General features: G+C 45.2%; 1 protein-coding gene across 1 annotated transcript; it reads right to left on the bottom strand.

Annotated features, from left to right (window-relative positions):
• Positions 1-5,136: 5,136 nt before the first annotated feature.
• Positions 5,137-181,435, bottom strand: LOC127571406 (semaphorin-3G-like). Its single transcript, XM_052017733.1, is given in 18 exon segments — positions 5,137-10,200; positions 10,203-10,551; positions 11,797-11,936; positions 16,233-16,300; positions 17,942-18,099; positions 19,100-19,141; positions 21,717-21,808; positions 24,657-24,888; positions 26,813-26,957; positions 30,168-30,237; positions 31,286-31,400; positions 39,774-39,916; positions 44,554-44,670; positions 48,283-48,373; positions 67,316-67,435; positions 76,059-76,121; positions 92,200-92,360; positions 181,091-181,435. Coding segments are annotated over 18 exon segments (2,394 nt in total). The 5' UTR covers positions 181,209-181,435; the 3' UTR covers positions 5,137-10,030.
• Between the last annotated feature and the right edge of the window lie 62,358 nt (positions 181,436-243,793).

The following is a 243,793-nucleotide window of genomic DNA, read 5'->3' as shown; positions in this document are numbered from 1 at the left end:
GGAGTTAAATCTGCTGAATGTTTATTGTAAGATTGTAAGTATAGTTAGCACTGGAGGTTTGTGTTAAGCTTCTTATCTTATTCACCCAGTAGAGTTCCCAATAGGAGAAAAACTGGGGAGAAGGAAATAGAGATCCACTTTATGCAGTTGCAGTAGATATTCTTACAGCAATGTGGCACATACTGGAGGGGAAAATAAGAATCTGCACAGCAAGCAGCACAGTGGCGCAGCCAGTAGAGCTGCTGCTTCACAGCGCCAGAGACCCGGGTTCAATCCTGACTCCAGGTGCTATCTTTGCGGGGTTTTCATGTTCAATCCGTGTGGCCTTCCCCCAGGTGCTCCATTTTCCTCCCACACCCCAAGATGTGTAGTTAATTGGCTGCTGTAAATTGCCTGTGGCGAGTGGGAGAATCAGGGGGAAGTTGATGAACACATGAGGGAGAATATCACAGGGAAATAATTGAGGGAATGACATTGAAGGAATTGTTCTGAAAGACAGTGTGACCTCCTTCTATGCTGCAAGGAAGTATGAAAAATGAAAAAAATAGTTGAAAAACAGGAACAAAAAATTCTGGAAATGTTAGGCAGTTCTGTTGAGTATTGGGTGAAAGGTCACTGATTAAAAACATCGACACTGGTTTCTCTGTTTACAGATCTCCTTGGCTTGCTGAGCCCTTCCCAGCATCTTTTGTTTCTGATTTAAATTATTACAGGACTTTTTTACATATTAGTGTAATAAAATGTTAGATACAAATCTTTTGAGGATCCACACCAATATTTCACAACCCTGAGGATGCATTTCAATGAGAAGAGAAAGTTCAATATTATGCAAGTTGGCACATCCATTGAACATTTTTATGTTTTGACCAACACAGAATTTAGCACATAGAACAGTACGGCACAGGAACAGGCCCTTCGGCCCACCATGTCTGTGCTGACCATGATGCCGATCTAAACTAATCCCATCTATCTGTACATGGTCTATATCCCTCCATTTCCTGCCTGTTTATGTGATCATGTAAATACTTCTTAAACATTGCTGTTTTATCTGCTTCCACCACTACCCCGGCAGCGTATTCCAGGCACCCAGCAAAAACTTGCCCCACACATCTCCTTTAACCTTTCCCCCTCTCACCTTCGACCTATGCCCTCCAGTATTTGACATTTCCACCCCGGGAAATAAACTCTGATCATCTACTCTGCCTCTCATCATTATATATACTTCTATATGGTCGCCCCTCAGCCCCCGATGCTCCAGTGAAAATAATTCAAGTCTGTCCGACCTCTCCTCATAGCTGGTACTCTGCAATCCAGGCAGCATCCTGGTGAACCTCTTCTGCACCCTCTCCAAAGCCCCCACATCCTTCCTGTAATCGGGCGACCAGAATCGCACACAATCCTCCAAATGTGGCCTCTCCAAAGTTTTATGCAGCTGCAACATGACTTGCCAACTTTTATGTTCAGTGTCCTGACTGATGAAGGCAAGTATGCCATCCACCTTGTTCACCACCCCATCAACTTGTGTTGCCACTTTCAGGCAGCTATGGACTTGATCCCTTTGTACATCAAATGTTGAGGGTGTTGGAGGGAGCTGTTGAACTGGGATGGTTTGAACCTAAGACCCAGGAATAAAGGCAGAGCATCCTAAATCAATGGCCTACCTCGTCCTCACTGCTCCGATTTCTATTTGATATTTACAAGTAGGAAACACATGAGCCCCCACTGGGTAAATCATTTTGGTTTTAAAGCACGCCAGGGTCAATGTCGTTTGAAGTGACTCCACCTCGGGGTGCTGTGACTGATTGAACCTGGCAGCTGGTAGGAAGAATAATAAAGAGAGGTTTGTGACGTGTCAGCCCACCTGCTCAGGGACACTTCCTTTCATACAGGGTTAGTTCTCCAGAGTTCAGCAAAGAAGTAAAGAGGACAATAGGTGTTTGTGCTCCACTGGCAGCTCGAGCAACAGCAATTGGGACTGACAGCTCTTCACACAAAGAGCACATTCAGCTCCCATAGTGGTATCTTAACTCAAGCAGGGGAGGAGCAGGAGGTCAGGGTGATGAGTTGTCAGGTTAGTCCAGAGTCCTTCACAAGCTCATAGAGTCACAAGGAGATACAGACGGAAATAGGCCCTTCAGCCCACTAATGCCTGTGCATTGTATAACGTGCTTATAATATTATGGGTCCTTTATTTATTTGCATTCAGATGAAGCTGCTAATATAGGCACCAGATTACAGACTTATTCACAGACCTTCAGCTGTCAGTACAATGCATGTAGAGGTGTCAAAAGTAGGTTACACTTCTGTGCCAAGTACTTCAATTGATAGGAGGGGGTTAGAGGGATATGGGCCAAACATGGCCAGATAAGACTAGCTTGGTCGGAATGGACGAGTTGGGCTGAAGGGCCTGTTTCCATGCTGCTTTACTCTATGACTCACCCATTTATACTAATCCCATTTTATTCTCCCTCTGCTCTCACTATCATTCTCCTTTAAAAATGGAGAATCACATTGTCTGGGCCCCTTTAAATGAATGGAGAAACTGCACCATCATAACATTGAGTCATGGAGTCATACAGCACGGAAACAGGCCCTTCGGCCCAACTAGTCCATGCCAACCAAGATGCCCATTTAAGCTAGTCCCATTTGCCTGCATTTGGCCCATATCCTTCTAAACCTTTGCTATCCATGTACCCGTCCAACTGTTTTTTAAAAGTTGTTATTAACTTTTCTATAAATGATAACCTTTTTATAAAATCTCTTTTTTGTTTGGAAACATTATCAGAATGCTTTAAACTGCGAGATGGAGAAATCTGATCGAAGTTCTATAATCCCTTTAACAAAAACTATTATAGATAAAGATAATTTCTGCTCAAAAGTTGGAGAATTTAGCAGAATCTGTTGGCTTTTACCTACTTACCTGGGCAAAGGTCAGGGCTGTTGAGGACAGGTTCAGGTGTAACCTTCTGCTCAGTCAGATCCTGGCTCCAGGAGAGCTGAGGTGTGTTAGACGGTTCTACCAGCAGGACAGCTCAGACTTGCTTGGCTGGGAATCTGCATTCAGACCATCCATCAGGATGAGTCTGGTGCTCGTAATGAGGGCCAATGGAACTCAAAGCGAGATTAAAGCAGGAAATGATGGACACACTATCAGCAGGTCAGGTAGAATCTGTGGAGGGAAACAAAGCCCATGTCCCAGATTGAAGACCCGATATCAGAACAGGGGGCATTGGCTCTGGTTTCCACAGAGGCTGTCCAACCTACTGAGTGTTTCCAGCACTTCCAAGAGACTCGACGATCAGAAACAGGCTGTGGAACAGACAAACTTCTGGAGGAACTCAGCTGGTCCAGCGGCACCTATGGGGAGATGGGGATGGAATTGTCAACATTTTGGGTCAAGACCTTGCATCAGGAGCAACACACAAAGCGGCGAGGGAACTCAGCGGGTCAGGCAGCATCTGTGGAGGGAAATGGACAGTCGACATTTCAGGTCGGGACCCTTCCTCGGGCCTGGAAAGAAAGAGGGGAGAAGCCGGTATAAAAGGGTTGGGGGGGTGGAAGGGGCGGAGCAAGATCTGGCGGATGATAGGTGGATCCAGGTGATGGAGGGGATGATAGGCAGGTGGGAATGATGTGAGAAGATAGGAGGTGATAGGAGGATTTTGTAATTTATGTTTTGTAATTATTTTGTAATTCATAATAATTTTATTATTTTGTACTGTACTGTTGGCGCAAGGCCACAAATTTCACGACATACAAGTCAGTGATAATAAATCTGATTCTGAAGTGATAAAGGGGTGCAGACACGATGGTGTAGCGGTTAGCCTAACGCTTGACAGCGTCAGCGACCCGGGTTCAATTCCGGCCACTGTCTGTAAGGAGTTTGTACGTCCTCCCCGTGTCTGCGTGGGTTCCCTTCGGGTGCTCCGATTTCCTCCCACATTCCAAAGGCATACGGGTTAGGAAGCGTGATGACACTTGCGGGCTGCCCCCCAGAACACTCTACGCAAAAGGTGTATTTCACTGTACATGTGACTAATAAAGAAATCTTATCTTAAAGGTGGGATCTGATAGGAGAGGACAGTGGTCCATGGGGTAAAGGGAAGGACGTGGAGAACCAGAGGGTGGAATGTGTGGGTGATGGACAGAGCAAAGGCGGGAGGCAGAGGGGAGTGGTTACCGGAAGTTGGAAAAATTGACGTTGATGTTGTCAGGTTGGCGACTATCAAGGCGGAATATGAGGTGCTGTTCCTCTAATCTGCGTCTGGCCTCAACTTGGCAGTGGAGGAGGCCGTGGACAGAGATGTCAGTGTGGGAATGGGAAGTGGAATTAAAATGGGTAGCGGCTAGGAGATCCCAGCTCGTACAGCGGACGGAGCGAAAGTGCTTGACGAAGCAGTCCCTCAATCAGCGCCCGGTCTCCCTGACGTAGAGGAGGCTGCACTGGGAGCACCGGATGCAATGAATGCCGCCGATGGATTCACATCTGAAGGGCTGCTGCTCCACCCTGCATCAAGGTGTGTTCTCGACCCAAAACGTCGACAACCCCTTTCTCCCCACAGACACTGCTCAACCCACTGAGTTCCTCTAGCAGTTTACGTTTTGCTCCAGATTCCAGCATCTGCAGTCTCTTGTGTCTTCAAGTCTGCGAAAAAGTTAGTTCTGTTTTAATTTGATTTAAATGAATTGATTTGAATGTGTCTAAATCCTTCAAATTTGTATGACAATTCTCTTACTATTAAATTTCATTTATTTCAAAAATTTTAATTGCATTTTCTTTTTCTTTTACCATCTCAATATCTGAACTGAACCCACAGCTTTGAGTCTGGCTCTCTCCAAACATCTGGGAGATGGCCTCACAGAACAAGATTGCACCCAGGAACATACAGAGAGATAGAACATGCTCCAAGGTCTGGCCATTGACAACGTCAGACAGCTGGTCATTGGAAGATTCCACTCCCTCCACCATCCAATGAAAAACCTGGTGATTTACTGAAGAAAACAACAGATCTCCAAATAAAAGAGAGGGGTCACTTGTAAAATCCATTTTCTAATACACCTTGGCTTTATTTAAATGCAAGAGTATAAATATATGCAACGCAAATATTACAACTAAGGTCTATGTAAACTGATTAAATACAGTGTTCATTTTAACACACTTCCACTTAAAATAATTAAAGCTGCAGAGTGTCAATGATCATTAAATTTAAGTTAAAGAAGATTTACAGCCTAATGGAGAAATATTTGCTCCTTTAAACATCCACAGCACAGCTTCCTTTCCTTCGTGTCTGGGGTGGGGTGTAAAAGGATCAGAATCTGAGTGTTTTAAAATAAACTTCCCCTTCCAAAAGACCCAGTGGGTTGTGACAATGAAACTGCTCTCAGTTGGGGCTAATTCTTAGTTGCTTAAGACTTTTTGACAGATCCTTCACCCTTCAAGCTTGGGATGATTCAGTTATTAAATCAGTGGATCAAGGAACCTCGGCAGCTTTGCGTCTGTAACCATAAATACTTAGTAATTCTTTCAATTAAAAAAAGAAAATGAAAATCACATTGACCCATTGTCACATTCAAACTCCAAGCTTTGAGGCAGTTTATGACTGGAAACATAAATCAAATCAGGAGAAAACATGAATTGTAATAGCTAATCCTGTACAAAATACTTAAAAGTAAATATATACATTATCTTACAAATCACAACTGGACGCAAATCTCTATGAAGCAATCGTCATTGATGAGGAAAATGATATCAATGTTGTTAAGTGATGGTATCCACAATGAAAAAATAAGGCAGTAATTATATTTTTTTTTTGCTTTGCTCAGCCCACATTATTTTCCTAATTATTTTCTCTTCCTGTGGACAAACCAATGACTTCCAAGGCCTGTCCAATGGGGTTGTCAATGCTGGTTGCTTTCCAGGAGCACGTGTTGGGTCTCCAACTGCCCCGCCTTACATTTCTGTCATTGGTCAGTCAATGTGGCCAATTGGAATATGATTGGACTATTCACCACCCAATTAGATGAACTTTGGCTCTTAATCAAAAAATTCTTTTCCCTACCTCAATAATGAACACTTTAATAACCTGATGAATCTTCTCTAGGGGGCTGTCTCCAGTAGATTGTTCTGCATCTCCTGAAGACCCTAGATGAGTCCCAAGGAGTGGCAACCCTGCCTTCTGTATGCCAATCAAGCAGTCAGTCCCTGGTATATAAATCTCTGCAGGCTACTCACATACACATAGAATCACATCAGAACCAGTCCTGCCCAGGGGCAATGCAGACAACTGCAAACTTCATTGGATTGTAGGAGAGACCAAGAAAGCATTTCTATCTCTCATGTAGATACTGGGAGCAATTTACAGTGGCCAATTAACCTATCAACCCGCATGTCTTTGGGAGGAAACTGGAGCACCTGGAGGAAACACATGTAGTCATAGGGAGAACGTGCAAACTCCACACAGACAAAGGTCAGGATTGAACACGGGTCTGTGGCAGTGTGAGGCAGAAGTTATATGAACTGCACCACTGTTGCACCCAGTTAAGTATCAGTCAGAAAAGAGTAACCAAAATTTAAATGATTTCAGTTACGGCGCATGGTTACCCAAAGAATCCCTTGCAAATTATTTGAAGACTTTCATTTTTTTCACAAGCTTTACAACATCAAAATCCCTTTTTTTCAATATACGTTTAGGTCAGGAGATGGAGATAGAAAGGCCTTGGAATCACTGACAAACATTGAACATAGAACAATACAACTCAAGAAGAGGCCCTTCAGCCCACCATATCTGTGCCGACCATGATGCCAAATTAAACTAAACCTATCCACCTGCATGTGATCTATCTCCCTCCATTCCCTGTGTGTTCTTGTGCCTATTATAGGAATACATCAAAGGTCATTTTCAGTGATACTAACATGTGAATGTTCAATATGTTTGTACAGCATTTTACTGAAAAGTTGTGTTGACCATCATTAAAAAGGTCACAAATTGCTTTTCTAAGTCCTGGTTCTTTCAGGGTCATGTGGTTACAGACACCCAATTACATTCCTCTCCCAGAAACCGTCCAATCATGAAAAGACAGTAACCCAGAAGCAAAATACTACAGATCTTGCAAATCTGAAATAAAAATAGAAAACAAGTTGTGCTTTACATTGTAAAGGACAAGGTTGGCCTGCACTAAAGAAGTAAATAAAAATGTTTGCGTCTCAGATTGGTGGCCTTTGAAAAGTGAAGGGCCCAGGGTTGTAGCTGAGGAATGGTGGTGAAGGCTAGGGTGTAAACAGAGGGAGAGTGGTAAAAAGGAGCAGCCCGAGGAAATCTCCAGTTACCAGAGGAAGAAAAGAAACAAAATGTGAATGCTGGAGATGTGAGACACATGGTTGGAGGGGTGGGTTAGGCTAGGATATTTATTACATCTAGTGGACGTTCTAGGATATGTATTACATCATCTGGTCTTAGTACTTAGAACATAGAACATAGAACACTACAGCACAGTACAGGACCTTCAGCCCACGATGTTGTGCCAACATTTTATCCTGATCTAAGATCTATCTAACCCTTCCCTCCCACATAGCCCCCTATTTTTCTGTCATTCTTGTGTCTATCTAAGAGTCTCTTAAATGCCCCTAATGTATCTGCCCCACAACCTCTGCAGGCACCCACCACTCTCTGTGTAAAAAAACTTACCCCTGACATCCCCCTTATATCTTCCTCCAATCACCTTAAAGTTATGTCCCCTCATGTTAGCTATGTCCACACTGGGAAAAAGTCTCTGACTGTCCACTCGATCTACGCCTCTTACCATCTTGTACACTTTGGATATCTATTACATCTACTGGTCCTAGTGCTAGGATATCTGTTACATCTGCTGGTCTCAGTGCTCAGGTATCTATTACCAGAAGAGATGGTGAGTCCTCGGTTTAACAGAAAGACCACACCTCAGACCATCACTCTCACAGGACTGTACTGGAACATCAGCCGAGACTTTTGTGGTCAAGTCCCTGGAGTAAGATCTGAACCAATGACATTCTGTTCCACAGGAAAGCCACAGACAAGCAACTCCATCGGATTTCTTATCCTTTAATTTTTATTCTGGGTTGTTGGTGACACAGGGTGGGGGGTGGGTGTGCAGAATCAACATGTGTTAGCCAATCAGAGGGCAGTGAGAGTTGATCACATGGTGTTAGAAGTAGTCACCTATTGGGCAGACTGCTTAGGGGGTGATAGGCCTCCTTCCTTGATGAGGGTAAGTTGGATTTTTATAGCAATACTACAGCTTTAGATATTCTGGGCTTGAAAGCACTGCTTGATACACATTTCTTTTAATATAAGGAATCAGGGAATGAAACAGCAGTGCTGGGGCCTATTTGAGCAATGACACCTCCACCTACTCTTTAGTAGTCCACTTAGCTCCCGTCCTCTACTCTTTCCCCATAGACTTGGAATATTTCTCCCTTCAAGTACCTGTCCAATTCCCTTTTGAAAGTTATCAAAGAATCTGCTCCTTTACCCTTTCAACGACGTAGTCCATATCAGAACAACTCATTGCGTGATTTGTTTTCCTGTCCCCGTACAATCCATTGCAAACAGTGGGGCCAGTTTATTCTATTTGGACTCTAGCACATAATGAGGCCTTCATTCAAGAATTGGTAGCATGTTTATCCAATATTGTTAAGGACCAAGCACAAGAGTATAAAAATTTTTTTGTTGCAAAATCCAGAGGTAAATTTATTCTGCCACGGATAAGACCTCCTGCTGAGCATTTTTTTCTACAGTTTATGGAAATAACTGAAGGGATTTCTGATAAATTCCAGGCCTTCTATTTACAACATAAATCACAACTTGTTTTCCTTTAAGTCTGGTTTTAATTAAACAGCACGAAAATGAATCACATTCAGGCAAAAGGAAATGACTGAACTGTGACAGACACAATAGAACCTTGTAAAAGCAACTGGAATATATCCAGTGGAACTATCAGAGTGTATCCATCAGAGTATATACTTTAGAATATACTTGATAGAATATACCCTTTAGAAATACCTATTGTAATGTATCCTTTAAAATATATCCATCAGAATGTACCCATTAGAGTACACCGATTGCATCATACCAGCTAGAATATATCCATTACAATATATCCAGTAGAAAATATTCCTTGAAGTATACCTTTCAGAGTATATCTTTGAATTATACCCTTTGAAGTAAATCTTTTAGAATGTACCCATTGGAGTATATTCTTCAGCGTATTGCCATGATGTATACATGTTGGAGTATACCTATTGGAATACAGCCTATGGAATATACTCTTCTGCTGTAGTTCTAGGACTCCTGCTTTGAGTTTGATCTGCAAAGCAATTTTCTATGAATCAGTGGTATTATCTCAGTCTCCTCACCAAACCTAAAATTTTGACTGCTGAAGATCTAGTGATAAGGGACCTTCTCCTCCAACATCAGGCCATATTTTCCACGTTGGTTATTAAAATGTCGAAGCAATGAAAAAGAATCGAATCTTGCCCAGAAAAGTAGGGTATCCAGTTGCCCCCAAAACAGTATTGTGCACACTTTGATCAATGACAACAAAGTCAGGAATACCCAGCCACTCCCAATCTAACATGTTCCTTCAAATGAAGTTATCAAATGCTTGGCACTGACATGTACCAAGTATTGAACCAGTTGGGCTCTGCTCCACTAAAGGTTTTCAGATCTTGCTCTGTAACTTTGTTCTTCAAATATAGTGGATGGATTCCTCTGTTCCACCATTGAACTTCTAGTAATTCTAATGAATTATTAAATAACATACATAAATAGACAGAGCTTAATGTAACATTTTAACCTAATAAACAAATGAGATCAATATTATACGGTGCAGTGGATTCAAAAATAATATGGCATCATAACTGATCAGATTGTCTGGTGGAGGGGTGGCTGGACTTGGATGCAAAGGACTTTGGTGATCTTTGGTTCCTCTCCTGACATAGAGAGTGATGGGGTTCACAGCCTCAGCTGAGAAATGTTTCTTATGCACAGTTACTTCACTGCTCCGTGAAGGTTTTGTCCGGCCTCTGGAGATCTGTCCTTCGTGTACAACGGGAGCAGGGGTCGGCCGGCTCTATGTGCCAGCCACCTGCCGGGGCATTCTGTTGCGGGGTTTGCTCTTCCCCTTCTTCCCGCCTTCCGCCATGAACTTCCACTTGCTCGACATCATCTTGCGCTTCTTCCGCTGTTTGTCGTTGCACCATACCCGCTCACAGTACTCCTCCACCCGGTGCAGGTTTGAGTAACCGATCAGCTGCATGATGTCCTTGAACCAAGGCTTCTGGCTGTGCAGCCGACGGGGCTGGGCCACGCAGGGGCGGTTGGTCCTCTCCTCATCATCCCGGTTGAAGATTTCCTCCAGCTGCTCACTCTCAAGCACCTCCAGAGAGATTTTGGTCACTGTCTGGGTGAAGCCATGCTCCATTGTCTGACAGTAATAGGTCCCTTCGTCCATTCGATAAATCTTCCTGAACAAGAGGCCGTGCTCCGTCTTGATTATCCTTTCATCCGTTTTCACCTGTGGAAATTATAGAGTCACAGAGAGTCACAGTGGGGAAACAGGCCCTTCAGCCCATCAAGTCCACGCTGACCATCATACGCCCATTTATACCACTCAGAAGTCAAGTTGAGTCAAGTTTATTGTCATATGCACAAGTACATGTATGAACAGGTGCATTGAAAAACTTGCAGCAGCATCACAGGCACGTAGCATTACAGACAAAGCATTCACAAGTAAAACATTAATTAAACATAAATTATACAAGAAAGAACAGAATTAGAATGAATAAAAAACAAAGAGAAAAACAATGAACAAAAAAAACTAATCGTACATTAATCCCATTTTTTATTCTTCCCACAGTCTCATCAATTCCCCCCAAGATTCTTCCACTCATCTACACGCCGGGCAATTTATATAGTGGACAATTAACCTCCCAATCTGCATGTCTGTATGATGTGGGAGGAAACCGGATCATCCCAGGTCACAGGGAGAACATAGAACATAGAACAGTACAGCACAGTACAGGCCCTACGGCCCACAATGTTGTGCCGACATTTTATCCTGCTCTAAGATCTATCTAACCCTTCCCTCCCACATAGCCCTCCATTTTTTTATCATTCATGTGGCTATCTAAGAGCTCTTAAATGTCCCTAATGTATCTGCCCACTTCGCCAAGTTTTTGCCCACACTCTCATTCTATTTGTAACCAATTGCAGGGTCCTAACATTCTTGTCAACACAAGGCGAGAGGGTGGTATAGAAGGTTGTTGTCTACCTGCTTAACTTCTAGCACTTTCTCTCTTTATTTCAGTTTTCCAGCATTTGCAATTTTTGGCTTTTTTGAAGATTTCTTCTGATGACTGTTAATGCTTCAAGTTAGACAGGCTGAAAAATCTCAGCTCTAGCCTGTGTCCATTTTCTACAGAGGGTCCTATGTTCACCCTGTTCTAATGGACCCAAATAATCCGACCTTCAAAGGTTTCCATCTTCCACTTGCCAACTACTACAATTGGGAGACTTGCACCTCCCTCTATCAAGATCGGAGTTTGTCGCAAATCTTTGAAGTATGACAATGTGGCTTGGAGATTTCAATGCACAGACACTTCATCTATTTATTACATGTTCCTCTGACCTTTCCACCGAAGTCAGCCGTCAGAGTGCTTTAAGAATGCAAGTGATAAAGTAGCTCAGTGAAGTCTGCAGAATAATGCAAGTGGCTTTTCCAACAAGGGAGAAAGAGACCACAGCACTAAACATCACTCACCTCATCCCTCTTCTGATCCACAGCTCGTTGTATGAACCATTTGACAGTGGCCTGAAGAGATTTTGGAATACATTCAAGAAAGGTACTGTTGTGTTCGGTCCCATAAACCACCCTCTCCTCCACACTGTTAAACTCGTCCACTGTGAATAATCAAACACAGTGTTATTAAGATAAGATCTCTTTGTTAGTCACATGTACATCGAAACACACAGTGAAATGCATCTTTTGCATAGAGTGTTCTGGGAGGCAGCCCGCAAGTGTCGCCACGCTTCCAGCGCCAACGTAGCATGCCCACAATTTCCTAACCCATATGTCTTTAGAATGTGGGAGGAAACCGGAGCACCCGGAGGAAACCCACGCAGACACGGGGAGAACGTACAAACTCCTTACAGGCTGTGGCCAGAATTGAACCTGGGTCGCTGGTGCTGTAATAGTGTTACGCTAACCGCTACACTACTGTGCAATTAGCAATTATTGCAAGTTCAAATGTTGAGCATGCCATTCAAATCACTAAGGACCAAAGCCTGTAAGATAAAAATATGGTAATTTGTGAAAAAAGATCATCTATTTTCTTGTCATTTTTGTCAATTACTGTAATGAATAATAAAGTGGTTTGATTTTATATAATTTGCTGGGTTTTTATAATTAACTTTTTTGTGATAAGGGCTTTGCCAGCATTTATTGAGGTGGGGATTGTGGGGAGATGGAAGATAATGGCCCAGGGTCATAGAGTCATAGAGCACTACAGCACAGAAACAGGACCTTCAGCCCATCTAGTCCATGCCGACCTGATCTTCTGCCTAGTCCCATCTACCTGTACCCAGACCATATCCCTCCAAACCCCTCCCATCCACGTACCTATCCAAACTTCTCTTAAATGATACAATTGAACCCACATCCACCACTTCCACTGGCAGCTCGTTCCACACTCGCACCACCCTCTGAGTGAAGTAGCTCCCCCTCAGGTTCCCCTTATATATTTCACCTCTCACTCTGAACATCCTCTAGTTCTAGTCTCACCCAACCTGAGGGGAAAAACCCTGCATGCATTCACCCTATCTATACCCCTCATAATTTTGTATACCTCTATAAGATCTCCCCTCATTCTCCTGCGGTCCAGGGAATAAAGTCCAAACCTATTCAACCTTTCCCTATAACTCAGGTCCTCAAGTCCCAGCAACATCCTTCTTGTTGAATAGGGTTGAAAAGGGTCTAATAAGGTTGAATAGGGTCTAATGGGGCCAAAGCTGAAATGATTCGAAGCTTCCAACACTGATTAGGAAACCAGCAGAGACTCATGTTGGCGGTGGTTTGGTTGTTGGTTTGGAGCACCAGGCATACCTACAGCAGGTCGACAGCGAAGAACTGGAAAGGGAGGCTATTTTGAGGGAGGAGCAAAAGCTTTAAAACAGGGAGATACGATCTGCATCTCCCCGTTACCAGTCACTTCAACTCCCCTTCCCACACTATCACTGATATGTCAGTCCTCGGCCTCCTCCACTGCCAGGAGAATTCCAAGCGCAAACTGGAGGAACAACACCTCACTTTCCGTCTTGGAACCTTGCAGCCTAATGGCATGAACATTGAATTCTCCCACTTTAAGTAATCCCCACCCTCGTTCCCTACAACCCTCCTCACCCCACCATGTGTCTTCCCTTCTTCCCTTTCCTAACCTTTCCTAGCCACATTTTTTCTACCCTTTTATTCCTTTCTCTCCTTATCTTTGATCCATCCCATGGTGGATCTGCTCTCCCCTCCTCCCCCACACCTGCCTATCACTATCTCTTACCTGCATCTACCTATCACCTCCCCGTGCCCACCCCGCCTCCCCTCTTTAATCCACCTATCACTGCTCTGCTTTTCCCTCCTATATATTGGGCTTCCCCTTTTCCTATCTTCAGTCCTGAAGAAGGGTCCCGACCCGAAACGTTGACCTCCTGCTTTTCTCCACGGATGCTGCCTGGCCTGCTGAGTTCCTCCAGCATCAGAGTGTTTTTCATCTAGATTCCAGCATCTGCGGTCCTTTGTTTCTCTAAAATGTCAGTTGCTAAGTAAATGCACAATATTGACTTAAACAGGACTGAATTTCAGAACTGCAATGTACAGTCACTATTTTGGCACAAGGGATTGAAAAAGTACTTTTATTCCATAACCTTACTTAATGAAAATTACAATTGAACATCATGGTATCTAAACAGACGTGTGCACCAGTTAGACTGCATTTGGGAGATCGCTTTTGAAACAGAAAATGTCGATACTTTTGGCTTTAGAGAGTGCTAAGTTGAAGCTGAACAAGAGTGGGGGGAAGGAAGGCCTGAGATAGATGCAGGGGTTGTTGTGAGGTTTAATTGGGAGGGCAGAGAAGGTCACATTCAAATCCTTCTATTTTTGGATCAGTTTTCTCTTTCATCCTTTCATCCTGTGCATCGCTCCCTGATAGAAAGGATGGGAAAACGAGCTGGTCCCAGACCTCTGCCGATACCGCTCAGCATCTAACTGCCCCACGGGCAATTCCAGCCCTTCACGGCGGCCCTGCTCCCTGTGTGAGGGAGCACCTGACTAAACAGTACAGAGATCAGGACTGGTCATGGGACCCTCAGACACCGGCTCACCATCTCCCTGATAGAAATCTTCTCGAAAAGTCAGGAGACATAGGACTGTGACTGAGAACAAAAAAATCTCTGTCAATATATTGCAATTTTAAACAACAGACAATTTGCTGCTAGTCATTTTTCTGTGTGCAACAGCATGGTGGTTCTGTTACTTGACTTGCAACTTTGGTGATATGATTTCAAATCTCATTTTAGATAAACATTTTAAGTTGTTGAATCTAAGACAGAAAGTCAGTGATATTGGTGATCAGTAAACTACTGGACTGTTGCAGAAAGCCCGTCTGATTCATTAATGTGACTTCAGCAATAGCTTAGCGATCCATTCAATTCCACAGAAATGGTCAAAGTTTGCATTTACTTCAATGGGGGTTGGCTGATGGATGCTAATCTGTTAGCGATGCCCACATCCCATTGGTGAGGTAACTTAAACCTCACTGATCTTGTACCCCAGGTAATTGGGTTTGAGCCTAGCTCAGACTAATGGATGGGAAAGCTGTACCTCATGCATTTTGAATGTCTGTCCATTAACATCAGGAAGGTGTCTGCAGCTTTTTGCAGTAATCCCCTCCACCCCTTCAGCCTTCTCCACTCTTTGGAAAACAACCTCAGCCCATCTACTCTCCTCGTTACCAAAACACTCCATCCCAGTGAATCCCCTCTGCACCTTCTCCAGAATAACCACGTCCTTCCTATAGTGTGGCGACCAGAACTGCACTCCAGCTGTGGCCTAACTAATGTTTTATATAGTTGTACCATTACCTCCCTGATCTCATATTCCACATTGTGATCAACCATTTTGTAACTTCAGGCATCTTCAATCTTTTTCTATTCCATCTTCCTTGCCAATGTAGTGTATGCACTCTTGTGTGGTCTCCTAGTCAGTGAAGTAACTTAGAGAATGTCCAGAAACATTTAGAGCTCTAGCTTTACTCAAGTTTCTTCTCAGACTGTCCACATGCACACAATAATGCTCACATGATCACTTGTATCATACAGTTACACTGCACATGCACTGTGTAATGAATTGACCTGAACGATCGGTATGCAAGACAAGTTTTTCACTGTACCTCGGTACAAGTGACAATAATAAACCAATACCAATACATACAATATATTGCAGTCACCTTTACTGAGACTAGTTCTTTATTCCAGATGATTTAACTAATTGGATTTAAACATTGGATTTAGTCTCATATTTCTGATATTTAGTCCAGTAATATAACCATTACAGTACCATAAAGCTCCTGCCAAACTCCTTAGTGTTGTAAATCTCCCCAGGTAGGGTTCAGGATAACCGTGTGTGATAAGCAAAGAATTGACTGCAGCGATAGTGACTGGATGGGAGGGCAGTTGTAGGGGGTGAAATAAGAGAGCCGGTGTTTGAGAACTGTACATCAAACTGTGCTACATCTGACCTACGATTCTGATCCTGACACGAGGACCTGAAACAGGAAAAGGTTCCATTTCCCATTGCAAACATCCCATATTTTGCTAAGCACACTTGATTAAAAAGGAGAGATTCTTAAGTTGCTGTATGACAGGATTTAATGGGCAAATCTCACTGAGAAGATAACAGTGTGTTAACAATACACGCAGCTTTTAACGTTCAGACCTTCAAACCAGCCATATTCAGTGGATGAAGAGGCACTGCGTGAGATTCCAACCTCCATAGTTTGATTTATGACTCTCATAAGTTATCTCATACAATGTTTTGCCTTCAAATTGCCAACGGTTAGCTTTAAAAGGTAGCTGCATTTCAACATCCTGTTGAACACTGAAGCTATCAAGCAGCTCGATCTGAGAAGGAGGAGAGATTTTCCTTACCACTTAAATTCTGGTCCAGGCACTGGTGAATGGGGTTACCATTCCAGATATCTTGTCTTCGGAAGCGTCTAAATAAACAGAGGAAGAGATATGGTGTTGATCCAAGTTTGGATTCTCTTTAAATCCATAAGGTTTAAATATTCCTCCAGAATGTATGATGTTGCTTTGGTCAGGTCAATCGAAATGTGATATAAAAGCAGATGGGAGCATCACATTGCATTGGCAGTGACAGCGTATTGGTCATTTAATTGGAGCAACAAACAATCTGCTGGAGGGACTCAGTGGTTGGAGGACTATCCGTGGGAGGAAAGGAACCGTCAACATTTCAGGTTGAAACACTGCATCAGGACCCTGCATCAACCCTGCGATGGTTCAGGAGTCCGGATGCAGGGATTCAACACAAAATGTCGACAATTCCTATCCCCCCCACAGATGCTGCTCGACCCGCTGAGTTCCATCAGCAGATTGTTTGTTCCTCCAAACTCCAGCTTCTGCAGTCTTTTGTGTCTCACTTAATTCATCCTCAGGTTCTCTTTCATCCATGGCTGGTGCCTGTGAAGTGCGTGTGGGCTTAGAGAGTCAACGTGGCAACACAATATGTTTTACAAGGGCTTAACATAAACTCCTGGCTGCACCTCTGTGTATAAAGGCCCAGATCCCCGATGCTCTGTAACCCATCCTTTGCCTTCATAGATGCAAGCACGGGTACCCCAAGTTTTTTAAATCCTTGCACCTTCTTTAAATCTGGAACCATTAAAACCAGAGGGCATAGGTCCAGGCGAGAGGGGAAAAGTTTAAAGGGGACCTGAGGGTAGGTTTTTCACATAGATGGTGGTGGGTATATGGAATGGGTTGCCAGAGGAAGTGGTAGAGGTGGGGACAAATACATCACTTAGCATTCATTTGGACAGGTAAATGGATTGGAAAGGTTTGGAGGGATATGGGCCAAATGCAGGCAAATGGGACCAGCTCAGACAACTTGGTCGGCATGGACGAGTTGGGACATGGGGTCTGTTTCCATGATGTATTGTAAGCACTATGATTCATCTGGCAAATGTTCACACCCACTCTCATATGCTTCACTCTTATGTTAGCTGAAACTCAATTATTAACACTTCTGCCCTTGAATCAGAAAGTTGTGGGTTCAAATCCCACCTAAGTACAAAAATCCAGGCTAATATGGCGACTTGAGGGCTGAAGGGAGTGTTCCACTCTTGCCAGTTCTGCTTTTTGCTGCAGTGTTAAACAAGGGCCCAGTCTGATTCCAGGTAGACAGAGAAGATCCCCTGATGGTATTTTGAAGAAGAACAGAATAATTATCCCTGGTGCCCTGGCCAATAACTAACCTAAAACCACCATCTGCAAAACAGATAAGTAGGTCACATTGTGGGAGTTTGCAATGTGCAAATTGGCTGTTATGTTTCCTATATCACAGCAGCGACAATACTTCAAAAGGACCTTGTTGTCTTTTGAACGTACAACAAGTGGGCATGAAGTATTTCCACACCAATCTCCTTTGGAATGCCCTAAAAGAGATCAGGTACAGAAATACTTTTTTTGTAAACTAGCCCATCCAACGTGTGTGAACAAATGTACACTCTTGTTTCATACATAAAATCTAATGCATTGCAACCCTCCCCAAGTACATGCTGGACATTTCAAAGGACAACAGAAGGACTTCAGTTGTGACCCTGGGGCAGACAGGTTACCTCTTGGCAGCGGGCTGGTATCTGGTACACGAGCTCCCGTCCCACGCACAGTAAGGGTCCCTGGCCAGGCAGCACTCAGCACAGGCACTACCGTACGTCTCGCACTGATGGAGCTTCACCTGGGCCACCCCCATTCTTGAGGCGACATACAGCTGTTGCTGCAAAGGAGAAGGACAACGGTAAACAGAGACCATGTGTAGACAGGAGGCAAAAAGATCCTCGGAGAAGGAAGGAAATTCACCAGGGTGTTAAAAACAATCTTCGGGAGGAACTCAGTGGGTCAGGCAGCATCTGTGGAGGGAAATGGACAGTCAACATTTCAGGTTGAGACCCTTCATCCAGACGAAGGGTCTCAACCTGGAATATCGGCTGTCAGTTCAGATGAGGGTCTCGACCCGAAATGTCGACTGTTCATTCCCCCCACAGATGCTGTCTGACCTGCTGAGTTCCTTTAGCCAATTTTTTTGCTCCAGATTCCAGCATCTGCAGTATCTTGTGTCTTCACTGTGGTGTTGCGTGGGATTCAATGTTTCAGTTCTGGGGAGAGACTGGATAGGCTGAGCTTGTTATCCTTGGAGCAGAGGAGGTTGATGGGGAACCTGAGAGAGGTGTACAAAATTATGAGAGGCATACGATGGAGAGTAAGAAACTATATCCCAAGGCAGAGATGTCTTAAGACCAGAGTGTTCAGGTTCAAAGCGAGGAGTAAGAGGGTCAACATTTAAAAGACACTTGGACGGGTACATGGATAAGAGGCATATGGGCCAAATGCAGGCAAAGAGGACTAGCTTTTAGATGGGCATCTTAGTTGGCCGAAGCACCCATTTCTGTGCTGTGTTATTCCCTGTCTCTGAAGGGAATCTGAGGAAGAATTTTTTCACCCAGAGCGTGATTGCGATCTGAAGCACACTACCTGAGAAAGGGGTGGAGGGAGAGACTCCCACAACATTTAAGAAACACCTGGACGAGTATTTGAATCGGCAAAGCATAGTAGGCTACGGAGCAAGTGTTGGTAGATGGGATTAACACAGATAGGTGTTTGGTGGTCAGCATAGACATGTGGGCCGAAGGGCCTGTTTTTTCTGAGTTGTATGACTATGGCAGGAGAGCAACCAAAGGACACAAAGGAAAGGCAAGACATGGAACTGAGGTACTCACCCGTTTCACAGAGATCTCCATTGATGTGATGGGATTCGAAATCTGTCAATGTTAAAACAGAAGCCATTAATGAACATAATTAATTCTTTTTCCTTTGGAGTCATCTTGAACTTGGCTTCGTCTCAGTAAGAAGGTTGGTGGGTGAGAGTTAGCAGCTTCAAATACCTGGGCAGTAACATATCGGGTGACCTGTCCTGGGTCCAGAACATAGATGCAATCGCAAGACCTTGAGCTGACCTACACAACCCTAGTCCTACCTTAGCAACGGTACACTACTGACCACCTCTTGCACTACCTTGGACTTCTCTCTGATTGTGTTTTGTTTTGCACTGATATCTTGTTTCGCAGTCTTTTTTTTCCTTGATGAAAAACACGATGATGCCGGAGGAACTCAGCAGGCCAGGCAGCATCCGTGGAGAAAAGCAGTTGGTCAATGTTTCGGGTCAGGACCCTTCTTCAGGACTGAAGATGGGAAAAGGGGAAGCCCAATATATAGGAGGGAAAAGCAGAGCAGTGATAGGTGGACAGAAGAGGGGAGGCGGGGTGGGCACAAGGTGGTGATAGGTAGATGCAGGTAAGAGATAGTGATAGGCAGGTGTGGGGGAGGAGGGGAGAGCAGATCCACTGGGGGATGGGTCAAAGGTGAGGAGAGAAAAAAAAGGGGCTTAGAAAAAAGAGAGAGAGGCTATGAAAGGGAGGAAGAGGAGAAGCATGGTGGGGGGGGGTGATGTGGGGAAGGGGGTGTGGGGATTACTTAAAGTGGGAGAATTCAATGTTCAATGCTCGCCCCACCTCCCTCGTACCTGCCTATCACTATCTCTTACCTGCATCTACCTTTCACCACCTTGTGCCCACCCCGCCTCCCCTCTTTTGTCCACCTATCACTGCTCTGCCTTTCCCTCCCATATATGGGCTTCCCCTTTTCCTATCTTCAGTCCTGAGGAAGGGTCCTGAGCTGAAACGTTGACCGTCTGCTTTTCTCCACGGATGCTGCCTGGCTACTGAGGTCCTCCAGCATCACAGTGTTTTTCATCTAGACTCCAGCATCTGAAGTCCTTTCTTTCTCTTTTTTTCCCTTCACTGTCTTGTATAATTTCCGTATAACTTATGTTTCGTGTGTTGTCTGTGCCTGTGATGCTGCTGCAAACACATTTTTCATTGTACCTGTACCTCACCGTACCTGTGTACATGACAATAAGTTCAATTTGACTTGACATCCCATTCCCCGACTTGAGACAAAAACCCAGGTAGTGATGAGGGTGCACTGCCCTGTTGGAGTGGCTGCCTTTCTGATGAGATGTTAAACCAAGGCCTTCATTGCCCTCCCAGATGGATGGACTGATCCCAAGCTATTTCAAAGTGTGGGAGAATTACCTCAAGAGAACTGGTCATTTAAAGGCCACACCTACACTGGGATGGACCCCAAGGGTCACAGACCAAGGCCCCTGGACCAGTATCTGACTCCAGAATATTAGGTGGTACGATGATCCTTTGGACTGACCATGTGGTAGAAGCCTTGTGTTAGGTAAGGGATGTCCAGAATCTATGGAAGTTATGGGGTGGGGTGGAGTGGCCATGTCGAGGTGTCTTGGGTTTCTTTTGTGGATTTTGAAGGAGCATTCCTGCAGTCTCAGTCCTAGAAAAACACATGTGGTCTCTGTTCAGGTGCTTCAGTAGCATAGATCACCCATCTGTCCAGCTGACTCTTTCAGCTGACTCCAACCCTACTTGTACTTTCACCTCCTCCCTCACTTCCAATCACTTCCTCCCTCCATTTTCTCCCTCCTCTTCCCTCCTGCACCTCCTACCCACTCCCTCATCTTCCACTAGATCCTGGGTATCCAACCCACTTCTGATAGGACTGTACTATCAGTGTTAAGCCAGGACGGTGGTGCTTCTAGTTGGACAAAGTGGTCAGGTCAGGTTAGGACTGCGTTTATATTTTCTACCCAAGTAGAACTTCACTTCCCACCTCCAGCCCCTAGGGGTGGTGGTGAGTCACCTCAATGAACCACCACAGTCCACCTACCACTGATCTGCCGGAGAAGGAGTTAGGATTAGTTCCTGGATGATCCATTATCACTAATTCTGGTTTAATAAGGCAATAGAATGATAGAGGGAATGTAGCAAAGACGATTCCTGGTATGTAGGGTTTGCCACATAAGGAGAGATTAAACAGACGGTCCTATCCTCTCGGAGTTTAGAAGAGCAAGAGGTGATGTCAGCGAAACATGCAAAATTCTTACAGGGCATGACAGGGTAGATGTGGGAATGATGATTCCCTGTGGCTGGGATACCTAGAACCAGGGATCACCAAATAAAGGGGTCAGCCATTTAACATCAAGATGAGAAGACATTTCTTCACCCGGAGAGTGGAGAATCTTTGGAATTCTCTACCCAACAGTGCTGTGGGGGCTCATGTGCCGAGTGTACTCCAGACAGATGTTTATGGATATTGAGGGAATCAAGGGGTGTGGAATTAGTGCAGGAAAGTGGGGCCAAGGTCAAATATCACCCACGACCTCACTGGATGGGGAGCAGGCACGTGGGGCTGAATAACTACTCCAGCTTCTATTTCTTGTATGTTATTATGGACTAATAATAATATAAATAGTACCTTAAACACCTGGAGCTCCTCAAGAATCACCTCCTCACTCTGCACAGCATTCCCCTTCCGCAGTGCAATTGTCTTCAATACCATTCCAGTATCTGCAGAGGAAGAGAACACCAGCTCCACTGACTCAGCTCTCCAGCTAATGCATTTCAGTCAAAAACAGAGAAAACACGTTCACCTGTCCGGCTGTCACACCCCGAGATTCTGCTGCGTCTCTACCTTCTGAATCCTACCTTGCCCAGCTTAACAGTCACCTCTGCAGGTCCACTGAAAAGGTCCCAGGTTAGAATTTTGAAGAGGGACACAGGATTTCTCCCTCGGAAACAATTACCCGTCAATTGACATCAGTAAAACCGAGCTAATTGTCCGGCCTTTACCAAATTGCTCTTTTGGGATCTTGTTGTGTACTTATTGGATGCTTTAGTTCTGACCTTACAACAGTGACTACACTTCAACTGGCTGTAAAGCACATTGGGGTGTTCTCGATGGTATGGTAGCACACCTGTAGTGGAGCTGTTCCTTCATACTTCCAGCGAGTCGGGTTCAATCCTGACCGTGTGGAGCCTGCAGGTTCTCTTCGTGTCTGCATGTGTTTCCTCTAGGTGCTCTGGTTTCCACCCACAACCCAAAAAGATTAATTGGCTGCTGTAAATTGTCCCTAGGGTCTAGGTGAGCGATGGAATCCAGAGGAGTTTGATGGGAATGTGGGGAGAATAAAATGGGATCAGTGTAAGTGGGTGGCTGATGGGCAGGAGCTTCTCCTTGGGCTGAGGAGCCTGTTTCTATGATGTATCTCTCAATGAGATTGTGATACAAATGCTCATTATTCCAGACATTAGCAGCAAAACCCTAATCACTGCAGTTTAACAACACCACGACCACTCTGATCACTTTGCACTAAAATGAAAGTTTTTGTCCTAGCTGTTTTTCTCTTCTCAAAATTGTGTATAATTTATATTTTTCTTGTGAATGCTGCTTACCTGATGCTATGTGCCTATGATGCTGCTGCAAGTAAGTGCATATGTGTACTTATGTATATGACAATAACTTTGACTTTGGACTTTGGGTATTAGTGATATCAAGTGATATCAAGAGTCAACCCTGTACCAGATTGATTAGCTGTGCCGTGGGGTGCTGGCACAATGTACAAGAAGACTTCCCAACTAACAGGCCATCTATGGATTGAGAAGGCCTCTTGATCCACTGTCCGTCTGTCCCTCCGGGAACAATGCACTGCATGTCCTCAAATGGAACAATATCAAGTTGCTGGAGGAACTCAGCGGGTCAGGCAGCATCTGTGGAGGCAAAGGGATGGTTGACGTTTCAGGTCAAGACCCTGCATCAGGACTGAGAATGTGGAAGGGAGGAAGCAGGTATAAAGAGGTGAGAGGGAGGGGCTGAGGCAGTGGCTGGTGATAGGTGGAAACAGGTGAGGAGGGAGATGACGAGCAGAAGGAACCAGGCAGGGGTGGGAGAAGGGTGGACTTGGGAGTCAGTGGCTGGTGGGTGAGAGGTAGAGACAGATAGGAGAGAAAAAAAGGAGCAGATGGAGCCAGGTGGGGGCAGAGAGGGTGGGGGTAGAGACAGGAGGATGGAAGCCGACGAGTGGAGACACTGGAGGCTGCAGATGTTGGAATCTGATAAGTAAGGAAGGTGATAAGTGGAACCAGTTAAGGGAAAGATAATGGCCAGATGAAACCTGGTGAGGGAGGGGAATGAAACTGGGTGATGGTGGGGTGGGGGGGGGGGGAGTGGAAAGTGAAGGAGGGAGAGAGAAGCACAAGGAAGGTGGGTTATCTGACACTGGAAGTTCAGCAATCATAGACTACCCAGCTGGAATATGAGGTCCTGTTCTTAAATGGAAGTTGGCCTCAGACAGGATACACCAACCTGCACCATTCCTGCTTTTCTCCTGCTAAATGCCTCAAGGATACCAAGAAAACAAACACACAACACTCTGTCACTGTGCAGTATTTATGAAATGGAGAGGAAGATATATTTATCAAGAAACTCTGGAACAAAATAAACCCTGAATGGATCCTGCCCTTGGTTTACTGAGCGGTGGGGTCATACCGAGCTCTGGTCTTGCACACTCACAGCATGAGTCCTTTAGTTTGTTAATTTTGACATTTTTGGAGCTAAGAAGACATTCCTTCACTGTGCGTGAACAAAGAGCACTCAATGAAGGAACAATCCAGGGGACTACAACAACATCAGCAGGAAGGCTCAGGCTTAGACTAATCGCAACAGAGGTTGCCCTGAAACAATACCCGGCCAAGGTTAAATATCCTACCAAGAGCTTGGGGGGGCGGGTGTGGGTTTGGTTGCAAGAAGGTAGCCAGCCACACACAACATCTGGGATTTGCCAACCCTTCACAGCTGGTGATGAGGGATGCTGGCTGGGTGACATTGGAAAATGATCCCACAAATGTCAAAGTTTAATGAAAAAGCAAACTTGGACAAGAGGCTTATGGAATTGCATTGTCCATTGATGGAATCTGAAAGGCTGTTCTCTGGTAGATAAACAAGCCACGACACAAGGAATTCTGCAGATGCTGGAACTGGGGCAATACACAAAAAGTGCTGGAGGAACTCAGCAGGTCAGGCAGCATCTGCCCGTCGATTCCACCCTTGGCTATCCCAAGCCATGCAGTCTATTCCATGCACTGAGCACTCTCTATATAAAAAAACTTGCTCTGCACATCTCCTTTAAACTTCCTCCCCCACTCACCTTAAATGCATGTCCTCTTGTATTAGACATTTCAACCTTGGGAAAAAGATACCAGCTCTCTAGCCTATCTACGCCTCTCATAACTTTACAAACTTCTATCAGGTCTCCCCTCAGCCTCTGACAACCCAAGTTTGTCCATTCTTCATCCTAATCCCATGCAGTTCCGGATCTCGTGGTCTAACAAGCCATGATGCGAGTGGCATGTAACGTACCAGTCCCAATGAACATGACATCATACTGCCCATCTTCTGCCTCCACCCGATCCACGACGATCTGGGTCATCTTGTACTGGACGTTGGTTTTGATGAGCACAGGGTGCTGGTTAATCGGGTGCACAGAATGGAACATCAGTGGGTGACTGCGGGCGAAATGCAGGACATCATCTGGGTAGTCCTTGGTGCTGGTGTATCGGCGACTGGGCTGGGTGGTGATCTTACTGGGGCACTGTTGGAGGAGAGAGTGGACAAAGGCAATTAAAGGAGAAGTGTTATAAAAATCCTAAACAGCAAGATGCAAAACTATAGGGTTGTGTTTGTTGGTGGCTTAATTTGTTGACAACTGATCGTGAGGCCCAGACTAATACAGATACGAGTTCAAATCCCACCAGGGGATCTGAGGAATGGAATTTCATTAACAGATAAATTCTGAAATTAGAAATCTTGCTTATCGACAGGATTGCTATTTTTAAACAAAAAGTGCATCTAATTACTGATTTCAGCATGTACCCGTTGACCGTCATCAATATTTATGGATGCACCATAGAAAGCATCCTATCAGGATGTATCACAGCTTGGTACAGCAACTGCTCTGCCCAGGACTGCAAGAAACTGCAGAGAGTTGTGGACACAGCTCAGTCCATCATGAAAACCAGCCTCCACTCCATGGACTCTGTCAGTACTTCTCACTGCCTCGGTAAAGCAGCCAGCGTAGACCCCCTCCCACCCTGGACATTCTCTCTTCTCCCCTCTCCCATCGGCCAGAAGATACAAAAGCTTGAGAACATGCACCACAGGCTCAAGGACAGCTTCTAACCCACTGTTATAAGACTATTAAACAGACCTCTTGTACAATAAAGATGAACTCTTTACCTCACATTCCACCTTATCATGGCCCTTGCACCTCATTGTCTACCTGCACTGCACTTTCTCTGTAACTGCATTCTCTTGTAACAAGAAATCTGCTGGAAGAACTCAACAGATCGAGCAGTATCTGCTTTCTGCATTCTCTTATTGCCTTTCCCTTGTACGACCTCAATGCACCGATGTGGTGAAATGATCTGTATGGATGGCACGCAAAACAAAGTTTTTCACTGCACCTCGGTACATGTGACAATAATAAACCAATAACCTTTCTGCTAAAGCAACACACGAAAGACAGATGTTCAGGTTAGTTGGAAAACTTGGTAATATTAAAACATATTCTTGAAAACTGAGGTTCATTGGCTAACTTTGGAAAGAACTGGCTGAATATCTGGGAGTGCAACTCATGGGAACAGGCATCAACCCATTGCCAAATGAAGTTCAGCACTGATAAATGCAAGGTAGGACAATTTGAAGGGAAGAATAGGAAGGTCACGTGTTACTTGCAAGGGGTGGGGTAGAAAATAAAAGGGATCCTGAGATACAAGTACAGTCAGTAAAAGTTTTGCCAAAGGTTGGCAAGGCCACCAAAACAAAAGTAAGTAGAGGGATTTGTTTCTGGAAGGATAGAATTGAAAAGTAGGATCATATGCTGAACCTGTGTTGAATCTTGCTTAGATTGCATGTGGGGTATTGGGAGTGTGCGGGGAAGATTTATAAGGATCACCTCATAAATCTGAGGGGATACATATTAGGGAAGGATGAATGGACTGGGTCCCCTTTCTCTTGAGGAAAGAAGGCTGAGGGGTAATATAATAGAGATCTTTAAATTGACAAAAGGTTTTGGTGGAGTGGATACAGGGAGAAAGTTTCCATTCATGAGGAAGAAGATAATTTGAGGACACCGTTATATGACGGTCACCAAGAAATCCAACAAGGAATTCAGAAGAAAACTCTTTGCTTAAAGAGTGGTGAGAATGTGGAGCCTTCTCCCAATGGGGTGGTTAAGGTGAACAGTGTAGATGTACTTAAGGGGGTTGGACAGGCATGTGAAGGAGAAGGGGATATCGAGTAACAAGATGGGAAGATAAAAGCTGATGTGAACTGGTTGGATTTCCAGCACCAACAGTACTTCCTCATTTTCACCAGCCTAGAAATGTCGTGTACACCGATTAAAAGATAGGCAGTAAACTAAAATGCACTAGTTTCTCTCTGTGGTACAATTAAATATTGGACTGCATGGAGATACGGAGCAGCAGTGAGTGACGTTTCCACGCAAGGATACTCACAGACCCAGGTCTTGGATAAGGCACCTTGCCCTCAAAAGCCGTCCATTGATAGTCAGGTCCTTCTCTATGTGCGTACGGTCCATTGAAGACCTCTCGGATGTCGGCCATACGATACACGCAAACAGCATAGCCTTGGAATACATTGCTGAAGTAACATTGACAGTGAGAATACAGTCAAATATTGGTGGGAGATCCTTGCCATAAAGGTTGTACCATTCTAGAGCACAGTAAATGATGCTGCTGCTCCAGTGCTTTACTGAGGGAGTGCTGCACTGCTGGAGGTGCTATCTCTCAGATGGGATGGTAAAGCAAGATCCCGTTTTAGGAAGATAAGAAATAGGAGTAGGCCATCTCGCCCTGCGATCCTCCTACCCCATTTGTCCAGACCACAGCTGATCTACCTCAGGACTCTTTTCCAGCACTATCCTCATATCTTTCAACATCCAGAAATCCATGGATCATGAATTCAATGACTCAACACCCCCACCCCTCTGGGGCAGAGAATTCCAGTGTCTCTCCACCCTTTGGTGGACACAAGAGACCCCATGGTTCTACTTAGAAGAACAGCAGAGAATTCCTCTATGGTCATAGAGAGATCACAAGAAGTCATAGAGCCATACAACATGGCAAGGTGATCCATTGTTAAGTCAATATGCATGCACCCACTTGGGCATAATACACACCAATTTCTCTCCTTGGGTATATGAAATTATGTCTCAGGACCCATTTATCTTTTGTTATCATTTAGCTGAACTAATGAATGTTTCAGGGCAAATGAGAACCCACATTTCCAGAGCAGACTTGTGAACCTGAGGTCATCCCAAGTACTCTGTTACCAATGCAGTAGGTTTTGAATATAGGCGTGTTGTAATGCAGGAAACATGGCAGCTAATTTAGGCACAGTAAACTCTCACAAACAGTAATGTGATAATGACCTGATAATCAGTTTTTGGTGATGTTGTCTGAAGGGCAAATGGAAGTCCAGACAACAGGGCAGTGGCAGCAATTTTAAAAAAGTGGCATCTTCCAGGCTGACTCTCCTATGTAATGCTGAGAGAGTGCTACACTGTAAGGGGTGCATCTTTCAGATGGGACCTTAAACCAAGGAGCTGACTGGCCTCTGGGAGTGTTTTCATGAAAATCAGAGCAGAAATGGGACATTCAGCCCTTTGAGTCGAATCCACCATTGTTTGCGACCATGTCTGATCACCTGGGACATACCCTCTTCACGTTACCACCGTCAGGGAGGAGGTACAGGAGCCTGAAGACCCACACTCAACAATTCTTCTTCCCCTCTGCCATCAGATTTCTGAATGGTCCATGAACCAATGAACACTACCTCGTTGTTCCTCTTTTTCACGAGTTAATTATTTTTGTAACTTGTAGTAATTTTTATATCTTTATGTCTTGCACTGTACTGCTGCTGCAAAACAACAAATTTCATGACATATGTCAGTGACAATAAACCTGAGAAACAAAGGACTGCAGATGCTGGAATCTAGATGAAAAACACTATGATGATGCTGGAGGAACTCAGCAGGCCTGGCAGCATCCATGAAGAAAAGCAGGCGGTCAATGTTTCCGGTCAGGACCCTTCTTCAGGACTGAAGATAGGAAAAGAGGAAGCCCAATATATGGGAGGGAAAAGCAGAGCAGCCCTCCTATATATTGGGCTTCCCCTCTTCCTATCTTCAGCCCTGAAGAAGGGTCCTGACCTGAAACATTGACCGCCTGCTTTTCTCCACGGATGCTGCCTGGCCTGCTGAGTTCCTCCAGCATCATCGTGTTTTTCATACTAAACCAGATTCTGATTTCAGCATCCTGTTCCTGCCTTCTCCCTAAATCTCTTGATCTCTTTAGCTTAAGGAACATACTTATAGTATCTCTTTCCCGAATATGACCTGGCCTCTATTGCCTTCTGTGGTAGAGAACTCCACACGTTCACCATCCTCTGGATGAAGAAATTTCTCCTGATCTTGGGTCTAGATGCCATCCCCCCCATATCCGAAGACTGTGGTACTTTGTTCTGGACTTTCTAGCCATTGGGAACATCCAGTCTGTCTTGTTCTGTTACAATTTTATAGAGTTCCATGCGAATCTTTACTTATTGTTCTATTCTCCAGTGAACGTAGGCCTGGTCATTGTGGCCGATGTTTATTCCCAAACCCACACTAACATCATTAACAACAAAGACGACACTTTAATAGTGAATTGGCAACATTGTGGGATGCCTGAGACTGTGATGGGCACCATTAAAGTGGAAGATGAATGTGTCTGTTGTTAGGGATTCATGAGCTATGGAATTACGTGAATACAGCAGACATTAATTCAAATAAGAACCAGTCTTCAGTTCTTAATGTAAATTGCATGCAGTAATCAGTTTGAAGTTAAAAGGATAGCTTTGTAAACAAACAGTACTGTCCACAGAGCACAGGCCCACAGTAGGGGCTGGCTACTCAAGAGATATGGTTTGCAAAGTGGAGACACAAGAGATTCTGCAGATGCTGGAATCTGGAGCAACGCACACAAAATGATGGAGGAACTCAGCGGGTCAGGCAGCATCCGTGGAGGGAAATGAGCAACACAGAAATTCAGCAGACACTGGAACCTGTAGCCCTACCATTTTATTCAGGCTTCTGCCCTCTTCCTTTCCAGTCCTGATGAAAGGTGTCGACCCAAAACATCAACTGTTTATTTCCCTCCATGGATGCTGCCTGCCCTGCTGAGTTCCTCCAGCATTTTGTGTGTGTTGGTTTGCAAAGTGAAGTGGCCATGAGACGTTTTTGTACGCATGAGCCAGACGTAAGACAATGGGGAATATTAATTGGTCTACATAAAAACCAGGCAACTATGGCTAAATTATTTTGCAGCATTGTGACTGAGTTCAAGGAAGCTTGCAGACCAGACTGATATTGTCAATTAGATCAAACATGGTAATATTTGATCTATCAAAAGTTGGGATATTTGTGTACTTAGAGAGTCAGCCCTCACAACATTAATTTTGAGTGTTTAGGATCTCTATCCTCAGAAACTTTTAGACCATCCATGTGAATTTGTCTCAGGAAAGGTGTTTGAACATTCAGAGGTGTCTCCCATTGTAACTGAAAGGAAGTATTGTCAGACTTAAAATATTGAAGTTGAGAATGTAATTGTAGCAATTGAAATTGTATTGAATCACCTGCAGTTACCTTTGTTCTAAAGAATATAAAAACGATGTACTTTGGGTTTGGGAGACTCTACCAAGAGGGTGTCCAGGAGAATGTCTGCTTGTTGCGATGAATAAAGACTTTTGAATCACCAGCTTCACAGTCCACCATTGTCTACTAACTGAATAACATCTAAAATGGCTTCCTACCTTATTGTGCTAAAGATAGCATAGATTTCTGGATTCTTCTCATCCTTGGTCCTCAGTAGAAAGACATCCTCTGTGACACAGAAGAGAAGGTGAAATGTTATAGGTAGACCATTGGGTGAATTTGTTCTTTGAAGTTGGCACCCTAAACACACCTTCCTCTCTCAGCTCCATTGAGATGAGGGCAGAGAAAACATTTCAAGGATGTTCTCAAAGACATGCAAGACTGACACCAACTTGTGGGAGATAGTTGCCCAGGGTAATTCTTGATGGACTGAGATCCTTCTGTGAGGATTTTAGCTCTTCAAAACCATACATTGGCAATAGGAAGTGGATAAACGTGCTTGTCATGTACTAGATTATTCACCCATGGCCACCATCCAAGTTATGGTGGAGTCCGCCAATCCCAGATTGGCCAAATTAGTCACCACAGGTAAAGTATTCCAGGGGTGGCAATCATTCTCAACTCTGAGGGACAGTCACTGATGAATGAGTCGAGCGAATTTGAATTCTCAGAGCACATGTCCACCTGATCATTGCCTTAAGATCACCTACTGTCTGTTTCCCTGGACCACACTGATTCTTCCAGGGTACAGCCTTCCACTGGGAACCTGGCTCTAGACCACGACAAAGTCCAGGACAGGGAAAGACCTCTCTTGGGGCTGGTGGCCTGCTGCACTCTCAGCTGGGGAGGCCCCGCCCCCAGGCCGTGGGCTGGGAAATCCCCAGAAGCCAACAGACTTCCGGAGCTCAGAAGGTAGTGCAGGAATCCCACAGCCGGTGGTCCTCTGAGTGGCAAGCAGTGTAACACCCTCAACATGGGAGGACTGGTACATACATCCAGATCCCAGCATTAGAACAATCCATGTCACCTGAAGAGTGGTTTGTTCAGACATAGATTCAAACATTCACACTTTATATCTGGGGATATAACATCACAGTCTGTAGAATTCCCAATGCCAGTGTTGACTGAGCATCCTTATAGAGCAGGGCTGGGCTGGAGCAGAAGACCGGTTGCGTGGAACTGAGGAGCTGCCTTGGGCCCACACAGCACTGTCACGGGAAGTGAGACAACCAGCTCCCTCACCTCCTCACCTTCATGAGGACAGGCTCTTACTTACCAAGCTCGTCAAAGTGAGTGTCTATACCATCGGGACCCGGCACGGAGCAGATCAGCCTTGCTTTGATGAATGTGCTCCATTTGTTTACTAGTGCTCTCTGACCTCCAGCATCATTCTGAAACAGACCATTATAAACACCTTATCAATGGTTCTTCAACTCTGACAGTCACTGAGAAATCAGCATTCCGTCTTAACCCTCACCTCACCACCCATCATGCAAATAATCGAGCCCAACCCCAAATGGATGTCAACAAGTGTGTGAAAACTTGAGTCCTGTAAACATTTCTTTCTTTCAAGGAAATGAACATCTAAATCAAACCTAAATGGACATCTTGTCCAGATGCAGCCTTCCTAGCCTTTTATTCTGTACTTAGAACATAGAACATAGAACAATTACAGCACATTTCAGGCCCTTCGGCCCACAAAGCTGTGCCGAACATGTCCCTACCCTAGAAATTACTAGGTTTACCTATAGCCCTCTATTTTACTCAGCTCCATATACCGATCTAACAGTCTCTTGAAAGACCCTATCGTATCAGCCTCCACCACCATTTCCGGCAGCCCATTCCATGCACTCACCACTCTCTGAGTAAAAAACTTACCCCTGACATCTCCTCTATATCTACTCCCCAGCATCTTAAACCTATGTCCTCTTGTGGCCACCAATTCAGCCCTGGGGAAAAGCCTCTGACTATCTACCCGATCAATACCTCTCATCATCTTATATACCTCTATCAGGTCCCCCCTCATCCTCCGTCTCTCCAAGGAGAAAAGGCCAAGGTCCCTCAACCTGCTTTCATAAGGCATGCTCCGCATCCCAGGCAGCATCCTTGTAAATCTCCTCTGCACCCTCTCTATGGCTTCCACATCTTTCCTGTAGTGAGGCGGCCAGAACTGAGCACAGTACTCCAAGTGGGGTCTGACCAGCGACCTATATAGCTGCAACAATACCTCACGGCTCCTAAATTCAATTCCCTGATTGATGAAGGACAATACACCATATGCCTTCTTAACCACAGAGTCAACCTGCGCAGCTGCTTTGAGCATCCTATGGACTTGGACCTCAAGATCCTTCTGATCCTCCACACTGCCAAGAGTCCTACCATTAAGACTATATTCCGCCAACATATTTGACCTACCAAACTGAACCACTTCACACTTATCTGGGTTGAACTGCATCTGCCATTTCTCAGCCCAACTCTGCATCCTATCTATATCCCTCTGTAACCTCTGACAGCCCTCCAAACTATCCACAACACCCCCAACTGTGTCATTCGCATTGACTGGATTGCCTGGATTAGAGTCATAGAGTTCTACAGCACAGAAACAGGCCCTTTGGCCCAACTCATCCATACCAACCAAGATGCTTATCTAAACTTAGTCCAATTTGCCTGTGTTTGGTCCATATCCCTCTAAATCGTTCCTATCCAAGAACCTGTCCATATATTTTTTAAACATTATAATTGGATCTGCCTCTACCTTTTTCTCTGGCACTTTGTTCCATATACCTGCCTCTTTCTGTGTGATAAATTTACCCCTCAGGTTCCCTTTAAATTTTTCCCCTCTCATCTTAATTGTATTCCCTCTAGTTTTAGAATGTGACTATCTATTCTATATATGCCCCTCGTTATTTTATAAACCTCCATAAGGTCATCCCTCAGCCTCCTTCACTCCAGAGAAAACAGTCTCAGCCCATCCAATCTCCTTATAAGATAAGATCTTTATTAGTCACATGTACATCAAAACATACAGTGAAATGCATCTTTTGCGTAGAGTGTGCTGGGGGCAGCCCGCAAGTGTGGCCATGCTTCCGGCGCCAACATGGCATGCCCACAACTTCCTAACCCGTACGTCTTTGGAATGTGGCAGGAAACCGGAGCACCCGGAGGAAACCCACGCAGACACGGGGAGAACGTACAAACTCCTTACAGACAGTGGCTGGAATTGAACCAGGGTCGCTGGCACTGTAATAGCGTTACGCTGACCGCTACACTACCGTGCCTGCCGTAACTTGGGCCCAATTTAAAGATTAACTTAGAGATTCACATCTTGAATAAAAGTACTCATTTCCCCCATACTTAACCAGCTTTTATGGGCATTCAAGTGCTCGGAATCAGAGACAAAGAAAAGAAAGGCATTTATATAGCACCTTTCACATCCCTTTCATGATTTTCTGAAACACACTGTAGTTAATAAATTAAAGTTGAAGTGTAGTATCAGGGTAATGGTACCAATTTTCACACAGCAAGCTCCCCACAAACAGCAATATAGCGATCATTTAATAATCTGGAGGTGGCAGCATTAATTGTTGAAACAAAGCATGGGTTATGTACAAAAGTGAGGAATTAGTACTGAATAAAACACTGACTCAGCAGCAGCTGGAGTACGGTCACAGAGCTGTACAGCGGAGAAACGAGCCCTTCAGCCCATCACGTCCACACTGACCTTTTTGCCCCTCTACATTAATCCCAATTCTCTGTGTCCTTCTATGCCATGCCTTGCCAGGCACTGAATGCTTTTTAACAAGGCTGACAAGACTTTCCAGTAGTCTCTGAGGCGATTTACTAGAATCATCCCTAGAACAATGGAGTTTGATTATGGCAGAGATGGAGAAGCCAGGGTGGGTTGGAGGATTGTTTCCACTGGCAAAAGGGTTGAGTTTCCCACTGAATCATTGGCTGAGATTCCAACTACCCCATTGACTGAGCTTTTCATCACCTTATTGGCTGAGCTTTCCACTATGCCATTGGCTGAGCTTCCCACTACACAATTGACTGAGCTTGCCATCACCCTATTGGCTGAGCTTGCCACTATGCTATTGGCTGAACTTTCTCCTACATCATTGGCTGAAATTCCAACTGCATTATCGGCTGAGCTTCCTACTGGGAATGGGAATCTCACCTTCTTCCCCCATGTCACATAGTGTACTGGCTTAGAAACTTACTGACATTCCAACATTGTCACTGGGTCTAAATGGTGGATCTCCCTCCCTGAAAGCATTGTGGAAATATCTTCACCAGAAGGACTGCAGAGGTTCCAGGCAGTGAGATACCATCTCCTTCTTAAGGACAATTAGGGATGGGCAATAAATACGGCCCTTGCCACTGATGCCCACATCTCAGGAGTGAATTCAAAAGAGCACCTCCAGTGGCAGTTTCACACCTTGGGTTATTTTACATACTCCTTATACAAGCTTCAGTGAAACCACACACCACTGATACAGACCAGGATGTCTGACTGCTCTGTTGCTGTATGATACTATTCTTTAGTTCACAGGCAAGAAAATGTGTTATTTTAGCCATCATGATGGATGAGAAAGGGGTTATCAGGGCAAGGTTACCAACATTAGCCCTGGAAAGTTGTTCGTTCACCCTCTGACAAGGTTATCAGTTAAGTTAGTTAGTTCATCGGGTAATGATGGGGGTTATCAGTCTGCCATACATAGACACTACTTACTCTCACACTCCATACACACACACACACACACACACACTCTATACACACACTCTCACACACTCTATACACACATGTTATATACATGGTCACATTAATATTTCTTTATTTTTCACATGTACATCGAAACACACAGTGAAATGCATCTTTTGCATCGAGTGTTCTGGGGGCAGCCCGCAAGTGTCGGCACGCTTCTGGCGCCCACAACTTCCTAACCTGTACGTCTTTGGAATGTGGGAGGAAACCCATGCAGACATGGGGAGAAGGTACAAACTCCTTACAGACAGTGGCTGGAATTGAACCCGGGTCACTGGTGCTGTAATAGCGTTACGCTAACCACTACATGGCACACACACACACATATACACACACCAATTCTGTGGGTGGGTCAATTGAAAATTGCAAAGCTATTATTTTCTTTGCCAAGTGCAGTAACAGTTACATGTCAAGGTATAGATGAAGTTAATACACAGATCAGATCAGCAGAATAGTCTGGAGGGGCTGAATGTGTGATCCAGTGTTCCTATTGTGGAGTTGACAGCTCACAAACTCGCTGTGAATTTTGATTTAGTTCTCCTTTATTCCTGAATCTTTCCCTACCTGTTGGGTTGACTGTTGAACACCAGCCCCTCTGAAACCCTGAGGAACGCAGGGAGATCCCAGTTCCATTCCCAGTAAGATGGGAGCTAGCTCACTGGCACACTAGTTTGGAGCCCCATGATAGAGCATCACAACACAGAAGGAAGGCCATTCTTCCCCTTGAGCCACTTCTAGAACCATCTACATCGTCTCACTTCCCTGGCTTTGCCTGTAACATGTCGCTCATTTCATTTATATATTTTTATTTTCCTTTTAATAGTGACTCTGTTGACATTGAACTTGCTGACCTGGTCACTAACATTCCCCAGAATGCCTTGCAACATCCTGACCTTTAACTACATCGCTGTTCCTTAACTGTTGCTGGGTCTAAGCTCTGGAACTCCCTCCCCAACACCACTGAGAACCTTCAGTGCAACAACTGCATTGATTCTAGTAGGCAGCTCATTGTCACCTTCTTAAGGATAATTAGGGATTGGCAATAAATCCTGGGAGCATAAGCACCCACACTCAATGATTCAGGGACAGCTTCTGCCCGTCCGCCATCAGATTTCTGAATGGTCCATGAGCCAATGAACACTACATCATTATTCCTTTTTTTGTGCACTATTTATTTATTTTTGTAATTTATACACTTTTATGTCTTTGCACTGTACTGCTGCCGCAAAACAACAAATTTCACGTCATATATCAGTGATAATAAACCTGATTCTGATTCTGATGCGGATACCCACATCTTAGAAATAAATAAGTAAAAAAATACCCCAGTGACTTTCATAAATTCTGAAGCAAATTCCACATCATAGAGTCCTACAACATGGAAACAGGCCCCTTGGTCCATGTCAACCAAGATGCCTCATCCAAGCTAGTCCCACTTACCAGCATTTGGCCCATAACCTTCTAAATCTTTCCAATCCATGTCCCTGTTCAACTGTCTTTTAAAACTTGTTATTGTACCTGCCTCAACCACTCCCTCTGGCAGCTCGTTCCACATAGATACCACCTTTTGTGTAAAAAAGTTGCCCCTTAAGTTTCCATTAAATCTTTCCCCTCTCACTTTAAAGCTATGCCCTCTGGTTCTTGATTTCCCAACCCTGGGAAAAAGTCTGAGTGCATTCACCCTATCTATGCCTCTCATGAGTTTATACACCTCTATAAGATCATCTCTCAGTCTCCTACACTCCAAGGAATAAAGTCCTAGTCTGTCCAACCTCTCCCTATAACTCAATCCCTCAAGTCCTGGCAACATCCTTGGAAATCTTTTCTGCACTTTTTCTAGTTTAATAACATCTTTCTGAAAGCAGGGTGACCAAAACTGAACACAATACTCCAAGTGTGGCCTCACCAGCTTCCTGTACAACCACACCATGACCTCCCAATTTTTATACTCAATGCCCTGACTTATGCAGGCCAGTGTGCCAGAAGTCTTTTTCACCACCCTATCTACCTGTGACTCCACTTTCAGTGAACCATGTCCTTGTACTCCAAGGTCCCTCTGTTCTACAACACTCCCCAAGGCCCTGCCATTCACTGTGAAAGCCCTACCAGGATTTGACTTTCCAAAATGCAACAGAATATACTTTCCAAAATATACAGGGACCTTTTTGCACTGGTGGTGTCTTTAGCCCCTGGAGTTACATTAGTTGAAGGCAAGCTTAATATGCACAGACTGTTGTCCATTAGTTTAAAGACCTGCCACCTTTTCTCCAGACTGGAAGACATAAATAAAAGGAAAGGCTCTGATGCACCCCTAGGCATTGGGGAAGGTTCCGGAAACAATTCCTTTGCTCATGCTTCCATGTAATGAGACGGCAACAAAGCTCTTAACGTTCATTGAGAGAGTGGTCTAGGGGTTGTAGAAAAGCTTCACATGCTTCCTGGAAAATCCCATGAAAGGAATAATCCCATCAAAACTGTTAAATAAAAATCCATACTTGAACAGAAAAAGACCTATTAAAAGTAAAATAACTCTTGTCAAATTCACAAAAGGCTTCCTGAGATCTATTGAAGTATTTCCTGTATTGAAAATGTAACTTGCACACTCAGTTTCATAGGCCGTGTGTTTGCAGCTATGACAACATTGGCTGCAAGGGAATTCTAATCATCTTCAGACCTAAACCTTAAGAGAATGGAAAAGTGTAATAAGCAAACATCTGGCAGATATCACTTGGGGAAGAGAGCCCAGAGGAGTGGAGAAACTGGGTGGTGAGATGGGTTTGTTAAAGGATTGTGTGATAACTCTTTGCTTGTGAAAATCAAAAGCAAAACTGTTGATGCTTGAGATCTGAAATAGGAACAGAGAATACAGGAAACATTAGGTCAGGCAGCAACAAACTCAGCGGGTCGAGCAGCATCTGTGGGAGGAAAGGAATTGTCGACATTTCGGGTCGAAACCCTGCATCAGGACTGAGAGTGGAGAAGGGAGATGGCTGGTATAAAGAGGAGAGGGGGAGAGGTGAGACAGGGACCCAAGGTGACTGGTGGACTGAGGAGGGGTGTGAGATGACAGGCAGGTTGCACCAGGTAGGGGAGGGGAGTGGGGGTGGAGTTGGGAGAGAGTGGCAAGTGAATGAGAGATGGGGGCAGACAAAAGGAGAGAAAACAAATTATTGAGAGGCAGATGGAGTGAGGTGAGGGGAGGGCAGGGTGAAGTTTCCTTATCCAGCTGTACTCCAGGTCATTCCCCCAGCTCCCCACACACTCCTCCTCACCCCAACTTTCCTCTGCTCCTACGAGCCATGACTCTGATGTTAACAGTCTCAGCCCTGAACTACAAGGCTGTTGGTTCCAGTAACACTCCAGATACTTCAGCACAAAAACCTATGTGATGTTGGTGCAGTGCTGGGAGAGGGCTGAGTTGCCCTCTTTTTGGATGAGGCTTGAAGTTGAGACGCCTGGGTGGATGAGAAAACCCTCCATTTCATAAAGAGCAGGAAAGCTCTGCCAGTCTCCTGACCAACATTTATCCTCCCAAAAGATATCGCTGAAACAATGACCTGGTGGTTGTGTTCATGTTGCTCTATGTGGGAACTTGCCATGCACTAACTTGCAGCCATATTCCCTACATTAAGAGCAGTGACTTCTCCTTGAAAGTAGATCACTGTCAGTAAAGAGCTCGGGACGTCCTGAGGCACTGTGGAACTGCAAGTCTTTCTGCCTTGTCCTAATGCATAGAACATGGAACATTGAACATTGAACACAGAACAGTACAGCACAGTACGGGCCCTTCGGCCCATAATGTTGTGCCGAACTATATGAACACCTCCTCCACGATCAAGCTAACCCTTCCCTCCTGCACAGCCCACGACCCTCTATTTTTCTTACATCCATGTGCCTATCTAAGAGCCTTTTAAATATCCCTATTGTATCAGCCTCTACCACCACTCCCGGCAGTGTGTTCCAGGCACCCACCACTCTCTGTGTAAATAACCTACCTCTGACATCTCCACCAAACATTCCTCCTCTGACCTTAAACAGATGTCCTCTGGTATTGACTATAAGGAGTAGCCGTCCACTCTATCTATGCCCCTCTTACACACCTCTATCAAGTTGCCTCTCATCCTCTATCGTTCCAAAGAGAAAAACCCTAGCTCGCTCAACCTTTCCTCATAAGACATGCTCTTCAATCCAGGCAGTATCCTGGTAAATCTCCTCTGCACCCTCTCTAAAGCTTCCATATCCTTCCTATAGTGAGGTGACCAGAACGGAACACAATAAGTGTGGTCTAACCAGAGTTTTATAGAGCTGCAACATTACCCCGCAGCTCTTGAACTCAATCCCTTGACTATGAAGGCCAACACGCCATACGCCTTCTTAACAACCCTATCAACTTGCACGGGAACTTTGAGCGATCTGTGGACTTGGACCCCAAGATCCCTCTGTTCCTCCACACCGCTAAGAATCCTGCCATTAACCTTGTACCCCGCCTTCATGTTCGTTCTTCCAAAGAGCATCATGTCACTTTGGAAGAATGAACATCGAACCAGCATGGAATCTCACTGCCATTCCTGGTCCATGTTGCAACCTATGAGGTGAGGAGGAAGACTGCCGCACTCTCTGAGTTACCAAGCCACAGCAGGAGCAGGGACTGTGGAGTAAGGGAATGACGGAATCTTATGTCAGTACATTCCTAACCAGGAGTGTCTGCACATGGCTTTGTCCTAGATCCTGAAGACAGGATTGTGTGAGGACACAGTGCATGTTGGTAACTCTCTTGGAATGAGTTATCCCAAGATGTGCTTTATTAATGCAAGTTGTTTGGCATGGCATTCAACTCTTTACCACTGACACCTTTTTGCAGCAAATTCCCAAAGTTACAATGGAGTCAGGACATAAGTTACAGGTGTAGGCCAACATCCAGCCTGCTTCACTGTTCAATGAGATCATTGCTGATCACCTCTCTCTGTTCCACCTTCCTGCCCTTCAGTATCCAACTTACTGCACAGACGCGTCCAATCCGACTGTATATGGCCCGCACTTTGCCCTCCGACTCCATTGCCTTCTCCGTGAAGAAGAAATAAACCTTGTCATTGTCACGGTCGACGTTGTCAGGGATGAGGTGAGCTGCCACGAACTTGGGGTCTGTGATAGAAGGAGGAAGAACAAGAACGTTGAGATGGTGGCAGAGGAGGAGTCACTGCTTCCCAGAGGAGTGGCTGGTTTCTCTGGATCTTTTAGGCACCTCAGAGTCTAGGAGGTGGCCAAGATGGATTCTCAACTTGGAGCACTTAGCACTTGGATGCTGGAGGACTGGCTGTGTGTTGGAGGACTGGCTGTGTGTTGGAGGATTGGCTGTGTGTTGGAGGAGTGGCTGTGTGCTGGAGGACTGGATGTGAGTTGGAGGACTGGCTGTGAGTTGGAGGACTGCTTAAGGACTGAAGGACTGGCTCAGTGTTTGAGGCCCTGCCAATATGTCAAGCACTGAATGCAAATGACCATTGAGAAGGTCAACAGTGGGGAGAGAAAAGATGACGATAAATTCCCAGTCTGCCGACAAAATGGTTGCTGGTACTGACATAGGTTTGGAAACCCTCTACTCAAGCTAAACCTCCTCATCACTGCAATGTGGTTGCACATTGTTGTGCCACCTGTGTTGCACCACACCTTTCCTTTCATCCTCTCCGTAGTACAGTGAGCTCTGGCTGGTCTGCTGCACTGCCCCCCCAGTCCTATGCCTGAGTGCCTATTCTTCACATCAGTGTGAACACACTACTCAACCTTGTGGGACATCCCATTGCAGTCTGGTTCTCAGCTCGCTCTATAGTAGGGTCTTTGAAGAGTGGTCAGGAGCTGAGACCTTTCCCCTGATCAGCTCCTGGAACACTGATGGTATCAGATACCCTCCACCCACCTACTCTGAAGTGCATTATAGAAAGGCCCCATTGGATTTGCATTTGAGGCTTGTATAGGAAAACGGTTACAAAAGTTCACAAGGAGCACATTGCACCATGGATACTTTCACCTTTCAACTTGCAGAGTTAAAGGCACAGAGTAGAAATGTAAATCAGGTGTAACATAGTGTGTAATCTGCTGTTTTAGTTCAGGCTGTGATCCCCATTATACTCATTTTGAGCATTACACCATCATTACCATTGTTGTTTACTGGTCACACGAACATCTTCCTACCCCTCTTCCTCTCACCAACACGCCCACCCTTATCCAGCAAGAATTCTGTGGACTGAGTGAGCTTTCCTCTTGAAGCTGTCCGTGCTGATATAAAAACAACTTTACACTGCTGTTCAATTCATATGCAAGAACCCTGAGCCTATTTGGTTGCCTATCATTTTAATCTGACTCCTACTTTGAGCTCTGCGTCCTTTTGGACTCCAGTATTTTTTCAATGAAGCTCAAAACAAGCTCGAGGAAGAGCACCTTATCTTCTGACTCGGCACATCGCAGCCTTCCAGACTCAGTAATGAATTCAACCATTTCACATAATGCCTTCACTTTTCACTTATACACCTCTTCCTGCCCACTTTTCTTTTCTTTATTTGTCCCATTATCACCCTTTTAGGTATGCACCAACATCCCTGATGACAATTAATTGTCTGGATATTCAACTCTGGGCATTAGTGCTGCAAACATTTGTAGTTGCTGTGGTGCAGTTCTTCCCTCCACTCCCAAAAAATGGTTCCGTCAACTTCACTGCAAGAGAGTTTTGGTGCAGGATGCAACATACAGACACTACTGCCTAATGTGTAACTGAAAAAGGATGAAGTAGTAGGCAAATCAGTCTTGCCTCCCACCCTATCAAAGACCTCCCCTCTCCACTTTCCATTCAACCTACAAAACCCTTTTCTCTAGCTTCCAAGTTCTGATGAAAGATCATCGATCGTAAATGCTAAATCTGCTTCATTTTCCTCAGATGCTGCTTGACCTGTTGAGTATTTCCAGCAACAGACAATCTGCTGGAGGAACTCAGTGGGTCGAGCAGCATCTGTGGGGGGGAAAGGAATTGTTGACATTTTGGGTTGAAACCCTGCACCAGTTCCTCCAGCAGATTGAGTGTTGCTCCACATTCCAGCATCTGCAGTCTCCTGTGTCTCTGAGTATTTCTAGTATTTTTTATTTTTATTTTTGGGTAATTACACATGAACTATTCCAGCATCCTATCCAGATGCATCACGGCTTGGTATGGCAACTGCACTGCCCAAGACCGTAAGAAGTTGCAGAGAGTTGTGAAAACAGCCCAGTCTGTCATGAAAACCAGCCTCCCCTCCATTGACTCCGGCTATACGTCCCAATGCCTTGGGAAAGCAGCCAGCATAATCAAGGACCCCTGCCACCCTGGTCATTCTCTCTTCTCCCCCCCTCCCATTGGGCAGAAGATACAAAAGCTTGAGAACACGCACCACTAGACTCAAGGACAGCTTCTACCCTGCTGTTATAAGACTCTTGAACCGACCTCTTATACAATAAAGATGAACTCTTGACCTCTCAGTCTGGCTCTTGATCTTTATTTGTCTACCTGCACTGCATTTTCTCTGTAATTGTAACACTATATTCTGCATTCTGTTTCCTTTTGTACTACCTCGATGTACTGATGTATGGAATGATCTGTCTGGATGGCATGCAAACAAAGTTTTTCACTGGAGACACTACAGATGCTGGAATCTGGAGCAGCACATAAAACGCTGGAGGAACTCAGCAGGTCAGGCAGCATCTATGCAGGGAAATGGACAGCTGACTTTTCACAGAACATAGAACACTACAGCACAGTACTGGCCCTTCGGCCCACAATGTTGTGCCGGCATTTTATCCTGCTCTAAGATCTATCTAACCCTTCCCTCCCACATGGCCCTCCATTTCTCTGTCATTCATGTAGTTATCTAAGAGTCTCTTAAATGTCCCTAATGTATCTGCCCCCACAACCTCTGCCAGCAGTGCGTTCCACGCACTCACCACTCTCTGTATAAAAAACTTACCCCTGACTTTCCCCTTATACCTTCCTCCAATCACCTTAAAATTATGCCCCCTCGTGTTAGTCATTGTCACCCTGGGAAAAAGTTTCTGACTGACCACTCGATCTATGCCTCTTATCATCTTGTACACCTCTATCAAGTCACCTCTCATCTTCCTTCTCTCCAAAGAGTAAAGTCCTAGCTCACTCAACCTATCCTCATAAAACATGCTCTCCAATCCAGGCAGCATCCTGGTAAATCTCCTCTGCACCCTCTCTAAAGCTTCCACATCCTTCCTAGAATGAGGCGACCAGAACTCAACACAGTACTCCAAGTGTGGTCTAACCAGAGTTCTATAGAGCTAGAACATTACCTCATGGCTCTTGAATGCAATACCCCGACTAATGAAGGCCAACACACCATACGCCTTCTTAACAACCCTATCGAACTGTGTGGCAACCTTGAGGGATCTATGGACATGGACCCCAAGATCCCTCTGTTCCTCCACACTGCCAAGAGTCCTACCATTAACCTTGTATTCTGCCTTCAAATTTGATCTCCTGAAGTGTATCACTTCACACTTTTCCGGGATGAACTCCATCTGCCACTTCTCAGCCCAGGTCTGCATCCTATCAATATCCTGTTGTAATCTACAGCAACCGTCTTCACTGTCCACAACACCACCAACCCTTGTATCATCAGCAAACTTACTAACCCACCCTTCCACATCCTCATCCAAGTCATTTATAAAAATTACAAAGAGCAGGGGTCCCAGAACAGATCCCTGCGGAACACCACTGGTCACCAACCTCCAGGCAGAATGCGCTCCATCTAATACCACCCTCTGTCTTCTATGAGTGAGCCATTCTGAATCCATACAGCCAAGTTTCCCTGGATCCCATGCCTCCTGACTTTCTGAATGAGCCTTCCATGAGGAACCTTATCAAATGCCTTACTAAAATCCATGTACACCACATCCACTGCTCTACCTTCATCAATGTGATTTGTCACATCCTCAAAGAATTTAATTATGCTCGTGAGGCACGACCTGCCCCTCACGAAGCCATGCTGAGTGTCCCTAATCAGCCTATGCTTCCCTAAATGCCCATAAGTCATGTCTCTAAGAATCTTCTCCAGTAATTTGCCCACCACTGACGTAAGACTCACTGGTCTGTAATTCCCAGGGTTATCTCTACTCCCTTTCTTAAACAAAGGAACAACATTTGCCACCCTTCAATCATCTGGTACTACTCCTGTGGCCAGTGAGGACGCAAAGATAATCGCCAAAGGTGCAGTAATCTCTACCCTCACTTCCCGTAATAACCTTGGATATATCCCGTTCGGCCCCGGTGACTTATCTATCCCAATGTTTTTCAGAAGTTCCAGCATCCTCATTTCTCTCATCGACATGCCCTAGCGTATCAGCCTGTCGTACGCCATCCTCACAGACGTCAAGGTCTCCCCCTCTCTAGTGATTACCGAAGCAAAGTATTCATTAAGGACCTCCCCTACCTCTTACAACTCCAGGCACATTTCCTCTTTTATCCCTGATTGGTCCTACCCTCACTCTCGTCATCCTCCTTTTCGGGTCGAGACCCTTCATCTGGACTGTATCTCAGTACATGTTACAAATATAAACCAATTACCAATGTGGCACATTCCGCATCCTAAATACTCTGTAACTAACATCTTGTATATAACACATTTTGTATCACACACTGTGTACAATACCTTCTATTGAATTCTGAACATTGCACTCCATATAAGTCGTGCTGCATTGTTTATGCACATCTACTGTTGACGTAAGGGGCTGGTTACCTTGCAACAATCGCTGGTCAAGCTCAGTCCTCATGGCGGAACGGGACCCCAGACTTCGGAAGATCACCGAGTCCCTCCCTAGGAAGTCAGCAGTCAGGCCTGAGTACAGCTCACCGCCTGAAGATTGGAGGAAAATGAAGTCAAGAGAGTTGATTTCTGCAGACAAACCTTCCCAGTATGTGTCTAATCACTTTCAATTCAAACAATCTAGCAGTAAATATTGGGAAAAGAAAATATATTTTCATATATATTTCCTTTGCAATGTAGAAGAAGGCCACTTGGCCCATCATGTTCATGCCAGTTCTCAGAGCCATCCCATCAACCCCATCCCTCCACATCTCCCTGAACCTGATGCCATCAACTCCCCCTGATTCTTCCATCACCCATCTGGATTAGTTTTTCAGTTTAAGTTCTCTGGGCCCTAAGCTCTGGAACTCTTTCACCAATCCTCCCTCTTACTCCTTAAATCCAATCTTCCTGACCAGGCTTTTGGTCATTTGTTCCGGCATCTCTTTAAGTGGTTTGGTGTCCTTGGGTGTCTCATCCATGACCAAACGGAGGTCTTTGTAAAGCTGGAGGGAGGGGCTGAATTGCTTGCCCCTGCTTCTACTGCTCCTATATAAGGCAAAGGATTAAACTCCATCCCAGTTATGTTAAAACACAATGCGCCAGCGCAGTGATGCAGCTGGCGGAGCACCAGAGACCTGGGTTCCTCCCGACCTCTAGTGCTGTCTGGATAGAGTTTGCACCCTCCCTCTGGGTGCTCCGTTTTCCTCCCACATCCCAAAGATGTGCAGGTTGGGAGATGAAATGGCCGCTCTCAATTTCCCCTAGTGTGTGGGTGAGTGTCAGAATCTGAGGGGAGTTGATGAGAATGCAGGAGAATTAAAATGGGATTAAAGTAGAATTAAGTTTAAATAGGTGGTTGATGATTAGTGTGGACTTGATGGGCCAAATAGTCTGTTCCTCTGCTGTATCTCTCTATGACTCTAAAACCTCTGCCCTCATTGCATTTTCCCATGCAGATTTGCTTCATTGGGAAAGGAATAGAGAGGGAGACACTTTTGCCTGAATCTGATAGAGGAAGTTACCACGGTGATGTGCATCTGGCTGGCACAGGACACGAGAAACGGGTTTGAGTGCTCACTCCCCTGTGACCTGCCAAGGCCACATCCTGTGTGATTCCTGGTGTCGAACTGTTTCCTGCTCTGCACTCCTGCAAAATCCCTCAGTGATGGACAAAAAGTGGCTTCAGTAATGTGGGGCCCAAGAGGATTCGATGGAGGAGGAGCTGAGAACTGTGTGGAAATTAGGTGAGGGAACAGAAGTCATGGATGAAGATAATAATGATATATAGCTCCCTCTACAAAAGACGGCCATACTAATGTTGGGGAGGTTGCCCCTCTGGCTGTTCCTTCATTTAGAGATATATTGTTAATGACTGTACTTTAGCCATCTCCAGGTCACCTGGTTGCTTATGGAGACACATGGTGGAGATTAGCTTGCTCATAATTTGGTGATATTTAGCACTGTTCCAAATTGATTGGACAAATAGAGTAAATGTTGCTGACAAGCTGATTATACTGTTTTATACTTTTTATTGCGACTGTGTTGAGTACAATGATCCGACTTTTAGGAATAACCAATAAACTAGTTGGTGAAAAGCATGTTTTTTTCCAAAAGATGTGTTAAACCCTTTAACACCTCCCCAGTGCAGGGCTTTCGAGGAGTGATTTATAGAGAGGATTAAACACTTTGGATTATGAATCAGGAAGAGACAGAGAGAGACACACAGCAGTACAGCAGAATACTGGCCTCAGACAGGATAATAAGTGGTGTGGGGAATCCAGGGTGCCCTGGGACCTGTTCTCATTCAAAGACAGAGTTTGATGGTTGGGTTCCTTTTTGAAATGGAAATTTTGACAGCAGGGCTGCCCTTAATGTTTAAGGGAGCAGGTCTCGCCATTGAGGCGGCTTCAGTGAGGGATTTGCATCATCGAGAGGAAAGAACGGCATGTGTTTCCATGGCAACTTTCACTAACCTCACATCACCCAAAGTGCCTTGCAGGCAATGGTGTTATGTCTGTGGTGTTGTAATTGAGAAAACATAAGTGCTAATTTATAAGCTTCCACAGAGAGCATTGAGGTAAAGAGAAATTGATTGAAGGATACAGGTTGTCCAGGGCACTGAGATAATTCCCCTGTTTTTCTTCAACATGATGGTATGGGATCTTTTACATCTACCTGAAATGGTAGATGGGACCTTAGCTTAACACCTGGTTCAAAAAGCAACTGTGTTCCCCTCCCCAAGAGCATCAGCTTCGAGGTAAGTGTACGGAAATACTTGTCATGGAGAAAGAGCAACGAAAGTTCACCAGACTAGTTTCTGGGGCGGTGGGTCTGATGTAGAAGAGATTGGGTCTATACTTACTTAAGTCAGAGAGTCATAGAGTTATACAGCACGGAAACAGGACCTTCAGTCCACCAAGTCCACGCCGACCATCAACCACCCATTTTTACACCAATTCTACACTAATACATTAGGCAGATACATTAGGGACATTTACGAGACTCTTAGGCACATGAATGATAGAGAAATGGAGGGCTATGTGGGAGGGAAGGGTTAGATAGATCTTAGAGCAGGATAAAATGTCAGCACAATATTGTGGGCCGAAGGGCCTGTACTGTGCTGTAATGTTCTATGTTGTTAAATGCACATTATACTGCCTACATTGCCGTCAACTCCCCCTAGATTCTCCCACTCACTGACCAACTGGGGGCAATTTACAGCGGCCGATTAACTTACCTTTGGGATGTGGGAGGAAACCGGAGCACCCATTTCATCCAAAGTCCCATTTCTGCAACACCTACTCCATACAACTGTGGGAGCATCTTCACCATTCCCTCCACCACAACATACCATGGTGTGCACAACCTGCAGGTTATTCTGTAGCAACTGACAGCACTTCCTAAATCCATGATTGGAGTCATAGAGCCATACAGTGCAAACACAGGCCCTTTGGCACAGCTGGTCCATGCCGACCAAGATTCCCATCTAAGCTAGTCCCATTTGCCTGCATTTGGCCCATATCCTTCTAAACCTTTCCTATCCTTGCACCTATCCTAGTGCCTTTTAAATGTTAATATACCGGCCTCAACCACACCCTCTGGCTGCTCATTCCAGATATGGATCACTCTCTGGTGAAAACTCAGAAGAATGAGAGGGAATCTCATAGACACGCACGCAATTCTGATAGGGCTGGGCCAACTGGATGCAGGGAGGATGCCATGGGTTCTAGAATGAGGGATCACAGTCTCAAGGTACGGGGTATGATACTTAAGACTGATAAGGAGAAACTCTTTCACTCAGAGCATGGTGAAGCTGTGGCATTCTCTACCACAGAAGACTGTGGAGGCCAAATTGCTGAATATATTTAGGAAGAAGGTAGGTGGATTGTTAAATACGAAAAGGCATCAAGGGGTACAGAGAGAGAGCAAGAATGTGGCATTGACAGAGAGGATTAGCCATGATGGCATGGAATGGTGGACTAGACTTGAAGGGCATCCTCCTGCTCCTGTCTACATTGTTCCTACCTAAGACATGAACCCATGAGTGAAAGGCAAGAAGAGAAGCAATTAAGCCTCTTGAAGTGACAGCTGGAGGTGGAACGAACTCCTGAGGAACTCCCATCACTGGATTGTTTGATTACTGTGGAACTTTCTACTCACCAATGAAGGTGCTTGCAAAAGGTCGGTTGGGGTCGTATGGACATTTCCCCCGCCCATTTTCCACACTGTTCATCTCCATCCTGAAGGTGCGCTTGAAAAATAAAATACAAAGAATTTGAGTGAGATCAGTACCAGTCTGACTGACGGTGGCAAGAAACTGAACTGTACGGTTGATGGCAAATCCTCCTCCATATGTCCAAAGGCAAAGTTTTGTGAATGCTGGAAATCTGAAATAAAATGGAAAAGGCTAGATATAACCAGCAGGTTAAGCAGCATCAGAGGATAGTTGCAGAATATCAAGTCAGTCCACAGGAGTAACCCTGCCAGTTGCCTGTCAGTTTAGTTCTCCATCCCACTCCCGCTGTGACCTCCCTGTTTCTGGCTGATGAAGCCCAATGTCGGATCAAGAAGAACACCTCGTCTTCTGGAGACACAAGAGACTACAGGTGCTGGAATCTGGAGCAACACACAAACGCTGGAGGAACTCAACGGGTCAGGCAGCATCTGTGGAGGGAAATGGACAGTCGACGTTTCAAGTCAAGACCCTTCATCTTCTGACCTGACCTCAGGACACAATCATGAATTAAAAATGATACAGTTTTAGATAACCAGCCTTTCCATTTTCCAGTGTTCAGTATTTATTGCCTCTCCTTAGATCTAATTTGTCTTCTATTTACCCCTCCCTCAGTCATCCCTTTTGTTAATCACCAGCCTTTGAAGCCAGCACCACCAAGAAATGTTATTCACACTCTCCTGATTTTAGACCCTACCACAGACCTTCCTTTTTGTTCTTTCTACCCCTTTCTCTTTCTTTGCGTTAATCCTTGTTATACTTCCAACTTTTCCAGTTCTGATCAAACGTTAACTCTGTTTCAGTCCTGACCCGAAACGTTGACCGCCTGCTTTTCTCCACGGATGCTGCCTGGCCTGCCGAGTTCCTCCAGCATCATCGTGTTTTTCATCGCTAACCCTGTTTCTTTCTCCACACAATCACCTGACTTGCCGTGCAGTCCTGGCATTCTCTGTTCTTTGTCCTGCAAGTGTGATTACTAGGATACAGGTGGAGTCTCATTCTCGTGAGTGATTGATGCTAGGCGTCCATCTGTTCCTGACAGTTTGATGTAAAGCCTCCTCAGCCTGGAAGTGTGAATGTGCGTCCCATTGGGAGTGGTGTAAAATTCCAACATCTAGGCAGACACTTCAATGCAGCCCCAGGGAAGTCAAAGTTGCTACCATTTGGAAGAGGTGTTTAACTAAGTCCCCAAGATGCCCTTGCTCCATTATAAAGAAGAGCAAGAGTGTTATCCCTAATGTTTATCCCTCCTTAAAATTCTGGTTATTATTCCATTATTAGGTTTGGGATCTTGCTATGTGGACACTGCTTACAATAGCTTGCACAATATAACAGGGAGACCACACTTCAATGGTATCCTGTGTTAGTCATTCTCCAGTGTTAGTCCTTGTCCATCACAAGCTTGTAAAGGAAGCCTCACACTCATGCTCCTTATCACCTGATTTTTCTTCACCCATCTCCTTATAGTCTGTTGTCTCATGCATCACTCCCTCCTCCGAGCTCTGCTTTGCAAATTGACAAACCTTTACTCTTCCCCCATTTCTGAGGAAGGGTCCCTGACCTGACACATTGACTGGTTTCTCTTTCCACAGACGCTGTTTGACCAGCTGAGTTCTTCCAGCATTTCTTTTTCATAAAGAAAGCACTCAGTCCTGGGTTTGAATCGGTTTGGAAGAACATTGAATGGATCGTAACAGTAAATCTATTCTTATACAAGGCAGAGCAAGTGGTGAGGAGTTGTGCTTGAACAGAACCCCAAACAACCATAAGGTTTAGATCCATCAGCACTGGACACTTTCCCTGTATGCACTAGGCTCTGTTCACAAAGGCTGCAGCCCATCTTCAGAGTAAAGAGCATTCTATTCCATCAATCTGTCCTTAACTGGTCCCACAGGTAAAATATTATTTAGCCTGACTCGTTCTTCTGTCTGAACTTAATGGTCCCTCCTTCAAGTCTCACAAAGTCAACAGCCATATGTAGAATTCAGTCACTGCTGTTAAACTCTGTCAAGAGGAAGAGATTCCTGTCTACTCATGTAAACTTCAGGCAAATATTCATCAATTATGCTACTTTATATTCCGAGAGATGTCATATGAACTGACAGAACCCACTCGTTCCCAGTTGACTGATAATATTATTGCTTTTCTCCTCCTCACAGGTGTCAGTGTCAACTATTTCCTGTCTAATACCCCTCAGCCAAATATTAAGATTGTAAAACTGTACATCAGAATTGAATATATTCTCCATAAAGTAATCTCAAGATATAAGGTTCTGAGGGGGCTTGACAAGGTAAATGTAACAAGGTTGTTTCCCCTAATGGGGCAATCTGGAACCGATCCCAGAACAAAGGACACCCATTTAGGAAAGATATTTCTTCCCTTTGACGGTCATGACTCTATACAATTCTCTACCCCAGAGAGCTGTTGAAGCTGGGTCAATGAATATATGCAAAGCTGTAACTCACAGATCTTTAGGCTGTAGGAGAATCATGAGTTATGTGGATGAGGCAGGAAAGTCTGAAGGCAAACTATCATGTTACTGAATGCGAGAGGGGCCTTTGGGGGTTACTGCCCCTTTAATTTCTTACATCCTAAATCCACATGTGAACAACGGCATTCCATCTCATGAAACAAGCCACCATCAGGTAATGGGGTGGCACAGATGTGCCACTAGTCAAGCTGCTGCCTCACTGCACTGGTGACTGAGGCTCAATCCTCACCTCTCATGTTGTCCATGTGGAATTTGCATGTTCTCTATGTGACTGTGTGGGTTTCTTCTGGATGTTCCAGATTCCTCCCACATCCCAAAGACATGTTGGTTGTTAATTTGACTCTGTGTAGTTGAGTGGACTCGAAGAGCTAAGGGCTCTGTTTCCATGCTGTATGACTGTATGACTCTAACTTAACAGAATATTGTTTTGATTTTACAGAGTCTATACCATAGAAGGGCAAGAACAGAGTGCTATGGGGTTACTGGTGGTGACTCTGGTGGGTTCACCCCACCAATTCACCATTTACATATAGCTCTCTAGTCTATGCCCTGTGTAAGCAGCTGATGCCACCAGTTCTGACACACAGTAGGCGGAGTCAATTTGCTTAATTTAATCTCTATGATATGCAAAGTGCATGAGGTAAAAAAAACAGTAGCCACCAGCGTCCATGTACAACAAGTGGGCAAAAGGCAATGTAAGGACTAATAGAAGAACTTAAGAACTAATATCGGGAGAAGATCATTTAACTCCTCCACACTGACATTCAAGGCTGAACAATGTTAACCTTCGAACAACACATAATCTGCCTGAGGAACTCAGCAGGTTGAGCAGCATCTGTGGGGGTGGGGGGGTGGAGGAATGGTCTATGATTTGTGTCAAAACCCTGCATCAGGACTGAAAGTGGAGAGTGGAGAAAGCCAATATAAAGAGGAGAGGGTGAGTGGTGAATTGGAACTGGAGTTGGTTTATTATTGTCATTTGTACTGAGGTACAGTGAAAGATTTGTCTTGCATACCAATCATACAGATCAATTCATTACACAGTGCATTGAGGTAGTACAAGGTAACACAATAACAGAATGCAGAATAAAGTGTAACAGCTACAGAGAAAGTGCAGTGCAGGCAGACAATAAGGTGCAAGGTCATAACGAGGTAGATTCTGAGGTCAAGAGTCCATCTTATTATACTTGTGAACCATTCAATAGTCTTATAACAGCAGGATAGAAGCTGTCCTTGAGCCTGGTGGTACGTGCTTTCAGGCTTTTGTATATTCTGCCTGACGGGAGGGGGGAGAAGAGAGAATGTCCGGGGTGGGTGGGGTCTTTGATTATGCTGGCCGCTTTACCGAGGCAGCGAGATGTATAGACAGAGTCCGTGGTGGGGAGGCTGGTTTCTGTGATGTACTGAGATGTGTCCACAACCCTCTGCTGTTTCTTGCAGTCACGGGCAGAGCAGTTGCCGTACCAAGCCGTGATGCATCCAGATCCCAAGGTGATTGGCGGACTGAGGAGGGGTGAAAGATGATGGGCAGTTTGCACCAGGTAGGGGAGTGGAGGGGAGGGGGAGGGGGGCTGGAGTTGGAAGATAGTGACGGGTGAATGATAGATGGAAGCAGACAAAAAAAAAGAGGCAGATGGAGCGAGATGTGAAGATAGGAGACAGCTGGTGGAGGGTGACAAGCAGCTCCGCAAAGGGCTACGAGTCCTGGTGCAGAGCTTTGACCTGAAACGTTGACCTGAAACTTCACCCTCCCCTTCCTCCCTCCTCGCTCTATCTGCCTCTCTTTTTTTCCTTCTTTGTCTGCCCCCATCTATCATCCACCTGCCGCCGTCTCCCAACTCCACCCACTCCACCTCCCCTCACAGATGCTGCTCGACCTGTTGAGTTCCTCCAGCAGGTTGTGTGTTGCTCCAGATTCCAGCGTCTGCAGTCTCTTGTGTCTCCATCAACCATGGTTCTGATCCATCCGAGCATCCTTTGATTCTCAGCACACAACTATCTATCAATCTCATCCTTGAACTTGCTTATTGACCGAGAATTCTAAAGACTTTCTGTCCCTAGAGTGAAGAAACTTGAATCCTAGATGCCGTCACCATGACCATGACAATTACTGCATTCTTGACTTTCCGGCAGGAGGAAGCAGCCAGAGTGCACAACGCGAAGTGCACAGCTGTGTTTTCAGTTGACTAGACAGAGTGATGTGTCTCACTATCTGAGGGAGAAACCCTAACCTTGCTCTGATACAGAGCACTGGCTCTGTGCATTCTCGCTGCCTGCCGGACTCCTGAGTGATACCAAGACCTAAGTCAGCCAAACCAAACATAGAGAGGATTTTATAGATCTCTGAATGAGTTATTATCTCAATGCAACTATTAGTTTTCATTGGACAAGTCAAGTAATTGGTGATTCCAAAGGAATCTAATATCTCCCCATTGCATTTAGCATTTAGACCCACGTTGGCCTGAACATCAGAACCAGTGCCTTGTGAAAAGTTCATGACTCTCCAGTCAATCACTGAAGTGGCTCATTGAGGGAGAAGATTCTATCGGGTTGCTGCAGTAACACGGTAAGTGGTCAGGAATGTTTCCTGCTTCTGTCAAAAGAAAAGGAGCAGGAGAAGGTTTAGTCCTTTGAGCCTGCTTCACCATTCAATATGGTTCAGTCTGATCCTGTATCTCAATACCATATTCTCTCTGTCTCTCTCGCTCTCTCCCTCTCTCTCTCCTTCTCTCTCTCCACATGCCTTGATACATTTTGTGTCTCAAAACGTCAACCTTTTTCCTTGATTTGGCCTCCACTCCCTCCGGTGATAGATAATTCCAGAGGCTCACCCCATCTGATTGAAGAAATTTCTCCTCTTTTCATTCTAATGACACACCCCTACACAGTGACCCCTTGTTATAGACCCTCCCCCAACTAGGGAAAACCTCCTCCCCACATCCAGTCTGTTAATCCCACCAGGATTTTGTATGTTTTAAAGAGATCCCCTCTCATTCTTCTAAACTCTAGTGACTACAGGCCTAGTCGACTCAATCTCGCTCCTGCCATCCCAGGGATCAGTCTGGAGTTTTTGTTGCTCTTCTCCTATGGTAAATACATCCTTACAAATGTTTTAAGGATGTGCTTACAATTTTCCAAGAATAGAAAGTGCAGAAAAATGTTCCCAGTACTCTCGCAAAGTTGTATACACAAGGAACCTTCCCTGACTGTATTTCTTAGCGAGTTCCAGGCCATTACTGCTTGCTGTGAAAAAAGATCATTCCCACTTCCTTCTGTATCACATCCTAAAACCTTAAATCTTTGTCCCCAGTCCTTGTACTATCAGAAAATCTTCCTACCCCATTTCGCATTCTCATAGAGATTAATCACAATGGAATCACAAACGTAAGATCTTTATTCGTCACATGTACATGGAAACACACAGTGAAATGTATCCTTTGTGTAGAGCGTTCTGGGGGCAGCCCGCAAGTGTCGCCACGCTTCTGGCACCAACATTGGTATCGTAATGCAATTATCATACATTTTGAACCAGTAGCATTAACACTGGAATTAAAATGATACTCTAAACAAAATGGGAACACTTAAGAGCTATTTGCCGCACTCTGTTTATTGAATACCTCCCCTTCATTCCTTCAGGCAATTCTCTTTATTGCCTGCTTACAGCCTTTAAATGTTGTATTTTTAAATCATTTCATTGCAAGAACATGGGAATTCCTGAGAGTCACACAGTCACGTCAATTGTGCCCTATAATGGACAAAGTGCATTTGATGGCTCCATCCCCTCGGGCATAATAGATGCCATTCTCACAGGATTCCAGCCTCCCAATCCGTCACTTCGTGATTGCAAATCAGGGTCTGTTTTCCCAAACAGGGTATCGATTGACTTGTGGATGAGGGGAAGTTGCTCTCTGTCCGCGCACTGTGCCTCAGTGAGAGGAGGCTGAAGAGTGGCTGTTGATTACTTTCCGTACAAGGCAAGGCCACCAAAGTGAGCCTTTGAACCTTAATTAAAACTGCACATAAATCAAGCAACAAAGCCATTCTGAGATCATAAACCAAAACCAAAGTTGTTATACCTCCTTTGGTGCTCTCCCGCCCTGCTGTACACACTCGCCTCAGCCGGGTACTGTTGTATTTATATGTTTAATAGAACAGTGCATTTCACTTTTAAGAACAGTGTTGGACGTGAAGTCGTCAGCAAGAGCAGTGAGACGACAGCATGATGCCTTGGCTGTACTGAGCAACAACACGTACCCTTTATTACGAATAAAGATGCTGAACTGTTTGAGTTTGCGGGACTGGCAGAGATGAATGAGCGAGTCGTGGAGTCACAGAACTATGCAGCACGGAAACAGGCCCTTTGACACAACTCATCCATGCCGACCAAGGTAGCTACCTGAGCTAGTCCCGTTTGCCTGTGTTGCTCTATTGCTCTAAACCTTTCTTATCCAAGGCCCTGTCCAAATGTCTTTTAAATGTTGTAATTGTAGCCACCTCTAACACCTCCTCTGGCAGCTCGTTCCACATACCCACCACCCTCTTCTTATTACAACTCTACCTGCTTCAAGGCTCAAGGTTGACAGACTAGATCTTGTTCACTATGGTAGAAATGAAGGAAGACCTCAGGAAGACTGTGGATCAGAAGAAGGCATTGGGCAGGGAGGATTGAGCCTGGAGTCATAGAGTCATAGAGTCATACAGCATGGAAACTGGCCCTTGGGCCCAACTTGTCCATGCTGACCAAGATTCCCATCTAAGCTAATCCCATTTGCTCGTGTTTGGCCCCTATCCCTCTCAAACTTTCCTGTCCATGTACCTGTACAAATACCTTAAAAATGTTGTTAATGTACCTGCCTCAACCACTTCCTCTGGCAGTTCATTCCATATACTGACCGCTCCCTGGGTGAAAAAGTGCCTGTCAGGTTCCTATTAAACCTCTCCCTGCTCACCTTAAACCTATGCCCTCTGGTTCTTGATTCTCCTACCCTCTGAAAAAGACTGTGTACATTCACCCTACCTATGCACCTCATGATTTTATACACCTCTATAAGATCCCCTCTCATTCTCCTGCATTCCAATAAAAAAAAGCCCCAAACTGCTCAACCTCTCTCCGTAACTCCGTCCCTTGAGTCCCGGCAACATCCTTGTAAATCTCTCTGCACTCTTTCCAGCTTACTGGCGTCTTTCCTATAGCAGGGTGACCAAAACTGAGAAAAGGGCACAGGAGCATTACTGGGACACAAGGAAGATTGAAGATACTGGAAATCTGGAGCAGCACACAAAAAGTGCTGGAGGAACTCAGCAGGTCAGGCAGCATCATTGGAGGGAAATGGAAAGTCGACGTTTCGGGCCGAGACCCTTCATCAGGACTGGGAAGAAGGATGGGGAGGAGCACGGGCTGGCGGAATGGAATGCAAGTACCCGCAGTCCCTGCTGGGGCCAAACTGGGAGGCCTGGAAATGGAGCTGGAAGCCATGTAGCACAAGATGGCGGCAGAGGCAAGTGCCCGGGAAGGACACGTGACTATGGAAGCGAGTCTGAATGAGGGCATGGTCAAAGAATCAGAGAGCAGAGGAGATCACAGAAGGGGAGCAGTCAGAGAGGAACTTCAGGATAGGAATACATCGAAGAGACTTCACAGTGGAGACAGAAGAAAGATTGCAGATGCTGGAGATCATTACAAGTGACTGGACATGTCTTCAGGTGGTTGGGAAGTGATGGTTCAAACTCTTAGTCTCTCTTAAAGTGAAAATGATCTTGTAATCTCTGTAAATATATGTGCCTTGATTACTAACGTATTCTATAACATGTGGTGTTATGCATATGTATGCAATTTGAATAAAGTGGATGTATTGCTTGGGTTCCTCCTGTCTCATACTGTATGGTTCAATCCTATAGTGGACTTGTTAGAGTTTAAGAAGTCAGTGAGGACATGCATCTTATAGAACACACATTTCTAAACTGGCTCTTATTCAAAAGCAGATTGCTTACAAGTTTAGGCTGTTGATTACCAAATAAATCTTTGTTAGTGCAGAGCCTAAAAATCCAGGCCAAAGCTTTGATCGTATTTGCCATCACTGAGTCCCAACTCCCAAGAGAAATTAATTCTGATAAAGATCGACCAGATTATGCAACTAAATTCTTGTGAACTACAGTTCTTGGTTTCATTGTACAAAGTTGACAATAACACAGTCATGGACTCCACACACTTCATTCCATCATTTTGTCTGCAGTGTTTATTTCATTGTCATTCGTAAGTGCAGATTTTAAGATTATTTTCTTTGTCCCTTTTTTTGTTGTCTCTGCATCTTTCTCTGTGCTGCTGCCTTTTTGCTCTGTCTCTGTCTCTGTCTCTGTCACTTTCTCTCTCTGAGCCCTTCACAGTGACGGTTCTTTGTCTGAGTCCTTCTCTGAGCCTTTCTATAAACCACTTGCTCTAACCCCTCGTTGTGTCCTTCCCTGTGACTTCCCTTGGTGTGTGTCCTCTCTGTGTCTCTTTCTAAGTCTCTCTCTGTGACCTCTTGATGCGGTCCTTCTGTGATGCCTCTCTGCAGTTCTCCTCGATGTCCCTCTCCATGTCCCTCCCTATGTCCCTCTCTTTGTCTCATTTAATATTCCTTTCTACGGCCCTCTTTGTCTCCCTCTCTCTGTCCCTCTCTATAACCCTCTCTGGGCCTCTTTTTCTCCTCTTGTCTCCGGGGGCTCCTTTGGCTTGCTTTACTTTTCCTCATTCATGTCAAACACGCATTTGATGTAGTGTACAAATTTTCTGCCCCAGGGATGGACAATAATCTTAGTTGCTCATTGCTCTCAGCAACTAACTCTGGTCCCAGATTGAAAGTTGACATCTATCTGTTGATTAAGTACAGGCTGAAAGAACTGATAATGCTCAAATGAGGGCAGGCAAACACGAACATGTTAAAGAGCCTTTGCTTAAGAAAAAATGTTGTTTTAAAGTTGGATTTATACACACAGATTCAGATTTTAAAAATGACTCCTTACACAAATCAACTTTGATTGGATTGATGGTTGAGTCTGTGACAGTTGTGGAGGTTTTGGCTTAGAATTATAACGTGATACATCACATAATGGCCACGTGCCCTTACTTTTTGAAAAACCTTCCATTCTGCTGGTCTTTTCTCATTGCCATGTATTTTGTTTTCCAGGTGTAGTATATGCCCAGTTTGCTTTTGAAAGATCATCATGAATCAGGTTTACCGGCAGTTAGTTCCAGATCACAATGCATAAAGTGTTTCTTTCATATCCTGGGTTCTTTTGCTTTTGATCTTGGATCTGTGTCCTCTGTTTGTTAAGCTTTCTGCCACAGGTTTCTCCTTATTTACTCAATCGATACCATTCTCAGTTTTGATCAACTCATTTAACCTTCTCAGCTCAAAGGAGAACATTCCTAAACTCTTCTCATCATTGCAAACTGACCCCCAATCCAAGAAGGGAGAGTTGAGTGGCTGGGTGTCCACCAAGGTTATCTTGTGACAGACTACAGAGAGTTCTTTAAGGAACAATGAAGCAACTTAGTTAACTTCTCTCAGGTATACACCACCCTTCTGTGTAGAATTGGGCTCATGGCCATGAATACCAATCAGTCAGCACACTCCTGATAAAGATTAATGATGGGACTTCATAACTAATGTTGAACTGCACACTGAAGATTGCAAGTTGGCTGTTGTACAGACACAATACATTCCAGCAAGGTAGTGCAGTCATCTGTGAACAATAGTTAACTTGAATGTGGATGAATTCACACCACAGCCAACTTTTGTACAATTAAATCTGCACGGAGAGAATCTTTGCTTTATTCACAGGGGGCAAAACAAAGTTAAGCACCACATCCAAAAGCAAAATGGGATATCTAAAAAAAAACATAGAGAACACTGGAAATACTCAGTGGGTCAGGCAGCATCTGTGGAGGAGGGACAGAGCTAAAGTTTCAGTTCCACAACTACCCACTGGAGGGATCAATGACATGAAATGTTGAGCTACATCACACTGCTTGCTGGTGGGAGGTTCTGTAGGGTACTGGCTGCAATGTGTGAGTCAGCACATCAACATTCATACACTGCATCTCAGGAGTCAAGGATAAGCCAGGGATCAGATGAGGTTCACCTGAACTCCCACACCACTGCCGGACTCAGCACCAATTCCAGAGATGGAGCACAAATTCCCTGGGCTGATGGCTCTGATGCACTGCATCTCTAACCCCTCAGTTTTATACTAGGGATTGCTGGTGTACAGAGTGTAGCTCCATTCATTCGAACATGATTTATAAATTAAATGTTGATGGGATTTTTTACTTATATTATTTATCTTTTAAGGATTTTAACTAATTTATAGCAAACAAAGCAGTTTTAAGTATTCTAATTTTTTAGTTAGTAATTAAAAAAACATAAAATTGATAAAAGTGAGCTAGGCAGAGGTCGCTGTTTACTTTGCTATTTGCTGTTTCTGAATTTTTATGTTTTTAATGTACTAAACTTTACTTGAAGCAATGAAAACATAATGCAGTGTGTTATTCATGGAAAGAACAGTGTTTTAAAAGCAGAACTGATTCGATTGTCCACTATTTACCTAAAGCTCAGGGGGAATGTTAAATGCGTTTTAAATCCAAGAAAGCTGTCTCCTTAAAATTGGGGGAGCAACTTATACACAGGTTGGGTTTGTACTCTAGATGTTATCATTATTCTTAATGCTATAACTCAGTTGTGGGATGAACTTCAAGAAATTGTGGCTGAGTTGTGGACAAGTCTGACAAAATTGTGGAAAAGAAACATTTACTTTTATTAATCATGCTAACTTACTAATCAATAGGCATATCTATTTCTAGCAGAAGGGGATAAATAGCTTAACCTATATAAATGCTCTTTTTTTTTTACAAACATTCAGAACATGTCATTGAATCATGTCTGTGGAGTGCTTCACCACATTAACTATTGGTTAATTCCTTGGTGCAGTGCAGTCATTACTCCAATCTTAAACCTAGATTTGTAGGTTCTTGGGATCTGCTGTTGAAACAGAGGAGTCTAAGCACTGGGATTGGTTGGGCAGGCAGCAGGTCCTGGGAGCAGTTAAGCTGGACCCCAGAAGCACTGGGGATGGGAACAAGAGCAGCTGGAGGGATCTAGTCCATTGGGCTGATATTATTAAGGACCCATCATATCTGCTCTGGGCAGAGCCAAATTCCTATACCAAACATGAATGCTTATTTGAAGTCTCCAGCTTCTTACAGTAAGTGTATCCCATTCACCTCTCAGCTCACTAACCTACACTGGCTCTCAGTTAAGCAAGGCTTTGATTATAAAATTGTCACTGTTGTCTTTGAGTGCCTCTATAGTCTCACAGCTCCCCCTCCCCATGTACTCCACCAGCACCAGAACCCCCCGAGTTCCCTGCATACTGAGCAAATAAGGCTTCTGTTTAATTTCTAATGAAAGAAAGCACCTGTGACACTGTAGCATGCCCTTAGTACCACATTCAGTGAAGATTCATCATATACAGATGTGTCCTGGAGCCCATTTGACCCATTGTTTCCATGCCATCTTCAAAAGGACTTTCCAAACACATCATTATTCTCTGTCCTTGGTTCATGGCCATTATAGCTTTCAATAATTCCAGTCTCATCCAAGAACTTTTCAACCACAATGAAGGCTTCTGTCTTCACCATTGCTTCAGCTGGTGAGCCCCAGAACCCCAATATCTGATTGAGAAAACTTTTTCCAAAACTCCCCTCCAAATCTTCTCACAGTCATCCTGGCTACTGAGCTCTCTGCAAAGGGAATTACGTCTTTCCTATTCAACATATCTAGGCCTCTCATAATTTTATTCAGTTAAATCTCCCCCTGGCCTCCTGAGTTCCAAAGAAAACAACTCCAGCCTAGCAAAATCGTGCTTCAGAGCCAAATGTCTCCAGCCCTGGCAAGCTCTGCATGGATCTCTTCTGCACCTTCACTACTGCTATTACATCGTCCCTGTAATGTACAGAGTGCTCTGCCGTGGCATAGCTGCTGCTTTATACAGGTCTAGTGTGACCTTTGTATATTTAGATCTTTGACCAATGATAAAGAGTATCCCATGCCTAGACATTAGGTAAAATAACACAGTGCTGGCCAGCGTGTCACGGAAACCAGCCTCCCCTCCTTGGACTCTGTCTTTATCGCTCGCTGCCTTGGCGAAGCAGCCAGTATAATCAAAGACCCCACCCACCCGGGTCATTCTCTCTTCTCTCCTCTCCCATCAGGCAGAAGATACAGGAGCCTGAGGGCAGTACCACCAGGCTCAAGGACAGCTTCTATCCCACTGTGATAAGACTATTGAACAGTTCCCTTATACAATGAGATGGACTCTGACCTCACAATCCACCTTGTGGTGACCTTGCACCTTATTGCACTGCACTTTCTCTGTAGCTGTGACACTTTACTCTGTACTGTTATTGTTTTTACCTGTACATCAATGCACTCTGTACTACCACGATGCACTCTGTGGTAACTCAATGTAACTGCACTGCATAATGAATTGACCTATATGATCAGTATGCAAGACAAGTTTTTCACTGTACCGAAATACAAGTGACAACAGTAAACCAATACCAATACCAATACTAAATACTCATCAGGTTAGGCTGCTTCCGTCGAGATAGAAGTGGAGAAAGCGTTTCAGGCTGATGAACTTTCATCAGAACTTAGAAGGCAAACATGTTTTAATTTGCAGGGAAGGGGGAGGGGTGGAGATAGCAAAGAGATTCACACTAAACGCTGGGGGAACTCAGTGGGTCAGGCATCATCTGTGGAGGGAAATGGACAGTCGACGTTTTGGGACGAGACCCTTCATCTGGACTGAAGAAGGGTCTTAACCCAGAACATCAACTGTTCACTTCCCTCCACAGATGCTGCCTGACCCTCTGAGTTCCTCCAGAAACTTGTGTGTTGCTCCAGATTCCAGCATCTGCAGTCTCCTGTGTCTCCATAACAAAGAGGTTGCCTGAGGTAGGCCCGAGACCAAATTGAGACTGAATGAGCAAGTGGTGGTGGTGCCTTCCTTATCCAGCTGTCCCTCTATCTTCAGGGACCTGTTGATATCCCTGTTCTTCACACTTACCACCAAACTACAATGGGAGCCAACATTTTGTTCACGATTCCCAAGAATGAGATTTGATCCATGATTTTCTCACTTGGAGGCAAGAACGTTCCCACCATCCACCGCTCTCCCTTTATTCCACGCTCCACCTTCCTCTCCTAAGAGATTCCATCATCTTCAGCCCTTTGTCACTTCTACTCTCACTTTCCCAGCTTCCAAAGCTAATCCCCACTCTCCCCTTCCCATTATAACCCACCCCCTCCCCCCACTCCACACGGATCCACCTATCTCCTGCCAGCTCTTGTTCCACCCCTTTGTCTCATCTCTTTATACCAGCTATTTCCCCTCTATCCTTCAGTCCAGGTGAAGGACTCAGTCCGAAACACTGACTGTCCATTTCCCTCCACAGATGCTGCCTGACCCATTGAGTTCCTCCAGCATTTAGTGTGCTGCTCCAGACTGCAGCATCTGCAGTCTCTTGTGTCTCCACTATGGTTGCCTGGACCAAAGGCTTCCTGTGCAGGCTGGCAGTTTGCTCTTCACATCCCTACCATTGGCATGTGTAATAATGCAGGCTGAAGCATTAGGTTGCACTCCCAACAACCATGTGTGGAGGCTGCACATTAGTGGGTCCAAGGCAGTTGTTCCCTTTAACCCAATGTGCACTGTAGATCTCTGGGAGTCAACATACTGGAAGAAGTTCATAGCACCGCGTGTAAACACAGATCAGTTTGCATTTACATGGGAAATGAGAGATGCACAGGAGCCAGAGTGAATTGTTAGCCTAGGGACAGTAAAGTAAAGTGCAAGAGGTTTCAGTTTATACACTTTCCTCCAGTGAGCAGTGTTGTGAGCTCGATATCATAATCAGACTCAGAGAGAGGTCACAGCAGTGCTCTCTCTATGGATGTGTCCCTTCCAATGGAGATGGCCAACATTCACAGTGTCCAATTATAAATTAAAGCAAGTTAAAGCTTTTGCGTAACTATGGTCTCTGAAGACTGATGAATAAAGCTGATAATGGTTGGTTGTCAACGCTGATTGAAATGATCAGAGAGGAGCGGGTGGAGGTTCCAGGAACCATAGCAGTTCAACTGTCAACAACTCATGGGCAGTGTCAACAGAAGTCACCCGGTGGTGAGGGAGTGGGCCGTTCATTGATTAACACTCACATTTACTTCCAACAAATGAGAACACAACCTTTGAACAACAGCCGCACAGCAAGGAAGGAAGCCATCGGCCCATCCTTTAGGATACGGTGGAGTAATGGTTAAGGTACAGGACTAGCAGCTGGAGGTCTTCACCATTGATTGAAAGATAAGAGTTCAAGTCTCACCACAGCATCTGGGCAATTTAAAATTCAAGAAATTAATTGAATAGGTAACATGAAGCATGGAGGTACTGGATTGTCATGAAAGAATGGAACATATTTCTAGATATGATGTGGCTGCAGGGCAGAATGGGGATGATTGGGTAATTCCACGATCGTTCAAACCTGCTGTGAGTGACTGAGACTTAGCTGAAGCACACAGCACATGTGTAACTGCAGGTCCTCCCCAAGTTATGAATGCTTGACTTTATGGCATGTACGGCATTTAGGAGACCGCAGTTGGACGGATTTGCCAGCTGCTGCAGGACCGCAGGCATCTGCCGTGGGTGGGAACGGGGGAATTTCCATAGGCCTTCTCTTCCTCACCTCCCCCGCCAACAATCAGGGGCCAAGCAGAGCCAGGAGCACTGAGCAGACTTGCTCATTCACTCACTGAGTCAGTGAGGCGCTCTTCAAGCCACCTGCTCGCTCTCCTGTCGCAGCTGTTTCTATGATCCTCTCCCATGCACGGTTGTTGTTCATTTCCGAATTACCAACAGTTCAGGTTACGAAGAGTTCTCAAGAACTGAACCCTGTTGTAACCTGGGGATTGCTGCATCCTCCACTCACTGCATTTTCTAATAAAAATAGTCTTCATCTATTGGGATAAGATGCTGCAGCTTCTGTCATAAGCTTTGTTTCTTCTGATTTTTAAATGGTAGTCCAAGAAAATTGATTTAATTTCTTGTATGATAAGATATCTTTAATAGTCACATGTACATCAAAACACACAGTGAAATGCATCTTTTGCGTAGAGTGTTCTAGGGGGCAGCCCACAAGTGTCGCCACGCTTCCGGCGCCAACACAGCATGCCCACAACTTCCCAACCTGTACACCTTTGGAATGTGGGAGGAAACCGGAGCGCCCGGAGGAAAACCAAGCAGACACAGGGAGAACATACAAACTTCTTACAGACAGTGGCCAGAATTGAACCCAGGTCGCTGGCACTGTAAAGCGTTACGCTAACCGCTACACTATCAACTGCTGGGAGCCCAAACTGATGCCCTATCTCAGCCACATCCCAGTGGCTGACAGTGTGGTGAGTCTGTGATAGTTCCAAGCCAGTGTGGTACATGAGTTGGAAGGAAATGGCTGTTGACTATTGAACGGGCTCAAAGCTGAACCGCAAACAAGACTGGTAGAATTCCAGGAAGGCTAGGTTTACTTTTAATAATTGTAATTTGCAGAGATCAGTAGGTATTTAAGGCATTTTCATTTCTTGAGCAGAGGGATGGCAGGAAACAACTTGAAACACCTAAACATTTTTCATCCATTTAAAACACTTAAATCACTGTCTGTAAGGAGTTTGTACGTTCTCCCCATGTCTGCGTGGGTTTCCTCCGGGTGCTCCGGTTTCCTCCCATGTTCCAAAGATGTACAGGTTAGGAAGTTGTGGGCATGCTATATTGGCGCCGGAAGCGTGGCGACACCTGCGGGCTGCCCCCAGAACACTCGACACAAAAAGATGCACTTCACCGTATGTTTCAATGAACATGTGACTAATAAAGATGTCTTCTCTTGTCTTCTTATCTTATCATTTCTGTGTGGAGTGTCTGACTGTGGCTTCTTAATCCAGGTACACATCTCATGGTGAACTGCAGTCCATTGCTCCAGTCCAGGCATGTGATTGGTTTGGTTTCTGGGCTGATGGGGGAGGGGTGCTGAGGTTTGTGTGGATAGGTGGCAAGGCCTGGGAGCAGCTGATAGGGAGGGGAGATCCCAGGAGCGGATGAGATGATCCAACCTATTGCCGTGGAGGATTGATATTCCCAATGATTACAATTTGGGAAGACCTGGCTGGGTCCTATCCACCTTTGTGTTGTGTTGGCATCATCTCCCACCCATCACAATGCGGTGTGGTGGGAGCAGGATTTAACACCAGTGCAACTGATGTGTTCAATGCAGTGCAATGTGTTTGCCAGCTGAGTTACAGTGCACCAATATAAATGACAGGCAAACATCTCAGGTAGTCCTCCACTGCAGGGAACTCCGTGTTAAAAGAGGCTGATCATTATAGGTAGGCCTTTATGAAAGGCAGTTTCATATAACAAGTAAGCATATGCTCCAAAGAAATCCCATTATCAAGCACAGTCTTATGTGAAAACCGGTACTTTGGTTAGGTTAGCACTATGTGTAAGGCAGCTTGATGTTATAAAGATATGACTGTCTCTTCTGCAAGATTACCCATGTTAAAGGCAGCTCTATATTTAATGGAACATAGAATAGCACCAGGAACAGATCCTTCAGCCCATGAAGTTGTGCCAAACTAATTCAGTGAATGATTCCTAATTGAACTAATCCCTTCTGCCTGGATATACCCTGTGTCCTTCTGTTCTCTGCATATTCATGTGCCTATCTAAGAGCCTCTTAAATGCTTCTGTCGTATCTGCCTCCACCACCACCCCTGGCAGTGCGTTCCAGGCACCTACCACTCTCTGTGTAAAAGACGCCCCGCACACCTCCTTTGAACTATCCCCCTCTCACCTTAAATGCATGTCCTCTAGTGTTAGACATTTAGAGCCTGGGAGAAAGATACTGGCTGTCTACTCTATCTATGACTCTCCTAATTTTGTGAACTTCTATCAGGTCTAAACTGTTCCATGTTCAGACCACAACCTTATATTTGCAATCCTATATCCAACCAGTTGCTGCCGAATTTAGTTAGAATGCCTCTCCCCAGCCTGCTGGAGCGATTTTGAAAGTCAAAGGCTGTGACTAACCATCACAGTTATGATGGGACGAATGGCCTCCCATGTTCTAACTATCCCATAATTGTATGACCAGTTTGTAGGGGGGAAGACGCATATACATGTGCTGTAATGTTCTATGTTTAAAACACCCTGTGGGAAGAGACATTGGTACCCAACATTCTTCTGAGTCTTCTCCCTCTTCAACTGCCTCACCGCCTCACCAATGAAGTGGGGCGTCCCTGTCTGAATCAGTGGTACTGAGAGGAAGATGGTTGAGATCTTCAAGTTCCAAGGCGTAAACATCACCAATAATTTGCCCTGGTCCAGCCACATGGATGCTGCCATCAAGAAAACACACCGGCACCTCCACTTCCTCAGAAGGCCAAGGGAACTCAGCATGTCCTTGATGATGTTCACCAATTTTTACAGATGCACTACAGAAAGCATCCTATCCAGATACATCACAGCTTGGTATGGCAACTGCTCTACCCAAGACTGCAAGGAATTCCAGAGAGATGCGAACGCAGCCCAGTCCATCACACAAACCAGCCTCTCCTCCATTGACTCCGTCAACACTTTCCGCTGTTTTGGGAAAACAGCCAATATAATCAAGGACCCCTCCCACCCTGGTCATTCTCTCTTCTTCCTCCCTCCCATTGATAAGATAAGATATTTATTTATTAGTCACATTTACATTGAAACACACAGTGAAATGCATCTTTTTGCATTACTGAGAATGTGCTGGGGGCAGCCCACAAGTGTCGCCACTCTTTCTGGTGCCAACATAGCATGCCCACAATTCCTAATTGTACACTTTTGGAATGTGGGAGGAAACCGGAGCACCCGGAGGAAACCCACGCAGACACACAGGGAGAACGTACAAACTCCTTACAGACAGCGGCGGGAATTGAACCAGGGTCGCTGGCACTGTAATAGCGTTACATTAACCGCTACACTTTGAGAGTACGAAGCATCAGGCTTAAGGACAGCTTCTATCCTGCTGTTATCAGACTCTTGAACGGACCTCTCACACGCTAAATGATGAAGTCTTGATCTCCCAATCTACCCCGTCACGGCCTTTGCACTTTATTTGTCTACCTGCTCCACACTTTCGGTGTAACTGCAACACTGTATTCTGCATTCTGTTTTGCTCTTTACTAGCATGACGTAATTATGCATGGTATGATCTGTCTGGATGGCACGCAAACAAAAGCTTTTCACTGTGTCTTCGTACATGTGATGATAACAAACCGATTCCAATAGCCCTTCGCGTTTGCATCCACCATCGAGGAAGTGGATGAGGGAGCAGGACAGCTGCTTACCTCCCCTCTGTGGCCCACGTATACCAAGACGCACAGTGGCTCGAATGCACCTGTCCCGCAGGCCAGCAGGTGGGACCGATTGAATGGGTGCAGGACCCGCACATAGTTGGCACAGTCACTCTGTAAGAGAAAGGAGAGCAGAGCAGGGCATTAACATACTGGGGATGTGAGCCCAGTGTTCAGGCCCGCGGCGTTAGTGCTGGCACCTGCTATACCTCCCCCACCCATGGATTTTGCAAACATAATAAGGGGACGACCATTTGTAACTGAGTCTGTGTAGGAAGTTCTTCTGGCAGAGGGTGGTGAATCTGTGGAATTCTCTTCCTTAGAAGGTTGTGGAGACTGAATTATTGGGCTTACTTAAAGACGAGGTGGATACATTTTTGAAAGAGTTGGAATCGAGAACCATGGGGAACTGGCTCCAGTTGAGGCCTGAGCCAGATCAGCCATGATCATCGTGAATAGCAGGGCATACTTGAGGGGCCGAGTGGCCTACTCCTGCTCCGGTCTTCTTGTGTTCTTTTGTTCCAGCCTGTCTCACCTCTGACATCATTAAACTGGAAAGAATGCAAAGAAGATTTACGAGTATGTTGCCGTGACTCGAGGGCCTGAGTTATAGGGAGAGGATGGGCAGGCTAGGACTCTATACCCTGGAATGAAGGGAATAGAAGGTTGATCTTATAGAGGTGTATTGTATCGTGAGAGGCATGGATAGGGTGAACGCACACAGTCTTTTTCCCAGGGTCGAGGAATTAAAACCTAGAGGGCATAGGTTTAAGGTGAGAGGGGAGAGATTTAAAAGGGAACTGAGGAGCAACTTTTACGGATTTTATGTATTTATGGAACGAGCTGCTAGAGAAACTGGTTGAATCAGGTACAATAATGACATTTAAAAGACACTAGGACAGCTACATGGATAGGAAAGGTTTAGAGGGCTATGGGCCAAACGCGGGCAAATGGGACTAGCTTAGATGGGGGTCTAGAACAGCATGGACCAGTTGGGTCGAAGACCTTGTTTCCTGCTGTATCACTCTATGACTCTGTGATATTCAGTGTCAACATCGAAGACTTAACTGTGAATTGCATTAAGTCTGCAGATAAAGGTCAGTCAAGGCAACAGCTTACTTCAAAATAATCCTCAAGGGCATTTTAATTATTATATTCAACACAATGCAGCAATGTTTATTCACACAGCTTCTTCACAAAAGGGGTCTCATCAAACAAAATTGAATGCAGTATAAGGGGCGATATTTGGACCTCAACCAATATGTTGATAAGGTAGCGTTCAAGGGGCATTTTCAAGGAAGAGAGAAAGGTTGAGAGGAGCAGATAGGGAGCAAAGTCGGGAGCTCTGGGTCTTGACAGCTGGAGGCAAGGATGCCACTGGAATTGTGTTTGGATTCACTGCCATAGAGTTATCCCATGCAGGTATGATGGATATTCACTTTCCAGGCCCAAAAGAGGCTTATTGCTAACCTCAGTTTTTTAGCACAGCAGTGTGACCTGTCTAAAGTGGTTGCTCATTAAGCTAAAATCACTTTTGCAAAACCAGCAGAAGACTTAAGGTGTTTGTTGTTTGCTAAGTGAAATTTCTAACCAATATTCCCTGCTCAGCCTCTTAACATAAACAGGAGAACAATGGGATCCACGTTTACCGAATTAAACACTCGTCACCTAGCCTGGAAATGTGGTTGAAAAAGCATCACATGCCAATGATATCAACTAAGTGAAAAAACAGTACAAATGTTAGAAAGCAGTCAGGGTTGGGGGGAATGACAGAGAGATGAGGTTACAGAAAGAAGACCTAGAATTCATTCCTCAGACTTTGGTTTTGGCGACTGACAACTTGTTCATCTGCAACTTGTTGGTGTGACTTTTTAGTTTGTAAGAAGTGTACTTGTGTTTGGAAATCCTCAGTAAGTTACAGGTCATTGTTAAGGATTACTTATTAGAATTAAACGTGTATCACTTAAAATAAAATAAGCTGCTTCGTTAGCTGGAAGTATCTTCTCCTCGGTTTGGGGGAGGGACCCACCGCTCGAAATAGTGATTATTGACAGCTAGACCTTTCTGTAGAGACTAAAGTAGTGAAATGAACTAGTCCTTGAAGTTAGGTTGATACAGTATAATCTCCCTATAGTGAGGATACTCGTAGATACTTATGCTGGATAGAACTTAAAGTCTTGACTTAAGTTTAGAGCTCTCGGATGGTGCGTTCAATATCATCACACAGTGGGCCGAAGGGCCTGTTTCTGTGTCTGCACCATCCATCAAACATCCATTTATACTGATCCTACACAAATTTCATAGGGTCATAGAGTCATAGTCATACAGCACAGAAGCAGGCCCTTCAGCCCAACTCATCCGTGCCGACCAAGATTCCCATCTAAGCTAGTCCCACTTGCCCGTGATTGGTCCATATCCCTCCAAACCATGTACCTGTCCAAGTACATTTTAAATGTTGTTATTGTACCTGCTTCAACCACCTCCTCTGGCAGCTCATTCCATATACTGACCACCCTGTGGGTGAAAAAGTTGCCCCTCATGTTCTTGTTAAATCTCTCCCCTCTCACCTTAAACCTATGCCTTCTAGTTCTTGATTCCCCAACCCTGGGAATAAGACGATGCGCATTCACCCTATCTACGCCCCTCGTGATTTTATACACCTCTATATCACCTCTCATTCTTCTATGCACCAATGAACAAAATCCCAGCCTGCTCAACCTCTCCCTATAACTCAGTCCCTCAAATCCTGGCAACATCCTTGTAAATCTATCCAGTTTAATGGCATCTTTCCTATAGCAGGGTGACCAAAACTGACCAAATCCAGTTTCACCAACATCTTGTACAACTGCAACATAACCTCCCAACTTCTATACTCAGTGCCCTGACTGATGAAGGCCAGCGTGCCAAATGCTACCTTCACCACCCTGTCTGCCTGCGACGCAACTTTCAGAGAACCATGTACTTGTACTCCGAGGTCCCTCATCTCATTTTACTATTTACACTTCTCATCCAGCCCCCAGATTCTACCTCTCACCTACACACTGGGGGAATGTACAGTGGCTAACTAACCTACCAACTGGCATATGTTTGGGTCGTGGGGGAAAACCGGAACATCCGTAGGAAACCTGCGGTCACAGGGAGAACATGCAGCAGTGGAGGTTGGGATTGAACCCATGTCTCTGGCGCTGTGAGGAAGCAGCTCTACCAGGTATGCCACTGTGCCACCCAATGTTTGGCATAATATTTCAGGATTGTATACCTTGTAGATGGCAGAAAGCCTTTTGGGGAGTCAGGAGGTGAGTCACTTGCCTCCATGGACTCTTGTCTACACTTCTCGCTGCCTCAGGAAAGCAGCCAGCATAATCAAAGACCTCACCGCAACCCCCCCCCCCCCCCCCCCCCCCACCGACATTCTCTCTTCTCCCCCCTCTCATTGAGAGCACATACCACCAGGATCAAGGACAGCTTCTATCCCACTGTTATAAGACTATTGAACCCTCCCCTAGTACAATAAGATGGAATCTTGACCTCACAATCTACCTCGTTATGGCCTTGCACCTTATTGCCTGCCTGCACTGCACTTTCTCTGTAACTGCAACACTTTATTCTGCATTCATAGTGTCATAGAGGCACAGAGCAATACAGCACGGATACAGGCCCTTTGGCCCAACCAGTCCATGCCGCCCACGGTGCCCACCCAGATGGTCCCATTTACTTGCGTTCGACCCATATCCCTCTAAACCCTACCCCTCCATGTACCTTTCCAAGTGCTTCTTAAATTATACTATTGTACCTGCCTCAACCACTTCTTCTGGCAGCTTGTTCCATATAGTCATCGCTCTCTGTGTGAAAAAGTTGCCCCTCAACTCCCTTTTAAATCTTTCCCTTCTTACCCTAAATCTATGCCCCCTAGTTTTGGACTCCCCTACACTGGGGAAAAGACTGTTACCATCCAAATTGTCTATGCCTCTCATAATCTTAAACACCTCTATAAGGTCGCCCCTCATTCTTCTATGTTACAATGAATAAAAATCTAGTCTGGTCAGCCTCTCCCTCTAACTCAGGACTTCCATTCCTGGCAACTTCCTCATAAACTTCTTTGCTGCATCGATAAAGCAGCCAGCATAATCAAAGACCCCAGCCACCCCGGACATTCTCTCTTCTCCCCCCTCCCATCAGGCAGAAGATACAAAAGCCTGAAAGCACAAACCATCCATCAAGGACAGCTTCTATCCCGCTGTTATAAGACTAATGAACGGTCCCCTTGTATGATAAGATGGACTCTTGACCTCACAATCTACCTCATCGTGGCCTTACACCTTATTGTCTGCCTGCACTGCATTTTCTCTGTAACTGTAACAATTTAATCTGCATTCTCTTATTGTTTTTCCCTGGTACTACCTCAATGTACTGATGTGATGAAATGATCTGTATGGATAGCTTTCAAAACAAAGACTCTTACTGTACTTCAGTACATGTGACAAGAATAAACCAATTTACCAATTTAAATCTTCTCTGCAATCTCTCCAGTTTAACCACATCTTTTCTATAATAAGGTGACCAAAACTGCACAGAGTACTCCAAGTGTGGCCTCTCCAATGACTTGTACAACTGCAACATAATGTCCCAACTCCTGTACTCGATGCCCTGACTGATAAAGGCCAGTGTGCTATATCATTGGCCACTGTAAATTGTTTTTCCTTGTATTACCTCAATGTACTGATGTGATGAAATGATCTGTACGGATGGCATGCAAAACAAAGTTTTCCACTGTACATGTGACAATAATAATCTAATTTACCAATTTACCGATTTAGAATAGCCAGCCTTTGACCTGCTCTTGTTGCCGAGTGCTTGAGTACACCCAGTGTACTCCTCGTCAGCTGCTGTGGTCGCTCAGGCCCGGCAGACAATGAAGGGAAGCAATAGAGCCTTTGAGAAAAGTCAACACTGCACCACTGTCAGCTCACTGTGCCAGCTGCTTCACTGAGGCCCCTCGACCAATATCCCTTTACTATTTAAGGCTTGACGTGATGCTCTCAAGTCAGCAGGTCTCGTTCCCATTGCCCTGTCTCCAGGGAGGAAACGACAGACTATTGTTGCAGCAATGTGTGTTCCTGTGTAACAACAATCGCCATCGAGACACACAGCCTGCTCCTTGGAGATACACACTCCCATCGGCATATCTGCACTTCTGGACAAACCCCTCCCGCGCTGATAAAAGGTCCTTGCTGAGCTTGGGAAGCGGGCATCAAAATCTCCAATAGAAACGAAAATAAATTATCACTGCAAAGAAAGCACACGTAGGAACAGAGGAGCAGGGATCAGTTCCCTAGTACAGGTCAAAGGAACAAGGTCAGTAGTAGAATTTCACATCACTCCCATCACAAAGTTCAGTGTGGAGTAGAATGGAAATAGAAAGGTCAGCTCACATTCACTGTAACTCACTCTCTTACACGTCCCAGGGATCATTACAAGGCTTCCAGTACTATCATTAATGCAGACCCTCTCTCAAACAGAGGCCCTCAGAATGCCATCTTCTACACAGCCATTTGCTGCTCTCGAGTCTGTACCCATGATCTCTCTCGAAGCTTCCACACAACTGTTTCCTCACCCTATTTTCTCCGAACATTTCATGTACCAGTCTGCACATTGAAAACCCACACTCTTGCTTGCAAGAGCCTGCCCTGCCCTGCCTCGGGATTCTCCTTGAACAACCAACAACCTGCTCCGTTAATGCAAAAGGTGCATTGGTTGGTAGGGGAAGGAATGACGCAGTGATGCGGCAGTCAGTACCGCTGTCTCACAGCTCCAGTGAGCTGAGTTCAATCCTTATCTCGGGTTCTGTGAGTGTGGAGTTTGCATGTTCTCCCTGTGACCATGTGGGTTTCTCTGGCTGCTCTGGTTTCCTCCCACATTGTGAAGATGTGCCAGTTAGCAGGTTAATTGACCACTATAAATTGCCCTAAGTGTAAGTGGTGGTGGACGAACGAGGAGCAAGTCGACAGGCATGTGAGAGAGAAACATCAACATGCCCCATTTATATGAGTTGGCATTTTAATTTGGAGTCCAGCACAGGGTCTCTTCATCTCTTTGTGATTTTTATAAGTAACTTGGATGAGGATGTGGAAGGGTGGGTTAGTAAGCTTGGAGATGACATGAAGGTTGGTGGTGGTGTGGATAGTGTAGAAGGTTGCTGTAGATTACAACAGGACATTGATAGGATGCAGAGCTGGGCTGAGAAGTGGCAGATGGGGTTCAACCTGGAAAAGTGTGAAGTGATACACTTTGGAAGATCAAATTTGAAGGCAGAATACAAGGTTAATGGCAGGACTCTTAGCAGTGTGGAGGAACAGAGAGATCTTGGGGTTCACATCCATAGATCCCTCAAGGTTACCGCACAGGTCGATAGGGTTGTTAAGAAGGCGTATGGTGTACTGGCCTTCATTAGTTGGGGTACTGAGTTCAATAGCTGCCAGGTAAAGTTGCAGCTTGAAAGAACTATGGTTAGGCCACACTTGGAGTATTGTGTTCAGTTCTGGTCGCCTCATTATAGGAAGGATGTGGAAGTTTTAGAGAGGATGCAGAGGAGATTTACCAGGATGCTGCCTGGATTGGAGAGCATGTCTTATGAGGACAGGTTGAGAGAGCAAGGGATTTTCTCTTTGGAGCGAAGGAGGATGAGGTGATCTGATAGAGGTGTACAAGATGATAAGAGGCATAGATCGAGTGGACAGTCAGAGACCTTTTCCCAGGGTGAAAATGGCTCACACGAGGGGGCATAATTTTAAGTTGATTAAGGGGGATGTCAGAAGCAAGTTATTTTACACAGAGAGTGGTGGGTGCGTGGAGCGCACTGCTGGCAGAGGTGGTGGAGGCAGTCACATTAGGAACTCTTAAGAGACTCTTAGATAGGCACATGAATGATAGAGAAATGGAGGGCTATGTGGGAGGGAAGGGTTAGATAGATCTTAGAGCAGGATAAAATGTTGGCATAACACTGTGGGTCAAAAGGCCTGTACTCTGCTGTAATGTTCTATGTTCTATGTTCTATCAGCCTTTCCAGTTTGTATCAGGACCAACCAATTCTGAAGAAAGGTCCTCGAGCTGAATCATTAACTCTGCTTCCCTCTCCACAGGTGCTGCCTGACCTGCTGAGTATTTCCAGCAATTTCAGTTTCAATTCCTGTTCATCTCCCGCTATCAGAATGTAACGGCAGCATGGCTGGGAGATGGCTGAAAAGGGCTGGGATTACCTTTCCAAATGGAATCAACCTCTCAGACCATCAGTGAAACCTGACTTTGTGGTACCAAGGTTACAATTGTTGGGAGACACAAGAGACTGCAGATGCTGGAACCTGGAGCGAGAAACAAACAGCTGGAGGAACTCAGACAGCAGTTGAAGGGTGTCAACCCAAAACGTCAACTGTCCATCCCCCTCCACAGATGCTGCTTAACCTGTTGAGTTCCTCCAGCAGTTTGCTTTTTGCTTTCAGTTGTTGGGTCTGGGTGAAACATTTCAGGGTGGAATCCAGCAGGTCCGACCCAAGCATCCTGGTGTTTTACCCTTTGGTACAATAGTCCAAATCCTGCGTACTCAGACTCTTCCCAGGACCTTTCACCCACTAAACTATGCAGAAACCACATTGGCCTGCTCTCTGTTTCCTGGCGCCAACTTCGAACTTGGTTGGCAGCATCCTCAACTCTGTCGGGGCTTGTGGGCTCAAGGTCCTCTCTTAAGCACAAAGATCCAGCCTAATTCTTCACTGCAGAACCAAGGGTGAGCTACACCGTCAGATTGGTCCCTAAACCAGGGACCTGTTTGGCCTCTCAAGTGAAATAAAAACTCCACGATGGCTATGCAGAAGAAAAGCGGGAGGAGTTCTCCTAAATGTCAGAGTCATAGAGAGGTACAGCATGGAAACAGGCCCTTCGGCCCACTGAGTCCATGCCAACCATTAACTGCCCATTTTATCCTAACTCTAACCCGATTTATTCTCCCCACATTACCACCAACTCACCACCACACCTCCGCCCCCCCCCCCCCCCCCATCCGATCCTACACTCGGGGCAAATCACAGTGGCCAATTCACCTACCAACCCACACATTTTGGGATGAGCACCCAGAGGAAAGCCACACAGGGTCACGGGGAGAAGGTGCAAACTCCATGCAGACAGGACTGGAGGGGATGATCAAACCCGGGTCACTGGAGCTGTGAGCCAGCAGTTCTACTAACTGTGCTACTGTGCCATCCTGGCCAGTGTTTGCCCTTATCTGATCATTTTCGCATTTCTGTTTGTGGGAACTTGTATGGCTATACGTTAACTTGGCTGCAGTGTAACATTACAGCAATGGCTATGCATTAAAAATACTGGCTGTGAAGCTCATTATGATTTCTTTTGTTCATTTTTGGTAGTGAAGTCTCGAGCCCCAAGACCCTCTTTGTGTAAAATAAAGGCTTTCCGTTAGCCTTGAGCTCCCTGCATCTTTTGGGATTGGAGGAAGCCATTAATTGTATGTAAAAGAGAGTGAATGGTCATAACAGATGAAGACCAGGATGTATGTGGCTCGAATTTCCCAGAGAAAATCAGAAGCAATCCTGATTACATGAATGGGAAGAATTCTAATCCATGGTACGTGACAACTGCACTAAAAAATGTTACAAATCTATTGAAATGGCTGGAATATACTTTCCCTTTTAGACTTTCTTGTAGACAATAAATCCCTTACACTTACAAATGGATCTTTTCCCTTGAGGGCACATTCCTCCTCTTGACCGGGTAGGGCAGGCCAGTAAATCTGAAAGAGAACAAGGAAAGAATCGTTAAAGTGGAATTAAATAACAATAAATCCAATTAAGTGATTCATGTACAGAAGTCCAGCTTGCCAGATGTTGTCCTAAAGTGTGTTAATCACCAATTAACCCTCCCTTTTAATGCTGCTGTAACGTGATATATGCAAAGTATTTTTATTTCTCATTAATATTTAATAACTTGCATTTTTGTAGATCCTTACAATATTTGAGCATGCTAAAGCATTCCAGACAATGAACTATAACTTGTAGTCAGTTTTGTAAGTAAAACCATGGCAACCAATCAGGGTCACTACTGCTCCATGCACCTTACTCACCTAAGTTGGTCACATTTGCCCGCGTTCTAACCCCTACCTATCCGCATACTTATCCAAATGTCTTTTAAATGGCACTATTGTTCCTGCTTCAGCTACTTTCTCTGGCAGCCCTTTCTGTATCCCCGCCACCCACTGGATGAAGAAGTTTCCACTCAGGTCCATTTTAAATCTTTCCCCTCTCACCCTAAACCTATGCCCTCTAGTTTTTTATTCCCTTTCCCTGGGGAGAAGACTGTGTGCATTCACCCTATCTATGCCCCTTACAATTTTATACATATCGATACAGTCATCCCTCAGTCTCCCATGTTACAAGGAATAAAGTCCTAACCTGCCTAACCTCTCCTTATATTGGTAATGGTATTGGTATTGGTTTATTATTGTCGCTTGTACTGATGTACAGTGAAGAACTTGTCTTGCATACTGATCGTACAGGTCAATTCATTACACAGCGCGGTTACATTGGGTTAGTACAGAGTGTATTGATGTAGTACAGGTAAAAACAATAACAGCACAGAGTAAAGTGTCACAGCTACAGAGAAAGTGCAGTGCAATAAGGTGCAAGGTCACAACAAGGTAGATCGTGAGGTCAAGAGTCCATCTCATCGTATAAGGGAACCGTTCAATAGTCTTGTCACAGTGGGATAGAAGCTGTCCTTAAGTCTAGTGGTACATGCCCTCAAGCTCCTGTATCCTCTACCCGATGGAAGAGGAGAGAAGAGAGAATGACCCGGGTGGGGGGGGGGGGGGGTCTTTGATTATTCTGGCTGCTTCACCAAGACAACAGGTAAAGACAGAGTCCAAGGAGGGGAGGTTATAACTCAGACTGTTGAGCACTGGCATCATTCTTTGCATTCTTTCCAGCTTAATGACGTCTTTCCTATCAACCCAAACTGTACACAATGGTTGAGTTTAGACACGTTTGCTGAGGTTTTCCCTTTGCCCCCTGAAGCCTACCGAAGAACGACCACATTCATCTCCCCATCCTTGAAGCTCCACCAACACCCTTCTTGTTGCCTGAGGGTCAGCCTTGACAACCGCTGCTTGTGCTGGGATGGTGCAGTGCTCCTCTGGAACCCTGATCTGCTGGGAGATCATTCTCCAAGGCCATCTGCAGCCTCCTCCACTGCAAGCCAGCAGCACTGCACCAGCCAGTGGTGGAACACTGCACAGAAGCACAGGAGCAAGTAAAGGCACATAGAAGGCAGACACTAAGACAAGGCACAAGGGTGATTAGCTGAGTTATCATGTAATCTGGCATGATTTCACTTATAAATTTAGTTTGAAATAAGACAAGGCACAAGGGTGATTAGCTGAGTTATCATGTAATCTGGCATGATTTCACTTATAAATTTAGTTTGAAATAAGACAAGGCACAAGGGTGATTAGCTGAGTTATCATGCAATCTGGCATGATTTCACTTATAAATTTAGTTTGAAATATTTGTTTAATGGTAAGTTTCATGCTTGCATTGTAGTCAAACAGATACTGGCCCAGAGACATGAGACTGCTTACAGTACTGTGTACAGTTCTGGTTGTCACACTACAGGCAGGATGTGGTAGCAATAGAGAGAGTGCAGAACAGGTCCATGATCCCATGAACACTACCTCATTATTCCTCTTTTGCACTATTTATTTATTTTTTGTAACTTTAGCAATTTTTATGTCTTTTGCCACAAAACAACAAATTTCACGACATACGTCGGTGATAATAAACCTGATTTTGATTCTGATTCTCCAGGGTGTTGCCAGGAATGGAGGGCTGTAGTTATAGGGAGAGATTGGATCAGGTTGGAAGATAGGAAGCTGAGGAACAACTTTATAGACGTTTATAAAATTATAAGGGGCCACATAGGATAGATAGAATCTTTTTCCCAGGGTGGGGTAAGTCTAGAACTAGAGGGCATTTAAAGAGAGAGGGGAAATAATTTAAAGGAGATCTGAAGGGTAGGTTTTTCACTCAGAGGGTGGTGGGTATCTGGAACTAGCTGCCAGAGGAGATGGTGGAGGCAGATATAGTTGCAATATTTAAAAGGCGTTTGGACAGGTACTTGGATAGGAAAGTCAGAGAGGGATATGGGCCTAATGCCGGCAAATAGCATTAGCATAGATAGGCATCGTGGTTGGCATGGATGAACCGAAAGGGCCTGATTCTGTGCTGTACATTTCTATGGGTGTGAGTGGGGAACAGGGGTTGTGGTTACTGGTATCACATTCTGATGATCCTCTTACACCCTTACTCCCCAGGAGCCTGGAGAGTAGGGGAATGCCAATCCTCCCTCCTCCTCTTCCTGCTCAGTGGCAGCCAGTGGCCAGGAGTGATTACGAGCTTGTGCAGACTATCGCGAATTTTGCCACCAACTCTGCCGAAGGTTGCCGGGCTTCTCCTGTGCAGTCTGGGCAGTCTGGGTGCGTTGCTTCAGCACGCCAGTGCTTTGCTCCATTACATCCTGTCTGACTGCATGGCCCTCTTCAGACTCCATCCGTGTGCACATAAGATGAGCACCCACGGCATCAAGGGGCCTGTTGTCCGCGGGTAGCCCTGGTCACCTGGTAATCAACCTTTGGTTTCTGGAGGTGGTTCAAGAGCACAGTCTGGCACAGACTGCTGCCAGGACTCTAGATAGTGTCCCATGTGATTTGTTCCAATCCAAAACTAGTTCCATTGTTTCACCGTCATTCCCATTGAGTCCTTGATCGTTTCAGGACCTCCTAGCATCTCTATGTCTGAACCCGACAATCCCTTCAGCTGAGAATAGAGAATCGTCAATAGCAACTCATAGGACATAGAACAGTACAGCACAGAACAGGCCCTTCGGCCCACAATGTTGTGCTGACATAGCTAATCCCTCCTCCCTACAGAACGCCCATATCCCTCTATTTTCCTCTCATTCATGTGCCCATCCAAGCCCCTCTTAAATGCCCCCAATGAATTTGCCTCCACCACCCTATCAGGCAACACATTCCAGGCATCCACCACTCTCTCAGTAAAAAACGTACCCCTCACGTCTGTTCTGAACCTACTCCCTCTCACCTTAAATGCATGCCCTCTGGTACTGGATCTCTCAATGATGGGAAAAAGATATTGCTTGTCCACCCTATCTATGCCCCTCATAATTTTATACACCTCCAACAGATCACCCCTCAGTCTCCGCCGCTCCAGAGAAAAGAGCCCAAGTTTGTCCAGCCTCTCCTGATAGCACATGCCCTCTAATCCAGGCAGCATCCTAGTAAACCTCCTCTGCACCCTCTCTAAAGCCTCGACATCCTTCCTATAGTGAGGTGACCAGAACTGTACGCGATACTCTAAATGCAGCCTAACCAGAATTCTATAGAGATGCATCATAACTTCTTGACTCCTGTACTCAATACCTCGATTAATGAAAGCAAGCATTCCGTAAGCCTTCTTAACCACCCTATCTACTTGGGTAGCCGCCTTCAATGAGTCATGGACTTGCACCCCAAGGTCTCTCTGCTCTTCAACACTGTTAAGGGTCTTCAACACTGTTAAGTGTCTTGCCTTCATGGAAGGGTATTCTGTTCCAACCTAGTCATTGGCTCTTCACAAGGCAGAGTACAAGGACATGGATAAGATGAACACACACAGTATTTTTCCCAGAGTTGGGAAAATCAAGAATTAGAGGGCATAGGTTTAAGGTGAGAGGGGAGAGATATAATAGGAACGTGAGGGGCAACTTCTTCACACAGAGGGTGGTGTGTATATGGAACGAGCTGCCAGAGGCAGTTGTTGAGGCAGGTACAATAACAACATTTAAAAGACATTGGACAGGTACATGGATAGGAAAGGTTCAGAGGCATATGGGTCAAACACGGGCAAGTGGGACTAGCTTAGTTGGGCATCTTGGTCAGCATGGACGAGTTGGGCCGAAGGGCCTATTTCCGTGATGTATTACCCTATGACCCTATTTCCTGTCAACCTCGATACAGGGATGGAAATCTCCTCCAGTTCCAGGGCAGTAGAACTTGACAAGGCAGCCTGCAAAGTGATGTGCATAATCAATGGCACCCTATAGCACAGCGTACCTTGAAATCCTCGCAAAGCCACTAGCTCACTCCATCTGCCAGTCTCTGAGCAGGAAGAATGGAATGCAGTCAGCTAGAGAGTTCCACTGACGTTTTTTGTGAAACTGCAGATCGAAAACTGTGAGATGTTTTGAATATCCTGGGCTTTGCACTCTTGTGAATCCTATAAAGCTGCAGTGACCCATCTTTCACTGGAGGTCTGTGTGACATCCATGTCTTCCAGAGCTGGGCAATCAAAGCCAAGGCAAACATTGACTCAACTAATTAGTAAAAGAAGAGAGGTTGGGGTAATGGCAGTGTTTCTGGTAGATCAGTTTCCCTTCATTTTTAAGGTTATTTGTGTTTGGGTTTGGCTCATTTTTCCACATACTTAATTAAATTTCACTTCACTGATTGCCTTAGGCTACAATGACTTCAGATTAATAACAGCCCCTGTAAGTCTCTCAGACTCGAGTTTGGTTTCCTCAACATCCCAGGGAAACATCGTGTCACTTGGTCGACACATGTGGTGACATGTCGGGGATGTAGCTCAGTGGGAGACCGCACGCTTTGCGTGTATGAGGCCCTGGGTTCAATCCCCGGTATCTCCACGCTGGTGACCGTGAATTGGAATTGGTTTATTACTGCAGAGAGTTGTGGACACACCTCAGCACATCACAGAAACCAGCCTCCCCTCCATGGACTCTGTCTCTACTTCTCGCTGCCTCGGTAAAGCAGCCAGCATAATCAAAGACCCCGCCCACCTGGGACATTCTCTCTTCTCCCCTCTTCCATGGGAAGAAGATACAAAAGCCTGAAAGCACGTACCACCAGGCTCAAGGACAGCTTCTATCCCACGGTGATAAGACTATTGAACAGTTCCTTTATACGATAAGGTGGACTCTTGACCTCACAATCTACCTCGTTATGGCCTTGCACCTTATCGTCTACCCGCACTGCACTTCCTCTGTAGCTGTGACACTTTATTCTGCATTCTGTATTGTTTTACCTTGTACTACCTCAATGCACTGTGTAATGAATTGATCTGTTTGAACGGTATACAAGACAAGTTTTTCACTGTACCTCGGTACATGTGACAATAATAATCCAGTTCCAATTCCAGTTTTGAAGGAGTGAGTGTGGGTGGGGTGGGATAGGCGGTTGAATGTGGAGGAGCAAATGTACAGGAGTTGTGTTACATGCAACTGTTCGAGTTAACAAGAGGAAACAGGAATAGAAAAAGACAAGAAATAGGCCCTCGGGAGATTGTTTCCATGTATTTGCTCCTGCAGCTCCCCACATCACACATCCATGTGGAGGTTTCCGTTATCTGCAAGATGATAATCTGTTTTGGGTTTATACAGCTACAGCCACATTCCTTTCAACAGCTCCGAGCTAAGTGCTTCCAATTGAAGGGATCTTAAATTAGAAGATCTTTACTACAGTTTGGTACGCAGAGCTGATTAGTGTGAAGGATGACATGCTTTCCTAAAGTTTTCTCACCCCCACCCACCACCCACCTTCCCTCGGGGGAGGGTCCCCTTGGCACAAATTCAATGGTTCATGCCAACACAGCAGAGTCCCCTGGGTGCCTTTATGATATATGTACGTCATTGTTGATTGGAATTCCTGAGAGATCACGGGCAGATACTTTAACAGTGGAACTGAATCACAGAATCGTATTCTCGGCGAGTGTAAGTTATTGATGGTGCTGCCCCTGGTCCACGAATGGAAGTCTATCCCATATTGGAGAAGGAGATGCAGGCACAGTATTTTCTGTTCAAGGCCTCAGTTAAAAATAGCAGGTGCTACGTTTTAAGAGTGAAGTGAGGGTTTCGGAGAGGGTGTAGAAGGGATTTCCTAGAAAGGTTCCTGAGATGAGAAGCTTTAGGTTACATGGTTAGAATGGAGAAAGCTGTCCTCCTTTGAACAGAGGAGGTTGCGATAGGATCTGATAATTTAAAGTTGTGAAGGCTCCAGATCAAATAGAGAGAGAGAAACTGCTCCCAGCGGTGGACAGATCAAGAACCAGTGGATGTAGAAAGAAGATGATCAGCAAAAGAACCAAACATACCATGAGGGAAACCCACTTACGAGAGGTACAGTGGCATAGCTGGTAGAGCCACTGCCTCACAGCTCCAGAGACCTGGGTTCAATCCTGATCTAGGATACTATCAGAATCTGGTTTATTATCACTGACATATAAGACGTGAAATTTGTTGTTTTGTAACAGCAGTTTGTGGGGTTTGTTCTCCCTGTGACAGTGTGGGTTTCCTCCGGGTGCTCCGGTTTCCTCCTGCATCCCAAAGACATGTGGTTTAGTCGGTTAATTGGCTGCTATAAGATGCCTCTGGTGTAAGTAAGTGAAGGATCAAGGGAGAGTTGATGAGAATGTAGGATTAATGTAGGATATTGTTTACTCTGTGAGCTTCATGCAAGCAAGGAACTTCATTGAATGCTGTTGTAATATGACAATTAATCTGAACGACTGGTTGATGATCAGAATGGTCTTGGTGGGCCGAAGGGCCTGCTTCTGTGCTGTATTTCTCAGTGGGTGTCTGATTCTATTTGGAAGGGAATGTACTAGCAGGTGGTAGTGAGGGCGATTTGATCCGCGCTGAGTGGGCCCCTCAGGGGATCGTGTGTGTCGTGGACGGTGAGAATGTGATTCTTCTCTGAAGTGTGTGTGCGTTTAGTGGGTGTTTAGTTAGCGTTATTTTGCTGTAGTTCTGTAGCTGCTTAGTTTGTATTCTTCTCTTTCTGTATTAGTTGTAGTATTTTGACACTGGTTGTCCTTTTGTAGTGCATTTAGCTAATAAATGTTTATTAACAAAAAAAAGGGGGTGATTTGATTGTTGCATTCCAAAGAGAACCGGGTAAGTACTTCAAAGAGAATAATCTTCAAGGCTGTGTGGAGAAGAAAAGCAAATGCGACTAGCTGCATTGGTCTTTGCCTGAGCTGGCATGATCTCGATGGGTTGAAGGCTTGTTTCTGTGATGTACTGTATCTTTTGATTTTGTGGATCTGGTCAGTTCATTAGCAGGAGGAAAGATGCTGTGACCTCAGCCCATCCCTGAGTGTTTTTACAAGCCATGCAGTGTTTTCATAGCTTGGTTTGTACAGCAGAGGAAGAGGTTCTAATTCTCTGTCTCTCCGGTCACTACCCATGTGGGGTTAAAATGGCAACACTGCCTGTAAGGTGAGTAAGCAAGACAGTTCTGTGATCAGTATGGGAGCTTCCTCCCTGGATGGACCAGACAAACACACATGGGGCCATGTAAACATACTGAAGTGTTTAAGCTTTTATGTCCAGTCCATACAAGTTAAGCTGAGCAGCAGGTGAAAGTCCCAAAACTGGCCTCAGTATTCTGGGCCAGGGACGAGGATGGAAGGAAAATTCAGCCATGATTACCTGTACTTTGGACAATCCAGCCAAGGACTCCCGCATCTGCCCATGTGGGGGCAGATACATTAAGGACATTTAAGAGACTCTTAGGTAGATACATGAATGATAGAAAAATAGGGGCTATGTGGGAGGGAAGGGTTAGATAGATCTTAGAGCAGGATAAAATGTTGGCACAGTGTTGTGGGCCAAAGGGCCTGTACTGTGCTGTAGTGTTCTATGTTCTATGTTCTATCACCCCATTAGAATTTTACACATCTCAATGGAACCACAGACCCTCCTAATCAACTTCTCCTCACACGAGCTCCCTCTCACATCCTGATGAAGTGTCTCGACCTGAAACGTCGACTGCCCATTTCCCTCCATAGATGCTGCCTGACCCGCTGAGTTCCCCCAGCATTTTGTGTGTTGCTCCAGATTCCACCCCCCCCCCTCTCTCTCTCTCTCACATCCTTGCTTGGTGAGTTAGTAGGAGAGGCTTGTTTGAACTATACACCCATGTGCATCAGTTATGTCAGTGAGCCTGCCTCTGTGCTGTGTGAGCCAGTTTCCAGACAGTAAGCACCCACTCCCCACCACCCACCCTCTGCCTTGTGTGTCACCCATATTGAAGTGATTCCCATGCACGAGCAGCTCCACCTCTCTGAGTTACGCACGCTCACATCCTAAAGGAAATAATCCGTGGCTATGCACAATGGATGTGATAACATTCCTCAGCTGGGAAGGAACTTGGCCAAGTTACCACTGCACCTGTGACCAAGATCAAAACATTCCGATGACTGCTCTGCCAAGCATTACAAATTTCACTGCTGAATAGCCTGATTCAGAAACTACCTCAATCACACAGTCCGCTGAAGCCTCTCCCAGTTGGGTTAAAGTCAGCAAGGGTTTGTGCAGGAGCTGAAAGGTGGAAACTAATTCCACGAGTTGGAAAGTAGATAATGGCATTTAAGATCATTGCCATAAAAAAGCCATTTGTTGTGTGATAAATAAAAGGGTAAAATTAGAGGAGTGTAGAATTTTATTTGGATTTTATTTTGAGATGATTGTTTTTAAATCTGCATAATCTGTCTATGGTTGTTTCCCCTCTTGTTTCAAGAAGGCAACATCCATCATCAAAGATCTCCACCATCCGGGCCATGCCATCTTCTCGCAGCTACCATCGGGCAGGAGGTACAGAAGCCTGAATCCCATACCACAAGGTTCAAGGACAGCTACTTCCCTTCAACTATTCAGTTATTGAACCAACCTGTACAAGCCTAATCACTGCCTCAGTAGAGCAACACTAAGGAGCAACACACAAAGGAGCTGGAGGTACTCAGTGGGCCAGGCAACATCTATGGAGGGAAATGGACGGTCAATGTTTCGGGTCAAGACCCTTCATCAGGACTGGAAAGAAAGAGGGGAGATAGCCAGCGTACCTTTTCCTGACCCGCTGAGTTCCTCCAGCTGCTTTGTGCGTTGCTCCAGATTTTCAACAACTGCAGTCTCTTGTGGCTCCTATGGTGACACTATGATCACTTTGCACTAAATGGACTTAGTTTGTTCTAATTGTGTATTATCTTATAAAAATTGTGTATGATTTATGTCTGTTTTTCTTGTGAATGCTGCTTATCTGATGCCATGTACCTGTGATACTGCTGCAGGTTTTTCATTGCACCTGTGCATACACGTACTTGTGCACATGACAATAAAGTCAACCTTGACTTTGACTTCAATTTTAATTATTCCTCCAGAGGTCTTCCGCAACCAAGATCCGAAACTCTGGAATTCCCTATAGACTCCCTCACTTTCCTCTTTTAGGGCACCCCTATAAGCCAACCTCCACACCAAGCTTCTGGTCTATATCCCAATATTTCCTTATGTTGTGCAGTGTCAGTTCTTCTTTGATAATTGGCCAGGGGATGTTTCACTATTTGTTATTCACTATGGCAGATACATTAGGGACATGGCAGATACATTAGGGACGTTTAAGAGACTCTTAGATAGACACATGAATGATAGAGAGATGGAGGGCTATGTGGGAGGGAAGGGTTAGACAGATCTTAGAGCAGGATAAGATGTCGGCACAACATTGTGGGCCGAAGGGCCTGTGCTGTGCTGCAGTTTTCTAAGTTCTATTTTAAAGGCTCTTTATAATGGTTAAAGTTGTTGGAAGCAATTCAACAGTAACTCTCAAAAGGGAATAGGGTATACTTGGAAAAGTAAATGACCTTTACGAATTGAGAAAGGCAGGCAGTTGGATTTCTTGGAAAGCAATTCCAAAGAACTTGCCCAAACATTATAAATGCAGACCTTCCTTCTATGCCTTGGCTCTATGCATTATATAATAATTGGCTCCAAAACTATTACCAGTCTCTTTTCTGTGTCATAATATGCTTTGTAGAGGCTGTTTGAATCACAGGTGCTAGGACCCTGTAGGATACCCAAGGGTGATGTGTTCTCCAAGTTCTTTTTCCTATTGGAAAGAGATAACAAGCAGGTAACTCAGGTCTTAACTGGGAGGTCCAATGCCTGGACCTTACCTATCATTATTAAGTGATGAATGCCCCTCAGTGACTGAAAGGGCTGGGGAGCAGGGCTTATTAACAGGCGTTGTTGGCAGTGATTGAACTGGGGGGAGGTTTGCAGGGGGGGCTTCTTTATACCCACCCCTGGCTCTACTGAAACAGTAACAAACCCTTTAAATAAAAAAATACTTAGCATTAAAATCTCCTGACCAGTTTGAATCCTGCACCAGCTGTTGCTAGATGGTTTCCAAGGGGTTCTAAACCATATGTCTTACAGAGCTGAGAGGTATTTCATAGAACATAGAACAGTATAGCACAGTACAGGCCCTTCAGCCTACGATGTTGTGCCGAACTATATGAACACCTCCTCCATGATCTATCCAACCCTTCCCTCCTGCACAGCCCATAACCCTCCATTTTTCTTACTTCCATGTGCCTCTATAAGAGCCTTTTAAATGTACCTGTTGTATCAGCCTCTACAGCCACCCCCGGCAGTGTGTTCCAGGCACCCACCCTTCCCTCTGTGTAAAGAACCTACCTCTGACATCTCCCTTGAACATTCCTCCTCTGACCTTAAACAGATGCCCTCTGGTATTGGCTTTGGCCACCCTGGGGAAAAGGTGCTGGCTTTCCACTCTATCTATGTCCCTCATAATCTTATGCACCTCTATCAAGTCGCCTCTCATCCTCCATCACTCTAAAGAGAAAAGCCCTAGCTCACTCAACCTTTCCTCATAAGACATGTTCTCTAATCCAGGCAGCATCCTGGTAAATTTCCTCAGCATTCTTTCTAAAGCTTCCTCATCCTTCCTATAATGAGGCGACTGGAACTGAACACAATACTCCAAGTATTGTCTAACCAGGGTGTTATAGAGCTGCAACATCACCTCACAGCTCTTGAACTCAATCCCCCGACTAATGAAGGCCATGAAGATAATTTTCTTTGTTATTTATTCATTCAAAGAAATATGGATGTCACTGACAATACTGAAACTGTATTGCCTATTATTAATTGCCTCTTGGTTGACGAGACAGATTGGAAGCAGCTACATTGGTGGACCTGGATTTACATATAACCTACACCAGGTGAGTATGGTTGATTTCCTTTCCTGAAGGACAATAGTGAATTAGATGGGTGTTTAGGGCAATCAGTAGCTGTGGAGCTTCCATTATTGGTTCAGTCCTTATTTTTTATTGTTCAAGGGTTATTTAATTACTTGAATTTGAAATCCCTGTTACCACGATGGGACGTAAGCTCCAGGGTCCCAGCCTTTGGATACTTCTTCAGTGGCTTAACCATGGGAATCCTTTGGATTTGATTCAATATTTGCAGCCATTTATAAAATTATCAAGGTTGTGGGGACATGGCGTGAACTTGGGTCATTGCAGGTGGAAATGCCCGTGTTTCTAAGTTATGCACATCACATCATTGTTGCCCAAAAACTCTTTCAGTGTTGCCATGGGCATGATGGGATGATTGGCTTCCCTCTGTGCTGTAATTCTGGTCATTGCACTTTAAATTTAACCGAAGCTTTAGTAGAAACCTGAGGGGCAACTTTTTCCACACAGAGGGTGGTCCATATATGGAATGAGCTGCCAGAGGAAGTGGTTGAGGCAGGTACAATAACAGTTGAAGGACACTTGGGCAGGTACATGGAAAGGAAAGGTTTAGAGGGATATGGGTCAACATGGGCAAATGGGACTAACTTAGATGGGTATCTTGGTTAACATGGACGAGTTGGGCCGAAGGGCCTGTTTCCCTGCTGTGTGACTCTATCACTTTGTGACTATGAAAGGGAAGGATGAATGTCTTAGAGAGGGTTGATTAGAGGACTCCAGGTAGTAGGGATCTTAGATGCATGAACGTGCTAGGAATCTGTTCTCCTTGAGTAACGACTTGGTTAGACAGGGTAAATAGAGAGAAGCTGTCCCCGTCAATGAAAGGTTCAAGGACTAGTGGGCATAGTTTTAAACACTTAGGCAAAGGGGTATGAGGAGAAACTCTTTGACTTAGGGGGTAATTATAACCTGAATTGCCTGGAGGGGCAGTGGAAGCAGAATCAATTAGTGCCTTCAAAAGGGATTTGGATGGGCACCTGAGAGAAAATGGCAGGGCTATGGGAAAAAGGGGGGTGGGTGGAGAATGGGATGGGGAGATTGAGGGGGGTGGAGAATTGGATTGGGGCATTGACCTGCTAAGAGCCGGCAATGACTCAATGGGCCCTCTGTGCTGTAACAAAGCTATGATTTAATGAAGCTTGGGTACCACCCCCAATCCTTCCCGCCAACTCCCCTCCCACAGTCCTGCTGAGGACTGACCCCAGGAGAACCCCAATCACTCATCACCCCTAACACAATTGGGCCAATTGCTATGGACTTCTCTCCAACCCACAGTGATTATTCCATTAGTTTAACATCATCTCTAAAATTGAAGATGGATGTTGCAGAGAAGCCTTTCACAAAGACTTAGTGATGGGTATTGATATTGGTATTGGTTTATTATTGCCACTTGTACTGAGGTACAGTGAAAAACTTGTCTTGCATACCGATCAATTCATTACACAGTGCAGATACATTGAGTTAGTACAGAATGCATTGAGGTAGTACAGATGAAAACAATAACAGAATAGTCACATCTACAGGGAAGAGCATTGCAGGTAGACAATAAGGTGCAAGGTCACAACAAGGTAGATTGTGAGGTCAAGAGTCCATCTCATCATATAAGGGAACCGTTCAATAGTCTTATTACACTGGGGTAGAATCTGTCCTTGAGCCTGGTGGTACGTGCCCTCATGCTCCTGTATCTTCTGCCTGATGGGAGAGGAGAGAAGAGAGAATGACCCGGGCGGGTGGGGTCTTTGATTATGCTGGCTGCTTCACCAAGGCAGCGAGAAGTGCAGACGGAGTCATTAGAGATTCAAAATTCATCTTAGGTCTGTTGCCAAGTGTCCTTCCAATAGCAAAGGCATGACTGAAGAGCAAGTTCTAGCCAATATTTGTCCTTTATTCAGGACGATACAGGGCCGAACAGTGCTGCAGTTAGCAGAGCTGCTGCCTCCCAGCTCCGGAGATCCGGGTTCAATCCTGACCTCTGTCTATGAAGAGTTTGCACGTTCTCGCTGTGGCCATGTGGGTTTCCTCTGAGCACTCCAGTTTCCACCCACATCTCAAAAAAATGTGCAGGTTGGTAGGTTATTTGGTGACTGTGAGTTGTCCCTGGTGAGTGGTAGCATCTGGGGAGAGTTGATGGGAATGTGGGGAGAATAAAATGGGTTAGGATTAGTGTAAATGGGTGCTCGATTGTTAGCAGTGTGTGGTGGACTGAAGGACCTGTTTCTGTGCTGTATTACTCAATGACTATTATTATAAATGCTATTATTCTCTTGCTTTACTGTTGTTCTTGAATTTATATTTCCAGAGGACTGCATTGCATGTAAAACACTTTGGGATATGGTGAAAGGGTGCTTCAGAGAAGTCTTTCCTTGGAGATTTTCTTACAAGTGTTAGTGGCTCTTGTGTTGCCCATGAAATTTGCTCGTTTTATCACTTGATGGTTGGGGATTATGGCTCTGATTTCTGACAGGGAAGGCTTTTTTATAATTGAGCCAAGCTGTACGAGTTGACAAAACTAAGTAAACAAGGAAGCCAACACTTCTGGGAAGAGGTCCCAACAAACAGAGATTAAAAAAACATAAACAATACCATTTGGGCTGCAGGGCATTATATGTTTGCCTTGTGGAGTCAGGACAAGGAAAACTCACTGTGGTCGAGGCAGCTCACTTCACGGTGCCCCTGCCTCAGGAACCAATGAGAGAGATGTGGGGCCTTCATCTCCAATCATGACGGAGCACAATTGAGGACTGGCTTCCTGCCTATTTACTCTGGCAGGCTGGGCAATTTCCAATTAGTTTCAGCACTGGCCTGTACTGTTTGCAGGGCTCAGAGGAATAACATTTAATGAAATGGGAGAGTAAGGCGTTACTAAAGCAACCACGGTAGCAAGGAAATCATCTTGATCTAATCACTCATTATTCTCTGCTTTCACTTGACTGAATTTCCTTGTGTTGGGTTAAAAGCTCTATAGGTCTAGCTCTTGGTAAGAGTAGAAGCAGTGACAGAGCCACCCACAATGGTAGTTGCGAGAAGATGGCATGGCCCAGATGGTGGGGATCTTTGATGACTGATATTACCTTCTTGAGGCAGCGTCTCTTGTAGATAGTACCGATGAAGCAAAGAAGATTTGCTAGGTGTGGGCAAGGTGACGGTGGGTTTAGGTAAGGCGGAGGGAGGGAAGCTGTTCACACTAGCAGACGGTTCAAGGACCAGGGAACACATTCAGAATGATGAATAAAGCATACAGGGCAGACTTTTTAATGCAGGGAATAGTTAAGATCTGGAACTTCATATCTGTAGAGATGGTGGAAGCAGATGAACTAAGGTTTTCAAATGGCCATTGGCTAGGCACCTGAGGAAAAAAATAATTTGCAGGGCCTCAGGAAAAGAGCAGGGGAATTGTAATTTGGGGATTACTATACAAAGACCTGACATTGTCTTGATGGCTGAATGGCCTCCTTCTGTGCTATATTGTTTCTGCCTCTGTTCTCTGATTCTATTGGAAGCTGGTGAGCTGAATCAAATTGACCCGTAAGAGATCAATGTAATAAACATGTCAAAATAAAGGCAAGATTGAAGCATAAAGTGAGCTTGAGGTGAAACTAGCATCATTTATCAGGTAGTGAGCTATCCTTGTATTCTCAATCCAGTGAGGAATGTAGGAATTGGAACTCCAGACAGTTTATTTGTGAGGCTTCATATGTCACACGGGCAATATTCTTGTGATTAGAGGAGGTAGTGGTATGGATATACGGAGTCCTCAGTGTAACTGTAATAACAAATGTTAAAAATTAGCCTGACTTATCCAAACATGCAATGGAATGATATTGATACAAAACCACACACAGCAACCACACTCCCATCAAAGGTTTTCAACCATGTACAAGGGACAAGTCAGGAGTGTGATGGAATACTCTCCACTGGCCTGGATCCTCTGCTAAGCTTTTGCTCGTCTTTCCTTGTATCTACCTATGTATTCACGTTAAATATTTTTTAGATCACTTCAGCAAAGTAGCTTGTGACATTTTGCAACGTTAAGGTTGTTATACCGTATAAGTATATGTCCTTCAGGTTGTTTAAGTCTCCATTGTGCAGATCAAGATGCAAACCAACACTTTCCATTCTGGATCATGTTTTCCCAGTAATCTCAGAACTGTGAGCTCTTCCTAGCATGATCTGCCTTTCCTTCCACAACCGACACGCTCACAAAATCCATGCTTGACATCACTCAACCATCTTTTCTTCAGTCCTTGGTTGTTTTCTCTAGAAGGAGCCATGTTAAACGTTTTAGGATAAAAGCAAGGCCCCTCAAGCCTGTCAATCACTCAGTTTAATTCATGGCTGGTCTCCATCTCAACTTGCCTTTGCTCTATATTCTTTGGTAACTTTACCCAATGAAAAATTTCGGCCTTGTTGGAGATGACTGCCCTTGGGTCCAGAGCTCTTTAGAGATTAGAATTCCTACTTTCCACCATCTTGTGTAAAGAACGTCCTGATTTTTAGTCTCGATGTTGCAGTCCACGTCAAGACTAAAAGGGTAGTGGAAATTGGTAATTCTCTCTCCAAAAGGACTCTGGAACTCAGGGGCAATAATCACCAACAATGTCAAGACTATGTGCTCACAATCATATTCCTTCCATCAGAGAAGTATTCCCCAGAGCACCTAAACAACATCAGAAAAGGACTGAAAGCATAAGTTACCTCTTTGGCATCGATAGCTGGCTGGTCAAGTTGAAGGGAGTACAAAGCATCCTTAGCTCCAATGAACAGTTGGTCACGGTACTCATCAAGGAACATTGAACGGAAATCCAGGAAACCACGGTGACCAAAGAAGATAACAGATCTATTGGCAGTCAGGAGGTCTGAAACAAAGGAAACAATGGTGTTTATTTGCTTATCATTGTTAGTTAGGTCTTTGTCCTGCATATATGTCATTGCATCTTGCTAAAGATGCTGTGTTACATCCTAGTCCTTTCAAACACTCTTGTCAACAGTGTTAGGTAAAATTTATCAAGAGAATAACAGACCCAACACTGTGGCGAAAGCACTACTGGAGAAGGCAAGGCCACTGGAGAGCTCTCAGGGAAACAAAAGGTAGCGTCAACTCTCCACAGTAAAAAAAACCCTTCAAGATCTTCATGTCATTACTTCATCTTTATTAGGTTCTATTGGTGTTTTGTGGTTTAAAAACACAATGCACCCAACTCCTCACCAACTGAGAGAAACGGAAAGACACTGAAGCTAGTTTTTTTTTCAAAAATATTCTATCATAGGATGTGGGCATTGTTGGCAGGGCGTCCATTTACCCTCCAACTGCCAATGCCCTTTGGAAGGTGGTGTTGAGCTGCCTCAGTACATGTGGCGAAATCATTCCCATTCTGGTGTTTCAGAGGTTGGAGTCAGATGTAGACCAGATCATTTAAGGGGAGCAGATTTCCTTCCTGTAGCTTCATGATCACCATTCCCAATTCTGGACTGGGATTTCCTCGGCCTGGAGTTCAGTTCTGAGCCCAACGCTCAGAAGTTCAATAGTGGCTGTGGCTCAGGTTGTCTCACACAGGGCTTTCCCTCATGTGTTACAACACTGCAGAGGAGATCAGGTAAATCTGAGGCCAGGACTGGGGTTTGAGGGGAGAGTCATGGGTCAGAAGTTTTTTTACACAAGAGTAGTTGATATCTAGAACCTGCTGCCAAAAGAGGTGGTGGACTCAAATGCAATCACTATGTTTAAGAGGCATTTAGAGAAACATTTAAATAGGCAAGGCATAAAAGAATGCTGACCTAATGTGGACAAGTGAGATTAACATAGATGGGCAAAAGGGTCAGCATGAAAGTGCTGGGCAAAAGGGCCCACCTGTGCTGTACAGCTCTATGACTGTGACTCTATCACATTGGCAGCTTCTAATCATCGAGTGCTTCTCCAGAATCTAAGGAAGAATACAACCACGGCATCCATTATCCTTGAGACCTGAAGGAGGGTCCTGACCCGAGACGTCGACCGCCTGCTTTTCTCCACGGACGCTGCCTGGCCTGCCGAGTTCCTCCAGCACCATCGTGTTTTTCATCCTTGTAGCAACTTGATTTAAGATCCTAGAATGCAAACCATCAGGTCCTGGGGACTCATCAGCCTTTAGCTCCGGCTGTTTGTCTACTAATCAGTCTCAGCTTAAGCTTGCCTGATACTAATCACCAACTAAGAGAGGGCGGATAAGGTTTGTTAATTGCTGATGGTCTGTCTGGAGGAGATGTAAGGAGAAGGAGGTGAAGGAGGACGGAGGAAGGAAAGCATAAGCAATGCTAGAAGTGTGGAGACAAGACACAATAAAAGAGGATGCTGGAAATACTCAGCAGGACAGGCACATCTGTTAATGAGTTAACATAATGTAATATGGTATTGTAGCGGTTGCTACCGCGGAATAAAACAAGACTCTACTCGGAGGATTGCCAAACAGAACTGGTTTATTTTCCCGCCTTGCGCGGGCCCTTTAAGGGAGACTGTTCCCGCCCAAAAACAACCGGCAATGACGTAAGTCCTACGTCATCAGGACTTTCCCGCGCGCGGGTTCTCCCCGTTGCTCGGAAAGATGAGGCCCGCCGCCATCTTGGGCCTCGTTGCTCCGACGCCGCGCGACCCGACTGCCGAGCCGGTTCGCCCGACTAGACGGTGAGTCGCCACACAACCCCCCCCCCAGAACCGGCGATACAGTCCCCAAGGTCCGTGGGCTGTGCCAGCTGCCGCTTAGGGGGGCGGCCTCTGCGTCGCGGCGTGGCAACCTTGACAGGCTGTTGCAGATCCAAATGGGCCGGTTTGAGGCGGTCCGCCGTGTAAACCTGTTCCCTGCCTCCAATGTCCAAAATAAAGGTGGATCCATTATTGCGTATGACTCGGAACAGTCCCTCATATGGTCGTTGCAATGGCGCCCGAGGTGTGCCCCTGCGAACGAAAACAAACTTACAGTCCCGTAGTTCCTTGGGCTGGCAGGATGGGGCTTGACCGTGCCGTGAGGTGGGAATCGGGGCCAAGTCGCCAAGCTTCTCGCGCAGTCTTTGTAGGACTGCTGGGGGTTGTTCCCCTTGGTCCCGAAGGGCAGGTATGAAATCCCCGGGGACAACTAGTGGCGCCCCGTATACAAGCTTAGCTGACGAAGTGCGGAGGTCTTCTTTGGGGGCAGTGCGTATGCCGAGCAGGACCCAAGGCAGCTCGTCAACCCAGTTAGGACCCTTCAGGCGGGCCATCAAGGCCGATTTCAGATGGCGGTGAAAACGTTCCACCAACCCGTTTGATTGAGGATGGTAGGCCGTGGTGGTGTGCAGCTGCGTCCCTAGAAGGTTCGCTAATGCAGCCCAGAGACTGGAAGTGAATTGGGTGCCTCTGTCTGAAGTGATGTGGGCCGGAACGCCAAAACGTGAGACCCAAGTTGTGAGCAGCGCCCGGGCGCAGGAATCAGTGGTGATGTCAGTCAGGGGGGTTGCCTCAGGCCACCTCGTGAACCGGTCCATGATGGTAAGGAGGTACCGGGCTCCTCTTGAAACTGGCAGAGGGCCCACGAAGTCGACGTGTATGTGGTCAAACCTCCTACGGGTAGGCTCGAACTGCTGTGGTGGGACCTTGGTGTGTCGCTGGATTTTTGACGTCTGGCAGTGCGGACAAGTCCTGGCCCACTCACTGACCTGCTTGTGCAGGCCATGCCAGACAAACTTGCTGGCGACCAGTCGGACAGTAGATCTGACGGACGGGTGCGCCAACCCATGTACCGAGTCAAAAACGCGTCTCCGCCAGGCTGCAGGGACTATAGGGCGGGGCTGACCAGTCGCAACGTCGCAAAGTAGGGTCCGCTGACCTGGACCAACCAAAAAATCTCGGAGCTGCAGACCCGAGACTGCGGTTCTGTAGCTGGGCAGCTCATCGTCGGCTTGCTGTGCGTCAGCTAGGGCCGTGTAGTCGACACCCAAGGATAGGTTGTGGATGGTTGGTCTGGAAAGTGCATCAGCAACGACATTATCCTTTCCGGAGACATGTTGGATGTCAGTTGTGAACTCGGAAATGTAGGATAAATGTCTCTGCTGACGAGCTGACCAGGGATCGGAGACTTTGGAGAAGGCAAAGGACAGAGGCTTATGATCGGTGAAAGCGGTGAAAGGCCTGCCTTCTAGAAAGTATCGGAAATGCTGGACCGCCAGATACAGTGCTAGAAGTTCCCGATCAAAAGCGCTGTACTTCAGTTCGGGCGGTCTAAGGTGCTTGCTGAAAAATGCCAAGGGTTGCCAGCGGCCTTCGAGTAGCTGTTCCAGTAACCCACCCACCGCGGTGTTGGACGCGTCTACCGTGAGGGCAGTCGGGATGTCAGTTCTGGGGTGTACTAGCATCGTGGCGTCTGCCAGGGCGTCTTTGGCCTTAACGAAAGCAGCCGCAGCCTCGTCAGTCCAGGTGATGTCCTTGCCCTTACCAGCCAGCAGCGAGAACAGAGGGCGCATGATACGGGCTGCTGCAGGGATGAAACGATGGTAAAAGTTGACCATCCCAAGGAATTCCTGTAGGCCTTTGACTGTGTCAGGGCGGGCAAAATGGCGGATAGCGTCCACCTTGGCGGGTAGGGGTGTTGCCCCGTCGCTGGTGATTTTGTGGCTGAGGAAATCGATAGAGTCAAGTCCGAATTGGCACTTGGATGGGTTGATCGTGAGGCCGAAACCGCGGAGGCGGGAATACAGCTGGTGGAGGTGGGAAAGGTGTTCCTGGCGGTTACGGCTGGCGATCAGTATGTCGTCCAAGTAAATGAACACGAAGTCCAGGTCTCGGCCTGCCGCGTCCATCAGCCGCTGGAAGGTCTGCGCGGCGTTCTTAAGGCCGAACGGCATCCGAAGGAATTCGAACAGGCCGAATGGGGTGATAATCGCAGTTTTGGGGACGTCATCCGGATGGACCGGGATTTGGTGGTATCCCCTAACGAAGTCCACTTTGGAAAAGATGCGGGCCCCGTGTAAGTTCGCTGCGAAGTCCTGGATGTGAGGGATGGGATAACGGTCCAGGGTGGTGGCGTCATTCAGCCTGCGGTAGTCGTCGCAGGGCCTCCACCCTCCAGTGGCTTTGGGGACCATGTGCAGGGGGGAGGCCCAGGGGCTGTCTGACCTGCGAACAATCCCCAGCTCCTCCATGTGACGGAACTCTTCCTTTGCCAGGCGGAGCTTGTCTGGAGGTAATCGTCGTGCTTGGGCATGAAGGGGTGGCCCTGTGGTAATGATGTGGTGTCGTACCCCGTGTGTGGGCCTAGAATTTGTAAACGAAGGTGCCAAAATTGATGGGAATTCGGCTAGAAGCTTGGCGAAATCGTCGCCAGAAAGGGAAATGGAGTCCAGGCGCGGGGCTGGTGGGCTGATTTCTCCCAGGGGATAGGTCCGGAGAGTGCGAGAGTGGACTAACCGCTTCCTTCGCAGGTCGACTAACAGGTTGTGGGCCCGAAGGAAATCGGCTCCTAGAAGTGGTCGGGCGACGGTGGCAAGAGTAAAGGTCCAGGTAAAACGGCTGCCGCCAAAGTGTAATTGAAGTGTACGGGTGCCGAAAGACCATATCGTTGTACCGTTGGCGGCATTGAGTAGAGGACCTGGTGGCCTGTCACGAGTGTTGCGGCCTGTCGGGGGCAAAATACTGACCTCCGCTCCAGTATCAACAAGGAAACGCCGTCCAGATTTCTTGTCCTGAACGAATAGGAGGCTCTGTCGGCGGCCAGCCACCGTAGCCATCAGCGGCGGCTGGCCCTGGCATTTCCCTGAAACTTGCAGGGTGGGCGGCATCGACGGGCCTCCGCACCCCATCTCTGATGGTAGAAGCACAGCTGGTCACCCATGTCGTCGTCTGCGTTCCTGGGGCGTGGTTGCTCGGTTGCTGGGGCCGGGCGAGGCGGGCGGTGGGCTCGCGGCCTGGTGATTTGACTGACGGACGAGCCGCTCTCGCGCTTGGCCCTCCACAGGACATCTGCACCTCATGGGGGTTGCTAAAGTCGGCGTCAGCTAACAACAAGTGGATGTCATCGGGGAGCTGTTCGAGGAAGGCCTGTTCGAACATCAGGCATGGCTTGTGTCCCTCGGCCAATGCCAGCATCTCATTCATTAGGGCGGATGGGGATCTGTCCCCCAGGCCATCCAGATGAAGCAGGCGTGCAGCGCGCTCACGATGGGAGAGGCCGAAGGTCCGAATCAAAAGGTCTTTGAAAGCCGGGTACTTATCTTCCTCCGAAGGTGACTGGATGAAGTCTCCAACCTGGGCGGCTGTCTCCTGGTCCAGAGAGCTAACCACATGGTAGTACTTCGTGGAGTCGGAGGTGATCTGCTGAAGGTGGAATTGCGCCTCGGCCTGGTCAAACCAGACGCTGGGCCGAAGTGTCCAAAAGGTGGGCAGCTTGAGGGCCACTGCGTTGGCTGCTGCACTGTCATTCATTTCGCGGGTCCAAAAGCCGTTCGGACCGTTGGGGTCACCAATGTAGCGGTTGCTACCGTGGAATAAAACAAGACTCTACTCAGAGGATTGCCAAACAGAACTGGTTTATTTTCCCGCCTTGCGCGGGCCCTTTAAGGGAGAATGTTCCCGCCCAAGAACAACTGGTAATGACGTAAGTCCTACGTCATCAGGACTTTCCCGCGCACGGGTTCTCCCTGTCGCTCGGAAAGACGAGGCCCGCCGCCATCTTGGGCCTCGTTGCTCCGACGCCGCGCGACCCGACTACCGAACCGGTTCGCCCGACTAGACGGTGAGTCGCCACAATATAATATTATAGTAATTATCTTACATTAGTATAATAATAATATAATATCATAATATAAGCTGAAGATCATCAGAACTGTCCAATTATATCCATCCTTTTGTGAAAATGTTCGACTTCTAACTTTTCAATAACCTGAAACATTAGGTCGATTTCTCTCCCCACAGATGCTGCCTGACCCACAGAGCATTTTTAGCATGTTTTGTTCTTGTCCAGGAAGTGGCACTCAGATGTGTGTTACACATACCCAGGCTCCACTGTGCATTATACAGGTATACAGGAACATGCAACGAAAATTGGAGACTTCACATTCCCACATTTCCTTTCATGTTTTGTTTTCCATAGAAATTGGATCATGGACCGCACAAACACGAGGAATTCTGCAATCTAACTTCTAAGCTACAAGCTGTTTATTCACAACTATAGCTTTAAGTTGAGAGGGGGAAAGTTTAAAGGAGATTTACGAGGTGATTTTTTTACACAGAGAGTGGTAGGTGCCTGGAACGGGCTACCAGAAGAAGTGGTGGAAGCAGATACAAAGGCAATGCTTAAGCAGCATTTAGACAGGCACATGAACAGCCAAGAATGGAGGTCTGTGCAGGCAGATGGGACTAGTTCAACTGGCATCATGGTCGGCACAGACGTTATGGGCTGAAGAGCCTGTTGCTGTGCTGTACTAATGTTCTAATTGTTTAACTTTCTCCACTGCTGTAGGATTTGAATTCACGTGACAGGACCATCAGCCTTGGCCACGATGCTACTCATCTATATACCTCAATATTCATCTACCACTGCTGTCTGGGCCAAATGTCCTCCAACAACAAGACTGATTGACAAAGCATTAAGATAAGATAAGATTTCTTTATCAGTCACACGTACACCAAAACACACAGTGAAATGCATCTTTTGCGTTGAGTGTTCTGGGGGTAGCCCGCAAGTGTCACCACGCTTCCGCTGCCGACATAGCGTGCCCACAACTTCCAACTCATACGCCTTTGGAATGTGGGAGGAAACCAGAGCACCCGGAGGAAACCCATGCAGACACAGGGAGGACGTACAAACTCCTTACAGACAGCAGCCGGAATTGAACCAGGGTCGCTGACGCTGTAATAGCATTACGCTAACCTGTACACTGGAGACCAAAAGTGCTGGAAATGCTCAGCATATGTGGGAAGAGAAACAAGAGTTAACTTTTCAGGTCAAGGACAAGTTCCGACAAAGAGTCTTAAGACCTGAAGTGACCCGAATCTCCTTTCACAGATGCTTCCTAACCTGCTGAGCATTTCCTGAATTTTCTGCTTTTAGTTCAGGTTTCCAGCATCAGCAGTTTTTGGATTTTCAATCTTAGAAGGCTGCTGCTCCAGGATACCTTTCCCAAGTCTGGTAATGAGCACGGTTAGGAAAGATTTCAGTCTCTGCTATTAATTCCCATGACCTTTTTCGATCATCCAGCATAAAATAGAAGAAAAATGTCCTGAATGAAATACTGGCAGGTTTTAAGAGGAAATCTCCTGGCTACTGACACACATTTTTTGGAGAGGATAACACAAAGGTCAAAGACAGAAGTACTTGGCATTCACAACCACAAACCACTTTATATCAAGTGAAATGAAGCTGCTGCTGTGATGCATTGAATCCAGCAACCTATTTTTGCAGAGCAAGTTCCCACAAACAACAATGTGATAATCACCAGGGAATTTGATTCAGTGATGTTGATTGAGAGGTAAATATTGGTGAGGACGTCAAAGATAACTCAGCTCCTCCTCCTTGAAATAATGCCGTGGGATCTTTGCCATCTACCTGGGACCTACCCGAAAGACCATGCCCCCAACAGTACTGAAACGTCAGCCTGGATTTTGTGCTGAAGCCTCTGGAGTGGGATCCTGCTATTAGCTAGTGAATTGTCGAGATTCTTTGAAAGGGAGTTTCAGCATTTGGTAAGATATTATTTCACTCCATAAGACTTTGGCATTTTGATGTAAACTGTCTCTCCTTGTCAATGGGTAAAATTTAAAAACTGCACTGGAATCATTTATCATATTCCAGTTGTAACATTGCACCAAGCCAACAATAACATTATTCTAGTGATTAAACTCTTGGTTGGATCTATAATTGGGGTTGAGGAGATGGAACTGGAAACATTAATCTCAGCCATACTTCTATCTAAGACATTCTGCAATCTAATGGTCTCTACCACTAACTGCTGGTTCAGCTGCTGGTGTACATCAGTACACAGTCTGGTTCCAGAAGGGTTGATCTGGCAACTACATTGCTTAGCAATGTTAACTGAACCATATTCATCTCCATCACTGGGGTTCGGTGTCAACTGTGATTTAGTTGGTTGCCCTCTTGCCTCCAAGGTAGAAGGTTGCAGGTTCAAGTTCCCATTCAAAAGACTTGAGCTCAAAAGCCTAGACCGACACTACAGCACGCCACTGAGGGAGTGCTGCCCTGTTGGAGGAGTCAATAAGGATCAAGACATTAACCAAAGCCGTTGTCCACTTGGATGCGTGGTTAAGATATCATGTTTTTGAATAAAAGCATGTGGATTGTCCCATGTGAATTGGCCAATAGTTACACCAACACCACTGACATAGAATAGACCATCTTTTCATTGTCCCACTGCTTTTTCACAAGATCACAAGACAAAGGAGCAGAAGTAGGCCATTCGGCCCATCGAGTCTGCTCTGCTACCTCACCATGAGCTAAACTATTCTCCCATCTAGCCCCAATTCCCAGCCTTTTCCCCTTATCCCTTGATACCCTGACTAATTAAGATACCTATTAATCTCCTCCTTAAACACCCCCAATGATCAGGCCTCCACAGCTGTATGTGGCAACGAATTCCATAAATCCACAACCCTCTGGCTAAAGAAATTTCTCCTCATCTCTGTTCTAAATGGGTACCCTCTAATTCTAAGACTGTGCCCTCTTGTCCTGGACTCACCCACCAAGGGAAACAACTCAGCCACATCTACTCTGTCCAGTCCTTTCAACATTTGAAATGTTTCTATGAGGTCCCCTCTCAGTCTTCTGTACTCCAATGAGTACGGTCCAAGAGCCAACAATCGCTCATCGTACGTAAGCCCTTTCATTCCGGGAATCATCCTCGTAAATCTTCTCTGTACCCTCTATGTAATGTGCAAATTTCCCGCTGAATTTCCTAAATTACAACCTTGACTATTCTTCAAGCGTATGTCATTGGCTGTAAAGTAAGTTGGGTTGGGTTTGAGTTGAGGGAAGGCACAATATAAATGCAAGCCTTTCTCCCTTTGAACAGCATCTGCACAATGCCGTCAGCCCAACATAAGACACTTCAATATTCCTTGTGATGTGACACAACAGGAAGAAATGTTTAAGATTTGGAACATGCGACGACGCAATGTAAGTGCAACGCGTTTTCTTCTGTTCACTTCACACTCGCTCCAAAATACAGGGTGATACAGAGGCACGGCTAGTGGAGCTGCTGCCTTGCAGTGCTAGAAATGCAGGTTCAATCCTCACCTAGGGTGCTGTCTGTGTGAAGTTTGCACGTTCTCCCTGTGACTATGTGAGTTTCCTCTGGGTGCTCCAGTTTCCTCCCTTGTTCCAAAGGTGTGCAGGTTGGTTGGTTAATTGCCCACTGTAAATTGCCCCTAGATGAGTGGTAGAATGTGGGGGGAGTTAATTGGAATGGTAGGCTAATTGGCCACTGTAAAATACCCCGAGTGGCTAGCAAGGAAGCATCATATCAAGTTACATTCAATCTACATATTCGCTTTCCAGAAAATAAAGACTTAAGAGACCAGATATATTTTGATTTCAAACTCTGAGTGGAGCTTATTGGAATGGTTTTTAAGGTGAGATGAGATGAGATATCTTTATTAGTCACATGTACATCGAAACACACACATCTTTTGCATAGAGTGTTCTGGAGGCAGCCCGCAAGTGTCGACATGCTTCTGGCGCCAACATAGCATGCTCTCAACTTCCTAACCCGTACGTCTTTGCAATGTGGGAGGAAACTGGAGCACCCGGAGGAAACCCACGCAGACATGGGGAGAACGTACAAACTCCTTACAGACAGCGGCCGGAATTGAACCTGGGTCGCTGGCGCTGTAATAGCGTTATGCTATCCGCTACGCTACAGTTCTGCGCACTGCAAGTTTCAGCATGGCATGTGGCCTGGCTTCATTGATGGATTACCTGTTCTGTGTCTAAGTAAACACTCGAGGTTTAATGCATGCTTGCCATTCACAAGATTGTATATTCACTAGAGTGTTTTCTGTTATGAATGAGCTGCCTTACACTGCAGATCCTGGCCCGAGGAGTTATAATTGAATCAGGCCAGAACAAGGACCTGAGCTACGTGATCAGCCATGAACTGGGAAGGCTCAAAGCTTGTGACCTCCTCCTTCCCCTCTTTAAGTCGGGTCCTTCTGCCCATTTATCTTGTTGGTCTTTGTGAGAAGCAATCATCACATTTCAAAAGGAATTGGTAGTGAATCATGTTGAGATTTTTCCAAGAGCCACAATTAAAGAGCAGCTTTTCGTTTTAACTATGAGACACGTGAAGTCTGAATATATCTCTGACTGGATGGCACCGGGATCCTGATTCAACAACCTGACCAATAGAATTGAAGTAGAATTAAACCAATTTTCAACCATCTTCGAAGTAGAATTGCAGAAGAATTGAATCACAATGAAAACGCCCCAGGAAATTAATTCAGATGCAGAAACAAATTTGCATTATTGGAATGGAGGCTGAGGAATTTGCAAACCAACTCTGCAAAAGCAAACTCTGAATCATGAAGGATAAAACCTGACAAGCTGTTATTACTCAACTGTATCTTTTTTATTATATTTATTTTCCAGTATCTGGGCCTCAGTGGTGTTGAAAATGATGCTTAGGGCAATGAGGTGTCGTCAGCCAAGTGGGCTGCTTGGTTTTATGCAGCTTGAGTGATGTTGGAGCTTGTGCAGGCAATTAAAAGGCATTATTTCAAACTTCTGACTTGTGCCTTGCACATGGTGAAAAGATTTTGGGCAATTAGGAAGGAAGACAGTTTCTTTCCTTCAATAAGGAAACCTCAGTACTCAACAAAACTTTGTGTAACTACAGCAAGACTTTCTTACTCTGTACTCTTGGAGCCTGCTCTACAAACATCGCTGATCCTCTGTCTCATAACATCTTCCTGCCTTCTCTTCATACTCTTTGATGTATTTTGTGCCTAGAGTCCTCTTGCTTCCCTCTTAAATACGTTCAGTGATTTCTCCGCAACTCAGTCTTAAATGTCTTACCCTTTCCTGAGAGTGTGACTTCCCAGGGAAATATTCTCCACACCTCCAGTATGTCTCACCCTGTCAGAATATTGTACACTTCGCTGTGTAGCGGTTAGCATAACGCTTTACAGCACCAGCGATCCAGGTTCAAATCCGGCTGCTGTCTGTAAGGAGTTTGTACGTTCTCCCCGTGTCTGCGTGGGTTTCCTCCGGGTGCTCCGGTTTCCTCCCACATTACAAAGACGTACGGGTTAGGAAGTTGTGGGCGTGCTATGTTGGCGCTGGAAGCGCAGCGACACTTGCGGGCTGCCCCCAGAACACTACACAAAAGATGTGTGTTTCAATGTACATGTGACTAATAAAGAAATCTTATCTTCTCTTATCTCATTTTCTAACCTCTTGTGGATACAAGCCAAGTTGATCCAATCTCTCCTCATATGATAGTCCCAAAGAATTAGTCTGATTACCCTTCGCTGCACTCTCTGCAAGGTAAGTGCATTTAATGTTAGATAAGGAGACCAAAACTGCACATAATAGTCCAGATGTGATCTCACCAAGGCCTTACATAATCATAATAAGACATTCCTGCTTCTATCCTCAGAACCTTTTGCATTGAAGGCCTACATACCATTTGCCTTCTTAACCACTTGCTCCATCTGCATGTTTGCTTTCAGTGACTGGTGTACAAGGGCACCCACATTGGTATTGGTATTGATTTATTATTATCACGTACCGAGGTACAGTGAAAAACTTGTCTTGCATACCGTTCGTACAGGTCAATTCACTACACAGTACATTGAGGTAGTACAAGGTAAAACAATAACAGAATGCAGAGTAAAGTGTCACAGCTACAGAGGAAGTGCGGTGCAGGTAGACAATAAGGTGCAAGGTCACAACAAGGTAGATTGTGAAGTTAAGAGTCCATCTTATCGTACTAGGGGACCATTCAATAGTCTTATCACAGTGGGATAGAAGCTGTCCTTGAGCCTGGTGGTATGTGCACTCAGGCTCCCGTATCTTCTGCCTGATGGGAGATGGGAGAAGAGAGAATGTCCCGGGTGGGTGGGGTCTTTGATTTTGCTAGCTGCTTCACAGAGGCAGCGAGAAGTATAGACAGAGTCCATGGAGGGGTAGCTGGTTTCCGTGATTTGCTGGGCTGCGTCCACATCTCTCTGCAGTTTCTTGCGGCCCTGGACAGAGCAGTTGCCGTACCAGGCCATGATGCATTCAGATAGGATGCTTTCTATGGTGCGTCAATAAAAGTTGGTGAGTGTCAAATGGGACATGCCAAATACCTTGAGCCTCCTGAGAAAGTAGAGGCGCCGGTGAGCTTTCTTGGCTGTGGTGTCTACAAGGTTGGACCAGGACAGGCTATAGATGATGTTCACTCCTAGGAAATTGAAGCTCTCAACCCTTTTGACGTCAGCACCATTGATGTAGACCACTGGTCCCTTCCTGAAGTCAATGACCAACTCTTTCATTTTGCTGACAGGTTGTTAGTTGTTGTCATGACACCATGTCACTAGGCTCTCTATCTCTTACCTGTACTCTGACTCGTTATTTGAGATATGGACCACTACAGTGGTATCATCTGCAAAGTTGTAGATGGAGTTAGAGCAGAATCTGGCCACACAGTCATGAGTGTATAAGGAGTAGGGTAGGGGGCTGAGGATGCAGCCTTGTGGGGCACCAGTGTTGAGAATGATCATGCTGGAGGTGTTACCTATCCTCACTGATTGCGGTCTGTTGGTCAGGAAGTCAAGGTTGCAGAGGGAAGTGTTGTGTCCCAGTTCTCAGAGTTTGGTGATGAGTTTGCTTGGGATTATAGTGGTGAAGGCGGAGCTGTAGTCAATAAACAATAGTCTAACATATGTGTCTTTACTGTCCAGATGCTCCAGAGATGAGTGTAGAACCAGGGAGATGGCATCCACTGTAGACCTGTTTCGGCAGTAGGCGAATTGCTGTAGGTCGAGGTTACCTGGGAGGCTGGAGTTAATGCATGCCATGATAAGCCTCTCGAAGCACTTCATGATGGTGGATGTCAGAGCCACTGGTCGGTAGTCATTTCCTTGTAACCTTGTATTTCTTAGGTACCGGGATGATAGTGGTCTTCTTAAAACAGGTGAGAACCTCAGATTGAAGCAGGGAGAGGTTGAATATGTCTGCAAATGCCCCCGCCAGCTGATCAGCACAATATCTGAGCACACGGCCAGGGACACCATCTGGGCCAGATGTTTTCCTCGGGTTCACTCTCTGGAAGACTGATCTCACATCTTCAGTGGTGAGCACTGGCTGAGTTGCATTGGAGGCTGTCAGGGTGGGTGGTGACAATCCACTTCCCTTCTGTTCAAAACGTGCACAGAATGTGTTCTGATCGGGAAGGGCTGCGTTGTTGTTGGCGATGTGCCCAACTTCGTTTTGTAGCCCGTTATGGCATGTAAGCCCTGCCATAACTGATGGCTGGTCTGGGACTCGATTTTGGACTGATATTGTCTCTTGTCATCTCTGATAGCTTCACGGAAGTGGTATCTCGATTTCTTGTAAAGGTCAGGGTCAGCTGATTGGAATGCAGCAGTCCTAGACTTCAGTAGGGAGTGGATCTCCTGGTTCATCCATGGTTTCCGGTTTGGGAACACCCGGATTGTCCTCTTTGGTACTCAGTCCTCGACACACTTGCTGATAAAGTCTGTGATGGTGGTGGCATACTCATCAAGGCTGGCAGCTGAGTCTTTGAACATGGACCAGTCCAATGATTCAAAGCAGTCACGTAGAAGCTCATCTGCTTCCTCAGACCAGCGCTGCATGACTCCCTGTACTGGATCCTCTTGTTTCAGCTTCTGTTTGTACGCAGGGAGGAGGGGAACAGCCTGCTGGTCTGATTTACCAAAGTGAGGGTGAGGGATGGCTCAGAAGACATCTTTGATGGTTGTATAGCAATGGTCAAGGGTGTTTGGGCCCCTGATGGGACAGGAGAAGTGCTGGTAGTATTCTGGTAATGCACTCTTGAGGTTGCCTGGCTGAAGTCACCTGCAATAATGAAGAGGGCCTCAGGGTATCCTGCTTCAAGGCTGTTGAAAAGCAGAGCAGCCCTCTTATATATTAGGCTTCCCCTTTTCCTATCTTCAGTCCTGAAGAAAGGTCCTGACCCGAAACATTGACCGCCTGCTTTTCTCCACGGATGCTGCCTGGCCTGCTGAGTTCCTCCAGCACCATTGTGTTTTTCATCTAGATTCCAGCATCTGCAGTCCTTTGTTTCTCTAACTTCTTCATGAGTCTTTATTCAAGTCCTTTTGATAATCCAAATATGCCACACCCACCGGGATTTCTTATCTATTCTACCAGTTACATCCTCAAACAACTTCAATAAACTTTGTCAAACAGCATTTCCCTTTTATAAATTCATGTTGACTTTGTCTAATCCTGTTGATACTTACTAAGTGTCCTGTGATTCTAATAGGTTCAAGAAGTTTCCCTGCAACTGGTTTACCTTCCTGATTGCTTGCTGTGCCTGGATGTTTATCTTGGTTGATGGGTTTGAGGGAATTATTGGCCTGGACAGCATCCTGTTCTCTTGTGAATTGTTAATGCTTACTACAGCCTGGCCAGATGGGGGCGGCACAATGGCATACCTAGTACAGCCGATGCCTAGCAGCTCCAGTGACCCAGGTTCAATCCTGTCCTTAGGTGCTGTCTGTGTGGAGTTTGGAGGTTCTTCTTGTGACCACATGGGTTTCCTCTAGATGCTCTGGTTTCTTCCCACATCCCAAAGACATAGGTGAGTGGTGGAATCTGGAGGGGTGGGAGTTGATGGGATTTGGGGGTAGAATAAAATGGGATGAATGAAGGATCAGGGTGCTTGATGGTCAGGCATGGACTTGGTGGGTCGAAGGACATGTTTCCATGCTGTATGACTCTTTGACCCTACTCATTGCATACGTCATGGTTGGCTCAATATGTTCTTAGACAATTAGCTCATCGCTAAAGAAATGCATTAACTCCAGGATCTTTTGTGAGACAGAAACATGCAAAGACTTATTTTGTTAACATGTTGCACTCCTGGCTATGCTGTTAAATGGAGACTCCCAGCATGGTGCTGTATGTGTTGTCAATGAGTTGGCCATGATTGCGGAACTACCTGACCTAAGCCTGATAGTGCCCGACCCTAAGCATCAGGTCCAAGTCAATTATCAAAAGAATTACAAGCCCTCAGGCTCAGTTGGTTTCAGATGGTTGTACTTAAGTGCGGTTTTAATTTTGTACCTGAGCAGACTTGTAATTCACACCTGCGGGCGCAGATAATATTTCAGTTAATGATTCGCCCCATACAATCCAACACTCCCTCAGCAGTGTTTAAATTAGGAGCAGAAATCCAAGAGTGGGGTTTGAACTCACAAAGTTGTGGCTCTGATGCAAAATAATAGCTGGAAGCTCCTGTACATAAAGCTCCTGTTCATAAAGCACGTGAACTACTTCTGTTCTACATCTCTGTTACAGATTCCTCTGTCAGTCAGTAATAGGCATGAGACTAATGCGTAAACTTTGCCCTCTTCGAGCACTGTGTAATGAATTGACCTGTACGATCGGTATGCAGGACAAGTTTTTCACTGTACCTCGGTATAAGTGACAATAATAAACCAATACCAATACCTCGCACTTCAGGAAAACATCTGATCAGGCAGCGGCTAGGGCCAGCACAGTGACACAGCTATTAGAAGTGCTGCCTCACAGCGCTGGAGACCCAGGTGCTGTCTGTGTGGAGTTTGCATGTTCTCCCTGTGACCGTGTGCCTTTCCCCTGGCAGTTTGATGTCCTCCCTTAACTCAAAGACCTGAGGGTTGGGAGGTGAATTGGCCACTGTAAATTACCCTCAGTGTGGAAGCGAGTGGTAGAATCTGAGGGAGGTTGATGAGACTGTGTTGAAAATAAAAAGGGGAGGGGGAAATTAGTGTAGATGGTTGAAGACCCTGCTTCCATGCTTTGTGACTTTATAAGAACCAGTGTCTACAATTCAGGGCATAGACAGTGGAGGTAGAATCTGGTAAAGATAGACTTGTCAGTCAGAATCTTTCTTTCATAATCAGAATCAGATTTATTATCACTGAGTTATATGACATGAAATTTGTTGTTTTGTGGCGGCAGTACAGTGCGAAGATCTAAAATTACCATAAATTACAAAAAGAAATAAACAGTGCAAAAAGAAGGAATAATGAGGTAGTGTTCATGGGTTCATGGTCTGTTCAGAAATCTGATGGCAGAGGGGAAGAAGCTGTTCCTGAAACGTTGAGTGTGAACCTTCAAAAATGTCAAATACTAGAGGACGTGCATTTAAGGTGAGGGGTGAAAGTAAAGGAGATGTGTGGGACTAGTTTTTTTTTACACAGAGAGTGGTGGTTGCCTGGAACGGGCTGCCAGGGTTGGTGGTGGAAGCAGATGTGATAGAGGTGTTTAAGAGGCTTTTAGATAGACACATGAATATGCAGGGAATAGAGAATATGGATCATGTACAGGCAGAAGATTTAGTTTAATGCAACATCGTGTTCGGCACAGACATAGTAGGTTGAGGTGCTAGTCCCTGTACTGTACTGTTCTGTGTTCTCAGAGAGGTCTCTCAAATTCCTTTGTGGAAACACACCAGGCAATGGATTTCAGAATGTCAAAAGTTTGAATCAATACCTTTGTCCTACCAGGGCAATTCTTCTCAGTGACTTTTATAAATTCCAGTTCAAACAGGGTTCGGTGCTTTGCCACTCAGCCGTGAGAGATTACCCCTTGTGACATTTGCTAGCAGATACAAATAAAACAAGATTATGCTTAAAATGAACTATCTTTGTTTCTAGTCTCTGGTTTATCACAAACCCCATTCTGTAACAAAAATGTGGCTGGTTGCCAGGTTTCGGACTACATCAACCTGCTTTAAATACAAGGCCTGGGGGTAACCTCTGGAGTAATTATATCTCATCACCTTCAACGTTGAAATCAATTCTTGGTACTGAATAAGTCCACTTGCTTAAAACAGCCTCAAAAGTACAAGAAAGATTTTGTAGTCGAACATAACAGGCCTTTGGGGGCTGAGGACTTGTATTATATACTGACCCAGATGTTCTAGCTTGGTGTGGTTGAGCTAGTTCATTGGGATCTCCTGAATAAACTGTTCCAGACCCATGCCTAATCATAATGTTTGATCAAACCTCTAATGTCACAAACAAAATCCACTGATGGATAAAATGCGAAGAGGCTGCATTCAATTCTAGTCACCCCATTATAGGAAGGATGTGGAGGCTTTGGAGAGGGTGCAGAAGCGGTTTACCAGGATACTGCCTGGATTAGAGGCCATGTGCTATAAGGACAGGCTGGACAAACTTGGATTGTTTTCTCTGGAGCGGCAGAGGCTGAGGGGAGACCTGGTAGCAGTTTATAAGATTATGAGAGGCACAGGTAGCATAGACAGCCAGTATTTTTTTCCCAGGGTCAAAATGTCTAATACTAGAGGGCATGCATTTAAGGTGAGAGAGGGTAACTTCAAAGGAGATGTGCAGGGCTAATTTTTTGACAGAGAGTGGTGTGTGCCTGGAATGCGCTGCCAGGGGTGGTGGTGGAGGCAGATATGATAAAGGCGTTTAAGAGGCTCTTAGGTAGGCACATGGATGTGCAGAGAATGGAGGGATGTGGACATTGTGCAGGCAGAAGGGATTAGTTTGGTTAGGCATTTAATTACGAGTTTAGTTAGTTCAGCACAACATGGTGGGCCGAAGGGCCTGTTCCTGTACTGTTCTGTATACTGTATTCCAAGCTGTTCTCACTGACAGGACGGCCCCTAAACAGAGGTCGCAGACTGAAGATAATCAACCAAAGATCTGGGCTGGAGAGGAAAAGGAGGAGAACTGGGATCTTGTCAATGGGGAAGGATAGCAAAATCAGCCAAAGTTCACCTGAATGAAATCAAGGGAATGTAACTGAGTTGGGTTCCATGAAGGGTGAGTGATCTACTGTGTCTGATGGCCAGCCTCTAATAAATGGGTAAGAGTTTTCAAACTTACACCAAAGAATTTACAAAGAGTATGAAGGGGAGGATGTACTTGAACTCATAGAGGAACCTTAATCAACAGAACAGCTCAAAGTGACTTTTTGCAGTAATGAACTCTGAAGTTAGTTGCTATGGTGTGGGCTAATACAGCGCCTCTACTTCCTCAGGAGGCTAAAGAAATTTGGTTTGTCCCCTTTGACTCTCACTAACTTTTACCGATGCACCACAGAAAGCATCCTATCAGGATGTACGGCAACTGCTCTGCCCAAGACCGCAAGAAGCTGCAGAGAGTTGTGGACACAGCCCAGCGCATTACGGACACCAGTCTCCCCTCCTTGGACTCTGTCTTTACCTCTCCTTGTCTTGGTGTAGCAGCCAGCATAATCAAAGACCCCACCCACATGGGACATTCTTTCTTCTCTACTCTTCCATCGGGTAGAAGATACAGGAGCCTGAGGGCACATACTACCAGACTTAAGGACAGCTTCTACCCCACTGTGATAAGACTATTGAAGTTCCCTTATACAATGAGATGGACGATGACCTATGACCTCATGACCTCATGACCTCACGATCTACCTTGTTGTGACCTTGCACCTTATTGCACTGCACTTTCTCTGTAGCTGTGACACTTTACTCTGTACTGTTATTGTTTTTTTTTACCTGTACTACATCAATGCACCTCTGAACTAACTTAATGTAACTGCACAGTGTAATGAATTGACCTGTAAGATCGGTTTGTAAGAAAAGTTTTTCACTGTACCTTGGTACAAGTGACAATAATAAACCAATACCAATACCGATACTCGACATTGAAGTTCCCACACATGGCAACTGAATGTATTAGTTGAGTGGTTGAATGTGACTGGACCAGGCAATCAGGAAGACCCGCTGCCCTGTATTGGCAAACAATCATTTCAAGATCATTGGGAAGGTGGTAACTGGTGTGGAGAAAAAAATCTCCTCAAACTCCACAGAAGGCAAGGGATAGGGGTTCAAACCAGCAAAAGCAAACATGGGGTTCACATCGGGAATCATCGTGAATGGGAAGTCCTTCAACCCATCACATTTGTGCTGCCTTGTTTGGAAGAGCCTCTTGTATAATTCATCGGCCACTTCTATCATCATTTGAAGGAGCAATCCAATGAGCTGAACTCCCCTGCTCAAGTATATGGAGATACAAGAGACTACAGATGCTGGAATCTGGAGCAACATACAAACTGCTGGAGGGACTCAGTGGGTCGAGCAGCATCTGGTGGGGGAGGAATTGTCGACATTTCAGATCAAAACCCTGCATCAGGACGGAGAGTGGAGAGGCAAGATGGCCAGTGTAAGGAGGAGAGGGGGAGAGGTTAGACAGGAGTCTGAGGTGACTGGTGGACTGAGGAGGGGTGTAAGATGACAGGCATGTTGGGCTAGGTAGGGGAGGGGAGGGGAGTGAGACTGGCGAGTTGGGAGACTAGCAGTGACAGTGCTGAAGTATATATTGCACTTCCTTTAAGAAGCTGCTATTTAATTGGCCCTTTCAGGCAACACCTCCCAGACCACAACAACAAAATGTGTGAAGACTAATTCTCCTCATCTCATCCCTCTGATTCTTCTATCAATTATTTTTTGTACCTCTCTCTGACTCTATCTTGAACCTGTGCCCATTGGTTACTGCAGACAGGTAATCGTCAATGGCCACAGGCAACAGTCTCTTCTTATTCACTGCACTCCTGTACCAGAGATTTGACTCAATACTGTGTTAAAACACCCTGGGGACCGTTCATTGGGGAAATACAGCCAACATTCGTTATACTGAAATAAAGGCCACAAAAAATTCCAAGGGCAGGACAACCCGGATCCAAGGGCAAGGACCCCTGAGGGAACTGAGCATTGGATGCAGGATTTTCCAGAAAGCAAAATAGTTCTGGAAACCCCTGAATTGGACAACAAAGATTTCCAAACATGGCTTGGAAAAAATGGCTTGGAGACTGTCCATTTCCCTCCACAGATGCTGCCTGACCCGTTGAGTTCCTCCAGTGCTTTGTGTGTTGCTCCACTTTCCAGCATCTGCGGTCTCTTGTGTCTCTAAACATAGCTTGGCCTCTGTTATCTGCATTTAAACATTGGTGCTTTTGTTCATTTCTGACAGTGAAGATCTGTGTTCAGCTGTGGGCTTCATCCAATAACGTGTAGACATTTTCCACAGCACAGGAGTCCTGTGAATTCTGAGAGAGTTCAGGGCTTCTCCCATTCATAAATCCCAGGAAGGTGATGACATCGACTAATCTCTGTAGCATTTACACTTTGGTCTCTGGCAGATCTGATACAGCGCACATAATTCACCCTGAGCTGTCAGAGCTGGCCTGACACTACACGTTTGTACAGCTGGCATTTTCTCCATAATCTTGCTCTTATTTCAGGCTTCAGTATCCATCCGTTCCAAGCCATTTCAATCCCAATTCCCTCCACCCCAACACAGCCCTACAGCAATCCTTGACCTAAATCCATGCCGTAACATTTGGACCTGCTTCACCCCCTAACATGTGGACAACCACACCAACTGAAGACACCCTCTGACTCTCTTCCAGTAGTCTGACCCTATATTGGGTCTGTAGATGTACAGTGGAAAATATTCTGACTGGTTGCATCACAGCCTGGTGTGGAGGCTCTGATACATGGGATCGCAAGGGACTGCAGACGGTTGTAGACTCAGCCAGCTCCAGCACGGGACAACCCTCCCTACCATCGAGGACAATTTCAAGAGGGGCAGCATCCATCACTAAGGACCCTCACCATCCGGGATATGCCCTCTTAAGGACATAGAACATGGAACAATACAGCGCAGTATGGGCCCTTCAGCTATCCACTACAAGCATCGCTGATCCTGTGTCTCAATACATCTTCCTGCCCTCTCTTCATATTCTTTGATGTATTTTGTGTCTAGAATCTACCTGCTTCCGTCTTAAGTATGTTCAGTGATTTCTCTGCAACTCAGTCTTAAATGTCTTACCCTATCCTGAGAGTGACTTCCCAGGGAAATATTCTCCACCCCTCCAGTATATCTTGACCCGTCAGAATATTGTACACTTCACTGAGATCTCCTCTCATTTTCTAACCTCTTGTGGATACAAGCCTGGTTGATCCAATCTCTCCTCATATGATAGTCCCAAAGAATCAGTCTGTAGTTGTGCCGACTTAAATAAACCTACTCCATGATCCAGCTAACCCTTCCCTCCTGCACAGCCCATAACCCTCCATTTTTCTTACTTACATGTGCCTATCTAAGAGTCTTTTAAATGTATCTATTGTATCAGTCTCTACCAACACCCCTGGCAGTGTGTTCCAGGCACCCACCACTCTCTGTGTAAAAAAACTACCACCGACATCCCCCTAACCTTTCCTCCTTTGATCTTAAACTGGTGTCCTCTGGTATTGGCCATTGCCACCCTGGGGAAAAGGTGCTGGCTCATAATCTTATACACCTCTATCAAGTCGCCTCTCATCCTCCATCACTCCAAAGAGAAAAGCCCCAGCTCACTCAACCTTTCCTGATAAGACATGTTCTCTAATCCAGGCAGCATCCTAGTAAATATCCTCTGCATCCTCTCTAAAGCTTCCACATCCTTCCTAAAATGAGGTGACCAGAAATGAACACAATACTCCAAATGTGGTCTAACCAGAGTTTTATAGAGCTGCAACATTACCTCATGGTTCTTGAACTCAATCCCCTGACTAATGAAGGCCAGCACACCATACGCCTTCTTAACCACCCTATCAACTTGCGGGGGAACTTCGAGGGATCTATAGACTTGAACCCCAAGATCCCTCTGTTCCTTCACACTGCTAAGAATCCTGCCACTAACGTTGTACTCTGTCTTCAAGTTCGATCTTCCAAAGTGTATTACTTCAAAATGTAATTGAAGTATCCAAATGTATTTAATTCAAAGTGCATCTCTTCTTGTTACTACCACCGGGGAGGAGGTACAGGAGCCTCAAGACCCACACTCATAGATTTAGAAACATCTTCTTCCCCTCCGCCATCAGATTTCTGAATGGTCCATGAACTACGAACATCAAGTTGTTATTCCTTTTGCACTATTTATGTATTTTTGTAATTTATAGTGATTTTTATGTCTTGCACTGTACTGCTGCCGCAGAACAACAAATTTCACGACCTATAAGTCAGTGATAATAAATCTGATTCTGATTCTTCTTCTGGCTGCTGTCAAGTGTTCAGAGGGCCACCTAACACAAGGGTTAGGCCCCTTAAGCTAAGAAAGGGTATCAAAGCCCAGAGAAACCTAGGGGTTGCCCAGAGGTGATAGGTGAATCCAGGTGAGGGGGGAAGATAGGTAGGTGGGGAAGGGGGGGGGGGCGGTTAAAGGGAATGGTGTGAGAAGCTGGGAGGTGAGAGGTGGAAGAGACAAAGGGCTGAGGAAGATGGAATCTGATAGGAGAGGACACTAGACCATGGAATAAAGGGAAGGAGGTGGAAACCAAAGGGAGGAAGGTGTGGGTGATGGGCAGGTAGGGGAGGGGAAAGAGAGGGGGTAAAGGGACCAGAGAGATAAGGGAAAACCAAGGTGGGGGGGGGGGGGAACAGAGGAGAACAGTTACCGGAGGTTAGAGAGATTGATGTTGATGCCGTCAGGTTGGAGACTACCAAGGCGGACTGTGAGGTACTGTTCCTCTCCCCACTTAAGTAAATAAACAGAGGCAGAGTTATAAAAGGAGCCTCCTGTGTTGCAGGCAGTAGCTCTCCGCTGATCTGCAGTGTGTAGACACTGTAGTGGTAGAATCTGGGAGGAGTCGATTGGAATATGCGGAAAATAAAAAAAATGGGAGTAACGTAGGATTAATTAAAGTGGGTGCTTGATGGTTGGCACAGACTTAGTGGGCTGAAGGTCCTGTTTTCGTGCTGTATCTCTATGAGGGCTGGAGAAGCAATGTTATTAATGAGTAATAGAGCTATACAGCACAAAAACAGGTCCTTCGGCCCAACTCATCCATGCTGACCAAAATGCCTTCCTGAGCTGGTCCTAGTTGCCTGCATTCGGCCCATATCCCTTGAAAGTTTTCCTATCCATGTACCCATCTGAGTGCCTTTTAAGGGTTGTAACTGTACCACTGTGAGGCTTAACTATAGAACATTCGTGAGTGGGACTGGGTGTGGTGCCAGTATCTGCTTCTGGGAATAGTAAATTGGTAAATTGGTTTATTAGTGTCACTTATACCAAGGTACAGTGAAAAACATTGTTTTGCATGCTATCCATACAGATCATTTCATCACATCAGTGCATTGAGTTAGGACAAGGAAAAAAGCAATAACAGAATGCAGAGTAAAGTGTTACAGTTACAGAGAAAGTACAGCGCTGGCAGACAATAAGGTGCAAGGTCACAACAAGATAGATTGTGAGGTCAAGAGTCCATCTTATTGTACTAGGGGACCGTTCAATAGTCTTATAACAGTGGGATAGAAGCTGTCCTTGAGCCTGGTGGTACATCTTTCAGGCTTTTGTATCTTCTGCCCGATGGGAGAGGGGAGAAGACAGAATGACCGGGGTGGGAGGGGTCGTTGATTATGTTGGCTGCTTTATTGAGGCAGCAAGAAGTGTAGACAGAGTCCATGCAGGGAAGGCTGGTTTCCGTGATGTACTGAGCAGTGTCCAGAACTCTCTGCATTCTCTGGCGGTCTCGGGCAGATCAGTTGCCATACCAAACCGTGATGCATCTGGATAGGATCCCAACAGGATGCACTCCAAAAGCCCAAATACTTTGATTGCATTTCAAACACCACGTTTCACCAATGGAGGGGAGAATGTTGATGGAAGAAAAATGGAGGGGGAGAGACCATTTTAAACTTGCTGTTCCAAAACAGTGAGAGACAATGGTGTCATTTCATCAAGACAGGGAGAGGGAGAGAGGGAGAGAGTTGGGGAATAAAGAAGAAGAGAGGCATTTTAACAGACCTGTCAACCATTGGTCATTTAAAATTAGACTGCTATCTCAGTTTGACACACTTCATTCTTTAAATTAATCCCAGGTCCTCATGCATTCCGGTAAGTCTGTCTTGGATCTGATAATCCACTCCTGACATTTGCCTCACATTGTCAGGTCTGACTCCCACCCAGTTAATTTGCAGCGGGTGGCGAGAGGCCGTGAGGAGGTCCACCCCAGAGTGCGGGGGAGAGGTGTTTAAAAACCTGAGGGCAGGTCACCTTTGTCAGCTCCGCTTTCGTCAGCCTGTCACGCACCACTCAGCGGGGCCTTGGCAGCTGTGAGTGCCTGCTCACAATCTCCATCAGGGCTGGGTCGAGGTTTGCAGCATTAACCTGCTTGGGGCTGGTCTGACATCAGATGTCAGCCAATTGTTTGCTTTTGAATCTAAACTCAGCCTCTCCTAATAGTTTTAAAGAGCCTAACCCTCCCAAATAAAGATTTGTGTTTGTGTAGCACGTGTACCCTCCCTTTGAAGACCTCCCAAGATGTGTTACTGTCAGACACCACAACCAACCAGCACACAGATGCAGTGTGACAATGGCAAGATCATTGGTTTAAATGAGTCAATAAATGAATACCACCAGGCTCAAGGACAGCTTCTATCCCACTGTTATAAGATTATTGAATGGACCTCTTGTACGATAAAGATGGACTCTTGGCCTCACAATCTACACAGTAACAAGATGTCACCGGAGCATGGCGACTTGTTGCAAGCTGCTCTCTACAGACCTAATCATTACCCTTATACAGTGAGAGGCACTCTGACCTCACGATCTACCTTGCTGTGACCTTGCACCTTATTGCACTGCACTTTCTCTGTAGCTGTGACGCTTTACTGTGTACTGTTGTTCTTTTAACCTGTACTACATCAATGCACTCTGTACTAACCCAATGTAACTGCGCTGTGTAATGAATTGACCTGTATGATCGGTATGCAAGACAAGTTTTTCACTGTACCTCGGTGCAAGAGACAAGAATAAACCAATACCAATACCTAGCACCTTATTGTCTGCTTGCACTGCACTTTCTCTGTAACTGTAACACTATATTAGTGTAACACTATTACAGCGCCTGCGACCCAGGTTCGATTCCGGCTACTGTCTGTAAGGAGTTTGTACGTTCTCCCCGTGTCTGCGTGGGTTTCCTCCGGGTGCACCGGTTTCCTCCCACGTTCCAAAGACGTACAGGATAGGAGCTGTGAGCATGCTATGTTGGCGCCGGAAGCGTGGCAACACTTGCGGGCTGCCCCCAGAACACTCTACACAAATGATGCATTTCACTGTGTTTCAATGTACATGTGACTAATAAAGATATCTTTTCTCTTGTACTACCTCCGTGTACTTTTAGTTAAAATGTTCTGTATGGATGGCATGCAAAACTAATTTTTTTCACTGTATCTCGGTACATGTGACAATAATAAACCAATACTAACTCCAGTGTTGGCCAGGAATTCCATTCTTTATTGAAATAGCGCCACAAGATCTCTCATGCCTACCTGACCTTGTTTCATTTTGAAGTACAAAATGAAAAATGCGCCTCTGATGTGCAGCACTCCCAGTGCCCAGGAGAATGAGTTTAAATAGGGCAGCACAGTGGTTCAGCTGGGAGAGGTGCCACTTCCCAGTTCCAGCGACCTGGGTTCAATCCTGACCTCCACTGCTGTCTGTGTGGAGTTTGCACATTCTCCCTGTGTCTGTGTGGATTTCCTCGGGGTGCTCCGGTTTCCTCCCATTTCCCAAAGATGTGTGGGTTAGTAGTGTGTAGGACGTAATTACCCCTAGTGTGTAGGACGTAAGGAGAGAATGGATCAGCTGAGGGGTGACCTTATAGAGGTTTATAAAATTATGAGGGGAATAGATCGTGTTGATAGAGTCTTTTTCCTGGGGCAGGGAAGTCTAGAACCAGAGGGCACATTAACATGAAAGAAGAGAAATCTGAGTTCTTCAAAGGGTTGAGTGGTGAATATTTGGAACAAGCCGCCGGAGGAGGTGGTGGAGGCAGAGTCTGTGACAATGCTTGAAGGGCATTTGGATAGGTCCTTGAAAAGGAAAAGTGTAGAGGGATACAGGCCTAATGCGGGCAAATGGGATTTGCGTCGACGTGGATGAGATTGGCTGTAAGGGCCCATTTCTATGCTGTACGTTCTATGATTTTATGATTCACTCAGAAAGTACTTTTGAAAACCTCAGCAATTGTTTCATTACTTGGGTTATTTTAGTTGGGTTTGGGCTTCGCTGACAAGTCCAGCATTTATTGCCCATCCCTATTTGCTCTTGAGAAGGTGGTGGTGTGTTCCCTACTTGAATCGCTGTTGTTCTTCAGGTGAAGGTGCTCCCACACTACTGCTGGGGGAGGAGTTCCGTCATTTAGACCCAGTAACGATGAAGGAACGGTGATATATTTCCAAGTCAGAATGATGTGCGACCTAGAGGGGAACCTACAGGTGGTGGTGTTCTCATGCACCCCCTCCCCTTGTCCTTCTTGGTGGTAGAGGAATTGGGAGCTGCTGTCGGGGTAGCCTGAATGAGTAACTACAGTGTATTGCTAGGTGGTACACACTGCAGCTGCTGTGTGCTGGTGGTGGAAAGAAGAGTGAATGATTCATTCATTCATACAGTGCTAAGATTCATAGAGTTACACAGCATGGAAACAGGCCCTTCAGCCCAACTTGTCCATGTCGACCAAGATGCCTAATCCCATTTGAAGAGAAAGTGATTGAACATCAATGAAGCTGCTCATGCTAATAGATGATATAAAGCAACAACCACTTACACTTATGCAGCTGCCTAAAAGAGCGTGATCAATAATATTTTAAGCACTAAGCCATGTAAGAAGTATTATGGGAGTCAGTTTAGGATTTTAAGTGCATAGAGTCATTGAGCCACATAGCACAGACACAGGGTCTCCAGCCCACACTGTCCATACCACTCATTGTACCTGTTCACATTCATCCCATTTATCCACATTAGATCTGTCACCTTCTATGCTTTGGAGACTAAATAACACCTTGTGGGATGGACATGATGAGTAGAGGAGGAAAGAGAAGTGCAGAATCAGAGAGGTTTCCGGAAGGGATTCCATAGCTGGGGGCCTTGTGGAGAGATGACTATTAGTGGTGTGGAGAGATTCTGAAGGTGTGTGGAGCTGGAAGAGGTGATGAAGACATAGCACATAGAACAGTACAGCACTATACAGGCCATTCAGCCCACGATCTTGTACCAATCTTGATGTCAATTTATATTAAATATCCTCCTCCTGTGTATCATCCATATCCCTCCATTCCCTTCATATCCATGTATCTGTCCAAAAGCCTCTTAATCTCCACCAAGCTGCCTGCTTCCACTACTACCCCTCGTAACCCATTCCAGGCACCCACCACTTTCTGTGTAAAAAAATTTACCCCTCACGTCACCTTTAAATGTCCCCCCTCCAACCTTGAAAGCATATCCTCTGGTATTTGACATTTCTATCCTGGGGAAAAGTTTCTGACTGTCTACCCTATCTCTGCATCTCATAATTTTAAAAGCCTCTATCAAGTATCCCCTCTGTCTCTGACGCTCCAGGGAGAACAACCCAGGTTTGTCCAACCTCTCCTTATAGGTCATACTCTCTAATCCAGGCAGCATCCTAGTGAACCTCTTCTGCACCCTTTCCACAGTCCCCACATCCTTCTGAGAACAGGGCGACCAGATGGAGGTGGGTGAATTCATGGAGGGAGTTTGGAGACGAGGATGAGGACTTTAACACTGAGGCATTGTTGGCCTGGGAGCCGATGTGGGTGACGGCTGAAGTGAACGAGGATTGAGCTAAGAAAGAGGGAGTATGGGTGATGGGAGATTGGATTGGAAGCAGCTGGAATAGTCACATGCAGAGTCAACAAAGACGTGGATGAAGGTTTCAATAATGCCTGCGTTGAGGCGGGGTTGGGGGTCATGCAATGCTCCGGGAGAACTAGACAAACAATTTTCTTCAGCCTCAGTCTGTTGCTGGGGAGGAGGATGGTGAGCAGGGAACCAGATACAATGGCCTCAGTCTTCCCAGTGTTCAGTTGGAGGTAACGTTAGGTCACAAAAGTGAACAAGCCACATGACCTTTTCCCTTCCCTGTCAACATCTCTTCACTCAGGGCTCCAAGACCAGTTAATATTTTCACACACTTACGCTGTTTGGCTGCTCAGGGAGACTGAAGCTTGTTGCTAATGAAGGTCTGCCCTGGGGCATCCCACAGCTATAACACAGGGCACTGTTTTCATCTGGTCTGCTCCAATCTGCTGACAACATTGAACTGGTTTCAGAACTCATTCGTTCTCTCCCTGAAATGTTGGGCACTATAACATCCAAAGAGAGAGAGCAAAACATCAAGTCAGATCACCTGGCTGGGTTTGGTATTGGTATTGGTTTCTTATTGTCATGTGTACTGAGATGCAGTGAAAAGCTTTGAATTGCATGCCATCCAGGCAGATCATACCACAGGTAAGTACTTCCAGGTAGTATAAACGGAAACAGAATGTAGAATGTAGTGATGCAGCTACAGAGAAAGTGCAGGTGGACAAGATCACTGCAGTGAATAAAAATATTCTTTCTCACATCCCTCCAGATCTTTATGTTATCACTTTAAGGCTGTTCCCTGGCCAGGAACCCTCCGCCAGTGAGAACACATTCCTTCCATCTACCCTATCTAAACCCTTCAGCTGGTAGAGCCATTGCCTCACAGCTCCTTTGAGCCAGGTTCAATCCTGACCTCCGCTGCTGTCTGTGTGGGATTTGTGCTTTCGCTCTGTGACAACCTGGGTTTCCTCTGGGTGCTTTGGTTTCCTCCCACGTTCCAAAGATGTGCGGGTTGGTAGGCGAGTTGACCACAGTACATTATCGCTAGTATGTAGGTGAGGGGCAGAATCTGTGGGAAGAGAGGATGTGGTGCCTTGGTGGAAATGTAAAAAGGAATAGGTTATAGGGAGCAGATTGCTCTGCGAGCTGACATGGACTCGATGGGCTGAATGGCTGCCTTCTTTGACATAAAGAAATATGGAAATGACTTTATGATTTGTCCACCTCTATCATATACTTTAGCCTTGAGTAAAGAAGACATACAAAATAGGAATCAAATTGAGGTGCTCAAGGCATTGACGGGAAACAGATAAACTACTTCCTCTGCTGGGAGGAAGGTCTATATGAAAGCTGAGGCATAATCTTAAAAAGTACAGAAAAACTGTTTAAGGGTGCTATCAAGAAGAACCTCATCACACACAGAGTAGTAGACCCTAAACATATTCTTCCCTACTACATCAGTTGAGGCCGGGAGTGGGATTAAAATTTCAACATCAAGTTGAACAGTTTTTTGTTAAAGAATTGCATTAAGGGTCTTTGAGATAAGGAGTTGCTAAAATCTCAGGACATATACAAGGGGCTGAATGGTCTTTTTATGTTCCTCTGGCAATCATAGTACCTTTGAAAGCAAAATCCGGGAGAGGATAGGCCTAACTTGATCCACCTTGGCTCCCTTTCACTCCTGTTTCACAGTAAGCCCTTAGCATCACACATAGTTTCCTGAGAGATAGCAAACAGCCAACAAAAGCAAACTAACTCCTTTCTCCCTGCTGAGCTGGGCAGTTGGTTGCCAACTCTCATTGGACCTGTTCCTGGGGTTGACACCATGTGACTTCCTGCCAACTACCACCCCATCCCTACATTTCCCATACCCCCACTCCCACTGGTTGCACAACGTGCCAATCTTTGTGGTACCCCATCATCCCAACCAATCAGAGAGCTAACAATATCCAGCTGAGGCCAAATATCTGTTCAGGCCAAATTCAACATTTTTATAGACAGTGGACAAAGCTATTCAAAAGAACTTAAAAAATAGCAATTTTAATACCTTTATGCATTTTACTCTTTTGCTATGGAGAGCAATGCCCTGGAGGTGGATTTATAATTCATGGAAACTCCTGGGCATTTCCGGAGACTTGACACCATAGCATAACGTGCCTGCTCAATATATTCCCATGGAGGCAATCCTGCTCCAGTGAGCCAAGCCAATTGTTACACCACTAGATATTGATAGCTTCAAACCAGTTTCCGCTGGCACGCCGGATCATTTACTCCTGTTACTGCACTGCCCTAAGCTGTTAAACCTCTTGTTAACAGATCCTTCTGTTGCCCAGTTCATTACCTGTGGTTACGACCAGAATGTGTACAGTTGCCTTTTGTCTAAATTTTAATTGTGGCTTCAAATGCCAGAATCTAATGCATTAAAAAAAAGTACCATGGAACAGTTTACATTACAGAAACTATTTCACAGCAGCTAACACAGCTGCAAGGAAATTATGGAGGAGACAACTTTCCAATATTTCACTCTGGGTGGGCCACAAGTTAATAAAGTTGTGACTGCTTATTTATTGAAGTGGAAGTGACTGGTTCATGGGCATAGCGGTCATTTCATGGATCAGGTCCCCGTGACAGTGATGGATTTAATTTGACTTTGGTATTTCGATCAGACATTAAAGTTAGACAGTTTGCCATCTTTACTAAAAGACACAGGTGAAATCAGACGCCTTGGTTGGGGATGGTGAAGGTGTAACTGGAAAGAAATTGTCAATGGCATTACCCATGGGTTTTAAGACCCCGTAGGTAGCTGGATGATGATGAAAAGGCAGGGTGTCACAGTAACGTAACCAGTAGAACTGGTTGGTAGGTAAATGACTCTATGACTCTAAAGTATATAGCCCTTTTCAGTGAGGTCTTGGGGAGAGTGTGTTAGCATAGGACTCTCAGATTCCATAGGTCATATAGCACGGAAACAGGGCCTTCGGCCCATCAAGTCCCTGCTGGCCATCAAGCACCTATTTAGACCAAACCTTCATAATCCCAATTTATTCTCCCCACATTCTCATCAGCCCTGTCCCATCTACAAGGGGCAATTTACAGTGGCCAATTAACTTACCAACCTGGATGTGAAAGGAAACTGGAGCATCCAGAGGAAACCTATGAATTCATTGGAAATTGAATTGGAATTGGTTCATTATTGTCACATACTGAGGTACAGTGAAAACTTGCCTTGCATACCTTATACAGGTCAATTCATTACACAATGCATTGAGGTAGTACAAGGTAAAGCAACAACAGAATGCAGAATAAAGAGTCACAGCTACAGAGAAAGTGCAGTGCAGGTAGACAAAAAGGTGCAAGGTCATAACGAGGTAGATTGTAAAGTCAGGTGTCCATTTTATCGTACTAGGGAACCGTTCAATAGTCTTATTCACAGGGAGAACATGCAAGCACCACACCGACAACTCTCATAACTGCCCCACAGTGCTGCCCAGTGAAATAAAGCAGTTTCCTTACTGCTTTATTTCAAAGAAGGGTGGATTTTCAGAGAATAGGAATGGTGTAAAATCAGATGATGCTGGAAACACTCAACAGGTCGGGCAGCATCTGTGGAAAGAGAAACTGAGTTAATGTTTCAGCTCTAAAACCATTCCTCAGAAGAGGAATGGAGTGTTTTCGGTCTCCTACCAGTGGTGGTCCTTGATGTCTCAGCAAAGGTGCTGATGTTTGAAGATTAGAAAGATTATACCTTGAGCTTTTCTCCAGCGATGGTGTTAGATCCTGTGCAGCATGAACATGGGCCATTTGGGCTGAAAGGGATGTCTCAAGTGCTGTAGACAAGATGTAATTAAGTAAAATGCCCATCCTGTTTCAGAGTCTGAGGGAGGTTCTAGGGACCCTGTAGATTAGTGATGGCCTATCAGACTTGTGAACAAAATTCCAGGCTGGCACTTCCTTGCAGAACCAAGGGGGTGTTGAACTGGGACCCCATCTGGTCTCTCAGGTAAATGCAAACCTTCCATGGCACTGTGCTGAATAGATGTGGAATCCTCCCTGGTGATCTGGGCATTAGTGAAACAGATGATCTGGCAGCTAACATGTCACTGTTTGATAGAGCCTGCTGTACTTCGGCAGAGTTCAATGTTTTCTTTGCTACAACCATGCCTGCAGTTCTAAGGTACCTCATTGGCCGTTACGTGCTTTGGAACATCATGAAAGCAAAATACAAAGGTGTTTTTTGGTGATGTCAAGCTTGCCTTCCTGTCTAATACAAAGCATTCATTATTCTTTATTCAGCCGCAAACACTGTAGGGCAAAGAGGATGGATTATTCTGCCCAACAATTCCGCAATCCTGATGCAGAGTTTCAATCTGAAACGTTGACAGCTCCTTTCCTCCCACAGAAGCTGCTCGACCCACTGAGTTCCTCCAGCAGATTGTTTGTTGCTCCAAATTTTAGCATCTGCAGTCTCTTGTGTCTCCAAATTAAAAGAGAAGCCATGTCTATTGATAAACTATTAGCTTGCGATTCGATAATTTCAATTGTCCTTTATTGTTTGAGAAAATGAAAAGCTCGTGTGTTCCACAATGACCAAGGACAGGAGCAGAACGCTACAACGTCCTGTCTAATCACGCACTATCCTGACTTGGAAAAGTATTCCTGCTCCTTCATCGTCACTCGGTCTGACTCCTGAAATCCCCTCCCGAACAGCGTCTGTATCAGGACCACAGGATTTCTCAAGGGCAGTTAGGGCAAGGCAAGAGATATTGGCCTCGCCACTGGCATCTACATTTTATGCATGAACAAATGACTAAAGAAAGGAAGTTACAAAGGGAACTGTTAGTTAAACTTTGAAACCTAAATTATACGTCTTGGATTTTCACACATGTGTACTGAGGAAATGGTTTGCCAATGGTTTACCACTGGTTGCAAGGAGAACATGCCTTTGGAATAAGGTATCCTTTCCTGTCTCAGTTACTTATAACTACATTTCCGACACCATTAGAAAAATGAAACGACTTTGAGACATAGGGTTATTAATCAAAATGCATACATCTGTAAGATGAAAGGGTTGTGATTAGGGTTCTCAGTAAACAAGCCACAGGAATTTCTGTTGTCCAGATGTTAATTGATAGTTTACAGGAGTTGTGTAATTAGCATATATAAAGAGCTTCCTTATGATGATAGTTCTGGTTCAGTGGTTAGCACTCTCTCCTCTGAGGCAGAAGGTTGCCAGTTGAAGACCCGCTCCAGAGAAAAAAAGCACAGAGATCTAGACTGGCATTCCCAGTGCAGTAATGCAAGAGTCCTTCACTGTCAGTGGTACAGTCCTTGAAACCAAAGCCCCTCTTCTGCTCTTCAACTCCACCTACTGCTTGCCAGCTCTTGCCCCATCCCACCCTTCCACCTCTTTATACCAGCGATCTCCCCTCTATCTTTCAGGTCTCGACCTGAAACGTCGACTGTCCATTTCCATCCACAGATGCTGCCTGACCTGCCGAGCTCCTCCAGCGGTTCGTTTTGTTGCTCCAGGTTCCATCGTCTGCCGTCTCCCTGTGTCACCATTCAGATAATAATCTTCCCTCTTGTTCTGGCCACCAAAGCGACTAATTCGCATTCATCCACATTCTCCTGCCTCTGCCGTGCATTCACCAGGAGAGGTGCAACTCAAGAAGGTGACCTACCACCAACTTCTCAAGGGCAATTAGAGTTGGGAAATAAATGTTGTCTCCACCAGCGATGCCCACGTCCCAAAAGATGAATAAACTTTTAAAACAGATTATTTGGTTATTATCATATTGCTGTTTATGGGAGCTTGCTGTGCACAGTTACAGCAAAATTCTGTTACTGTAATGTACTTTTGTACTTCATCAGTACGTGGATGACACCAAATAAAATGGAGCAACAAACAATCTGCTGGAGGAACTCAGCGGGTCGAGCAGCAGCTGTGGAGGGAAACAAGTAGCCGACATTTCGGATCCAAACCCTGCGTCAGGACTGAGAGTGAATGCAAGGTTTTGACCCGAAACATCGACCATTTCTTTCTCCCCACAGACGCTGCTCGACCCGCTGAGTTCCTTCAGAACATTGTGTGTTGCTCCAGGTTCCAGCATCTGCAGTCTCTTGTGGCACCAAATAAAATGGATTTGTTTCTTTTTACGCAGTAGAAAAATGCTTGAAAGAAATTTTAATGTGAAAACTGGGAGTACAGCCACTGTTAGTGGAGCAATGTTAACTGGGGAAACAAAGGACTGCAGATGCTGGAATCGAGACAAAAAACACGATGATGCTGGGGGAACTCAGCAGGCCAGGCAGCATCCGTGGAGAAAAGCAGGCGGTCATCATTTCAGGTCAGGACCCTTCCTCAGGACTGAAGATAGGAAAAGGGGAAGCCCAATATAAAGGAGGGAAAAGCAGAGCAGTGATAGGTGGACAGAAGAGGGGAGGCGGGGTGGGCACAAGGTAGTGATAGGTAGATGCAGGTGAGAGATAGTGGTAGGCAGGTGCAGGGGAGGAGGGGAGAGCAGATCCACTGGGGGATGGGTCAAAGGTAAGGAGAGAAAGGAAACAAAAGGGTAGAAAAGAGAGAGGCGAGGAAGCATGGTGGGGGGGCGGGGGTGTGGGGATTACTTAAAGTGGGAGAATTCAATGTTCATACTGTTAGGCTACAAGGTTTTATGAGGTGCTGTTCCTCCAGTTTGCACTTGGAATTCTCCTGGCAGTGGACGAGGCAGAGGACTGACATACCAGTGATAGTGTGGGAGGGGGAGCTGAAGTGACTGGCAACGGGGAGATGCAGATCGCAGTTACGGACAGAGCGCAGGTGTTCTGCGAAACGATCACCTAGTCTGCGTTTGGTCTCACCAATGTCGCGGGGGCCACACTTTGGGGATGAGTAAGAGGCAGAGAATTCAAAAACTGGTTACAGAGATAGAGAGGGGCAGGGTTAGGAGAGGGGCAAGGAAAGAAGGGATGAGAATTTAAAAGTTGTTAGACTGGCAGCTAGTGGAGAAGACGGGTGATGTGAATAGGACTTGATGCAGGAAACAGAAGCTTACATGGCAAATATTTCAGCAAGTAACACAACTTTGTTTTGAAAACTGAAGTTCACACAGCAGAGGAAAGAGCTTATCTGTTGGTATTATATGGTCTTAACAATGAGTCTCTGACTGAAACAATGACTGTCACTTCAAACAGCTCATTTCTCTCTTTTATTAATGGACCTTTCTCACTTCAGCCACATACAATGCGAGCACAGCCCTTTGTTCCTGCAGTCAGGAGCAATGCACTATTTATAAATATGTTTTAATGTGGCAAACTACAAATAATCGAAGTGCATTGGGTGTGGATTTCCTTGGCCAATTTCTTTGGAGCTTTGCATTCTGCCAATAGTGGGTGGAAATACCTTGTGGTGAGATCAGTTGAGCAGTCAAGGTTAAGTGTGTTACTTGCTGGAATATTTGCCATGTAAACTTTTGTTTCCTGCATCAACTTGCATCAAGTCCCATTCACATCACCTATTTTTGCCTCCACTGGCTCCAAGTCTGACATTTAAATTCCCATCCTTTCTTTCCTTGCCTCTCTCCTGTTCCTGCCCTCCCTATCTCTGTAACTAGCTCCACCACAGAAATCTTGGAATCTCTGCCACCTACTCATCCCCAATTTACATTGCTCCACTATCAGTGACTGTGAGTTCAGCTGCTAACCTCTGGAATTCTGCCTCCAATCCTTTCTACCTCTATACCTCCCTCTTCTTTAAGATTCTCCTTAAAATCTACCCTCGATCAAGCTTTTGTAAATTGTAAATTGTGGACACTGAAGATCAAATGTGGCAAAACATGTTTGTCTTTACAGTAAAAACATTGAACGTGGCCACCTACACTTTCCAGGAACCCACTGGGATTGCAGAGGAGTGAAACCTTCAGCCAAAATGTGTCATTGGTCTGGGCACAAATGTATCCCCAATGTTTTCCAACAAACCCCAGATCTCTGGTGGAGACACAAACAATTCTGCAGATGCTGGAATCTGGAGCAATACACAAAAAGTGCAGGTCAGGCAGCATCCATGGAGGGAAATAAACAGTCGACGTTTCGGGCCGAGACCCTTCATCAGGACCCTTCATCCAAATCTCTGGTGTTCCTTTCATTAATTGTTCAGTTATTTTACACTCCTTGTTCCCTTGGCACCTTTGTCAAGGTAGGACTTACGATAGAATTTTATTTCAACTAAGTCCTAACCACTGAATTCTGACCGGCTGAGTTCCTCCAGCATTTTGTGCCTTGCTCCAGATTCCAGCATCTGCAGAATCTCTTGTGTCTCTGAATTCTTTTGGTTTATTATGAATGCTTTGCTGCTTTAATAAGATTTAGGGTCTATGCATTTTTAAAGATTCTTGATATCCCACTTCTAAGAGCCAGATTTCCAAGGCTATGCTTCAGAAGTATTTTATTGGCCTCAAAGCTTTTGGAACATTCTGAAATTAGAGAGAGCCTTTAATGAGTGTAAGGACTGTTGAAAGCATCCTGACTGGTGAAATTGTGGAACTCCTTGCCATGCACAGCAGTGGAGGCCAGATCAGTGGGGGTATTCGAGGAGGAGATAGACAGATATCTAAATAGTCAGGGTATCAAGGGATATGGGGATAAGGCTGGCAAATGGGATTAGAATAGTTTTTTTTTCTTCTTCTTTTTTTCCCACCCCATTTCTTTTTCCCTTTTCCTTGGAGCAGACTCGATGGGCCGAATGGCCTGCTTCTGCTCCCTTATCTTGTGATCTTGTGATCATGGTCTGGTCTGGCAGTTTGAATGTACAGGAATGCAAGAAGATGCAGAGTGTAGTGGACTCTGTCCAATACATCACAGGCACATCCCTCCCCACCATCGGTAGTACCTACAGGAGGCGCTGTCTCAAGAAGGCAACATCCATCATCAAAGATCCCCACTATCCGGGCCATGCCATCTTCTCGCAGCTACCATCGGGCAGGAGGTATAGAAGCCTGAAGTCCCACACCACTAGGTTCAGGAACAGCTACTTCCCTTCAACCATTTGGTTCTTGAACCAACCTACACAACCCTAATCACTACCTCAGTATAGCAACACTATCACCACTTTATCACTTTGCAGTAAAATGGACTTTGTTTTCTTTGTTCCAATTGTGTACTTTCTTGTAAAGATTGTGTGTAATTTATTTTTAATTTTTTGTTTTTCTTGTGAATGCTGCTTATCTGATGCTATGTGCCTGTGATGCTGCTGCAAGTAAGTTTTTCATTGCACCTGTGCACACATGTACTTGTGCATCTTACAATAAACTCGACTTTGACTTTGACATTACAACCTGTGAAGTAACACAAGGAACATGAGGGCAAATTTATACTGAGTAAGATTCCATAAATAAAATGTAGTAATGAGTAGATATTGGTTTAGAAGTAACAACATGGTAACCGAGAGATAAAAACCAACGGGCTAATTTCTGAGGGTTTGGACTGTTGATTCAGATCCTATCATGGCACCTTGGGTGTTTAAACAAGAAACAGGACCTTCTGCCCACCACATCCATGCTGACCTTTTTGCCCAGCTACAGTAAGTCAAATTTAAGTCATTAAATCTAGAATAAAATGCTGGTAACTGTGAAGCTCCCAGATAGTCATAAAAACAGCCTGCTATGGGAACTCCAATGCACAGGAACATAAGAACCTGCAGAGAGTGGTGAACTCAGCCAGTTCCATCACAGGTACAGCTCTCCCCACCATCGAGGAAATCTACAAGAGGTGAATTCTCACGGAGGCAACATGCATCATTAAGGACCCCCACCACCCCGGCCCTGCCCTCTTCTCATTGCTGCCATCAGGCAGGAGGTACAGGAGCCTGAAGACCCCACACCTCAAGGTTCAACAACAGCTTCTTCACCACGGTCTACAGCTTCTTGTACCGACCTGAAAAACCCTAATTCTACCTCGGACTATATTTCTCTCAACTTGCAGTAATGTTGCTGTGTTCACTTTTGTTTATATAAGTTACATATAATTTATGTTAAAGTTCCTGTAATTTATGTTTGTCATGTACTGTGCTGCTGCTGCAAAAAACTAATTTTCATTGCATTTATACCCTGGGTACGTATGCCCCATGACAATAAATTTTGACTTAAAGCAGTTCTGGTTGACCTACACCCTTGAGGGAAAGAAATCTTCGACAATTCATGTTACAGGCAGCAGCCATTTTGCCCATCATATCTGTGTCTGTTGAAAAAGAGCCACCAAGCCTATTTCCACCTTCCAGTGTTAGACCATTTGCTCTGCAGCTTATGGATCTTCAGATAATCATTAAGAGCGATGAGTGTTCCTGCCTCTACCACAACAAGTTCCAGATCCCAACAACCCTCTTGGCAAAAACACATTTCCTCATCCTCCTAATCCTTTCACCCATGACTTTAATTCTCTGCACTCTAGTTTTGGATTCATCAGGGAAATAGTTCTTTCCATTTATTCTAACTAAGATGGTCATAATTTTATTTGCCTCAGTTAAGTCTCTCCTCAGCCTCCTCTGATCCAAAGGAAACAACTTCAGTCCATCCAAAATTTCTTCACAACCAACAGTACATTGTAGTGTAGAGGTTAGCGTAACACTATTACAGTGCCAGTGACCCAGGTTCAATTCCGGCCACTGTCTGTAAGGAGTTTGTACGTTCTCCCGGTGTCTGCGTGGGTTTCCTCCGGGTGCTCCGGTTTCCTCCCACATTCCAAAGACGTACGGGTTCAGAAGTTGTGGGCAGGCCACGTTGGCGCTGGAAGTGTGGCGACACTTGCGGGCTGCCCCAGAACACTCTACACAAAAGATATATTTCACTGTGTGTTTCGATGTTCATGTGACTAATAAAGAAATCTTATCTTGTATTTCTTTTTTTCTCTCTCATTGTTGCACTTGTGTCATTATTTTTTTATTATTTTGCACCTATGTAAGTTATATATAATTTATGTTAAATAATTTTAACATATGTTTGTCCTTGTAATGTTGGGCTGCTGCTGCAAAAGCTAATTTTCATGGCATTTATACCCTGTGTATGTATGCCCATGACAACGATAAACTTGAAAACACATACACACACACACACACACACACACACACACACACACACACACACACACACACACACACACACACACACACACACACACACACACACACACACACACACACACACACACACAGAAACCATTTAATATCCCAGTATGCAATGAGGAACCAGAGGACTCTGTGAGAGAAAGGAGACAGGGAAGTCCAGTGTGTATTTGCTGAAGTTTTACCACCTCTTCCCTTCTCTCAGACCCTGTGGTTTTGGGTACCAATCAGTCTCTGAAATAGACAGGCTCCAAAAAAGTCTGGACTCATCCCAAAATCCTGTGAAATGATAATGGCCGGATTGCTGTTGGGATGAAACCCACCAATCAGCTCTTGAAAACCATAGGCAAGCCCAGAATTATTCCGTCGAAGCACATTTATGTGGCAAGGGCAAGTTTTCTTTAGAATGACATTTCCTCAGTGCCAGTGGGCTGGTTAACTCAGGTAACTTCAACAAAGAAACAGAATAAAGATGCTGCAGTCCAGGAAGGAGGTTTGGGGAAGGGGTGGAACTCACAAAATTCGGTTTTCCTACTAACCAACTTGCCCCCACTGTCCCACAATACCCTCCGACAATAAAGATGATGTAAGATACCAAGCAGACCAGTGAGGTGGGGAGCATGGGGGAGAGATAGTTCAGACTGAATTCCTGTATGCTCAAGTCAAGGAAAGGGGTAGAACAAAGCTTAGCTGAAGATCAGAGGAGAAGCTGGAGGGACAGCTGATAATGGCTATCTCCATAGCAACTGTAGTCACCTCACAACCAAGAGGTCATATTTTAAGTACTAAGCCATGAAGTCATTACGGTTGGGAAGGGTGATCTTCAACAGTCACTAGAAGTACTCATTGGATTGTTGGCAAGAGCCTGCAGCGTGTATCCCACAACGTAGAAAGAGGATCTGAAAAGTTAGTGTAGTGTCAGCTTTTATCTCTCAAACAGAAGTAAGGGTAGATCACCACAGACTAACAAAATCATTCTATTATCATTTCAAAAATCCTAGGGGGTCATACTTTTGTGCAACCAAAGTTAATCCCATCCTGTTGTAGACATAGGTGGGTGCAGGAAAGACAGTTGTCCTGCACATTCCAAAGCTATGCAGTACTTGGTGTTGTGTTGGAGAGTCAGCCTAGATTTGTGAGCTCAGTTCCCAGCAAGGAACTTAAACTCAGCAGCATTCTGACACCGAGTCATGGAGACAGAGAGTCAGAGAGTCAGAAAGTCATACAGCACGGAAACAGGCTCTTCAGTCCAACTGGTCCATGCTGACCAAAATGCCTATCTAAGCTAGTCCTATTTGCCCGCGTTTGGCCCATATCCGTCTAAACCTTTCCGATCCGTGTACCTGTCCAACTGTCTTTTACAAGTTGGTATTTTACCTGCCTCAACCACTTCCTCTGGAAGCTCATTCCATACATGTACCACCCCTTGTGTAAAAAAAAGTTATCTCTCAAGTCCCTATTAAATCTTTCCCCTCTCACCTTAAACTTATACCCTCTAGTTTAGATTCGCCAGCTCTGGTAAAAGGACTGAGTGAATTCACCCTGTCTATGCCCCTTGTCACTAAGCTACAACTGACACTGTACAACAACAAGAGAGTATTACCAAGTAAAAGTGGAAAATGTATGTGAAATTCATGGTGCGGGAGGGGAGAAAGACAGAAGAGTGAAGTCTTGTGGTTTGATTCGTGCCTTGCCAGGAAGATTTGAGAAATCAGACCCTGATCGACTGATTTTTCCATTCTAGGTTCTACATATTTAACTATTAATTTACAAAATATGCCAAGCCCTGTGTTCTCCAGCCTATCATCTTACTGCGTCATCTACACACCATACACTGATATGAAGATATAAACATACTATTCTTAATGGGGAAGGAAGAGGAAGCAAGGATTAATGTTGTATGTATTCTCATATTGGAAATGAATGAACGGATGAGAGATACTGACTTCTAGGGATGTCTATGCCTTGACCTCAGGAAGTAGTTAAACTTCACTGCTATAACAATTGGTGAGGCAGGGCCAACTCCGGCCCAGAGCGGAAGCAATCCATTCTCTGATTATGATCAATACGACTGAAGGAGAGAATCCCTGTGGTATATTATGTGGGATAGCACTACATATTAAACAATTCAGTCACTGTTAGACCTGCATCCAGTCCAGAACTCAATCAGCTCCTCTGGTCTCAGAGTTGGAGGATAATAATTTGGACTTTCTGTATCTTGAACTTTTAGAGAGACAGACAGAGTAGGAGGGAGGGAGAAGGAGAGGGAGAGGGAGAGAGAAAAAAGAGTGAGAGTGAGAGGGAGGGAAAGGGAGAGAGGGGGAGGGGGGAGAGAGAGACGGGAAGGAGAAAGAGAAGGAAGTAGAGAGGGGAAGAGTGAGAGGGGAGGGAGGGAGAGGGAGGGAGAGAAAGAGAGAGGGGAGGAAGGGAGAGAGGGGGAGAGAGGGAGGGAGGGAGAGAAAGAGGGACAGAGAGAGCGGGGAGAGAGAGAGAGGGAGGGAGAGAGAGAGAGGGAGAGAGAGAGGGGGAGAGAGAGGAGAAGCTGGGGTCATTCTCTGTACAACAGATGGTCGCAACTATTTGCCTTTCACAACTCAGAACATATATCAAAGTGTCTCACAGTCAATGAAGTACTTTTTGAAGTCATTGTTCTGATATAGAAAATAAGCAATTTTTGCACAGCAAGCTCCAGTGGCAAACCAATGTAATAATGACCTGTAGACTGTTTAAGTGATGTCATTTGAGGGATAATTACCGGCTAGGACACTGGGGGAGAGTGGTCTTGTTCTTCTTCAGTCAATGCATGGGATACTTTACACCCACTCCCATGGTACTGCACTGGTGTCAACCTGGACATTTCCACTCAGGTATTTACTGTGGAATCCATAACCTCCAGCTCAGTGTTAAAAGTACTTCCCACTGAGCCACAACTGACATTTCTTTGATGGAGAAAATATAGAGAAGCTATTTCTCGAGGGAGGAAGGTAAGGACCAGAGAGCGCAGGTTTACAGAGGAGATGGGACAGTTTGTTTTTATGCACTAAGTTGTGACGATCTAAAGTGCAGTCTGAAAGGCGGATTCAATAGCAACTTTTAAAGAGAATTTGGACAATGTTTGTAAAGGAAAGTTTACAAGGCTGTGGAAGAGAGTGAGAAAGCCATAGAAGGGGTGCAGAGGAGATTTACAAGGATGCTGCCTGGAATGCGGAGTATCCCTTATGAAAACAGGTTGAGGGAACTCGGGCTTTTCTCCTTGGAGCGACAGAGGATGAGGGGGGACCTGATAGATGTACATAAAACGATGAGAGGTATTGATCGGGTAGATAGTCAGAGGCTTTTCCCCAGGGCTGAAATGGTGGCCACAAGAGGACATAGGTTTAAGGTGCTGGGGAGTAGATTATAGAGGGGATGTCAGGGGTAAGTTTTTTACTCAGAGAGTGGTGAGTGTGTGGAATGGGCTGCCGGCAACGGTGGTGGAGGCTGATACGATAGGGTCTTTTAAGAGACTTTTGGATAGGTACATGGAGCTGAGAAAAATAGAGGTTTATGAGTAAGCCTAGTAATTTCTAAGGTAGGGACATGTTCGGCACAGCTTTGTGGGCCGAAGGGCCTGAATTGTGCTGGAGGTTTTCTATGTTTCTAAAGTGGGCTTAATTGGGTATCTCTTCCAAAGAGACAACAGGCACAGTGAGCTGAATGACCTCACTCTGTGCGGCTAAACTGCAAAACAATGGAAATCAGCACTGATCTCCACAGTGGTGGGACTCTCTGCTCCTCCAGTTCTGTGCTGGGAACCAAACTGTAAACCTACAACATTATGCCACCGTCAAATGTGCCGTCTTTCGGATGAGTCTTTAAACCAGGGGTCTTTCTGCATTCTCAGATGACGTACAGGATTCCAAGCACCGTCTTCCAGCACTGTGGAGTTATCCCTAGTGCCCTGGAGAGTGTCTATCTCTTTAATTAACTTTTACCCAGACTGTTAATATCACAGTGTTGTTAACTGGAACTTGCAGTGTGCAAATTGATGGCTGCTTTTGCTGAATTCCAACAGTAAGTGCCCTTCTAATATACTTCATCAGAAGCAGAGCACTTTAGGATATCTCATGGATGTGAATGATGCTCTGAAACTGTCTCTTTCTCTGGAGCTTGATACAGCCATGAGGCCAGGGGGCAATTAGAAAACACATATATGCAAACTGAAAGGACCATAAGACATAGGAGCAGAATTAGGCCATTCAGCCTATTGAATCTGTTCCACCATTCGATCATGGCTGATTTATTTTTCCCTCTCTACCCCATTCTCCTGCCTTCTCCCCTAACCTTCGACGCCCTTACTAATCAAGAACCTATCAACCTCCGCTTTAAATATACCCGGTGACTTGGCCTCCACAGTCGTCTGTGGCAATGAATTCCGCAGATTCACCACCCTCTGGCTAAAATAAAATTCCTCCTCGTCTCTGTTCTAAAGGGACGTCCTGAGGCTCTGCTCTCTGGCCCTGGACTCTCCCACTACTGGAAACATCCTCTCCACGTCGACTCTATCCAGACTTACAAAACACTATATTTACTAAGTTGCACTTTCATGGTATAATGTCAGATTGAAGATTATTTTATCATACTACCACTTCAAATGAAATGAAACTTGTTTTCCTGATTCAGCTCACTTTCCTCCAATTGCAAAATGCCAAGTTGATGCAATTACCATCTCTGAACCACTCAGCCTCACTTCTCATCTGGGTCATGTCAAAACTTACCACCTGCGTCTCCATGGATGGCAAGGAAGCCATTCTGAAGCTAGATCTCCAAGCTTTTCCCAGCGTGCAGTTGGTACATCACCGTGGTAAACTGTTGCCCTTTCTAGAAGCTGGTCAAAGCAACACAGAGCATCCTGCTGCTGGGGGATTGTTAAATCTCAAGCATTCCATGAATATCTTTAATTTATGAAGCTTTAATAGGCCAAACTCAAACCATGCAGTTGTTTAAAGATTGTAATCTCTCATGGTTTAGGGTGTCCTCCAAATCCCTCATCTGGATCAATGGATCTATGTTGTCACTGCACATATGGAACCTAGTGAACCGTGAAATTAGCGTGGATATAAATTCTGTTCTATGATAAGGATCACAAATTTTAATTTAAATTTAACTTCAAAGATGCACAAGATTGAGTTCAGCTGCAGGAAGGATTTCTGTGGCTAAGCAGATCAGGTGTTCAAGCTAAGGTCCCTGAGGACTCAGCAGCAGGAGCCTGTAACCACTGTGGATCGGGGAGAGCTGCAGATGAAAGGTTGGAAGTGAAGGGTCATAATGTGTCAACTCACCTACTTCCCTTCAACCATTCGGTTCTTGAACCAAACTGCACAACCCTAATCACTACCTCAGTATAGCAACACTATCACCACTTTGCACTACAATGGAATCCATTTTCTTTTGTTCTAATTGTGTTCTTTCTTGTATAATTTTAATTTATGTTTTTCTTGTGAATGTTTTGTCTCTAATGCTATGTGTCTGTGCTGCTGCTGCAAGGAAGTTTTTCATTGCACTTGTGCATACTGTACATGTACTTGTGGATATGACCATAAACTTGACTTTGATTTTGTAACATTACTAATTTTGCCCTAAACAATACAAATTATCATTTGGAGACAAACACTGAGTGCAGCTTCATTTAGGACTTTGGCCACTGATTTACTGTGATTGAGATCTATTATGGTGCAAAAGGAGGTGATTCAGCCCATCATATTTATCTCAGCTCTTAGTAGAACATCCTGTCTGTTCCAGTCCTCCATAGCCCTACGAATGAATCTGCCACAAGTGCCTGAAAACCCCTCTTGATTCTGCTTCCACTACAGGCAAGAAAGACATTCTGCATAAAGCATAGACAAATAAAGCATAATGCATTTCCAGAACCAAAGGATTACCCACGACATCCGAACAGGGATTCTGGATGACAAATGACAGTTCTAAATCATTTATTCTTGGCATTACTGAGATCTCTAAGTCAAAGGCAGCCCACTCCCACAATCCTGCTGTGGTGGCTCTCAAATTTAACGGGACAGTTATCCTGAAAATCCAACAGCTTTATCTGGGAACAGTATGCCCTAGTATTCAATTCATGAGAGCATCGGACTGACTGCATCCAGCTGGACTTTCCACGTAAGAGCTTCTTGGCTTCCAACCATCTAGTGTATCGGTTTCCCACAGCAGGAACGCCAGAACTTTTTGGGACTTCAGATCCATAATGAGGCCAAAGCTTGTGGAACACCAAAAGCACATGTTCCCTGGAGAAAAGCAGGCAGTCAATGTTTCAGGTCAGGACTGAAGATAGGAAAAGGGGAAGCCCAATATACAGGAGGGAAAAGCAGAGCAGTGATAGGTGATCAGAAGAGGGGAGGCGGGGTGGGCACAAGGTGGTCATATCTATGCTAATCAGGCCCTGTCTACCCAAATACTTATATGTCCTGTCCTTAAAATATCTTCAGTAGTTTACCCACGACTGATGTCAGGCTCACCGGCCTATAATTTCCCGGCTTATTCTTAGAACCGTTCTTGAACAACAAAATAACATTAGCTATCCTCCAGTCCTCTGGCACCTCACCCATGGCTAAGAACGTTTTAAATATCTCTGCCATGGCCCCTGCAATTTCTGCACTAGGCTCCCTCTTCTCGCAGCTACAATCGGGCAGGAGGTACAGAAGCCTGGAGTCCCACACCCCCAGTTTCAAGAACAGCTACTTCCCTTCTACCAGTTGGTTCTTGAAACAACTGGCACAACCCTGATCACTACCTCAGTACAGCAACACTATGACCACTTTGATCACTTTGCACTAAAATGGACTTTGTGGAGTTTTTTGTTCTAATTGTGAGCAAGCTAGGGCTTTTCTCTTTGGAGAGTAGGAGGAAGAGAGGTGACTTGGTAGAGGTGTACAAGATGATAAGAGGCATAGATCCAGTGGACAGAGACTTTTTCCCAGGGCGACAATGGCTAACATGAGGGGACATAATTTTAAGGTGATTGGAGGAAGGTATAAGGGGGGTGTCAGGGGTAAGTTTTTTTACACAGGGAGTGGTGGGTGCGTGGAACACACTGCCGGCAGAGGTTATGGGGGCAGATACATTAGGGACATTTAAGAGGCTCTTAGATAGACACGAGTGATAGAAAAATAGGGGGCTATGTGGGAGGGAAGGGTTCGATAGATCTTAGAGCAGGATAAAATGTCGGCACAACATTGTGGGTCGAAGCACCTGTACAGTGCTGTAGTGTTCTATGTTCTATGTGTTCTTTCTTGTAAGAATTATGTATAATTTATGTTTATGTTTTCTTGAGAATGCTGCTTATCTGATGCTATGTGCCTGCGATGCTGCTGCAAGTAAGTTTTTCATTGCACCCGTGCATACATGTACTTGTGCACATGACAATAAACTCGACTATTGACTATAGAGTGAATTGGATGTAGTTAGAAGTAAGTTAACCCAGACTGCTGTGATTAAAAGTTGGGGCCTCTGTTGTACTCACCTTCTGACATTCAATTCAATTAGACTCATAGAGTAAAACAGCATGGAACCAGGCCCTATGACCCAACTTGTCCATTCCAACCATGGTGCTAGTCCCATTTGCCCACATTTGGCCCAATATTCCTCTAAACCCCTCCTATCAATGGAAATACTTGTAACCTACTTTTGACAGCTCTACATGCATTCAGTACTGACAGATGAAGGTCTGTGAATAAGTGTGTAATCTGGTGCCTATATTAGCAGCTTCATCTGAATGTAAATAAACCACACACTGGCACCCGGACTGGTACTGTTCTTCTGTACACTTGGTTCTGAGGCTTATTATGGCTTGCTATAGTCTGTCAACCCAGATAACTGCCCACAGATTTAATCTTAAATTGTTCCTCATCTGCTTGGTTTGGAGGCATAGTATGGATCCATTCACATCATTGTGGTTTAAGTTTACTCTCTGCACAACTAGTAACAAGCCTTTCTGATGAAGTGTTGCCAGCCATTATCTTAGCAAAGGGTGTCCTGCAGTTAGAATAAACAGGTTAACAATTAGTAGAAAAGGGAATTTTATACAAGCATGTTAATCACTCTACAAGCAGATTTCAATCCTGAAATCTCTAAGCTACTCTTTGGGATGATTTCTTTAATGCTCTTTAATTTTCCACCCAACTCCTACCTCTCTGGCCTCAGGCTGCAACACTGTTCCAATGAAAGCACCATTCCCCCCACTGACAGCATCTACAGGAGGCGCTGGCTCAAGCAGGCGGCATCTATCATCAAGGACCTCCACCGTCCAGGTCATGCCCTCTCCTCACTACTACAGTAAGGCAGGAGGTACAGAAGCCTGAAGTTTCACACCATTGGGTCCAGGAACAGCTACAATCATCAGGTTCTTGAACTGACCTCCGCGACCCTAACCCTACCTCAGCAACAGAACACTATGGCCAACCTCTTGCACTGCCATGGACTTGTCTCTGATTTTGTTGCACTAATGTCTTGTTTTGCACAGTCTTTTTTTCTCCTCGATATTGTATAAGTTATGTTTAACTTATGTTGCCTGAATCTATGTGCCTGAAATGCTGCTGGAAGTCAGCTTTTCATTTTACCAGCACCTCAACATTCTTGTGTACATTGCAATAAACTTGACTTAAAATTCAATATAAACTCCAAGAATATTGTCTTATTTTTCAATTAGATGCTTATAGCATTGTGGATTCAGTCCTGAATTCATAGATTTAGTTTGGTTGGATGTAATGTCAGTAGGAATGGAGGTAACTGGGCAACTCACTGTTAGACAAACTTACTACGGTAAGTGATTGGGAGTGTCATAGACTTCCACCTCTCTGGCCTCAGGCTGCAACACTGTTCCAATGAAAGCACCATTTCCACCACTGACAGCATCTACAGGGGGCACTGGCTCAAGCAGGAGGCACGGTAGCATCCCTCCCTGGGAAAATGACTATGTGCTTCACCCTGCCTATGCCCCTCATGGTCTTGTATACCTTTATCAGGTCACTTCTCAATCTCCTATGTTCCAGGGAATAAAGTCCCTGGTCTATGCACCTTCTCCTTGTAACTCAGGCCCCCAAGTCCAGCATGGAAACAGGCCCTTTGGCCCAACTCGTCCACGCCAACTGTGTTGCCCAGCGAGCTAGTCCCATCTGCCCACATTTGGCCCCTGACCCTCTAAACCTCTCCTATCCATGTACTTATCTAGATGTTGCTAATGTGCCCACCTCAACCACTATTTCTGGCAGCTTGTTCCAAATACGCCCCACCCTTTGCGTAAAGAAGCTGCCCCTGATGTCCCTTTTAAATCTCTCGCCTCTGACCTTAAACCTATGCTCTCTTGGTTTTAGCAGCCCCTCCCTGGGAAAATGACTATGTGCTTTCACCCTGCCTATGCCCCTCATGATCTTGTATACCTTTATCAGGTCACCTCTCAATCTCCTACGTTCCAGGGAATAAAGTCCCTGGTCTATGCAACTTCTCCTTGTAACTCAGGCCCCCAAGTCCAAGCAACATCCTGGTAAATCTTTTCAGCACTCTTTCTAGTTTAGTAACATCTTTCCTGTAAAGGGTGACCAGAACTGTACACAATACTCCAAATAAGGCCTCACCAACGTCTTATATAACTGCAACATAACTTCCCGACGCCTATACTCAGTGCCCTGACTGATGAAGGCCAGTGTGCCAAATGCCTTCTTCACCACCCTATCTACCTGTGATTTATTCTTGTATGCATCTACCATCCACTCAGAATTAACCTGCTTTTATTGGGAGAGGTTGATGTGGTTTCTGTTTCTTCAGTTCCTTAAATAGACTAATTAACCTCGTTCAGTGTGTGACTCATATGACAAGCTGAGGCAGTATTGTCAACGAATACTCTGTTCTGGATAATAATTCTGCTGCCCTCTTCAAGATGCTGTTGTTGAATCTTTTCTTGCACACTTTGCACCAACCTTTGCCATGCACCATCCCTGCTTTAGTTGTCTAACCTCCCCTGCTTCTTTCATTCTCCCCTCTCGCCCTACTCTAGCCTTTGCACTGGACAATCCCTTTGGCAACATCTACAATATTTTTGGCTGCACACTGTGGTTTTATCCTTGACTCAGCAGGTCCTTGGAAGGTTGTGGGTTTAAGTCCCACTTCAGAGATATGAGCCCAAAAATCTCAGAATCAGAATCAGAATTATTATCACTGACGTATGTCATGAAATTTGTTGTTTTGTGGCAGCAGTACAGTGCAAGACATAAAAATGACTATAAATTACAGAAATAAATAAATAGTGCAAAAGAGGAATAACAAGGTAGTGTTCATGGGTTCATGGACTGTTCAGAAATCTGGTAGTGGGAGGAAGAAGCTGTTCCTGAAACTTTGAATGTGGGTCTTCAGGCTCCTGTACCTCCTCCCTGATGGTAGTAACACGAAGAGGGCATGTCCTGGATGGTGAGGGTCCTTAATGATTGATGCCACCTTCTTGAGGCACACCTCTTGAAGATGTCCTCGATGGCAGCGAGGGCTGTGCCCGTGATGGAGCTGGCTGAGTCTACAACCCTCTGCAGCCTGTTTCGATTCTGTGCATTGCTGTGCTGTGCATACAACATGGTGATGCAACCAGTCAGAATGCTCTCTACTGTATATCTGTAGAAATTTGCAAGAGTCTTTGATGATATACCAAATCTCCTCAAACTCCGAGTGAAGTAGAGCTGCTGGCGTGCCTTCTTCATGATTGCATCAATGTGTTGGGCCTAGGACAGATCCTCTGAGATGTTGACGCCCAGGAACTAGATGTATCTCCAGTCCAAAATGGAGTTTAGAGCTCTGTTAAAGCACTGTCCTTCATGGAGACCTGTCCCACTCAGGTGAATGTAAAGGATCCCACAACATTACTTTGAAGAGCAAGGGAACTCTCGCTGATATCCTACTCAATATTTATTACTGAATTATGATCACGAATGGGTTATCCAGTCATTCCAAAGACTCTGTCTACACTTCCCGCTGCCTTGGGAAAGCAGCCAACATAATCAAGGACCCCTCCCACCCCAGTCACTCTCTCTTCTCCACTATCTCGTCAGGCAGAAGATATAAAAGCTTGAGAGCACGTACCACCAGGCACAAGGGAAGCTTCTGTCCTGCTGTTACTAGGCCCTTGAATGGACCTCTTATATGCTAACGATGAACTCTTCATCTCCCAATCTGCCTCATTGTGGCCCTTGCACTTTATTTGTTTTCCTGCACTGTGCTTTCTCTGTAGCTTCAGCACTATATTCTGCATTCTGTTTTCTTTTTACTACCTCAAAGTACTTACGTATGGCATGGTCTTCCTGGATGGCATGCACACAAAAGTTTTTCACACTATCTTGGTACAGCAGCTCTACTTCATTAGGAGTTTGAGAAGATTTGGTCTGTCACCAAAGACTCTTACAAATTTCTATACATGCACAGTGGAGAGCATTCTGACTGGTTGCATCACAGCCTGGTACGGAGGCTCCAATGCACGGGATCACGAGAGGCTACAGAGGGTTGTAGCCTCAGCCAGCTCCGTCACGGGCACAACCCTCCCTACCATCGAGGACATCTTCAAGAGGCGGCGCCTCAAGAAGGAGGCATCCATCATGAAGAACCCTCACCATCCGGGACATGCCCTCTTCTCGTTACTACCTTCAGGGAGGAGGTACAGGAGCCTGAAGACCCACACTCAACGATTCAGAAACAGCTTCTTCCCCTCCACCATCAGATTCCTGAACAGTCCATGAACTCTACCTCGTTATTGCTTTTTTTGCACTATTTATTTATTTTTGCAATTTATAGTAATTTTTGTCTTTGTTTTACTTCTGCTGCAAAACAACAAATTTCACATCATATAAGTCAGTGATAATAAATTTGATTCCAATGTGACTATAAACCAATACCAGTTGCACCATTGCCAGTGGTGGGAACTTGCTGTGGTCACATTGTCCACTGTGATTTATACATTATAACCACAACTACACCTTAGTCATTCTTGAAGAGCTTTGATACAGTGTTGTGACAGGTGTCATGTATTCGCCGATGCCTGAATTGTTTAGGGATTTCTGAATGATCACCTTGCTGTGCAGGTATTGGAAAGTGGTTGACCTGCCAGACTTGGAGGTGGCTGGGAAGGAGTATAACCTGCCTTTAGCCGACTGTGAAGGACAGGAGCAAATGCAACTCCTAGTCGATTGCCATAGCAATATCAGTTGCAGGGGATCAACTCTAACTGGAACATATGACAAATCTTCCTTTTGATGCAATCCCCCATGACATATCTGCAGGTCTTAAAAACTTGTTTGTGGATATTGGTGATCACACAGGCTTGGATTATTTCTGAATTTGCATGAATTGTTTCCCAACAACTGTATGATACCCATTTGATCTGTTTTACGATATAATCATTGAAGGTGATGTTTCACAATTCAAAGTGAAATCTTTTCTGATTTATTGTGGTCAGGGAGATTTGGTCATTGATTTTACATTGCACAGTTCATGTAGAAATGCAAGCTTCTTTTTTCAGAACTCCACTGAACTACTTGTGAAAGTTTGCAACAGCTACTGAAAGACAATGGGAAAAAAACCCTGAAGATATGCTAGAAGTGAACAATGTTATTCCAACACTGATGGGACCGCCAGGGGTTGAGAGAGATACTAATGGTTTAGCACTTACTGGTATCCGAGTGTGGAATTTGTTCATTGGTTTGGTTTATTTAGTGTTCTAATGTTTGTTTTTACAAGCCTTCCATTTATTTCAGTTGGACATGGGCTTATTTTCTCTGCTGCTGTAATTATTTAACAGAAAACCTCTCTTTGTTTTGCTAGGCTGTGGTCAGACATGACAGAGATTTATTAGGGAAATCAGAGAAATTAAAGCAAATTGACCTCAATTGACAATTCCAGGTCCGTGCTCCCTACACCTTTGGCCTACCAGGGGTGTGGAGATGAAGGTAGACTGGGAGAGGTAGTGCTGTTGTGGGAGAGGAAATGGGAGGAGTTGGGTCCTACTGTCTTGCAAGCATAGCCCAAAAGGCAGAAACTCTGGATCTAGTGTCACTTGACTGAGAAGCCAGGCCCAAATGTTTAAACTTATCATTCCTGGTAAAAAAAATAGCCCTGTACCTTTTGGGTTGACACAGAGTGATGAATGTCAACTTTGATCTCAAGCATCTTTGATTGTTTTTGGGTGTATCTTTCCTTCATAAAGTTGCCTTTATTATTATCCCCCTTCTCCTTTGTGCTGGGTGAAAATGCTGTTCTATGCCTTAGGATACAGCTCCCGGCCATTGTACTGCCCCTACATTGGGTTACCGACTTTTGTCAGCTACCCTAGAGATTCCATTACAAGGCATCTTGTCTCTATTACTTGTTCTATGGAATAGTTTCTCACCATCATCTGGTGCTTCTCTTATTGACAAATTAACGTCATCAATGAAATGAAAAGCTTTTATTGGTCCTCAATGATATCCCTGCAGAACATTCTCAGAGATCCATTCTCACTTTGTGGAAACTCCAGGGCATTCCTAGAGAGTTGTTGAGCAGAGTTACTGCTGGGGAGTTATAGAGTCATGGAGTTATATGTGTTAAAGTTGTTCTCTCACAACTCTTAGGTGGTTAACGCTTAAAAGATATTTGGACAGATTCATGGATAGGAAAGGTTTAGAGGGATATTGGTCAAATGCAGGCAAATAGGAGTAGCTCAGGTTGGCATGGATAAGTTGGGCCGAAGGGCCTGTTTCTGTAATATATAACTGTGCGACTCAATGACTATAATAACATTCGCTCTCCACCCCTGATAAAGAGATATAGCACACAAACAGGCTCTTCAACCCACCAAGTCTGTGCCAACTATCAAGCAACCACTTATATTAATCCTACATTGGTCGCATTTTTGGTCCTCTGCACATTCCAATTAACTCCCCCCCAGATTCCAGCACTACACACTGGGGGCAATTTAACAGCAGCCAATTAACCTACCACGTGGGTGGAAACCAGAGCACCCAGAGGAAACCCACACGGTCACAGGGGGAATGTGCAAGCTCCACACAGACAGCACCGGAGGTCAGGATTGAACCTGGATCTCTGGCACAGTGAAGCAGCAGCTCTACCAGTGCACCGTGCACTGCCCTTTCTCCACAACCTAAAACTTGTTTCACTTCTAATTTTTCCCACTTCCGAGAAAAGTTAAGCAATCTGAAAGTTAACTCTGTTCCTCCCTCCGCATCTCAGCTGTAACACTCGACCCTTATCCTGAAGCAATTGTCCCTGGTTTTAGACTCTCCAACCTGAGGAAGCAGCCTCCACAATCCATCCTGTCAATCCCCACCAGAATGACTCAAGGAGAGTTAATGCCCAACCCTTCACCCTGAGACAATACTTCCCACTCTGAGGTACTATCTCCCAGCTCTATCAGCTGTGCCATTTTGCTGCAAGCATCTTGGTATTGGTATATTACTGTCACTTGCACCGAGGTACAGTGAAAAACTTGTCTTGCATAACGTTCGTACAGATCAATTCATTACACAGTGCAGTTACATTGGGTTAGTACAGAGTGCATTGAGGTAGTACAGGTAAAAACAAGAACAGTACAGAGTAAAGTGTCACAGTTACAGAGCAAGTGCAGTGCAATAAGGCGCAAGGTCACAACAGGGTAGATCATGAGGTCAGAGTCCCATCTCATCGTATAAGGGAACCGTTCAATAGTCTTATCACAGTGGGATAGAAGCTGTCCTTGAGCCTGGTGGTACGTGCCCTCAGGCTCCTGTATCTTCTACCTAATGGGAGAGGAGAGAAGAGGGAATGACCTGGGTGGGTGGGGTCTTTGATTATGCTGGCTGCTTCGCCAAGGCAGCAAGAAGTAAAGACAGAGTCCAAGGAGGGGAGGCTGATGTCCGTGATGCGCTGGGCTGTGTCTGCAACTCTCTGCAGTTTCTTGCAATCCTGGGCAGAGCAGTTGCCTTACCAAGCCGTGATGCATCCAGATAGGATGTTTTCTATGGTGCATCGATAAAAGTTGGTGAGAGTCAAAGGGGTCAACTGAATTTCTTTAGCCTCCTGAGGAAGTAGAGGTGCTGGTGAGCTTTCTTGGCCAGGACATCTATGTGATTTGACCAGGACAAGCTGTTCGTGATGTGCCAATAGAAAAAAGCTTTGGAATCACATGGGCAAGGTTGAGACCGGATTGTGGTGATAATCTTCGGCAGTGATCATCCCAAACTTGGTTGATTCAAGAAAAAAATGTGCTTTCCAATTTCTATTCATATGAAAGGAGCCCCACATTGAAGCAGGGTACCGGGGGCGTTAGATTGGAACTGGGTGCAGTTGAATGATCGAAGCACATTGGAAACATGCTTTTATAAACATTATGGATTCTGGGTGTCACTGGCAAGACCAATACTTAAGCCGCTTCCACAGCTAGCACTGAGAAGGTGGTGGTGAGCCACATTCTGAATCACCTATGCCGAGAGTACTCCCACTGTGCTATCTGGCAGAGATGAGCTTGGTATTGTTGAATGGCTCACAAGACCACGTTGCTATGGCTCTGGGATTGTGGATTGGGTATCTCTCCCTAAATGCCCTCTGGGTTTCTGCCCTGCCAGTGGGCCTGGATATATCCAGTGATAGCAATGTCAAGTCGATAGGGTATGGCATGCTTGCCTTCATTAGTCAGGGCACTGTGTATAAGAGTCAGCAAGTTATGTTGCAGCTGTATAACACCTTGGTTAGGTTGCATTTGGAATATTGTGCGCAGTTCTGGTTGCCCCCTTACAGTAAGGATGTGAAGGCTTTGGAGAGGGTGCAGAAGAGGTTCACCAGGATGCTGCTTTGATTAAAGGGTATGAGCTATGAGGAGAGGTTGGACAAACTTGGATTGTTTTCTCTGGAGTGTTTTCTCTGGAGTGTTAGTTGCTGAGGGGAGACCTGATCGAAGTTTATAAGATTATGAGAGGCACAGATACAGCAGATAGTTGGAATCTTTTTTCCCCAGGGTGGAAACGTCCAATACTAGAGGGCATAGCTTTAGGTGAGAGGATGAAAGTATAGAGGAGATGTGTGGGGTAGTTTTTTTTTAAATGCATAGAGAGTAGTAGGTGCCTGGAACAGGCTGCCAGTGGTGGTAGTGGAAGCAGATACAATAGTGGTGTTTAGGAAGCATTTAAGCAGGCACATGAACAGGCAGGGAATGGAGTGATATGGATCATCTGCAGGCAAATGGGATCGGTTTAATTTGGTGTCATGGTTGGCACAGATACTATGGGCTGAAGGGCCTGTATCAGTGTTCTTTCTTCTGTGTTCTAGTGCAGCGGGGAGGGTTCTGAAATATTGGTGTGATTCTAAGACAATTCTTCCAATTTTAAAATCAGTTCGCAGATGTTCACACAGGGGATTTTTTTTGCAAGTCAGTGGGTCCAACGTACCTGACCAGTGCCAAGTCTAGTTTTACTTTCCTCATTTGTTTTTTTTGTAGCAGATTGATGCAGCTGAGCGGATCACAAGGTCATTGCTGTTAGAAGTAACATTGGATTATATGGGCCCGCTCTCACAAGGTGAGACAAGCCAAGGTCAGCAGGTGTCTGAGAGGACGTCAAGACTTGTGATCCAGATGTGTTTTGCAACAATCCAGTCACTTTGTTCACCACTGCTGATAGTAATGTTTTAATTTCAGATTCATTGAAACATTCTCCAGCTTCATTGGCAGGATTCAAGCTCACATCTCTGGGTCCTTAGTCCAGAGAGCCATTGAATTGTATGGCATAGAAACAGGCCCTTTGGCCCACCATGTCTTTGCTGACCATCACTCCTATCTATACTAATCCCACTTGCCTGCATGAATTCCATATCCCCTCTGTGCCTTGCTCATTCAACTACCTGTCCAGATGCCTCAAGCCCATGGATTATGAGACTAGAAAGACGATGACATCTTCTCCCAAACTCACAAATGTGGAAATTTAACCTGCATTTGAGATTTCCTCGAGTTGTTTCAATGCATGCGGCAAAAAGTTTACTTTGGACCCATTCGAAACTTGCTTTAGTGGAGCAATGGACATTGGATGAACGAGGCCCACAAATGGTGGAATTACCATCTTGCCTCTGGGACTGGCCATGTCCTGCAGTGTTTCCTAGTGATTGCATCAGAGCTGTGCCTGCCCTTGAACAATTAAACTCTAACCTTAAATCTTTTTCATGTCAGTCTTTTAGAACCTCAAGTTTTGTGTGGAGAGGAGCCAGAATTCTCTCTGGGGAAAGCTTACAGTTTCTACAGCTTAGGCAGAGCAGTCTGCTTGTCTGGGTTGAAACCCCAGTAGCCATTGAACTGTGGTTAACCAGATTATCGTGCATTTAATTGCAGATACTGATCAGGCTGGGTCAAAGTACATACGCTAACAAACGTAATTATTATCTTTAATGAGCGAGTTATTTAAATAAATGGGTTAGCACCTGGCCAAAAATAATACACAAGGAATGTTTTACAAAGGAGCTAAACATGACCGCTTCAGTATGGAAGCACTCCCGTGTGTAAGTTAGAAAGCTGTGAGTTGAAGTCTCATTCCAGAAAGTTAAAGTGAATAATGTAGACTGACATCACAGTGCAATATGAAAGGAAGTCATACCGTTGCAAGTGCCAGTAAACCAATAGCCCCATCAGGTAGAAATGAAAAATCCAAAAGGCATCTACATCAAAGCAGAAAAGTTGAGGGAGTTCTCCCTGTTGTTATTTATTAATATTTGTCTCAACCAATGTCATTGAGAAACTGCTTAATGGTCGATATCTCACCTGTTTTGTGGGACTATTTTTGCATAGAATTGTCTGGGCAGTCCAGTGAGTCTCCCAGGACATGACATGACCTTCCCCTGCAGCCTAACAAAGTATTTTCTCTCACTTGCCTTTCCAATTCCTTTTTTGAAAGCCCTGATTGACTGTTTCCACCACCCTTACAGGCAGTGACTTCCGGACTCTGCAAACAAGTTTCCCTCCCATTTTTCTTGTACTTTGTGTTGTATTTTAGGAAGACAAATCAGGGTAAGACTTTCACAGTGAACAGTAGAGCCCTGGGGAGTGTGGTATAACAGAGGGACCAGGAGTACAAGTACACGGCTCCCCGAAAGTGGCTTTGCAGGTAGACAGGGTGGTGAAAAAGGCACTCCGACCTTCATCAGTCAGGACACTGAGTAGAGCAGTTGGGATGTTATGATGCAGTTATATAAGACGTTAGTGAGGACACATTTGGAATATTGTGTTCAGTTTTGGTCACCCTGCTAGATGAAAGATGCCATTGAAATGGAAAGAGTGCAGCGAAGATTTACAAGGATGTTGCCTGGATTTAAGGGAATGAGGCTGGAGAGGGGTCGAGCAGGTTGGGTCTTTTTTTCATTGGAGCGTTGGAAAATGAGAGCTGACCTTATGGAGGTGCATTAAGTTATGAGGGGCATAGATAGGGTGAATGCACAGTCTTTTTCTCAGGGTTGGGGAATCAAGAACAAGAAGGCATAGGTTTAAGGTGAGAGGGGAGAGATTTAATAGGAACCTGAGAGGCAACTTTTTCACCCAGTGCGTGGTCAGTATGTGGAATAAGCTGCCAGAGGAAGTGGTTGAGGCAGGTACATTAACAACATTTAAAAGGTACTTGGACAAGTACATGCATCGGAAAGGTTTAGAAAGATATGGGCCAAATGTGAGTAAATGGGAGTAGCTTAGATGGGAATCTTGGTCGACATGGACCAGTTGGGCTGAAGGGCCTGTTTCAGAGCTGTTTGACTCTCGGACTCTTAAAATTTTAAACGTACACGCTCTAGTCCTTGCACACATCCCAATGATTCCATCTACTTGTCCTATCTGAACCAATCATGATCTTGCATGTGTCCATAAGAACTGTCTTCGGTCCAAGGAGAACAATCTCACCTTGGAGCTGAACTCCATCTATCACTGACTTTGACTGTTGAAGCAATAATCTGCTGGAGGAGCTCCACGGGTCCAGCAACATCTATGGGGGTGGGGGTGGGGGTGGGGGTGGGGGGGAGGAATTGTCAACGATTCAGGTCAAAACCCTGCATCAGGACCGAGAGTGGAGAGGGGAGATGGCCAGCATGAGAAGGAAATGGCAAGTGGTGATTGGTGGACTGAGGAGGGGTGAAAGATGATGGACAGGTTGCACCAGGTAGGGGAGGGAGACAGTGGCAGGTGGATGATAGATGGAGGCAGACAAAGAAAAAAAATGAGAGGCAGATGGAGCGAGGTGGGAGGAGGGAAGGTGAAGGTTGGAGACGACTGCTGGAGGGTGATAAGCAGGAACACAAGGGCAACCAGAGCTGGAATCTGATAAGTAAAAGAGGTGATAATGGGTACCATCAGAGGAGAGGACTATTGAAGTACCCTGAGTTCACGTATGGAGCATCCTCGTGTGCAGGTCTCACTCCCTGCAGCATTTAAGTTGGCATGCAGCCCAGATACTGGGCAATTTCAAGCCAAGAACATCTTCAAAGTTCAAGACCTGCTCTGCCACCCTTGAGCTGTTTCAACCTGGACAGCAGGGACATTCCCCATGGAGAAACTTCCAACACAGGGACGTGGAGCCAGACTCCAAACCCTGGAAGGTTGGGAGACTTCTCCTGATCATACTCAAGATGTTGAAGGTGAATCAGATGAACACGAACAACACTGAGATGAAACATTTGCATCCTAGGGACTTGAACCCACAAACACTCAAGGGCACAACTTACCAAGTCTCTAGTTTGTATCTGTTTTAGATTCATTGTCAGAGACAGATTGCTAAGGTTAGTTGATGTCTCCATTATCATGGCAGTACATGACCATAGAATCATACAATTGCACAGATTACCATTTGACTCACCTAGTCTCAGAGTCATACAGCACCGAAACGGGCCCTTCAGCTCAACTAGTCTATGCCGACCAAGATGCCCCATCCAAGCTAGTCCCATTTGCCAGCATTTGGCCCATAACCTTCTAAACCTTTCCAATCCATGTACCTGTCCAACTGTCTTTTAAAAGTTGTTATTGCACCTGCCTCAACCTCTTCCTTTGGCAGTTGATTCCACATGGATACCAACCTTTGTGTGAAAGAAGTTGCTCCCAAGTTCCTCTTAAGTCTCTCCCCTCTCACCTTAAACCCGTTCTGAAAACAGATGGTTTCAGAATGTAGATGTCATCCATCGGTTTCCTTCCACATCCCAAAAGTTGTGCTCGTTGGAAGGTTAATTAGCTGCTGTAAATTACTCCGAGAGTTGAGGTGAGTGGTAGAATCTGGAGGGAGTTAATGGGAATGTGGGGAAAATAAAATGGGACTAGTGTAGGATTGGTGTAAATGGGTGCTTGATGGTCAGTGTGGCCTTGGAGGACCAAAGGGTCTGTTTCCGTGTTGTCTGATTCAATCACATCTTTTGCACCAAAGCAACTGTATGATCCTTTCACCACCTGCTGCAATGACAATGGAATCATTAATCATAACAATCCATCTCTGTCACTCAATGATAACAGGCACAAACAGGAGGCTCAGTGATTGAACCTGAAACTGGGGGCAAAAATCTGGGCTTGACAATCCACTGCAATACCAAGGCACTGCTGTCAGAGATGCTGTTTGTCCGATGAGATGCTAAAACCTGAGCAGACTCTCAGTCACGTGCGGAAATAAGTTCCCATTGGATTATTTTAAAGGTTAGCTCCAATGCCCTGGTAAATAGTTATCCCTTAACTAACCGCACCAAAGTGATCTCTCTGGCCATTAGCATACTGTGAGCTTACTGGGCACAAATTGACTTCCCCATTGGCCACACATCAAGATGTACTTCAATGGATGTTTCAACAGGCCTTGTTTCTCACCCAATAAAACAACAGATTCTATTTCTGCAGAGAGAATGCCAGAACATTTCTAAAATGGATTGAAACACTGGACAAAAGAGGCTTAAGTAAGATAAAAGGCTGAATGAGAACAGAGACTGGGGTTAGGGGAGAACAAATATAATAGGAGGAAGTGGAAGAGCCAATGGCCAGGGCGGGGAGAGAATTCTTTTGACCTGAACTTCCATGTTTTTGTAAACTGTCCCTTTTGATATGTGTTTACCAGAGAGAAAAAAAGAAATCTTCACAAATGTTCTTTTACGATGTGACCACAAGATAATAATCAGCAGGTTTCTGAACAAATGTATTCCACATCAGAGCTCACTGTGGAATATTTTCCTTCACTGCCCCCACCGTCTACTGTGCCAACGATTTTCACCATTGTCTCCGGTTTCTGACCCTCCCTTTTGACTTTTTCATCTTTTTATTGCTTCTACTAAGTCTCCCCTTAACCTTGTTGACTTCAAGAAAGCCAACCTCGGCTTCTCCTCTCTCTCCACGTCACTGACGCAGAGGGTGAGGCAACTTCTTCACGCAGAGGGTGGTGAGTATATGGAACAAGCTGCCAGAGGAAGTGGTTGAGGCAGGTACAATAGTATCACTTAAGAAGCATTTGGATAGGTACATGGTGGGGTGGGGCTTGGAGAGACATGGGCTGAATGCAGGAAATTGGGATTAGCGTGGTGGACAACGTGATTGGCATGGACTCGTTGGGCTGAAGGGCCTGTATCCGTGCCGTATTGCTCTGTGACTATAACGACGACACCTTTTATCCTACATATCGCCCAGGTGTCATCCACCACCCTCCTCAGATTGAGACCCTTCCTCCCATTGTGCCTGTGTTGGCCTTCTGATAAAGTTCTCCAATTTGGACCCAGATTGTTCCCCCATAATCCTGTAGAGTCCTGTCCAAGGGCACAGCCAACTGTGTCTTTTGAAAATTCCTATGGGATTTCTTCCATCAGAGTATGCAAATTCTTATTATTCAATTAGGGTACTTTTCTTCATAAATATTAGAACTATGGGAGTAATTCTCAAGCAATAAAGCAATAGTTTCAGCATCTATGGTAAAATTAACTTTAGCGTCACTAGAGGTGGATTGATCATAAAGAAAACCAACCTCAGACCACTCGTGGCACATTGCATTTGCTTCCATCGTGTCTACCAGCATCAAAGCACAAGACAAGTAGGGCTACTGTCTCACAGCTCCAGCGACCTGTGTTCAGTTCTGACTTCGGGTGCTGTCTGTTGTGGAGTTTGCATGTTCCCCCTTTGAACATGTGGGTTTTCTCCCACATCCCAAAGCCATGTTGGTTGTGGGGCAGGTACAGTAGTGTAGCAGTTAGCCTAACACTATTACAGTGCCAGCGACCCGGGTTCAATTCCGGACACCGTCTGTAAGGAGTTTGTACATTCTCCCCGTGTCTGTGTGGGTTTCGTCTGGGTGCTCCGGTTTCCTCCCACGTTCCAAAGGTGTACGGGTTAGGAAGTTGTGGGCATGCTATGTTGGCGCCAGAAGAGTGGCGACACTTGTGGGCTGCCCCCAGAACACTACGCAAAAGATGTATTTCACTGTGTTTCGATGTGCATGTGAGTAACAAAGATATCTTATCTTAGGTCCTGATGAAGGTTCTTGACCTGAAACGTCGACTGTTTATTTCTCTCCGTAGATGCTGCCTGACCTGCTGAGTTCCTCCAGCACTTTTTGTGTGTGTTGCTCCAGATTCCAGCATCTGCAGAATCTCATATCAATAGGTGACCTTCTGGCTCTACTCTACACACTCCTGCCTCCAACAACCACGTCATCCAATTTCATGAAGCCCTGCCTTCCTACACCATTTTCAAGATCCAATTGGACCATCCTTGCCTGTTAGTCATTCTTCCCCCCCCCCCACTCCCTTATTTTAGCAAATAATAAACAAAAGTCTTCAGAGAAAATGGCTTAAAACAACTTCTTTCTCTCAAATCTCTCTCGAGAGCAGTGTCCTAGAGTGAATGAATCTCTCAATTGTCCCTGAATTTAATTACTCCACCAGATTCCCTTCTGCTGGCAAGGTCCTGAGGTGGTTCTCTCCTGAATCACTCTGCCTCGCAACCTCTCCATCCCCCTTAAAGCCAACCTCTTCCACCAAGCTTAAGGGCATCCGTCCTGATATCTCCTTGAGGATAAGCATCAATTCATTTCCCTGTTAGCCTTCAGCAAAACACCTCGGTATGTTTTTGTATTGTGGAAGGCACTACATGAATGGAAGCTGTTTGCTGTTGAATCTTAATCCATGTAGTCCTCAGAGTATCTCTGGAGGGCTGCCAACCACACCAGACTGTGTAGCCAGGAGGTAAAAATCAAAGCTTGGGCATTCATACTCACTGACATAATCAGGCCAGGTGCGAGTGTGGCTGCCAGAGGGGAGGTGAAGAGGGGGAGTTAATGTTGGCTTGTCCGCAAAACAGGAAACAAACAAAACAATAAGTAAATCACATTCTCTGAACAGCTGCATTCACAATTAACATCAGCTTTCTCAGAGAGCAAAGCCCAGGCAATGAATATTGAAGCTGGTGGGGCTGCAGAGGAGATTCACCAGGACGTTGCCTGAATTGGAGTATTTCAGTTACAAGGAGAGTCGAGATAGGGTTTATTTTCCGCGGAGCAGAAGCCAAGGGGTGACCTGATAGAGATGTACAGGGTTACAAAGGGGTAGGTAGGAATCAGTTTCCTTTGGTGGGGGTTTCTAAACCAAAAGGGCATAGGTTTAAGTTGAGAGACAGGAGGTTTAGAGGGTGGTTGGAATCTGAACCACACTAAGCAGGCAGTGGAGGCAGAGACTCTCACGTTTAAGAAACATCTCACAAGCACTTGAACCCTCATGGCATAGAAGACCACAGACTGAATGCGTTTAAATGGAACTAATATACTGTAGATAAGTACGATGGTCAGCATAGACGTGGTGGGCCGAAGGGCCTGTTTATGTGCGTATGACTATTTGAGAAACATTTTTCTCCTGGGACAAAATGAAAAGAGCTGCAAAGGTCATAACCTTGCTGGTTGCCATCATAAAGGTCACGTGGAAGGATAGCTGATTGGTAGGAGGGTATAGGCAATTAGATGGTGGGTGGTGGAGGGAGGGTATGTTGTGGAGCACAAGTTAATAGGGCAGGGAATCACATCTTCCTGCAGTGATCACTATCTTGTGCAATGGCAGAACAGGCCCAAGGGACCTTCGAGTCTGCTCGTGCTCTTTAGCTTCTTATTGGGGAAGTGGGACTGGCATGAGGCAGAGGAGAGTAAGCAGCAGTGGGCTGGGGTTTGGGGAGTTCGGAACGTGGGGATGCAGGGAGATAGAGAGTGGGAAATTTGGAATGCAGGAGATGGGAGCACTCCAGTGCCGGGACAGAAGCAGTTTGGGAATCAGGTTGTGGGAGACTGAGGTTATGCCACGGATAGGTAGGGGGAACTGGAGATGAGAGAGCGAGAGCGAAAAGAGCTTGGGTCAGCGAGAGAGCCAGATGATGGTTCAGAAAGAGAGAGGAACAAGATCGAGGGGGAGAATGGGGAATGGGATGTGTCAGATGGAGAAAGGAAGTCTATGGAATGGGGTGAGTTGCGGAAGGAATCTATGGAACGTGGTGGGCGGCGGGGGGGTGGGGTGCAGTGGAGAGAGAGTCTAATGGGTTAGTGGTGCTGAGGCAAATGCTGGAGCAGGAACGGGAGGCCTAGCCCTGCTGTTGTTCTCGATTTCAATGGACTCGAGGAGCGGGAGGCAAAGTGGAAGGAAGTCACTCTTTTTTTAAAAAATCAGTTCACTTTAGTTCAAAGTCTTAATTATGATTTTAGGTGAATTTAGTTAACTCCTTGAAAAATTAAGTATTACTAATATTTAAATGTCTCAGAATATCAGAGATTTATAAAGACTTTCAGATTTTAGGGTAGCAGAGTTATGGGTCCATCTTGTTCCGTTGAGAGGCCTTGTTGCTACTGGATTCCAGGATGTTTCTCGGTGAGCCTGGCCTTCTGCTTCCAGACCTGGGGTCTAGGGATGGTAGGATCTCTCCAGCCAGGAACATTGGACAAGCCAGATCCAACTTAAAATATCCTGAAGAGTCATCTTTCCTCCATGGCTAACTGCGAATTGGTGGGATCTTCCTTGCCAGGCTCCTTAACAGGGTCCTGCCTCTAATAAGGTAGCATAGTGGCACAGTTGCTACCTCACAGTGCCAATGACACAGGTTCAATCCTGAACTCTGGTGCCGTTTGCATGGAGTCTCCCTGTGACTGCATGGGTTTCCCCATGGGTGCTCCAGTTCCCTCCCACATCCTTCGAATGTGCGGGTTGGTAGGTTAATTGGCCACTAAGTTGTCCCTAGAGTGTAGATGCGTGGTAGAATCTGGGAGGGAGGTCGATAGAATGTGGACAGAATAACAAATGAGCTTAATGTAGAATTACTGTAAAGAGGTGGTTGATGGTTGGCATGGACTCGATGGGCTGAAGAGCCTCTTTCTGTGCTGTCTCTGTCTACGAATCTGACTGAATACTTCAAGCTGCAACCATTTCAGTTGCATTAACATCTTGATTTTTACTCCCACTTATTGATTTCCCCTTTCAACACTTCATTCTAAAAAGATAAACCAAGGTCCAGTAATAGAAGAGGTTTCCTTCCATTGTACCTCTGTGCTACCTGCAATGTCACAACTCAGGGTTAACTACGAGGCCAACTGACCCCAGTCACACAAGAAACTGTTCATCTCATTCAGCCACTGCCTGGAAATCTTTGGGTTATATTCTGAATCTCACTGCCCAGGCAGAGAACTGTAATGAGTAGCAATGCAATGGCATTACTAACATTGCCATGCAGGAGGCCATTTGGTTCATCAGATCCATGTTGGCCCCCATCAGTCCCATTCTTGCTCTATTTCCCTGTACCTCTCTCACATTCCCATCAACCTCCATTTGATTCATTTGTCATGTACGGGTTAATTTATAGAAGCCAATTAATTTCCCAGCACATCTTGTGACGTGGGAGGAAACGAGCAAGCTGGGGAAACTCACATGGTCGCAAACTCCGCACAGACAGGGCCGGAGGTCAGGATTGAACCCGGGTCACTGGAGTGGTCAGGCAGCAGCACTACCTGCTGTGCCAGTGCTACCCAGAATGAGAACTAGAATCATGCTGGCATGGGGCTGAGGGTGCAAGTTCTCCAACACAGTGCTGGATTTGCAATGGCACCATCTCACTTGCGCTCTCCACCACCCAACTACCACCCCCACCAAACACAACTCATCTGCCCTGGTTCAGAATGAACAAACATTGCCGGATGCAGACTGAGGAGGTTGAAATCAGAATCAGGTTTATTATCACTGACACGTTGGGAAAATTTGTTGTTTTGCAGCAGCAGTACAGTGCAAGACATAAAAAAAAGTTACAAACATAAATAAATAGTGCAAACGAGGAATAATGAGGTAGTGTTCGTGGACCATTGAGAAATCTGATGGCAGAGGGGAAGAAGCTGTTCCTGAAATGTTCCTCCCCCTCCCACACTATCATGGATAATGTCAGTCCTCGGCCTCCTCCACTGCCAGGAGAATTCCAAGTGCAAACTGAAGGTACAGCACCTTATTTTCCATCTTGGAACCTCGTTGCCTAATGGCACTAACATTGAATTCTCCCACTTTAGGTAATCCCCACACCCCCCCCCCCCCACCATGCTTTCCTTTCCTAGCCTCCTTTTTTCCCTCTCTCCTTACCTTTGTCCCATCCCCTGGTGGATCTGCTCTCCCCTCCTCCCCCGCACCTGCCTATCGCTATCTTTTATCTGCATCTACCCATCACCACCTTGTGCCCACCCCACCTCCCCTCTTTTGTCCACCTATCACTGCTCTGCTTTTCCTATATATTGGGCTTCCCTTTTTCCTATCTTCAGTCCTGAGGAAGGGTTCTGACCCGAAACATTGGCTGCCTGCTTTTCTCCACGGATGCTGCCTGACCTGCTGAGTTCCTCCAGCATCATCGTGTTTTTCATCTTGATTCCAGCATCTGCAGTCCTTTGTTTCTCCTGAAATGTTGAGTGTGGGTCTTGAGGCTCCTGTACATCCTCTCCGATGGTAGTAACGTGAAGAGGGTATGTCCCGGGTGGTGAGGGTCCTTAATGATGGATGCCACCTTCTTGAGGCACCTTGATGGCAGGAAGGGTTGTGTCCATGATGGAGCTGGCCGAGTCTACAACCTTCTGCAGCCTCTCTCGATCCTGCATTCAGTCACCTAGGCTCCCCCACTAACCCCTCACTTGATTGGAAATTGTTTAAGTGGCTGGAAAAACACTGAGCCAAGAACCAGTTCACCCTGGAGAAAATTACCTCGGAGACACTGGGTCTGAGCCTACTGCTGATCAGCCCATTGTTTCTTGAGGCGGGGGTGGGGGGGGGGGGTGTGTTGCAACAAGCGACACAGAGACTTTCTCTAGCATTTTGCCAACAGCACCTCCAGTCAGTGCAGAGTGCGTGGCTTTGCAATAACATCTCGCGTGTGCGTGCGCATGTGTGTACACACAAGAGACACACACTTAACCACCTTCCAGATGCTGCCTCAGTATGAAACCTTCCCATTGCCAGCTGCTAATTGGATTTGATCACCACTCTTGGGAAAACAAACAACTGCTCAGCAACTGCTCAGCTCCGCTGAGAGGTGCAGCGGAGTTATGATAGCCTGTCAATTAAATTGCTGTCGTGTTAATTTATTCATTCCCATCTCCTTTTGAAACTAAAATATGGCAGGTGCTGGATCTCAATCACAAGGCAATGGGCAAGAAGTTTAGTAGGGTCTGATGGGAACCTTTTTCACCCAGGGAGTGGTGGAAGCAGAGTCACTAAGAGTCTGGACAAACACTTCAATCACTTAGGCATAGAAGGCTATGGGCCAAGTGCTGGAAGATGTGATTAATACATATGGGTGCCCACTGGTTAGTATGGACATGGTGGGCCAAATGGCCTGTTTTCATACTGTGAGATAACCCAAGCTTTGACTTGCTGGCCTGTCTACAATCTTCAACATACCCTTTCCGGTCAATTGGGATTTCTAGGAAGAGGTATCCAACAAATCCTTTAATAAAACATCCAGCATCTTCACTGAACATTAGCAAACAAACTACGACACTGAGGAATACATTTGTAAAATCAAAATCTTTAAAAACAGATATGGGATACCAGAGTCGAAACTGTTCCCTTTCTAGGCTAGAAGAGTTGAATAGTTTCACAGGAATGTATATCCTCTCCTTGACCAGATAACTACTCTGTTTAGTGGGGTAAATTTTTGTGGTGAATTTCATTGCCAATTGATGCACAAATGCATCCATTTCATTTGGCTCTTGGGATAGTTGGACAGAGCTGATGCTTTTACAAGGAGGGGAGGTGTACAAAGGGTCCTGCAACTTGATGAGTCAGAATTCATGGGGTATCCCTTCCTGGCCTCGAGTTGTTGGACAATTCACACATTACCATCTTTAAACACTGCTGCTATTCTGGTGGGGCAAGGTAGAGGAGGGTGAGAAATAATTATTTTGGCACAAATTTTTGTTACCTTTTTTTTAAAAAATCGAATGCAGACTTTAGAATCAGAGACAGATCACACAGAAACAGACCCAAATGTCCATGTTGACCTTTAAATACCCAAACATACTGATTCTATTTACCAGCACTTGATCTATAGCCTATTGTGACTTGGTGATTCAAGTGCAAGTCTAGATAATTTGTTACGAGGGCCTCTGTCACCACCACTTCCTCAGGTAGTGTGCTCCAAACTGCAACCATCCTCTGGGTAAAAAAAAAATCCTCCTCAGATCCCCTCTCAGTCTTCTGCCCCTTACCTTAAGCCTATGCAGCCTGGTTTTATACACCACTGCTAGGGGGTGGAGTTTCCTCACTATTTATGCCCCTCCATTTTGTACAATCAGGTCTCTCCTCAGCTTCTCCCACTACAAGGAATGGAAAGCCAGCCTAGTCAGTCTCATAACAGAAATAGTTTCTTATTCATCAGATACCGGCTTCCAGGGCCTGAGAGGTGTCAGATGGGAAAAGAGATGCCCTCACAACCCGCACCCCTTCTCCATTGTCAGCCTTCTGCCCTTCTCAGCTGTACTTCAGACAGGGAATTAACATTGGGTTGTACATTATTACATTGTTGGCCATTTCAGAGCAACGATCCCTTATGAACAGGAGACATGCTAAGAACACATGACACCTCTGTACATTGGTTGACGTTCAGTTGAAATAATGAGCAGTGCCAAAGGCATTACCTTGAGCAAAGTTCCAGCTGGTTCTTCATATTCCACCTTCATTATCCACAACACCACCATTTTTTGGTGTCATCTGCAAACTTACAAATCAGTCCATCGATATTTTCATCCAAATCATTGTTAAACATCACAAACAACAGATGTCCCAGCAGTGAACCTTGTGGAACACCACTGGTCACAGACCTCCAGTCAGAACAACACTACCCTGTGTCTTCTATGGCCAAGCCAATTTGGAATCCAATCTACCAAGTCACTGTAGATCCCACTGAATCAATACTGAACCTTCAACCAAGATTGCAATTCCTGAACTCTGCTTGTGGGAGCTTGCTTTGTACAAATTGTCTGTCACATTTCCTACCTCACAGCGGTGACTGGACAACAAGAGGATGTAGAAGGCCTTGGGGCATTCTGGGATTTGTGACAGTGCGATATAAATGCCAAAGTACTGTTAGTCTTTGTGACAGAGACTGTCACTCAATGCAAATTCTAGCCCAGTGTCATTCCAGCCTGAGTACAGTTCTTTTACCAAAGGATGAGTACTGACTCAATGGGCTGAAGGGCCTGGTGAATGACCATGACCCCATGATATGATTCACTCTAAAAGCTCAAACTCTGCGCCAAACTTGGCCCTCAGCAACAAACTTGTTTTCCTTGAACGTGCAAATTACTGTCTAAAGAGTCTGGGAGAAAAATTAGGGAAGATTAATTACCAACCTGTGAAATGTTTTTTTTCATTCCTCAAGTGCTTCTGATTTTAAACATCTGTGGTAAATGTGGACCACCGAGGTAGCCAGAGCAGCAGGAATAGAATCCAGGTGCATTTAACCATCAACTAAACTTGGGAACATAGGAGCAGAGGGCAGCCATTTTGTCTTCTGAGCCCACTTGCCGCTCAATGAGATCATGACTAATCTTTAACCCAACTCTGCAGGCTCTGCCTTTCCCCCTTATCCCTTGATATCATAATACACAAGACTGGGCAAACGTCCTTTAAAAAAAGAATCCAGCAAAAAAAAAACAACAGTCCCAAAGATACTCTGTGTCAGAAGAACATGCACAGAGTTAATGCCCATGTCTGTTGACTTTCATTTGTGTAGCCTGTGATTTACTAACTAATATAGTTTTGTTTCTCAGTGTTGGCAAGCGTTCTTCTCCAGAGCTTTGGCGTGATGGTTTGAGTTTCTTTACTAGTTACGGTTTAGGCTGGAGCACTTGGATTGATTTAGACTGCCTGACTCAAAGCCAAGTGGTAAACATCATTCTACATCACAAGCTGATCACTACAGCAGTTGGCACTAGCTGGAGTTCCTTGGGCCGACAGGGGAAATTGAGACTCTCTGCTTTTCCCTCAAGTATAAGTAGCATGAGCGGGAACAATATCACAGAAACAAATGCCTCAGATTAAGATTATGTCCCTTAGAATTGCTAGCAAGATAGATGCTTTGAAGGGACACCTTTCCCAAATTCACAAAGCTAAGAACCCTCAGTTGGCAACGCAGGTTTTGATCTTGACCAGTGCTGAGTTTGCATGATCTCCCCATGACTGCATTCATTTCCACGAGGTGCTCTAATCTTCTCTCACATTCTAAAGACAAGCTGGTTTTTAGGTTAATTGGTGACTGTAAATTGCCCCAAGTGGTGGCAGAATCAGGGAAGTTAATAGACGTGTGAGAGAATGGGTTGGGGAGAAATGGGTGGGATAGACTCAATGGAATGAACTTCGTCCTTCTACGTTGGAAGGAAATATGGGAAATATAAGATGCCAGGAGCAACAACTTTGTGGGTTGATATCCTATAGCTACAGATACTTTGAAGTGATGCCCTCAAATTCTTGGACTGCTCATCGGAAAACAAAAAACTGCAGATACTCGAAATATGAATTCAAAGCAGAAAGTGCTGGAAATACTCAACAGGATTGGTAGCATCTGTGGAGAGAAACTGAATTAACATTTCAGGTTCAAAATAAAAGCAGAAAAAGCTGGGAACACTCCGCGGGTCAGACTGCATCTGTGGAAAAGATAAGAGTTAACACTTCAGGTCAAAGAGCCTTCGTCAGAATGGGGAGTGAGGTGCAGAGAACAGATGTTGATGGGGTGAAGACAGATTGAATGAGACTGATTGTGCTGGTGCTGGCTGAGAGGGGTTAGTGAATTCTTGTTAATCACAGCTGATCAGAGCTGACATAAATAGGGTAAAATAAACGGAGAACAGAGCAAGAAGAAGATCAACGCTGGAACTGTGAAATCCACGCACAGCCTTTGCTGGAAAACTGAAATAAAAAAAACACTGGAAATAGCTAGCTAATCAGGTGGCGTCTGAGCAGAGAGCAACAGGGTTGATGACCAGTTCTGACAAACTGGAAAGCTTGGTTGTCTGAAATTGTTGAATACAATTGTGGACTACTCATGTCAGACAAAGCCATCAGGGAAATGGAAAATCCCTTCCAGATATCAAATAATAACAGGAACTTGCATTTATAAGATAAGATATCTTTATTAGTCACACGTACATCGAAACACAGTGAAATGCATCTTTTGAGTAGAGTGTTCTGGGGGCAGCCCGCAAGTGTCACCACGCTTCCGGCACCAACATAGCATGTCCACAACTTCCTAACCCATACGTCTTTGGAATGTGGGAGGAAACCGGAGGACCCGGAGGAAACCCACACAGATGTGGGGAGAACGTACAAACTCCTTACAGACAGCGGCTGGAATTGAACCCGGGTTGCTGGCGCTGTAAAGCGTTACGCGAACCGCTGCACTACAGTGCCTACCCTATAATCTAATAAAGCATCAAGTCACTTCACAGAAGCATTAATGAGGCATATATGGAAATAACTGGCTTGTACTTATTGGGTATGGAAGCACAATAGTTAAATTACTAGACTGATAAAGTTTCAGAAACAAATTTGAATCCCACCGTGACACTTGGATAATTTAAACAAATAACTAAATGTAAAAAAAATGTAAATTTTAGAAGTTTATCTTCATAATGATATCCACGAAACAACTAAGTCGTTGTAAAAGCACCATCAGGTCACAAATGTCCTTCATGAGAGGAAACTTGCCATCCTTACAAAATCTCATCTATGTGACTCCAGACACACCGATATGATGGGCTCTTAATTGCCCTTGAACTGAGGAGGCAGTAAGAGATGGCAATAGGTTTTAGTGGGCCAGTAACACCCACATCCCTCAAATGATTATAGATTAAACTAGACGTCCAAAATCCTGGTTAAGGTGGTGCAAGGAAAGAGTAACTTAAAAGGTGAAAAGGGAGGGATAGATCAGAATCCGAATCAGGTTTATTATCACCGACTTAGATGTGAAATGTGTTGTTCTGTGGCAGCCGTACAGTGCAAAGCCAAAGTTACTATAAATTACAAAAATAAATAGTGGGAAAGGAATAATGAGGTAGCGTTCATGGACCATTCAGAAATTTGACGGGTGGTGGGGTGGGGGGGGGGGAGAGGAGGGGTGGGGGCAGAAGAATTGCTGCATGTGGTTTGTCAGGATCCTGTACCTCTTCCCTGATGGTAGTAACGAGAAGAGGGCATGTCCCGGATGGTGAGGGCCCTTAATGATGGACGCCGCCTTCTTGAGGTACCGCCTCTTGAAGATGTCCTTGATGGTGGGGAGGGTGGTGCCCGTGATGGAGCTGGCTGAGTCTACAACCCTCTGCAGCTTCTTGCGATCCTGAGCACTGGAGCCGCCATACCAGCCTGTGATTCAACCAGTCAGAATGCTCTCCACCGTACATCTGTAGAAATCTGTAAGATCTCGGGATGGGGATGTCTGAGCTTTACTGCAGAAGCCACGAATGACATGGGCACCAATGGTGGAACAACTAAATTCAGGAACTGGACAGGCCAAGCTCCAATAGTCGAAGATGATTGCATAGATAAGGGGAAGGCCGTGGAGGGATTACATAAGTAACACAAACTGGAGGAGGCCATTTGGCCCTTCATGTTGGCTCCACATGACTGATCTTCTACCTCAGCACTACTTTCCTGCACTTACCCCCTTCATATCTATACTTGTCTTGAATATAGTCAGTGACTGAGCCTCCACAGCTTATTTCTAAAACAAAGAATGAAAATCTTATAGCTGAAACTTTGCCATAGTCAGTGATACCTTTTATACACCAGAGATACGAATGCTATTGACTGGACCCTCCTTGCTTTAATCTTTCTAAAATGCATAACAAGCTGCACAGAGATGTTTGCCTGTCCAAATTCTCTCAGCTGAGAGAAGTTTTATTAAAGCTTTCTAAACAAGCTGGATCAAAGTTTGCCAACAATAACTTTAGTTAAGCGGAACTGATTTTGTTTTATTTACTCAGATTAAACTGCCCATTTTAAATGTGCATCATGCAAACAAATCCTGAAGGGTTGCATTTGATTTGCTGAGGGAGAGAGGGGGATGCCAGGGGAGAGGGAGAGAGGGGGAGAGACAGTACGGTGGGGAGGGGCAAGGGTTAGACTGCTGGGAGGCAGGAAGTGGCAGCAGGGTGATGTGTAGGCTGCTCGAGGATATGCAGTGGCTCCACTACCAGCCATGTTGGCTGCAGGGTCAATGGAACACAGCCTCCACACAGTGGAACTCCATCTCACATGGAACATTGGTTCTTCTCACTCCCATTGTGCACCTGGAAACTGGATGCAGTGCAGAGCATCCCCGTTAAGTCTCAAAGGGAACACCATTACACATAACACTGACACCAGGAATGGCTATTCACATTTAAAGGGGGCTGTGCCCAGGGTCGCTCATATTTACATGTCTGTTCCACAGGGGATTACTGACCTTGAATAGGTATTGTTATATTATTGTCACTTGTACCGAGGTGCAGTGAAAAACTTGTCTTGCATACCGATCGTACAGGTCAACTCATTACACAGTGCAGTTACATTGATGTAGTACAGGTAAAAACAATAACAGTACAGAGTAAAGTGTCTCAGCTACAGAGAAAGTGCAGTGCAATAAGGTGCAAGGTCACAACAAGGTAGATCGTGAGGTCAGAGTCCATCTCATTGTATAAGGGAACCGTTCAATAGTCTTATCACGGTGGGATAGAAGCTGTCCTTAAGTCTGGTACGTGCCCTCAGGCTCCTGTATCTTCTACCTGATGGGAGAGAAGAGAGAATGACCCAGGTAGGTGGGGTCTTTGATTATGCTGGCTGCTTCGCCAAGACAGCTAGAGGTATAGACAGAGTTCACGGAGTGGAGGCTGGTGTCCGTGACACGCTGGGCTGTGTCCACAGCTCTCTGCAGTTTCTTGCAGTCCTGGGCAGAGCAGTTGCTGTATCAAGCTGTGATGCATCCAGATAGGATGCTTTCTACGGTGCACTGGTAAAAGTTGGTGAGAGTCAAAGGGGACAAACCAAATTTCTTTAGCCTCCTGAGGAAGTAGAGGTGCTGGTGAGCTTTCTTGGCCGTGGCATCACGTGATTTGACCAGGTCGTCTTATGGGGGGATTCTTTCGATTGAACAGTGGTGCAGTCATTAACATTGCTGCCTCACAGCTCCAGTGACCCGGGTTCAATCCTCTAGTGCTGGAGTTTGCACATTCTCCTGGTGGCTGCTGGTATCTCAAGCCCCTCCACCAGATGCTCTGGTTTCCTCCCTCTTCCCAAAGATGTGCAGGTTTGTAAGTTATTTGGCCATTGTAAATTGCCCCCAGCACAGGTGTGTGACAGTAGAGTTGGCGGCGGGGGTGGGGAGGTGGAGTTGATGGACAAGCAAGCATGTCAAAGAGAAGTAAAGAGGGGGTCTGGGATTGATGAGATCGCTGAGAGCCAGCAGAGACTCGATGGGCTGAATAGCCTCCTGTCGCAAAAAGAATACATGTAAATATAAAATCTGGTAGTCAACCCCACAGGGGATTGAACAGTGAATGTAAATTTGATGAGTTGTATAAAGTGCACATTCAGTTAGAAGTAACCTCTTGCCATTGGCCCTGGGACAAGTTTTAATTGAATGTCTTGAGTTGAACACAAGACATTGCACTGTCAGTAGTGTTTCCACTTCCCCACTGGATTGTCAGATTTCTGATCTGATCCTTCCCGTGTCTGATGAACTACTTCCTCCACAGGAGCGGTAAATGCGTTTAATGGTCTTTTAGAATGGACTTCCTCTATCATATGAAGCAGCAGTATTATTTTTAGCAAGTTTTAAAAATATCTTCCTAGCATCAGCACTGGTATTTATAGCACTGTGGAAGATTCAGGCTGCAGCAGACACTGCACAGGAGACTTCTGCAGGACAATGTCCCTGGGAGGAGAGGTCCAAGAGTAAGGTTAGACCTGAAAGAAGTCGAGGGGAGATTTGATAGCTCATGACAGGTTTAGACAGGGTAGGTAGAGGAAAGTTGTTCCCATTAGCAGACGGTTCAAGGAGCAGTGACACAGGTTTAAAATTTTGGGTGGAAGGGCAATCAGAGTGGTTATAACCTGCTATTCAGGGCTGTCAAAACAGTCAAATGGGGGTTTTACAAAGGGATTTGACTGGCATTAGACATAATAGTTTGCAAGGAAAGAGATTGATTTGCTAGAAGCTGGCACTGATTTAACAGGCTGAATGCCCTCCTCCTGTGCTCTAACAGTTTATTGTTTTTGAAACACTGGACATCTATTGAAAAGCAAAAATCCTTTAAAGGCAATCTTGCTGAGACTCCTTATCTACTACGATAAATTAAGTGCAGCATCTGACAGGGTGGTGGAATAATTGATCTCCATTTTACTCGGTTGGTAACCACTGACGCCGAATCAGATAGTGCATCTGAGTAGTTGGTCTCTTGAAGTCTGCTTCAGAGACCAATTACTAACATATCTAGGTTTATACTCTGGTACAATTCTGTAGGAATGCTGCATTATTGGAATTCCAGTGTTTCAGACAAAATGGTAGTCAGAAACCCTGCACCATCTCAGGTGGATGTAGAGTCAGAGTACTACAGCATAGAAACAGGCCCTTCGGCCCATCTAGTCCATGCCAACCTGATCTTCTGCCTAGTTGCAACTACCCGCACCCGGACCATAGCCCTCCAAACCCCTCCCATCCATGTACCTATCCAAACCTCCTAAATGTTACAACTGAACCTGCATCCACCACTTCCGCGGGCAGCTCATTCCACACTTGCACCACCCTCAGTAGTTCCCCCTCAGATTCCCCTTAAATATTTAACCTTACACTCTAAACCTATGTCCTCTAGTTCTAGTCTCACCCAAAAGAGCCTGCATGCATTCATCCTATCTGTACCCTTCATAACTTTGTATACCTCTATAAGATCTCCCCTCATTTGGCACGGTAGTGTAGTGGTTAGACATTTGGACAGGTATATGGATAGGAAATGTTGAGAGATATGGGCCAAACACAGGCAAATGGGACTTGCTTAGATGGAAATCTTGGTTGGCATGGACCAGTTGGGCTGAAGGGCCTGTTTCTGTGCTGTATGACTATGATTCTCTGAACTGCAGCTGATGCATACTTCAAAGAGAAACACATTCATATCTAGTTCCTGGGTTCAATTCCAACCGCTGTCTGTAAGGAGTTTGTATGTTCTCCCCATGTCTGCATGGGTTTCCTCCCACATTCCAAAGACGTACAGGTTAGGAACTGTGGGCAAGCTATGTTGACGCCGGAAGAGTGGCGACACTTGTGGGCTGCCCCCAGCACATTCTCAGTAATGCAAAAAGACACATTTCACTGTGTTTCGATGTACATGTGACTAATAAGTAAATAAATATATTATCTTATATAAATTCCCTGAAAGAACAGCAGGGAGAAGTCCATATTAAATGAGAAAATACTAGAAATCTCATAACAGAGGCCATTCGGCCCATTATATCTATGCTAGCTCTCAGACCATTCTCTATCACATCCCCCTTTTCCCCGCCCATCATCCACCAATATTAGGGGTGTCTTGCAGCAGTGAACCATCCCACGTACCTTTGGGATGTGGGAGGAAAACAGAGCACCTGGAGATCACAGGGAGAATGTGCAAACTCTGCACAGACAGCAGAGGTCAGGATTGAACTCTGGTCACTGGAGTTGCAAGACTGCAGGATTACCTGCTACGCCACGTTACTGCCCTCACCAAGTACAACAGCATATTCAGCCTTTATTTCAGACTTCTAGCATCTGCGGTATTGCTTTGAGTTCTTCCTGCTGTCTTAGCCAATAGGTATCCCTCAGCCAACATCACACAAAAAAATGCAGTTCAATATTATGTTGTGGGATCTTGTTGTGCATGAATTGACCATGCTTCGACAGCACTTCGTTGGCTGTCACGCGCTTTAGGATCTCAAGGTCAAGAACATTGCATTCTTTAGATGGTAACTCTTAAAAATGATTGGTTAAATGTTTGAAAACAAAAATATCAAAACTTTCAGGGAGAATTAAATAGTCTTTCAAAGAGACAGCACAGCACAATGGGCTAATGTCCACTGTTTGGTGGTTTCTATGATTAAATGTCAGATTGGGTTGGGAAATCAAAGCCAATTGTGGCTTTAAGAATTATTTGCATATTTGGCACCTATAGATTCTGATGCTTTCAGACAAGAATTTTGGCAAATGATACAGGAAATTAGCTTTACATTACAACCCAGGCAGTTCTCACTGATCCAGTCTGTAGGATGAGAGTCTGTGCTCCAATATGGCATTCACACATTTTTCAACAGATAATTTGGATCCAATTGAAGTGGCTTCACAAAGGTCTAATTCACATGTTGGGTGGCTCTCCCCTCAAAATGTATCTGCCTGATCTCCAGATGGGTAAATAGATGAAGCCAGCTCAACTAGAGAGCAAATATGGCACTCCTGCTTGACAGATGATCAAATGGGAGGGCACCATTGGCTAATTAAGGGAGCGTCACTCAACTGAAGAACTGAAAAGCCCTCTGGACCTGAGATTGCAATTTCCAACCTCTCATATTTCCACTTATTAACTTTAAATAGTCAGAAACTTGTCCACTGCCATAAATCAGATGGAATTCGGATGATAGATCATCAACCTGAAGCATTCTCCCCCCCCACAGATGCTGCCTGACCTGCTGAGTTAATCCAGTAATTTCTGATTTTATTTCAAGCTTCCAGTGTTTGCAGTATTTTGCCTGTATAATTTGAAGAAACCAAATCAGCTGGGGTTTGTACTGCTCCCCCAACAGTCATATCTCCCCGGAATTGTTAACTCATGGGTTTGGCCTTGTGGGTCTTGGCAAGTTAATGCACTATTTCTGTTCAATATGCCAATATTTTTAGTGAAATTAATATTGCTTCTTTGCCTTCTGAATTTTTATGTCTTGCCAAATGTACTAACCAAATGCTGGAGTATATTTCTACTGGAGTCTCCACACACCTGGGACTTTAGTACCAAAGGGTACATAAAATTCTTAGGGGCCTACATAGGGTAATAATGAGGACCTATTTCCCTTTGCAGGGGTGTTAGAAGCCAGAGGGCATAATTAAAGGAAATGGTGGATTGATCAGAGGGGAGATGAGGAAATATTCCCCCACCACCCCCCCCCAACCCACAGGGGATCTGGAACTCACTCATTGAATCGAGGCAGAAACTTTCATCATGTTTAAAAGAGTACTTGGATGTGTACCTGACAAATAGTAACCTATGGAACTAGGGTAGAATTGGTCTGGGAGACTCTTTTGACCAGTATAGTCACGATGGGCCAAATGGTCTCATTCTTACAAATGTCCCATGATTCCTGAGCACCAGATTGTGTGCTAACATGGCATCTAGAAGCACATGGCTTCCAGGAAGCAGGATGGGGATTGCAGAAACCAATTTACCAATTTAATTGATGAGGAAACTGAAGCCAACATTGGGAATTTGGGTTGAAGTTACAGACTCCAGTACAAATTCCAGGTTGACACTCCAGTGTAGTACTGGAGTCATACTTCAGATAGGAAGCCAAACTGAAACCACAGGAGAGGACATAAAAAACCCAAGGCCATGAATTTGGATATCTAGGGCCAAGCCCTAATACCCAAGCCAATATCCAACCCTCAGTCTGTATCATTAAATAGGATGATCCAGTTATCAAATTGCAAGAGAAACAAAGGACCGCAGATGCTGGAATCTAGATGAAAAACACGATGATGCTGGAGGAACTCAGCAGACCAGAGAGCATCTGTGGGGAAAAGCAGGTGGTCAACGTTTCCAGTCAGGACCCTCCTTCAGGACTGAAGATAGGAAAAGTGGAAGCCCAATATATAGGAGGGAAAAGCAGAGCAGTGATAGGTGGACAAAAGAGGGGAGGCGGGGTGGGCACAAGGGGGCAATAGATAGATGCAGGTAAGAGATAGTGATAGACAGGTGAGGGGGAGGAAGGGTGAGCAGATCTACCAGGGGATGGGTCAAAGTTAAGGAGAGAAAGGGAAAAAGGTAGAAAAAAAAGACTAGGAAAGGGAAGAAGTATGGTTGGGTGGGGGGGCTGGGGTGGGGGGTAGAAGTTTGTGGGGATCACCTAAAGTGGGAGAATTCAAGTGTTCATGCTGCAAGGTTCCAATACAGAAAATGAGGTGCTGTTCCTCCAGTTTGCACTTGGAATTGGAGGAGGAGTGGAGGAGGCCGAGGACTGACATATCAGTGATAATGTGGGAGGGGGAGCTGAAGTGACTGGCAATGGGGAGATGCAGATCGCAGTTACAGACAGAGTGCAGGTGTTCTGCAAAACGGTCACCTAGTCTGTGTTTGGTCTCACCAATGTCGAGGAAGCCACACTTGGAGCACCGAATGCAGTAGATGATATTAAGCGAGGTGCTGGTGAATCTCTGTCTCACCTGAAAGGACTGTTTGTTATTACATTGAAGCTTGTGGGAACTAGTTGTGGACAAGTCATTGTTACATTCCCTACATTGCAACATTGTCAGCATTTCAGAAATATTTCATTGGCTGCAGAATACTTTGGGATGTCCCAGGGTCATGAAAAGTGCTGTAGAAATATTCAAGAAAAGAATTAAAGGCAGTGGAAGCCAGATTTATTCATTTGAATTCAGTCAACTCTGCTTGGAACTGTGAAATGGGAGGAAATCAAATGCATATTAACCAACAGACAACTATGAGAAGTGTTCTTTGCCTGAGGAATACTGAACTCTGGTAAAAGGTCAGCCATTTAGGATTAAGAGAAGTTTGGAGGCTTGTGAAGCTTTGGAATCCTTTATCCCAGAGGAGATACTGGTGCTTAATCATCAAGTATATTCAAGGCTGTGATCAATAGATTTTAGGATATTCTGGTAATCAACAGATATGAGAATTGGACAGGAAAGTGGACTTGACAAACAGGTTCAATCATGGTCTTACTGAATGGTAGAGAACATAAGAAAAGAGGCCCTATAAGCCTGCTCCACTATTCAAGATCAAGGTTGATCCACTTCAAACCATTTTCCTGCACTATCCCCAGATCACTTTATTCCTTTAATATACAGAAACCTGCCCATCTCCATCTTGATGGAACTCAAGAACTAAGGCCCCACAGCCCTCCAGAGCCCCAAAGGTTCACAACCCTCCAAGTGAAGAAATTCCTCATTTCAGTCCCAATGCTGGAACTCCTTCTCCCAATCTACCTCCTTATGGCCCTTGCACTTTAACTGTCTACCTGCTCTAACTGCAACACTATTCTGTATTGTTTTCTTTTTTTAATTATCTCAGTATAATTATGTATGGCATGGTCTGTCTGGATGACATGCAGAACAAAAGCTTTCCACTGTGTCTCAGTACATGTGACAATAACAAACCAATACCAAAACCAGCTCACCCTAAATCTGCCCCTTTGTTCTGGACTCTTCAGTTAGGGGAATCATCATCCCAGCACCCAGCCCTTTAAGAATTTAGTAATCTTCTGTGATATCCCCTCACGTTCTTCTAAATCCAAGAATACAGTCCTAGTCTGCATGGCAAACTCATCATCCCTGGAACCAGTGAATCTCTGCTGCACTCCCTTAATGGCAAGTATATCCTTTCTAAGTTAAGGAAACCAAAACAGTGTACAATAGTTCCAGTGTGGTCTTGCCAAGGCCAGAGACAATTGCAATATTGTTTCCTTACTGTCTTCAAACCCTTTGTAAAAAAAAAGTGAACATACCATTTGCCCTCTTAATTGCTTGTTGTACCTGCATTTGCCTTGTGTACAACTGGTAATTGGATTATTATTGTCACATGTACAGAGGTACAGTGAAAAACTGTTTTGCATGCCATCCACACAGATCATTTTATTACATCAGTGCATTGAGGTAGTATCAGAGAAAAGCAATAACTGTATGCAGAATATAATGTTACAGTTCCAGAGAAAGTGCAATGCAGGTAGATAATAAGATACAAGGCCATGACAAGGTAGACTGTGAGGTCAAGAGTCCATCCTATCATACAAGAGTTCTATTCAATAGTCTCATAACAGTGGGATAGAACTTGTCCTTTCTAAGCACACCTTGGCGCCTTTGAACAGTGACACTACCTAATTTCTTGCTACTGCTTTGAGTAGACCAGGTAAGTCTGTATGCCAAGCTGGATGACCTCATTTTTCACTCACACAGACCTAGTGAGCCGAGTTTGATTCCAATCTCTGGTGCTGTCTGTATGGAGTTTGCATTATTCTGTGCCTGTGCGAGTTTCACGGGGGTGTTCTGGTTTTCTCCTGCATCCCAAAGACATGTGGGTTGGTAGGTTTATTGGCCACTGAATTGCCCCTAGTGTAGGTGGGTGATAAAAGTATCAGGGTGGGGAGAGTTGATGGGAATGCAAAAGAGAATAGTTTATAGGATGAGGCAAAGGTCAGACAGCAGCCTGAAGAGTCACCAGGATCTGATTTAAGCCACTTTTGACATTGTCTATTTACCCCTAGATTTCTCATTCCTGTACTTTTTAAGTTTATCTTGCCTCTCCCAGCTCTGTACCAGAATGTCACATGGAGTCATACAACCTGAATACAGGCCCTTCAGCCCACTGAGTCCATGCCAACCATCAAGCATCCATTTACATAAATGGTACATTAATCCTTTGCGCCCACCCCACCCGCCCCCAAGATTCTACCACTCACCCATACACTAGGCGGAATTTATGCTGGCCAAATAATCTACCAACCCACACATTTTTGGGATTTGGGAGGAAATGGGAACACCCAGGGGAAACCCAAGTCACAGGGAGAATGTGCAAACTCCACACAGACAGCACCCGAGGTCGGGATTGAACTCTGGCCTTGTGTGTTCTGAGCCACTGGTTCCACTAACTGTGCCACCCCATTTTTCATTCTTGTGTTAAAAAATATTGAAGTGGCTGATTCGCATTGAATCTGTACAGGGTTCACATTAACCAGCTTGCATTACTGGTGCTGGTGTGCTACCAATGGGACTATGATTGGAAGATCTGGTGTACAACACTGTGACTGTTAGTAGCAGCAGACCTGCTGAATACAATGATAATAAATCTGCCCGTTGTTCATTTATTGTCCTCTGCTGATTTTTAGGAAGGTTAAACTCCACACAACCCAGGAACAACACCCAGGAGAGCCACAATCACAGTGTATCACATCTCACATCCTGTAATTACAGGGAACTGCTGCAGTTAGCAACTCATTGGAAAATATATCAGATGATTTTTAATGAAAGAACCGTAAAAAAAAATGCACATTGCACAACAAATACGGAGTTACAAGCATGACGGGAGTATATTACGTGGACCACTGAGACCAAATGTTACATGGCCACACCATTATTGAGGAAGCTCCAAAGAATGTGCAGGACAATTTATCAAAGGTTGTGGAACTGAGAGCTGTACACTCCAGAGTGCCTTAAAGCAAAATAGTTTAACTTCTCTATGAATATGGCACACTTAAAAAAATCCCATTAATCAACTAGATGTCCAGAAAAAATCCATATTATTTCTCAGGTAGTGCATAGTCCAATACAGTATTCCCCTTTTAATAAAGGAGCCACAATATAAATTATTGCAATGTATCAGTGGGAATTGTGGTCTTTTAATAGGTTTATCCAAGGCTGTTGCATGAGTAAGGTGGCTTCCTGGTGCAGTTAGTTTCTGCTTCACAGCTCCAGCAACCCAGGTTCGATCCTGACCTCCGGCACTGTCTGTGTGGAGTTTGCACGTTCTCCGTGATCGCATGGGTTTCCTTCAAGTGCTCCGCCTTCCTCCCACAACCAAGACACGCGGATTGATAGGTTAATAAATTGCTGTAAATATACCCCTAGTCTGTCGGGAAGTCTGGAATCTGGGAAGGGTGGGGAGATTGATGGGAATGGAGGAAGAGAATAAAATGGGTTAGGCAGGATTAGTGTAAGTGGGTATGTGATGGTTGGTGCAGACCCAGTGGGTTTAAGGGCCTGTTTCCAAGCTGCATCTCTGACTGTGGGTGATCAAATTTCTGTGGTTCTTTTGCAGAAAAGAGGCTGCCAACCATCACTATGTTATTGAAAACCATAAGCCATCTGTGTGTGATGAAAGAACCACTAGACCCTCAGAAAAGTACAGCAAATTTAATGAAGTGGCCAAGACCTTCAGATGGTAGCCTAACAGTTGCACCTTTAATAAAGTATCATGCTTAAGGACTTCCACCTCATGTTGGTGCAATAGTTGCACCTCTCCCATGCTGATCAGTAAGTGTTGGGATCTTGCTCAGTCATTACTGCAGCCTCTGAATGAGAATGCATTGCTGGTGTATGTAGTGAGGGGGTGGGAATAGTAGTGGGAGAGAAGGGAATAGTGGGGCTGGGGAGGGCACCATGACCCATCAGTGATACCCATCCTGGGACACATTAACACAAATGCCATTAGATATCTTCATTCGCAACAGTTTATATAGGAAACCCTGGTGTTAAAAGGCATCTTGCTCATGATGAATGAATTAACTCCTGGCTTCCACCCAACAAGAGTGGTACTGCAACCTGGCATGAAGGAACACTTGCACAGGAGGAGAAAATTAGAAAGGTGAAAGTGCTAGCAAGGTTATCACACACTAGTACTCCTGACCCAGGGAGCAGATACTGCAGTGATCTCCATCCATAATTACCACTGGTTAGGAATATCTTGCCAGTTACTGTTGTACATACTTGGCACCAAAGGAGTAACTGCATTAATATTTCCATCAGCTTTAGCTCCACTCTAACACTGGATAAATCTGAACATTACAGAATCAGTCTCATGTGCACTGAAGGACAGTCCTGCCCTCCACATCTGCAGAATCAATTCTACCAGCTCATCTGTGAAAGTCATTATGCCATCTACTGGGAGTCACAAACTTCACTTCAGTGGCAGAGTAGAACAGGAAGAGTCGACAGGCTTGTGAAGGATTGCATTTCGTGCCATTGTCCCCAGGGAAGTAATCTCCAAATTAATAATTAAAGAGTAAATGGATTAAAAGTGTCTTTATACCATTATTCATCTTTTTACACACACGAGTCAAGCACACAAAAACAAACATTCACACAAACAATGTGCATATACACATACATGTGTACATAAACATCCTTCAATGCACCACATACATATGCAGGATGCACTAGATTTAATTGTCTATTCCAATTAATGAGTAATTAGACTATTTAAATCAGCCATCCTTTAAATACCCTCATTTTACACAGACTTTGCTTTAATTTCCCACACTCGTCTCACTTCCTTGTATTCATACCAGTGAGACATTAACCAGGAGAACTTAATCTGTGTTCACTTCCCAACACTCATTTATCTGCTCCCTACTATGTCTGCCTATTGTATTGATAGGTCAGGGGTGAGTTGGTTGGAATAAGTTATAGTTCATGGAGGCCTCTGGAACCTGAACTGTCTACTGCAGGTACCTCAAGGAACAGGGAAGATAACACCAATGGTGTCTCTGCAAAATGCTTCAAATTCACTGGAAGGCCAAGCAAACTATGTCCTCTCCCACACCACTGCATTGAAACTCAGTCAGCTTCATTGGGCAGACCATATTATTCACATCCCTAACACCAGACTCTCAAAACAAGCAATACTCAAGCTCGGTCATGGAAAGAGATTCTCAGGTGGATAAAGGAAAAGATTCAAGGAGACAGAGCACATCCTTGAAGAAATGCAATATCCCCTGTGACTCTTGGGAATCCCTGGTCAATGGCCACAAAGTGGAGAAAGTGAGATGGTATTGAGAACTTCAAGCCCATGCATTGGGAGCACAGAAGCCCAACATGAATGACAGAAGGAATGTACCACCTCACAGACTACCCACCCACCAACACTATCAGCCATTCCCTGCCTCAGTGGGAAGGTCAGCAGTTCCCACACTGGCCTCATCAGGCACCACAGAACCAGAGTGGAAGCAAGTCATCATCCATCCTGAGGGATTGACTGAGAAGCTTTGATAATAGAAGATAAGTAGCCCCTAGTGGATGATAGAAAGCTTCATTGGTCAACCAATTGGCCCATTAACTGTAGGAATGTGCCACAGACTCAGATCCTGGACTGCTTTTGTGAAAAATTGATAGTAAGCAGTAATGTTAAAACATTTACCCCAGCCTCCTTAAAGTACTTAATCCCTCACCCATCTCCCCAAGTACTTACCACTGTACTCCTGCAGCCCTCAGAACATAATTCAGTCTCTTCGAATTTAACATTGAATGTTTAACTCCTCAATAGTTAACTGATCATAATTCAACCCCCACATTTAACTGCTGCTATTTTAACTCCAGTGACCACATCATTTAGGATCCTCAGTGTTCATCATTTAACTTCCCATCATTTAAGCTACCCTCATTAAACATCTGCAATATTTAACACCCATACTCAAATTTAAGTTCTGACGACTTGAATCTGCATCCCTGTATTTAAACCCAACCATGCAATATTTAAGCTCATGCAGCATTGAGTTACACACTTACAGACGTGTGCACACACACACAGCAGTATTTAATCCTCTCTCCCAAGGACTGACTGTTGCTGGAATCTCACTACACAGTCCTCTGGAGACCTAACACAAGTTCAGAGACAGGCCAACTCCCAACTCTGCTCTCAACATCCACTCCACACTTTCAGTGGGGCTCACTGGACTATACTACTTGGCTCCTCCTTGAATGAGCGACACTAGTCATTGGAGGAACACCAGACCACCCCACAATCCCAACCACCCTCAACTAGGATCACCAGAAGCAAGTTTGGTCATACTTTGTATTGGATTGTACTGACACAAATAAGTCGATGTGTGCACCCAGAATGTAATTCACTGCATGTTGGACCAGAACATCAGATACAGTGAATCCTAGAGTTTTGAAAGTGATAGCTTTAGGTTTTCATCTTCCAATGTTCTACAGATTCTGGAAATCACCCTTCCTGTAGATGGAGGGAAGCAAATGCAACTCCACTGAGAGCAGAGGGAGAGAAAACAGGGAACTACTGATCTGTTCAATTTAATTAATGGTAGGGAAAATGCTGGAATCCATAATCAATGATGCAATAACTGAACATCTTGCAAAGAGTAATAGGACTGAGCAGAGGCAGGGTGGATTTATGGAAGTGAAATCATCTTTGAATGAACTAGTGGAGTTTTGGTAGTAACTGGTACTATAGATAAGGAGGAACCAGTGGCTATGATGCACTTGGATGTTCAGAAGGATTTTGATAAGATCCCACACAGGTAGTTAGTCAACAAGAATTTGGGGGTAACATGAAGAATCAGTTATCAGACAAAGCAGAGAATGAGAATAAATTGCAACACACAAAATGCTGGAGGAACCCAGATCAGGCAGCATTCATGGAGGGAAATAAACAGTCGCCATTTCAGGTCAAGACCTTTCATCAGGACTGATCTATAAAGTGATCTTTCCTAAATTAGCAGACCATGACTCATTGGATACCACAGGGATTAGTGCTTGGGTCTCAACTATTCATAACCTACTTAAGGGGATAGTCAAAGGGAGGTGAAACAAGTAATTGGGAAGATGCGTTAGCATATATTCCAAGAGAATTTGGGCAAGGGGTAAAGATGTTTTACCACCATTATACAGGGCCTCTATGCACAATATGTCAGGTGTGGTCTCACAATTTTGATTTCTTACCCATAGAGGGAGCTCAGCAAAGTTTCACCAGACTGGTTCCTGGAGTGGCAGGTTTGCTGAATGAGGAAACCAAGGCCTCTAGAATTTAGAAGAATGAGGGGAGATCTCACTGAACGGCACAACATTTTTTTTACAAGGCTTGACAAAGTGGATGTTGCCCCTGGTTGGAGACTCTGGACCCAGCAGTAACAGTCTCAGAGCAAGGGGGAGGCCATTTGGGAATGAGATGGAGAAACTTCTTCACTCAGATGGTAGTATATCTTTGGAATTATCTATCCCAGTGGGCTAAAGTGGCTTAGACACCGAATTCATTCAAAACAGACAATAGATTTCTGGACATTGAGAGAGTCAAGGGATATTGGGACAGTGCAGGAAATGGTGTTAAGGTAGATCAGCCATGATCTTAATGAGTGGGGAAGCAGGCTTGAAAGGCTGGATGGCCAACTCCTGCTCCTAATTATAGTGGTCTGACATTCTTTGTGGTTAAGGTACCACACACAGTAGATCCAGCTTGTTCATTAACAGGATTACAGTGACCATTTTTGCCCCAGATTCCTGTAATGTGCAGTCTCTTGTGTTTCCATTAAAGCTACCATTGACCCACACCCTAGGCAGACTGCAGAAACAGTATTGATTTATTCAATTGCAAAGTTAGATTTCATTTAGAACATCTCATTTTGGGGCATGAGAGGATGCAAGTAATTGGAGACATGATTGGAGTGTGCCAAGTATAGCTTGTTGAAAGGTGCAAGCTTACTTCAGACTGATGGTTCCTCCAAGTTCTCCGTGACTGGAAAAAATACATACTACTCAGGATGTCCCAAAGTGCCTCACAATTAACTATACTTCCTAATTGCTCCATTAAGGTTGCAATTAGGGTAAATCATGCTGCAATTAGTTGTAGATGGATACTACACTTATTCAACTATACCATTAACATTGAGCCACTTAATCTCTAGGATGGTGAGAGGTGAACTGGCTTGGGTTCAGTTTGGCTCCATTCAAAACTTCCCATGTTCTTGAGTGTTGTCAGCCACAGGTCCAGGTAGAACTTCCCACTGGAAGTGTGGAGTGTCTTACCTCTCTCCAGACCATTTGCCACACTGCCCCACAGAGCTTTCGGGAAACCACGTGTATTGGCGGATTTATTCCCATTCCCCCAGATATCACCAACCTGCCCTGTTGGATTGGGCACAATGTAACGGACTAGGATGGGCAAACCTTGTTTGTCCAGCGACATTCCTGCCCTGGGGATGAGAGTACAAGAGACTCACTGGCTGGGGTGGACCAGAGTAATCCCAATCCTTTGCTCTACAGAACGAAGTACTTAATGTATTACCGCTGAATCTGCTCTCTTTTCGACTGCGCATTCCATTTTACAACTGTGTATAACACACACACGATTAAACCACCTCTGTGTAACAAACAGGTACGGGTTAGGGATCAGTATTATATTTTCTGACCCCCATTTAAAATAAACTCAAATTAGGAACAGCACAAGCAGAATATTGGCGGAGACCCGAGAAGAGAGTGCCAGAGGGAGAGAGGTGGGACACTTCACAATTCAGGTGGGGAGCTCTCTCTCTCCGGACCTACAGCAGGAATGATGACCAGATGTTATCAACTGAAAGAGAGGGAGTCGAGGGGAGATGAAGAACCATCCGCCCTTCATTCGTCCCCCCAGAGGGGGTATCATCGAGATTCACTCTGTTGGAACCTCAAGTCTGCCCTTCCCCTTTCAGACGCTGACTAACCTGCCGCTCACTTTTGGCACAATGTGACTTCAGTTCGGTTTTCTCGGCAGAAGAGCTTCCTTTTATCTCCCGGGTCCCTACATCTCCGACACGCACAGAATTTCACCAGGAGTGAGGGGAGGCGGCAAATCGGTCCCTTGGAGCTGATCGCATCCCAACACTAATAGTCCTAGTAATCGGGCGATTATCGATTAGCCAAGGGAGCGAAACAAAGTCTAAACAGAGGTATTTCACAATTACAGTAGTCGGAGGTAAAATATACTTAAAGTAAGCCCAGATCAAAACTTGCAAAGTAAGAAACCCAACAACTGTGACCGATCACGATCCTTTAACCAAGAAACTTGACAGATATCTGGTCAATAACATGTCGATTCCATTCATTTCAATCAAACCAGGCAGTTGAACGCAGATTGCTATACCTATAATCCTTTATAATAAATCGTTTCAGGAAAACTCAGTGTTCCTTCGACAGAGTCTAATTAATCTGTTATAAAGAAGAGTCCCTGGGTAAAAATACAGTATTATGAAAAGGGATGAGAAACAGACTAAAGGTTATGGAATGTACAATTTATAATAGATTTCATATTTGACACCTCAAACCTCACCACGCGACTAACAGAACGAAGAACAGCAAATAAGCCTATATATGTAAACATTAATAAATCAGTCCACATACCGTTATAAGAGAGCTTGAGTCTGGGGATATTCACTTTAGCCCCCACATTCCACAGGTTAATAATATTCCAGAGTAGTAAAGTGCCCAGGGTTTGAGTCAGTGATATTATAGCCTTCATAGCTTTATTTTAGAGTAGTGAAAATTTAAGTGTTCCGACGTGACAAAATCCTTCCTGAATACTCGTGGCGCTTCAACACCTCCTGACAGATGCCACAGGTGTTGGACTTGTGCGGGGAAGGTCGAGCATCGAGAGCGACGAGCGAGTCCCCGCTCCTTGCTGTTTAAGCCCAGGGAAGGCTGCGCGCACAGTTGAATGCGAAACCTCCGCCGGCACAGCCAGCGATCCCGGACCTGAGTTTCAGCGAGCGAGACGCCTCTGTGTAACCATTGGGTTTTATACAATATCCGCCCCTCCCAGTCCCGGCACCACGCCCCCCCCCCCCCCTCTCTGCACGCCAAAATCGTGGAAACGAGCCACCTCCCTGCTCGCCTTCTGAGATACTTCTATTCCAATTAACTCTCTACCCTCTGAAGAGACCGTGGCTGATTTGAAGATTGGCCTAACTCTGGACACAAATAGAACCGGTAGATTGAGGTTGGGGCTTGATCAGACTTGAGAGCAGGTTGGGATAGAGTTTGAAAGTCTCATTAGATCATCCCGCATTACTGAGTGGGATAGGCAGAGACAAGGATAGAAAGACCTCCCTGGTAATTATAAAGCAAATTACATTTGCTGTGCCCAGTATCTCCAAGATGGGGCAATTATTAAGGGTCCAGGATATCAAGGGAGAGCCTCAACAACTCAACATGGGTGCATTCGAGTCCCCTCAGTGTAATGGGCAGCGGTCAAAGCCCCCTTGTAAATCCCCCTCCTACCACGCCCGGCGGAGCGCTCAGAATTGCGGCTGGTTTGCAGACTCGGTGCCCGATGGCCGGCTCTGTAACCTCGGGGCTAAGGAACCTTGCCCCGGGAGCTGCGGGTCCCGGGTGGAGCCTGCCCTCGGCGGTTTTGCTTGAGGGGAGGCCGCCTTGGCTGAGCGTTGAGTCAACTACTTGAACGCTCAATCCTGTGGCTCCAAAGTGCGGCGTTGTAGTGTGAGGGGACGCTATAGGTGTGCGCCTGACCTGAGACTGGCTGCGAGATATCCTCTGGCACTGGGGTGGGGTGGGGTGGAGGGATCCTCCCCAAGAGTGTGGGGAGGGGCTGTACAGTCTCCCTAACTACAACGACTTGTCATATGTGGGGATAAGTCCTTCATTGGCCGTAAGGGCTTCAGGACATCCTGAGATGAGCACAGGCGCTATAGAAATGCACCCCGTTTATTCCATCAATACGCACGCACACAGGTATTGAAAAGGCTTGAGAGCCTTCAGAGGAAAAAAATCTACACATCCCTGCCCTATTTGGGGGTTCCTTCTCTCTCTCTAATCACCCACAGGGTAGTTCAGTATCAGGGGTATCTGTAGGCAAGACCAGAAAGGGCACAGAGTCACACCCCTGCCCCAATAACTATTACAAATGTTAAGGACATGTGTGTGCCCATTTGTGTAATGAAAAGAATGTGTCTAACGTGCCTCTTGAGAAAATGTCCCATCGAAACTCCAGCACACACAACTCATCAGAATCAATGGAAATGTTCCAGTTTTTTAGCATCATAGCCACCTCAGCGTTAACATTCCGACCACTGGGAGTGTGTGCAACACTAGTTTTAGTGTTCAAGTGCATTTAGTGTTCAAGTTCCCGCGACCCATTGAGTCTGCACCAGTGTTAGTGGACTGCACTTTCTCTGTAACACTTTATTCTGCACTCAGTTATTGCCTTCCCTTGTACTACCTCAACGCACGGATGTGCTGAAATGATCTGTATGGTTGGCATGCAAAACAAAGTTTTTCACTGTGACAATACATGTGACAATAATAAACCAATTTACCAAATTTCTATATCAGGACAGTACAGCTCAGGAAGAGGCCCTTCAGCCCACAATGTCTGTGCCGACTATGCTGCCAATTTAAACTAATCCCATCTGCCTGCACATGATCCATATCCCTGCCTGTTCATGTGCCTGTCTTAAAGCTGCTTTAAATAAGATAAGATAAGATCTTTATAAGTCACATGTACATCAAAACTCACAGTGAAATGCATCTTTTGCGTAGAGTATTCTGGGGGCAGCCCGCAAGTGTCGCCACACTTCCGGCGCCAACATAGCATGTCCACAACTTCCTAACCCGTACGTCTTTGGAATGTGGGAAGAAACCGGAGCACCCGGAGGAAAGCCATGCAGGCACGGGGATAACGTACAAACTCCTTACAGACAGCGGCAGGAATTGAACCCGGATCACTGGCTCTGTAATAGCTTTATGCTGACCGCTACACTACTGTGCCTCTAAACATTGCTATTGCATCTGCTTCCACCACCACCTCCAGCAGCATGTTCCAGGCACCCACCACTCTCTGTGTAAATCTCCTTTAAACTTTCCCCCTCTCACCTTAAAGCTATGCCCTCTAATATTTGACATTTCTCTCCTGGGAAAAAGAATCTGACTGTAAATTGATTTTTGGGATATGGGAGGAAACTGGAGAGCCCCGGGTGAAACCCATGTGGTCACGGGGAGAATACGCAAACTTCACCCAGACAGCACCCGAGGTCGGGATTGAACCCGGGTCCCTGGAGCCGTGAGGCAGCAGATCTACCTGCTGCGCCACAGTGAACCCCACTCTCCCTTACACTCAATGAAGAGCAAAGCAGATAGTGCAAAACTAGATGTCCACTCAATTCTATCACTATTGAAAATGCTGTAACATCAGAATGGCAGCAACTATATTGCACACAGCAAGCTCCTACAAGCAGTAATGTGATTTTAAATAAATAATCAGTTTTAGCGATGTTGATTGAGCTTTTAGGCCTAGGGCGGAACTTCCTTGCACCTCTTCACACGAGTGCCATGGTTTCTTTTACCATCTGACAGGGCATTGATTAATGGGCTATTTCAAGTAGTGGTTCTTCTGACTGTGAGAGACTGTGAGACTCTTTCTGGAGAGATAGCCTGGGTCTCTGTGTTCAGGACTCTGGAGTGGTTGTGAAGCCACAGCCTCCGATTCAATCATGGACAAGACAGGAAATGTTAAAAGATGCTGCAGTGGGCAGAAACCAATGACCATTAGCAGTGGAGGAGATGGGGAAACCAAGGCATCATTGGCGATTAGCATAATGCTATTACAGCGCCAGCGATCCGGGTTCAATTCCCGCTGCTGTCTGTAAGGAGTTTGTACGTTCTCCCCATGTCTGCGTGGGTTTCCTGTGGGTGCTCCAGTTTCCTCCCGCATTCCAGAGACGTATGGGTTAGGAAGCTTTGGGTGTGCTATGTTGGCGCCGGAAGCGTGGCGACACTTGAGGGCTGCCCCCAGAACACTCTACACTAAAGATGCATTTCACTGTGTGTTTCCATGTACATGCGACTAATAAAGATATCTTATAAGATCTTATCTTAAGTCAACACAAAGAGAACCTACCAGAAACCCAGAAAAGTAAAACTCAATGCCACCAATATAACTTGATCACTAAGAAATTCCACAGGGAGCTCAGGACCAACATTTTTCCAGAGAATTACATAGGATTATGGAGTGAGATGCCAGCGGAAGTGGTGGATGCGGGTTCAATTGTAACATTTAAGAGAGGTTTGGATAGGTGCATGGGTGGGAGGGGTTTGGAGGGATATGGTCCGGGATGGAACTAGGCAGAAGATCAGGTTGGCATGGACTAGATGGGTCGAAGGGCCTGTTTCTGTGCTGTAGTTCTCTACTACTGAATGACTCCATGATTACATGGAGCAGACCATTCTCCCCCACCCAGTTTATGCTCCATTTGAGACTCCCCTCTTCCATTCTTCTTCAGCTGAATCAATTGGCATGACCGCTCTATTCCCGTCTCCCTTGTGTGACTGTCCAGACTGCCCCTAAGTGTGCCTATCCAATCGCCTCAACTTCTGCCCATGGGTCTGAGTCCCACAGTCTCACCACATTTTGGTAAAGACATTTCTTTGGAACTCCCCATCGGATTTATAAGCGAATATCTTATATTGATGAATTCTCGTTATGCTCTTGCGCACAAATAGAAACATGCTCTCTGTATTTACTCCATCAAAGGCTTTCATCATTTTAAAGTTTTCATTTAGGTCAGCCCTCAGTCTACTGGTCTCAAGAGACAAGAGATCCAGTCTGCACATCCTTCCCTGATAGATATATCCTCACCCTCCTAGTTTCACCCTCGTGGTGAGTAAACCCAGAAGATAAATCTCAGAGACAATATTTATATAAAAAAATCCTTTCAGTAAGTCAGTTATAAAATTATCTGACACGGGGAGAAAGGTTGGTGTGACGGCCAAGAATCCAAAGGGACAATGAGGTGCCTTGGGACCTTCTGATTGGTGAAGGATGGTGAGTACTATGACGGGTGGCTCAAGTGACCACAGGCTGAGGGGTAGGGGGGCCGGAGTTCCTGTGTATAGGTCCAATCAGCTTTGGAAACCCTGTCTTCCCTACTGTGAAGGAGGGGAAAGTGTCATTGCATGTGGTGTGGGGAAACATGGCATGACTGGGGGTCTGCAAGGTCAAGGGTGATAGGTGAGTGGGACCTGAGGTAAGGCAGGGCTGTGCACACTGGAAGGAATGCATTAATTAAAACTATCAACACACACTAGTGTAGCAGTTAGCGTAACACTTTACAGCGCCAGCGACCCGGGTTCAATTCCGGCCACTGTCTGTAAGGAGTTTGTACGTTCTCCCTGTGTGTCTGTGTGGGTTTCCTCCGGGTGCTCCGGTTTCCTCCCACATTCCAAAGATGTACGGGTTAGGAAGTTGCAGGCATGCTATGTTGGCGCCGGAAGCGTGGCGACATTTGCGGGCTGCCCCCAGAACACTCTACGCAAAAAGATGCATTTCACTGTGTGCTTCAATGTACATGTGACTAATAAAGATATCTCTTATCTAAGCATACACAAATATAAAAGCAAGAGAAGGCACTAAACCCCCTCATGCCCACACCACTATCTTGCTCCAAATATACAGGGCTCTGGTATGGTTCTGGTGTCCCTACCTAAGTAAGAATGTACCTGTGAATGACAGAAATCCAGATTCAGATTAGTTTATTGTCATACACAATGAGATTCCTCTCTTGGATGAAGCTCACAGAGTAAACAGTCTACATGGTAATAATAAATATGACATAAACACGGCAATGAGTGCAAAATGGCAAAATGGTGCAAACACTATGGTGCAGTCTGAAGAAGTGTAAAAAGAAATGTTAAAGTGTCAATCACAGAATTAATAACGGAGATAGGGTTAAGAGTCTGACAACGTGGCAGCACCACCGGGAAGGCGACATGGAAGAGGTGTTTGGTTCAGGAGTCTGGGGGCAGTGGGGCAGAAGCTGTGCTTGGGTCTCGATGTTTGGGCTTTCAAACTCCTGTATCTTCTCCCAGGAGGTAGAAGAGAGAAAAGGGAATGGCCCAGGGTGGCAGGCATCCTTGACGATGTTACTAGCCTTCCTGAAGCAACGCACGGTGAAGATGGACTGGATGGAAGGAAGTGACGAGCCTGTGATGGACTGGGCTGCGTCTACCGCTCTCTGCAGGGCCATCAGTACATAGTGTCATACAGAGTGCAGCAAAGGTTCAGCAGATTGTATCCTGGCATGGCAAGTTTGTCGTACGAGGAGACCTTAAACAGACCAGGCCCGCAGGGTTTAGACAAATGGGAGGTGAAACGTACAGCACTCTTAAGGGGCTTTACAGGGTGGAGCTGGAGCTGATGTTTCCCCTGGGTCAGGTGTCTAGACCCAGGGTCACATTCTCAGAGGCAAGGGGGTTGGCCATTCAGGACTAAGATAAGAAGAAATTTTTTTTTACCCAGAGGATGGTGAATCTTTGGAATTCTCTACCCAGGCTGTGAGATTCAGTCGCTGAGTATATTCAGGGTAGAGATCAATAGATTTTTGCATATTAAACAAATGAAGGCACATTGGCTCAGTGCAGGAAAGTGGTATTGAGGTGAAAGATCAGCCGTGATCTTACTGAACGGTGGATCAACTACAAGGAGTCAAATGGCCCGGTCATGCTTCTATTTCTTGTGTTTTTATGTTCAATAAGTTAGTGGTTGAATCCCAACCAAATCCCATATCCTCTGATTCCCTCAATGGCCTATCCATCTCAGCCTGAGGTGTACTCAAATGACTGAGCACTAACAGTGTAGAGAGTCTATTGAGGATATGGGACTTAGTTGGGATTCAACCACTAATTTTACTTAAGTAAAATTTCTAAGTAAAAATTTCCATTTACGTAAAGAATCCCTCCTTCTCTTTATCCTAAACTGACCGTCCTCTCATTCTGAGACAATGGCTCATTGTTTTCAACTCTTAGTCAAAGGAAGCGGTCTCTCGGTATCTAGTTGGTTAAGGTCTTCTAGAAATATCTCCAAGTAACAGGATCCCCTGTTACTTATCTAACCTCCAGAGAGTAATAGGCCCACAGTACTCCTAGCAACAGCCCCTAATGCTGCAAAGTATCTGGTGCATCTAGTGAAGACTATGAAACCTAACCTATCAGGATCAGTCAGAATGCGTCAATAAAACTGAACATGTGCAACAGAATGGAGAGTGAACACCACGGCTTTGGTTGCCTTGATCACACAGCTGGTTGAATAAGGTAGTAAATAGGCTTGACTCCCAATGGAGACAAGTTGCTTCTATCCTCACTTCTAAACGCTGTGGGTTTGAACTTCCCCCTCTCCCATTCATCTGTCTTTCCGGTGTTGAAGCAAGAGAAAGATTTGCATTTCAGCGGCGACTTTCAAGACTTCTGGTTGTTCCCTGAAGCTCACCTTGAAGTACAGTCAGTTTCTTATAGTTCATTCATTTTCCTTTCTTTGTCAATCTTTTTATTAGTTTTCAAATTAATACAGATTGATATATAGCATCAATGTTTGTACATGTAATACAAAGAGATCAGGAGAACAATTATGGCATGGATAATCATAAAGAACAATAAAATATAAAAAAATCTGTAGATCCAACAATCTTAGTAAATGAATACAATATGAAAGGAAGGAAAGAAAAAGATTTATTATATAAATTAAAAAAAGAAAAAAAACAAATCAATAAGAAAAATTATAAACAACATAAACTAAACTAAACAGAAAAATTTCAAAAAAAAACAAACAACAAAAAAAAAGAAAAAAAAAGACTGGGCTAAAACTTCTCAGTAGAAACAGGGCAATATTATGTCGTCAACTCCATTCCTCTAACTTTGAATAACTTTCCGTTATCGAAAGGGGATCTACATCATGTGAAGATATTGAATAAATGGACTCCAAATATCTTCAAATTTAAGCAAAGGATCAAGAGTACCACTCTTAATTTTTTCCAAGTTTAAACATGATATAGTTTGAGAGAACCATTGAAAAGTAGTAGGGGGTATTGGATCCTTCCATTGAAACAAAATGGATCATTCATTTTCCAGTGCTTGGACATTATTGGCAAGACCAACATTTATTGCCCATCTTTAACAGGATGGCTTGCTAGGCCACTTCATAGAACCATAGAACCATAGAAAACTACAGCACAGAAAACAGGCCATTCGACAAAACATTATTCTGCTCGTCCCATCTACCTGCCCCCAGCCCATACCCCTCCAGACCTCTCTCGTCCATGTATCTATCCAATTTACTCTTAAAAGTTAAGAGCGAGCCTGCATTTACCACATCAGATGGCAGCCCGTTCCACACTCCCACTGCTCTTTGAGTGAAGAAGTTCCCTCTAATGTTCCCCCTAAACCTTTCCCCTTTCACCCTAAAGCCATGTCCTCTCGTACTTCATTATCTACCTCATTTCTGGATCTGGAGTCACACTAAGGGTGGAAAAATTTCCTCTAAAGGACATCAGTGAACCAGATGGGTTTTTACTAACAATCCAGTAGTTTTTGTGGTCATCGTTACTAAGACTAGTTTCTGCATTTTAATCTCAAATTCCAGATTATCCACAGAATTTAAATTCCACAATTATCGTGGCAGGGTTTGAACTCAGGTCTTTAGGTATTAATCCATGCCTCTGGTTATTAGTTAAGTAACTTAATCACTTGTGGCTCTGGAGGAGGATAAAGGGCTGATTATCAGGAATTAACAGTCAGTGTTTATCATACAGGCAGTGACAGATTTCCAGGAGTGACTACAGGGATTGAGTAGATGTTTTGATATGTAGACAGCATTAGTTATGAAGGAAAGAGATCACTGAGTGGCCCTTAACCCATTTTTCACAGAGGACCGTGATCACAACTCTCAGGGTGTGACATGAGCTGCTGTCACACATCCTACTGTGTATCCATTGAGAAAATGCTAATTATTAAGATATTTGAGATATTTATTTATTAGTCACATATACATTGAAACACACAGTGAAATGCATCTTTTTGTTTGACTGTGGAGGCAGCCCGCAAGTGTCGCCACACTTCCGGTGCCAACATAGCATGCCCACAACTTCCTAACCTGTACGTCTTTGGAATGTGGGAGGAATCCGGACCACCCAGAGGAAACCCATGCAGACATGGGGATAACGTACAAACACCTTACAGACAGCGGCGGGAATTGAACCTGGGTCGCTGGCACTGTAATAGTGTTACGTTAACTGCTACACTACCGTGCCTGCCACATGGACCATGTCACATGGGCCATAGCAGTGTGCTGATTGGGTCCCATCCACCTCCAGTCTCTGGGTTGAACCGTCTCTGTCAGTGTGCCTGTGAAACCCACAGGCGTAAAATTTTTGTAATTCTCTCCCCTGTTTTCCTGCTGTCAAGGTTGAAGAGACTGCCTGCTTCCAGCAGAAAGCCCCGTGATCGCCCAGGTGTCCCTGCTTTATTTCCACTGGCTTTTGAACTGTGCGTGGCATCACAGTAGAATCTGCAGGTTTCTCCACAGAGGGTGCTGAAAACACACAGCGGGTCAGGCAGCATCTGTGAGGGAGAAATAGGGTTAAACTTCCGGGTCGATGACCTTTCACCCAAACATCGACCTGAAAAGTAAACTCTGTTTCCCTTCCCACAGCTGCTGCCTGACCTGCTGAGCGTTTCCAGCATTCCCTGATTTTATTTCAGATTTCCAGCATCTGCAGCTTCTACCGAGCAGCAGGGCCAGGGCATTCAGTCCCTCGAACCTGTTCCACCACTCGGTTAGAACATGGCTGATCTGCACTTAAGTCTGGAGAAACATGAATATTGAATTCTCCCGCTTTAGGTAATCCCCACCCCACTTCCCCACAACCCCCCGCCCCCCCTCCCACCATGCTTCTTACCCATTACCCAGTGGATCTGCTCTCCCCTCCTCCCCCTCACCTGCCTATCACTATCTCTTACCTGCATCTACTTATCGCCACTCTGTGCCCACCCTGCCTCCCCTCTTTTGTTCACCTATCACTGCTCTGCTTTTCCCTCCTATATACTGGGCTTCCCCCTTTTCCTATCTTCAGTCCTGAAGAAGGGTCCTGACCTAAAACGTTGACCACCTGCTTTTCTCCATGGATGCTGTTTGGCCTGCTGTGTTCCTCCAGCATCATCGTGTTTTTCTTGTCTGTATTTATCTGCCTTTCTTTCTGAAAAGTGGTGCAGCGGCAGAGTAGCCAGCTGGTAGAGCTGCTGCCTCGCAGCGCCAGAGACCCGTGTTCAATCCTGACCTCCGGTGCTGTCAGTCTGGAGTCTGTATGTTCTCTCTGTAACTCAGTTTGGGTTTCCTCTGGTTGCTCTGATTTCCTCCCACATCCCAGAGACACGCGGGTCAGTAGGTAGGTTAACTGGCCGCCGAAAATTGCCCCCCGTACGTAGGTGTGTGGTAGAATCTGGGGGGAGGCGGTGCAAACAGCACAGACTCAGTGTATCTCTGTGTATGTCTCCAAATAGGAACACCCTCCCCTGAAGACCATTAATCTCAGCTTCCAAACCACACAGAAGCTGCAGTGATGGGCGAACAGAGGTGGGTTTGGGGTAGCCAATGGAGGGGCAGAGACCTGGTAGCAATCAGAAGCAGGAACCTTGGTTGCTTTCTCCACTGCCACCCACCCCGAGACCAAGGTGTCCAGCCAACCTCTGCACCAAGTCTTGCACTACATCATAAGGCCACTGGAGGGAGCTCAAAGCAGCACTTGGGACCCAGGTATGTCCATGAAACCAGAATCGGAATCAGAATCAGATTTATTATCACTGACGGATGTTGTGAAATTTGTTGTTTGTGGCAGCAGTACAGTGCAAGACATAAAGACAGAAAAATTACTTTAAGTTACAAAAATAAATAAATAGTGCAAAAGAGGAATAATGAGGTGGTGTTCATGGGTTCATGGACTGTTCAGAAATCTGATGGCGGAGGGGAAGAAGCTATTCCTAAAATATTAAGTGTGGGTCTTCAGGCTCCTGTACCTCCTCCCCAATGGTAGTAATGTGAAGAGGGCATGTCCCGGGAGGTGAGGGTCCTTAATGATGGATGCCGCCTTCGTGAGGCACCACTTCTTGAAGATGTCCTTGATGGTGGGGAGGGTTGTGCCTGTGAGGAGCTGGCTGAGTCCACAACCCTCTGCAGCCTCTTGCAATCCTGTGCATTGGAGCCTCCACACCAGACAAGACGACACTGTCAATTTCTGCCAGGGATTCTGAAGCCGTCGAGGTCATTGGAGGTACTGGTTACCTTAATATCATTTTAAGGGACAATGGAAAAGGGAAGAGGCAATAATTTTCCTTGGAATCACTTTGTCTGCAACTGGGAGAGCAAACTCCATAAACATTGCTGTGACTGGCGTTGGAATCTTGATGCTTAACTCAGTTACGGAAAAGTCTGTCATCAAAAGTCCCCGGAAGTTCTGGATGAAAGTACAAAGAACAATGAAAGATATCAGGTGACCAACATCAACTTTCTGAGGCACATTCACTGTTCCCCAGATTGGATTCTGACCTGTTACTCTTAGATATCTCGTATTCCCAATATCAACCATTGGAATCTCTCGACTGAATTCTACGCTGTAACACACTGACAGGAATCAATTCTTTAAAATTTTTAATGATCAAAATCTGTTCCCGTGATCTTGAGGAAGTTTTATTCTCAAAAAAGTGTTTGAGGCTCTGCATCAATTCTATTCACCAAGGCAAAGATGGCCACCGTAGAGTCAGAGAGTGATGCAGCATGGGAACAGGCCCTTCAGCCCAACACATCCATGCTGACCAAGATGTCCATCTAAGTCAATCTCGTTTGCCTGCATTTGGCCCATATCCCTCTAAGCCTTTCCTATCCATGAACCTGTCCAAGTGTCTTTGCTGAAATCAAAGTCAAGCCGTTTATTGATCAACACTTGGACTTCGTACAGAGTACGTGCTGTGTGAATCACAACATAACGCATGAAAGGAAATGTTTCTCCTCTCCATTCCAAGAGCCACTTCCTCACCCAGAACGTGTTCCTTGATTCTAGGGTGCCCAAAGCTAAGTGATAGAAAATAGGAGACACAGGAGACACCAAATGAAAAATTGGATTAGTTTAGATGGATACTTGATGGTCAGTACCTATGTGATGGGCTGAAGGGCCTGCTATATGGCTCTATCAGGTAAGGAGCACCAGAGCTCAAGAACTAACACTGAAGTATCCATTGAACAACCTCATTCATCCCCAAATTAGATCCCAATCTGCAGCTTGCTCCCACGATCGAGTGCTTCCCACATTGAGCAAGGGTCACATCAATAAAACATTGATGACTGAACCAAAGAAGGGGACAGTAGGAAGGAAGATCACAAGGCTGATAATAAAAGGGTGCTCAGTGAAACAGAGGGGACTGAGGGTTAGTGTGGGTTAAATTGGGGTGAGGTGGGTTACAGATATTGGGGGGACGAGGTCATGAAGCTACTGTGGGCCTGAGATCCAATGGGTGGAAGAAGAGCCAGAGGAAATGTTGGTATTGGTATTGGTATTGGTTTATTATTGTCACTTGTACCGAGGTACAGTGAAAAACTTGTCTTGCATACCGATTGTACAGATCAATTCATTACACAGTGCAGTCACATTGAGTTAGTACAGATTGCATTGATGCAGTACAGGTAAAAACAATAACAGTACAGAGTAAAGTGTCACAGCTACAGAGAAAGTGCAGTGCAATAAGGTAGATCATGAGGTCAGAGTCCATCTCATCCTATAAGGGAACCGTTCAATAGTCTTATCACAGTGGGGTAGAAGCTGTCCTTAAGCCAGGTACGTGCCCCCAGGCTCCTGTATCTTCTACCTGATGGGAGAGGAGAGAAGAGAGAATGACCCGGGTTGGTGGGGTCTTTGATTATGCTGGCTGCTTCGCCAAGGCAGCGAGAGGTAAAGACAGAGTCTAAAGAGGAGAGGCTGGTTTCCGTGATGCGCTGGGCTGTGTCCGCAACTCTCTGCAGTTTCCTGCGGTCCTGGGCAGAGCAGTTGCCGTACCAAGCCGTGATGCATCCAGATAAGATGCTTTCTATGATGTATTGTTTGATGCCACAACCCAGGAATCTGTTAATCTGCATTTAAAACATTTGATTCACCCAATTAAATTCCAGTCCGCAAATCACTCCCAGAATAATGCAAATCCCTTAATTAGGGACATAAGAAATAGAAGCATTTGGCCCCTTGTTCCTAGTCTTCCATTCAATGAGATCATCGCTGATCTTTTGTCCCGGCACTGGTACTTTACATTGGAATGTATGTGTGAAGACGGGGCATTAACTGTGGCCAAAAACAGAGTACGTTAGAAACACTCAATAGGTCAGGCAGCATCTGTAGAGAGAGAAACGTAGATACCAGGCTGGATCATACTCAACTGAGCCGTGCCTTGTGTTTGCACCCAGCTGGATGTCCACTGCCGAGGTACCACTTGTGACCATGTGGATCCCCATACTCCAAAGACATCACAGGTGCAAAACAGACAGCCCTTGGAACATATGCACTCAGGCCTTTTAAAGGAAGTAGGACAGGTTCATGAAGTGGTTATAAAAACATGAAATGGAATGTTTTACTTTATTTGCTCAAGACCCACCCTCAACGATTCAGGAACAACTTCTTCCCCTCCGCCATCAGATTTCTGAACGGTCCGTGAACACATGAACACTACCACATTGTTCCTTTTTTTGGCAGTATTTATTTATTTTTGTAATTTATAGTCATTTTATGCCTTTGTACTGTACTGCTGCCACAAAACAACACATTTCATGTCATACAAAAAGTGCTGAAGGAACTCAGTAGGTCAGGCAGCATCTGTGGAGAGGAATAGACAGAGTCCAGAAACATCGACTGTCCATTTCCCTCCATAGATGCTGCCTGACCTGCTGAGTACCTCCAGCACTTTTTGTGTGTGTTGCTCCAAATTCCAGCATCTGCAGAATCTCTTGTGTCTAAGTTTCATGTCATATAAGTCAGTGATAATAAATCTGATTCTGATTCTGATTCTGACAGGCTACAAGAACAGCTGAGGTATATTTGAACTGTGTACAGTTGTGGAGCTGTTACCTCACAGCGCCAGAGTACCGGGTTCAAGCCTGACCTCGGGTGTTGTCTGTGTGGAGTTTGCACGTTCTCCCTGTACCGTGTGGGTTTCCCCTGGGTGCTCTGGTTTCCTCCCACATCCCAAAAGTATGCAGGTCGGTAGGTTAATTGACAACTGTAAATTGCCGCTTGTGTGCAGGTGAGGGGTAGAACCTGGGGGGAGTTGATAGAATGTGGGGAGGACAAATAAAAATGGGATTAGTGTACATGCATGGTGATTGGCAAGGACTTAGTGGGATGAGGACATTTGCTGTATCTCTCTATAAATCTGAAAATAGTTGTGTTTTACATGATGTTCCACAGTAATCGAGGTATTGAGTATAGGAGTCTTCTTATGATGCATCTCTATAGAACTCTGGTTAGGCTGCCTTTAGAGTATTGCGTGCAGTTCTGGTCACCTCACTGTAGGAAGGATGTCGCAGCTTTAGAGAGGGTGCAGAGGAGATTTACTACGATGCTGCCTGGATTAGAGGGCATGTGCTATCAGGAGAGGCTGGACAAACTTGGCCTCTTTTCTCTGGAGCGGCAGAGGCTGAGGGGTGATCTGTTGGAAGTGTATAAAATTATGAGGGGCATAGATAGGGTGGACAAGCAATATCTTTTTCCCATTATTGAATGATCCAATCCCAGAGGGCATGCATTTAAGGCGAGAGGGGGTAGATTCAGAACAGCCGTGAGGGGTACGTTTTTTACTGAGAGAGTGGTGGATGCCTGGAATGCGTCGCCTGATAGGGTGGTGGAGGCAAACTCATTGGGGGCTTTTAAGGGCTTGGATGGGCACATGAACGAGGGGAAAATGGAGGGATATGGGCGTTCTGTAGGCAGGAGGGAATAGCTATGTCGGCACAACACTGTGGGCCGAAGGGCCTGTTCTGTTCTGTGCTGTACTGTTCTACGTTCTATGTTCTACCTAAGTGAGTGACTGGGTGACTCAGCTCTAGAGACCACACACTGCACCCTTCAACCACTCACCTCCTCCTGGCCCAGCCCTCCACGATTCTAAACACCTCAATCAAATTGTGTAACTACTGCTCTAATGAAAGCTGTGTCGATTCTTAGCTCCGTTTAATCTCAGACCCGAGCAATGCCCTGTTTACCGGGTTGGGCGTTGGTACACCTGGTACCATATCTGAGGAATGAGGAGGAGCGATTTTGGCAGGGACATGGCAGAGACAGAGACCCTCTGTGTCTTACAAACAATTTCTTCTGTTCCATGGTTACAGCTTGTTAATAGCAAACCTTCTTTGCAGTTTAAATCTCTTACACCCATTATTAAATACGAGAAATATTACTCAATCAGAGAAGGTTCCTGTTCTGCACTGTGCAATGAATTCCAGGTCTCTCTCGGGAACATTGTGTCTTTATTCTGAATGAAAAATAGATTGAGACTGTCATCTTTTGGGGGAATATTTCCAATCTTTCTCCTTTGGAGGAAGGTTGCAGACTTTGAGAGCAGGACAGATTCCCCTCCTCCAGTCTTCTGTTAAAGTTGTTGTCTGTACTCCTGAAGGATGCAGTGATTCGCACAGGGTGCTCCCAACAGCACTGGAAGTACAACAGATGCCCAAAGGTTGTATTCATCAAGAGACACCTTGTCTGAAAGGGGAGTCCCTCATCAGGACTGTTTGCTTCTCTTCCACGTGTTCCCCTCAGGTTTCACTCCAGTTGACTTCCTATGAGTGAGGGCAAGTGAAATTTATGACTGTATTGGCCAGTCTGAAAGCTCCCCATCAATTGCACGTTGTGCTAGTTCTTGGCGAACCCCTTGCAATAAGGAAGGGCAGAAATGCTTTGCTGGCACCAAAGCAGGGTGTCAGAACACCCATTGTACTCTACTGCTATCACTAAAGACCCTCACCATCCAGGACGTGCCCTCTTCTCATTACTTCCATCAAGGAGGAGGTACAGGAGCCTGAAGACCCACACTCAACAATTCAGAAACAGCTTCTTCCCCTCTGCCATTGGAATTCTGATCGGTCCATGAACCCATGAACACTACCTCGTTATTCTTTTTCTCTGTACTATATATTTATTCTGTAATGTATAGTAATTTTATGTCTTTGCACTGTACTGCTGCTGTTGAAGTGGTTGAAATGTCTGATACTAGAGGACATGCATTTAAGGTGAGGGGGGTGAGTTCAAAGGAGACCGCAGGGCAATTTTTTTTATACAGAGAGTGGTGGGTGCCTGGAATGCACTGCCAGGGGTGGTAGTGGAGACAGATACGATAGAGGTGTTTAAGAGGAAGTTAGATAGGCACATGAATATGCAGAAAACAGAGGGATATAGGCATTGTGTAAACAGAAGAGATGAGTTTAGTAGGCTTTTAATTACTAGTTTAATTAGTTCAGAACATCATAGTGGGCCGAAGGGCCTGTTCCTGTGCTGTATTGTTCTGTGTTCTATGTTCTATATACTCCCTCTGATGATCTCATGGAGACACCAGGGGTTTAAGAAAACGGGAGTATACCCTTTGCGGTAGACAAACCACAGTTAGCATTTGTGTTCTGTCACACACCCATTGGTGTCATTGTGTCACATGGACGTGGCTCATTTACATATTTGCAAGCAAATAAGCCACAAAAGATCTTTGATAATAAAAGCCCATTTAAACCCCAAGGAATCATTATTCCATGTCTCCTAGCTGAGCATCTCTGAATATCTATCCTCTAGGAACACAAGGAATAGGTCACTTAGCTCCCTGAGTTTGCCCTCCCACCCACCAAGCTTTGCCATCTAATTCCTTTCACCATGACCTTTCTCTACATGCTAAATTACCATTTAAAATTTACATTAGATCCAGCACCTTTGCTTAAAGTGAATTGCAAATTTAGATAAGATTTCTTTATTAGTCACATGTACATCAAAACACACAGTGAAATGTATCTTTTGCGTTGAGTGCTCTGGGGGCAGCCCGCAAGGGTTGCTACACTTCCGGCGCCACCATAGCATGCCCACAACTTCCTAACCCATACGTCTTTGGAATGTGGGAGGAAACCGGAGCACCCAGAGGAAACCCACGTAGACATGGGGGGGATGTACAAACTCCTTACAGACAGCAGCCAGAATTGAACCCGGGCTGCTGGCGCTGTAATAGTGTTATGCTAACTGCTACACCACCGTGCCTGCCCTGCTTTCACCATTTTCTGGACTCAGAGGAGTGTATTAACTCCAGAAAGCTTCAGGTCTTGATTTTCAGGCTGCTCTTGCAAGCTTTTGACTCTCCAACCAGCTGAATAGTTTTGATCAAAATTAGCTAAAAATAACTTTGATCCAATCAACCATGAACCTTCTACATTCCAGGGAACTCAGCCCAAATTTATGTATTCCCTCTCATAACATAACCCTCAGGGACTAGGTGTTGTTCATGTCGATCTATGCTGCTCTCTCTCCAAAGACAACATATCAATCCATGATACCCAGAACTTCTCACAGAATTCCAGGAATGGTCCAGGATCCTGGATTCTACCAGTTCACTTTCACCTCGGTTGTCCAAACCTTCCCACCTCCATCCCAGGAGATGTCTAAAGAACCCTTAACTTCTTCCTTGAAGACAGAGCCAACTGCTTCCCCTCCTGTTACCACCCTCTTCTACCTCACCGAACTTGTAGGCAGGGTTGAACAATTTCCTCAGGTCATCTAAAATGGTTTGCTCTTTGATTCAACTCTGCCCAGCTCTGTATACTTACAAATTTAGAAAAGATCTAAGCCATGCCCAATGCTTCTTATATAATGAAAAATAACTTTATAGTACAAAATAATTAACTTAAAATATTGTCTTCATCATCCAGATGAAGACATCAGAACACACAGGGAAAAGCATCTTTTGCATAGGGTGTTCTGGGGGCAGCCCGCAAGTGTCGCCATTCTTCCGGCGCCAACGTAGCATGTCCACAACTTCCTAACCCGTATGTCTTTGGAATGTGGGAGGAAACCGGAGCACCCGGAGGAAACCCACACAGACATGGGGAGAACATTGTCTTCATCTAACCCCTTGGAGGCCATTGATCTCAGAAGGCTTCCAGTGTAGCAGTGGAGGCTACTCGTTGTGTCTCCTGTATAAGAGCACATCCGCAGAAAAAAGGCTGGAGTCAGGATGGATGGACTTTCTGCTTGGAACTGTGAATGGCCATCCAGGCCAGGCATGGGGAGCAGTCTGAGAGGAGGTCCCTTGGAAGTTTTGCCCTCTCCCCCACCCCTGGTGCCCAAAGGGCAGAGCATTGGGCTGGAATCCAACCAAAGCTTGAGGAGCAGTCCCTTTGGACAATGCAACAGGGGCTGCAACCTCTCCCACTGTGCATTTACATGGAGGGCAGACACCTCCAGAATGCAGATGGCTTCAGCTGTTGTCACTCTGTTTCCACCTTGGAGTTAAGGTACACCAGGTACTCTGTCAGTCCCAGACTGCTTTGAATGTTGGTTGTCCCCAATTGGAGCCACTACCTCACAGCTTTAGGGCTCGGGTTCAGTCCTGACCTCTGGTCCTGGCTGTGTGGAGTTTCCACGTTTTCCTTGTGATCACATGGGCTTCCCCAGGGCAATCTGGTTTTATTCCCACTTCCCAAAGACGTGTGGGTTGGCAGGTTAATCGGCCACTGTAAATTGCCCCTCGTGAGGGGAAGAATCTGGGGGGAGTTGATGGAATGTGCTGAGGATAAATAAAAATGGTATTAGTGTAGACTTTTACACATTTTCCCTGCGATAATGTGCATTTCCTTCGGGTGCTCTGGTTTCATCCAGTGTCAAGAGATTCCCTTTGGAGGAAAGAGAACCTGTTCAGATCTCTGAAGCAACAGCAAACAAGTGGTGGTAGAGGCAAGTTCAACCTTAACTTTGGAAAAGGAGCTGCATAGGTACCTGAAAGAAATTTCAGGGCAATGGGGAGAGAGCAGGGGAGTGGTCTACATACAGGTGGCACACAGTCAATGTACAGAATGCAACTATGCAGTAAAATCCCGTCAACAGCCGTTCCCCATCCACCCCATCATTAATCCCTAAAAATTCCATTCAACACAAAATCATCCAAAATTAATTAAACAACAGCAAAAAATAAAATTTGTTTATAATCTTGTCCACCTCATTTTCTGCCCAGGGATCTTGTTTCTCAAAAGCCCAGAGAGAATATTATTCTTAAGGCTGTCAATGTTTAAAAAAAATAATTGGAATATTTAAAAAACCATAGGGGTGTTATCAGATTTTTAATCACGCTGCGAAATAATAATTCCAGCAATTTACATTTTTGAATTAATGTAGTTTAATCTTTTCAATTAAAAGTTCTACATTTTGTTTTTTTTTCAATAATCTCTCAATTTTTAAAATATTTTCATAAATTTTTAACAGATTTTGTATGTGTTCCGGACACTCAATTCTCTTGTTAGGATTGACAGCGAGTTCAGTAAGTCAGGAGTCATGGCAAAGTTTCCCCTGGAGTTTTGCAAGTGAAGTTTATTCTGTTCCCACCCACCCCACCACTACCGCCCCCTAAAGATGTTGAAATAGTTTTGAGAAGGAAGCATTTGGCAGTGGATTCACACAAGTGTGAACAGCCGACAAGTAAGTCAGTGTTGAACTCAGGCTGCTTGCCAATCACAAGCAAATCCAGGAGGTTTTATGTTAATTCAGATGATTAACTCATTAAAAAAAATTAAGGCACTGATTCAATTTTTATGATTATCCAAAGGCACTGATTATCCAGATTAACTGAGATTAATTGACATCTTTTTAACTATTTTCCATTCCAGGACTCTTACAGCGCCAGTGACCCGGGTTCAATTCCGGCCGCTGTCTGTAAGGAGTTTGTACGTTTTCCCCGTGACTGCGGTGGTTTCCTTCGGGTGCTCCGGTTTCCTCCCACATTCCAAAGACGTATGGGTTAGGAAGTTGTGGGCATGCTATGTTGGCGCCGGAAGCGTGGTGACACTTGTGGGCTGCCCCCAGAACACTCTACGCAAAAGATGCATTTCACTGTGTATTTCAATGTATGTGTGGCTAATAAAGATATCCTATCTTTGCTTATCTTACCCCGCTGTTCTCAGGCTATTGAACAGTCCCCTAGTACAATGTTACAAGACTATTGAATGGTCCCCTTGTACGAGAAAATGGACTCTTGACCTCACAATCTGAATCCGAATCAGAATCAGATTTATTATCACCGATATATGTCGTGAAATTTGTTGTTTAGCGGCAGCAGTACAGTGCAAGACATCAAAATTACCATAAATTACAAAAATAAATAAATAGTGCAAAAGAGGAATAACGAGGTAGTGTTCATGGGTTCATGGACCGTTCAGAAATCTGATGGCGGAGGGGAAGAAGCTGTCCGAGTGTGGGTCTTCAGGATCCTGTACCTCGTCCCGGATGATAGTAACGAGAAGAGGGCATGTCCCGGATGGTGAGGGTCCTAAATGATGGATGCTGCCTTCTTGAGTCACCAATCCACCTTGTTATGGCCTTGCACCTTATTGTCTGCCTGCACTGCATTTTCTCTGTAACTGCAACACTTTATTCTGCATTCTGTTATTGCCTTTCCCTTGTACTACCTCAATGCACTGATGTGATGAAATTATCTGTGTGGATGGCATGCAAAACAAAGTTTTTCACTGTACATGTGACAATAATAAACCAATTTACCAAATTTCAGAGAGGAAATATTACTGGCTAAGAAGATAGACAGTGTAAGGGTTGGGTGTAAGGGTTGGACTCGGGCTTCGGTTCGGAGGACTTCGGAGCAGCTAAGTGTTTTCTCTGTTTATCACTTTTATTAGGGTTTTTGGGTGTAAGGGTTGGTTTTTGTTAGGGTTTTTAGTGTAAGGTTTAGATTTTTTAATAAGTTTTTTTAAGTAGTCGAGTGGGGGCTGGACTGTGCAGGGGCGGCGCGGGCAGCTTAAAAAGCAAACAGTCTATAGAGCGGGCAGCGTCGGAGCGGGCAGTGGAGTGAGTGGCAGCAGAGTGTTCTGGGCTTTGGCTCAAGGGGCTTTGGCGTGAAGGGGCAAGGAGGGTAAGTAGCTGGTAAGTAGGTAACGGCAAGGTTTACCTTTTGGTCATTATAGATTTGTAGGTGGGACTAACTAGGGAAAAAAAGGTAGTCAGATGGAGGACATGGTGGTGTGCTGCAGCTGTTTGATGTGGGAACTCGTGGACCTTGCTGCGGTCTAAGATGGCCACATCTGCAGTAAGTGCTTGAGGCTGGACGAACTTCGGCTCAGAGTTGATGAGCTGGAGTCGCAGCTACAAACACTGCGCAGCATAAGGGAGGGAGAGAGCTATGTAGACACGGTGCATCAGGTGACAGTCACCCCCCTTAGGGGAGGTACATCTGACGTTCAGGAGGCAGATAGAATGGTGACGGTCAGGGGAGGGAAGAGGAAGAAGAAGTCAGGCAGGCAGAGACAGGACAGAGAGCCCCGGAGGCTGTTCCCCTCAGTAACAAGTTTTTGCCTTGGAAGCTGTTTGAGGAGGGATGACCTGCAGGGGGCCTAGCTGCAGTTACCAGGTCTCTGGCACGGGGACTGGTACTGCTGCTCAGAAGGGAAGGGTGGGAAAAGAGGACATGCGGTAGTGATAGGGGACTCGATAGTCAGGGAAACAGACAGGAGGTTCTGTGGCAGTGAGCATGAATCCCGGATGGTATGTTGCCTCCCAGGTGCCAGGGTCCGGGATGTCACTGATCGGGTCCACAGAATTCTTGAGTGGGAGGGAGAGCAGCCAGACGTTGTGGTCCATATTGGCACCAATGACATAGGTAGGAAGGGGGATGAGGTCCTGAAGAGTGAGTTCAGGGAGCTAGGCAGAAAATTGAGGAACAGGACCTCAAGGGTAGCAATCTCGGGATTGCTGCCAGTGCCACGTGATAGTGAAGGTAGGAATAGGAGGAGGTGGCAGATAAATGCGTGGCTGAGAAGCTGGTGCAGGAGGGAGGGTTTTAGATTTCTGGATCATTGGGATATCTTCTCGGGAAGGTGGGACCTGTACAGAGAGGACGGGTTACACCCGAACCAGAAGGGGGCCAATATCCTTGCGGCGAGATTTGCTAGGGTGGTACAGCGAGGGTTTAAACTAGTTTGTGAGGGGGAAGGGAACCGGAGGAGTAGGTCAGAGGAAGAAGGGAATGGGAAAAGTTAGATTCAAACAGGTAGAGAGGCTTTGGGGAAAGGAGAAGCAGAATACAGGCTATAAAAGTAGTAAGGTAGATGGACTGAAGTGTGTTTACTTAAATGCAAGAAGTGTCAGGAATAAGGGGGATGAACTGAGGGCTTGGAATAAGTATGGGGGACTATGATATCGTGGCTATTACTGAGACGTGGCTGACGTCAGGAGAGGAGTGGATATTGAATATTCCTGGTTTTCGGTGTTTTAAGAGGGATAGGGAAGGGGGAGAAGAGGTGAGGGGTGGCGATACTGGTCAGGGACACTGTTACGGCTGTGGAAAAGATGGATGTTGTAGAAGGATCATCTCTAGAGTCCGTATGGGTGGAATTAAGGAACAAGAAAGGAGGCAGTTACTCTACTAGGAGTATTCTATAGGCCCCCCGGTAGCAGTAGAGATATAGAGGAGCAGATTGGCAGGCAGTGTTTGGAGAGAAGCAGAAATAACAGGGTTGTTATAATGGGAGACTTCAACTTCCCAAATATAGACTGGAACCTGCTTAGTGCCAAAGGTTTGGATGGGACGGAATTTGTTAAAGTGTGTCCAGGAGGGATTCCTGACGCAGTATGTTGACAGGCCGACTAGAGGGAATGCCATGTTAGATCTAGTTTTAGGAAATGAACCGGGACAGGTGAAGGATCTATTGGTGGGTGAGCATTTGGGGGACAGTGACCATTGCTCCATAACCTTTAAAATTGTCATGGACAGGGACAGGTGCAGAGAGGACAAGAGGTTTTTCAATTGGGAAGGGCTAACTACGAGGCTATAAGGAGAGAACTTGGGAGTGTAAATTGGGATGTCCTTTTTGAAGGAAATGTACCATGGAGATGTGGTCGATGTTCAGGGATCTTATGCAGGATGTTAGGGATAAATATGTCCCGGTGAGGCAGAGAAGGAATGGCAGGGTGAAGGAACCGTGGGTGACGAGAGAGGTGGAACGACTTCTTAGGGAGAAGAAGATAACATACGTGACGTATAAGCAGCAAGGTTCAGACAGGGCCCGTGAGGAATATAGGGTAGCGAGGAACGAACTTAAGAAAGGGCTGAGGAGAGCTAGAAGGGGACATTTAAAGGCATTAGCTAGTAGGGTTAAGGAAAATCCAAGGCCTTTTTCAAGTACGTGAAGGGTAGGAGGATGGCTTGGGTGAAGGTAGGTCCGATTAAGGACAAAGGTGGGAGAATTTGCCTGGAGGCGGCGGAAGTGGGAGAAGTTCTCAATGAGTACTTCTCTTCGGTATTCACCAGGGAGAGGGGTCTTGATGATGCGGAAGGGAGTGCTGGTAGGGGTAATGTTCTCGAGGTTGTTGATATCAAGAGAGAGGATGTGTTGAAGTTGTTAAGTAGTATTAAGACAGATAAATCTGCAGGGATCTGACGGGATTTTCCCCAGGCTGCTTCGAGAGTCCAGGGAGGAGATTGCTGAACCGCTGGTAAGGATCTTTGAGTCCTCGTTGTCTACGGGGGTGGTGCCGGAGGATTGGAGGGTTGCGAATGTGGTCCCCTTGTTCAAAAAAGGTAATAGGGATAGGCCAGGGAATTATAGACCGATGATTCTCACGTCTGTGGTGGGTAAGCTGTTAGAAAGGATTCTAAGGGATAGGATTTATGAACACCTTGAGAATCATGGACTGATTAGGGACAGGCAGCATGGCTTTGTGAAGGGAAGATCTTGCCTCACAAGCCTGATAGAGTTCTTTGAGGAGGTGACCAGGAAGATTGATGAGGGCAGTGCGGTGGATGTGGTTTACATGGATTTTAGTAAGGCATTTGATAAGGTTCCTCATGGTAGGCTTCTTCAGAAGGTCAGAGGCCAAGGGATCCAAGGAAGCTTGGCTGTGTGGATTAGGAATTGGCTTGCATGTAGAAAGCAGAGGGTTGTGGTGGAAGGAGTGCCCTCGGATTGGAAGGCAGTGACTAGTGGTGTCCCGCAGGGATCAGTTCTGGGACCTCTACTTTTTGTGATATTTATAGATGACTTAGATGAGGGGGTGGTGGGCTGGGTCAGTAAGTTTGCAGACAACACTAAGATAGGCGGTGTTGTGGATAGTGTGGAGGGCTGTCGGAGCTTTCAGAGGGACATTGATAGGGTGCAGAGCTGGGCTGACAAGTGGCAGATGGAGTTCAATCCGGAGAAGTGTGAGGTGGTCCACTTTGGAAGGACAAACTCCAGGGCAGGGTACAAGGTAAATGGCAAGGTACTTGGCAGTGTGGAGGAGCAGAGGGATCTGGGGGTTCATATTCACAGTTCATTGAAAGTTGCCTCAGCAGGTGGAAAGAGCAGTTAAGAAGGCCAATGGGATGTTGGCTTTCATAAGTCGCGGGACTTGAGTTTAAGAGCCGCGAGGTGATGATGCAGCTTTACAAAACTCTAGTTAGGCCACACTTAGAGTACTGTGTTCAGTTCTGGTCGCCTCATTATAGGAAGGATGTGGAGGCATTGGAGAGGGTGCAGAGGAGATTTACCAGGATGCTGCCTGGATTGGAGAGTATTGAATATGAGGAGAGGCTTAAGGTGCTAGGGCTTTATTCACTGGAAAGGAGGAGGATGAGAGGAGACATGATAGAGGTATATAAAATATTGAGAGGAATAGATAGAGTAGACAGTGAGCGCCTCCTTCCCAGGGCACCAATGCTCAAGACGAGAGGTCATGGCTTTAAGGTTATTAGTGGGAGGTTCAGGGGAGATGTCAGAGGGAGGTTTTTCACCCAAAGAGTGGTTGGTGCATGGAATGCACTGCCTGGGGTGGTGGTGGAGGCAGATACATTGAACAGGTTCAAAAGCTTGTTGGATAGGCATATGGAGGAACGTGAGATAGAGGGATATGCGGTAGGAAGGGGTTAGGTAGTGTGAGGGTGGTCTGATGGACGGCACAACATATTGGGCCGAAGGGCCTGTTTTGTGCTGTATGGTTCTATGGTTCTATGGTTGATACTAAGAATATACAGAAGAAACATGTTAAGAACAAACACAAGTGTTGTTCTTCTTCACCTTCACCTGCACTTATCAGCTATGGTTGTGCTCACTTCCTAACAATGGGTTTTATTAGAGAATTGTGGAGGGAAGGAGGCTATTCAGCTCATCAGACCCCTGCCAACCCTCTGTGACAGCAATCCAGGACAGCCTCACTCTTTGGCTCCTACCCTATAGCCCTGAAACTTCTTTTCCTCCCTCAGAAATCTCCCCAATTCCTTTTGCAAAGGGACAATCAAATCTGCTTCTCACTCACTAACTCCTCCCATTCACTCATTGACCAGATAAACTTGCTTACAGTTTATCGAACATCTTCTTCCCCTCTGCCATCAGATTTCTGAACGGTCCATGACCCCCATGAACACTGCCTCATTATTCCTCTTTTGCACTATTTATTTATTTTGTAACTTAATGTTTATGTCTTGTACTGTACCGCTGCTGCAAAACAACAAATTTCACAACATATGTCAGTGATAATAACTCTGATTCTGGTCACCCCGATTTTCCCCTATCAGAGACATCCCTCCTCCCACCCTTCCTGCACCTTAGTGAGGTTCTTTTGTCTCCTTCCCAGTTCTGGTAAAAGATCTTCAACCTGAAGCGTTAACACTGTTTCCCTTCCAACAGATATCACCTGAGTTGCCGAGTGTTTCCAAACGTTGTTTTAAAACCTGTTTTCACCATCCTTCAGGCAGTGGTTTCCCAGATTGCAACCACTTACACATCGCACCAAGTATTTTTGTCCTCAGATCCTTGACCATTTTGCCAATTGAAGCAATTTCTACATGGGCTTCAGTGGAATCGAATCCATGCAGTTGTGCACAATCCTCAGCCAACACCCTTGGACTGTTTAGAACCTGCAGCCTAAGATGAGAGGTGTAGGCAATGGCACAGCACAGAAGGTGAGGCCTCGGGCAGATCACTGGTGTGGATAGTCAGCAAGTTAGTTAGTGTTGAATGCAGGCTGCTTGCCAATCACTTCAATATCCAGGACACCTTATGTTAATGCAGGTGATTAATCATATTCATATTGAATGGTGTGGTGTGTACCTACCTTCTTATGTTCTTCTTGCCTTAGAAGCTTTCAAGATAGCAGTGTTAAATCATTTAACACCTATAATATGAAACAAAATCCTATGTGCTTTTAAGGCTGCCAGCAGCAAGATTCCTGGAAGAATATATTAGGGCAGGTGGACAAACGGGTAAGTTTTAAGGACCATCTTAACAACAGAAATAGCAAGAGAGGAAGAGTGTGAGAGGGGGAGAGAGTGTGTGTGTGTGTGTGTGTGTGTGTGTGTGTGTGTGTGTGTGTGAGAGAGAGAGAGATTGTGAGAGAGAGAGAGTGAGAGAGAAAGAGTGTGTGTGAGAGAGAACATGAGAGCGAGTGTGTGAGAGAAAGAGAGAGAGAGATAGGATTTATACAACTCTACTAGGTTTTATCTAGGTTTTATGGAAATTAAAAATCTAGCTCAGTGTCTCCACCTTTCCTTCAATACTTAAGAGGAATGTTAGTGCCTCTCGAAGCCATCATCTAAACTAATTAACAAAGCCTACCTTGAGGAGTTAGTGGTTGCTTTGCAAGGACAACTTATGGTGTAGAAATTTAAACGGATGTGAACTCTGGGATATTTTGAGCAGGCTTCATATACTCATGAATATATATCATTACCCCTATATGTTGTACCATAAATTTGTACATTTGGTTATGCACGGTGCAGAACTCTCTCCTGAGAGAAAAAAATGACAGCAAAATCCCATTGAGGAAAGATAGTGACCATAGGATTCAGGGACTTGTTAGTTACAGTAGTTAATCCCATAATCAAAGAAAATTAAAAAAAGTCTTGTTCCTCTTAATTAATTAAACCATGTATATTTAATTCTAAAGTTTGTATCTGTCTAACATGTACAAGACATCCAATGGGTGCAAAGTTTGCTGAATGATTTAGCCAATCAAACCAAAAAAAACACGAAATTTACATTCTCATACTCTTAAAATATTTCCATTTAACAGAGAGAGAGATTGTTTGGGAAGAAGCCCACAGTGCTGAAAATACTCAGTCATTCAACCACCATCTGTGGAGAGAGTGAAAGGGTTAATGTTTCACCTGTCATGAGTTTTGACCTGAAGGGAGTGAGTGATTGTACGTTTCCCCGTGTCTGCATGGGTTTCCTCCGGGTGCTCCAGTTTCCTCCAACATTCCAAAGAGACGTACAGGTTAGGAAGTTGTGGGCATGCTATGTTGGCGCCAGAAAACATGGCGACACTTGTGGGCTGCCCCAAGAACACTCAACGCAAAAGATGCATTTCATTGTGTGTTTCGATGTACCTGTGACTAATAAAGATGTCTTATCTTATGTCACAAGGAGCACCGCAGGGGCATCAAGCAAGGATGAATGATCAGCCACAAGAGGGGGTAACAAGGAGCATCTTACAGGACAGAGCAACGGGGAGACAGAGAGATGGGTGAGCAGGGAGACACCAAGGGATGGGGAATTCCAAAGCCGGGTGCCAGGGTTGCTGAAGGCACATCCACCACTGGTAGAACAATTAAAAGTAGGGGTGTTCAGGGGACCAGAACTGAAAGAGTGCGATCAATGACACCACTCTACAAAGGCGACTCATCATCTGTGCTGCCATTGAGAAGTGAGAAGACAGAAGCCTTCCTTTCTATCAGCCTGCCCATCCATCCCCACTGGATTATTTCAGCAATTTTCAGCACTAGACCCTACATTTCCGAATCAGAAAGATGTGCTGGGAATATCAATCCACTTCCAGTGGGCTAGCAGAGTAATAGGAACATAAGGGAATGAGGAAAAGTAGGAGTCGGCCATTCAGCCCCTCACAGCTGATCTGCCATTCAATAAGATCAAGGGTGATCTTCGGCCTCAGCGCCACTTCCCTGCATGAACCACTCACCCTTAGTTCCCTCAATATCTATCGACCAACATAAGGGAATGAGGAAAAGTAGGAGTTGGCTATTCAGCCCATCACAGCTGACCTGCCATTCAATAAGATCAAGGGTGATCTTCGGCCTCAGCGCCACTTCCCTGCATGAACCACTCACCCTTAGTTCCCTCAATATCAGTCGACCCTTGTGCTATCTGGTCTTAAATATTAGGAAGGGTTTACCCATTCCAAAATTTCTTTACCTAATAGGCTGCCCCAACTTCTCACCTTCACCGCCAGCTCCCACTGACCCAACTATCACCATCAGCCCCCGTCCCTTTCACCTCACTCACACACTCCAATATGCTAACTTGACTATTAGATGGAAAGGTATTTCATTCAGTTAAAAACCACACACACACACACACACACACACACACACGTGAACACACACACACACAAGGAAAATTGGAAAGGAAAATGAATAAGTAAAAACGCTTTATTATCCCAGCAAGATAATTGCAGGGCCACTTGTTGTCTCAGTTTTTTCCATTGTCATGGCTGTTAAATGTGTTTGGAATTCCCAGGGGTAAAGATGGGAAAATGAGACACCTCAGTGGCTGCAGTTTTGGTTTCAGTTTTCTTTAATTAAATCCCAGGATGTGAGCAAGGAAACATTTATTACCCAGCTGTGGTTCAGTAGGTGCAACGCTCGCCTCAGAAGCACAGGGTTGTGGTTTGCAGTCTCACTTCAGAGAGTTAAGTGCAGGAATCTGACTCAGTCCCCAGAATAGTGGAGGAAGATCTCTGGATGAGATGTTAAAACAAAGATCAGTCTGATGTGTCCATGACTTAAAGATACCCAGGACCCTAAATGAAAATTAAACACCTGCAGATGCTTGAAATCTGAAATAAAATGGCAAGTTCCTGTCAACTGGATGGCTTCATCAATAGATTTTCACCATGGCGACCCCGTTCTCATCCTACCAGAGATAGTTCCTTTATCCTAAGCATCCCTTGCTCATTCTTACTACAATTTTAAACAAACTTGTTTCCTTACTTAAATAAAAACTGAAAATGCTGGAAACACTCAGCAGTCCAGGCAGCTTCTGTGGAGAGAGAAGCAGAGTTAATGTTTCAGGTCTGTCAAAGGGTTTTCCCATCTGAATTGTTAGATGAGTGTTTCCAATATTTTGTGCTTTTATTACCCATGAAGCTAATTGAGAAAAGAACATTTACACCTGCTGACCTTAATAAACATCACAGAACAAATTTCCTCATCATTGACGACATTGTAGTTTGTGGGAGCTTGCTTTGCACAAATTGGCTGCTGGTTTCCTACTTTACAACCATGATGCTCAGAAATGAATGCAAAAGCTGCTATGTAGACGCAAGTCTTTCTCTACTTTATCCAATCCCAGTTACCCCTAGGCCATTAAAAGTCAAGCACCTTTTAAGACGGGAGTCACATCTAAACCAGGCCTGGTGATGAGGGTGGGTTCCTCTCACTGTAAAGCATCAACAAACCACTTGATTTTTTTTACAGCAATCCTACGCCACTATGTTGGCATTTGGTCCAACTCTTTGGACTGCTAATTCAATGCCAATAGCACTACTGAACTCCCTTCAATGACATGCGAGTCTGGCTTTCCCTAATACTACAACCTCACCAACAATACTTGGAGTCCACACAGGGTGGATTCACGGGATCGGTTCCTCACCTGAGGGTGTTGACCTACGAGAGGTGATTGTAAGATCGGTCTGTCCTCACAGGAGAAGGACAGGAGATGATCTCATTGGGGCATGGAAAATTGTGAGACAGATTGACAGGGTGGGTTGAGAGGCTGTTTCCTCAGGCTGGAGAGTCTAGAACATTGAACAACGTCTCAGGATAGAAGGCAGCCCAGTTAGGGCTGAAATAAGGAGAAATGTATTTTCTTTAGAATATTCTATATCCTTGAAATTCTCTCAAAGGCTGAAGATAGAACATAGAACGTAGAATACTACAGCACAGTACAGGCCATTCGGCCCACAATGTCGTGCCGATATTTTATCAAAGATGTTCGGTCATTGGGTACATTGAAAACTAACAGCAATGGAGTTCTGGAAATCAAGAAATAAAAGGATGGAGAGGGGAGGGGAAGGATCAGCCATGATCTTCGATAGCAGAGCAAGCTCAAGGGGCTGAATGGCCTGGTCCCGTTTCCCTTTCTTATGTTCTGACATAGATCTGAGGGAGCTGCACGTCTGGGTAACATGCGTAACCGAGCTAAGGAGTTGACGCAAGTTTGATTAACTACCTTATCCTGGTTGAGGCCCATTCAAACTGCTGTGGAAAAATAAGGTAAGCAGACAAGCAGACCACTGGGGACTTATATCACTCTGGAAGAAAAACAATCACCATTAACAGTCAGCACCAAGTGGAATATTGTGCAGTATAAAATAGCCACAGTTTCATTGAAAAGGAACTTTGATATAAGAAGTTCAAAAAATATATAAATGTGACAGGATACAGATCTGCTCTCATGACACAAAAGGGGGTCAGGTTGTGAGAGAGGGAGGGATAAAACATGGGAGAGAGACTTACAGGTGACCAGCAGCAGTATCAGCCACAAACCAGAACATTAGAACTTGAAGAACCTTGACAGCACTTCTCCAGATGCTTTCAGAGTGTTGTGCTAATGCAACCATTAAGTCTGTTTTGCAGTTAAATGCATAACATGCATCCTGGCTGATTTAGTGATTAGGGTTGCAGTGTCAGTAAATCAAGCCATTAAATGGAGATTTCAATAATTGGTTTGAGCAGCCAGACTCAGGAGTTATTCGATCACTGTGCATTGTGCTGAGGTTGTTATATTCCACTCTGAAGACATCCATAAAACCATGTCTCACAGTGAGCAGACACAGTAATCACAGTGTTGGACTTGGCTTAGCAGGGGCTCTCTCATTGTCACTTTACTTAAGGATATAATGCAGGCTGAACCTTCAATGCAGTACTGATGGAGTGCTGCATTGTTGCAAGTGCTGTTCTTCAGGGACAAGGTTAAACTGCTTGCTCAGTTGGACCGAGAGGTTCCTATGGCTTCACACGAAGAACAGACTCATCCTCCCAATCTTCTGGGCTCATATTTATCTCTTAATCAACACCTCTAAAAACTAGTCACTCAATCCATTGCAAAGGGACATTGCTGCATGAAAATTGATCCATAAATTTCAACACAGACCACGAAAGAACTTTATTACACCCTGATTTTAAAATTCTCCTTACGTAATGTTCTCTGTAACATTCCCCAATCTTCATAACCTTCCAGAATTGTCTCTCTGCTCTCTAATTCTGGTCACTTGCACGTCTTTGATTTCCTTTGATCTCGGTAGCTGCATAGTTAGCACTGCTGCCTCACAGCTCAGATGACGCAGGTTCAATCCTGACCTCCGGTGTTGCCTGTGTGGATTTTTGCATGTTCTCTGTGTAACTGCATGGGATTCCTTCCGTGTGCTCCGGTTTCCTCCCACATCCCGAAGGTGTGCAGGTTAGTAGGCTAAGTGGCTAGATTGACCCTAGTGTGTGGGTGAGTAATAGAAACTGGAGGAGAGTTTATGCAAAAGTGGAGAGAACAAGGACGATTAGTGAGGGTGTGAGATTGCTCTCTCAGGCAGCATAGACTCAACAGACTGAATGACCTCCTTCGATTTCATAAAGAAATATGGACACATTGGTGGCGATCCATTCCCCCTTCAAGCCCCTCCAACTCTCAACCATTTAACCTCTTAGACCAACTTCCATCAGATGCCCTGTGCTGTTAGATTAGGTGTCAATGTTTGCTTGATGATGCTCATGTCAAAAGCCTGAGGGACATTTAACTTCATTGAAATTAATGCAAGTAATTGGAAAAGATTGCTAGGCTTTGAGACATGCTACATAAACGCAGACACTTCCTCTCTCTATAGTAGTGTGGTGAAGTGTGGGGTGTCCAGCTTTGGCACCACTCACGAATTAACATCTGGAATGAGGTGGTCATGCAGCTAAACTTATTGGCAATAAAACATCTTGAAAACTCATTGAAAACTCAACCCAAAAAGCAGAGCTCCCCATCCTCAGTGGACCGCTGTGAAATTTTTAAGGAAGTTGTTCATGGCCAAGGAGAGGGGGAAAGCCCACACTTTGACCTCAGCAAATATCAGAGAACATTTTACGATGAAACCTTTAGAGCAGGTGGCTGGTGGGGATTTGTGAAGATGAAATATATTGTGGCATTTAATAAATGCAGACAAAACAGGATGCTAGCTGTATAACATCCTTCAAGGTGTTCATGTCTGCCCTTACCAGGATTTGATACAATAAGTACAATCTTATACAAACATGGGATTAATGCAGGAATTAGTGTAAATTGGTGGTTGATGGTTGATTGGTGATTGAAAGGCATGGATGGAGTGGATGTGGAGAGGATGTTTCCAGTAGTGGGAGAGTCTTGGACCAGAGGACACAACCTCAGAATAAAGGGACTGCCCTTTAGAACAGAGATGAGGAGGAATTTCTTCAGCCAAAGGGCGGTGAATCTATGGAATTCATTGCTACGGGCGGCTGTGGAGGCCAAGTCGATGGGTACTTAAAGCAGAAGTTGATAGGTTCTTGATTAGTAAGGGCGTCAAAGGTTTCAGGGAGAAGGCAGGAAAATAAGGTTGAGAGGGGAAACTAAATCAGCCATGATTGAATGGCGGAGCAGACTCGATGGGCCGAATGGCCTAATTCTTCTCCTATGTCTTACGGTCTTATAGTCGACATGAAATTGGTGGGCTGAAGGCCCTGCTTCTGTGCTGTATCTCTCTATGATTCGATGTATTACAAATCCAAGTAAATGAGAAAGAAAGAGTTACCCTAACCTACCTTTGCAATGGAACACCACAGACCACCTCTTGCACTACTGCGGACTTGTCCCTGATTGTGTTTTCTCTTTATACTAATGTCTTGTTTTTGCACAGGCTTTTTTTCTCTTCGCTGTCTTGTATAATTTATATTCTGTGTGTTGTCTGTACCTACATGCCTGTGATGCTGCTGCAAGATTTTCCTTGTACCTGTACCTCACCCTACTTGTGTGATAAACTCAACTTGACTTGACTTGACTCCTATCTTGCTTAACCACAAGATGTCCCAAAGCAGTTCATAGTTATGGCTGCAATATGGGAAACATGGCAGCCAATTCACGCACAGCAAGCTCCCACAAGCAGCAGTAAAATTATGGTAGGGTGATTTTTTTTAGTGATGGTTATTGAATAATAAATGTCAGACAGGAGAACAGGAATCGGCCTTCTGCTTTACTCCATATGGTGCCATGGGATAATTTATGTCATCTTTGGATAGCCCAGGGGACCTTTTTTAACCACAGGGCTCCCTCACCGGAGTGTCACTACTATAGAAGCCCACCTTCTGGAAGTGAAATGGGGAAATATGGCAACCCCACTCCCCACCAACCCATGTCTAATACTGTGCACTTGTACAAATCCCAAACCAAAAGTGAGTCAGAGTCATAGAGTCACACAGCACGGAAACAGGCCCTTTGGCCCAACTCATCCATGCTAACCAAGATGCCCAGCTAAGCTAGTCCCATTTGTCCGTGTTTGGCCCATATCCCTCTTGACCTTCATTATCCATGGGCCTGTCCAAACGTCTTTCAAATGTTGTGTTAACACCTGCCTCAACCACTTCTTCTGACAGCCCGTTCCATACATGCATCACCCTTTGCATGAAGAGGTTACCCCTCAGGTCCCTTTTAAATCTCTTCCCTCTCACCTAAACCTATGCCCTCTAGTTCTTGATTCCCCAACCCTGGGAAACAGACTGTGTGCATTCACCCTATCTATGCCCCTCATGATTTTATACACCTCTATAAACTTTAGAAGGAAAATAAGCCCAATCCTTCCAAGACATTGGGATGCACCTATGATACGTGTAGTTGAATAATCACCACGAGCAAGGTATTAGACTGTGATCTTTACCTTACCAGTATGCAAAAACAAGGAGCTGATGCTCCAGTGACACTGAGCCTTGCACAGACCCAGTTCGTGTTTTGACAATCAAAAATTGCAGATGCTGGAAATATGAAATAAAACAGAAAATACTGGTGGTCTTGAGCATACACAATGAAGATGAACTCTTGATCTCTCAATCTACCTCCTCATGGCCCTTGCACTTTATTGTCTACCTACACTGCTCTTACTCTGTAACAGTAACTGTAACACTATATTCTGCATTCTTGCTATTTCCCTTTGTACTACCTCGATGTACTTATGTTTTGAAATGATCTGTATGGATGGCATGCACAGCAAAGTTTTTCACCGTATCTCAATACATGTGACAATAATAAACCAATTACCAATTACTCATCAGGTCAGGCAGCATCTGTGTGAAGAGAAGCAGTTAATATTTCAGATCCAAGACACCTTCTATATGATATTTACCTTGATGTAAAAAAGGAGGCCATTCGGCCAGCTGTCAGAGCAATTCCTTCTGTCCCACTCTCCCACTTCCTCAGGAGGCTAAAGAAATTCAGTATGTCCCTTTGACACTCACCAACTTTTATCGATGCACCATAGAAAGCATCCTATCTGGATGCATCACAGTTTGGTATGGCAACTGCTCTGCCCAGGACTGCAAGAAACTGCAGAGAGTTGTGGACACAGCCCAGCGCATCACGGACACCAGCCTCCCCTCCATGTACTCTGTCTTTACCTCTCGCTGTCTTGGTGAAACAGCCAGCATAATCAAAGACCCCACCCACCCAGGTCATTCTCTCTTCTCTCGTCTCCCATCAGGTAGAAGATAAGGGACCCTGAGGGCACGTACCAACAGGCTTAAGGACAGCTTCTACCCCACTGTGATAAGACTATTGAACGGTTCCCTTATACGATGAGATGGACTCTGACCTCACGATCTACCTTGCTGTGACCTTGCATCTTATTGTCTACCTGCACTGCACTTCCTCTGTAGTTGTGACACTTTACTCTGTACTGTTACTGTTTTTATCTGCACTACCTCAATGCACTCTGTACTAACTCAATGTAACTGCACTGTGTAATGAATTGACCTGTAGGATCGGTATGCAAGACAAGTTTTTCACTGTACCTCGGTAAAAGTGACAATAATAAAACAATACCAATACCAATACTTATTTCCCTGTAACCTTTTCTCTCTCACTTGTCCATCAACTCCCCTCCCACCTACACTAGAGGTAGTTACAGGAGCAAATTACCTACCAAACAGAATGTCTTCAGGAGTACCGAATTCAGAGTCAAACACCAAACCCCAGGATAGATATATATTGGTCTTGTGAACACAGATTCACCACAGGTTTAAAGGTTGAAGACAAACCTATCAGAGCTTAATAATTGGATCAATAACTGCAGATGTAATGTGGGAGGTGATAGCAAGCAAAGGCTAGAAAAGTGGAATTTAGAAAATTCAGCAAATGACTCAGGAATGAGGTTATTTCTTCCCAAGGAAGTAAGGTTGAAAGGCCTTCGAAGAAATCTGCCTGCAGCATTAAGGGAAACTGACTTTGATTCCACAAAATCTGGTGAAGAAGGTCATTGAAATGTTGCAGAAACCAAGGAATTATGTTATGAATTATGTATTACCACAGAAATAATATATATGCCATCAAGTAAACTGGGGTGTAGTTGTAAGTCTGCAGACTTATTGGCGGTTGATTAGTGAATTAAGTTCTGGCAGAATAAACTTAACGCACGTACAGCTTTAATTGATACCAGCTCTGTAATCAAAGTCATGAAGACAGAGCATGTGGGGGATCGGAAAGCCCTGCTGGAGTTACAAGACCTCCCTTGTTTTAGCCCTCTCTCCTGTGCTACAACAGCGACCACACTTCGAACATACTTTATTGGTTGTCAAGTACTTTGGGGCAAAGCGAAAGGCGCTATGGAAATGAAGTATTTCTTTCTTAAATTCTGGGTATGTGAAGAGTTTGGTAGTGAATCCAACCAGTGTTTCTTACAAGTCGTCTCAAAAAGTTCAACGTGATCTGGGACAAAGCAGCCCACTTATTTGGCACCCCATCCACCGCACGAAACGTTCATTTGCTCCCAGCCTGACATACTGTGGCTGTAGTGTGCACCATCTGCAAAATGCACTGCAGTTTCTCCAGGAGCACCTGCCAAAGAAGTCAGGATGTTACATTCATTGGCTTGGTATGGCAAATGTTCTGCCCGAGGCCGCAAAAAACTACAGAGGCAGCTCAGCACATACAGAAACCAGCATCCCCTCCATGGATCCTGTTCACACTTCTTGCTGCCTCGGTAAAGCAGCCAGCATAATCAAAGACCCCACCCACCCCGGATATTCTCTCTTCTCCCCTCTCCCATCGGGCAGAAGATACAAAAGCCTGAAAGCACGTACCACCAGGACTCAAGGACAGCTTCTTTTCCGATATTAAAAGACTGTTGGGTGCTCCCCAGTACACTAAGATGGACTCTTGACCTCACAATCTACCTCATTAAGGGCTTGCACTTTATTGTCTGCCTACACTACACTTCCTCTGTAACTGTAACACTTTATTCTGCATTCTGTTATTGTTTTCCCTTGTACTACCTCAATGGAATGAAATGATCTATGTGGATGACATGCAAAACAAAGTTTTTCACGGTACCTCAGTACAAGTGACAATAATAAACCAAGTCACCAATTTACATGCATAGTCCTCTGTGAAATGTGCTAAAAGAGTGAATGAAAAGTGACTGGAATTTCAATAGGATTCCAGTTCTGGACACAAAGTGTGTCAAGGGTAATGAAGCATTTCGTATTCAACAAACCTTGCCCCATTTCCATCAGATACTGTGATCTGTATTCAAGTTGCAACTTGACCGAAAATATTCAAAAGTTGCATTAAATGACCATAATTAATCTTTCAGCAATGCTCACTACCTGACAGTTCCCTGACCTGTGTGTGCTTCTTAAAGTTGTCAGACTATGCTGGTTCTTCACTAAGAGGTGTCAACTATCCTAAATCTGGTTGACAAACTACCATGCCTTACTGCAGTATAAAACTTGAAGGATAACAGGAATTTCAATAGTATCTTTCATGACCTTTGTCATCCTGAAGAGCTTCGCAGTCAATCCAGTGCTTTTTTGGGGCTGTTACAGTAGAACCCAAGAAAGTAGGAGCAGGACTAGGCCACCTGGTCCCTTAAGTCTGCCCTGTAATTCAATCTGATCGTGGCTGACCTGCCTCAGACCTCAATTCCTCTTCCGTGTCAGTTCTACAGAGCCCTCAGTTCCCCAGTGTTGCAAAATCTTCCTTCTCTTTAAGTAATTTTGCTGATCTTGCCTTCACAACCCTTGGAATAGAGGAATCCAGAGATTCACCACTGGTGTATGGATAATGTCAGCTGATCAACACAGTGAGTCCCAGAAGTGGTAAAGTGGCAATCACCTGATAATCCCTTTAGAAAGTGTTGAGAGAATACTTATCAGGGCATATCTCCCCTTTGGGTTTCTGAATAGTGTTGTGTGGGACCTTCAGCTAGGATGACTTGAGCTTCAGTTTAATATCTACTTCTCAATGAAGAAATCTAATCCAGACAGGTTCCTGGAGAGGTTGGACAACTTGGATTGTTTTCTCTGGAGGGCCTGAGGAATAGACAGGGTAGATAATCAGAGTCTTTTCCAAGGTTGGAAATGTCAAATACTAGAGGGCATAGATTTAAGGTGAGAGGGGAAAAGCTTAAGGGAGACTTTACTCGGCAAGTTTTTACACAGGGCGTGGTAGGTGCCTTGAACACACTGTCGGTGAGGTGGTGGAAGCAGATATGATAGCAATGATTAAGCGGCATTTAAACAGGCAGGTGAATGGCGGGGAATGGAGGGATATAGACCATGTGCAGGCAGATGGGATTAGTTTAAATCGAGTGGACCCCCGATGACTTGGACTCCAGAGCCGTCTGTGACAACGAGTTCCATAGATTCACCACCCTCTGGTTGAAGAAATTCCTGCTCATCTCAGTTTTAAAGGGACATCACTTTACTTTGAGGCTGTACCCTCGGATCCTAGGCTCTCCTGCTTATGAAAACTTCCTCTCCACATCCACTCTATCCAGACTTTTTCCCAGGGTGTCAATGGCTAACATGAGGGGACATAATTTTAGGAGGAAGATATAAGGGGAATGTCAGGGGTAAGTTTTTTTACACAGAGGGTGGTGGGTGCGTGGAACGCACTGCCGGCAGAGGTTGTGGGGGCAGATACATTAGGGACATTTAAGAGACTCTTAGATAGCCACATGAATAATAGAGAAATGGGGGACTATGTGGGAGGGAAGGGTTAGATAGATATTAGAGCAGGATAAAATGCTGGCACAACATTGTGGGCCGAAGGGCCTGTACTGTGCTGTAGTGTTCTATGTTAAGTTGGCATCATGGTGGGCACAGACATTGTGGGCTGAAGGGCATGTTCCTATGCTGCACTGTTCGATGTTCTAAGTTCTTTGTTCTACAGTATATCTATTGCTGAAAAGATCACATTTCCAATACTGCGGGTTCCCTTGGTACTGTACTGAAGTGCCAATTCAAATTTGTGTGCTCTAGTGTTTGAAGCGGGGCCTGAATACACAGATTCAGAAACAAGAGTCCATTGAATAAAGCATTCTGAATTCCCAATCACTGGTGGAATTTATCAATGAGTGAAGCTTCTTTTGTAGCCCTCCCTCTGAGAGCACTGGATAAGCAGATTCAAAGGTGCCTCATGGTCTTAGACCATGAGACCATAAGATATAGGAGCGGAATTAGGCCATTTGGCCCATCGAGTCAGCTCTGCCATCCAATCATGGCTGATTTTTTTCAACCCCATTTTCCTGCCTTCTCTCCATAACCCTTAACCCTTTAACCAATCAAGAACCTATCAATTTCTGTCTTAAGTACCCCCAATGACTTGGCCTCCAGAGCCGTCTGTGACAACGAGTTCCATAGATTCACCACCCTCTGGTTGAAGAAATTCCTCCTCATCTCAGTTTTAAAGGGACATCACTTTACTTTGAGGATGTACCCTCAGATCCTAGGCTCTCCTGCTTATGAAAACATCCTCTCCACATCCACTCTATCCAGCGATCTTCCCTTCATCCTTCTGAATTCCAATGAGTACAGGCCCCAAGACATCAAACACTCCTCATACCTTGAGCCTTTCATTCCTGAGATCTTGACACTTCATACAACATTGATTTCTTTCCCAAGTAAGTCTGGTCACACAGCATTCCAACTTGGAAATATAACACCTTTCCTTCATCATTGTTATGTCAAAATCCTGGAAAGCTCTTCCTTACCACAAACCTTCACCACACAGACTGCACTAGTTCAAGAAGGCAGCCCTCCACTATAGATAGATAGAGTCCATACAGTCTGAGACAACCATCCAACACTCATTTACACTAATCCCATTTTCTACTATTCTTCCCACATTCCCATCAACTCCCCTCAGATTCTATCACTCACCTTCACTAGGGGCAATTTACATCCATCACTAAGGACCCTCACCACCCAGGACATCCCTTCCTCACGTTACTACCATCGGGGAGGAGGTACGGGAGCCTGAAGACCCACACTCAATGTTTCAGGAACAGTTCCTTCCCCTCTGCCATCAGATTTCTGAATTGTCCATGAACCCGTGAACAATACCTCATCATTCTTCTTTTGCACTGTTTATTTTTGTAACTTATATTAATTTTTATGTCTTACACTGTACTGTTGCCGCAAAACAACAAATTTCACGACATGTGTCAGTGATAATAAACCTGATTCTGATTCTGGCCAATTAACCTGACAACCCACACTTCTTTGGGATATGGTAGGAAACCAGAGTACCTGGTACCGTAATTAATGCCTCAAGCAATGCTCATTGCCTGGCAGCTACAGGATCTGTATTTGTGACTTAACTTTGTCAGGGTATGCTGTCATAGGGAGAACGTGCAGACTCCACACAATCAGCACCATAGATCTGGATTAAACCAGGGTCACCATGAGCAGCGTGACTGTCAATCTCCTCAGAAGTAGATGGGAATCGGCAATGCACACCAATCTTGACAACGACGCCCATATTCCAAGACCACGTGAGATGATGAGCTTTTGAACTGGGGAAAGCCAAACCAGTCACGTTCTAACCCAAGTGACTTCAGACGTGTATTGCCCAATAGGAGTTAATGGAGGGTAGCTTACCAGAACATGATGCTGGTAGGTCCATCATTCCTGTCCTGGCAGATGAACATAAACTATGGTATCTCAAACCTCCAAGCTGCCTGAAATCAGCTAACTTGGCACAGATCGGGGGTTGAACCCAAGGTTATACTGCTTTCCCCAATTTTGCTTAACAGGATTGTCTGGGGAGAAGGTGGTTTCGAGTGAGTGATGCTCTCTCAATTGTAAAAATCATGGTTGTTGTTCTCAATATGAATCGAATTAGTTTGAACCGCTCTTGGCCACTGGAGTAGCCAAACAACATTCTCACGGGGCTGCTGATTTGTTTAGTTCTTTGTCTAAAAGAGGGAAATGTACATCCAAACACAAGAGCAAAAGTCATACCATAAATAAATGAAAAAGAAAATGAATGGTGATTAGACTGACATTGGGTATGATTAATATTTCATCAGCCTGGGGTCCATGAATCTGTGTATCTTCATGTTTTAACTGCAATGTTTATAACAAGTGGCAGTGTTAGAGGTGGCTGTTGATTGATGTAAGCATAGAGCGTGGAATTGGCTCTCGTTCTGGGCTAATTGACACCACTGATGTGATTGCACTTTAGGGAGACACAGCAAGTGAGAGACAAATGGAAACTTTAGAGCAGCGTGGAGGTCTTTCAGTTCTTCGGAGCATCCGAGTGTGCTTGACCTACGGCTGACCTGAGTTATGTACAGAGTGGGGGTAGTGGCTAGTGGGTGTGTGAATTTCAATTGCTCCATATGTGTTGGACTGGAAGCAAATTGGCTTCAATTCAAACCAGTACAAATCTGGATGTACAAGTCCCTTTGAAACAGGATGGTGGCTCCACATCCACCTGTTTCCCTGCACACACCTCTGTACAACATTAGACGAAATATCTTTATTAGTCACAGGTACATCGAAACACACAGTGAAATGCATTTTTTGCATCAAGTGTCCTGGGAGCAGCCCACAAGTGTCGCTAACACAGCATGCCCACAACTTCCTAACCCATATGTCTTTGGAATGTGGGACGAAACCGGAGCACATGGAGGAAACCCACACTGACACGGGGAGAACGTACAAACTCCTTGCAGACAACGGCCGGAATTGAACCCGGGTTGCTGGCTCTGTAACAGGGTTATCCTAACCGCTGCACTACCGTGCCTGCCCTTAGTAAGGATGAAGTCAGAACTGTGCTGCTCCAGGAGTTTTACCTCCACCATCTGATTCATCAATTAAATACATGGGAACAGATGAATCCATCACACTTAACACAGAGATGGGAACTAAACCAAAAGAGAAAGGCAGGTCTTGTCAGCTTTTAACATTGCTGTTAATTGACTCTCAAGCATTGAAAATTAACATGAATATCCTTCCTTCAAATTTTAATGATTGTTAGTGATTTAAAAAGTAAAAATATTCAGAATGTTTCTTAAACTTATTTTCTTTCTTTTTCTTATCTTTCTCTCTTTATCCAATTTATCTATCTCAGAATCAGATTTATTATCACTGAATTAGATGATGTGAAATTTGTTGTTTTGCGGCAGCACTACAGTGCAAAGACATGAAATTACTCTAAATTACAAAAATAAATAAATAGGGCAAAATAAAAGGAATAACGAGGTGGTGTTCATGGGTTCATGGACCGTTCAGAAATCTGATGGCGGAGGGGAAGAAGCTGTTCCTGAAACATTGAGTATGGGTCTTCAGGCTCCTGTACTGCCTCCCCGATGGTAGTAACGAGAAGAGGGGATGTCTCGGATGGTGAGGGTCCTTAGTGATGGATGCCACCTTCTTGAGGCACCGCCTCTTGAAGATGTCCTTGATGGTGGGGAGGGTTGTGCCCATGATGGAGCTGGCTGAGTCTACAACCCTCTGCGGCCTTTTGCGATCCTGTGCATTTTAGCCTCAGATCACCAGGCAGTGATACAACCAGTCAGAATGCTCTCCACCCTACATCTATAGAAATGTCTCTTTATTGAACTATAGTTGAGATTGATTTTACTTGTTGGTTCCAACACTGTGCCTCATGAGCTCGTCTTGAGCATGAATGATTGAGGAGGACTTGCTTTCCCTGTTCATGCAGGTCCCAGATGCACTTAAGAGGTTGCGGCACTTTTGGGATAGTTAGACGTTCCAGGGTGCAGGACGACATGCTAAGGGAAGGACTGAAGCTCGGTGCAGCCAAGGTTCAGGCTTTGTGGAGAGGGACGACACTCTGTAAGTTCCTTCCACAGCTAGACACATAGGGGCTGGGTCCTGTGTACCAGCTGTATTCTTCAAAGAGGCCACACAAGTGCCATTGATGTTTTGTACATAGATTGTATTTACCTGATGACACTATGAATGTACAGGCCAGGCAACAGGCATGGTAGTGTAGCAGTTAGCGTAACGCTTTACAGCGCCAGCAACCTGGGTTCAATTCCGGCCACTGTCTGTAAAGAGTTTGTACGTCCTCCCCATGTCTGCGTGGGTTTCCTCCGGGTGCTCCAGTTTCCTCCCACATTCCAAAGACGTACGGGTTAGGAAGTTGTGGACATGCTATGTTGGCACTGGAAGCGTGGTGACACTTGCGGGCTGCCCCCAGAACTCTCTATGCAAAAAAGATGCATTTCACTGTGTGTTTTAATGTACATGAGACTAATAAAGAAACCTTGTCTTGTCTTTTCTTGAATGTAAAGAAAGTTGTGCATTATTAGATAAAACAGATTTAGAGTGCCAGTGTATAGAACATAGAACAGTGCAGCACAGTGTTGTGCTGACCTATATAAACGTGCTCCATGATCAATCTAACCCTTCCCTCCTACACAGCCCATAACCTTCCATTTTTCTTACATCCATGTTCCCATCCAAGAGTCTTTTAAATGTCTCTATTGTATCAGTCTCTACCACCACCCCCGGCAGTGCGTTCCAGGCACCCACCACTCTCTGTGTGAAAAACTTACCTCTGACATCTCCCCTAAACATTCCTCCACTCACCTTAAACAGATATCCTTTGGTATTAGCCATTGCTGCCCTGGGGAAAAGGTGCTGGCTGTCCACTCTGTCTATGCCCCTCATAATCTTATACACCTCTATCAAGTCACCTCTCATTCTGCTTCACTCCAAAGAGAAAAGCCCTAGCTTGCTCAACCTTTCCTCATAAGACATGTTCTCTAATCCAGGAAGCATCCTGGTAAATCCCCTCCGCACCATCTCTAAGGCTTCCACATGAGGTGACCAGAACTGAACACAATACTCTAAGTGTGGTCTAACCAGAGTTTTATAGAGCTGCAATACCTCATAACTCAATCCCCCGACTAATGAAGGCCAACACACCATACGCCTTCTTAACCACCCTATCAACTTGCGCGGCAACTTTGAGGGACCTATAGACTTGGCCCCCAAGATCCCTCTGTTCCTCCACACTGTATGAATCCTGCCATTAACCTTGTACTCTGCCTACAAGTTCGATCTTCCAAAGTTTATCACTCCATACTTTTACGGATGTTACACTTTAAATGGGAAATAAACTATGCCACTAATGATAAACTGTCACAATGTGTCTGGCATGGTGTGTGAACATGGGGTGCTTTGATTAACCAGATGTTTTGGTGAGATCTAAGGGAGTGACCTCAGTGGTACATCACATGTTTTGCATCATTCGCAACTCGGATCCTTTTGATCTTTATCGTTTGACTGGTCAGCAAACAATACCAGTTGAACATTATAACTGCAAGTGGCCATGGACTTTCTACACAATTCTGCCATGAAACACTGTCAGCTCTTTTTTAAGTTCAATAATAAACACTATTCATAAAAATATATACAGTTGCAGGGGAAAATGCTGGGGTCAGTGAGGGATTGGTGGGGAGGATTGAGCAGACCAGGGAGTCATGGAGATAGTGATCCCTGTGGGAGATGGAAAGAGGTGAGGACGAGAAGGTGCAGCTAGTGGTGAGATCCTGCTGCAGCTGACGGGGATGGCAAGGGATGATGTGCTCGATGCAGTGAGATGAAAGGCGAGGACCAGGGGAACTCCATCTCTATTCTGTTTGGAGAGAGGACACAGTGAGTGCAGAAGTCCTGGAAGCTGAGGGAATGCGAGAGAGGGTTCCATCAACCACACAGTACGGTAGTGTAGCGGTTAGTGTAATGTTATTACGGCGCCAGTGACCCCGCTTCAATTCTAGCCACTGTCTGTAAGGAGTTTGTATGTTCTCCCCGTGTCTGTGTGGGTTTCCTTCGGGTGCTCTGGTTTCCTTCAACATTCCAAAGATGTACGGGTTAGGAAGTTGTGGGCTTGCTATGTTGGTGCCAGAAGTGTGGCAACACTTGCGGGCTGCCCCCAGAACACTCTACGCAAAAGATGCATTTCACTGTGTGTTTCAATGCACATGTGACTAATAAAGATATCTTATCTTAGAAAGGAAGCCATACTTACTGAAAAGTGAGGACAGTTCAGATGTCCTGAAACGGCAGGCCTCACCTTGAGAACAGATGCAGTGGAGACAGAGAAACGATGAGACAGGAGGTGCGAGGAGGTGCAGTCTTGGTAGCTGTGGGAGTCAGTGGGTTTATAGTAAATGACAGTGGATAGCCTGTCTCCTGAGATGGAGACAGAGAGATCGAGAAAAGGGAGAGAAGTGTCATAAATGGTTGAAGTGAACTTGAGAGCGGGGTGTAAGTCAGTAGCGAAGCGATAAAATTGATGAGTTCTGCACAGTGCAGGAAGCAGCACCAGTGCAGTCGTCAATGTAACAGAGAAAGAATTGGGGAGCGTTACCGGAGGAGGTATGGAACAAGGACTGTTCTAACAGAGGAAATCGCTGACTCCGATATTCCAGAGGCCCAGGGAAGGCAGGAACTGGGAACAGAGCGCGGATCCTCTGCGTTTTTGTTCTCAACACAAAACATGCCCAGTTCTAGCCTGTGGAAAGGAATGAGTGATCCTTTATCTTGATCTCTGCTCCGTCAATGAGACACCGCTAGCAAGTTCCCAGATTCCCACTGGAATACTGCCAATTCACCCATCGTGGGCCCAGCTACACGCATTTATGATGTGTTTATAATGAAATACCCTCAGGCATTTCCCAGGAGTGTTGTTACAAGCAGCTTAACCCCGAGAATGGTCAGAAGGTTGTTCAGACTAAAAGCATCACCCGTTAAGGGAAGGAATGTAAATTTTTGAGAGTGATTGGAACGGAACAATGCACAAGTAGGGAAGTAGGTGAAGCAAGTGGAAGGAGGTCTGTGTGGACAACAAGACTGACACGGGCACAGTGGCGCAGCTGGAAGAGCTGCAACCCAGGTTCGATCCTGAGCTTGGGTGGTCTTGTGTGGAGTCTCTCCCTCTTTCCCCTGTGTGCTCTGGTTTCCTCCCACATCCCAAAGCTGCGGTAAATTACTCCCAGCGTATAGGAGGGTGGTAGGAGAACCAGGGGGAAGATAATGGACATGTGTGAGGAAATGAGTTACAAAAGCTTGAGAGCATGTACACCAGACTCAAGGACAACTTCTATCCCATCGTTACCAGACTCTTAACTGGATCCCTCATATGGTAAACGATGAACTCTTGATCTCCTGACCTACCTCGTTGTTGCCCTTGCACTCTCTTTGGTATTGGTATTGGTTTATTATTGTCACTTGTACTAAGGTACAGTGAAAAACTTGTCTTGCATACTGTTTGTACAGATCAATTCATTACACGGTGCATTGAGGTAGTGCAGGGTAAAAGCAATAACAGAATACAGAGTAAAGTGTCACAGCTACAGTGGAAGTGCATTGCTGGTAGACAATAAGGTGCAAGGTCATAACAAGGTAGATCGTGAGGACAAAAGTCCATCTCATCATATAAGGGAACCATTCAATAGTCTTATCACAGTGGGGTAGAAGCTGTCCTTGAGCCTTGTGCTACGTGCCCACAGGCTCCTGTATCTTCTGCCTGATGGGAGAGGGGAGAAGAGAGAATGACCTGGGTGGGTGGGGTCTTTGATTACACTGGCTGCTTTTGTCAACCTGCACTGTACTTTCTAAGATACATACTGAAAAGGAAAAGTTTATTGGACTGGGAAAATAAGAGAGGTGAAACTTCTCTGTCAAAGACCTGGCACAGACATGATGGACCAAGTGGCCTCTTTCTACACAACTTTCCATGGTTGTGTAACACGGCTCAATCTGTAACCATCTTGGTAAGAAGTTTCACAAATCATAGGAATTTATAGTCTTGGGAATAAACCAAAGAAAATAGTGACTTAATCTATTTTTGATCAAGAATTGAGGGTACAGTTCTCAGAGGAATAAGAACTAGAGTCAAATTATGTAACTAGATTTGTCTGAATTCCTCCAGCTGGCACTTGTCCGTATAAATTGGCAAGGATAAAAGTTGGTGGAATTTGAAGAGGACAGTGGATGAGTGCTCGCTGTAGAGGTTATACAGCCTTGAACTTAGATACCTTCCAAGGACACTGGAGACAAGACCAACAGCATAAGAGAGGGTGGTCTCACCATTCTCCATTACACACAGTACCTTTGATCGAAACTTCCTCAGCTTACCAGTATCACCAATTCCAGGGGAACTATTAGACCAACAAAGTGAAGCAAATATCTGGGAAATTGTTGCCCAGCTCCGTATAGGGTTATAGCCGGCTATGGCAAGATCTCACCATCCTTGAGCCTGCCAAACTGGTTGCCTACACAAGTTGGGGGAAACCTAGTCCTCCTCCAGGTTGCTTGGTGGATCAGTTGGTAAGAAGAATGCGAGAGGTGTTTGGAATGGCCAGACCTCCGACTTCCTCTTCCCAGTCCCCTCCTTGCATGGATGGCCGGCTTTTGTCAAAGAGATGCATGTTTCAGCTGCGTACTGTTCGCTGATCACCAGGTTCATTCTGATGGGAGCAGTCCCCAGCAACACCACTGCAACATCTTCTCTGGAACTAAGGGTCATAGTCTCAGAATAAGTGGGAAACTGAAATGAAAAGTTTCTTCTCTCAAAGGATGGCCAGTCTTTCGAATTCTCTACTCACAGAGTCATAGAGTAATACAGCACGGATACAGGCCCTTCGGCCCATCGAGTCCATGCCGACCATGTCATCCACCTAGGTAGTCCCAATTTCCTGCGTTCAGCCTATATCCCTCCAGGCTACACCCCTCCATGTACCTAAGTGCTTCTTAAATGATATTCTTGTACCTGCTTCAACCACTTCCTCTGGCAGCTCTTTCCACGTACTCACCACCCTCTGCGTGAAATAGTTCCCCCTCAGGTCCCTTTTAAATCTTTCCCCTCTCACCCTAAATCTACGCCCACTAGTTTTGGACTCCCCTACCCTGAAAAAAAGACTATTACCATCCACTTTATCTATGCCCTGAGGGCTGTAGTTCAGGCATTGCAGTAAACAGAGATTGTTGGATTTCTGGATATTGGAGGAATCAAGGAATATTGGGATAAAGCTGGAAAATGACTTGGGAGGTAGGAAATCAGCTGTGATCTTGTCAAATGACGTAGCAGGTTTGAGGGGCTGAATGGCCTACTCTTGCTTCTAATTCTTGTGTTATGTTTTTATCTTGTATCTCCTGCACAGAATATTCGAGTGTCTGGGAATTAAACAGCTAGGTGTGACTTGAGTGTTTATTCAGATGAACCACTTGGTTTCAATTCTGGACAACTTTACTAAGACCAGAAACCTTACAAAGTAATCAACAACTTGCAGGTACCAGTAATCCACAGTTCCAGCTAGCGAGTAGCACTCTGTGCTAAGACCAAGAAGGGTAATAGGAAAGTTGACCCCTTAGAGACTATTAAGAATTAGGCTGTAAACTGAGGTAAAATTCTGCAGATGATGGAGATCTGAAATCTGAAAACAGGATATCCTGGAAATACTCAGCAGGTCAGGCAGCACCTGTGGAGCTCTGATGAAAGATGATTGAGCTGAAATGTTCACAGATACTGCCTGAGTATTTCCAGCATTTTCTGTTTGCATTCCATCAAACTAAGGTCATATCTTCTCTCTCCAGAGGGTGTACAGGATCCCAAGGTACTATTGTTCAGAAGGTTGTTCTAATACTTAACCATCAATCAACATCACCACAGAAAGATTTCTATCTGATAATGACTACAATATTGTTTGTGGAAACTTGCTATTTGTGAATTAGAAACCAGCTTTCCTGTATTACAGTGGTGATTGCAATTCAAAGGAGTGTAAAACAGTTCTGGAATTTTGCAAAAGGCACAACATGAATACAAGTCTCTATTTTATCTTTCAATGTAGTGATTTAGCACATCAGATGTAACCCATAGCCCTCCACATCTTTTTTCCAAGGGATGTGGGCTTCACAGGTTGACCCAGCATTTAATTGCCATAGAGTCATGGAGCCATACAGTAAGGAAACAGGCCCTTCAGCCCAACTTGTCCATGCCGACCAAGATTCCCATCTAGACGTCCCATTTGCCCACATTTGGCCCATATCCTTCTATCATTTCCTATCCATGTACCTGTCCAAGTACCTCTTAAATGTTGTTAATATACCTGCCTCAACCACTTCCTCTGGCAGCTCGTTCCACATACACACCACACCCTGGGTGAATAAGTTGCCCCTCAGGTTCCTATTAAATCCCTCCCCTCTCACCTTAAACTTATGCCCTCTAGTTCTTGATTCCCTAACCCTGGGGAAAAGACTTTACGCATTGACCCTATTTATGCCCGCTAGATTTTATACACGTAAGATCACCCCTCATTCTCCTATGCTCCAATGAATAAAGTCCCAACCTGCTCAACCTCTCTCCATCACTCAGTCCCCTAGAGGCCCAACATCATCCTCGTAAATCTCCTCTGCACTCTCTCCAGCTGAATGGCATCTTCCTTATAGCAGGGTGACCAAAACTGAACACAATATTCCAAATGCAGCCTCACCAACATCCTGTACAACTGCAACCTAACATCCCAATTCTATACTCATTGCCCTGACTGATGAAGGCCAGTGTGCCAAAAGCCTTCTTCACCACCCTGTCTACCTGTGATGCCACTTTCAGGGAACCATGAACTTATACTCCTAGGTCCCTCTGCTCTACAACACTCTCCAGGGCCCTACCATTTAATGTAAAAGTCCTACCTTCATTTGTCTTACCAAAATGAAACATCCCACACTTATCTGAATTGAACTCCATCCCAGATTGCCCTTGAGAAGGTAGCAGTGAGCTGCCTTCTTGAACCACTGCAGTCCTTGTTTAGGGAGGGAGTTCCAGGATTTTGACCCAGCGGCGGTAAAGGAACAGCGATATATTTCCACGTCAGGATGGTGTGTGGCTCGGAGGGCAACTTGCAGGTGATGGTGTTCCCCTGCTTCTGTTGTCCTGGTCCTCCCCCCAGCTGGTAGAGGTGGTGGGTTTGGAAGGTGCCGTCTAAGGAGTCTCGGTGAGTTGCTGCAGTGCATCCTGTAGATGGTGCGAACTACTGCTACTGTGTGTTAGTGGTGGAGTGGGTGAGTGGTTGTGGATGGAGTGCCTATCAAGTATGGTGTCGAGTTTCTTGAGTTGTTACCTGAATCCCACATTCTAAGATGCCTGGAACTATTTCCACCTCTTAGATCCGGTGGCTTGATAGGATAACCCGACCCCAAATTTAAACAAGGGCTACCACGTTAACTTGCAACGTCCCCCACGTGGAACCAATTTTGAACTTCCCCCATGCAGCATCAATCACTAAGGACCCTCACGATCCAGGATGTGCCCTCTTTTCGTTACTACCGTCGGAGAGGAGGTACAGCAGCCTGAAGACCCAGACTCAGTGATTTAGGAACAGCTTCTTCCCCTCTTCCATCAGGTTTCTAAATGGTCCATGAACCCATGAAACACTGCTTCATTTTTCCTTTTTGTGCACTATCTATTTATTTTGTAATTTGTAGTAATTTCATGTCTTTGCACTGTACTGCTGCTGCACAACAACAAATTTCACAACATGTAAGTCAGTGATAGCAAAGCTGATTCTGATTCTGATTCTGAACAGTACAGCACAGGAACAGGCCCTTCGGCCCACGATGTTTGTGTCAAACATAATGCCAATTTAAACGAATTCCATCTGCCTGCACACGATCCATATCCCTCCTTTCCCTGCATATTCATTTAAGATAAGATAAGATAAGAAAACAAATCTTTGTTAGTCACATGTACATCGAAACACACAGTGAAATGCATCTTTTGCGTAGAGTGTTCTGGGGGCAGCCCGCAAGTGTCGCCACGTTTCCAGCACCAACATAGCATGCCCACAACTTCCTAACCTGTACGTCTTTGGAATGTGGGAGGAAACCGGAGTACCCGGAGGAAACCCACGCAGTCATAGGGAGAACATACAAACTCCTTACAGACAGCGGTGGGAATTAAAGCCGGGTCGCTGGCGCTGTAATAGCGTTACGCTAACTGCTGCACTATCGTGTCCATTCAAATGCCTCTTAGAACCATAGACCCCTACAGCACAGAAAACAGGCCATTTGGCCCTTCTACTCTGTGCCATAACGGTATTCCGCTAGTCCCATTTACCTGCACCCAGTCCATAACCCTCCAGACCTCTCCCGTCCATGTATCTATCCAATTTATTCTTAAAACTCAAGAGTGAGCCCGCATTTACTACATCAGATGGCAGCCCGTTCCATACTCCCTCCACTCTTTGAGTGAAGAAGTTCCCCCTAATGTTCCCCCTAAACTTGTCCCTTTTCACCCTAAAGCCATGTCCTCTCGTACTTATCTCTCCTAATCTAGGTAGAAAGAGCCTACTTGCATTAACTCTGTCTATACCCCTCATAATTTTGTAAACCTCTGTCAAATCTCCCCTCATTCTTCTGCGCTCCAAGGAATAGAGTCCTAACCTGTTCAATCTTTCCCTGTAACTCAACTCCTGAAGACCCGGCAACATTCTAGTAAATCTCCTCTGCACTCTTTCAATTTTACTGATATCCTTCCAACAGTTAGGTGACCAGAACTGCACACAATATGCCCCTTAAGTGCCACTATTGTGTCTGCTTCCACCACTACCCCTGGCAGTGCATTCTAGTCACCTACCACTCTCTTTATAAAAAACTTACCTCATAAATCTCCCTTCAACTTTTTCCCTCTCCCCTTAAAGCTATGTCCTCTGGTATTTGATATTTCTATCCTGGGGATAAAGAGTCTGCCTAGCTACCCTCTCTATGCCTCTCATAATTTTATAAACTTCTATCAGGTCTCCCCTCAGCCTCCGATGCTCCAGACAAAACTATCCAAATTTGTCCAACTTCCCTTTATAGCTCTCTAATCCAGGCAGCACCCTGGTGAACCTCTTCTGCACCCCCTCCAAATCCTCCACCTCTTTCCTGGGTGACCGGGATTGCATGCAATGATCCAAATGTGAACGAACCAAAGTTGTATACAGCTGCAACCAAACATTGAAACAGCTGAAATATTTTAATATCTGCGCAATGCTTCAGGACGTCCTGTAGTGCCGACTTTTCTGTTTAAAGCTTCTTTCTACGGAAGACACTGATGTCCCATTTGCTGTTGTCCATTTCCACAGAAGGCAACAAATTTCGCATTTGAGCCGCCAGAATTTTGGGGGAGGGATTCACTTTTTATGGAAACGATAGCAGCAGCATGGGGCTGCAATGAATTGTTTCCATTCCATGGTTCGAGGACCATGGCAGTGGAAAATGAATATTTGATGCATGTAATTAGTGCAGAGCAGTAAATCAAAACATACAGGAGGCTGTCAGTTGGTATCATGCTTATTCATGAGGTTGATGAGAGATTGTTTAAACCTCCATGCCCGGCCTGAGGTTCAGACAGTGAACTCTTAGTGGTACCTCTGGAGATTTGCCAAATATTCTTTGCCAATATTTTGACAGTTGTGTGCAGTGCAGTGGAACCTTCATGCCAACATCAAACTACTTCGTGGCACGTAATTTGTTTGAGAAAGAGAAGGGAAGACTGAGTGAACTATATGAAGAAACTTAGGCGACTGACCATCCTCTAAGTTAATCGACTGGACAGGCAGTATAGGACCCAGCTCTATGACCCTCTGAGTTCTCTACATTCCTACAATTCTGGCCTCCTGATCATCCCCAAATATAACCACTCCATGAGCTCTGTAACACCCTCCCTTCAACTCATTTTCCTCTCTTAAGATGGACATCTGGTTCTAGAACTGACCCCCACAACCCTAACTCTACCTCAGCAACGGAACACTACGGACTGTTGCACTACCGTGGACTTGTCTCTGATTGTGTTTTTTTGCACTGAAGTCTTGTTTTGCACAGTCTTTTGTTTCTATTCACACTCATGTATGATTTATGTATAATTTATGTTTGTATGTTGTCTGAACCTACTTGCTGCAAGCAAGTTTTTCATTGTGCCTGTACCTCACCATACCTGTGCACCTGACAACAAACTTGACTTGACGTGACTTGACATTAAACTAAATTCCATTGACCAAGCTTGTGTTCATCTGTGCTAAGATCAGCCATGTGGATCAGTGTCAAATTAACGGGAACATTGAGATCATTAAAAACATACAAATTCTTGCTGTTAGTTCCTAGGATTACTTTGGCTAGGACTCCACAGTCTCCTATTGCCATTTCCCTCTCACTGTCATGTAACACTGTGGGGCAAGGTCACTTACTTCACACTGGCATTCAGAACAAGCTCTGATCTCTTTTCACATGACTTCAAGATCTTATTCTCCCTCAACTCCACTCAATATGTTTAAGAGAATTTCTTAATATCACATCTAATTGTCCAATACCAAGCTTGGGTTTTAACTCTGTTGAGTTGACCTTAAGCTCTAACATGTTGCTACTTGGGACAGAAGAAGCCACGCAGAAGGTTCAGTGGCTGCAATAATTGATGTCCATGACAGGGAGGACCAAAGGTCTCAACCTGAAACATTTCCCTCCACAGATGCTGCTTGACCCACTGAGTTCCTCCAGTGGATTGTTTTTTGCTTGACATGATATCAATAGGTGTACAGACTGCAAGTTTACTATCCTGCGAATTACCATATGCAGAGCAAATAAACTTAACTTGGAAATACTGTGCCTTTCCTTCATCATTGGGGTGATGGAACTCCCTCCCCAAAAACACAATGGTAGCACCTTCACTGGGAGGACTGCTGTGGTTCAGCTGGGTGGCTCACCACCATCTTCTCTCAGGCAATGAGGGTGGGCAACAGATAACAGGGTGGAAGGTAGAGTGGGGTTAGTTGTGGGAGTCTGTAGGCTGGCAATGGATTTTAGAATATAGAACATAGAACATTACAGTACAGTACAGGCCCTTCGGCCCACAATGTTGTGCTGACATTTTATCCTGCTCTAAGATCTATCTAACCCTTCCCTCCCACATAGCCCTCCATTTCTCTAACATTCATGTGTCTATTTAAGAGTTTCTTAAATGTCCTTAATGCATCTGCCCCAACAACATCTGCTGGCAGTGCAATCCATGCACCCACCACTCTCTGTGTAAAAAAACTTACCCCTGACATCCCCCTTATACCTTCCTCCAATCACCTTAAAATTATGTCCCCTCATGTTAGCCATTGTCACCCTGGGAAAAGTCTTTGACTGTCCACTCGATCTATGCCTCTTATCATCTTGTACACCTCTATCAAGTCACCTCTCATCCTCCTTCTTTCCAAAGAGAAAAGCCCTAGCTCACTCAACCTATCCTCATAAGACATGCTCTCCAATCCAGACAGCATCCTGGTAAATCTCTTCTGCACCCTCTCTAAAGCTTCCACATCCTTCCTATAATGAGGCGACCAGAACTGAACACAATACTCCAAGTGTGGTCTAACCAGAGTTCTATAGAGCTGCAACATTACCTTGCGGCCCTTGAACTCAATACCCCAACTAAAGAAGGCCAACACTCGATACGCCTTCTTCACAACCCTATTGACCTGCGCAGCAACCTTAAGGGATCAATGGATGTGGACCCCAAGATCCCCCTGTTCCTCCACACTGCTAAGAGTCCTGTCATTAACCTTGTATTCTGCTTTAAAATTCAATCTCCAAAGTGTTTCACTTTACACTTTTCTGATTTTGATGACTAACTTCCCCTGAGATGGAAGCAGTTGGACTGGAAGAGTCAGAGATGGACCATACGAAAGCAATGTCCATGTGCTGAAAAATAGACGCATTATAAAATACGAAAAGCCTATCTATAATTAATACATTTGGGGGTCATGGATGTCACTGGCAAGATCAGCATTTACCACTTACTCATTCCAAAGTATCCTTGAGCTGAATGAAGACTTCAGAGAGCGGTAAGGAGTCCTCCACAGAGGCCATCTCTGGAGTCACACGTCAGCCAGATCAGGGAAGGGCAGCAGACTTCCTTCCTTGAAGAACCGTAGTGAATCAGGTGGGATTTCACAATAGTCCTGTTTTAGTAAGGTCATTGTTTCTGAGGCTAGATGGGTTCTCATATCAGCCCATGGTCACCAATATTGCACCTGGATTTTCATTTCAAATTTATTTTTGACATTGGTATTGGTTTACTATTGTCACTTGTACCGAGGTACAGTGAAAAACTTGTCTTACAAATCGATCGTACAGGTCAATTCATTACACAGTGCAGATACATTGAGTTAGTACAGATAAAAACAATAACAGTACAGAGTAAGGTGTCACAGTTACAGAGAAAGTGCAGTGCAATAAGGTGCAAGGTCACAGCAAGGAAGATCATGAGGTCATAGTCCATCTCATTGTATTAAGGGAACCGTTCAATAGTCTTATCACAGTGGGGTAGAAGCTGTCCTTAAGTCTGGTGGTACGTGCCCTCAGGCTCCTTCTACTCAATGGAAGAGGAGAGAAGAGAGAATGTCCCAGGTGGGTGGGGTCTTTGATTACACTGGCTGCTACACCAAGACAATGAGAGGTAAAGACAGAGTCCAAGGAAGGGAGGCTAGTGTCCGTGATGTGCTGGGCTGTGTCCACAACTCTCTGCAGTTTCTTGCGGTCCTGGGCAGAGCAGTTGCTGTACCAAGCTGTGATACATCTAGATAGGATGCTTTCTGTGGTGCATCGGTAAAAGTTAGTGAGAGTCAAAGGGGACAAACCAAATTTCTTTAGCCTCCTGAGGAAGTAGAGGTGCTGGTGAGCTTTCTTGGCCGTGGCATCTAAGTGATTTAACCAGGACAGGCTGTTGGTGATGATCACTCCCAGGAACTTGAAGCTCTCAACCCTCTCAACCTCAGCACCATTGATGTAGACAGGTTCATTTCATGACCAGAATTTATATTCCCCAACTGCTTTGGTAGGATTCAAACAGAATTTTATTTTCCAGTACAGGAAGAGGCTATTCAGTTCATCTTCTCTGTGCCAATAAAAGAAAGCCAAATATATCCCAGAGGCCAGTAGCCCAACAGATCTCAGCAGCTCAAGTACATGTCCCAATGCTGCTTCAATGTAATGAGAGTTTCGGTCTCTCCAACCCTCTCACACAGTGAGTTCCTGACCCCCACCAACCTCTGAACAATATTCCCCCCATCATTGTCCCTCTAATCCTACCAATTACTAATAGACTCTTCTACAAAGGGAAATAGATCCTTTTTATTATTCTTACTAACCCCTTCATTATTTTGAATACTTTAATTAAATCTCTCCTCACCCTGCTTCGTTCCAAAGAAAACAACATTGGTTTATCCAAAACTTTCCTCGGAGCTCAAATTTTCCAGTTCTGACAACATCCTCATGAATCGTCTCTGCACCCTTTCCAGTGTAATCACATCTCTCCTGCGATGTGTGAATCAGAAATCAGAATCAGATATTTATCACTGACATTTGACGTGAAATTTGTTGTTTTGCGGCAGCAGTACAGCGCAAAGACATAAAAATCTATAAATTACAAAAATAAATTAAATGTGCAAAAAAGAAATAACAATGAGGTATGTTCATGGGTTCATGGACCATTCAGAAATCTGATGGCAGAGGGGAAGAAGCTGTTCTTGAATTGTTGAGTGTGGGGTCTTCAGGCTCCTGTACCTCCTCCCTGATGGTAGTAACGAGAAGAGGGCATGTCCCGGATGGTGAGTGTACTTAATGATGGATGCCGCCTTCTTGAGGCACAACCTCTGAAAGATGTCCTCAATGGTGGGGAGGGTTGTGCCCATGATGGAGCTAGCCGAGTCTACAACCCTCTGCAGCCTCTTGTGATCCTGTGTATTGGAGCCTCCACACCAGGCTGTGATGCAAACACTCAGAATGCTCTCCACTACACATCTATAGACATTTGTGAGAGTCCTTGGTGACATGCTGAATCTCCTCAAACTCCTAATGAAGAAGACCCACTGGCGTGCCTTCTTCATGATTGCATCAATGTGTTGGGCTCAGGGTAGATCCTCTGAGATGTTGACGCCCAGGAACTTGAAGCTGCTCACCCTTCCCACCGCTGACCCCACAATGAGGACAGGTATATGTTCTCCTGTGTATGCATGCAGTACTCAAGCTGTGGTCTAACTGATCAGACTCATACAGCACTGAAACAGGCCATTCAGCCCACCGAGTCCATGCTGACCATCAAGCGCCCATTTACACGAATCCTGTGCTAATTCCACTTTATACCCCCTACATTCCCGTCAACATCCCCCAGATTCTGCTCTCAACTCTGCACGAGGGGCAATTTACAGTGGCCAACCAAACTGCACAACTTTGTGATGTGGGAGGAAACTGCAGCACCCAGGGGGAAACCCATGTGGTCACAGGGAGAAACGTGCAAACTCCACACAGACAGCACCAGAGATCAGGATTGAAACCCAGGTCACTTGACCTATGAGGCAGCAGCTGTATTAGTGTGTATCGTTCAAGTATACCATTGCTACTCTGCCAGTCTGTGCTTCAACTAATGAAGTCAAGTTGAGTTTATTGTCATGTGCACAGGTACAGTGAGGTGTAGGTACAATGAAACACTTGCTTGCAGCAGCATCACAGGCACCATCCTATTGCCCTTCTTTAACCACTGATTAACCTGTTTTCTATCTTTAAAGGTTCTGAGCATATGCATTCCAAGGTCTCCCTGTTCGTCCCACTTCTCTGCATGCTGCCAATTTATTGGATATTCCCTTGCCTTGTTGCATCTCCCAAATAAGTTACTTCAGATTCTGAGCTGAGAGCCTTTTGCCAAGTTTCTGCCCAACTGACCAGCCCATCGACATCCTGCCACAGTCTGAATTGTTGCTCCCACCTGTTTAACCTTGGTTAGCCTCGTTAACAGAAATGAGAAGAAATTTCTTTAGCCAGAGGATCGTGGATTTATGGAATTCATTGCCACATACAGCTGTAGAGGCCTGATCATATGGGGGTGTTCAAGGAGGAGATTGATAGGTATCTAATTAGTCAGGGTATCAAGGGATATGGGGAAAAAGGCCGGGAATTGGGGCTAGATGGGAATAGTTTAGCTCATGGTGAGGTAGCGGAGCAGACTCGATGGGCCGAATGGCCTACTTCTGCTCCATTATCTTGTGATCTGGTGAACCTTGATGTCATATCAACAGTCCAGGCCGTTGGATACTTGCCTGATAAGTTAAGCCCTATCCTTCAAGTCCCCATGGTAGCTTCAGCAGAGCATCTCAAGCCCATCTAGTTTACTGCTCATATTCCTCATGACATAAAGGTCATTCAGCCCATCAAGTCTAATGTCAGCTCTTAGAGTATACCCATCAATCCCATTCCCCCACTCAATCTATTCTCACAAGCCATTAACTCCACCCTGATTCTTCAACCACCCACCTACAGCAAGCCAACTAACCCACCAACCCGCACGTCTTTGGAATGACTAAGGAAACCAGAGACTTCAAGGGAAACCCACGTGGTCACAGGGAGAACGTGCAAACTCCACATAGACAGCACTGTAGGTCAGCATTGAACCAGCTCACCACATTACAGAGTCTCAGAGTTATACAGCACGGAAACAGACCCTTCGGGCCCAATTCGTCCAATGCCATCTAATGTGCCTACCTGTCCCACTCTCCTGTGTTTGGCCCACATCCCTCTAAACCTTTCCTATCCATGTGCACTGTCCAAGTGTCTTTAAACCTTGTAATTGTATCACATCAACCACTTCCTCTGGCAGCTCGTTCCATATACCCTCCACCCTCTGTGTGAAACAGTTGCCCCTCAGGTCCCCTTAAATCTTTCCCCTCTCACCTTCAATCTATGCCCTCTGGTTTTAGACTCCCCTATGAACCAGCTGTACCACTGTGCTGCCCTGCAAGGAAGTAATCTGCCTTCCTTTCATGGCTAGATTGCATGTGACTCCAAACCCTGCAACAACATGGTTAACTCTTAACTGCCCCCTTAAAATAGTCCAACAAAACAACTCGTGGGCAACTAGGGATGGTCAATAAATGCTGGCCATGCCACTGACATCCACATCCCCTGAAGGAATTAAAAAGTGACTCCTGGAATAATTATCAAACTGCTTTACTAGAAAGTTATTAACTGATGAAATATATATTTTGCAGTAATATTTTGGTGCCTACTGTTATATGCTTAGTTCAGCAGAAGGATGAGCATGTTGGACAACCAAGGTAGGAGCAGGTTGGAGTGAGAGGTCATACCATGATACCTCCTGGAACACATCCGAGCAGAGCTGGAACCTCAGTGGGAGGACTGCCCAGCAAAAGCTAATTAAAAGGAAAAAATTTGAGACAAGCCACATCAGGTGGAGAAGGTAGAATGTTATCTGGCCTGTTGACAGACAGTCAATTCTGACCTTTTGCCCAGTTTACAGTCTCTGCATTAATGAGGTTGTAGATTGACAGATGAGAATTAAAGCTTGAAACACAACATCAGAGACAGGTCTGGAAGTTCACCTCAGTCATATGAGATTGCTCTGGAGATAACCCAGACTCCTGGACCCACTGACACAGACATTACTGCAACAATTCCTGGCAATGACCACCCCAACCTGCAGCCCAACGCCCTGGGGGAAGTCTCTGTAGATTGTCAGACAACCCAAGGCAGAACAAGAACATTACACTGGATAAAACTAGTCATTGCTTCGTAAGGTCAGGAACAATAACCAAGGATATATTTGTCTGTAATCTGGAAAATAAAATTGCATTGGCATTGCTCAAATGGCATTCCACTGGGGTCCCATCCAGCATTCCTCCCTCTACCACACAATTGATTGGGATGCAATATTACTATCAGCAATGCAGTACTTATTGTGTCGCGTGTGACAATTTAAGATGTTAGAAAAAATGCGTTGCACTTTTGTCACATAATTTTCTTACATTTAGCTATATTATTATGTCCCTAATTATTATTATTGGTTTATTATTGTCATGTGTACCGAGATACAGTGAAAAACTTCTGCGTGCGCTCTATCCAGGCAGACCACGCCATACGTAAGTACATTGAGGTAGTAAAAAAGAAAACAGAATGCAGAATATAATGTTGCAGTTACAGAGAAAGTACAGTGCAGGTAGACAAATAAAGTGCAAAGGGCCATGACGAGGTAGATTGGGAGATCAAGAATTCATCTTCAGCATAGGAGAGGTCCATTCAAGAGTATGATATATCGGGATAGAAGCTAAAAGAATTTCGTTACTTACTATTTCCATTGGGTAACACATCTTCCATCTTGATTCTGTATGGAATGAAGGAAATATCCAGGTAATGTCTGGTGTCACTCTACGTTATCATCATCACCCTTCCAAGGTGGTGTAGGGACGCTGTGCTGTCCAGAACCACTAGACTTCAGATGGGGCATTAAAACATAAGCTCTAAAAAATCCTGGGATGACATCTCCGAGAAGAACGGGTGTGCTTCCTCTAGCTTTCTGAGCTAATCATTGTCCCTCAGCCAAGAGCAGAGCTTGAAGTCATTGCCACAGTGCTGCTCGTGGAGCTTGCAATACAAAACTTGCCTGTTGCTTCTCCAATATGACATCACTGCTACACTTTAAAATATTTCAGAGAAATGAACAGCAAATCCTTCCTTCCTTCCTTTTACAAAGCCAGTCCTTGGTCCGGGTTTTAATTCAGGCGTGTTGTGGAGGAGGGAGTGCAGGAGAGGTTGTCCCTGCAGGGTCATTTTAACTCCTGGGATCTTCACTGAACAGCACAGACCTCCACCAACGGTGGGTGGACAGTGGCAACTGGACCGGGATTTGGGCTGGTGTTAAAAACCACAAAAACATGTCCCAACAAGAGATGCCAGGCAGGGGACAGAGTCAAGGCTCGAGGCCTATCACAGCTGGAGAGATGGAGGGTCGAGGTGGGGGAGACAAAAAAATCTACCACCTCTCAAGCCCACTCCAACAATCATCACTACCCAGAGCAATCACCAACGTTTTCCTGCTCAGTGGTGTAACAGCCCCAGGCCAGCAAGGTCCCTTTACAAAATGTACAACAATACCTTCTTAACTGGACCTCTTCTGTCTCAGAACTGCTTTCCTGGGAGCTTTATCTTCAGGCTCAGAGTCCCATGCATGGATAACATGCTTCAGAGCTTGAATTACCCCAGAGACCGATTACACTGTTGGGGCCTGATTGTTCCCGAGGTCCCTGTCTGCTCAGTACAAATAGTCTCCATGCTCAAGGAGAATTGAAGTCATCAAGGGTGGGAACATTATAGTGTGGATCAGTGCCTGCTTCGCACTGGACTCAGAGCTTAAATCCCTGCTTCAGGGAAACATCGAAGCCTTGTTAGATCCTTTCCCTTGATTTCCTCTCCTGGGACCCATCTTCCTGTAGAAATATTCCTCAGACTAGTTTTAGTCTGTTAACAAGAGGCAACAATGGAAATAGAACACAGAACACTACAGCACAGTACAGGCCCTTTGGCCCACAATGTTGTGCCAACATTTTATGCTGCTCTAAGATCTATCTAACCCTTCCCTCCCACATAGCCCTCCATTTCTCTAACATTCATGTGTCTATCTAAGACTGTCTTAAATGTCCCTAATGTATCTGCCCCCACAATCTCTGCAGGCAGTGCGTTCCACGCACCCACCACTCTCTGTGTAAAAAACTTACCCCTGACATCCCCCTTATACCTTCCTCCAATCACCTTAAAATTATGTCCCCTCATGTTAGCCATTGTCGCACTGGGAAAATGTCTCTGACTGTTCACTCGATCTATGCCTCTTATCATCTTGTACACCTCTATCAAGTCACCTCTCATCCTCCTTCTCTCCAAAGAGAAAAACCCGAGCTCACTCAACCTATCCTCATAAGACATGCTCTCCAATCCAGGCAGCATCCTGGTAAATCTCCTCTGCACCCTCTCCAAAGCCTCCACATTCTTCCTACAATGTGACCAGAACTGAACATAATACTCCAAATGTGGTCTAACCAGAGTTCTATAGAGCTGCAACATTACCTTGTGGCTCTTGAACTCAATACCCTGACTAATTAAGGTCAACACTCCATATGCCTTCTTAACAACCCTAGCGACCTGCGTGGGAACATCGAGGGATCTATCGACGTGGACCCCAAGATCCCTCTGTTTCTCCACACTGCTGAGAGTCCTGCGACTAACCTTGTATTCTGTCTTAAAATTCGATCTCCCGAAGTGTATCACTTCGCACTTTTCCGGGTTGAACTCCATCTGCCACTTCTCAGCCCAGGTCTGCATTCTATCAATATCCTGTTGTAATCTACAGCAACCTTCTACACTATCCACAACACCACCAACCTTTGTATCATCAGCAAACTTACTAACCTACCCTTCCACATCCTCATCCAAGTCATTTATAAAAATCACAATGTGATTCACATCTCACATGAAAGTTAAGCTACTTGCACAGTAACAGTCTGTGGTGAACTGATACTTGGCTCCAGGCTCTCGCATCCTTTGGTCCATCAGCTGTAGCCTTACAGCTTGTATTGTTTAGAAAATATATTGGCACACAGCAGATATACATCCAAAGAGTTAAGGGGTTGACTTAAAAGGCATGACACATTGAGTCTCTAAGGTGTTGTTGCAAACTGACTGTCTATGACATTGTTACATTGCTTCAAAAGCAAGTGCAGCACATGACTCTGCTGTCCAGTATGATTACAATTTAATGCCCCCCCCCCCCACACACACAGACACACACACGTGCAAAAAAAAGCATGCTTTATGTGCACCGGTTAACGTAACGCTATTACAGTGCCAGAGATCCAGATTCAATTCCTGTGCCGTCTGTAAGGAGTTTGTACATTCTCCCTGTGTCTGCGTGGGTTTCCTCTGGATGCTCCGGTTTCCTCCCACATTCCAAAGACGTAGGGGTTAGGAGCTGTGGGCATGCTATGTTGACTGCTCCCAGCACATTCTCAGTAACGCAAAAAGACACATTTCACTGTGTTTCAATGTACATGTAAATAAATATCTATAAATATCTAATACCTTCCACTCCTCTACTCACCCAATACATAGTACAGTACAGCACAGGAACAGGCCCTTCGGCCCTCAATGTTGTGCTGAAATAATTAAACTAGTAATTAAATGGTTAACTAAACTCTTCCCTTCTGCCTTTACAATGTCCATATCCCTCCATTCTCTGCACACTCATGTGCATAATCTAAGAGCCTCTTAAATACCTCTATTGTATTTGCCTCAACTACCACCCCAGGCAGCGCATTCCAGGCACCCACCTCTCTCTGTGTAAAAAACTTGCCCTATACGTCTCCTTTGAACTCACCTTAAATGCAAGCCCTCTACTATGAGTTATTTTGACCCTGGGAAAAAGGTTCTGGCTGTCAACTCCACCTATGGAGCAGAGTTTCCAGTTGCTTTGATCCTCCATCCCTATATTGTACTTCCCAGTGGCAGCAGAATGGATTCCTTGAGATCTGATCACATGATCAATTGCTCCAATTATCCCACCCCTGCACAGCCACCATTGGTTGCCACTGAACTGTCATCACAGGTCTCCACCTACAGTGACACAATCACAAGGAAGGCTGTACTTCGTTAGGAGATTCGGTATGTCACCAATGAATC

The sequence above is a fragment of the Pristis pectinata genome, chromosome 6 (genome assembly GCF_009764475.1).
Source record: "Pristis pectinata isolate sPriPec2 chromosome 6, sPriPec2.1.pri, whole genome shotgun sequence".
NCBI classification, from domain to species: domain Eukaryota; kingdom Metazoa; phylum Chordata; class Chondrichthyes; order Rhinopristiformes; family Pristidae; genus Pristis; species Pristis pectinata.
This window is presented reverse-complemented; position numbering and strand designations above follow the sequence as displayed.